Genomic DNA, 246,949 nt, shown 5'->3' on the forward strand with positions numbered 1-246,949 from the left:
AGATCTTCCATGGAAAACAACTGTGAATTAAAACTAGTTCCTACAAGTTAGAGAATTTAAGCAGGTATTAGTCTGGCTTCAGCTGCTAATATCTGTGTGGTAATCTGGTAAGGATCTAAGATGGGTTTAACAATAAGAGAGCTAGCCACCATCCCTCCTCTCAAATCAACTCAGCATTGCCTCTCCAACCTGAGGTGTCCCTCTGATGTACTTGTTTCTAATCTTGTCCATCCTGGTAACTCCCAGTGAAATCTCTTTCTTGATGATCCACATGTTTGAGTTGGCAAAGATTTTATGCCGGATGCCCTTCCTGACGCAACCCTCTGCAGTTGTTCAGGCTTGGGACCGGCTACAGGAGTACCCTAGATTGTGCAAATGCACTCCTAGTATACCACCTCACTCTCTCCAAAGCTTCTTGTGCCTTAAAAGTCACTGAAATGAAAATAAGAAATAGTTGTTTTACTTAGTGATCATGCTGTTTTGCTTCCATAAGAACCACTCTGCTTTCCTGTTTCCAGTATTTACTGTGGCTAATCTCCTTGGCTGCTGGTGGCATTGTTACAAAAAAGACATAGAGGTGATGTCAATATACTTTACTCTCCTAACCTTCAGCAACAAAATAAATAAAATAAATTCTTTGGCCACTAAAACTTTTTCAAATGCAAACCTAGCATATTTACCACAGAGTACTTGCTCATCACCACATCTCAATGAAAGCAATACTGTCTTTAGCATCTCGGGCATCATTTATGCAAAATTCTACTGTGCTACTGTGCATAGCACAGCATCACTGATAGCACATTACTGAGCCTTTATATGTGTGTGCGTGCACCTCAGCCATTCTTACTGTAGCTGTCATCAGTCCGTCAAGGTAATGAACCCTACTTTACTGCTGCCTCCAACAGCTCTTTAAGGCATACTTCACACCCCTGAAGAAATACACTCAGGTATTAGCTGCTCTGCCTGCATTCTCTGGTAGCTGATGGGTGGGCAGGGATGTTATTAGGAGCATTCATCTACAAGACTCCCCAAGCAATACTATACAGAAACTGACCACAAGACAACCCTATCATCCTCAAAGATTACCTGTCTCCTGCACTGTATATGAATGTTTTATCATAAAAGCTTTCTCTTTTTTGCTAAGTGCCTCCTTGAGTGTTTGCTTTTAACTTTTGATTACTTTGTCTTGTTTGCGTAGAAGAAAAAAGAAAAAGATAAAGAAAGAAAAGGCCCCGCCTATTTGAATATAATGGACTTAACGGGAAAGGTAGCCTCTCCTGCTTCACTGAGAGGATATATAGCAGGGGTTTAATCTTACTCAGAGGGTGTGAAAGCTTGGACAGTGCAGCAATATCAGTGCCTCAGAGTCTGTTGAATTTCTGCCTTGACATTGTCAAAGTGAGCCAAGCAGGTGAGGAGAGAAAGGCAGAAAACAGACATGACACAATCATATAAATAAAACAGTGTGGCAGGCTTTGTATGGGATCCACATGTTTCCGTCTGTCAGGAAATATAGGATGTCATGCATTACAGTGTAAAAAGACTCATTTACAACCATTAAAAGCAATCCATCTCTGCTTTTGATGTGGCCCATCACATCTCGTTTGGCTTTATACATATAGATATATATATATAAATATACACATATATATGTGTGAGTGTATATGATAGCCAAGTTTCTCTTTTATGAAGTCTTGAGTCATTTAGAAGAAAAAATGTTTTTCTCTTTTTTGGTCTAGACGTTGAGGTTTCCAACCCTTATCCAACCCCCTCCTCCCTTTTCCTCCTGCTAGGTTTTACCAGACGTCGCGTTGTGAGAGGGGAATGGTCGATTGCATAACGGCAGGCGAGACTTGATCGTTCCTGGCCTTCTCACAAAATTCAATCATTCTCTGCATACTCCAATCCCATGACGGCCCATTAAAGAGCAGCGCGGGCTAGGATTTCCCCTCATGTGTTTTAAATTTAAATTACTGTCACAAAGTCTGCCATATGCAAGAATTGAGGAAGACAAGGAGCTTGGGGGAAACGGAGATATCACAATATTTAAAGGAAAGAGAGAGACGAAGATAAGAAAGGCTGCATTCTTACACTTTTGCTTATTATGTTGCCTAAATCATGCTTCCCCCTTCCCACCCCACCCACAGTCATATAGAGCAGGCTTTCTGATCTGAAGTCTTATCTTAATCTCAATGCATTTTTCTTTGGCTCATTTGGATCATTACACAGTTTCAGAAAAAGTGCATCAAAAAATGCTTCTCCGTTTTCAGACAGTAAGCTGTTGTTGAAATGATTCCAAACCGTTGTGCAGCTTTTAAACTCTGCACGCCATAAGTCACAGAAACTACAGGAAGCGATAAGGAGAGCAGGTGAAGTATGAGACAGCAGGAGATGATGACCCCAGATGTTCTCCGGAGGGCCACTGGGATCTGAATCAGCCTCTGACTGGCCATGAGTTCCTCATTCCTGTTTGTCTATGTGGAATAGAGGAAGGACAAACACACACGTGTGCAATGCACACGCAAAACAATGCACGCACACACATTCTCGCATCCACCTACATGCATAAGACATTCTCTCCCGATTTAATGTGACGAGGATATGATGCAGCTTGACTCTAGTAAGCTGGGTGACCCCACCAGAGGAGATGCATATTGCTGCATAGTAACTGATGTTGATTCATATATATATAGATATATATATATAAATTATATTTTTGGGGGGGGAAACCCCAATATCTAGGCAGAATCAGTATTTCAGCACATGTGAATGTCTGAACATCTCATTGCTAATTTAGGTTTGCTTAATTTATCCAATTTAACCACAGAGGATCTTCCATCATTGCCTCATTCACCAGGTTCAATAAAGCGACACTGAGAGATCTTTTTAAAGCTCACACCCTCAAATCAGACCACAGCCATTTGAATGTTAAGGCTTGACTGCAGCTATGAGCAGTTCTTGGCGATATTTTTTTTAATCAAAAAGTGACATCTAGTGGTGATTTTGTGAATGACATGGATATGTAAGATTCAGATCAAAGAGTTTTTGGTAAATCACAAACTATAAACAGGCAGCTAATTGGCCTAAAAATACTGTTTGTTTGTTTTTCTTTCTTTAAGCCACCCATTTTTCAGTGTTAGCAGACCAGTGGGAAGGCATTACCTTTTGCATTTCATAAAACAAAATTCATGTGATTTGCCTGCCTTTGATTTGCATTTAAACACATGTGACCTGTGGAGTACATCAATGCTATCAACTGTCGACTTAGTGATGTTTTCTTTTTCTTTTCTGTTATGAATGTAATCTTTTACATCATTGGCCACTTCATTAGGTATAGCTGCTACACCATTAGGTTCAAGTGCTAGTTGATGTCGTATCTAATCAACCAAACACATGGCAGAAGCTCAGTGCCTCAGTGCAGTTCAAACTGAGCATCAGAAGGGGAGGTTTATAACACTTTGAGTAAGTGATAAAAGTAAAATATAATAAAACAAAACAAAAAGCACATATTGAGTGTAGAACCACGTAAATAAAAAGGTTTTAGTTTGTTTTTACCGTATTTTTCGAACTATAAGGCACACATAAAATCCTTTAATTTTCTCAAAAATCGACAGTGCAACTTATAATCTGGTACTTACGTTTAAATTCCGGTTGTGCTTACTGACCTCAAACCGATTTTACGTGGTACACGCCGCTCAAAACTCTGTCAAAAAATGTTTTAGTACGACTTTGGTAAGCTACGAAGCCGCATCATTTGATGGATTGTCGGATCATTACGGCTGCCGTAGTCAGGAGCCTCACGGAGTAATCTGGGTCCAAACTCTGCTTCACGTCCCAAAGTCAAACGAACACTGCGGCATCACTGAGAGTTAAAAACTGTCTAAATTCTTTCATCTTTAATAAAATGATCAGTGTTGCTGCTTTACCAGGTGTAACAATTAAGTTTAACATCCAGGCATCAATGAAAACAAAACTTATTAAATTTAACGGAGTTAGAAGTTAGCAGGAAGTTAGCTTGCTAGTTTCCACCCAAACTTGATATAGCATGTTCTGACTGAGAGATTTCTGAAAAAATTAAAACATACAGCTCTGCTCTCACTTCCAACATAAACAAAGACAGAAAACTAAACAGCAGTGACGTTTGTAGGGTTATTGAAGTTGGGCTAGCTGGTATATAAAGATGTGCTACCTGATCGCTAGCTACACAGCTGTGTTAGCATAGCATAAACACAGTGAAGCTGAAGGATGAACCCCAACTTTTTTCTATTCGATAAAAGTTGAGGTGAGGGTTCCTGATGGTTAGGGACAAATGCAGTCGCATGGCAGGATGCTGTAAACGGACTAAACTTCAGTCAGGAGAACAACTGAGATAATCCATCCACAATACGAGGTTAGTCATTAATATACTGCAACAACATGGGAATAGAGCAGAGAATTCAACATTAATGAATCAATGGTACGGAAGTGGGGGAAGCAAGAAGAATGAGTTGAGTAAAGTTTGACTTATCTGACTGTTTTGTTTCGCTTAATGCACCTTATAATCCAGTGCGCCTTATGTATGAAAACAGACCTGTTCATCGACAATGCACCTTATAATCCAGTGCGCCTTATGTATGAAAACAGACCAGTTCATCGACAGTGCACCTTATAATCCGGTGCGCCTTATGGTCCGAAAAATACGGTAAATGTATGAATAGATATAATTAATCTCAGGGCTGCAGACAGCTTGTTCCAAAGAACAGGACCACAATAACTGAGAGCACACTTAGATCTAATTCTAGGAACAGTTAAAAGATCTGCACGTGATTAACTGAGGGGTCTAACTCGGTTGTAAACGGTGAGCAACTCAGCGAAGTACTGTTTGGCCAAACCATTGAGAGGTTTTTTAGCTAGTAAAAATATTTAAACTTTGAACGTGGCATGTGTTGCTGGTGCCAGATGTGCTTTTCTGAGTCTGAGTATTGGTCTGAGTATTTCAGAAACTGCTGGGATTTTCCTGAACAACCATCTCTACGCTTTACAGAGAATGGTCTAAAACGAGAAAATAGTGAGTCACTGGCGTCATTCTGCGAGAAAATGGCCAAACTGCTTTGAACTGATAACAAGGCAATAACAACTTATATAACCAATCATTATAACAGTATACAGAAGAGCATGTCTAAATGTGCAACATGTACAACATTGAAGCATATGGGCAACAGCAGCAGAAAACCCACACCAGTCAGTTGAGAATAGGAACCTGAATCCACACAGGCTCACCAAAAGTGGAGAACTGAAGTTTGGAAAAACATCACCTGGTCTGATGAGTTTAGATATCTGCTGTCACATTTTGGAGGGTAGGGTCATAATTTGGATCAAACAACATGAAAGCCTGGATCTATTGTGCCTTGTACGAGTGGTTCAGGTGGTGTTGATGTAATGTTGAGGTATTGGATTGGAAGAAAACTGGTATTAAGGGGCCCAAGTTGAGTGTCGTTTAAACAAACTGAGTATTGCTGCTCAGGATTGTCCATCCCTTTATGATCACATCCTCTGATGGCCACTTTCAGTAGAATAATGCAGAACTCATCTCAATCGTGTTTCTTGAACATGATAGTAACTTTAATGTATGCAAATGTACTCCACAGTTACCAGATCTCAAACTAATAGAGTACCTGTGGGATGTGCTGGAATGGTAGGTGGCATAATCAAAAATCCACTGACACATATGATATTCTCTGTCCACCTCATTAATATTACATTATTTTGCCTCTCAAAATTCGCCAAAGATGCAAATTAGCCTGAATGTTTAATTTTCTTGCCTTAGTCCTGTTAAAGACTGGTGGCTGGTCCAGGGTTCTTACTGCCTGCAACCCTTGGCTAAATAGTTAAGAGGATGAATAAAACGTATGTATAGAGCTCAGCGTAGGGATGATTTACAGAAAAAATAGCATTTTTTTGGATCAAACAACATGCAAATCTGCATTTTTTAGGCAGTAATTAAACAAATGTTTTATTTGGTATTGTTCAACAGTTTCTCCACTTCAGTAACATATACAAAGCACATTGTAGTTTTATTTAAACAACACAGTAGTCTACCCCCCAAAATGCCCAGGTCATTTTATAGAATTAAGGCACATTTTAAAGGTAACAGTACCATAACTTCTTATAAAGCAAAATCAAGAAAGTATACGTTGAACATTATCATCTGACATGATGTTCAAACTTCAAGTAAAATAGCTTTGACCTTTGAACTGACAAGGTTTTGTAATATATTTAATTGCAGAACACTATTTAGCTTGGTCTTTTTGTAGTCTGAGACACTATAGATGGATATAGTGCTTAACAAATTTATTAGATCACCATCCAATGTAAGGTTTGTGCCACAGCAGCTCTATATTAATAATACTGGCAATTACCAAAATCATTATTTTATGTTTCTGTAATGAATTAAAGAGATTGCATCAATTTTTGCAAGTAGACTTTTCAAATTTTGTGTTTCACAAAAAATAAATAAATAAATAAAAATAAAGCTCATTTTTAAATTATTTTTCAAAATTAACATGAGAAATTATACTCATTTACTTGTATTACTGAACAGAAAAGTTTGTTTTAGTGGTTGAATGTTGTGCTTGATTCTGACTTCACTGATAAGGTCCAGTGTGCCTATTCAGATTTGGGTATAAAACTCTGAATTCAAACTTTGTGAAATTATTTGTGTTTACTTGTTTTTATGAGAGGTGGTCTAATACATTTGTTAAGCACTGGGTGTATGTGTACTTCATACATCATTAACTACTGATAAAGTATATGACATTTACAAACACAACTTAGGTAAAAACACGGAGTGACACTGTGGTGGATTTTCACCTATAACTTGCCAGCTCTCTTACAACAAGTTGGAATAAGTGCAGTTCTACTAAAACAAGTGCAATTAATACTAGAGTTCTGTACAGCAGAGTTGAACTTAGACACCTTTTACATCTATGTTGGACACTTAGTGTTGCAAGCATCACCCGACTCAAAAAGCTGATAGAAACCAACAAGTGGGAACATGGTTAGAGCACCGAGCATTGAACCCAGCTGCACTACAGCTCCACACCACACGAGGGCACTGTGGCCTTCATCCCTCAGGATCACCCCAATGATGACTTTGACATAAGACAGGGAGAGGACAAAGAGTATCCAGGCCAGCACCTGCAACAGAGAACTTGTTAGAATTGTGCATTAAATAACATATTCTTACTGCTCTAAGTAATAGGTAGGAGCTCAGAATATCCTGGTTGGAGCTTGGTAAGCTTAGTAGCATTCAGTGCCTAGCCGCTTGGTTTCTTATTCAGTTTGATGACTGAAAGTATTTTAGCAGTTAACACCATTTTAGTATTAAGTACTTTTTGCTCTGAAAAAGTGTATTAGGAAAGGCACTCCTGACATCAAAAAATAACATTTTATAGCTAGGTGGCAGTGCACAAAAACAATGTACTCTTTTTGAATGTTTGACTGATTGACTCATTCAGTGGACTTTCACAGCTCTGGCATGACAGCATCAAGTGGATGAGACTAAGCTGACTTAACATAATATTGTAAAACCTGTCAGTCACACTACACACCTTAATCACGGGAAATCTCATAAATGCTAAGTGAGTATGGCAAATGGGTGGTGGCTTCATGCTTTTATAAGATGCAAGATAGAGCATGAAGTCTGAAATTGTATTCTGTGTACACAGTAAGTACATGCAAGAGAATAAAGAGTCTTACTATGACTACAGTTCCAGAGGTACTGTGGACCAGCAAAGGACAGGGACTTAGAACAGCCATGCCCATAATGTAGGCTCCAAATCCAGTCCCAAAACTGGTCAAAACTCCCATGAAGACAAGAGACCTGGAAAGAAAACAGATTTACAAGCTATTGGTGACTTAGAACTCATTTCTTGGATCTATGGTCTTGATTAGTATTTTATAATTATTGTAGTTTTTCTATAGCTCACCTTATTGGTATGAACATGGCGATGAAGCAAGCCACAGGGTTAGCAACAGCTCCCATGGTGGCAGCTAGATGGTAAGCCTTGTTCCCATAAGGCATGCATGAGTAGGACTGCACTGAAGGCAGCACTGCATTGGTCAGAGCATTGACCCAAGCCAACACTACAAAGATAAACACCACCTCAAAGATACTATATGTCCCCCTCCCGAAAGAACTCCTAAGTTCCCTCTTGCCAGCCTCCGAGGGGTTGATCATGGGCTTTTGCTCTGGTGTCTGGGCATTCAGAGATAGGCCTTGTTCTTTCTTTTCACGGTCAAGTTCCCCACTGAAGTACCGTTCGCTTTTTCTCTCACGAGCCACAGCCGGGTGGTGATTGAGTAGGAGGAAAGCGACCAGACACACGACCATCATTACACTAAGGAATATGAAGAAGACCTGCGCAGAGAATTTAGCAGGCTGGTAGATGGCCTGTAGCATTCCATTGTCAGTTGTGTTGGAATTATTAGATAAAGTGGCATTTTCACAGTGAACTACACCAACGCCTTGAATAAGTGCCACCACTGCAGGCACAAGACCACTGAGGCCTTCACCTGCAAAATACGTTGTGAGATATTGTGGACGCAGCCGCATCATGAAAGGAAGAAAGGTAACAGATGAGGTGCAGTCCACCACAGATAGCAGGAAACTTAATGTCAGCAGTGGAACACTACGCAAAGAGCCTCCGAAGGTCACTGTGTGCTTCCAAAGGAAAGCCAGAAGGAATGTAGCAACGATGCCCAACCCTACAATGCCGTAGATGACTGGCCGCTCATCGAGCACCCCTGGGCGGAAGCGGTGCATCAGCGTGATGAAGAGAGGGCCTATGTTGGCCATTTGGATGAGAACTGTGAGGTAGGAGGGCAGCAACCAGCGCTCTGGGATATCATTTACGATCAAGGGGAGCTCCACCCACATCCCATTGATGGCCACCCAGGAGCCCATTCCAAACAGGCACGCCAGCACGTGAGTCAGCAGCGACATGATGCGAGCAGAACTGAGCAAATGAACACCTACAGAATCTGAAACATAGAGACACAGCATAAGCACGACTGATTAGTGACATTTAAAAGAACAGTCATTAAACTTTCAGGCAAAGAAATGTTTATGTGTATTTTGCATGCATTTGATGGATTATTGCTTTATTGCATTTATGTACAAATGAGCTTCAATGAAATGAGTTGTAGAGTGTATCTTTTTTAACTGCAATCAGTTTAAGAGGCTTCATCGGTAGAGGCTGATTACAGTGGAGCTTTGAGCAAAGGTTGTCACTGATGTTCAGCATGTATGATGTTAGTCATGTTCATCGCGATTTAGGGTAACATTTACTTTTGAACAGTTTCTAAAGTTATCTTGTAGGGAACATGAATTTGTGCACCATACTTCATACCAATATATTAATTTCTGAGCCAAATAGTTAAATGAAAAGAAATAATACTCCATGGAAGTCTTTTTCTGATATATTTCGAACAAACAAGTGAAAAATTTTGTCTCTGAAACAAAGGCTTCAGATAAGGTAGCATAACTAAACAACAGCAAAAGGACAATGAGCTTTTTCATCATCTTTATTTCATCGTTTCAACACAAAAGTTCACAGATGAGTTCTTCTTTGGAAACGGCATATAGAGCATTGGTGTCATAAGTTAATATTGTCCCCTTAAGCAGAAATAACCTTGAGAATCTTGTGAAGTTTGCATAATTTTCAACCAGCCTCTGATATCCTCTGCGTCTCTGATATCCAACCAGATTGATAAAGCTTTTTATTTCTCTTTATTGCTTCAGTAGCAATGCGTTCAAGAGTTTTTGTGCATGGACTTCCCATTTCAAATCCAAAAGATTTCAAATTGATTGAAATATGTTTTTTTTCCTGGGAAGGCCTTAATAGTCTGCAATTTTGCTGTAGTAAGGGTCTCTTTGGACAGCAAAGGCCTTTTCTCATTTGTGTAATTTCTTCCTGACACATGTTAGAAGAATCTTTTATGACATCTTGGTCAAACTGTCTGCTTGTAAGCAAAAAATATGGAGGGGCTGTGGGCAAAGAGAACAGCAAAGAGAACACAGCTATGTTCTCATGTTATCTGACAATCTTGGATCAACTTCATCTTCAGTTCACCCAACTGTAAGAAATCTGGGTGTAACTTCATCGGACATTCAGTTATGATTAGCAGGTTGGTTGTCTTGTACAAACTTGTTTTTATCATCTGCAGAACATTGCCCATATTAAATATCTGAAATGGAAATGAATTTACATGCCTTTATTTCAACACGCCTATATTATTGTGATTCGTTAGTTCTTTGACTTTTGAGAGTTTTTCATGATCAGATGTCTCTCTGTGTTAGTGAACGACTATACCCATACATAACTACCAGGTCTCCGAGTTCAGCTGTTCAGTGGTTGTTGGTGGTATCTAGGTCTAAGTTCAAGACAAAAGGAAACTGTTTGTAGTTCCCAAGTTACAGAGCTTGGTTCCTTTGGAATAAAGGGACCAGAGTTATTAAAGTGTTGAGATGTGTTGCAAATTTGGCAAAAAAACCCCAAAACAGTACAAACATAAAGCAGTGACAAAATTGCATGCAAGAAGTGGAAGCTGATATTTCTGCAACTGATCCTGTTGCATTTGGTTTGATATTGAAATGAGCTGACAATTCCTTTGTTTAGCAAACATGCAGCTTTTGTAAATCATCTGTAAAACTAAACACACCTATAAGCACTATTTGGGATTGCGCTTACGCCCTATTTTTGCCCATTTAGTAAATCTGGCCCAAGATCTTTGGACATGGATGATACCCTTAAAAAGTTTGAGACGCACTGTGTAGGCTCGCTTTTATTTATCTTTCTATATTTCTAACATTTTAGTCATTGTATCTTATTTTATATTGTAAAGTGTTTTGTGATCTTTGTTCTTGAACAGCACTATATAAATAAACTTTACTTACTCTACTTCTACTTGGCAAGCCCATGGAGGTTCTAATCACTAACCCCTAATCTGGAATCCCTGTTTTGGGGGGATTTCAATATGCCGTGCATATACTGTTTTACTATCATGTTCACTCGATTAAATGAAATCATGCATAATTACAGTTTAATTTGCCGTTTGATTACACCTTTTTAAAGTCACTGTTTCAAGGAGGAGCCATTGACCTTCACAGTGTTTGTCTTTCCAAGCTTCTTCCATCCTTCTCACATGTGCATTCTAGAAATGGATGCCTGACCTTTTGCACACTGACACGGTGCTCCCATAAAAACACCATGTGGTTCTGACATAAACATATTTATCAAAAAGAAATCATTGTTAAGCAACTTTAAAATAATCTAAGTCTTGATAATGACTATGAACAATTAGTGCCAATAAATTAAAAATATAAACATGTTTTTTGGGGTTGGCTATACAACACAAAAGCAATATATTGTGCCAAACTTCTAAAATACACAAGATTATAAGATCTCATGTGAATCAAGAACAAGTAAGAATCTCTGGCTGTTACGTCAGGTTACCATGATATAACTTCCTGATCTTCCTGATCTCAATCTGCAATCTAAACTTAATTATCTGGTGCCTTTTGTATCCATTTTTATATACATTTTTTGTTGCTGTTACCTTTTAATGATGGAGGGAAGCAGATGGACTACAGCACAGAACAGATGGACTGAAAGACATGAGGCTTTAGGATCTAAGATAACCTGGCAATTCAATCACCCTTACTTCCGTCACACATCATTTCTATGCTGCTGTAAGTACACAAAATCCATCATCCTACCTGTTTCAGAACAAGGAACAAGAAACCACTCTCCCCTGGCTTCTCTCCTTCCAAAAACCTTCACTCTTGGCTGATTCGACTTTTTTTTTTGGTTACATCTGCCGCAAATGTGTGTGTGTGTGTGTTTATGCCCTCCCCTTTTCTAACCTCTCTACACACACATGCAGGCTTACATTCTGCTTCCGTTTTTCTGCTGTACTTGCCAGGGGAGGGACTGCACAGGCGCACATGTCCTCTACCGCCATGAGTGAGGTCGGTTTCAAAACCAGGCAGTCTGTGTTTCACAGAGCTTAGGAAAAGAAAGCCGGTGGAGGGGGAGGTGTTACTGAGAACTCCTCCCTTTCCTTTTTCCTCCTCCAACCAGCTTGGGACTTTATGGTCTGCCCTCCTTTAAACACACAGGCAGCAGAGTGAGTAAGAAGGGTACGGCTGCCTTTGGATTCACAGTCAGTAGAGTTATAGTTTATTGTATATAGTTAACTCCACACAGCTGGGGCTTTATTCTTCTGCTCTGTAATTTCTAATGCTTTCACTGTATGACTGTGGATTATGGATGACTGTTTCACAGTCATAGATGGTGTTGATGCAGCAACTCATCTGAGCAGACCAGTTTGTCAAGTTCAGCATGACATGGCACTTTAGCACCCAAAAATTTCACTCTTGGCATATATAATTTGAATACATGGAAAGATTCCTAAAATAGGAACGGGCCAAATGAAGTAATGTTCCACTAAAGCACAGCAATATTAATATCACTGTCTTTATCATTGTCTTTATTTGGCTCATTTATTTTACACATAATCAAATGAAAAAAAAAAAAAACTAAATCAAATGACAAACTAAAAGGGAGTAGGTTGGAGCTACAGTCTATGTAATACAAATACAAAAAAAAAAAAAAAAAAATCAAGGTCAGGAAAATGAAACCATCCACATCTTTAACACCTGATTTAAATACAGTTATGTCAGGGATTATATGAACTCCAAAGAACTATCAGCATCAGCATTAACATTTCAAATCTGAGATTTAAAGAACTCAAACGTTCACATTTCCAAGTCTTAAATAAGCACCTGCTATAATAATAAGCTGCTATGCTGAAAAGCCTTATTTGTTTTTTAAAAATGAAATTATTTGTCCTGTATTTCTAAAATGCAGACTATTTGTAACAATAATCTCTTCATCTCCTAACCTTTCACATAACTCAAATACACAAGGCAGAAAGTGCTTTTCATTAATCACTTAAAACCTGTTTATCATTCTGAATTACAAAAGGAACCACCTACCTGCTTGTGGGAAGCAGAGTCAGTTATAATGAAGGTCGCTCGGACGTGTAACAGTGCAGTCTCCTTCTGATATACTGTCTATAGAGTATGCATGCACTGTGAGATGTGGGCTTTGTACTTTACAAGTCTAGATCTCTGAATCTGTGTCATGTGACCACTGAGGAGGGCTGAGCCAGGGGTTCAGTTTGGGAACCAAAGTTCTTAGCAGTAAAAACAGTTGGATAACAGGAAAAGGTACACAGGGAGAAAAGAAACTGTAGAGAAAGGGGTGGAAAAGGCCATTTATATGTCATATAAAAACCTGTATAAAAACCTTCTATGGCATTATTACATGAACATGAAGGTTTTTCCCAAATTGGGTAGAGTAAATTCTGTCAGTCTAGCCAACCAGAAGATGACTTTGGACAGCTTTCTGAGTGGCTGGTTCGTTGGGGTCAGTCTTGCTTTTGTTCAGTGCAAATTCCAGCGCAAATGAATGACCCCTGCTGACTACTAACGTCACTGGATGGCATTTCATTTGAGTGCCCTTGCACCCACCTCAGCACTGACTGGTACTATATGCTCCCTTCCTGAAAAATAAAATTCTTTGTAAGTTGATGACCATTATATGAAACAAATTACTTTTGATAGATGTTAATTCTACATAAGAAAATCTCTCCTGTCCCTTAAATTTCTTTTCTGTGTGCCTGTCCCAAAATATATAACATGTCACCATTTCTTTAGTTGAATCTGTGAAAAATGCCAGAGATGACAACAGCTGACAGTCATAAAATAGCAGTTTTGCACCAACGAGATGATTCCCTTCTGTTTTCAGCCTATGCACATACATTTGGAAGCAGAGGGCTGACTGATGAAGAAAGGATTTTACTTATAATTGTAGAAGGAGAGTCAGACTTGTAGCTGTCAGGGGATGAGGTGGAGGAGGACTAGACATTAGAGCAGGAAGGAGGGAGTTCCAGAGCGCATACCAACTTTTGTGGAGCTCGAGCAGGGATAAAGTGACAGCACGCAACATCAGTTATTGATAAAAATCAAAGTGTAACCTTCAGCTCTGGAATTTTTTTTGGCATTACAATATTCAGAAGGGGAAATAAGAGCCTTTTCAGTTTATTACACACACACACACGCATAAATGTGGAGTCCAAAATCAGCTTAACGTTTCTTAAAGTGTTGAATTATATCAATTAATATTTGCTGAAAGTGCAGAAAACTGTGCCTCTCCTTTCTTTATCAATTCATTGTCAACCCTATAAAAACTGGGTCGAAAGACTTTTCAACAGAAAAATGCTGGCCACAATCACCAACCACTACTGATTACATCAAACAGTAAATAGGCAACCGGGTTTTTGAAAGTGTCAAAACACACAAACCACAGACAGTGCTCATGTCTGAAAGCAGCCTTAAAACTGAAAACATTCTTATAGCCAGTTAAAGAAATGTTGCCTCATGGTAAATGTGTGTTTATCACTGGGAAATGAAGACTGATGTCCAGTCACAGGACAGAAGTTGTTTTGAAAAACAAAAAAACAGAAAACAAAAAGAAAAAAAACAACCAAAACAAAAAACCACTCAGGACTGGAAGTGGGCTAAAGGGCACTCCTGTGACCTGGATTCATAATGAATATTTGTGTAGAAGTACAATACCCTGCTTTCTTTTTCAAAACAGCTGGGCCCCATGTTTAAATAAATATGTCTGTGTTTTTGGTACTGCATGTACTCTGCGAGTCTGAAAGAGTCACTTGTTAGACACCAGCAGGAGGGCAACCTTCCTGACAATCAACAGATTACATTTCTTTGAGAATCTATCATAAACACTTGACCTTCAGACACATTCTGTAGTTAAAGTGACTGACATGTTCTTTTAGCCTAATATTTAGATGTTTCTTTGTCATACCATGTTAGGTAATATGGGAGATTCAGTTTAATATAATCAAACAAAATGGTTTTTGGAATTTAAAAGGAAATAATTAGCCAATTAGCTTATACTGCTGTTGAATCTTGTGTTGAGCTTCTGGTGCCCACCTGTAAGCATTGACCCAGCTATAGCAGTCAGTTGGGGTCTGCTCCAAGCATGCCTTGGCAGAGAAGATTTGTCTTTCATTGACGCAACCCACATCCTCAACTCTGAACTGACAAATGCATTTTTCATTACAAATTTTGCACCATTTAAGAAAAACAACCAGGCTTTCCAACAGTGTAAGATTTACTGCCAAAAGCATTGTTACAGTAAAGAAATCATTAAACCAAACACAATTTTGCTTACTTTTTGTGCTAAGTTTATATATCCATCTATCTTTTTTCTGCTTATCAGAAGTTGGGTCACAACGGCAGTAGACTAAGCAATTCCTCCTGGGTGATCCCAAGGCATTCCCAAGCCAGACAAGATATGGAATTGTCCCAGCAGGTTCTGGGCCTACCCTAGGATCTCTTCCAAGTCAGGCATGGTTGGAAAACCTTCATAGGTAGCAGCCCATAAGACATCTTAACTTAATACCTGAACCACCTCAACTGTCCATGAATGTGACAAATAGGATTAGAGATAAGGTTCAACCCTGGGGGAGCCCAACATCCACTGAAAACATGCCTGATTTTGTGCCAGAAATGTGGACACAGCTCTGACTGGAACAACAGACACACTCCATACTTCCACAGTTCACCCCAGTAAACTTTCTCCAAATCCACAAAACACATGATTGAAGGGAGGGTCAAACTCATATGATCCAGACAAAAGTCTGTTTGGACAGAACTGGCAGTGCTTTTCCTGAAGATCTGGACCGAGGTTCAACAGTCATCTGGAGACTCTTTTTCAAGATCTTGATACCCTGAAAATCTAAGCACACCCACTTTTTGATAAATGGCAACCACCATGCCAGTCTGCCACTCCACAGGCAATGTCTTAGACCTCCACGTCAACCAAGTGTCAGCCAAAACAGCCCCACAATGGCCAGAACCTTTATCATCTCAGGATTTTGGAATCTCATCCTAGCCTGGCAACTTGGCACCACAGAGATTCTCAACTACCCCGGTAACCTCTGCCATTGTAGTTGGTCTTCTGCCTCCTCCACAGAGGGCATTTTGGTAGGTACCAACCCTAGAACTATACATTAGCAAATGTAATAATAATAATAGCAAACTATTTCATATTTTTATACAAAAGTTTTATTTTTTATACAAGTGGATGTAAAATTATTAGTGACATTCATCTAAAGTTAGACATCAGAATGAGTGCTGGGTATAGAAACATTTACAGTACAGAAAGATAAGGGTGCATAGCAATCGAAGTGAAATCTGGCTGTTGTAATTTTTTACAGTACAGTAAATTATCAACTGTCTCCAAACACGAGGCAAAGAGAAAATGTATTCCATCACGTAAAACATTTTTGACTTTAAAAAATACAATTGACAACTGCATAGACCAAATGCCATGACATAAGCTACTGAAGCTACTCAACCTCAGGCGGATCTAGTACAAAGGGACACTTACAAACATAGTGGTTACACATATTGTAAAGTATTAACTGGTCTATGATTAACCCTCAGAATAAAAGCTTTGCAACACTGCCAGTGGATGATGATGATGGTGGACTTGTAGTTGATTATTTCTCAAGGTAAGTGTAGTTTATTGGTTATTGCTGAAACAATATATACTGTTATGTCCAGGCTCATGTGTTGTTATTAAGGAAACTAGTGTTGCATGTTGTTTTTAACATCTTTGGAAGGCGAATAATGAATTAATAAACGTGAGAGTTTCTGAACTAATTGGATGGCAGAAAACAAAACAAAAAACTATACTGTGTTGCTTAAAATGCCAGAAAAGTATAGAAAACAGAAATATTAAATATACAACCACTGCATTCTCATGACATAAAATTGTCAACATTATTGTTTTATGAACCCCAAACTAAAATTATAGTTTGTGTAAATCATATGTAAGACATCTTCTTACTTAGCACGACATATCTACAGTAGTTGGACACAGAAAAGTGCATATTTATAAAGACAAATGTGCTAAAGAAACTTTTCTAAGTACAGTGTTATGAAGAAAAAAACACATCTACATGTTCACAGTAATGTTCCATAGAAACAGATACATCGAAAGACACAACCAGTCCTGAGAAAAAGAATCTCTACAAATCAGCAATGGCCCGTCGCACTTCAGTGCATTGTTCGTTAAACAATCTCCAGTGTTTAGAGCATCCTTACAATAAAGAATAAAAATACATTTATATGAAAACATGGTGTCCAAAATAAAATAAAATAAAAGACAAACAAAAGTGTGGCCCTGCCAACAATATCCTCTTCATGGAATGACATAAAGACAAAAAAAATATCACAAAGCTGAAGGACGGCATACTGTACCCTTTATATAGTTATGATTTTGGTATATGAGTATTTTTTTTGGATGTTGATAGCAGAGTCAGATAACACAACACCTTTCAATGCCATAATATATGAGTCCTAGCACTATGTCACCTTGAATCAGTAACAGAGCATTACTGACATCTCCCAAAATAAAAGCAGTTCTGATTAAAGCAATGCTCTGGCTATCATGCAGCAAGTATCCATGCAGAAATTCTTACTCTCTACGCAATCAGATACAAATATATGAAATGAGAAAAAGGGGACAAAAAAAATCTCTGCCTTGCATCTGGACCGACCCCTCATTGTCCACACTGAGACATTCTTCTCACGCAGATTAGCCAAAGCTGCACGCCTGTTAGCATCACTTTCGGTGATCTTTCCTGTACTTTTCGTTCATTTTCAACTGGTCAAATGTGAACGACTGCATTATTTTCAGGCCCCTTCTAGCACCTAACTTTTGCTTGTCACTCTTTTGGGGCTTCAAGGCTGTGTTTGGGTTGAGCGCTGCAGCATACTCAGAAGGAGAGATAATCATGTGGGCAACCTCTCAGTTTCGTCTAGAAGGTGCAAAAGAATGAAAACAGACAGAATCGGGTTAACATAACAAGTTTCTCAAGTTCAAAAAGTGAATATTGCAACTTTACTGGATGCACGAGAAAGCAGATTGCCTGAAAAAAAATCAGTCAATAAATAAAAAATAACCTGGTGGTGATGGAGAGTTATCCTCCCCTGTTGTGGCAAACTGTAGGTCAGACCCCAAAGCAGCTATGGAGCTCCTGGGGCGAATGCAGCGGTCACCTGAGAAACTCCTACGAAGTAATGCCTAAAGCCAGATATGTTACACCAGTTACTGATAAATGTCTCCATAATAAAATACATTTACATTTTTTCTGGTTGCTACTGTTCTTCATTTGAGAAGTAGAAAGGTGCAACTTGATCCTACATTGTTATGGAAATTCTCTCATTATTCAATATTAGAAAGATAGGAAGTTGCTTTACCCGCAGCTTAAAGCTTACCTTGCGTGTCATGGGGCTGGTGGGGGCAGAGGCACTGCTGTACAGGCTGAGGCTTGAGTTGGACCTGCTGACAGTCAAACCTTTAGAGGTGCTCCCAGCAGGGGACAAGTACTTCTCTTTTATCTTCAGGTTGGTCCGACCTTTTACTGTTGGAGACACAACAGAGGGATTTTACAGAAAATGGCAAAACTTCTCATTATTTATAGATACACCTATTATTATAGTCAGCCAACATGTAGATATTAATAAGACTAAAGTTTTTTCACTGTGTTAACAACCCCTCCAACCCAACAAAAACTCAGTGAAAAGATGGCTAAAATATGTTAAAGACAACTTTGCAAGATGTCTAAAGAATGTTGAGATTTGGTTGAAGGGTGAAAAGTAAAGAATATGTATAATTATAGTCTAAGGAGCTTGGAAAGAAAAGCGTCAAATGGTGGAGAGTCCCAGATTTAAACCCAGTGGGAGTATCCCCCCAAAGAGGGACAAAGGACCCCCTGATGATCCTCTACCTAATCACATGAGCCCAGATGTGAAAACGGGTGTCAGTCAGGGTTTCGGGTGAGCTCATTGTAAAACCTGGACCCACCCTATCATGTGATTTCTTGAGGTCAGATGGCCCAGGGTGTGAGTGGGCGTTAAGGCGTCTGGGAAGGGATCTCAAAACTGGATTATAGATGGCAGACAGTTGGTGTCGTAAGCCACCGCCTCTGTTCAAAGATGGTCGCTCACAGTGGACATAAATGGCTTCTTTCACTCCTCTTTCAAACCATCTGTCCTCTCTGTCCAAAATGTGAACATTGGCATCCTCGAAAGAGTGACCTTTGTCCTTTAGATGCAGATGGACTGCTGAGTCTTGTCCCGTGGAGGTGGCTCTTCTATGTTGTGCCATGCGCTTGTGAAGTGGCTGTTTGGTCTCTCCGATGTAGAGGTCTGGGCATTCCTTGCTACACTGTACAGCATACACCACGTTGTTAAGTTTGTGTTTTGGAGTTTTGTCTTTCGGGTGAACCCACCCTATCATGTGATAGGATGGGTCCAGACAGAAACTGGTTCACCCGAAAGATGATATGAGTGGGTCCAGGTTTCACAATGAGCTCACCTGAAACCCTGGCTGATTGTGACCCACACCCGTTTTCACACCTTGGCTCATGTGATTAGGTAGAGGATCATCAGGGGGTCCTTTGTCCCTCTTTGGGGGGACACTCCCACTGGGTTTAAATCTGGGACTCTCCACCAATTGACCCTTAGAACTGAAGAAGCTTCTCGGATGAGAGTTGAAACGTCTTCAAGCAACTTAAAGAAGTCCAGACGCTTTTCTTTCCAAGCTCCTTAGACTACGATGACCTGGATGACTGAGAACCTTCACAGACATGTATAATTATACACTCTTCCTCATTAAGACCTTTACAAAGTCTTTCCATAACCAACAGATTCAAACCTGGAATCTGCCGTTCTGTCTTTCCACATGGGAAAAATAATGTTTTAATGTTCACAGGCTTGTCCTAATCAGCTTACCATGTAACAAATAACAACAGAAGCCCATCAGAAACAGAAAGTTTGCAATTTCTTTCTTTAAATATAAGAGGTCAACAGCTAGCTGTGATCTAGTCATCTGTTTCACCTTTTCTTTTGACCAGATTAACCCGATTTGAGCCTTGATGGCTCTACATGTAGATCTTTTTGATTGCAAAAGGATTTTTTTAGCGGTAAACATGAATTGGTCAGTCCTTGATATTAGTTTGTTTCACCTTGCACTTTTTAATCTAATTCACCCGAATGTCAAATTAAAAGGCCATTATTGGCCAACTAGATATAGCTGAAAAAGCAATGTTAAGAGATGTTTGATCCTTTATGGTTTGTAACAGCTTGTCTTTGAAAGAAAGGTGTTTTAGTTATGTAGGAAATAATGACTATTACAACCTCTGCAGGGATCATTTTTAACCAGGAACTCATCCAGAGCAGTCCAGCCTCCTCCGACTCTGACCATCAATGTGCTACGCAGGATTCGAACCATCCTCAGTTGTTGGGAATCTCCAAACTGGAGCAAACATTAAATAATATAATATTACAGCGTTGCAAGTACTGATGGACAGAGGAAATCCACGTAAGACATTAATTTCCTCTGTAGTAGAGGATTTTAGCATATTAAATATGAAGTTGCATATTTTTTGAATCAGTGACTAACAGTCGACTCACCCTGTATCTGTTGGCACTTATTTGCTCCACTTGAAACCTCTTGGGACAGTTACACTGTGCTACCTGTCGGCTCACCTAATGAAGGCAGGATAATGACAGCATGTGTTGAAAAACCTCATAAGGAATACATTAGTTTATCTTTTTCTGATTATTCCTTTTGCACACGCTCTTCTTACCTCTTCATTGATCTGATCGGCATCCAGTGTTTTTCTGTAGGGATCTCTGCTGGGATGGAGCGCGCTCACAAACTCATAGTAGTCGATGAAACCGTCGTTGTTCATGTCAAAGATGCTGGCGACAGCGTTCATCTCTAGAGAGCTGGTGGGGAATTCTACAGAAGGAGTACAAAGTCTTGTCTTGAACACCAGCCATGCAGATCTTAACGTGAAGAGTTAAAGCACTATGATCCAGAATGAGAGATACATTAGTGTCAGCAATGAACTGATTATTATAGGTAAGAAAATCTCACTAGAGGCGAGAACATAATCGATGAACTCCTTCTGGCTAATCCGTCCATCCTGGTCCCGGTCAATGCTGCGAAACACGTCCAAGATCCGAGACTTCAAATGACTAATCCACTGTATGTAACGCTTTCGCCAAATGTTAAAGTCGAAGTTTGCAAATTCTTCCATCTGTGGGACACAGCAAAATATCACAACCTTTTTAAATCTTTGAATGACAAAATGTCTTTCCTAATAATAATTTCAAAAACATTTTTATTGTTTTGGCCACCTATAATGGTACCAGAGTCTCTCAACGTTATTACAGTTATGTTGCAAAAAGCACAATGACCTCTTTGAGCATTTGCTGGTGTTGTTCCAAGCGGTTTTGTCTCGCCACAGCCAGGAGCCAAAGTTTCTGCCACTCACTGACCAGCTGACTGAGCTGTGGGGTCTGAGGGTTAAGGTGCTCCAGGGGGACCGGTATAACAGGCTGCAACTTCATAGCGCTCCTTCTCTCTGGACAAAGAAAGTCATCATTCATCTCAGTCAAATGATACTGTATGTGCTTGACAGGTCATTAGCAGTGAGCTACTCAACCTTTAACCCTTTGTGAATGCATGAACAGAATGCTGTTTTCACAGTGGCTTACTGGTGAGCGGCCGTTTGCTTGGGGAAACTTGCTGCTTCGAAATGCTCTTGTGTTTGCAGGATTTTGTGGCATGTTCTACCTCTGGGAACTTTTTATTTAACTCCTCCATGAATACCTGCGGAGAGGAGTCCATAACTGAGACTGCAGAGTACAGTAAGCATGTTGTAAAACTGAGTGTTTTGCAGTGCAAACAAATAACTCATGCTCTCAAAGAAAAATAAATCATACTGTGTGTTGCTCAATGAGTTTTTGGTTATGCTCCGTGGCCTCAGGCAGAGGCTCTTGATCTCTGAGGCTGAGGGCTTCCTCTGCTGATGAGATCCAGTCCAGAAGTCTTTGGACTTCCTCTCTCTCTGTCTCCAGCGCTGTCAAGCTGGCTTGGATCTTCTGGCCCTGCTGCTGGGCCCAGGTCTGAACCTGACTCGGAAAACAACAGAGGGGAAGAAAATTACACAGCTCGCTGTTTATACATTGATAAAATATCTTCCAGCATTCAAGCCATTTTGGTGACTGATAGCAACAGTTAACTAAACAATCAAGTTATTTGTTTTTTAATATAATTAAAGGAAAATAGAACCTTGTGTGTATTACTTTGGCACAAAGGCACTCACTTCCTCATAGCGTGTCTTAGTGACACTGATCCATGATTTTAGGGTGATTATGGAGTCTGGATGGCAGGAGGCAAGAATCTCCTCACCCAAACACTGGATGTTCTCAAGCTCCACTGCCTGAGCCTGCAAGGCGGACAGCGACTCCTGTGGCGGAGCAATAAAATGACTTGGATGAGTTTTTTGATGCTCAAGGTAGTTGTCCTTACAGTTACCCTCAAGCACAGCTTTGATTAACTGACCTTCAGCCAAACACTAAACCCTTATCAGCACCAGCTTGTTCTGTAGCAGACTCTGTCCTCTGCATGCACTGGAAGCTGATAAGCTGGAAAAAAATAATTTCTCTACAGGGAGTGACAAAACTTCATTTTATACTGACCTCGTGCTGTTTGCGGAAGGAAAGCAGACCTTCCTCCTCCTCTGGTATGACCCCGTATTTTAGGATCCTCTCAACCTCAGTGAGCCGCTCCATGAAACAATGAACGAGCCCATCGAACTTTTCAGCCTGACAAGAACGAGGAGGGGAGGTTAGCTCCTTATCAGTGCTTCACATCATGTGTTTTTTTCATGACTTTTGACAAAAGAAACCCGGCTACTTGTCAGTATCAGTGCCAAGGGTTATGTCTTGACAGATTAAGTGACACAGTCAGATCACCATTTAATATTGAATGTAAAAATTCCAGCTTCTACTTTTAAAACAGCTGTTGCACACACAGGACAGCCCCTCAGCCTTTACTATTCGTGTACAACACCTGCTGAAGCGCAGCCTCCAGCCTGTCCTGCTTGCTGACTGACAGTTTGCACACAGCTTCCCAGCGGCCCTCCAGTTCATCCATCTGCTCCTGCAGCCAGTGAGCGTCGGCCGTGCTGCTCCTGGTCAGATCTCTCACAGAGCGCTTCAGGGTCCTAATGCATCCGGCTCGCTTTCCCAACTCCTTCTGGAAGGCCTGCGAGAAAGAGAAAAAAAAGGCTAAAACCAGCTATTTTATTTTACTCATGAGGCAGGACTGTGAAGAAGGAGCTACAAATTCAGTGTACAACAAGTAGCACTTAACATTAATTGTACATTAATACATTAATAATAAATGTGATATTCAACTGTTAATAAACACTTCACGTACAAGACTGCATTACACCCTCTAATATGAAAATGAGTAAATGAGTAACACTGCATTTAGAATGAAAAAATTAGAATAAGTCCTGTGGGTCGGTTGCAAAGACTGGTACCTTGTGTTTGTCTATGAGATTGTTGACCATGTCTTTGTCTCCACCAACAGGTACGTCTTCAGCCAGTTGGGGTTCTGCCCTATACAGCCAGTCGTTCAGTGCCTGCAGAGCGTCAGTGAATCTTCCTGAGAACAGCAGTGCTTCCTCTAGCTTGTGTTGCCTTAAAGAAAACAGAAAACACAAACACTTTGTGTATGCTTTTTTTTGGTCATTAATCTGTATTAGAAATCCAGTTGTATACGGTCCCATTTTCACAGTTCTGTACCTCTCCATGGACTTGCCGCTGATGGTGTCCCACGTGTCTTTGAGTTCAGCCATTAAGTTCTCCAGATGCTGCCTATCGTGGGAGGTTTGAGCTCTTTCATGCAGACTGCGACCGCTCTTCAGTGTTGCCTCGTACATGGGCCTCTTTGATCTCAGTAGTTTCTGGAACTCCTAATTACCAGAGTAATCGGCAAATGAGTGACACATAAGTGTCAGCAAAGGTGCTTACACACATACAGCATATCACCATGTTTATAATGTACCTTTTGCTCTGTCAGTTGTTGCTTAATCTCTTCATGGGACACCGCGATCTCCTTATGTGTGTCTAATGTCTGTTCGACCTCTGTCATCCAGTCCACCAGGAGGCGCCAAGATTCATTAAACTGAATGAGATAGAAACATTTTATACAAAGCTCTTCGTGGGTGTGGCACATTAGATTCATATGCACACGTGAGAAAGATGAAGGTTATATATTTCTGTATATTAGAGATGAAATATACCTGCTTGGCATTCTTTTTAACATCCTCCAGCATCCTTCCTCTTTCTGAAGTCCGCTGTTGTAGCTTTTTGTATCGATCCTGGACGGTCATGATTAGGTTATGAATGACATCACAGTCGTCCTTTCTGCTGAGCTCAGTGAGTCTGAGGCCTGCGTTCTCCACTGTGGTCTTCTTCTCTCCATAACCGTTTACCTCATTCACCAGTGTCTGTATAGATAAAAGCATTTCATCAATGAAAAGCAAATACATATTACAGGGTTCGGATCTCTGGATTGGAAGCAGTAAAAGCAAAAATACAACAATAAAACCTACTCTGTGACCGTGGAGCTGTGCACAAACTGTGTCCAGAACAAAGCTAGGAGCTGGCAGATTCCCCATAGACTCTTCACACTTGCTCATCTTAGTGAGTAGTTCCTGGACACTACTGTGAAACTCCTTGGCCAAATTGAGTCCCTCTGTGAGCTTTGCCTGTAGAAAAAAGCCATACACTCTGATTTACTGTAATAACATGTATTTACAATAAGAAACACACTGGAACTGAAAACAAATCTCAATGAGGCAGCGTGTTGACTGTGCTATATTAAATGACCTTTCTCTCCTGGACTTTGCTGTAAACAGACGCCCATTTCTGTTCAAGAATCGACAAGCTGTGTTCGGTGCTTGATCCCCGCACAACACCGCTGCTCTCCAGCATCCTGTGAATGGCATTCTTCACATCTGTATAGGTGTGGAGCTTTGACTCCATCTCATTACACAATTCCTGTCAGGAGAGCCAAAGAATTAAAACCAATATCTTCATGGTTCATGTTTCCATGGTTATAGTTGACATTTTTAATTTTAAACTCTAATCAGCCTCACCAAGTGGGCATTGAGCCTTTCACTTGCAGAGTCCGGCATGCCCCACATGGTTTTAGAAGAGGACAGTCTCAGTTCTGTATTCTCCAACCACTGTAAAAGGTCCTGAATCTCCATTGTAACATCTTGCACCTGTGCCAAGACAATATACATATATCATGGCTCAACATTTGTTATAAATGATTTCCTTTGTGGTTAAAAAGCCATAAACTGAAACATATTTTACAATCAAAAAGACTTCTGATCCAGTGAAACACTATAATCTTCACCTGACTCAGTCTGTTCTCTAATTCCAGCTGCCTTCGTTCAGTCTCACAGCGGACAAACTCCCAGCTTTCATTGAGATGCTCCAATCGAGACTGCAGACCATGTGGACCTTCTGCAGACCCAACCTCCAGCAGCCCCCTGCCTGCCTTGTTGAGGGACTCCATTGTGCGAACATGAGACATAACATCATTCCGCAACACCTTTGAGAAGGAAGAAGGAGGAGGGAAGATATTTAATGCATATGTATAGTATTTGTGCAATGTATTGCTTGGATTTTTTTGGGCTAAGTGTTTTCTGGTGTTAGTTATTTCTGACTCTTATCAGATGACCCAGATAGGTGGTGTGTAAACATACAATAAACAAGACACACACATACACACACGAAGTTTTCAGTGTTGACAAAGTAGAAAGGCTGGATTGAAATGTTAGTCACAGTATATCTGTATTTATTAAGGCCACCACCAACCTTGTGTTTAGCCAGCTCTATTTCACATGCCTGCAGGTCAATGCTGATTGGCTGGCTGCCCTGCAGTTGTTCAGTGGTCCTGGAAAGCCAAGTGTGCAGCTCATCCAGTGTGTTTTGGAACTGACCGAGACCCAGCAGAGCACACTCTAACTGATGCTGTAAACATAATGAGTATATAATATATATTATTAGAAACATTGGAAACAGATCATTTTTACACATTTATTACAGGCTAGCTCACCTTTGTTTCAGTAAAATGTCTTTTGAAGTCGTGGCACAGCAGATAACAGGTAATAGCCACATTAGCATTAGCAATGCATCACTCTACCTGCTGTCATCTTCTTACCTGTCTGTTGACAGTCTCTGACTCCAGACTGTCCCAGCGCTGTCTGAAGTCACACAGTGGTGAGATTGAGCCTGGACGCTCTGAGCCTGGAGACAGCCGACACACAAACTGATGGTTCAGACTTTCTATCTCAATCTTCTTTTGGTAAAGTTCCCGCTTCAATTCCTAAAACAAGGGATACCGTATGCAAACATATGATAACACATGTTATGTCAAGAGAACACATTACTTTTAATAGGCAAAGGGGCCTTTATGAATGAATGTAATTGGAGGTTCTAGGGCAGTATGGAGAATGAACACACCTTGAGGTCACATAGCTGTTCTTTGACTGACTCCAAGTCAGTTCCTACCACAAACTCCTCTGCAGACCTCAGCTCAGCTGATTTCAACCACTCAAACAGTCCCTGATAGTAAAAAAGATGTGGTTCATTATTTGATATAGCTGTGATAATGACATGTGTGTTATTATAAATGTATGCATACCATATAAATGGTTTTGTATTGCACTTGGACACATACCTGCATGGTATCTTGATAATGCAGTGCCATCTGCAAGGAGTCCTCCAGCTTTTTGTGACATTCATTCCATAATTTGCTTAAGTTGTTCCACGTACAATAGAGCTTTAAGCCAGCAAAAATATATGGTTTTATGTCAGTGCACAGTTTAATCAGCTGAAAAAAATGACTTTCAGATATGTTTCATACTTCATCTAGGCTCTTTGTGACATCTGGTTTGTCGGTATCTCCGCATGCTGACATCAGCTCCATTCCCAGAATGCCAAGACTGTCCAGATCTCCCTGCAAACTGTCTATATCCTCCCTGAGAGTCTATAAGTTGAAAAGATGGAAAAAGTTACAACATGTCTTTCTAACAATATGGGTTCTTTACGCACGCTTCCTTTTAAAGTCTCCAGACCAACCTGCATGGTTTCAAGGCTCTGACGTATTGTTTCAGAGTCTGTTCGACTAGCATTGAGATCCAAAACAGCCTGCTGAGCATCATTAAGAGCAGTTGTGACATCGCTGACATCGCTCCAGTATTTAATGGCAAGGTCCAAGAGTTTGAGCAGCCAGGTTTCCCTCTCTTTAGCTTGATTATGTGTCTCATCCCAAAGCAGGGACAAGCTGGACACTCGCTCTTGAATTGCTGGGATCACAAGGATATGGCAAGCAAACTGCTTAGAATTTAAACTTTTCCACATAATAAAAAACATTGCAGCTTGTGGTTTTGTGTATTTTCAGGAGATCTGAGAATATGGTCACCTGTTCCAATGGATCCATCCCCGGCAGCCCGGGTGTTAGCCAGTAGTTCATCTGCCTGTGTTTTGACGCTGCTGAGGCCTAACTCAAGTTTAGACAACTCAGCCAAGGTTTGCTTGTTGTCCTGCAGCTGCTCCTGGATTCTTGGCGTGAGACCTTGAAGTAAGGTGGGTGTCTGTATGCGACTGAGCAGGCGGTGTAGACTCTCTTTGATAAGAGTCATCCTCTCGTTCAACTAGAGGAATAAGAAAACATTAAGCTGTGAACCAGTATAGGACAAACTGGTGAACATTTCCAAACAAGCATTCTTACCTGAGTGAATCGAGGCAAGGACTCCTCCAGTAGATTGGCAGTCTCTCTTACGCGGTCTCTAATAGCTCTATGCTGCTCCTCGGCCTCTGTGGCCGTGCGGCAGAACTGATCCCCCTGAATGGAGTTTAGTTCTGACAAGCGTTTTGCCAGAGAGCATAAACGTGCAATCAAAGGCCTATGTTCAGCTATAGATTCCCGAAGACCCTGAGAACAAGAGAGAGAGAAAACAAGTTTAACAATGCAGAGAGCATTTTATTTACCAGAAAGCATTTGAAATGAGCAGGGAAAGGTTGAACAAAATCATTTTGTTTCACTTGCAGTGACAGACCTTACAAAACAGAAGAGTAACCCTGTCATGAAGTAAATTACATTAATGAACTGTGGTTTAACAGATTAGCACATTTACCCAGAGAAAAATAGTGGCAGTGGCTATAAAGTCTGAAAGGACTTCATTGTTCACCAGGACAAAAAGGGTGATGAAAGAAGAGAAAAGCTGGCACTCTGATATGGGAAAGCAGGTTTCTTTACCTGTAAAAGGTCCTGTTGTTCCCGAAATGCCTCATAGCTAATTGTGGTGAGGGACAGCTGGCCAATCAGGGTCTGAGTTTCTTCAAGCCACGGTGAAACCTCAGCAAAGCCCTCAGAGAATTGAAGGAGGAGTGACTGAGCATGCTCAAGCTGCAAGACCACGTGGGAATTGGTAGCTGAGGTGGTGTTGCATTGTTCTTGTAAAGCCTCAATTGGGGTCTGCAGGAGATGTAACAGTGGAAAAAATACATTAAAACCTCCCGAGTCATGTATGTGTTTGCTTGATTAATGAAATTTTAGTTGAGAGTGTACCCGAAGATCGCCAGTTTCCCCTTCATCGCTGTATGTCATCAAGATTTCAGTGATTTTTACCATCTTCTCAATATTGAACCGATGTTGTAGAATCTCAACTGCTAAAATCTGTACAGGCAACATTATATCAAGTTAAAATCAGTTACCAAACATTCCTTTTGATGGACTTATAAAACTGTAGCATGTACTGTATAATATATCCTGTCTGTATGTGTGTGTGTGTCCTGACCTTTTGCTCATAGACCTGTTCTGCGATGAACTCTGGATCAAGATCAATAGTTTTCAGCTTCTCAAGTTTGGCTGCTGTATCTTTGAACCAAGCTATCTCCTTTACCACTGCCTTTTCCAACTGTTAAAAATACACAGTATTGTCACATAAACAAAACAATTATCATTCAGATACAAACAGATATGTTCTGAAGGCTTCCAGCATCTTAAGTCAAAAACACCATGTAACAATAAAGAAATTACACAAAACCTAAGAGCTTTCTCTCAGAGTCTTCAGGTCTCAGTTAAATCTTAAAGTTCATGAAAGTGCAATTAGAGGAAGACTGTTCTACAACAACGCTGACTTGACGGTAGCTAATGCTTGGTCAAAATTAGATCAGGTGACAAGACAACAAGACGTCAAGAAACCTACAACAGACAGTCCCAGTTTCTTCTTGGGACAATGAAATGCCAACCCCAGCTCCACAATAATATGACAGATTGATGAAGTCATATAGAAGCAATTACTTTATTACTGCTCAGATGGTTCTTTTGAATTTGGTGGTGTACTTAGTTCTTCACACTACTTTTACAGAGTCCTGTGAAAACGTGTTTTTTTTTCCACATAATACATTAGCTTTGCACTTCCACTTTTCAATGGCGATCAAGTGGTATTTTCCTGTATAAACTCTAAAAACCTTGAATTATGTGTAAACATTACCCTTTGTCTCTCAGCTGCACATAGTACTGCATCTCCAGCATGAGTCTGTGCCCCTGCTGCCCCCAAGAGCTCCCGCTCAATGCGACCCAGCCACAGGTGGAGGTCCTCTTGGCTGGAGGTACAACGACTGGATGCCTCAAGCGCTTGTTCCAGTCTCTGCAGCACGTCCAGACTGCTCAGACTCAGCACAGAGCAACGAATACGCAAAGCATCCATCTTCTCCTGTACTTGCTGGGCTTCCTCCTCTGAAAGAAAAGGTAAATCCAGATTTACACAGTAGCCATTCATCAAAATAACCATCAGCATCATGCTTGGCAGGTGTACTGCTGAGGATGCAAGGAAGTGCATTGTTTGGTTTGAAGTTGTTTGAACGAGTGGTAGATCACATCTCAGTTTTTTCATATAATAGTGTTGATTAATGAAGCAGTTATCAAACAAGCGACAAGGGACAGACATGGGCAGAACTTCTATTAATACATCCATCTACAATAACTAATTTAAAGATGTATGTAAACATTACCTGATAATGCTTCCATTAGCTCATGACCTGACTTCTGTATTTTCCCTAGTTCAGCAGTTTTAACTTGAATTTCTTCAACAACAGCCTAAAAGAAGAAAAAAGGTGTTTAAAATGTATTGTAAAATGTATTCTTCTATTTAAACAATACAATCCACCTTTACTTTGCATGGCAGTCCATTCGTTTTAGATTTCTAACCTTGGCCCGGTCGGAGGCCTCTGTGAGATGCAGCATTACTCTTTCTGCATTTCGAAGTTCAGCTAGAGTCTGTTCCATAGATATGAGCCATTGCTGCAAGCTGTCCACTCCTTCCTGGAACAGCTGGGCCCTGGGAAGGATGAGCTCCAGACTTGCCCTCCTACGAAAAGTCCCCGTAATCAGTGAGTGATGTTTGTCTCGTGATGCAGCCTTGTCAAATCAATATTGATAGTAAAAGTAGTTCACCTATTTTCTGCTTCCTGTTGTAAGGCCTCCCACTTCTGATTAAGAGTGGATAGTTTGACCTTTACCTGCTCCCCTTCTTCTCCCACATGGGCCTCCACCAGCTGAGTGCCTTCTGACATCATGGAGGTCATACTACGCCTCCGGTCTGTTAGGAGACGCTGCAAGAGCTGTGAAACAGCTGAACATCTCAGGTGAAGTGATATTATGTGGAATCACAAACACTATTGATACTGCTATACAGAAAACCTATTCTTAACATTGTATGTACAATTTCTGAGAAGCGACATTGCTTGCACCTAATGTTAATATCTCAAAGCCCCCCCCCCCCTTTTATTTTTGCTTTTTTTGTTTTTCTTCCTGTTTTTGTGCCAGTCAGTGAGGGGGGAGTCCTGTTTCACAAACCTACATTATCAAGAACCAGACAGGTTTCACCTCCTCCAAAGAGCGCACAATGGGTGTGACTGCCGCTGAAAGGTGAGAGACTTCCCTGCTTTTATATGCCCTCAGGACATGTAGACAAAGACTTACTGAAGCTCATTGTGGTGATAAACACCACCCATTCACTGCTGAATAGAGCAGATTTACCTTAAAACGGAAGCACTAGAGCATTTTCCATGGATTCAGGACATCTTCCTATAGGTAATTCTTTCATATTCTGCCCACTGTAGAACTTAGTGGAAACATGAAACTATGTGATGCGATGTTGAACATAACAAACCTTTTGTTCTTGGAGCTGTGCTTTCACCACTTTCACCTCTGATGAAGGCGGTTTCTGATTTGCTGTGAGCTCCTCTATTTCTTTGACCCATTTAAGCAAAGCTTCCAGGTTTTGGAGAAACGTTTCAGAATCTGTAGAAACATCTTTTAGTGCCAAGGCAGATCTTGTTCCCTTGACAAAAGACCACAACATATCAGTATCAATTTCTTAACTGTGAATAAAAAAAATGTTTTCTTTAAAACAAGGTTGCTTAATATATGATATGGGTAAAACCTACCCTCCATTTATCCAGGGTGGGATCCTGATCTGAGCTTGAACTTTGGAGCTGCAAAGTAAAGACAATCCTAGTGTTTTGTCAATTCATAAAAGTTTTGATATAGAAATACCCATGTTATAGAGACTATAATAAAAGGCCAAAAAACATATTGCTTTTACAGACAGAGAGAATTCTAGGATAGAAAGAATAATGGAAAGGGTGAAAAGAAAACCAGATACAACTTCTCATATTTGAGAGTCATGTGTTTTTCAACCTCTGCAAGTTCCTCCGCGACACCGTTCAAGACTCTCACGGTTCTGGTGACAATGGGGTTCCCTCCTTTATCTCCTGGTGGATACTCTGTCACTTCCACAATTTCTGTTACAGTTGTCTCTGTCACCTCTGTCACTTCTGTGACCTCACGTGATGCCACAGTCTTCCAGGACCAGGGGCTTCCTTCTCTAGAGTCTCTCCTCTGGAAGCTGGCCCTCCTCTCTGCAGCGGTTTTCTCTGGGTGAGCCAGAGGTGATCTGGCGAACTCAGGAGGCACTGTCCTCCTTGTCAGAGTGCCATTTCGAGAGGTTTTTATGGGAGACGGGCTGCCTTGCCAAGCATTTTCTAGAGTACTGGTACTCCTGATTGTTGATGCAGGAGAGCTGTGAAGGGGTTTATCTGAAATGGGAGTTTCAGCTCCCTGCTCCCTTTTAAGATCAATTTCCTGGGGTTCCTTGTAACTCTCCACCTCTCTTTCCTTGCTCGCATCATCGTTGGCTTTGTCTTTAAAAGTCTCTTCCTTTTTGGCCTCCCCATGTTGCTCTGCGGGCTGCCACTCTTTTCTTCGTTGGTAGCACTCCTTCAGAAAGTCCTCATCTGTCCTGACATGCTTGGACTTCTGGCCCAGGCAGCTGGGCCGGCTGATGAGGTTGCCCATGATCCTTCAGCCCAGTGGCTAATGAGGTAATAGGTGAGGTAAGGGCCAGCGGCCATGCATGCGGGAGTTTCTTCAGCTACCTAAAATAAGACAAGGGGGTCATCATGCAATGAATAATTGCTTGTTTTGTGAAACAACAAAATAATACTTCTTTTAAAAGCATAGCTTCCCAGTTTCAAAGGCACAAAATACTCCTTACATAGCTTACATGTCCACAAAACTGCTAACAAATAAAGTAAATCAGTGTCTCACATTCTCCATTTGCTACATTTCTTTGCCAGTGTTGCCCTTTTCTTGGCACTGAAGGACCATAGGAAAATGCATCAGAGATACTTGGCCAGGATACTCGCCATCCCTTTGTCTAGATTTCACATAAACACCCGCAAACACACGCACTCCCCTCTATGTCACATCACCAACTGAAATATTCTGGGCTTAGAAATCAATGTGACAGGCTTGTCGAGGATCCCACTGTTGAGCCTGGCACAGAAAAAGCAGTGGCAATCAGCCAGCGCTTTCTGTAACTCAGCCTGGACCAGTCCTGGGAAAGCCGCTAAGGATCTGATCAAATATGACAGCCATTAACACGCAGACATCGCCTTTCTAGAGGGTGACAACAAGAGGAGGTGCAGGAAAGCTAAGCGGCATGAGAGTAGTGGGGGAGCTGTTGGTGTAACAGACACTAATCAGTAGCATACCTTACAGTATACACTGTTATTACACAAGCTGATAGTTTTCCATAAAGGTCACCAGCTGAAGCCTGACTGTCTCCTATTACCACACTACTACTACTACAGAATTCTGAATCCAAAAATGATCTGATCACCATCAAACCTGATCAAAATTACTACATGAGTGACGGTTTTACAGTGTTAGCCTGTCTGCCTGTCCCTCAGCTCAGTGCCTTCATTGTTTTAACAGGAAGGTTAAAGGTGATAGTAATTATCTCGGTCTAGTGGAGCTGAGGTGAGCCCATCAGGATAGCACAGGGAGGGGTGCTGTTGAGGTTAGGTCCTCCCTCTGAGTCATGATTGGACTGGCCCATTCAGAATTATTACAGGTCATTTCAGGTCATGCTTGGTGACTAAAGATCTGTGGGGGGCCTCTATGGGTCATCAAAGAGGAAATTGGGATGTTGGCTCCTCAAACTACTGAGAATGCAGAGGATGTGGATGTACAGTGCTATAAAGATCGACAATTATTCTGTATATTACAGCCACAATCTAAAATTATGCTGAAGATGCAGCTTCTTTATTTTTGCAGCTTCTTAAACAAAAAAGTCTGCAGCCAAGGAGAACTTCTCTCTACTGTCAATATACAAAACAAATTTAAATCAGTTCTCATTTGGGTGTATACATGTATTTTGTACAAGCAAAAATCTGCCTTAGGTGGGGTTTTTAAAGTCCTTCATTTGGTTTTCCTTTTTGTTTGACTCAATTATATTTATTTCATATATATAGCTGTATGTGTGACGATGTTTGTGAAAAGTTTCATTCAGATTGGCCCACCCATAAAGGAGCTAAAGTTACATATGCTTAATCACTGTAGTAAGATGAAATCTGACAGTGTTTAACTGGATGGGAATCTAAATATGACCTATGTTGGTATGATGCCTCCATGTGCATTAAGCTAGCAATTACCTACATCATGCATGTTTCTGCTGAGCAGATGATGCAGTCAAGAAACCACAGGGGAGTACACAGTCAGATCAGAGAGTAGTGCCCAGACAAAGCCCCAGCCTCAAGATCAATGATTACCCAGTTAGCCCAGATCACTGCCCAGCAGTCTCCCGAGGAAGCGAGAGAGTGTCTGTGGCTCTGTCCACATGGGTTAACAATTCAGCAGAGAGGGTGTGCCTTCTCTGGTTACCGCACCACATGTGTGGTCGTTTACTAAATTACACGGCTGCTCTTACAGTGATCTCACAGCACACTGTGTGAGGATATGCTGAGTGGACCACTTTCATCACTTGCTACAGTAAAAAGGAGATTCTGTTTGAAATACACAGGCTTATGTATTCTTATTCTCATTATGTTGCCTTGACCCCTTAGACCTGATATTGAGTGAAAAAAACAATAATGATTCAGTTTTTAAGGAGGACATGTACTAACACAGTGACCTACATTATTTCATGAAAGAATCCCTTCTCAGCATCCCTGGATCTGATATACACCTCTCACCTTTTTGCACAATGGTAGTTGAAAGGGAGCCAGGCAACCAGAGAGCCACTCTACTATTTAACTGATATTGACCTAACCATCCCATCACTTAACCACCTTTAAAATGGCCCTTAATTCAAATGGCCCTCTCTCTGCTCTTAGCTGTGATTTATGATATACGACCGCAGTCCATTTCCTGATGAATTGGATTATGACTATAGTATAGGGACTTGTATATAGTATAAAAACATGAACATCAAAATTAGTAATATTCATTTATATGTGTGTATGCATTATGAGCATCTAAAATACCATATACAGGATATTTGTATGGTATGTTTTTCATCCTATTTATGCACTGATTTGGTGTAATAAGCTCGATACGAGTGGACTGGTAATTAGTGGCGAACAATAATCATCAATCAGAACAGTAGAGCCTTAATGTTGTGTCACTGTTGTGTGCTGGTTTCTGTTGAGGGAGGTCCTGAAGTAGTAATCATCGTAGTGGTCCCTAATCAGGGATGGCAGCTGTGCATTCACCCATGAGACTCATAACATTTTAGGGTGGATATTGTACACGGTTGCACACTGTCCTCTAAATGTGCGATACAGCGCTACTGTATAAAATACAATGTGCTAGTTGTAGCTGTTGTAAAAGGGGCATGTCTGCATACAAGAAACTGAGAGACTGTTTACAAAGAATAAATAGCTGAACTAAATAAAATACACTTATGTACTTACATTTGAATGATCCATTCACACTGATGCTTTGGAGTATTTGATAGCTTCTTGAACTGAGTAAATGCATAAAATCCTTCAGTTGGATCTCTCACTGTTACGACTTCTTGGTTTAATCCCTGACCAGCAAAGTGCAAAACCAAAGTCTCTCTAGGCCAGCCCTGACTTAGTGGCAGTTTTGGCGGTTAGAAGCTTACGTGAATTACACTTACCCCCAAGCACAGTCGAGCCCAACAGCATGAGTAAAGGAATCCAGCTACTCCTCAATCACCGTTCAAAAAGAAGACAAAGATAGAAAAAAAATCCAGCTTTGTTTGAGCATCCCTTGAATGGCCTCCCACCTCCAACATCCTGAACTGAAGGCTCCGCAAACGCATACACATGCATGCTCCCTCCAACTCACACTCAATCAAGTGCACTCATTCACACATGCTCGCATACAAACACACTTTCTAAACACACTCACACATGTCCTGATAACTCATGCTTTTCCGTTGCCCACAGTCACAGGCAAACAATGCCCTCCTCTCCCTTCACAGTGCACCCTTCCCCTCCCCTCCCGTCACTTCACTTCTCCTCCCACCAGCTCTGCTCCTCTCCCTTTCTTCTTTGTTGTGGGAGCTGCGATGGAGGAATTCTTTCCTTGTTAACGCCACCGATGGGATAGTGCGCCCAGATGGAGACAATGTATTCCAACGGCTCAGTTGAACTCCCACAGTTCCCAGCCAAGAGCAGTTTCCACATTGAGGTCAAATTGTGCCAGTTCCATATAACGGCGTTGCAGCGCTATTCTCACCAGTGCTGCTGATGCTCAGGTTGCTCCTGTACCGGGCAGCCTGGCAGCAAAGTGCCCCCTTTACCTTCCCCAGGCTTATTTTTTCTCTCTCACTCTCCCCTTTCTCATCCAACAAAGCCCCTCCTCTGGGTCCGACTGTGGCTCAGAAACTCCATGCTGCTTCTTCTTGAAAAATGGGGTGGGGGGCAAAAAAAGGAGAGTTTTCTAAAGACCCCTGGGCCGCCCTTGAAACATTCACATGGTAAGTGACAGCTGCCTCGGCCCATTCCCTCTCTCGACGGCGAGGGAGAGTAGTGCAGGCTACAAAAGAAGGGACCCACACCCACCCTGCCATCCACCCACTTACACATTCACCCCAACCCCCTTGCAGTCCCCGATTCCCCATTCTGAGGCAGTGCAGCAGTCTCCACAGCAGCAACAAAGACAACTAATTACTGTAAAACATCTCAGATTACTTTTCAACTCACTTCCAGCCACTGCAACTCAACCCTGTAAACAAAGAGGCTGGAAGCAAACAGAAAATAGAGAGCAACAGGAAGATAATACAGAGTCTTTTCTATGCTTTTGGCATGGGAAAGCAAGGAAAGACCCCTATGGTGAAATTCTATCATGCCCCATTTAAGGAAGTCACAATATTTGCCTTAGAAATGCAATACACCAAGCATTATGTATGCCAACACCATTACAAAAATACATCCTTATCATTTAAGGTGAATAATCTGGGCAACCATGTTTTTAACACATTTCTGGCATTGATTCAAACATGACCAATGCCATAGGTAAGGCAAAAAAATGTCTGGAAATGATGTGAAGGCGGGCTACATAAACACATGCATTTATGTGAGTACCTTAGAAACAATCTATTCAGGTCAAGCTCTGCCCTCTTTATCATTTTCCTTCTATCTTTCTCCAGCCAACCAAACAATCAAACAACTGACAAATTCTCCAAATTCACACATGCATGTACAGTGCACACCCACACACTCTTTTTCACTCTGTCTCGCCTGTACACATCCACTCAGTCATACATGTAGATACCTGCCGCTCACCCTACTGCCTAAGCCACACTTCTCAGCCAGTGTTGCCATGAACTGCAATATCTTAACAGCAGCAGGAATGTTAATGTGCATTCCACTGAACAGATACTTATATCATAAAATCAATATCAATTGTTCTCGTGTGAAGTGCCTACTGCGTTACACGTGAGTAGAAATGTCTTGGAAGCTGTCAATGTAAACTTTGTTTGCTCTGCATGAGATGTGCGCCGAGTCCTGGTTTATTCGGTTTGTGTCTCAGAACGACAACGTAACTCCGTTAACAAAGAGTTACAATCGATTAAAATTAGCAACATAGGTTTTTTTTTATCCTTTTAAAATGAAACACATTGCTCGGCCCAAGATTACCATTTTTGATAATCTACTTTCACTTTAGACTAAACACAAGACAACACAAAACTGGTCTAGAGTCAAACCAGCGGTCTAAATAATGTTAATATGTGCTAAATGTTATCATATGTTAACAGCTTCAGCGTCTTAGTTTAGCCTTTATTTAACATGCTAACAACCATGATAACTAACAATTATGGTAGCTGCTGGAAATATTTCTGTTTTTGCTGAGACTTTGTTAATCAAACCAGGCTCAATGACTATTTTCTTTTCCTAAATTAATTCAATACTTATTTTATCCCCCCCACAAAACCAAAAACCAAAAAAAGGTAATCTGGGCCCAACGCAAACGTATGAACATCACCATGAGGATTCATCCATATTAATGGAGATAACGAATATCTTTAGAAATATCTTGTGAGATGTAGCATGGACTGACCAATAGTTGGTAGTATATAAGCTGTCTGATAGCATTACTACAACATATCCAGTAATAATATGTTCCTGATTCAAGACCAGAAGGAGCCATATAGTCAGCCTATGGGGAGTGCCAAAAGCTAGTCTAGTTGTAGTGATGGTCCCAAAGCCCAGATAAATGGGAGGATTGCATCAGGAAGGGCATCCGGTGTAAAATCTGTGGTAAATGAAACAGGGAGAGCCATCCACTGTGGCGACCCCATGGGTAAATAACCTGAAACGTGCCATTAAAACATATAATGTGAAACTGCTCTGTTGGGTCTATTAAAAGTGGATGTGGTGCGGTTGAACTATGACTAACAGGAGCGTTCAGTCCCTCTGTCTTCTGACAGCTAACATGGCTATATTCTGTTACTAAAATCCTTCATAGTGCAATTTAGGTTAAACAGTCATTGTTCTGTTGTGCTCAACAGCATTCAAGACCTTCTTGTGTTAATGACACCCGAAGAGTCTTGTGATGGTAAAAATAGGCTGTTTAATGTGCTTTGAATGTGTTTCAGGTTTTCAGTGATCCTCCACTCCTACAACACTGCCCCACTTCTGACCCCCAGCCCTCTACAACTTAAATTTATGCAACTGGTGTTTGAAAAATGGAAAGAAGTAGACGATGTCATAGGGGGAAAAACTGAAAAAAAGCCTGTCACTGTGGCCAGTGAGAGAGTGGCTTAATTGAATAGAATGACCTCTGAAGGTCAAGTTATTTAACCTCTGAACACTCCAGTGCAGATTCAAAGGTTCGCTGTCTTGTCCTGTAGGACAAAAGGCTTTCTGTATCGCACACCCCTGGAAATGTACAGTAATACAGAAAGCAGTCACATGCCATGAACACCTTTAGCTGACGGTTTAGCAGTAAAAGATCCACATATTCATTGATAGCTGTTTCCTTAGGTCACTTTGAGAGCTTTTGTCTTTAGCTGCTTAATGAGAAAGTAAGTCCCACATTCCCCGTCCCCCCTTTCTTTTTTCCTGAAAGGAGCTGGCAGTAAAGGGGCACTACTTTGCCAGGAAGACATTGTTGTAAATCCATGACACCTGATCCCTGCTTTCACCATCCTCCAGTCCCCTCAGTACTAATTAAATACTTTGCCAAAATCTCCCCTCTCCATTTCACAGTAGGTGCAAACAGAGCTTCAAATAGTTCTCAAAAAGAAGGCTGGTGTGGTTAAAGAGCACCTGGCACTTTGAGCTATGCAATGATGCAATAAGCTGGTGAAACTGTAGTGAAATCAGCTCATTTTTCCTTCTGCACAATCCAGATTCCCAAAATGCATGTGATAATGGAGTGGACGCAGGTTTGAAAATTGAGTAAAGCCCAAATTAATGTGATATCAAATTAGTGTCCAGTGGGAGCCTAAATTTGATCACAGATCCCGTGTGCCAAAGGACCTGAGAGAAAAGATTAATTTTACAGGCTTGTTTTCCCCCCTCCTCCCCTATCTCATCCTCTCTGCTGCCTTCAAATTAAATAAGACCTCAATGGCTCTTCTACAGAACATGGTAATTAGCCCTCTTCACAAGAAATGAAAAAAAGAGAAGGTCCCTTTTGAGGGTCAAACCAGAAGCACTATTCAGCACACACACACTGTCATTTATCACCAAAGAGGTCCTTTCCAAGAAAAGTGGATGAAAAGCTGATGGGCTTTCCCGCTGGGTTGCTTGGGCCCTGCTGGGCTGCCTGGATACTGGAAATCACACCCGTGGGTGAGAGAAGGATTCAGCCACTCGAGGATAGAGGAGTTCAGCCACATCATCAAGTATGCATTTGATTCAATCGCTGCCAGGAGGAGAAAATTTAAAGCCATAAGTCTGCATTTTATACTGAGAACAGGAAAGCATGGGCAGTAAAAGAAGAGACCCCATACTGCTGTGGACAAAAAATCTGTAATGGACGAGATTACCCAAAGTGCAATAAGATGAAAATGAAATGGATGCGCTACAAGAACAAAAAGAACATCAGATTCTTTTTAAAATAAGATTCGAGTTAAAATAAACAGATTTACTTCACGGCCGTCTGAGCTTAATCGATTATCCGTTTGTCTTTTCGGCAACAAGTCTCGTCTTTCCAAAAGATTATGACAGCGTCAAAGGAGGGTTACCGTTTGCAAGCTGTCAGGGACAGAGAGGAGCGGATAATAGGTTCTGATCTTTCACTGCCTTCCCTGAGTTTGTTTTGAAGTCGTCTGCACGGGGTTTAGTTGGGATGCAGAATCTGCCAAAGTCTGAGCTAAACCAGAGACCTTTAAGACACAAAGTGTCTTTATCCAGAAGAACCTCATCAGCATGGACTGAGGGGGTGATGATGGAGAGAAGAACTTTTGACCTTAACCTTTATTGACAAAGCGTTGTCATTTTGACATGTCAGTCACATTTTGTTCTGCCACTGTACAAAAGGAAAGTTGAAATTACCATCGCTGCGATTGCGGTTTTCAGCCTCTCTGATGTGTTTTCAGTGTGTTGGGTAAGGCAAAAATTAGTTCCATTCAGTTTCTAAGGCAGCAGTCTTGTGATTATATGTGCAAAAGTTTAAGAAATGTAGAAAGTGCGGCAATAGTGAGTCGGACAGAGTAAAAAATAATTTCATTAACACGTTAATCAAAATCATTCATAATTTACAGTGTCCAATTTAAAGCTTAATGTGTAATTGAGAGTTCATGGGAAAACAGAGTAAGACCCTTCATTGCTTGTTTTGTGTTCAGGAGCAGGTGTGTAACTCTCTCCTGTGCTTTGGAGAAGGGTCTATATTGTGGTGGAGGGGATGCCAAGGGATGTCCTTATTCATGCTGCTAACTAACAAGTCCCTCAGGCCAGACTGGAACCAGCAGTGCAGCAGACTAACAGCATTACCATGACAAAGGTCTGTGGTCGGATGCAGTATGATAAAGGAATGGTACAGATAAAAGACACTCCTTTAATTCACACATTCTCGCTGGGGTCCAGACTAAAGCTTCACTATGTTTCCTTTTGAAGATTAAATAATTATTTTCCCTGGAGAAGACATGTAGACTGAGATTGTGTTGGATGGCTGCATCAGATTTTAAGTTAATATGCGGCTAATCTGAATGATGCTTTCTTTTTGTGTCTTTGGGTTTTCTAAACAACACTGAGATTGAATAAGACCCTGAAGCACCGTGAATTTATTTGCGTCATTTATTGTATGATTTGCCCCTGTTGGCCTACTCTTGTCCAGGCTGAATTGCAGAAGCAACAGAGTCTTTCTTCGGGAAAAACTTGAAGTGCTTTTTCTTCTTTTTCAGGCACACTTCCTGCAGATCTTTGTTCTGCGGTGTGAGGTTTGTCTATCATCGGAAAAGCTCTTCATGCTGCACCTCAAGTTTTTTACACTTTTTCCCAGTTCTTCACATTTTTGTTGCTTTTCCTCATGCTTTTCTTCCAGTTCTTCATATTTTTCTTCTCAAACTTTCTTTTCCTTGTGCATGCCATTGTTTGTTTGTTGTACTCTTGATGTCTTCTCTGTAGTTTGTGAAGCATACACGAGATGTCTTTATGTATTTTTTCCTGTCGCCGCTTCTCCTCTACCCTATTATTACAGATCAGAAATATAACAGATATATATATATGTGTATGTGTCTGTGTGTGTTTCCTATCATTTCACGGTTATTAACAGCAACTTTTAATATTAAAGTAATGTTTGTGTTTGTGTATTATGATTGTAATTGTATTTGTTTATTTTTAATAATTTCAAAACCACATATATATAAAATTCATGCTCTACATTAATATAAATAATGCAAGCTATAAAAATAAAAAAGGCTAAAGCTCGCCAAAGTGTTCCAGCCATGTGATCAGATGTGCCACCGTATCTTTGATGTCGGTCCCCAGGGAAACACCAGCTGCTTTCACACACAAAATGTAAAATGTCTGAAGAATGAATAACTAAAAAGAGCTTCTGTTTAAAAAAGTATTTGTTTGCTTTTTTAATGATATATGTACAGGTTTATTCTGTTCCTTTTCAGTTAATCAATTCCTTGAAAATTCAGTCAGGACTGTTAAACCCATGCCCTGAATAAATCAATCAAAACATCAAACACTTCTTAATCCTTGTGTGCAACCGATTCACAGATGTTTGAAAAGGTGCAGTCACCCCTCACTAAGAATATTCACATGAAATATTACCGTTCCTTCCTTGTACCCCACAGAGTCGTAATATGTTAATGTTATGAGCAGGGATAGCTTTCATTTACTGGACAATAGGGTAACCAAAATGAAAATGTTCCTTTATTCAAAGCTGAATTAATTATGTGCCAATAAAGCACAAAATGCTGTGAGACGAGTAGAAATAGTAAATTAGCAAATTTAGATTCACATTTACAGTTTACACGGTTTCTTGTAGTTGTATAAAACTGAAGTAATTTGACTGAAAAGTAACAGTTGATGGAAACATGACAAAGTTTATGGGCAGTTAGATTGAAAGGAAACCCTTAAATTTTAATAGCATTAACATTTATCGAAAAAAACAAGAGAGAGTGCAACATTTGAAGAGCAAAGTGACATTCCATTATGACCTGCATTTTTCTAATACTTGTTTGGTTTTTTGATTATTATCTTGCAATTTTCTTGATCACCAGTAACTCAATTAGTAAGCCTGGTTGTAACTGGCTAACTGTAACTGGGTTCGGTTGCGACAAGTTGCATTTATAAATATTTGTAAAAAATTTGGCCGTATGACTAAATCTAATTGTGTTCAGTAAATGCCCACTTAGTTAGATCTGAATGCTTTTACCATAAAAATCCTGCTTTCCTTTCTTTTCTTTTTTTTCCTGCCCCCTTGCCTCTTCCTCCCATCTGAGTCTGATGTCTTTTCAATGTGTTCGCTCATGTGTGCAGAGGGCCTCCAGTGCCAAGCACTTCTCTAGCCCGGTTGTCCAGGCCAGGCACAATAGGGTCTGATTCCCCAGCCCCTCTGTCCTCCTGTGGTCTAAAGAAGTCTCTCTGCAGGAGGGGACGAGGACCACCTCAGTGGCCCTCTGAGTATTTTGACAAACTTCCACACTCCTGCTCCTCTCTTTCAGTACACTCAAAGGTCTCAGTATAGTGACTTGCATGAGTCATTGGTTGAGCTTCCCTTTGATTTCTTTGCTCTCTTAGTCTCCACATCGTTTACAGGATCCAGTATACTATTGTTAAAACGGAGCCTAATCTCCATTAGGAAACTGAGCAGCTGAAGTAGAAGACATAAAGACAGGGTGACATTACATGAGAGTGGTAGACAATAATGAGGGAATGGGCACAACATTGAGTGAAGAATGATGTTCATGCAATAAAATTATAAAACCAAAAATCTCTGACCCTGGGGAGTTGATTACTTCTGACCCTGGGGACAGAACTGAATCTCTCATTTTCTGCCTACTCGCGCAGTTGCCGGCCGCTAACACAACTTTTATTTATTAATTATTATTAATTAATTATTATTATTAATTAATCTAATACATTTATATTTATATAGTACTAGGTGCTTAATATTGTAAAGTAAAAACCGTAGAATAAAACAGAGAAAACCCCAACAATCAAATGACCCTCTATGAGCAAGCACTTGGCGACAGTGAGGAGGAAAAACCCCTTTTAACAGTTTTAACAGGAGGAAACCTCCTGCAGAACCAGGCTCAGGGAGGGGCAGCCATCTGCCGTGACTGGTTGGGGGTGCCGAGAGGGAGGCAGGACAAAAGATTAATTCATTTGACTTCCACGGGTGTCTCTTCTTGAGCAATGAAATAAAAGTCCTCACCTTGTATTTCCTGTTTGTGTGCATGCTAATATGCTAACAAAATTACAATACCCTTCGTAAGCATAATTGCTAAACATTAGCATTGTCATAGCAATCATTTAGCAGGGAGAGATTAGTACAGCTCAAACTGCACTGAACTAATAAATGAAAGTAGAATGAGAGTAGAATTTTTTTCTAATCTTGGGACCTGATAGTAGCATTGCTGAATTGTTTTCATGTGTGATTAAAAATGGAAGCCAAAACATATTTTTGTAGAAGTACTGTAGCTGGCATAAACAGGGAGTCAGGGAGAGAGAAAAGGAAGCAGAGGCATGACAGATGGATTTTAATTATGTAGACTTGCTTGGCAGGAAGCTCAAAGATGCTACAGATTTTAATAACAACATCAATTAATTAAATATACAATTTTTTCCCCTTTCTCAAAGTGCCAAACACCTCTTTTTTCTTCTTCCCTGGAAATCAAATACTGCTCTTTTGTCACTGATGTCTCAAAGTTACATACAAGGTGTCCTTCAGACCTCCAAATGGTCACTATACATTACATTTAAATGTTATTGTGCAGTTACACATTTTTGGTGCCCAGCACAGAGCTCCCAGAAGTAAACCCACTTGCTTCACTATCTGTGAGACACCAGTGGCATCTAATGAGCGTCACAGTGTTCAACTCCCTGGGATATTAACACAGTATAAACATACGCAGAGGTGCATTTTTTCACTAGCCCGTTTCATACGATGAACTTTAGAATGCAGGCAACAGCATGCAGGCAGACACACAGTAAAGCAAACTGACCCTGGGGTCCAGAGGAGGTAGCCTCATCTCCATGCTCTTGAGCCACTGTCTCAGTGCTCTGATTTGACCCCTGAATTCACACTGCCATTGGCTCATGTCCTCTATTTCCCTGCTGAATCAGAGAAGAACAGGAGAAAAAGTTGTAGTGATCACATTTTAGTCAAATGCTATTACCACTGTAATTTACAATCATGCACATAAGGATTGTAGAATTAAATGACTGCAAACATGGCACTCAAACAGCTATCATCATTAATATTCATAAGTAAATACAGTTATTGATTGGTAATATTTAAATATTCATATACTTCCCTGCCAGAGTTTTTTTTCTTTTTTTGCAGTTTTATGACTACTTTTACTGGTGTGTGTGAACTGATGGCCTGTCTTGGTTGGTTATACCTTTTCATGCTAATAACAGTATTCATTTTGCTATATCCTGATAGTGACACAATACACTGCTGTTTGTGGCTTATCATTTTATTGCTACTTATGTGTTACTGTTATTATAATGAAATTACAGCTACACAGATATACTATCAGGATTTCTTGGCTTAAAAACTTTCCAAAATACATCATTAGGAAGGCATGTGCTCTCTCTATCTGCTGGGCTGGAACTCTGGCTTTCTTGTTTAACTATGTTCCAATCAGATGCTTTACACTTTGTGCTTACTACACAATTCAAGACCGTGTCTTTGTATCTGTGACAAATGGAGATGCACTGGTCCACAAAGCTGCTACAAATGACTGTTGTCACAGGCTGTTGGTGGCCACTGTCAATCTGGCAGTCATTCTGTTTTTTTCTTTTTTTAAAAAATGATTGTTTTCTGTTGTGGTCCAGAGTATTTCATTCATTCTTTTTGCTTTTAAATTCTTTTACAGTAGCATACCCATAGCTCTGATCCTGTGAAGTAGCTCCTGGTGATCCAAACAAGTGGCAGCCTTTATCCTGCAAGAAACCAGTGGGTAAAATATACAAAATGATCCCTGTTCCAGTCGCTCTGCTTTAGCTGAGACTGTTAATGGAGCAATTCATTATTTTATAGCATTCTGTATACAGTGTGTTTTATTTCTGTGTGCTTACCTCCCTCTCATCAAACGCAGGGAGAGTTGGGAGAGGAGGGGTCAATTCAGAGTAGTCAAGGGAGCTAAGTGAAGAATTCAGGGTGGTGAATGCCCCGGAGCTTCTGTTGGCAGGCTCTTCCATCAAACCCATTGGCTAATGTTGGCACACAGAGCAAACATCTGTATGCATCTAGTGTGAAGGACTTTGGGTGTAAGCAAACATGCATACCCTGAATTCAGAAATCCCATTTCGGGATCTTTTCACTCTGATTTATGAAAAGCTAAAAAAAAAATAGAAATTGTATAGAAAAGTGACTGTAATTAGTCTTGAAATGCCTAATGATAGAAACTCGCTTTTGTGATAAACAGAATTAAGATTGGGTTCAGGGCAGAGCAGGTGTTGGACCTGTGGCGTGTTCACCTGACTGAGCCGCTTCCTTGCAGTAGGTAGGTCTGTCTAACACTGCCCTCATGTGGTTGACTGCTATTTATTTTTTTCTTCTCTTCTATCAGTGATAAGGTACTTGTTTCAGCTAATGGTATTATATCACCTCTACAGGCTTATTAAAGCAGTTTTTCTATATAGAATACTCCCATTACCCTTTAATCAAATATTAACGTAGTATTTATATTAATATAAACTGAGGCAGAAGCAGTGAAAAAGTACTCTTAAAAAACTTTAAATGCATGGGTACTGATATACAAATGACAAGAATGCTTCTTCAGAGCACGTTTATTTACAACATAGTGTTAAGTTCACATACAAGAGATTTTTTTACCATGTCGCTGAAGCAACATCTGCCCCATAACAAAATCCAACCAGTTAGTTTGTCGTTTTATATATTGCTGAAACTTAAATTGGCACACTTAACACTTACTGAAGTTGCTTTTATTTTACACCGACATTTTCCCCCCAATATCCTTTAAAAAGTTAGTAAAACATGCAAGACATTCATAATATCAAAACCATCATGAAAACAAAAAGATTTACAGCAGTAAAACTTTAAAGATGCATAACAGAAATAGGTCATTTGAGAAAATAACTAAGCACAATTATTCTTTGTGCTGTCTTTGAATCTGCAAAAAAGGAAATCTGCAGCAAAAAAAAAACGCAAAAGAAAGGAATTAATTTGAAAAAACATAAATTCATGCAATGTGGTGCTGAATCAATATCTCAGTTCTCCAAATTACTTTCATAGGCACTTCAGTTGAACTGGATATGTAGTCAGGAATACAAAAAAAAAAAAAAAAAGTCTTGATGTATTATCTTGATTGAAATGTACACATAAATGTTTTTATTCTCAGTGGCTTTTCTCTAAAAATGCCAGGATATAACATAAATATCAGTATTAGCATTCAAGTAATAAATACATGACAAATGGTAATAAATGAAGTGTTCCTAGAAAGGCATCCCAAGATGATGTTGACTCAGCCTCAGCTTTCTTCAACAGTGATGTACAATGGAAGAAAGGACATACTCAATGGTATCTAGAAGCAAAAGAAAAAAAAAATGTAATCAAAATAAACCAAACAATGCAGCGAGAAATTAAAAAGAAAGCGATGAAATGAATACTGCAAAACAAATCTTGACGAAACAAAGCTTGATCTTTGAAAAACAATGACGCAATTATGCTCTGTACCTGTGTTACAGCATGAAGCTGGCATGGACTCACAGATCCATCCAAGGTTAGGAGATCGTATTCTCCAGCCAGTTGAGTATATGTGACCAGATGTTGGATTCTGAGTGACTGAGGCAGCTGTGAAAAAACAAGGAAGACGGTGAAAAAGAACAATAATGAGAATGAACAGAGAAAGTTGACAAGTGAAATGACACCAAAGGCAGTGTTTGGGTCTGGCTATTAGTTGTGATCAAAACAAAGACAAGAAAATGGGCAACGAAAGAAAAACAAATAGAAATAATAAATTCAACTTACAAGAATCAAAATAACAGGAGCAGGTCTGTGGGGGGATCGGGATCGAGTCTGACATCATCTTGGGATTTAGTGGGAGCACTTGAGTGATGATGGTTATGAGCAGTGTGTAAAACAATGGTGCAGTTAACTCAAAAGATGAAAACACATACTGAATATAAATGGGTGTAAAAGCAAAGTAATGACAGATCTGAAACTGATTTCAGAACAGTGTACATGGATTTAATTGTGGAACTTGTTGCATTCCTATAGTGTCTCTTTGTGTAGTGTCGCAGATGTATTCTGTGCTGCAATTTACTGGGTGCATAATGCAGTAGCCCAGACAATTTGTAACATTAAAAAATTAACACATACTCTGTGCATACTCTTTACAAACATTCAGGAATTTTAAATGCATCCAAATATTTTAGTTAAAAACATTAGAATTATGTTAACATTTGGTATCTCTTTACCAGTACTGTTGAAAAAGATAAAAAATAAACAAAATTTCTAAGGAAACATGAAATATTCAAGAAATATTTCTGTTTGATATACAGGAAGTATATATTAGTTTCAGAAAGTATAAAGTATACATCTTTTGAACTGTGTAATATAAAAACTATAAACTCAAACAGCAGAAAAGGCATGCTTTGCTTTGAAAAATATAAACTCACTTTGTCATCTGTACTAGAAGATATGAATATTTTATATATTTTGCAATGCCTGGTTATGTCTCTACATCTAGAGCGCATGTTTAGACTGATGTTATATGAAAAAGTAATAACCTAGACAATTCAATTCTTGTTTTGACCACATGCAGGGAAGAACAAATAAATTATATTTTCTGTTACTTTAACTATTTATTTCCTGTTAGAAATGCAACTGTAAAGTGCATTAGTACTGCTGGTTTTTAGTCAATATGTAAAATCTAGAATCTGCGGCTGTAGCTAGAAGAAGATGTAAAGGAGGAAGATGAGAAGTTCATGCTGAAGCCAGAGCCAGCGTCAAAACTGCCTCTCCTGGAGCCTGATCGGGATCCGGTTCTTGAGCCAGTCCGGGAGCCGTAAGCCGATCCAGAGCCACTAGCATTGTAGGGACTGTAGAGGCCTTTGCTAGACTGTGAAGAGGCTTCCAGAAGCCTTAAGCCAGAGCCTTCCTCAACCATGCTTCTGTCCATGGCATCTTTGAAGGAGATTTTCAGTTTGGTTTTTGGGCAGGTCAGATATTTAGAATAGGCACTGACATCCCTCAGTTTCTGGGCAGTGCGAGCATCGATCGTACCCTTCCTAATGGATTCATCTATTGACACCCTGCCCTCAACATCAGGCTCAATGAGTCCACCAGTTAGATATTGGACCTCAAGGAAACGCTGACCAGCCTCATAATACAACCAGCCCTTTTTCAAGGCCTGGGAGGCAGACATCTTCACTTTAGTTCTGGGGTCTTCAAATCCATTGAATGCTTTTTGAGCCAGGTTGAGACGATCAACCATGATTTTGTCCACAAGACCTTTTTCTGTGGCCTCGGCAATTGAGTATTTCTCTCCACTTGTGGGGTCAATTATTCCACCTGTACATGCCTGGGCCTCCAACAGTCTTTGACCAGTGATGTTGTCTACCAGATTTCTGTGGATTGCCTCAGTGACAGACACTTTTTCCAATGTGTCTATGTCTAATATTCCTGCTACAGGGCCAGTCTCCTCTGTTGGGTCATTCCATATGACTGCAGGTGGTTTAATTGATGGTAGGGGGCTCATTGGAGAGGAGTAAGTGGAACCAGTGGTAGAACCAAATGAGGATGATCTTGAACGGAAGCCTCCCATGTTTCCAGAAAGCATGTCAGCAAACTCTGTGATGGACAGGTTTCCAGCTCGGTATGTTTCAAGAGCATTCTGGTCAATAAAGCCACGTGCAATAGCGTCATCAACATCATACTGTCTTCCTGACTTCCTGTCAATAATGACGGATTTTACAGTGCCATCAGAAGAAGTCATTGTGATTTCTTCCCATTCACACTCCTGCTCAGCAAGCTCCAGGTAGGTTTGGTGGTCAATGAGCCCCTTGCGGTAGGCCTCATACACAGTCATTTCTTTGCCAGTCTCTGGATCTACAATGACAACTCTGCGTTTACGTACTGAGGATTTGGAAGAGGTCTTTCTTTCCCGCTTCTTCTCTTTTAGTAGCAGGAGCACCAGGCCAGTGTCAGGATCAGTGATACACCTCTCCATCAGCTGGAGGTAGGTTAGGTTTTCCTCAGTGTTGGGATCAAAAAAGCCTTTGGTATCATCAGATGGATCTGTCAGTATCTCATTCATTTCCTCATCGAAGAAGCCACGATTGTAAGCCACCTCAACTGGCAGACGGTGACTTTCCTCCGGGTCAATTATTCCGCCAGTGGCAATCTGAGCTTCGAGTAGACGGATACCATGATCTTTTAGGATAAGCCCTTTCTTCATGGCCTGGAACAAAGAGATTGTCTTGCCTGTATAAGGATCTCTATATCCTGTTACTGCACGCTCAGCAGAGAGAAGCTTGTCTTTGAATTCTGGGCCTACTATTCCCATCTTTACTGCTTCATTGACAGTCAGTTTGAGGTTTTTGATTGGATCGATAACATATCCTGTGGCTGCCTGGGACTCAAGGAGTTCAAATGCAGTGCCTGGCCTAATCATGTTCTTCTTCATAGCCTGGTAAATTGACAGGCGTTCCTTTGTGGACTCCAAAAATACACCAGCAATACAGCCTGTACCCTGCAGGTACCTTGATAGCCTATTGCTAATCTCCTCTACTGAAACAAGACCTTCATTCAGGTCACTGACAGTCTGCTGATCAATGATTTGTGAGCGAATCAACTCCTCAATTGTGATTTGTTTTCTCAGACCCTTGAATGTCAGCCGCTGGTCTCCCAATGAAAGCAGGCGCAATCCACCATCCAACTTGCATCGTTTGAGTAGCTGTGCATATGACAGTTTCTCATCAGTGACAGGATCAACGAATCCTTTCACATCATCATTCAGTTTCTCATTGGTTTCCTTGTTGATATAGCCCCTTTGCATAGCGACATCTGTTGGCAGGTGGAACTGGAATTCAGGATCAATAATACCACCAGTGGCAGTTTGTGCCTCCAACATTTTGAGAGCATAATCCTCTGGAACGAGATCCTTTTTCATGGCCTGGAAAAGTGATATGATTTTTCCACTGTAGGGATCTTTGTATCCTGTGACAGCTCTTTCAGCTGAAAGAAGTTTATCATGGATCTCAGGGCCAACAACACCCTTACGGACAGCTTCATCAACAGTGAGCGTTTCGTTCTTCAGTGGATCAACAATGAATCCTGTAGCAGCTTGGGCTTCTAGGAGGGTGAGGCCTATTTCTGGTTTAATAAAACCTCTCTTCATTGCTTGGTATATGCTTAGCTTGGAGCTCGAGTCTGTTGTGATGCCTGCGACACAGCCTGTTCCATAAAGATACTGCTTTACACTTGTCAACTCCATTATGTTACGGATGTCTCTCTTGCCCTGTTTAAGAAGGTTGTATGTTTCCAAATCAATGATGCGAGCATTGTAGAGCTCCTCAATAGTTATCCTTCTCCTTATAGTCATATATGACAGTGGACTATCATTTCTGATGATCTCTCTTTGCTCCATGATCTCAATAATGATGATGATCATCCGCTCTTTAGTGATTTTACCAGAGCGATATTCATCTAGGAGCTTCTGCCTCTCTTGCTCTGGAAGCAAATTTGAGTTCACGACATCCCAGAGATTCATGGGTTTATCAGCAAGCCCCTCAATAGGAATGTCAAGCTGGGTACTGGACAGCTCACTCTGTGTTTGCTCCTCTGTGTAGAGGTATGTCTTCTCTACAACAGTTGGAGACTGCGGCTTGGAGAGTGAGAGCATGTACAGGCCTGTGTCTTTATCTTTTTGGCATTTGTCTTTAAGTTGTCTGTAGGTTATATTCTCATCAGTTTCTGGGTCAGAGAAAACTTTGTTTTCATCACATGGTTCAGAGAGGGTCTTGGCAATATCTCTGCTCAAAATGTTCTTCTGATATGCAACATCAGTGGGGACACGATGGCTTTTTACAGGGTCAATAATTCCTCCACTCACAATCTGGGCCTCCAATAGGGGCATTGCATGTTCTTTTAAGATGAGATCTTTCTGCATTGCTTCAAAGAGGGAGATTTTGTTGCCTGTGAATGGATCTTTGTAACCAGTGACAGCTTTTTCTGCAGAGAGGAGTTTTTCATGTAACTCTGGACCAACAACTCCTGACTTTACTGCTTCATCTACTGACAGGCATTGGTTTCTTACAGGATCTACAATGAACCCACTTGCAGCCTGAGCCTCGAGAAGTGAAAGGCCAGTGTTATGGCGGAGAAGCTTTTTCTTCATAGCTTGATAAATGCTGAGTTTCTCTTTTGTTGGTTCCAGGTAGAGTCCAGCAATGCTACTAGAGCCCTGGAGGTATTTACTGACATTGGGATTTTCACTGACTTTCTTGGGTGTAGTTTTGCCTTGTTGAAGCAGGTCAAAGGTTGGTTTGTCAATGATTTTAGACTCATAAAGGGAGTCTCCTGGGACAGGAGCTCTGAGTCCCTTGAAGCTGGACTGTTCTTGTTTCTTGGCTTCTTTCTCATCTACAATTGTGATGATAATCTTAATTATCTTTTCAATTGTAATTTTTCCTGACCTAAACTGTCTGAGCAGGTCAAGTCTCTCTTCCTCAGTGAGGTATTCAGAGTTGATAATTTCCCACAGGGTCATTTTCCTGCCCTTAAATGGTCCAGAGTTAACTTCTACAGTAGCCTGAGTCATAGCCTCTTTGGTCTGGGCTTCGGTGTATGCTGGTTGTTCCTTAGCACTGATTGCTTCATCAGAAAGAGGCAGGACCCGCAGACCAGTTTTCTTGTCAGTGACACATCTGTCAAAGAGCTGAGAGTATGTGAGATTTTCTTTTGTGTTGGGGTCAAAGAAGCATTTAGTTTCATCAGTTGGATTACTCAGAGCCTGCTTCATTTCATCATCAAAATAGTTTCTCTTGCAAGCCACATCATGAGGAATGCGATGGCTCTTTACTGGATCTATGATGCCACCAGTTGTCATTTGGGCATCGAGTAAGCGGAGTCCTTGTTCTTTAGGTATGAGATCTTTTTTCATTGCTTGGAACAGAGATACAGTTTTTCCAGTGTATGGATCTCTGTAGCCTGTAACAGCTCTTTCTGCAGACAGAAGCTTTTCATGCAGCTCAGGACCAACAACACCTGCTTTGACAGCTTCATCAACGGTATACTTCTGATTGTGAACTGGATCGACCAAGTAGCCTGTTCCTGCTTGGGCTTCAAGCAAGTTCAAGGCAGGCCCGGGCCTCATCATGTCCTTCTTCATGGCTTGATAGAAGGACATTGTCTCCTTAGATGAGTCAATGACTACACCTGCAATACCGTTTGTACCCTTCAGTGCTTTGTGGACAGGCTCCATTTGAGACACCTCACTGACGGTCATGTTGCCATTATGCAATTTGTTGTACAGATCTTTATCAATGATTTTGGATTCCAGGAGGTCAGTAGCAGGGACGGGTGCTCTCAGACCATCAAAGGTAATTTCATTTTTCTTCTCTTTTTCTTCAGCAACAGTGATAACAATCTTAATGATCTTTTCAATTGTGATTTTGCCTGTTTTGTACTGACGGAGAAGGTCCTTCTTCTGGTCTTCTGTAAAGTATTCTGAATTGATTATCTCCCAGATTGTGACAGTCTTTCCCTGGAATCTACCAAATGGCACAGACACAGTTGTTTTGCCGAATACATCTTTGGTCTCTTCCTCTGTATATATACTGGAGCACTGCGCAGCTTTGTCTGTGATTGGCAGGAGTAACAGACTGGTCTCAGGGTCAGTAGTGCATCTTGCCATTAACTCAGAATATGTCAAAGGTTCCTGAGTGCTGGGGTCAAAATATCCCTTTGTGTCATCTGATGGGTTCTCCATGATCTTATTCATTTCTGCATCATAGTGTCCTTGTTTATAGGCTGTTTCAGTGGGCACACGGTGACTGTTGATTGGATCAATGATGCCACCAGTAGCAAGCTGAGCCTCAAGGACTCTGATTGCATGATCGTGTTCTATTAGTCCCTTTTTCATGGCTTCAAAGACAGAGATCTTTCCACCAGTGTATGGATCCTTGTAGCCAACAACAGCCCTCTCAGCTAAAAGCATTTTGTTGTGCAGTTCTGGGCCAATCAGTCCTTCCTTGACAGCTGCATTAACAGAAAGTTTCTGGTTCTTAATTGGATCTAACATGTAACCTGTGGCCGCTTGTGCTTCAAGAAGGATCATGGCTGTGCCGGGAGTAATTTTCTTCTCTTTTGATGCTCGATAGATTGACATTTTTTGATTGGAGGGTGTCAAAACACCACCAATGGCATTCTTTCCTTTGAGAATGTTTCTTAGACTGTCAGTCTTGCCTAACTCTTGAACAGTGGTTTCACCATTTTTGAGTTTATCAAACTCCTTCTTTGGTAAGACACCAAGCTCATGAAGCCTGCTTGCAGGTACTTTGTCACGGATGCCATCAAAAGCCAACGGATCTGGCTTTTTGTCTATACCATCTACCACATCACCAACATTCTGACCATTGTAAACCGTCTTTGTTGTCTCAATCGTTGTTAGATGGATAATGTCTTTGTGAAGGACCTTATCAGTTTCTCTAGTGTGCTGATCTTTTTGAGCATCCTCAAGCTGCTGTAGCTTCTCACGCAATTTCTGGTTCTCTTCTGCCAGAATCCTTTCCTGCTCTAGTCTCTGCCTCTCGAGTTCTTGCATTTCTTTTTGCTTTCTAAGCATTTCTTCCTCAGCCTCTTTCTGTTTACTAAGGGCTGCATCCATGGTAGCCTGGAGTGTCTTTTTCTCCTGCTCCATCTGCTGTTTCTGGCGTTCCTGTTCATCTTTGAGCGCCTTGGCCTTTTTCACTTCCTCTTCAAACTGGCTCTCGAGCCTCTTTTTCTCATCTTCAATGAGCTTCTCTTTCTTTAAGAGCATCTCCTTTTCTGTCATGAATGTCTGCTGGAGGACTGTCTTCTCATGCTCGATTTTTTTCTGCTGTGCATCAGCCATCTGATGGAGAAAAAAAACATAAAAAGAGAAGTTACAATATGTTTATAGCTGTGGCACCGAAATCCATGTTTTTTATTTTTATTTTTTTCTGTTTAATAATTGCAAGAAATTTACACAATGCACTCTGCTTATGCTAATGACGCAAAATACTAAATGAAATTATAATGTGAACATGTGTGCGTTCCTGTTTTTTCATGATTATGTTATCATTTTTTAGCCAGTTGTCTTCTTCTATATATTTTTAGTTACAATTTTAATAAGATTATGTAAAAACTGTTGGCACTACTAAAATAACAATGTTGTGTATTTGTTTAAGTTGTTACTTCATATTAACATAGCTTAACCTGAATCTATTGTCTGATACACATTTTGATGTAACCTGTTACCCCTGGTCATGTGTATCCACTAGAACTCTAATGTTGTTCAAAAGTTTGGGGTCCCTAAGAGAAGTTTTTGTTTTTACAGAAACAATGTGTTAGCTGTGATCTAATTTTTTATCTCATTCATCTCATTTAAAGAACACTAAAACTGAAATAAAAAATGTTAATCCTATTTAATTATTATTGATATCATACTAATTGTTTTTAATGGAAAGATTTTTAGTAGAAAATCTGCATGGGTGTCTAGGGGGCCATAGAGGCTGAACCTGTTGGGGGGAATTAAAAAGTAATACATTTACCTGAGCAACAGCCTTTGACAGTTTGATTCAAGTTTTAAAAAAGAACTTGAATAAAATCATGTTAGTATCTATTTCTGGTTTGGTGGCCTCGGGATTTCATATCTGCTTTTTGTAAATGATGTGGTTTTGTTGGCTGTATTGACCTTGCGCTAAGGTAGTTCGCAGCCAAGTCTGAAGCAGCTGGGATGACAATTAGCACCCCAAAGTTCGAAACTATAGCTTTTGGCTATAGCCACATATACTGCTACTGTACTAATATGTGCAGGTTTACACTTTTTTCCCTTGGAAACAGCATGCCAATTCAGACCAAAGAGAGGTAGCTACAGGAGATTCAACATGTTTTCGAAAAAATGTTGAATTCTTCTGTTAGAATTTGTTTTTGACAGTTTGGAGTCTTGCAGGTTGAGATAGCCATTCTAAGGATAAATCTGGTTATTTATGTCATAACAAATGCGCGAGCATCATTGCAGGTAAATTCCTCGCATCTAAATTCAGAAACCCACAGACGTAGAACTTAGTAGCTGCGCGCACAAAAGATACCATCATGTGTGTAAGAGTGTCTGCTTTGCACGTGCTTCTACAGTTTTACAGACAGCAGTGCAGAGGCTTCAGAACTTGCCTTAGAACACTCTGGTTTAAAATATTTCTTCAACATTAAAGTAATTCAGTGACAGTTGTTGGTGTTTCCACTACTGCACTGCAAACAGTAACTGTTGATAATTAACCCTCTGTGGTCAACGGATGCACTGGCATGTCCAAAACACATGACCAATTTAAGCACCTAATAGCAACAAGATACAGCCACACTGTGTCTCCATTTCAACTTGTGTTGAAAGTGTGGACTTCACCTTATATACCAGTTTTTAAATTGTGTTGATAGGGTTAGGGTTGTTGAATCTCCTGTAGCTGCCTCTCTTTGAATTGGCATGCTGTTTCCAGGGAGAAAAATAAGTGTAAACCTGGACTCACACAGCATTATTTTTGTTACATTACTTGACTTGTTGCACAATGTGACTTTCTGATTTGTGCAAAGCTCTTGCATGCAAGACGGCTTCTTTTTGCACGCGACTGAGTTCTACTTGACAGGTTGTTGAATTTAATTGCGCTTGTGAAATGAAATTATTTGGTCTGATTATTTTTTTGCTCACGCATTTGTTATAATATAAATATAATTCCATACAAGTGAAGCACAGAATTGCATTATTACATATAACATTGAAATCTGTGTATAACAACTGACCTCTAGAATCTATCCAAATGCTGGCAATGCTCTTTTATTTTTCTCAAAGCCTTGTGATGCTACTTGTACTTATCAAAGTCGGTATTAGATATTCCACTGCCAGTCATAAAACTGACACAGTGCTTCTAAGTTGGGTCACAGTGGCAGCAGGCTAAGCAGAGTATTTCCAGAGATCCTCCTCCTCAGCGCAGTCGCCCTACGAAGAAAACTCATTCTGCTCCTTTGTATTCGCAACCTTACTCCTTTGGTCATTACCCAGATTTCATGACCATAGGTGAGGGCTTTAAAAATATTACAAAAAATACTCCTACTAACTGGAGTAAACAATGTAAACTCATAACATTTACCTGAAAAAAATATAATTCCAAAACAACAGATCGGTTTGTTCTTGGTGACTGCTGTTAAAAAAGTAACACTGGATATGAGAAATATGTTTGACAAACTTAATGTGGATTATTAAGCAATCAATTAGTTTGTTACCAAGTTATTATGGTAGCTTTTTAAATAGATAAATACAATTATTAGGATACTGGGTTTTTGGTGGTAATAATGACAAAGCAACCAATCTTGCTAACTATAGGGAATTTCCATAGATATTGCAATATCATTATTGTTGTGAGGGGTTTTTTGGGGGGTGGGGGGTGTTATAATGACATCCCTACTGGACATGCAGGGCTCCAGTAATTTCTGTGATATATTAAGACAGATCTATAGTTTTTTTTAATGGTAGAGACCATGGCAGATGCACCCTTTGGATAATGGCAACACAGTATTCACAATGAAGGCTATACTACCCCTCGAGTTAGGGTAGATCTTCTCTAATTCCCTCTGTTGCTCAAACTGCTGAACAGTTCATCTGGTTTTCAAACTGTATTTCTAATAATGTTTGTTTTTAATTTTGTCACAAGCTAAGGGATAAAAAGGTTTTGAAACTGAAAGAAAAAATGAAGCATGTCAACAGTGCATGATACGGCTGGACATTCAGGATGTTTTCTGCATGAGCACAGTGCACTGTAAAAAAAATTAAATCATATTCAGTAAAAAATGATATGATTAGTGTAATCAGAGGAAGGAACAGAGGAAACTTTAAGAATGAAGTGAGTTAGCTTTTTGATAGAGTTAACAATGACATAAGCTGCTCTGTTATGCCATTTTTGACACAATACCTCTTTAGACTTATTTTGAAGTTCTTCAGCCTCCTTTTTCAGTCTAGCCTTCTCGTTCTCTAGGTCTGCGATAGCTTTGCGTAAATCATCAGCCTCTTTGCTGGTATTTAGTCTCTCAAATTCCAGTCTTTCCACTACAGTCATTTTTTCTTGGGTAGCAATTTCAGTCTCGTGAAGACGGGTAGCAACTTTATCGGCTTGTTTCTTGAATTTTTTAGCCTCTTCTTCGGCTCTGGCCTGGGCTTCACTGAGCTGAGAAACCTGAAGTCTGAGTCTTTCAGCTTCAGCCATGATCTCCAATTGCCTTTTTCGCTCTACTTCCAGTGACTTGTGATATTCCTCGGTTTCCTCCTCCAGGCGCTGCTGCATTAACTGTTTATCCTCCAGCAGCTTCTGAGCCTGCTCCTGAGCCAAGTCCTTCTGCTTCTGGAGCATTTCTGCTTCAGCCTTGAGTCGAGATGCTTCTTGAATTGCCTGCATTTTCTCTTTGAGCATCTTTTCTGCAAGTGCTCGTTGCTGATTAAGGTCATCTTCTGCAATCTGTCTCAAGCGTGCAGCCTCTTGCGCTTCCACACTAAGCCTAGCAGCGTCCTCTGCAAGCTTTCTCATGTTCTCAGCCTCTTCAGCAAGCAGTTTTTGTGTGCTGTCTTTGTCCTTCTTAATCAGACGCTGATTTTCCTCCTCGATTTTATTTTTCAGTTTGAGCAGTTCCTCCATCTGGACCTTGACTTTGAACAGCTCCTCCTCCACCTGACCCCTTTGTTTGACGGCATCGTCGACCTCGTCTTTGAGGCGCTGGAGTTCTTCATCTAGGACAGATTTTTGCTTATCAGTTTCATCAAGCTTCAGCTTAACCTTTGTGAGCTCTTGCTCCACTTGGAACTTCTGTTTTAACGTTTGCTCGGCCAGCTTTTTGTGCTTTGCCATTTCAGTGTCAGCTTGCTGCTTCTGCATGAGCGCTGCAGCCTCAGCTTGGGCTCGTTTGGCAGCTTCAAATTCAGCTTCCTTCCTCAGTCGCTCGGCGTCTTCCTGAGCCTTGGCTTGGTTTGCGGCTTCTTCCTCAGCTGCTGTTTTCTGCCGTTCTGCCTCCTCTGCTTGCTGACGAAGGAGAGCTGCCTCTCTTTCTGCTTTCTCCTTAGCAGCTTCGGCCTCTTTGGCCAGCTTCTTGGCTTTCTCATACTCTTCCTTGAGCTTCTTCTGCGTGATGCTGTCTTCTATCTGTTGGGCAAGGACGCTTTGAACCTGTTGCTCTGCTGCACTGCATTTCTGGGCTGCCTGTTGGGCCACAACAATCTGTTTTTCAGCTTCTTTGTCAGCCTCATCTTTCTGCTTTCTGGCTTCTTCTGCTTTCTTCCTCAGCCGTTCAAGCTCTTCTAGGGCTGCCTTACGCTGCCTGGCGGCCTCTTCCTCTGCAGCAGCAATCTTCTTCACCTTTTCCTCTGCTTCCCTCCTCCTCTTCTCCTCCTCAAGGGCAAGCTTCCTCAGTTTCTCTGCTTCCTCTTCGGCTCTGATCTTGCTTTGTTGGGTTTCATCTGCAATGTTTTTCAGCTTGTTCAGTTCCAGCTCCAGATCCAGTTTTCCAGATGAGGCCTTTTCAAAGTTGAGTTTAAGAATCCGGATTTCTTCTTCGACAACTCGCCTCTGTTTGAGTGTGTCATCCACTATGGCTTTCTGTCTTTCCATTTCCGCCTCAGAGGATTTTTTGAGTTGCACAATCTTTTCCTCAATCTCTTGCTTGTGCTGGCTGGCCTGGTCTTCAAGAGCTTTCCTCTGGTAAGCCTCATCCTCAGCTTGCCTCCGGAGTCTCTCGTTTTCTGCCTCCTTCTCTTTCAGGGCAATTTCGGCCTCTGTTTTTAAGCGAGTGGCCTCACTGATCGCAGCCAGCTTCTCTTTGAGAATTCTCTCAGCTTCTGCCCTCTGACGAGCTGCCTCTTCCTCAGCAATCTGCCTCTGATGCTTAGCCTCCTCTGAAATGGCTCTAAGCCTGCTTGCCTCCTCAGCAAGGTCCTTCATCTTGGCAGCTTCTGCCTCAAGTAGTTGCTTGCTCTTCTCTGTATTAGACATGGTCTCCTTTTCTGCCTTAGTCTTCAGCTGAATGAGGATATCCATTTCACTCCTAACTTTGGCCAGTTCATCTTCTAGCTGCTTCCTTTGTTGCTGAGCTGCAGCGACTTCATTCTTCAGGCGGTAAAGTTCATCTTCAAGGAGGGATCTCTGCTGTTCTGCGTTGTCAAAGTCCGCCCTGAGTCGAATGAGCTCCTGCTCGGCAGTGAGTTTCTGCTGGGCTGTGCTCTCAGCTATCTTCCTCTGCCTCTCGAGTTCTTCTTCAGCCATTTCTTTCTGCTTCAGGGCCGACTCCTCAGCTTTGGCTCTCTTTTTAGCCTCACGCTCTGCCTCCTCCTTTTGTTTCTCAGCTTCCTCTTGAGCGAGGGTCTTTTTGTGAGCTTCGTCTTCGGCCTGCAACCTCAGGCGAAGAGCCTCATTAGCCTTCTGCCTCCATTTCTCGAGCTCTTTTTCAGCCTCTTCTCTGGAATTTTCTGCATCTTCCTGTTGTTTCTTGAGGCGTTCTGCTTCCTGTTGCAGCTGAAGGACAGCACCATGCTCCTGCTTGAGTGATTCCTCCAACTTTGAGGTCTTTTCCGCGAATGACATGTGCTTGCTCTGGAGTTCAGCTGCAGCACTTTTCTGTGCAGCCTCATGAGCGACCTTGATTTGTTTTTCCTTTTCAATCTCTGCTTGCTTCACTTGTCTTTCAGCCTCCTCGGCCTGCATCCTGAGTTTTTCAAGGTCCTCCAGAGCTTTTTGCTTTTGTTTAGCGGCTTCCTTCTCTGCCTCAGATTTGCGCTTGAGTTCCTCCTCAGCCTGGCGCTTTTTCTGCGTCTCTTCACTTACTTGTTTACGGAGCTTCTCAGCCTCATCTTGGGCAAGCTTTCTGAGTTTTTCTGCTTCAGCCGCTCTATCGCGAAGCTGCTTGAGCTCAGATTCGGCGGTATACTTTTGTTTTTCTGTTGTCTCGAGTTGGATCCTGATGAGGCGGATTTCCTCTTCGATCTTAGTCCGGCTGTGAAGTGCTTCATCTACCTGTTGACTTTTGTCCTTGATTTGCTGCTCTGAGAGATTTTTGAGCTCCTGCAGCTCCAGCTGGATGTTGGTCTTTTGCTTCTCTGCATCTACAGCAGCAATTTCTCTCTTGCTTACTTCTTCCTGCATTTTGAGCTTCAGCTCTTGAGCCTCTTTCTCAGCTTTGGCAATAGCCTTCGCGTGAGCTTCAGCTAACTGCTTCTGTTTGTCTAACTCTGCCTGCATCTCGGCCATTTTTTTCCGCTCTTCTGCTTTGAGTTTCTCTGCAGCTTTCTGCATTAGTGGAAGCAAATGGTAAAGAAAGGATTATAATCAAGCATGACAGGTTAAAGGTAATACATCACATTTGACCTGCTCGAAGCAGTGTGAATTAAAATTGTAATTACTGTGGTAATCACAGCCAAAACACACACTGCAACAAGCATCTAAATGTACTGTATTACCCAGGCAATGTTAATGTTAAAATTAGCTTAGTAAAAGATCATTCACTAGTTGCAAATTAGATGCACATTCATCAAACTCATGTTAAATTCACGATGCAAGTAAAATGATTCAGATGGCAGTGGATCTATTAATGTATGGGAACAAAATATCACTTCACAACACAGCAAGAAAAACATGGCATGCGACTGTAGCTGTAACTGAACTATGTCAAACTGTGCCATAAAATTTGATCAATCAAACTGTTTAAATTAGCACTATAAATGTATTCCCCACACTCATGGATAGAATTTATGGCGAGCTTCTCATGCTCATGTTTCCTGCATTTGAAAGTTTGTGAGAAAACTTAAGTGATGTTTGTTGAAATAGTTTAATGTTAGAAATCACCACTCTTTTTTAAATCTCATCCCATGCACTGGGGGTTCTTTAAATCACTATTTGGGACAAAATGGAAAAAGGAAAGGCGAAGTCAATGATAAGAGGCTCAAGTCAACCCAGTGTATATTAGGAAGCCCACTTATGGTTGTGTTAATTTCAGGAAAAGCTGTAAATTTACAGGATGAGCTGTTAGTAAGAATATTAGTGACTTTGAGACAGTATGAATGGCTGCGGTGTTTATATAAAGAATGGAGTGAAAATAAATGTCCGATGGAGTTTGACAGAGACAAAGGATGATGAAAGTAATATGGTTGGTAGGTACCCCGAAAACACTGAATAATTTACCTCTTTAATGCACAGGTTAAGCATTCATCATGGCAAAGCACTGGCAAGCAGTTAAGAGAGGCAAAGAAGGAAACAAAACATCAGGGTTAGAAAATAATGTAACACTTTAAGTTGTGTTACTGTGGAAAAAGAAAGAGAGCTGAAGACCATGATAACCAGGTTGAACCTTACATCAGAACTTTGGGTTTGACCTTGGGAATTAATGTGAAGGAAGAAAAAGGAAGCTTGAAAAGAGTGAAAGAAAGAACCCCTCGTTCTAAATCTATAAATGACACAACACACAGAATGGATGGAAATGGAGAACCTAACACTCAACAGTGCCTCGAACTTAACAAATCTACTTTCATACTGCATTCACGTGGGTGAAGCAAACTCGAGCTTTATGCACTGTTTGTTTTCTGGTATTTTTAATACCTTTAATACCATTTTAACTAATCCCTATTAGATATTAGCCTTACGTGTGTATTTTACTGGAAAAAAAAAAATCAGCTACAGCAGGCCAATGTTTCACGCATAACCAGTGTAAAGAATCTATTTGTCACCTGTACATTAAATATAATGTATTTTTGGGTTTGTGTGTGCATAAAACACACAAAGAAAAGTGCGTGCTTGCATGCATGTGGTTCAGTGACTGGCGGTTTCTCGTCTGTGTTGGTTAGCTGTCAGTTTGATTGGTTTGTTAGGTTAATGTTAGATAGAATTTAGTTTGTTTGGGACCCTCGGCCAGTTGTCACGCACCTCCTCGTCGTCCAGGCGGCGCTGTGTGTCTGTGATGAACTTGATGTACTGACTAGTCAGAGTCATCAGTTCGCTGTACCGGGTCCTCAGTGTTACATACTGATACAGGAGAGAAAAAACATAACACTTAGAAATGCAACAGCTTCAGGAATATTTTTTTCCACAGGGTCAGTGGTTAGTGGTAGAGTTAAACTTCAATTAAAAAAAAATATTACCTTTTTTCAGTAATGATTTCCAGTACTCATAAACTCACCTCCTGAATAATGTTGTCAGAAGCTGAATCCAGTTTGGTTTTCTTGAGGGGCGAGACAAGAGGTTCCACCTGAGCTTTGTAGGCAACCAGTTGGAGTTCATAGTCCTATTAGCATAAAAAACATTACAGGTTATTTCAGTAAATGCTCTAAACTGCATTATTTATCAAAAAATATGCAGAATAGTGTTATTTCAGGCTCACCTTGATAGTATCAATGTATGCTTTAGCATATTTTTGACACTCATCAACTTTGTCTTTGTTCTGTTCGATCTCCTCCAGCAGTTTCTGTGTTGAAAGGAAAGAAAAGGGTTCAAATAAAAGTTCATCTCAGCAGTTTCACATGAAAATAAAGCAAATAATGGTGCTAATATTAGATCGTTGAACATACTTTCTCCTGGGCAAGTTGCTCCTTCAGCGTTTTGCTGTCGGTGATGGGCACAGCCTGAATCTTCTCCTGCCTTTGCTTAGCATCGGCAATCCAGCGGATTAGCCAATCATAGCTCTCACGATAGTAACCGAGCTGGCGGCCGAGCTGCTCCAGCTCTCTCTGGCGAAGGTCAATCTGGGTGAACACGGCCTTCCAACGATCCTGGAGGCTGGACAGCTGCTGGCGGAAGTGGTCGAGCTCAACGTCACGCTCGCTGTGCACACGAACCATCTTGTCGCTCACGGCAGAGGCTTTTTTCAGTTCTTCTTCCAGGGAATCAAACACTGGCTGTTCATCCTCAGCTTCAGTGCGCATTTTCTGCAAGTTTTGTACAAAGAAGACCAATAAACAGTCTGTAAATACATCAGAACTGGGCAAACCTACTATTAAAAGTGTGACTTCTATTTCTTACACAGAATCTTTCTTTGTATTCCAAGTAAGATTTCTCTAAAAAGAGACTTGGCAAAAAAATAAATAAATAAATCATGTATAGTTTACCTTAAGCTTTGCTCTGTAGGTCTCTACTTCCTTGACATCACTGGGCACAGTGTGAACTTCACGCAGACAATCCTCATACTGCTTGAGAACGCCCTCAGCACCCTGCGTGTTGCGGATGACCATTTCCACAGTCTTTAGCCTGAGAAAAGGAGCAATAAATTAATTAAGGAGATCTAAGTGCACTAGAAAACAGCACATTTTCTCTTTGCAGTCAGTTTTTAGGGACTTACTTCTCAAGATAAACAGAGGACAGCATGTGGGCATGATCCATCTTCTGTACAGTGAGGTCGAGCTCTGACCGCAGCACAGGAGCTGAGGCAGAAGGCTGAGGGGAGGCCAAGACTTCTTGTGTCTTAACAGACACCTTATCAAGGTCCTTCTTAAGGCCGTCAAGTTCTCCCTGAACTTTCTGTAAAACAGAGAAGACAAGCGTGAAGAAAAAAAAAAAAACCCAACCAAATCCAAGCCAGCCAACTATGAACAACAGAAAGAAAAAAAGAACATTTGAAATTTAAATTAACCCAAGCTCGAGTTGCTCTAAATTAGCGAAGGAGAGAAGGAACCAGAGGCACATGTGAGAAGTTTCCCTTCTACGTTTTCTGCCATCGTTAACAATTTTACCCCATTTTTATGTGTCAACCAAACTCAAATAAAAAACTTTTTTTTTGCCCAAAGCCCTAAAGGTAAACTTCACCTACTAGAAGAGCTGTACAGTTGCTGGATTGACGCCAGCATCCCAGCTCTCATTGAATTACATATAAGCTGTTAAGAGCTTATATTCATTTTAATTCTCTGCTGTGTTTCCACATTTTAAAACCTACTGCAACAATTCATTCATTCAACCCTCACTCGATCCTGCTTCAAGGATTCTGGTTCAGTTACTTTTGCTTCTCATCAATAACACATTTAGTCAACTATCCAACAAACCTATCCATTTTTTATCCCAGCACAGCTATTTTTGGTTTCATTTGATGCCTCATTGCCATTTCTGCACAGAACACATTTAAATTTGAGCTCAGTACCTTCTGCTCCGTGGTCTTCTGAATATACTCTTTGAGAGGCTCTTTTTCCACAGGCTTGCGAATGCGTGCCACAGTACCAGCCTCGCAGTCCTCTATACGCAGACGCAGGTCCTTCAGCTCAGAGATGTAGTTCTTACACAGAGTCTCATTCTGTTGACCTGTGAACACATTTGTATTAGTTTAGAATCGCAGGAATAGAAAAGATCATCCGATTTGAAAAGGCTATATTTGAATTTTCCAACTCTGGGACTAATAAAGGCTATCTTATCTTTACAGTAATATCCAGTACATAGAAGGACGCAGAAGTTTGCTGTCAATCTTAAAATACATTGCTAAATATAAAGTTTTACATAAAAAACAAAACAATGTTCGCAAGTGTTCAATGTGTCCCTCTCTGGATGCACGGCATAGGTTCATCCGATAGTAAACTCATCCCATACTTTTTCCCAACACACGCAGCTCCAGCTATATCTATAGCATACACAACATATGCACTACCCGAGTACCTAAAATCAGAACACATATTCTACTTGGTGCAGAGCTGCCACAAAAATGCATATTGAGAATCAAAGCAACATGCACTCACACACGACTAAAGACGAACACGTGTTTTGGGACATTCCATCAAAGGCTGGAAGGCGTGTACACATATTAGTTTGGTGAGCAGTAGTTTGTGCTTGCTTTAAGTCACTCACCTTTAACCCTAACAACCATTATTCCTGAAAGGTGAATTGACAGTTATATACTGTTCAGTTGCTACACACTTAACCTCGGTAAAACTATGAATCATTAAAATCAGTTTGTTGTTTCGAGAGTAGATCTCACCTTTCTCCATGGAGCGAAGCAGGTTGTCGAAATGCTGGGTGGACTTGGTGTAGTCGTCCTCGACTTGCATGCGGTCATCGGGGCCGAAGAGCTGCGAGTCCTGGCTGTCACGCATGAAGTCCTGGTAGTGAAGCTCCAGATTCCTCATGATCAGCCGGTACTCTTCTGGCTTCATGGTCTTTAACTACAATGAAGAGAAGCAGTGGAGGAATTAGGAGACAGGACTTAGCGCAATGTCGTCAAAGCACAAACAATGCCCCTTTTATCGTCAGCTACACCAAGCTTGGTACACATTCCTCATTATCATGTGGAAATGGAATTTGCATTTCCAAACATGCAATGAAACACAATCAAGTTCCCTGCTTTGTCAGCTCTACACGTTTTAGGTGATACTTTTACTTTAGTACCAACCATTGTGATGTTCCAGGAGCGTATCTGTGTGAAGTCTCTCATCAGGTACTGCCATGACAGTAGACTCTTCATGTTTATATGGAGCATCTGCCACATGGACACCATTTCCTGATGACCTGCATCCAGACTACAGTAGGACAAGAATGTGCATTATGGGAACAAATGAAAAAAACGAATGAAATCATTGACATGATCAATCCAAGATGTCGTCGTCACATGGGGGATCGATTTGATAGTCTCACCTGGACACGCTGTCCACAGCCTCCTTGTTGACTGGAGGTACAATGAAGCAGACAGAAGGCACCATCGCCTCGTGTCCAGAACGGTTCAAGACCTTCCACTTGAAGGGCTGAGAGTTGTTGAGGAGTGCACACTCATCTCCTTTGTGAACAGTGATCTGAAAAGAAGCCAGGATATATTAAAGTAGATGTACTCTCAGGATCTGTGGCAATCACACTGGTGAATGATTAAGCATTTCTACAGTGGGAATAATCCAACCTCCTGCTGTTTGAAGTCGCAGACAGCCTGAATGGGCAGTTTGCCTTTGATGGAGGTGGTGGGGTTTCGTGGTTTCAGCTGGATGATGGACCTGGATCTCTTGTTCAGGCCGGCCACCACAGTCTTAAATTCATTCAGCTGTTCTTTCTCCTCCTGTTGAAAAGAAGATTGAACTAGATTACAGTAAAAGAAAACAGACCCCTATCTTGATGCTTTTATTAAAGTGTGTGTGTGGTACGATGCATTTGAACATGTACATACCGCAGCATCCTGCAGCAGATCCTCCAGGCGTGTGGCTGTTGTAGAGCGATCACAGCTGTATTTCTTTTTCATGTTCTCTTGCATTTTCTTCATCTTGTCCTGAGCCTCTTTAACGTCAGCAAAGAACTGCAAAGAAGAAGATCACATGAGGCGGACTCCATGAATATGAGGGATGATTATTATGGAGATTTGTATTCATAAATGTCTGTGTTCCATACCTGGTAGTAGGCTGTGTTTTCTTTGAGATGAGCCTCTATACAGCAGCACAGCTGGAGGATCCAGCTCCACTGAGTCTGCAGGGCAGCTGTGAAGGACTGGTAGAGATCAAGAAGATATGACAATGACAGTGCATTAGTTTGGACACATTTAGGTCCATATTCTGCATGCAGATGTCTTCTGCTCAGCTGAATTAACTGCTGAAATTACCTCAACTGTCTTCTTGCCAGGATGTCCATCCCTGACAAGTCTGTCTCCCAAGGCCTGGATGTCATTGACCTTCTTCTCCCTCAGCTCCAGCTCTCGCATGAGACCCTGAAGAATTGAACAGATGTAGTTGAAGATCTGCTTATTTGTTGAACATCTGTCAGTGAATCTACACAGCAGATTAGGGGATAAAAATGAGCAACCGTGAAATTTTAGATTTGGTTCTACTTAAACGCACCGAGTAATTGTCTTTCTTAGCTGTCATGTTAGTGTTCCTGTCACTCCAGTCAAAGTTGACCTCTTCCTCTTCTTTGTCATTCAACCACATCAGCTCTTTAGTAGCAGCGCTGACAAAGGCATGCAGTGATTCCAGATTTCTTAGGCGGGACTTGGAAGAGTTCTGAGAAAAAAAAAAAAAGGAATATTTACAGCTGATTAAAAATCCATAGCTTATATTTATAGCTTCAACTTTTTTGTGCTGAGTGATTAAAATCTGAAATCAGATTATTCATGAATATTTACCAGTAGTTTGCCATACTGAAGGTCCAGTTTTCCCAGGTATTCTCTGTATGTGCCCTTGCTGACAGGAGATAATTGGGTCTATTGTATATGAAAAACACAAAATGACATTATTAGGAAACAGGGAACCACTTTTATACATACTTAAAATCCGTATGTAGACTTTTTAGTGGTCCGATAGAAACACTACCTCATCAGCCTTGGCCCGTTCGATTTTGGATTTGAAGTCCTCCACGGTCTGATGCAAGCCTCTGTGGCTGCCCAGCTGGGACTCCATCGAGGGCAGATCAGATCCCCACTCTGCGTTATCGATGCGGCGCTGGTTCTCCTCCACCCAGGCCAAGAGATCTTGAACATAACGCAAGGTCACGTCATCTAACTCGGGCCGTCCCTTTATGGAGGTCTGCTGGACGCTCTGGGTAAGTGGGACCTGGGCAGTAGTCACGGCAGACTTCAGACGAAGATTGTAGTCAGTGCGCAAATTCACCAGGCGCTCATGGAGGCGGTAAACTCTATCAATGAAAAATAAAAACACAGACACACACACAAGTACAGACAGACAGCAGTTAGTTGACAATGCCCTTGCTTTTCAGCTTTCTATTTTGAAAGTTCACTTAAATTCAGCATACAAACAGCACTCACCTGCGGTACATCTGTTCAGCCTGAGGGTGGCGCCCATCCTTGAGTACCTGCACGTCATTGAAGAGCAGGCGAATGACGTTGTCTGCCTTGTCCAGCTCCCTCTCCACCTCTGCTGCGTGCTGAGCTGGTTTCCCTGCGTTCAGCAGACGGATGTCCTGGAGGAAAGGAAGCCAATTAAAGTATTAATCTTAGCCCTGTTTTTAAAGTTGGTCACACACATCAGGATACAAAAAATGCTAATGACAGTGACTGGAAAACACATTCCTGTGATTTTTTCTTTACCTTTGTGCACTAATCACTCTGTTTCTGGATTTCATGTCAGTTTATCAACTCATACTGGAGTAACACATAGCAGTTTTACTTACCGTCTGCAGCAGGGTCTCCAGGTGGGCGAGCTGCTCATCACACATTCCTGACTCCTTCTGGACTTTACCATAAATCCTCTGTAGTCTCTCGAGTCTGGATATGATCAGAGAAATCAAATTAAATCAAGGGGAACACGGACAAACTGTCCTCCCCAATATTTAATAGCTAAACGCCTATCATGCAACACAAGCCAGAGCTCGCAACAAAACCTTCACAACACTTACGGGACCCTGCGTTGCAGCAGATACTCCAGTTTGTGAGGGTCAGTCACAAAAGCCATATCGCATTTCTTCTCAACAGATTTCAATTCAAGCTATGAAAAAGTTGTCTCTTCTTGGCTCTCACACGCCCATTACACTGCCACGTACGTGCCCAGAGGGGGACAAAAATGCCTTTCTTACAAAGAAGTCCGGTCAGTCCATTCAGTCATTCCACATCCCAGAAAACTCCATAAACAAGCCTGCGAGACTGCAACATGACGGGACTGTCTTGTGACAAGAAGCCATCATCCCATTTTGTCCCAAGCGTGACACAACGCTGCTCTAAGTACACAAAAATGTACAATTTTCCTCATACCTAATTATGTCTTTATGTGCGTCTAGTTATGGGGAACACAACTCTTTTATCTCATTATAGAGCAACCCACAAATGCAGAAAAATACTCTTTCCTTAGAATGTTTTAGCTACCAGAAAAGAACAAATGTGCTAAATAATTTGGCTACCCGAGAGGGGAAAATAAAGGTAATTATTTATTTAACCATTCAAATATTAATAGATAATGAATAAAATGCAACTGGATATTATTTTGCCATTCCCCAATGAACATAACTGGCTAATTTAATAAAGCTAAAGACAGGCAACAGGCTCGCTGCCTTTTGTCAATTATCATGAAATGCCTTTGATAAAACTGTGTCTTTGTGTTTTAAATGGATTTAGTTTACTAGCCTATGATCATCTGTTTATTGCAGTTGAAAATATGTCTCTTACCAGGATTTAATGTTAGCTTAGCTCTTTTCCCAAAGTTAACTATGAAGAGTTAAATTCTTCATTGTTTTTGGAAAAACAAATGTGTTTTGTTTATAACTTGGTATATTTGTGTATTATTCCCAGTAAGGCTGACAATTATGTCATCACCTTTTTATTAAATATGGTTCTCGAGGGATTTTTTTCTTTATAGCGTGCTGTTAGCACAGCACCCCTTGCTAATGTAAAACTGATGCAGTTCAAACTTGATCACAATCATCATATGTTTTATAAATCTGCTCTTGTCCCAACCTCTCAAACTCTATCCTGAGGAGTCGTTCTCTCTCAAGGATGGCCACGTGGAGTCGACCCCACTCTTTCTCCACATCAATGGGATGGTAGCCTGGAGGGACCTTGACCTGACCAGCATGCACTGCACTCTGTATATGGAAGTAGAAAGCATTTAGTTGTTAAGCGTTGGTATAACATTGCTGAAAGAACGGAACAGAATTCAACTTATTAAATTAAATGATTGTTGGTTAGCTTGCCTCAAAGGACTGGTAGATGTGTTTGGAGCGGCTCTTATCAGTCTCTTTCACTGGCAGCTCTGTCTCTTTGAATTTCAAGAACTGGCGCCAGAGAAGCTAAAGGAAAAAAAAAGAAACACAAAGAAATTGTTAAATTAGATTTCCTTTATTCATTCTATTATTTTTATAGACCTCAAATTATCTAAAAGTTCTTGGTATTTTTTTAAATGAGAATTGTCAGATGGTAAAACCCTAATTATATGAGTATGAATACAATAAACTAACACATCCTGTGACAGTTCTATGACCAGCAGTGGGGTGAAACAGTGTTCACACATTCCTGTGACCACAATAAACTCATTTAGCCTCGTAAATCTTTCTGCCCCAAAGTGTCTAAATGAATTTGATTGAGTATTTTCAGAAAGAACACCCTAACCTGCTACTTTTAATACAAATATTCTACTAATGACAGACCTTCAAAGAAATGTAGAAAAATACTAAAGTCACGCCATGCTTTTGTAAAGGGAGCGCTGACAGGGAGTGGCGATTCTCCCGAGGATTAACTTAAGCATTATCTGCCTTATGGCTGTCTTTTCTCAGCTCCAGCACTGCCCCACCTTCAGTACAACAATGCTTGTGAGTAAGTATAGTTGTCTCTATCTGCCTACAGCCAGACATTATGTAAGCATGTCCTTTGATCCAATAATGGATGGCTGCAAACGTATTCCCATTTTTAACACAGGAGCTATGTTTTAATTGTTTTTTAGGAACATGATGAGAACTTATCTGTGTGTCTTTCGAAATTGCTCAACTGCAAACATGCCTGTAACAAAATCCCTGCCCTAGAGACAAAATAAGAGCATATCGTCTCACCTCTATCTCCTCGTAGCTGGCAGGAAACTTCCTCTCTTCGAAGATCATGACATGGTGACGGATCCACTGGAGCAGAACAGTCACCAGCTCGTAGTACTCCTGCCAGCGCACCTCCAGCTCCTGCAGCCAGCACAGCAGAAAAGATAGCCGCGAGTTTAACAACAAGAAACAGGAGGGCTCTTCTCCTGCATCTCCATTTTAGTTCACTCACACACAACCCTAAACTCAATTAGGTAGCAACAATCCAGGTCTTATGTGAGTAGACAAAGAAGCAGAGACTAGAGGAGAGGTTGTTAAAGTGTGGACTGCTGAAGGAGGAAAGTGGGAGAAATAATAAGTGGGGGCAGACAGAGAGGAGCATGTTTTTTTTAGCCTTATTCAGATTTCATGTACGTGGGGTCATAGCCACGCCTGTGAGGACAGTAATATGAAAAGAAAAAGTCCTCAGATGTAGTCAATATTCACTTTAACACAGCTCAACTTTAAACTTAGGACACTGAATCAAGTAAACGAGTTTGTGCGTGTGTGGAAGCTACATGTTTTTCTATAAACAGACAATGGGTGACAATAAATGTTGAAATCCTCTTTGTCTTGGTAGCTGTAAACACCACAGGTTGTTCATTTCCTGTGATACTTACTTTCACAAGACTTCAATTTGTCTTTGAAGCATTCACAGGATAGGAATAAAACTGACAACAAAAGCTAAGTTTAGGCGCAGTCACAAGCTTCTTCAGTTCTGATTAAATCTGATAGAGCATTCCATCAGATCAAATTAAAGTGCACATTCATTTCATTTCACTTTTATTTCACTGTCTCCATGTTTTACTTACGTTGGTTCTCATGCCGTCGTGTACATCAGTGCGAGGCATGGCATCATACAAGGAGGACACGTAAGTGATGATGGATTTCTCATCTGGGTGTGGGACATCAACATCTGAAAAGATACGGTAAATTTATGTGATGTGAGATAGTCACCAGCAGTTTGTAAGTAGATCTAAAAAAAAAAAAAAAAAAAAAAAGGTTGTCTGTGTATGCTTGAACACATTTTTGAACACTTTTACCTTCAGGGTCCAGCAGGCGGGTCACACCCAAATCTTTCTCAGCCACACTGAAGGCTTGTTCTAGATTCTCCAGGTTGGTCTGTTGATACACTTTGCCCATGTTGATGAGTCTTGGACTACGGAACACAAAAATGCAACTGATTACCCACAAGGCCACAAGACCCACGAGTCGAATGTTCAGAATAACTCCCAATAACATTTGATTCTATATCCTAACGTGTAATAACATCAGACTTCTCAAAAGTTTTGAGAAGTCCCAAGTGGGTTTATGAGATGTTGTTTTCAAAAAAGCTGCATTTGAAAGGACTAGAAACACTTCCAGCCTGGCGCACATATAAAATGACCACCAATGCCTCTACTCAGAGGAAAATGATAGGAAGATAAATATCAAACATGAATGCATTTGCAGAATTAATGCAGTCTCTGCCAGCATGTTTCATAAAAATGACCCCGATACGGCAGGGGTGTCAAACATAAAGCCCGGGGGCCAGAATCGGCCTAGCAAAGACTCCAGTCTGGCCCACTGGACAGCTTTAGAAAATATGAATGTGAATGAATGAAAACTTCATATTTTATAATAAAAGCACAGTCAGAGCAACTACCAGAATCTTTTCTGTAGTTTTACACATTCATCATGTAGTTTCACTGGTCCGGCCCACGTAGGACCAATGTGTGGTCCACAGTGTAAAATGAGTTTGCCGCCCCTGTCTTAGACCCTCTGCCTGTGGCTGAATGCTGTAGGAGAGCCCACCTGTTCAGTTTCTGACAGAGCTGCATGAGCACCTGCCTTTTTGTCCTCTGGGTGTTTGACGCTTTCTGGCAGATGTCAGAGCATCTATAGGTGGAATGTAATTTACAGAGCAGCTAACATAATCAAAGCTGACACAAGTTAGGCTGGCAACCAGCTGCAGCTTGACTCCCACAAGAGGCAAAAGTTCAAATTTCCAGAGTGCAGAGCAGGATGATTGAATGCCTCGCCTTATCTCCTTATCTATCATGCACGCAATCCCCATTACAAAACTTTCAATCAGCAGTTTTAAAGACATTTCCAAGTCTACAAATTCGAACGTGCAAGCAAAAGAGAGTATATGCAGATACATACAAATCTCTCATCATTAGAGTGGAATGGTCCCCATTGTATCCGTACACAGGAGAAGACTCCGCATGACGGATTTCTCTAACAGAGTATTGTTTTATTGGCCTTGGTGGACTGCTCATGCTCTGACCCCCTCTTCCGTGAAAGCTTTGGGACCTCCATTCATGCCCCAGTTCTTCGCTGCTTGAGCGGGCCCCTGAGCTATTAGAGCCCCGTCCTGAGTCCCAGGAAGATCCCTCTGATGGGATATCCTCACACAGCATGACCACCCTGTTGTCCACATTGCTGACACTTTCTGACAAGTTCCTGATGAAGCCCAGGCTTCCCTTCTTCTTTTTAGACTTCTTCCTTGCACTGAGCATTTTAACACCAACAAGAAGGTCCAAAAGCTGTATCGACTGTAGTTAACAGGTACATTAATTTGAGCAAATCTTTTTTAAGGCTTGCCCATTGCATGTAAATGCATCCTGGCATTGTCTCAGGTGTCCGTCATCTTCAGAGGATCTGCTTAAATCCTTCAGCTGTGATCCCTGCTCCCTGATCGAATTCTTTGCCCTGAAACCTAAATTCAGCTGCGTCTCTGCAAATCCCCGCTGGAAACCATCACACATGTACAGAAAACCTGGAAAATCTTGAATTCGCCGGATGAATGACAATTCGACAGTAGATTACCCTGAGTTATGCCTCAGCACCAAGTAACGTTACACTTTTCATGTAGCAGATACAGAGTGCTACAGTTACGCCCACACACCACACCCCTGACCTTCATGAAAGGCAGCAATGAGCCAGCCTCAGCAGCCTCCTACAAAAGAAAAAAAACAGTGCAGGTACGAGCTGAAGTTCAAGAAAACTTGCCCCTGCAAGAGTCTTTTTTTTCTTTTCTTTTCTAATAATGGATCTAAAGAAATACACCTCTGTCTTATGAAATGTAGCTTTTGTCCCATTTGTACTCTGGACTTAATTATGAATACTGTCGTTTTAGAACCAGCCAAATACTTCACTTCATTTGCGGATATCCTGAGAAATGCACGCATGTTCAATTCCCAGGATAATAACACACAAAGCAACCACTAATTCTACTAAGAAGACCCACAACAGATTTGTGGGATGTAGCATATTTAGGCTTCAACAAAAAGAGCTTTGGATTTAGCTTTTCAAACTTAGGTTCCCAACAATTTAACAAGCCAGCTGCATTTAACGCAGGAATTACCATCTTATAACACAGCCAAAGTAGGCACAGAGTTACTCGGGGCCAACACCTACCAGTGGTATTCTAAGCCTTAAGGCTTGGAATCTGCATGAAGACTCTTTATTGAAGCAGCATGAGCATGTGCACAGTCAGGTGTGGAAAAGTGTCTATAAGAGGCATTTTTAAAGGGAGATCGTGGCAAAAATAGTGCAACTTTATCACTGAGTTCAAACAAAGTAAATACATTTGCAGCTATGCACAGTATGTTGAGGCTCTGTATGGAAGGAGCTATATGCTGTGGCTTATTGTCTCTCAGTTAAAATAAATCAGCCATACTAGCTTTTAACAGCCACTTGTGCTTATCATGTCTAAAAGAAAAATAAAATTCTTTCTGTCAATGCTGAGGCCGAGTTTAATTACAGTGCAGGCTTAAACTGGCACTACAAAGTGTAATTTGACATCTGAAAGCGTTCCAGCGTCTCACTCCTGCTCCAGTGCACTCTATACTGAATAAAACTTACGGATGGTTGTGTGTCATGACAAGACTTTGCAAAAAAGCTATGAGAAAGCACTCCATTCTAGAAACAATGCTATTATGTCAGTCTTAAATATGTTAAGTCTTGTTTTGTTGGCAGTGCAGGCTTGGAACAGGGTCAGTACAGGGACCTGCAGCGGGCTTTTCAGTTCGTTCTGTGTAATATTAGCACATTTGTTGCCATTGGCGTTGGGATTATTTTCCATCAAAAAACTGTGCACACTCACTAGTGCTTGTGTATGACAGCATTGAAGAGTTTGCCATCCCTCCAGCTGGTGGTGAAGTTGTCACAGCGGATGCCCTGGTAGCCATCTGTCATCCTCTGAGACCAGAGCAGCAGCTTCTCCTTGGCCGTCATGTCTTCTGACTGGCCGTTGACCTGAATATCTGAGATCTGTAACAGTTTCATGCAAAAGAGCGTTAACACTCGCGGAAGACAGAGAGGATTTGTGGATAATGCAAGGAATGTGGAAGAAATCCATCATTAGCGGAAACCCAAAAGATGCAGTTTAAAGTGGACCTATTATGCTTTTCTTAAATATAGCTGTTTTCGAGAGGCAGCCAATCAGAAGAAAGCTGGTTTAAAAGAAACTTTAGTGGAATTCAAGTAAAAAAAAATATGAAACTGGAAATAGTCACAATAGGTCCAGTTTAAACAGAATTACTCAACACCACCTTAGTCATTCCACCTTTAAAATCTTTCATGGCTGAGAACAGAATGTGTGTGTTTCACAGGATGTAGTCGAGTTTTGCCTGACGGATTGCTGGAAAACACCACTGTGTCTGTGGCATCCGGATAACGTTTCATTTGGGGATTTTGATGGTAGGAAAGATGAGTCATAGCAGTCTTGGTTTTTCTCTTTTTTCCAATTTGACTGTGGGTGAATGAAGTGTAAACGGACGAGCTACACTCAGATCCTTCTCTTCTCATAGCTCTGTTCTACAGATGCAATAACACTTTGAATACTTAATTCAGTAAAAAAAACAAAAACAAAAACAAAGTATAAAGCCATCATTACTTCATTACTAAAACTCATCCCATTACTGTATCTCGAGGCTGGCAATTAAATCTGCAATTAAAATCATCCTCCAAAGATTTCTTGGATCAAACCATCTTCTTTCCTTTGTGATCAAGTTAATTTAGGATAATCGGATCAGATTTGTGGGGAGTAGTTTTTCTCTTCCCTTTTAGTCTGGAGCCTTTATGACTCATCAGCAGCCACAGCCCAGCTCTCTTATTTTGCCTCTATTGTATAAAAGTATAAAGACTCTGGGAACGCAGTGTGTATCTAGAGGGCACAATATTATCTTTACCAGAATGCCATAATCAAACCACGCCACTCTCACCTTTTTTTCCCTCTCTACTTAGCTTCAGCTTTCTGCAATCAAAACCTCAACCATTTTTATATGGCTGAGGGTGAGGCCGTGACTATTAGGCTATCGCCCAGGGATTTCTGCCTGGCAGCTTTTGGCATACACAGGAAAGGCAGAAAGAAAGGCCTGGAGAGTATGTGGTAGGGCGTGTAGGGTGCCATCAAGCTGTGCACTCCAACCTGACACGCCCTCCCCCTGGGAGTCAGGGAGAGAGGAGAGAGTGACAGTGTTACATTTGTTTAAACAGTTAAAACAGTTAAAAACACCCTGACAGTGTTATATTTGTTTAAACAGTTCATATTAGCTACTAAACTCTAAATACCTGACTAGAGTTTTTATGTTAAAATATTACTTCTATGAAGAATATGATTAGAATGAGAGCAATTGATTTAAAAAAAAAAAAAAGTCCTTTATGAGAGGTTTTGAAGAGCAGAGTCCGCTCTGATTGGCTCCAAGGAGATGGGAAGCAGCAGCCGAGAGGTTCAAATCCCAGAGACAGAGGTGGACAGCAATAATATAATGAAACATAACACTGACAGAAGAGGAGACCTGGAAGTGGAGGATGATGGTCCATATTAACCCCAGGGTCAACTTAGGGTTCCCATCAGCTATGTCATCGTTTCTGATGTTAACCAGTTTGACCTAAGAAAGCAAAACATTCACATTACTCGCAAGATTACAGCAGAAACAATCAGTCATCTTCTAACGATTGATATTCGCGGTCGGGTTTTTAAAGGTTTGATATATATGTCATACCTGCCGATGTCTGAGGAAGTCCAGTGCTATCTGTACATTCTGAAGTTTGTGGAATCGCATGCGGCCTTTCTCTCTAGGCTGAAGAGGATGAAGAACACATAAAGAAGTGCTTAGTTACATTGCAGACACTCATTACTCAGTGCTACTACCATTAGAAAGGACCAATAGCAACCAATAAAAAGCAAAAAATATACGATGTAAAAATGAAAATCAAAATGAAAAACATTTAATAAAGAGATGAAATGGTACTCCTTTCTTCGGCTTAGTCCTTTAGTTCACCAGAAAAACAAAAAGATAAAATGATGGGAAATTTGCATTAGCTAAACCAAATTTAAGCCATCTGTCAGGAAGCAAATATAAACTCATGTTGCGTGGCTTGTTTCTGGGTTTCTCAAACAGAAATCAAAACGGCAATTTCAGCTACAGGAGGCAGGAAGGAAAAATTCTCAAACAAACAGAAATCAAACTAAATATTTTCTTGTATATGTTCACAGCAGCTACATGATGAAAGCAAGCCTGTCAGCACAAGAAACAAAAAAGGGCCAGCAAGAGAACTCATCGTGGCTTGAGGTTTGTGGATACCATGCGCAGCCAAAGAACCGGAAAAGTGCTGATGAAAGATTAAAACAAAAACATTATGCCTACTGTAAGTTCCAAACCCACTCACCAACCGAACGCTCCTGGCCATGTCTCTCTCCCTCGGCTAGCCCCAGCAAGAGCAGTGCAAAGGAGAGGAGGCGAAGGCCAGACGGCAATGATCAGCACACACAGAGGAAGGTTAAAGGAAGGTAAACGGGAGAAGGAGGAGCAGAAAAGAAGAACCGTCGATCAGATAGGAGCACAGTTCACAAACACGCACATAGTCCAAAGTGGTGGCAATGAGTTATAGCTATGGATGCATTCTGAAGATGAGCAGAGCTGAAGCCGGTGGAGGGCAGCAGCAGCAGAAAAGCTTGTGTACAGTTTTGAACCCCAGGATATAAAATACATAAGCGTTACGAAAAACAAAGTGAGAAGTAGAAGAAAGTAATTCAAATATGGCTAGTGAAATAGGAAGAAGAGGACGGTACATTGAAAAGGAAGTTAAGAGGTGTTTGTTTAGCGTAGTTCAGCTCAGGTTAAGCTCTTGACTGACAACTTGGCTGCTAATATTTTACAATTTGTTGCCACAGGGGTGGCACTCCAGATCAACCTCATTAAAGTAATCCTTGTGTGGTTAGTCAGGATTAGGTTTGGGTTTGGATGCTGGAGGACTGCTAAAGAATAACTCTGACAAAAATCAAGGGACTGTACTCACTAGTGTTTCTCCAGAGAGGACCTCCAACAGCGAGATCAGGTTATGTCCATCTCGAAGGTCTTCATACAGGTCTGTAACATGACGCTGTGCCTGCCACGGTGGGGGAAAAAAAGGAAAACACAGCAGATAATATGTCAAAAGGATTCATGATGATACAACTTGGAATAACCTGTTCTACGTGAGATCTGCAAACTCAAATTGTGGTGCAGTTTGCTGAAAGCTGACGGCTTAAAACACCTGCAGAGTCACGTATTGTGAGTTTTCTACAGTGCTTCGAGCACAGTTCTACACAGGCCAAGAATGCATAGCCACGAGCAGCCAAGCCCGACTGCTGGCAGCTGTCAGCCTGACACATGATGAATAGGACTTTAAATAAAATAACAGATCATCAAGGGTTAAAAAAAATGATTGAACCTTGTGGATTTCAGTTAACTGAATTCATTGTTTATGCAACAGATGCGCTGTGCCTTTGCAACCAGACAACAAAACAAGTGAGGGAAAGCAAGAGAGACAAGGGAAAGATGTGATGGTGCACAAACTTGAGGGAGGGGAGACAGCCTGCATGCAGTGATATACTGACCAGCTACATATTTACTGCCAGCACCTACCTCTACCCTCGAATGCTGGTGGTGGAGAAGAGAAGAGATGATATGAGTAATGGGGAAAAAGGAAAGGATGGAAACAAGAGAATGAGAAAAGCGTACCAACAGAAATTAAGTGATAGTTGGACTTTGGAGGATTTGATGGTAGACATGATGACAAACTGATGAAAAACAGAATAATTAAAGTACTCTCTTTTTTCGTAGTCTGCAGATATATTGGTCTACTGGGTGTGTGTTTTCCATGTGGGAAATGGGCCTCAGCCCTAAAATGGAATGAAGGCATATTTTCCCTTGCAAGTTGCAACAGTGACTGATTTATCTTGGCAAGAATTTCAGCACCTTCCGACCATCCATATATCCATCTTATGATATGCTCCTCCCTGCCTGCAGAGAGAGATGATGAAGCGAAGCGCACCGCGGAGCTAAATTTAGGGAAGGCAACCAACACTGCTGCCACTAGAGTTCACTGTTTGCACAATAAAAGCTCTTCTACTTTTTAGGATGGGCCATATTGTTAAAGTCTGCACCCTCTGAAACTGTCTGCCAGGGCTCTCTCCAGTCAGATCAGTACCTGCTTACATAATTAAATGATGATGATCCGGTCTTTCTTTGTCAAGTAATGAATGCTGTGATTTGCACTTTGTCTAGCACAGCCATCTATCACCACTCCTCGGTTACTTTGTCCTGCTGCTGAAAGTTTACTAGGCAAAGGTCTTGCCTCAGGTTTTAAATCATCTCGTGGAGTTCCTCTCATTTTCTTTATCCTTTATCTGATAACCATCCTTACAGAGTAGCCTCGATGTGCAACAGTTCAAGGTTCTAGACCTCATCACCAGCAATTTGTAGGCATCTACTAGAAAACAGATGTTCATCCCATAGCTGGTTTGATGTTTCACTCTTGTCTTACGCAAGATGAAGAGATTTACTGAGCTGGGTGGGGTGGGGGGCATAACACTCAATGGCCCTTTACAGCTCTTCATGGTTGCACCCAACCTCCAGCCTATCCCACTCAACCATTAAGCCATTAAATCAGTTTAACAGCGGTTTAACCTCACTAGAGCAGATCAGCACATTCGCACACATACTTTAACGCTTTCCCTCCCAAACGTGTGCATTTTGCTTCAGTGAGGTTCTTTACTAAGGGCTGTACGTGGTGATAACGCTTGTTTTTTTGCTGCTAATAAACACAAGACTCAAACTTTTCTATTACAATACTTACATCATTCGAATAAATACCGATTCATGTTGTCATCCTGAGAAAATAAGTGTTATCTAACGAGCACCTCTCCTTTACTCTAACTACACTCATTTTCAAGTCATAGTAGAAAGTAGTCTGCAGAAAAAGCAACAGACTGAAACTGTATCTGGAAAGAACACAAACAAGGTCTTAAATTCATGTAGTGTTGCAGTATGCGGGTACAACTGTAACAATAACTGGATGGGAGTACTTATGAAACTCCCCATGCATCAATGCATGCCTTTCAGTTTAAGGTGTGCATTGATGCCGGTACAGCCGCCCCTACCCAGCAGTCTGTGCAGCACATGTGCTACCGTTGGCCTAACCCACCAAGGGCTCTGAGCCCAGACCAGAATTTGCCTCTTCAGAGGGAGTTAAGTGAGTCCAGATGTCTGTGACTCACACTCAAATATTCACAGTGGACACTTAAGAGAAACAAGAGGGAGGAACTGAACTAGGTTCTCATGCAGTGGTAAAAGAAACCATAGGTCTGCACATTTATGGAAAGGATAACACTCTCTTTGTGCTCATTTGTTTCCTCTGTCTTGCTCCATTAAAAAAAAAGAAAGAATGGGCCTTATGTCTGCGGAGTGGAGCACCTAATGGTTGTAAATGTAGTGCTGCCAATTGGAGTTTTCTGGAAGAAAAGTGGCACAAGCAGGAATATTTTTAGCGCTCTGGGAGAGCGGTATTGTGTTACACGGGGCTAATTTGTCAACCTTAATATGGAGGTCTGGAGTGAGGAGCATAGTCCTTTTGACTTGACTCGCCTCCTGACCTGTTCACGTGAGCCTTCGGGCCATAGTTTGAGACAGGTGAGATTTGAAGAGTGCTGATGGACAGCATATACGCTCTCTCAGCTGATGACAGATGAGACTTCTGGTAAGCCCTCCCATCACGGTGCCCTGTTAGCGTGAAACAAAAAACGGTCTAGCTAATGTATGTTTATGCAAGAGGGGAGGGGGTGAGGGTTGCGGTGTTGGTAATGATTTCTGCAGAGATGTTAACAATGAACAGACACTGACACTCATTCAGCTGCTGTAAGATTTTGCTGTTATGTGGTTCTGTGTTCACCTGAGTTTGTGATCTTTAAATTGGCACAAATCCTCCAGACTGCTGGAGCTCCTCTGTGTGGATTCTACATGTTCCCCCTGTGCCTGACTAAGATCTCTACAGGTACTCATTATTCCAACCACAGTACAAAAACACACATGTTGGCTTGGCTTGGTGCGAATTTTCTGTTTCTCTGTGGTAGCCTTATAACAGCTGCGATAAGCTCCAGCAAGCCTGAATTGTATAAGCAGTTATATAAATGGATGAATGGAAGAATGCATGGAGTGACGTATGTAATGATCATACATGGACATAATCCCAGAATACATGAGTTGCAACATTTATTCAACTTTATTTAACAGCCTCCTTTTGTTAAATGAGGGTCAGGGCAATCACTCACTATGCAAACATGACAAAACCTATGCTTGTTGTGAAAGAAAACACCCGTACACGTGTTTGAACAAAAGGGAAATTTGTTGACACTCTTCTGTGACGTCCACACTTATGTTTCTCCCTCTTTGTACCTAAAGTCATGCTATGGATTGAGCAAGTGTGCGTACAAAAATGTGACCGTCAATGTTGCCTTAGTTACAACACAGAAAAAACCCAGAACAGGTCCTCACCTTTATCAAGTGCTTGTTCACCCACTTTGTGAAGGTCTTTTTCTGGACTCGGTCTCGTTCATCTGCAACACAGAAAGAGCACAGTTAAGCATCGGACTCGTAAGACGAGGAAAAACTAAAACGGATTTAAAAATGAATAGCATCAGGTGTGCGATTAATGTGTATTTCTAACAGCACGCCAAGGAGGAAATCCCCAAGACTGACTGACAAGACTTTTTTTTTTCCTCCTGTAGAACAAACAGAACTCATCACGGGGTGGAAAACAACTCTCGTGCTCCTGTTCAAGCCTGCATCTGAGTCAGGGAACATTTGAAACCATTCACTGTCTGCAGATGCACTTCTATTGTCTAGAACACAGGTTTGTAAGGTCATGTCTCACTCTATGACACCACTGGCAGCTGTGCTCTTAAGACGGAAACAAAAAGGAAAGGATCGAGCCTGCAGAAGTGAAATATTATTAAAATGTGAAGATACTTAGGCGTGATAACCGCGCGACATAATAGCATAACTATTAGTCTGCAATTATCCGACAAGAAAGAACAAGGCCCAGGCATGGAATACACCCTCTAACATAACAAACCTTCATACTCCCTCTTATTCCTGTTCAGTTCAGGTTTAAATAAAAAAGAAAAAGAAAAAGAAAACATACGCACACACACACACACACACACACACACAAACACAAAAATGTGTGCCACTACAATTATTTATTATGGACGCGGTACGTGGATGAGTCTGTTTGCTTTCATGTTACCCCACGTGATCTAAAAGTTGTGGTTTACTCAACTGTTCAGACAGGTTCAGGAAGTGCGCCACCCAACTTCACTGACCCACTCAGCAATTCCTTCAGATTATGCTAGAATGTCCCACAGACACACCACAAAATCTTATCAGTTTTAAAGGGAGTGACCCATATATATGCTGACACGCCCAGCAATGAAAAGCAAAGGGCAGTGATTCAGTGCTAACATAAAATAGATGCCCAGAGGCTACCTTTTTTTCCTTTTTAGAGGTCGTTGCCAGCAACTTCTGGACAACTCTGTTATGGAACTGAGTTGCCATGGAAACATCATACTGAGACCACCAGACCTTTAAGCCTGCGTATTTTTCATTTGTACCAGCGTTGGAGATAGTTGCATAAACTATCTCCATGCTTATACTTCCTGTCAAAGATGCAAATTCCACATAAATAGGAAATGTTACCAGTTGCACCTTGACCTGTGATTGGCTGTGTCCTGTTTCACCTTTTACAATGAAATTACAACTCTTTTCATGTGCTTTTAAAAAGTAAAGGTGAAGGTGAAATTTTCATGTCACCACACATAAACATGCTTGATTGAGGGGTGGAGTTTATGGTCCAGAAGAGCATATGACTGTAATGGAAAAAACTACATTTACTGATTTATAATTAACGGTGCTTGAAGATGCTTTAACTACATTTCAGAAGGAAATATTTTATCTTCATTTTATATTTACAGGTAATAGCACTTTAAGATACATTTTAAAACATAGTCAGTGTATACTAGCATATACTCTGCAAAGGCTCAGTAAAACTGTAAACGGTAAAACAATAGTGTAAGAAACGCTTTTATTTTGATATTTATTTTCAATGACATATAAAATGTAGTAAGATTTGGTATTAGTACGTGACTGAATTGATATTCTTACTTGAGTAAAACATAAAATGATCTGTATCCATGAAGTTAAGGCTTGGTAGGTTTATATGAGGACATGTGCATGGTGTAGCAAGGCTTTTACTGAGAAATGACTTTGAGGAAACTTTCAAAAATATCCATCTTCACAGGAATAAAGAACAATTTGAAGGAGAAACAGGAAAAAGAGATGTGATGCATGCAGTGACACATCGTTCATTTTGGCTGCAACCGAGGAGAAACAGTCTGTAGCTGGAGTGACTCACCCCCCACCCCCCTCCCCAAAAAAACGCATCAAGCACGGCACACAGCAAAAGTTGTGAATGGGCTCTGCTGACCAATGTGAAATGAGGAAGCTGCTGATGGAAGGAAAGAGTGGACAGCCCAGCCTGACTAACTGCCACTGGATTTGAAATAACATGCAGCACATGATGCACGCCTGTGACTACAATAAAAGCAAACAATAAGCAGCAAAATAAAAAGATTATCATCTGGCATGCACGCAACATAAAAAAAAAAAAAAAAAAAAAAAAGGTTTCACAGAAAGCTTTTCAAGCTCTCGCAGACAAAAGGTCTGCAGTGGAAACTCTGCCCAGTTTGGGAAATTAACTACACCTCTCGCCCTTCCTGGAAAAAACACTTAATTTGTGCCCAGAGGCTCCTCACACATGTGGGAACAAACAGATCAAGACTTAATTAAACTATTTCCCACTAAGTGCCACAATACTGGTACCTTTCCTGCCGTCCATGGCCTTCAGCATCCCTTGGTAGTAGCCGTCATCTGAAGGCACCCTCTCCCTGCCAAGGCTGTCAGAGGAGAAATTCCTGAACCTCTGCTGCTGAGAGGTCATTGTCGGCGTTTGTCAGGGCACAAAATAATATTCCTGAATGATAAAATATCCGCGGTGATCTTCCCCTTTGCTTTTTACTTGTATCTATCCCTCCAGAACTACAGTTGGTCCCAGAGTAAGCAGTCCTGTGGCCACAATCCACTCAGCGTTTCACAAACCTATGATTTTTTTTCTCTTCTTCTTCTTCTTCTTTTCCTCCTCGCTCCCTCACTGGGTTCGTCTCTGCCCTTCTCTTTCCTCCCTATGCGGTTTTTTTTTTCACTCCCTTTTTCCTCTTTTTCTGCTGCTCACTCTGTTCCCGCGAATGGTGCCTGTGGGCTATGACGTCTGGGCCTGTCCTTATGTGTGATGTGCAACTGTGCATTAGCGGTGGCCCTAGTGTGTAGACGACACTCTACACACTAGTAAGGTTTGTGGGTGGGGCTCTAAACACACGCCTACCTCTTGCAATGTGAGGCAGAAAAAGAAGAAGTAGAAGGAGAGGCGAGGTGTGGCAACCTGCATGTACTATTACTTATTCACCCAACTTGTGCAAGAAAAGACACACAGACACATGCACACACACCAGCTGAGTAAGAGGACGCAATAAAGAGCCATTAAAACTGATGCTCATGACTTTTTATGCTTTAGACTGAATTAAATGTCATTTAAATGACTAAAATGTCCAACAAGAGCCTAAAAGGTAAAAGAGAGTTTTCTGAGTATCGCACTCACATCTCCGGTTAATTGTTATTCATGATTCATGCAGTCAGTCACTGTGATGTAAAAACAGTAGAGATGAGGGATGAAATAGTTTTGGGAAATGCTCTCATAAACCACGCCCTAAGCATCTCAGATTTACTGAGAGATTATGACTCCATGTTTGAATGTGTCTGTGCGTGTAATTATTTTCTTTTTCACTACTGGTGATGGAAAAATACATCCTTTTGTTTATGTAAGTCTCCATGTAGAGCATGAAGTGCTTTCAAGTGTTGTATTTCACACTTCTAATCAAACAACACGTCCGTCTTTTCGATTCTATTTCAGGAATCGAAAGGTTTCGGTGGGGGGCCAGGGACTCGCCCAAGTAACCTCCATTTCTCAACTTCACTACACATTTCCTGAAGTATTTAAGTGAACAAAAGACGCATTAATTCCTGCTGTATAAACTAAATGATTTTGCCAGGCAACGAGAGGTTTTTTGAACAGCAAATCTCATAAAGCAAGCAAAAACATCCCTCTTTTTTTAAGGTTGTTGCTTTAGAAGAAGAAAAAAATAGAAGAAGAAGTCACAGGTAAAAATGAATTCTCTTTGACATTTTTATTACTCACAGTTCCACTAATGTCACTCTGCTTTATCGCCCTGTGGCAATACCTGGAAACCAATTGTTAGAATACACCCTAATGATAGCACCACAGAAGACGCAGTACAGTTAGCAAAACAACACAGGAATACCGTTCATATCAACCTGTAGCGCTCTAAACTACGAGGTAAGACTGAAGCAGCAAAATGAGTGGGCCTATTAACATAAGCAATGTCATATTTACTTGATTATGTTTTACTTATTAAGAGGATGGTTTCATTATTGATTACTTTAAAAGTAAGTAGTATGTGTATGTATGTAGTTTCACACAGTTCCAGCTCTGTGTCTAAAGTTTCACAATTATCAGTTTATCAGAAAACTTTAGACCCTGCTTTCATAATAGTCCCCTACAGAGTCGCTGCACTATGTGCTGACAGCTAAGCTAGAGGCCAGGGTGTGTCTAAATCCTGCCCCTCTTTAGCCTAAGGTTGGTTATATATCCCATTTGCTCCACCATGGCTGACATCACTTTATCAGGCATCTGAAAGTACATATTTTTTTCCTCAGTGTAGTCAGCATGGCCTGTGCGGACATGAAGGCACTTAATGTGTCAGTGTGAGTGTGCAAGCGATGCCTGACTCATTTGAGCCCTGCTAGCAAATTTGGAGACACACCTTTCTAGTTTCTACATTGTCTAGGCAAGCTGGAGAACTAAGGTGCGGTATGTGGGCAGGTAATTAAATCTGAAACAGTAAAGGAATCCTATTAAAGGCAGAACGTGCTGTGAAAATACTCAAAGGATTTGATTTTAAAGTGCATGGGAAAAGGTGTTCTCATCTCCTAACACAAGTTAGAAAAGAAATTGCTTTACAGTTGATTTGAGATGCAGAGGAAACGGTAGATGGTAACAGATCTCAGTGACGATCTGGCGGGCAAAAGCATACAAGCACCTACTTGACCTGCATTTCTCACTCTCACTGAAAACACTATAGCAACGGAGACCCAAAGGAAAATGGGCGAAAGTGTGGAACATCTTAGTCCTAAGATCTTTCCTCTAAAAAGGAGGCATATCATTAACGTCTCAACATGCTTATTACACTGCTCCTTCATCTGGCATCTCAAAACCAGATGGAACACTTGGGTTTTTATAAGAGCGGGCAATGTGTGTTGAAAATATAGAGTGCCTCTTTTTTTTTGTTTGATGACATGTTGAAGTTTGATGATGGACTTGATAAGGGCAGTGGTCGTCTTCCCACAGTAGTCCCGCATGTAGTGTTGCTGTTAGCATGACTACTAGCAATATAGTACAGTATCGGCTATTCACTGCTATTAAATGGAGGCTTAGGCTGTCTTTTGTATATACACAAATCAGACACAAATAAGCTAAACTAAATTTGGGAACATGGTACATATCATGCCTGCATGGTCTGTCCACGACCTGCATGTTAGCATGCTAATGCATGCGTTTAGCTAAAAGCACCATTGTGACTAAATTTTGATTAAAATGTATTTTTTTATTGATTTTAATTAGAATTTTGTGCATTATTTTATATTTTTCTGCTATGGTCTTCCTAACTATGTGTTAAAAAGTGATTTACAAATTAAATTTAGCATTATTTATTATTGTGCATGCTGATATAGCAGAAAGCACCACTAGCATGGCTTTTGACTCTTACTCCTTTTACCACTAATATACTGAATCATCGTGGAAATGGTTTGGTATAATTATCATAAACACATGTGGCAACCAATATGATGGGGTTAGGCAGTTCTATGTGCTAGTGGTCCTGAAATGCTAACTTTGTGTCTTTTTATGGCCCTGTCATTTTAGTTTTGCTCTGTTGGCTATCCTCTCTCTATGCCTGTTTTTACTCCCCAATGGTACCAGGTTGTTGCATAGCTGGAGTTCTGATCTATAATGTTGAATGCTCCTTGTTTCACAATATAAGTACCTTGATATATGAAAGTGAACTGAAATAAATTTAAAGAAATCTGTATTTTCACATATATACATGTAGCCTCGCCAGATGGTGAATTCGAACCCAGGACCTTCTTGCGAAAAGTGAAACAGGACCATCAAACTGGATTTATGTGCCTTTAGCTGATCCCTGTGACACAGCTAAGTCTTCCACCACTTAAAACTACAACAACCTTCATTTATGCACTATGGAGCAACAAAGCAAAACAAATTAGAGGACAAAGGAATTCTAGGAATGTGTCATTATGGTCTTTTCTAAGTGCTGAAGCGCAGGGAAAAATAAGGGTTTAGACAGAGGGAGGGCGCACAACACCTTTCTTTGCAGAGGATGAAAAAGCTGCGAAACAAGGTTTGCTCCAGCAGTTCAGGTTACATGCCTCGCTATCTTTCTCTCCCATGTTTCTCATCGTTGTTTTTAACCCCCTGGCCACTTGCTCAATTGAGTTGAAAGTGTTTAAAGTGATATGTGGTCACCACACCTTTTAACAATGGAATGATGATAAACTGGGAGCAGCCTAAACACACCTAGGATTATCTCACGAGTCGTTCTTTAATGACAAAGAAGGCTACAAGGAGGAATGGGGCGAAGAGGAGGCAGATCGAGGAAATGCCCACCTGAATCACAGCGTTGGCTCATATTTCTGATACGCTTAGCATACAAAGTCATCAGTGGCATGACCCTTCTTCAGAAGGTTCTGATTCACGCAGATCACAAGCTGTATTATCCAAGCTGCATCCTGAGTACATGACTCATTCAGGCATTCAGGCAAGCAGCACACCAAAGCAAACACACCTTAGACCTGTTTAATGTTACCTGGATGAACTCCTATAAACATTCAGTTGAAATAAAAAGAAAAAAAAAAAAAGACATAACACAAACTATCTGGCAATTTTACAGTTGTGGAAAACTAATGAGAGCACTAGGTTTATGCTATCAAATCCAGTGGTTAAATTAGCCCCTAAGTGTGATAAATGCTGCATTTTTAATCCTATTCTATTAAGTGAAAACTGAAAACTACGACTACAGATATATGTATATGTTTTTACATTTTGAATCTTTATTCAGGTATAAAAAGATGTTATGCAGAAGTTAATGATTGTCAATGTAATTTTAAAAAGGTACAATATTCAAATAATAGGTTTCTGTTAAAAGCCCTCGAGATGACACAAGAGGTTTTAAGGTCCATTCTAATCACAGTTAGTCACAGCTGTGCCGTGACACACCGTCCAGTTATCACTGCCATCCATCAGCAGCCTGACAGCAGACTGTAGGTGATGTTGTCAGAACCAGCTCTAGTGATGAAACTCCAAACCCAATTTAACTCAGACTCAACAGGCCTTCGGATTAGCCACAGCAGCTGAGGTTTAAAATAGCTCGGTCCTGAGCTTTGCAGGAGTCTGTGGAAAGCACCACATCTGAGGTCATGTTAGTTGTTAATATGCAATTCTGGTGACTGAGATATAACTTAGTTGACTGACTGGCACACAGCGGCTAACGATTAAAAGCAGCATGTGTCTCCCCCTGCAGGACACAATGCTGTCATTTGGCTGAAAATGTACACATTAACAAAAGTACCTGAAAATGTTTCAGATAAATCAGATAAATAAAATTTAAATAACACAAGAGAGTGTAAATGGAACTTTTTAAATTCTTGGCAATCATCTAAAAAATGTAATTGAGTGTAAATAACAAAAAAACATTTAATGATTGTCAAAAAAAATAAAAAATTTTTTTAAGTACTAATCAGCTGAAATTATTTTTAGGAATTAAAAAAGAAAAACAGTCAGTATCACATGTGGTATTTCCATCTGCTAAATCACCCTCAACACTTTTTTGAAAATGTGGAAAAAAAGGGAACTTGAGAGACGTTTCTATGACAACATCCACAAATATACAGCACCGTGTTTCTCAGTGGTAACTATTACTGAGTCTTACTCATGGGTGTGTTTTTAGGCAGAGACAGAGGGGTTTCCCATAACTGACTATTTGACGAAAGGAAAACACCACCCTCGCCTCACATGACACTTTGGTCCTCCGCTGGCTGAAGGTAGTGAAATATTCTGAACACTAGATGGCACCAGAGTACAACCACACCCAACTGCTTTTTCCTTTCCACATCTCTGAGTACATGAGCTACCTAAAAGATCATCAGGTAATATCACAAGTAAATAAAAAGGGACATTTCAAAGGAAAAGAAATAAAATCCTATCAACTTTCTGAATAATGATTGGATAAAACGGTTCATTTACATGAGGTGTGTAACATGACAGGCCATAAAAACATTCCTCAGAGATTGTGGTCCATGCTGGAGTGTCACACAGTTGCTGCAGATCTGAAGCAAATCTCTTGTCCCACTACTTCCCATAGTTGCTCTATTGGATTGAGATCTGGTGGCTGTGGAGGCCGTTTGAGTAAAGTGAGCTAACTGTTGTATTCAAGAAACCAGTTTGATGTTTGATGTGAGCTTTGTGACACGGTGTGTTATCCGGCTGGAAGCAGCAGTCAGAGAATGGGTACATTGCAGTCGTAAAGGGATGGACATGGTCAGCAACAATACTCAGCTAGGCTGTGGTGTTTGAATGAAGCTCAGATGGTACCAAAGGGCTCAAACTGTGCCAAGGAAATACACCAATACACCACCAGTATGATACTGAGCTGCTGAGACAAGGCAGGATGGATCCAGGCTTTCGCATTGTTTATGCCAAATTCTTACCCTAACATCCAAATGTGACATCAGAAATTGAGGCTCTATTAGCTGAAGGAGAGGCAGCTGATGTGGTCTTCTGCTGCTGTGGCCCATCTTCAGGGTTCAACATGTTCTGTGTTCAGAAATCTTGTTGCATATCTTGGTGGTAATGAGTGGTTATTTGAGTTACTGTTACCTTCCTATTAGCTTGACGCAGTCTGCCCTTTCTACTCTGGCATCAACACGGCATTTTTGGTCAGAGAACCGCTGCTCAATGGATATTTTCTTTTTTTCAGACTTCTGTCTGTAAATACCACTAGATCAGCAGTTTCTAAAACACTCAGATACATTAAAACTCAGAAGCATGCCACATTTAAATCACCTTTATTCCACATTGACATACCCAGAACTTCAGAGCGTTGTTTTGACCATGTCTACATCTCAGTTGCTAAGATATGATGGGCTGATTAGAGCAGAGCAGTTGACGACATGTACCTGAGAAAGTTTCCAGTGAGTGCAATCCAGAGAAAAGAATGAAATAAATCAGAGGCTCCAAAGAAATCTCTGCCAGAAGTCCAGAAAACAATATTGCAGCCCTATTCAAAACAGACACTTTAAATTCATGCAAGTAAATCACTGCATGGATTCAGGAACACTTCAGAAAACTATCATCACTGAATACAGTTCATAACTGAATCCACAAATTAAACTTAGAAGTCTATCTCCCAAAGAAAATACATGTATAAACAAGATTCATACATGTCTTCTCTGGGGTGCAATGAGGTAAATTGAGGGAAATCATAGACTTCCCAGGGTTATCCAGGTTATTATTAATGTATAGATAGGAACCCAGCATCAATCATGGTGTCAGGATTCAACAGTGCACACTTGCGACATCTGCAAAGGAACCATTATAGGTTATGGAGCAAGTCAAGCTGCCATCCAGACAAAATCTTTAATATCAGCAAGATAATGCCTACACTACAACAGCATGTGTTTGTAGCACAACAGTCCTCATGCTCCAATGGCCTGTGCACTGTCCTGACATGTTACCCATCAGAAACATTTGGCACATAATGAAATGAGGCTTCAAACTTTTGAAAAGCTAAAATCCAATCAAGTAAGATAGGGACGTTACGCCACAGGAATGAGATATGGTCAACATCACATTACACAGTGACAACAAAACACTTTTAGAAGATAAGAGAACAGGTTGCACGAGTTTGCACGAGCATTTCCAAGTATTATAACAGAAGTGATGGTGGGAAGTATTAATTTTATTGTTTTGTGGCAGCTGCATATACATATATACATATATATGTAATTGCAAAGAGTCTGTAATTAAATCTGTCTCAAGGCATACAACTATGTTCATAATTGCCATTTTTGAAATAACTTCTAATTGCACTTGCACTTGAAATATTTATGTGAAAGTCTAAAATACATTACCACTATTCAGCTACCATATTTCCATAAACTATAAATGTAGTTTACCCCCAACCTTCCGTCAGTCTCTCTGAGCAGGACTGTCTTGTACCACCCACGTAGCGTTCAACACAATGAAAAAAACTACACACCAAACTCCTCCCTACCGTGTCCTTTAAGTCGAGTCTCACCACTCACCTGCACAACACATCTTGCTGTACAGGTATCTGGTTCGTTCTCCATGCGAGCTCATCTCATGCAGGTAATTCCCTCGCTCAAAGTTCCACATCGCGGCCATGCTGATGCGAATGGAAATGCGCACAGGTAGCCTTTTGTGTTTCAGGCAAGCTGTGCCAGCTGGTGTAAAGAGTGGAAACAGGAATGACTTTCAAACAGAAAGTCGTTTCTTTGAGGGGGGGCAGGGCCCAGCCCAGTGCTGGGCTCTTTTAGGGACGAACACAATAGACAGCAGACTGGTAGCTCAACATAATTTTCATAGTTTAATTATGCCGTCCTTTGACTCATCAGTCATTTGATTAAACATATCTGCTCCATGAGAACCATGACAAATGTAAAACTGGAAGCAAATGCGCATTGTTGCCCTACAGCCATTCATTTATCAGATTGTCACTCGTCTAGAGTCAGTTTACAATTTGTACAAGCAATAAAAACAGAGGTGTTTGTGCACCTGCAGGCACGACGGTTTGTGAGACTATTATGAGGCTGCACTGCATCTTTAATGCTAATCCAAGATAGCAGACTAGTCTTCTGTTGTGTCATGAATAGTATTTAGTTCAACTACTTTAACCTGAAACTTTCGTCTCTCACTGCTTTATTCACCTTCGCAAAAGCTCTGAGTTTCAATAGCCTGCATCTTGCCAGAATACAATGTATTTATTCAGATTAGTCCCCAGTGCTGTCTGAAAATCTTCAAGCTTAACAAATCCTAAGGCACATAATCCTAGAAGTAAATACAGTGAATATGCCCCTACCCATTACCAGTTTACTCTAGGATCTGGCAATTTAGGATGGGGCACAGCACAGCAGTTCCTAAGTCACACGTTAAAGGGAAAGTGCAGATCACTGATCTCTGACCCAGGACTACCTGTGTGCCAGGATCTTATCACACCGGACGCTGATGCGGATACTTTCACTTGACCTCCTTGATTTTATTTTACAAGAAACTTTAATGTTTTGACATCAAATAAAAAGATAATGATAATGTTGACAGGAAAATTAAGACCTTCAGACTGACTGCTAGCATTTGCACTGGATTCTTGGACTCTACTAAATTAGCATTATATGACTCACTGTACAAAATAACACTTGTTGACTTAATACTGGGCCTTAGTGAAGCCTATGAATTCATCTATTATCTAAAACAAGCTGTTTTAGCTCTCTTTACTTTCCCTTAATCCACTTTTCTTTGATTGGCTGCCCCTTGCAATCAAAAAAAAAGTGTGGGTGAGGCTTCTGTGTTATATGACACAAAAAATCATAATTAATCCACTTTAATAGGGGGAGGGGGTCAGATCATACAATCTGATGCGTTTCTATGATCCCTGCGCTGCTCATAAATAAATCAGCTCTATACGAGCTCCATCTGACTGTGTGTCTCATCACAGTTTGTTCATTATTCCCAGAGGACAAGAGAGCTGTATCCAAACCAGCTTCCATAAGCCCCTAAGGGAAAAGTGTACTGTTTAATTTATGACTCATGCCCACTGGTTTACCAGCACCAACCACAATGGTGGGGGCCATTTAGACTTTTTTTTTTTTTTTTTTTATACACTCATGAGCCCTGGAAAAAACAGACACATACAAACCCACACACACACTGGTTTACTGTATTGTAAGTAGTAATTGGATTGCTCCAGAATAAAACTCCTGCCTGTTTCCAGGAAGAATGCTGGCTTTTCCATGAACCAAGCCAAAGCCATAACCAGAACTCAACCATCACAGCCCACACAGCTATGAGAGGGCCCCACATGTAGCTCCAAAGGAGCATTTGCTTGGCGATTGAATGTCATCCATGCGCTTAGCGTGTCAAACAGGATGTTACACTTCACAGCGTTCTGTAAAAACTCTGACACCTTCTGGGCGACTGCAGAAGAGTGCTGGAGCAAGAGCTTTCCATAGCTAAACCCGCTACATGTTACGCCTGAAAATTCTCAACCGATCATTTATGCAAAGCAGTTTAAGCAAATTAATAGTCTGGTTCCAAAACAGCCATCAGCCAATGTAAATATTGAGACAAATATTTGGGGGCTGTGGGATCATAAAATATATTCATCCTGATTTTGATAGTCTGTGTAAGGGCAGACAAATACAGATGAAAGGTCAAAGCTCAGGAGGAGAATGCAGAGTGAGCCACCTTGTGTGTGACTCACAGCATTTTTTCCCCGCCCCCACCCTTCTCATGATCTTTCTCCATACTGGTCATTGATGGAGTAAAATGCCAGCATCAGCGTTTCCATCTCTGCACATGCAGCCCATCAAAGTCAATAGCATATGACCAGAGGCTAAATCACAAGTGCTCGGACCGTGTGGCGTCTGCTCTCACTCCTGTAAAAGTGATAGCTCGAGCCAAGGAGCTAGTGAGTGGATAGAGGACAGAGCTGTCATCATGCAAAATGGGTGCCAGTGAAAAATAGGACAGCTAAGAAAAAAAAAGCCCCCTGACGGGTCTAGACCGAAGGGGACAGATCAGCAGGAAGAGCAGCTGCATTAATGCTTCAGTATCAAAGACAATAAAACATTATCCAAAAGGACATCATAGAGTAAATGTCAGGGCACGTAACACGAAACTATAGTCAAAGCAAGTGGGCATCAAATATTAGTCTCTGTGTCCTTAGTATAGTGAGTCAACTTTGAAGAATATTACATTTTACGTAGAGTGTTGTGTAGGTCAGTGCATTCTTTAGTGTTGCCTAATGTGCCATTTTAGCCATGGGAAATGAAGTTAACATTTGCTTTATGCCATGCACGAAAGCATCTCGGCCAGTTTTCTTTTTAGAGTCGTTTCACAACAAGCGCTTTCCTTTTACTCCTATCTTAGACTGATAACATTAACACTTCCCGTGTTAAAGAGCAAGATACCACGCTCTTTAACTTTAAACTTTATCATGATAACAACAATGAGCCATGACAACTAAACTACAGACACTTTGGAAACAATCAGGACTACTAGTGTGCATTAAGGAGACACCTTAGACATCTTAGAAACCTGGGTTTGGACTGATCAATAGCCAGACCTGCACTAGCAAGTCTTAAAATTTAAGCAACTGAGTACTTTTGGGGTATCGTGTCAACAACGACTCGTGTAAAGGCTTTGGATCAAACAAGATTATTTAGTGTAGGACTGTATTATCTGTTGGCTGTTCTGTGCACACAAAAGCTACATTTATCCAGGATAAACCAAAGAAAAAAGTCATCAAAGTGTTGACTCATGGATGCAGCATCTCTTTTGTAACACTGCTAGGGTTTCAAAAGCTACTGGCTGGATTGGAGACTGGCAGCGCCTCAAATCAAGCAGGTGTACTAAACCACTACAGGACTTTTTAAAGAAATACAGGAACAACCTTCAGCAAGAACATACATCCACACACAAAAACAGACAGAGACATATTGGATCTGAAAGCAAACATGGCCCAACAGGTTTGGGAGGGGCCTTACCAGCTACTTAATTACCAAAACACTGCTCAGCTGCTCTACCATGCAGGAAAGGAGCTTCTGTGGAAGTTCAGCTAGGTGGAGCCAGGGCCGGTTTGCATCTATGTTGTGTGACCGGTCAGACCTACATGTCTCAAGAAACTGCAACAGGCTTCCCATGCTGTCTGGGAAATATGGCGGCGTAAAACTGGCACATTATGGCCTGGTGGCACCTTTGACCTGTCACGACCTTTTCAAGGTTCCACATGACCTATACAGACAGTAAACATGCTAAATGTGAAGCTGCGCGAAAGCGAGTGTTAGGGTTAGTAATGTGACCTCTTCAGATCAGTATCACTAATGCAACAGAAAGTATCAAAATGAGCATTTATTTATATAATCTCTAGTCAGACACAGAGAGGAAGAAGAGATGCAGCAAATAGATTTTCTGATATCCAGCTGCTTTACCCTGAAACTTTAGTATCTCACTGCTTTTTTGTGTAAGAGCTTTAATATCCTGCATCCTGCCACAGTTATGGTTACTAAGTGCCCCAAAATGAGCAGCCAGGGAAGAGCGGGTCATGGGTGGCTTTCAAGCATTAGTCTGGACAGAGATAACGTAAAGGGTATGAAGAAACAAGCCTCGTGACAGGTGGGCCTTCATTGGGAGGGGGAGGGATGGCAGAGGCGTGGCAGGGACATTTGAAACTGCAGGGTCTCTCTGCCCCACCCCCCCAAAAAAGATGTTTTCAGAACTTAAAAATCACTTCAGTGATTATAATCATTATATCATTAGGATTTTTTTGTTTATTAGGAAAAAGGATTTTGTTATGACTACAGCATCCTTCAAAAGTTTTATGACTTAAAAAAGACTGAAACAGCACATGATGACAAGTCAATGTTTTGTTGTATGGTAGGACATTAAAAAAAAACAACTCACCATGTGACATGGTGATATAAACAGTAGTACAAATCCAGGACTTTAGCTCCCACTTGCTGACATTTCTCCACAAAATGTGTTGGTATTGTGCTGGATGCCAACAGGTGTCCATGAATATGGAGACTTTGGAAAAGGTGGACTTGTTTAAACACTCAAAACAGGCAGAAGTTATCTTTTTAATTTTGTGGATTTCCTTCAAAATGTAATATAATTTAACTGAAGAGGATCTAGAGAATTATTGCAAAAACAAAACATGGCGCAATGCTAAATGGGTGGACGAAAAAAATGTAAATTAAATGAATTACACAGAGCTAATTTTACAGCAATGTGAAATAGCCAGGTGACACCCACAACTATCTGACACACACAAGGGCACATTTAAACACGCTGCATGAGCCGCTGCTGATTGTTGACATCCATCAGATGTCACAAGAGGTAATGGTGGGGGTGGGGGTACTGCAACCCCCCTCCTCCCAAATTCTCACCCTCATCCTCCTTCACTTACATACCATCAAATAAATGAAAATACAGAAGGCAGCCAAGAATTTCCTGACAACAGCTCAGTCACACTGTGAACAACTATGAAAGACAATCCATGCCGCAGTAGCTGTTCGTGATGGGAATGTGTGTGCCTATGTCCTGCTAGAGTGAGTGTGTATGCAACAATAACAAGACTTTACCCAGTGCCTTTGCCAAAATCCCAACAACGGTCATCAGCCAGGAAGACAAGCACAGTTAGACACAAAGAGACAACACAGAAACTCCAATCGTTAGACCTACCAGGTATGATCTTCATCTAAAAGAAGGTACGGGGAAAGAAGAGGAGGACAAGGGTGAAGAAAAAAAACAAGCTGGACAGAGGGAGAACGAGGAGGACAGGAGAGGCGCGTGTTTGTTTGCCCCGACTGCCTTGTTTCTCCCTGGTCTTGAATTTTGACAGGCTGTGCCTGCTGCTTGAATCCGTCAGCCTGCTCTCCTTTGGGCAGGGGAGGAGGGATGACTCACCAAGCCTGGGGAAGGGGACAGGGGTGAGGGGTTCAGAGGGCTGCCAGGGGGGAGAGAGAGGGCTGGAGCTGACTGGGGGTTATAAATATCCACTAGAGCCAGATGATCACACTGTGCTCACACTTAGAAACTGATGGAAGCGCTCTGGCGGGACACTTGGCTGTTCTCGTCCTTTAGAGACACCCTCCACATGCAAGCCCTTCCCTCCACCCTTCCCTCCCTCTCTTTTTCTCTCTCTCCCTTCCTGCTGCTCTCTTTGAGGATGATGGTGGGAACTGTTTAGGTCACACCTCTCACCCAGAAAACACGTCACATGTAAGAGCTCTCTTAGGCTTCATTTAAGTAGTAAGTAAAGTACTCATCCCAATTAAACCACAGGAAAGAGTGACACACTGATACAACCGAATACAAGCTGAATTTAAACACGCAGAAATACTGCGGCTGGAAAGTCTGGCAGTAGACGAGATGGATTAAACTGGATCTTGTTCAGTAAAACACAGTTTAGTGATGATGCTCTAGAGAGCAAGGCTGGTGACCTCAGTGTTCATCCCCTTATTATCATATCAATGCACGACATTCTCTAAATATAGTAAGTTCTAATATATGCATTTGGCTTGGGCAATTGTAGCGCTGACAACTGGCTCCACTTCTCTGCACTGCTAAAAGCAAACCTGTCTGGAGAGCAGAGTGAGGACTGCATTCTGTTGTGAAATGCTGACATTATATATGGATGTTCTGTAGTGAAATGAAAGCAGCTGTACTGAGAAACCATTGAGCACATTTAGACAGGACTGCAGGGAATTCCTTCATCAACAACTTTATGCGCAGCAATCCCAAACTCCTGAACTCAACAGGCTTTCTACACACACATGAATCATGTCAGGACACATGGCTGAAAGGTATTCTAAGCTTATGTCCCTGGGGAAAATACCACTAGTCTTACTCTTCAACCACACTATTCATTCTTGTAAACAAGAGTGCTCCTCCTCTACTCACTAAGCTGGTGAGAAAATACTGAATAAAATGAGGTTTTTATGAACTTTAAAATGAAGGCCAAACTCGCATCCCTCTCACTCAACTGTAGTCACATTAGTTAGGTCCTCTAATAAGGTCTAACATGCACCCTGGGAAATGACTAACGTCATAACCATGTTGGCCAAACCCTCAATATATTCCACATGTTATCAATCCTGTTTCCACAGTTTGGCCTATTGTGAGTTAACCATTACACTGCCACAAGAGATCCCCGATCCCCCATCACTCTCCAGCTCCTGCTATAGCATACCATTAAATCTGATATCAAGCACTCTGCGCATGTAAATGCGGCAATTCAAAGTAGCAATTTGAACGCACAAACAGCTGCTGGAAGGGGATTCTGTTTCACTTTTCAAATAGGTCTCATAAACACCTTTTGTGACTGCTGTTCTATATTTGTGCCATCATTTTTCTAAAATTGCACTTAAGCCAAGAAGAAATCATCTCAGGTTTCATTTCAACATCCCTTAATTGTCAAAATGTCTGCTTGGTCTGCAGGTGTCATAATTTATGAAGTGTACTCCAATATCTTCTGAGACTCTGAACTAAATATCAGAAGGGGTTTCACAGGCGGAGTCAGCAGTTAAAGACATGCAACAGCTAAGGTCATTTACTTTGTTTTGAGCAAAACAGCACTGTGGGCCAATCGGCACAAGCGGCAGCAGGAGATTAAGTTGCCAGTTTGCAACACAGTCTGCTGACAGACGCCAAGAGTTTGTCTCTCACTTTTTCCCCACTTTTTTTTCTTTCAACAGAGAGGTCACGCACATGAATCAACTCCAAAATTTGCAAATCGCCCGGGGTGAGTCACGACATTAAAATGAAGTGCCACCATAATGAGAGGCACAGAGTTGAAGTTCACTGTAGCTGTTCATTTATCCAATCACACAAGTATGCACCGGGCACCATTTCAAAGATGAAAACATGGAAGACCCTCAGTGGCACGTCTGTGATGTGATTTACTCAAATTGTGCCTGGTGCCATGTCCGCGCTGAGTTTAAACAGCATGTACAGTCCACACAAAAGTGCTTACTACACAGAATTAGTTTAAGGGCTTCCGGAAGCCCACATTTGATGTAAACTGTTTCTCTGAAATTCAAACCAGCTTATAGTCGCTGCTTTGAAAGCAACATTCTTGTGGCATAAGTCACATTTCATTCAGTTTCCTAGTTTCTGCATCACTGATGCAAAGTAAGCTTGTAACAGAAACTAGAGGAGGACAAAAGTATGCATACTTAACTGCAAAAATATCCAATGGTGAGCTTTGTCTACTGACAGCCACTTAATAAAGCAACATACCAAGAATACTATACTCTAGGAGTACAGTAAAATCCGTATTTCCTGAAACCACTGCTCTAACAATCCATATGAGGTAAAATTCAAAGTAAAAAAGAAAAGAAGTGGTGTTTTTATTACATGACAAGAAATCTGAGCTCTGCAGTGGAGTTGCAGCGTTAGGTCTATGTGACAGATGAATATGGTTGTTAATGGACAGCAGATGTCAGCAGTGTGCTGCTGTGTCTGATGTGTGAAAACGTCACACATCAGAAAGACCTCTGGAGTAAAAGTCAAATTAAAATCTTTGCGATAGCTCACCACGGCAATGATCAGCGCTTCATCTACAATTCAAGTTTCTTCTTGATGCCAAAATGCACTGCAGAGAAGCAGAGTTCTGCTTATAATGAACCCTATAAGTGACTGTGTTTGTGTACAGCTGTCATGAAGTTTTTAATCTAACTTATTTTCCTGATGAGTAACACAGACTGGATCAAGGAGCCAGGCTTCTAATTGAATCCAGAACGTCCGTCACGTGTGGATCCAAACAAACACACCCATGAGCTGTGAGCAACTTATTCCAACTTTCTGACTATCTGCATGCTGCTCACACCCTCAACAGACTACGCCCGAAAAAAGTCTGTCCTGCACACCGTTCTGGAGATATAACATTTTATATGGTTGTTAGAGCAACAACTTGCTTTGCTTGTGGAAGTTATGAGATGTTACACATCATATCCAAAACTCTGGAGTCACATGAATGTGCCTCAGCATCATCACGATTTAACATGAGCCATATGAGTTTCACTTCAACAAAAGCTAACCGCAGCATCATGTGGCACTTTTATTTCTCTAAACCAGCAAAGGAGGATGGCACACAGTACTGTGTTGACATTACCCACATAACTCCCGTGTTAATGCCCTTTGCATAATGGAATGCAAAGGGAATGCATATCTCTCCAAAGAAAAACCAACCCTAGAACACAAACCAAAGCCATGAACACAGCCTGACTAGAGCAAAGAGACTACTAAAGACTAATACTCCCAAAAGGACCACACCTCTCTTATTCTGGCTCTGCAGGGAACAGGCGAGGCTGGATCTCACCAAAACAGCCCCACCTAGTTGGAATGGCTGCAGATCTCACTAATCCTGCTGGCAAACACTCAGATAGCTCCAGAGATAACTGTTACCACTCACAACAGTGAGTATGATTGATTACACAATTCAATCAGAATTCCCCACCCTGGAAAAGTGGGAAATTTTCTTGTCCTTTGAATTGTTTGTTAGAAATAATAAATGCTGCTGACGCATGTGAAAACTTGAAAGATTAGAGGTAAATTATTTTTTGAGTTTTTACCACAGCAAAAAACACAGGAACCTGTGAAATCTGACAGCAGGAGGACAACAAGGAGACAGGGGTGTGTCAGAGACACTTTATCTCTTTTAACGCAAAGCTAATTCAATCACAGCCACATCTCAAAGGTCTCCTCACCCTCTCACTGAAACTGTTCCTAAAAAGAGGCTCCCTCTGCACCACATCACAAAATAGACTCTGGGCTTTGTAACATGTAACTTTAAGCCATAAACTGTAATCACAACACCCCAAATAATACTTTGGATGGGAAGTCAAAGACAATTACAGAATGCCGGTAATGCTATTCAAGGTACATAAGTGCAGAGCACCAACAGTGCGCCCTAAAACCTCAAATGCTTTAAAGTAAGGTGGGAATCTAGACTCAAGAGTGATTGCATCACAGAGACTCTAGAAGACAGAAAGAAGTAGGTTAGCTGGCACGCATTCAAACAAACCTTCAATGAAGTTAGGCCATGTCTTCTCCTCTGGCTCCCCCAGTGAGTGGTCCCAGTCTACCTCTGGTGAGGCTCCTCGCCCCTTGCCCCTCGCCACCTGTGCCAAGACTGCCCGCTCTATAGCGATTTCTTCCAGAACATCCAGGTCCAGCTCCTCGCCTTCCTCCTCATTCTCCACAGGTGGAGGTGGTGACTGCTGCCCAGCTGCCTCCGGAGTAATGAGCTGCTTCACCTCAACAATCTCCTCCACTACTACTATTTTCCTCTTCATGGTGGCCTCGTCTATGTCCGATGTTTCAAACTTGCAGGTGTCCCGCAGGTGAGGCTGGTCAGGACGGGTCACGGGCGTGGCGGTGGCAGAGGGTGTGTCCTCTACCAAGTCCCTCTTCTTCTCTCCCTCCTGCTTTAAGGCCTCAGAAACAGAGAGCCTTTCCTCTGTGCTGCACTCTGCTGCCCGAGCGGCCGAATGTTGTGCAACTTTGGGAGGCTCCTCTCGCTCGAAGAGTGGGCTGGCCTGTGCCTGAGCTGCAGCTGGCTCTGCTGTTAGCGCTCTTGCTGCTGACGCTAATTCTCCGGCTGCGGGTGCTTCGCTCACACTGGAGGATGTTTCTGGTTTTGGAGCCTCCCGCTTGATTTTTTCTGCAAAGAGCAGGGCTGGCTCCACCTCCCTTTTGTCTGCTGGGGCCTCAGAGAGCACAGCTGCTGCCTGCCTGACTTCCTCACTGCACATTCTTTCAAGAGTCATCTTTAAAGAAACATTAGTTTCTGTCAGTCCGGAGGCCATGTCAGGGCTGTTTTTAACTGCAGCTTCATGCAGGGGTCTAGTGTCAGTTGATGGCAATGTTTCTGCTTCAGTCAAAGGGACAGGATTTGTGTTTATAACCTCTGACTCTGGTTCTTTAGGCTGCTTTCTACCTTTTCCCTTCTTCTTTCCCTTTAAAGGTTCCTGTGTAGCTTTCTCTGTATTCATGGGGGATTTAGCCTCAATTGTGGGTTTCTGAGGTTCTGACAGTGGGGCAGGGTTTTCCTGCTTCGATTTAGGGCTTGCTTGCATGAGCTCCACTCCACTCATTTTCTGCACTGTCACTGTTTCCACTTTGGTCACAGTTATTTCCTCAGGATTCACCGGCTCCATATGGGGCGACGTAACATTTGACTCGCCCTTGGGGGATAATGGTCCCTGTGCAATCTTTCCGGCATTGCTTTCCTCAGACTTCTCTTTTATTTGTCCCTCCACTAGGGGCGCTGCAGGAATCTGTCCCAGTGGCAGTGAGGTTTCTTCTGAATAAGCTGTTATTTGTTTGGGGACATCTTCTGTTTTTTCTCCATCAGTATGTAATTTAGCCTCATTTTTCTTTGTTCCCTTTGAGCAGGTAGACACAATTAAAGGCTCTGATGAAGCCACTGGTCTAAGTTCAGTCTTATTTTCAGGTGATCCCTCAACACTCTCAACACTCTTCAAGGCCTCAGCTTGAGATTTCTTTTTCTTTCTTTTTGATTTTGAGCCTCCCTCGACCGCTTGTGTGGTTTCTTTCAGCACCTCTGTGGTGACAGCATTTTGAGGAGGCTGAGTTGACTCTGATTCATCTTGCACTTTTACTGTGGGCTCCTGCACGGAACCTTTAGGGGCTTCTTTTCCGACTGGGGGAATCGCTTTTGAATTAGTTTTCTTCTCTTCTGCAGTCATCTCTGCAGCTTTTGCTGTGATAGGCTGTGCATCTTCAGCATTGGTCAAAGGTGCTGCGAGAGTTGTTGTGGTAATGGTGGATTTGACTTCAAGTGTTGAGGATTTCTGTGTTGTAGTAACTTCTAGGGGCACTTCATCAGTTTTAGAATCTTTAACCTCATTAGTGGAGCCCTTTGGTTTGTTTGTGGCGCTGTGAGGTTTGACTTTGGCAGTCTCCTGAGTGGCAGCTGCATCTGTAACTTTTTCTGCTTTATCATTTATAATTTTAGACGCAGCTGAAACTGGAGGGGCCTTCACCTCTGTGGCTTTAATCAATTCCTTATTTACTTTACGCTTCGCTTCTTTGACAGAGCCTGTTGAAGTGACTTGTTGGGGCTTTACTTGATCATTGGCTGCTGTAGCACTCACATTTGTAACTTTAACTGGATCCACAACCGCCATTTTCATTTTGTCTTCTTTGGCATCGAAATCAGGAAGCATTGTGAGAACTGGTTTGCTTGTAATCATTTGAGTAGGCTTCATAGAAGTTTGTTCCTCAGCGATATTAGGCCTGTCCTTGGTCTTCATTTCCTCGTTTGTTTTGGGAGCAGAGGGCTTAGCTGGAATCTTTGATGCTGCAGCACCTGTGGCCTCAGCAACAGCAGCCACAGCTAATGGTAGGGCTGTTCTGGAGGATGTCAGAGCGGTCTGCGACACATCCTGCTTCAAAGCTGCTGTCTGAGCGGGAGCAGAACTTGTTGGCTTCTCTTTTTCGACCTCCAATGCTCTCCTCTTTTGTGGTGATGCTATGGGCTTCTCGCTGTAAACATCAAGCTCCTGATGAGTTACTCTTTTCCCCCTGTTATCCTCCATCATTGCTGTTTCGCTTCTGAAGCCAGTGGTCTTCCTGAAAACGTCCTGAGGCTGGCCCTCCGCTTCCCTTAACGCCTTTTCTCTGGCCGGTTCTCCAGCCAGTGGACGACCCCTGAATCTCGGGGTCCTATCGGGGTAATTCTCTCTTTCTCCAGAACCCACCATCTTATGGCGGTAGCCTTGGCGCTCTGCTAGTTCCTCTCTTCTTTCTGCTTCACCCCTGCGTCCCGGCTTAGGGACGTAAGACGTTGGACCTTCTACAGATTGGACCCGTGCAGCTCGATGAGCAATGGCCAGAGTGGCGGCCGGCTTCCTAATCCTTTGCAGGGTGGCAGGAACAATTTCAGTGGGCAGGTGGAGGTAGTCACGCAGGTAAACAATGCCATCATTGGTCAGGTACCAGTAGAAATGTTTCCAAGCAAATGTTTCCTTTACATAGCCCCTGGACTTAAGAGACCCCATTGCACGGATTACTTGTAGGTTGCTTACACTTTGTACTTCTGGGTGTTTGATCTGCGGCCTCTTATCCTTCTTAGCCACCATGACACCATCTCGAAACAGGATCTCGTAGATGGCCCTCAGGTCACGCAGGGGCATCAGCATTCCAGCAACCATTGTTGTTTGATCCAGTAAACTCTCTCAAAGTGAAACTAAAATGCACAATACCAAACAAAGAGAAGAGCACCTCACGCTGTGTTGTGAGAAAGAGTCAAGTGCCAAGACCGGCCGGCACGTGTTGCTTAATTCAATAAGGGAAAAAAAATGGAAGAAGAAATCCTTGTAATGATTTTTTCTTACTGTCTCTTCTCCTTGCTCTTGTCGATCCTTTCGTTGTAGTGAAGAAAATAAATATTCCTCTCTTAATAAGTTTAATGCCCCCTTACATTCAGGGTGGCTGAGAATGAGCAGTCTCCGTTCGGCCGAGATGGCAATGACAGAATGGAAGAGAGGGAGTGTGTGTGAGAGAGAGAGAGAGAGAGAGAGAGAGAGAGAGAGAGAGAGAGAGCAAGGCACACACTTCTCAATCCGGCTCCTCCTACCTTCTCTCTCTTCTCTTAGGAAAAAACTGTCATGGAAAAAAAATCTCACTAGAGTAAATAGTACAGCAGGAAGCTAGAAGGGGGGGAAAAGTGTCTGCAATAAACTGAAATAAAATTCGAGCAAAGTCAAATGAATGGATCAACACACCTATGGAGGGAGCATGTGATCTACAACTCTATGACTTTTACGAAGACTCCCGCCCACAACCAAAAGCAAATGGCTCCTACTCACATGCAGACACACACACACCTCTGAACGCACACTACGACTGGGTGGCACACACCGTCTGGCGTGTGATGCACACCGGTCCGATGAATGGGCTGTTCTGTTCAGTGAGTAGATATCAGAAAGGAAGATGACTAGCTGGCATCCATTCGATCCTGCCCATGCAAGTTATTAAGTACAAGGTGTCTTTAGCTTTACACATTTCATGATCAGGTTTCAGTGAAGAGCTTTTACTATACACGCAGGGCATGGTGCTCACATCTCATATGACACAGTCTTAGAATATATCATGAAGGCTGGTGACATTTCAAGAGAAACTACATAAATCACAATAATGTACTCTGGCTGGACTTTGCAAGGACATGAAAGGAAATGACTAAACTGTTACTAATTATCTAATATGACCCATGCCTATATAATAATAGCAAAACTAACATTAAGTTTAACTCTATTCTTATCTGTGTTTGTTTTGGGGGTCTCCAAGCCGACAAGAAAAGAAGGCTACACGGGCCAATCAGTGTTTCCTTTGCAGCTCATTAAAGTGATGCAACAGGCTGTAAAGCAGCCTAAAGTTGTACTGCTACTTCAGACAGTTAATATTAGGGCTGGGAAAGAAGAATCTATCTTGCACAACTAAATAAAGAACTGTGCATTATAGCTAACCTTTTCGCCACTCCCAGGAACATGATATCAGTTTTCTATCCCGAGATCACTTCTCTCCCCTGTACATCTGTCTCCTGTTCGTCTCCTAGTGTCAGAGAGAGTGATCCCTTGTGACCAGCGTTCAGCGAAAGCCGAACTGGAAGGAGACCTTACAATTGTCACTTAAAGCACAGCAGCATGCGTTCGTTTGTCTGCGCTGCAGACAGTGATATACTCATGAAATTATAGTGGTGGTGAATGGGCAGAGGTGAAATGACGCATTCCCCCCGGTGTTTGAAACCACACACACTATTACACATACAAACGCAGACAGAAAACTCTTTTCATTTTTTTACCATGGCAACAGTCAAATGAAGTAAGTCAGTTCTGAGTAAGCCACATATCCGCTTTCAGAGCTGCAGTGGAGAAGCTGGCCATAAATCTGTTGGCTAGGCAGCTGGACCACTGTGTCAACTTATTAGACTGCTATTGCAAAGACATCATTATCTCATCATTATCAAACAAGTTATTATCGCATTATCAGCCTTTCATCAGTAATCATGAAAGCAAAAAAACATGTCATGGCAAAATAATAGTTTCTTTTTAAACACTATATACAAATGTAAAATACTGACATATTAAAATAAGGGAGACTTCTCCCCCTCATAACTATCGCTGGACCTCTTATAAACCCGACTAACGCCTTTACTAATCTACTATCTAATAACAATTCCTTTCACACAGGATTTACGCAGTTGTCTGTTTTGACATCTCTCTCAGACTGGGTGAAGCCTTAAGCCATGTACTCCACCTACAGCATATACCTTGTTATGTTATGGTATTAACTTTAGTGATGGGTGTACAGTCAGTGATTCAAAAAGCAGGGAGGAGCATTCATTCGAAGAACATAGAGACTTTTTTGGTTTATTGAACAAGGAAGACATTCCTCTGACTTGCGAAACAAACGTCTGCCTGACAGGGAAGTGTATGTACATGAAAGAATCCTAAAATATCAGAGTGAGTGAGCATTTAAACCACATTAGGCTGTAGTCTAAGGCCTTGTTTACTTCACCAAGGCAATGCCAAACCATTTTGCATGTATTCAAAAAGTCTAGCAAAAAAACACAGGTGCTAATATACAATGAAAATAAAGAATACCAAAAAGGACCCAAGTAGTTGAGCAGATGAAATCCTACATCAAGGAAGGATTTGCTTTCTAAACTCACAGCAACTACTTCCTTACATACCTTACTTATTAAAAAAAAATCTCAGTTTCAACATGTGATATGATGTCGTTGGGTTGTTTTTAATAAGGGATTAAATGATTTGCAAATCACAGTTTTTATATAATTTGTAGCCACTACGATTTAAATTGCAAGCCCTAAAACAATCTCACCGGGGGTAATTGGCATCAGTGTGTAGGGGTGCCTTGCCCTCTGTGTTGCATATCACTGTGATTTCATGCACTGTTTATGCACAAAGTGTTCAGTGAACTTCAAGCCTCTGACAGTGACCCTTATCCTGGCTCAAGGCCCGGCCTCTTTAGCCATCCAAATGTTAGATTGTCACGCTTCAAAGGAAACACTGTATCACCAGGATGTGCTGCTCTGCTTTTCACAGTGAGTTGCTGGTTGCAAAAGCTACTTGCAGGCTTGATGTGGCATTGTCAATTTTTCTAATAGGAAGCAGACTACCAGAAGGGAATGGCATAGCAATATAGAACTAATCTTATTCAGGCTATAAAAAGAACAAGAGGAGATCAACTACAGAATGAATGACAATGTGATTGACTGAAACAGAGAAATAGGACTTTAGAGAAATAGAAGAGTTTCCTGGTTAGGAGTCTGCTCCTCCTGCTATGTTTCAGGCCTCCACCAGTCCCAAAATAGACTTGTCAGCACCAGCTGATGGTGGCTGGCTCATGGCCCAATGTAAAGGGCTTCACAGGTGCCCTCCATCCTCATATCAGATCCAAGCCACTCAAGGGAAAGCAAAGGTCAGCAAGGCCTTTCTTATCCACCAATGTAAGAACGCTCATTACAATAAGTTAAAAAAAAGCTATAAATACCTTCTTAACTGCAGCAGGAAAGATAACTTAACTCACTAAATTGACCGATCCTCCTAATAAACAACACACATACTGTTTCATATGAAATGTTATATTTGAAAGTGAGCAGAGACTAAACTATCACGTTATTATGATTCAGGGTAAAGTCCACAACCGGCTGTAAAACCAGAAGTCCAAAATACTGTAAGCTGGTAATGAAAGCACACTGAAGCATTTGAGCTGACTCCGCTGCCACCTGAAAACGTAAAAAGTTACATTAAGTGTGGCACTTAGTCTACCCTAAGTCATGACTTGCATCTCTGTAGTTAAGACAAATTGTTTTGTGATGCACGAGAGCCCATTTTTATCCAGATGGTAAGCCAATTTTTATTTGAGGAGCTTGCCTCTTAGCTGTGTATGGTTAGGCAAGTGACTCCATAGTCTGAGACAGCTGTGCCCCCTGACATAGCCGGTGCATGTTAGAGCCCAAACACCCGACCTAGGAATCTGCTAAAGTTAGAGGTTGTTGTGAACAACTTTATATGGAGGTTTCCGACTGCTGCCAGTTTATTTATATGCTTTCCAAGTAATTAGAGTAATCTAATTAATGAACTTGGCCATAGCTGAATTATTTTGCCCTATCTTTTTGAGCCACCTCCACACCTAAATAGAAGGATGTTGGCCAAGTGGTTTCCATCCCAGTTAATAATACTCCAAGACACCAAGGCGCAGGCTAGTTTATCACGTTTATCACTTATCAGTCTATTAAATAGGAATTTGTCCTAAACAGAATCACCACAATGCTTTTCATGCCTTGCCTTTGCCTTAGATCTTGCAGCGAGTTTTGCTTAGGGCTCTGAAGGCATTTACATTTAAACACTTAATTTTAACTGAGTTATCTAGACATTTATTAAATGAACTGCCATGCATGAAGTGAAAAAAAGAAATAAAACAGCAAAAAGACATCCATTGGATATTTGGTTTCTTATTTTGTTCTAGTATTCCAATAAGTTTGATTCTTTACTTTACGACCAACAACATGAGCTGCGGACATAATCTGTATTTAGCTCTAACTGTTAAACATTAGCTTGCTCACATGCTAAAATAAGATGATGAACGTTCAGCACATACCTGCTAAAATTCACTGTGCTAGAATCGTCATTGGGAGAATGTATTCATGCAGAATGCTACATTTGGGTCTGTATAAGTCGGACAGAAACATCCGGCGCTGAAAACTGAAGTTAATGTAGACTCGCTGGCTCAAAGAGTGAGTCAATCCTCAGTAACACTCCCGTTAAAACTCACATTTTTATGATACTCCCTTTTTAACAATTGTATGATGGTAGATTTAAAAAACAACAAAAAACAAAATAACAGTAAATAAACGTTTTAAACTTATCCCAAAAGGTTGATTCTGTTCATCTGGACGTAGCGTTTTCAGATAACTGTGCTCCAGTTTGGGGGAAAACAAACCGAATTTTAAGATTTTGTTGAACAACTCAGCAATGAGTGGCCAATTTTTATTTATTCATATATTCATTCATAATATATGACTTATATGCCTAAAAGTAAAGCTATAAATAAAGTATGTAACCAATCTATATATAAATTTGTCTTTCCTATTGTGATAACCTGGCATATGAAGCCTTAATCGCATCACTAATATAACCCAGCACTAATATAACCCTTGCAATCACCTTGACTGATTTCAGTATGGGTCAGCCTGAACAACAATTAGTGCTTAAACAGGCAGACAAACAAGTCTTTGAAATGCAAGAAGAGAGAGGCTGGAAGGATTAACCCCTGGAGGTGATGGCGGGTGGCTGGCAACTTTGAGCGCATGAGACTGAGGACTTGAAGAGAACTGCGCCTCTTGTGCAAAGCCAGCTATAGTTGGAGGGGTGGCTAAAAGAAAAACCCCAAACTCTTTATATTGTAAACAGAACAAGCAAACACAAAGCCACAAAAGTCAGTAAACCGCAGAACTGCTACATACAAAGAAGCACTTTGTCTTAGAGTTTGGTGAGCATGGAAGGAGAGAGGTGTCTTTGGCATTCCCTACTCTGCTGCAAAAATAAATAATCAACTGTTCTTGGATAAGCTGAACTAAAAAAAGGGGGGAAATCAAAGTTGAAGGAGGAAAAATGTTTGCTTTGTTGCACTGAGAACAATAGACAAAGTTCTGAAATAAATCAAGGCACTATGGGGCCTGCTGCTTGTTGCTCTGCCAATCCAAACTTTTCTTGACTTATAAATATCTCTAGTGTTCTGTTAGGGGTTGTTAAAAGCAACCGTGTAGCAAGACAACCTTTTTTTAATTATGGCATGAGTAACTAATAAAACAAAGAGAAATTCTTGAGAAAAGCTTGACCAATAAAACCTGTAGAGACGTCACAAGTTTAAAAAAAACAGACTACTGTGAGAGCGTAGTAAGGAAAGTTTTGGCTTCTGTTTTGCCAACATACACGAAAATGCACATGGAAAAATCTATAAAGTGATGAGTGTCTGAGGTAAGAAAAATGACAAGCATTGCTTGGGTCTTAGGCTCCACCAGTCTCGGATCACACTGACTTTTCCTTTTCCAGAGTGGAAAGAAATTAAGTCACAGATTATGTCTCCTGTCGCCCGCCTCACCAGCCAAAAAAGAGCAGGGGCACCCAAAAAAGTTTTGCCAAGTCCCGTTCATCCCCCCTTACTCTCACTCTAACAAGCTTTTTGTCACGTCTTAGTGGAGGGTTCCTAATTCGCCCAACCTTACAATGTCCCTGGCAGTCTCTCAGATTTGGACAGCAGCCCGCCAATGACGGGGTAAGAGAGTCGACTGAAAGCAGAAAAGCAGCAATCTGGCAGACAGTGCTATTCCCTACGACTGATGAAGAGGACATATTCGTCACTTTTAGATTTTCAATCGACAACAATAAAATTTGCACTAAAAGTAGAGCATGTTTTGTGACTGTCTCATGTAAAAAAAATTGTAATCCACATCAGTCTTTGGTGTTAAATTCTGCAAACAGCCAGCAATTACAAAAAATGCTTTGTGCTGTAAACAAGTTCCAGCCGTGAGATCTGGACAGAAAATTTGAACCAGCTCTCGGCTCTCTTGTTCTCTCTCTTGTGAGAGGCGTATGCCAGCTCAGCTAAACAGCAGCCAGGGATCAGACTCAGCACGGAGAGGATGTATTACGCCATTTAGAAGCTAGAAAGGTTTAAATGTTGCTGCACAAACCGGGTGGGCACTTCCAATTTATCTGCTCAGATTCCAAGATACGACAAAAGATGTCTTCCCTACTTAGCCACACCTCTTTATGACATAAGCCTAATGCTAACCAATGCCTCAAACCTCAGCTTCAAGCACTTATTATAAACACTTACCTTTTTTTGGGCTCAGCCAGAACCGATCTCCAAGAGGATCTCCTATCTCCATGCTTCTATCATACAGAGAAGCCTCAGCGGCTCCAACAAAACACCTTGCTGCTTTTGCCACACACTCAAATCCACACTGCTACACCCTTCTTTTCACATAGAGACCCACTGCCCTGCCAGCAGATCAACATGGCATACAATATGGGGCTAAGAAAGAGAATGAATGGGAGTGGAGGGCTACTTTCAGGGCAGGGAGGGTGTTTGTGAGAAAAAAAGGGAACAAGGAAATCTTTTCATCTGTCCCATAAATGCAGAGTAACATCTACACTATAAATCTGAGGGTCTTGCCAAACTGGACACATCCTCTCTGCTGCCCCGGATACCCTGCAACACGTCCCATACATCTGTAGGCGCCCACGCTTTATTCCATTATCAGCCAGTTGAGAGATGAACAGTGGATACCTTGTTCGAGAAACCAAGCAAATTACAGCCCCAGACATTAAGATGACGGGTGCAAAGGAGGGGAAAAAGGATAGACAAGAGAACTATGCAGAGACAGAATACAAAGAACTAAAAGTCAGTCTGTAAAAGGCACACCAAGGCACCCGGAATACACCCAACAACAACTCTTACTTCACCTCGTGTATATTTTGGTTGACATCAAGCAATTAAGCCTTTTGTAAATTGTTATAAAGAAGCACGTTAATCTTAAAATTGAATTCAGATACGGGCAATCCAAAGGAGAAATGCTATCAAACAGCCAACTGCTGTACATATTTCAAGAGACTAGAGATCATCAGTTTACGATTTTATCAGTTCTGGCATGTTTCCAATGGGCCTAAAGGGCACCGCAAAAGTATGAAGCTGCTGAACTGAAAGGGAACACACAAGGTTTCAGTAAAGGAGTACGTTCACACAACGATGCATTAAACATCACATTTGTCTTATTACAATACAGCACTATTTAATTTTTTTTTAATGGGAAGAATTTGTGACCATTGTATGTGACTCCATTTGCCCCGTTTATGATGACTGTGACTTTTCTCATAAATCACCCTTTAAGACTTACAGTTTGCATAAACCAAGATGTCTGCTAATTCAAGTCACAGAACAGGAGCTCTGACATAACACGGCTTGCTGTTTGGTTAAAATCGTACTGAAACAATCCAACCACTGGCTCCAGTTTTAGAGATAGCAATTCTTGTTTAATTTGTTGGTTACTCAGCACTAGTTAGCAGGTATCTGTGTCTATACCAATACTAACCAAGCCAGCTAACATTAGCTGATAATGCTTTATTTGCTAACTAGCTTCAAACTTCAACAACTGCATTTTCATAAGTAACAAGACATTAAAAGTGGCTTAACAGAACGTATGTATAAGAATTATTAATCTCGAGTCACGCACTATGTCTCCCGTCTTACCCCCAACTGGTCGTGGCAGATGGCTGTAGCACTTGGTCATAGGGTAGTAGCGCATTTTCATGCTAAATTTTCCAAATACTGCTGTATCAGTGAATGTGCGAAAAGTAGGCTTTAAATTGATTGACTTCATAATACTGGCTAGCTGTATGTACTTTTTAGCCCTGATAACAAAAACATCAGACAATAAAAGAAAGAAAATAAGAAAAAATAAAAAGATGAAAATTAATAGGATAAACCAGGCAAACATGACAGCACACACACTCAAGACAACAAAAAAATCTGTAATACTAAAAAATAGAAATGTACAAAATTACGTATCTGAAGAGCATTGTGGGTAATGCTAGCTAGTCAGGTAGCATAACAAGGCGTTAAAAGCAACGCGTTAAAAGCTGGAAGGGGCTCCTTGGCTTTATTAATAAACAGCAAAGACAGATGAAGAAACGAGAGCAGAGAAATAAGAGAGAAACTGTGTGTGCTACTTAGAGACATACTTTGTTTTCATTTCTGCTTGTGCTGTGTTGTGCTCCCAGTTCTTCCTGAATGTGAGCTGAACCTATGCCAAATACTTTTTTACTGATTTTGATACGTGTGTTAATTTGCTTTCTTTTGTTTATGCCCTGTCCTTATCTTCAACATTCTTCTTTCTGATTCTGATTCTGATTACTTTCTTTATTTTATGACATTTAAATGCCCGCTCATTCAAAAAAAAATACCACTAATTACATAAATAACAATATGCTGACGATGATTTGTGGTCATGACACCCATCAGTAAGTACCCAATAGTTGGAAACTGTATTTGAATAAAGGCTGGCCCTTCACAAAATGGAGCTCCAATCTGGTAAGTGAGGGTATAAAATGGCTGTAGGGAGTGCCAGGACTGGCAGTGCCAGCCAGCAGGGGCAAGTCTATTTGTGCCATCAGAGGCACAGACAGCCACTGTACTGTAACTCATTCATGATATGAAAAACAACCGAAAAACAGAAGGTGTATCTAAGAAAATCTGTAAGACATTCCAACCAATGCGTAACATTTTTATCAAAGAGAGAGTGAGAGAAAAAAAAGATGAATATCTGCTTCATGAGTCAGCGACTGCTAACCACATATAGGAGTGGCCACGCAGGCTTTGGTTGCTGCAGCAACAGAGCCCACAGGTTAGGCAAACACCATGTGCTGTCCACGGCTGAGGTCCCAGCGAACATGGACTTGCTGCTGCTGCTGCCATGGGCAACCAACTATCAAACAGCAAAACCTGTCACAGGATCCCGGCTCTGGCCTTCCTGACTCTGTCACAGTGTGCAGATTTGCATTGTAACCTGAAGAGCCTCGGCTTTATTTTTAGACAGGCATCCTGACTCACAGAATAAAACACGGACAAACACAATACAGGTGACTCCTCATGCACACGCATATATATGAGCCCTCACACACACACACACACACACACACACACACACAAGCCACACCACCACCACCATCTGGGCAGAATGAATCAGTTGCATTCTTTCGTCCCTGGGCAGAGAGAGAGAGACTAAAATGACTGCATGAGTCTTTCTTTCACAAAAGAAGGACATGCAGTAAATTTAGTGCGTGTGCAAAGAAAAGGCCCATTCTGCCACAGCCATAGAGTCCACTTACAGACACAGTGGTGACTCATTACCACTATTATCTCCGCGACTTTCATAAACTGGATTTCAGTGTGCCAAAGTACCCACAAGAGGGCTCTTTAATGTAGGAAAGAATCGCAGCAGAGGTGGCGCTAAGGGCCAGTGTGGCATTTTAGATTCAGGCTGCTCTTCTTCTGAAGGCAGTTCCTGACATATATTACTATTGAGAGTCTGAACTGTTTTTTCAGGTTATCGGAGGGAACAGGAAGCAATATATAATTCTTTTCTTCCTGAAATCCTGTCATTCCAGTGCTGAGGGGTTAAGACAGAGCACTGCTCCAGCAGCATAACAGACATGAAGTCAATCAATGAAAATGAAATGAAAGAAAACATAGCAGGTGATGGACATTTTAGTGCTCGTTCAAGTGTTTTCCTTGTTTTTCTCTTCTTTTTTTTTCCAAGAACTGCATAATCTTAGGAATGCTCTGGTTGTCTGGTATTATGGCAGTAGAGTATAATTACCCAGAGTAATAAACTATCCAACATGTCCTCGCATGCAACAATGCGAGGACAAGAAGTAACTCAAATCCAGACACTATAATGCCACAATAAAAACTTGCAAGGAATGAAAGCCAACTCTGTGCATGCAAAAAGGCAACGGTATTAAAAATTATTCAGTGTGCAGGTTCGGCGCCTCACTTTATGGGTGTGGTAATACATGCGAATTAATGACTTTATATTGTTCTCCTATGCCCATGGTTCTTGTTTTGTTTCACACAGCGTTCCCAATAAGAATGGCTAGGGTATAATACAAAACCACAGGAGAAATAATACACCACACCCAGCGCTGCACAGCTGCAGGATTAATAAAATATCAGCTGGTCACTGTCTGACACACAAGTTCAAAGTACAATAGACTGGAAACTACAGATGCACCGCGAGTGAAAATCTAGGGTCATATTTGATTGGTTGCCAGTGCTGATACCAATTTTAGTAATCAGCCAGAATTCCTCTATACGTGCTTTTCATGAGCAAAGTCACTCCACCCCACAATTCACATGTCTTCACTCCTGCGTGAGATGGCTTCTTCTTTTTCTTTTTGTTTTTTTGCTTGCTTGTTTTTCATCTGTAAGCTTGGAGTGGTTCTGCATCCTGTTTCCCATTGTGACATCTAAAACTAAACCTCCTGCCTTTAAAGACAGAACAGCAGTCCAAACAATAGGCAAGCTTCCCGTCCCCAAATTATAATAAAACCCAGTGAGCAGGGGCTGTTCTAACTGTGCACTCGTTTACCAGCATTGGTGCATTTCTGTGTGAAAGAACTGTGATTTAGAAACGATTACAAAGAAGCAATTACAGGTAACAATTACAAAAAGAAACAAAGTATCCTGATAGTTTGTCCTTGAGGGTGTATGTCCCATATGGGAACTAAACAGCAGAGTAACTACAGCCAACAGCCTATCAGGTTACTCCCCTGACAACTGTAAGAGCTGCTTAACATTTACGCAGCCTATCTCGCGATGCAGGCTTTGCAACAAAACCGCACTATGAGCTTTTAAAGGGTTTTCTGTGGTTTAATCAATCAATCAATGCACTTTTAGAAACGTGTGGGACCACTTGTGCAAGTTGAACACAAATAGCAATGTGCTGCACTTAAAGTGTGATCTTGTGGTGAAAGTGAAGCCTTTTGTAAACGTTGCTTTGTTGAACTGAACATGCTGCAGGGTAATGAGACGTACTAGACTATCAAATGAACCAAACTGGAATAAGAAAGAAATGCAAACCGGTTGGATCACCTTTAACAATCATGCAACTGGCTTTGTCAGGATCTTAGGACCTTTATGCGAGGTGTGGCAACAGTAATAACTCCCCCTCGGGTAAAGAAATGTGAACCGCTGTGCACTGGAGGCCACTGAAAAGCTACAGGAGGGCCATATCTCTACTAATACAATGAGATCCCTTACCAAACATCACCAGAAAGAAGTGTGGAAGCACAAGTTTGCTATTGTCTCGACACTCGCTGAGCACACACACAAGCACACACACACGTTTTTGGCATTTTTGCTTTGTGAGTAACGTCGGGAGTAACTGAACAAGCATTGTTTGCACCCACCCATGCCTCCAATCGCACATCCACACATTCACTTCATCAAGACCAGAAGGTTAAGATTTTATCAAGCACTCTGCAGCACAGCAGTTCCAAAATTTCCTTACAGATCGCGTGAAACACCGAAGCAGGCGGTGGGCTTTCAATATACCTCACACACAGCTCATCCTTTCCATGGAACACTTTGAACTGCTACTAAACAGAATGAAGCAATGTGATGAGGTGGCCTTCTTGTGAACAGGTCACACCCAGGTGTTACAACCCCTGTATGGATTTCTCATACCTTGTGCTAAACATTGCAAATGTACTTTAGAGGAAATGACCCCACCCTCGTGATTCATCGAGTGATGATTCAAGATTCAAGATAACATATTATCTGTCATAAAATAAGAGTAAAAGTTTAATACACCACTAAACTAGTAATATAAGCACATGATAAGTGTGTATCCAACTGCACTCCAACTCTGTACTAAGTCAACAAAACATGAAGCTTTTATTCATGTGTCAGCAGAAAATAGTTCTTACAATATCAAGCTGCACGCATTTCCTGTGTTTTATTCCACTCTAATACTACAACTGCATTGATGTAATCAGAGTACTTATTGGTTCATAGCTCCAGGTGTTCTGGACCGTCATCAGTCAGCACGACAGAAGACAGAAGAGAAGAGGGGACTCACCTGAAAAACAAAGAGAAACAGACAGCAGTGTTAAATGTGTAAACACATGATATAGGATAGAAAAGTCGAGTTTATTTGGACTCACTAATAAACACACAAGGCAAACTTTAAACAGGACAGTTAAAAAGACGATGGAGAAGAATTGGTTTGTCATGTGGACTGCATTAGCAGCGCATGCCAAAAGTAAACGTGTGCTCTGACACTTGCAAAGACTTCAAACTAACCAATCCCACATGCGGGAACATTCTGTTTCAAGAGTCGGCCTGACAAAGAGCTGAATTATATCCTCATGCTTCAACTGTTATGCAAGCGAGTTCCTTCTTTCTTTTTTGCACAAAAGAAAGAGAACATCTTGAGCCCATCCATTCCGATTCAGAGAATTACTAAAAAAGCATTCACTGTGAATGAGCGGCTAATTCAAGTTTACTGGGCAATAGCACCATCTACTGGAGAGAGAGAGAGAGGACAAAGGCAAATGTTATTAGGACTCATCCAAACTGGGATCCTATAATGATCGTAATCTGCACATCCAAAGCACTCGTACACCATTCAGCTTATGAAACACGATACAGACTGCATTACCTGGCAAAACATCAAGCAGCTACAACAGTCAAACCATGTCCACATGTTTATGCAATAATAAGAGTAATAATACCATGCAAATTATTATTTTTCTACCTTTTATACTGAACTTTTATTTTTTAGTATTTTCTGTACTTTAAATAAATAACCAGAGAACTTTTCTGCCTTTGTATTCATCAAAGTTATACAGTGAAGTTTAAAATTTCACAGTAAATACAGGCCAACGCTCTTGGCTTGAAAATATTCCAGCCCTTAGGGACAGGACAGATCAAAGGCTCGAGCTCTACAGTTGTCCTTTATTCTGATGTCACGCCACTCTGCCCCCACCCAACCTTTACCACCCACATCGCCCTGCTACTGAGTAGGACCTTCTCTTCAGCAGCACCACTATAGTTTCCAGTCTATAACCGTAACACACAAGTACCGACTACCAACTTGTCACCCTGCTAGTGTTTCTCATGGGGAACCACAAGGTCGTTAAATCATCAGCCTCTGACACCGATGAGCCGAGAACTAACCCGCTCTAAAATTGGACCTGTCTAACTTATGGCATGGTTTCCAGCAGCTGACCGTAACTGTTTATGGCGAATATTTGCAGTAAATGCTTGACATGATGTGAAAAATGACTGTGTTAATGGTAAGGGCAGTAAAGTTTTAATGGCAAATTTTAAGATATTATGGATTCACGTTTTGTACTTGGTTTATGGCTTTATCTTCAGGAATTACATTCTAAGAAACGAGACGTTACTGAGACATGCAATCAAGAGGAGATTAAAAAAGGTTGTGTCATTTGATGTACTTTTTTTGAAAATAGACATTTTTCAGTTGAAAAAACTTGATTAAAAATATTACTTTATCTGAATTAATGTCTCTTTTAATTGCTTAATACATAAATTAGAAAACAGTAAACTGCACCCATCAAAGATTTTCACAGAAATATTACAAAGTTGATAATTTACCTGTTAAAAACACAAAGGTTTGCTGTAACACGGAAGGTGTGACCGAACCACTATTTTTTGGCATATTTGTGCCATTGATGTGCATGATACAAATTTTTCGATTATTTTTTATAGCAGGAAATCCATTTACAGGAAGTCGCAAACCAAAAGTGAAGGAAACTAAATTCAAAGACAACAGAACAACAGGATATGAGAGGAAAGCATCCTGCAAGAGCAGGCAGACTTTCCTCTGGAGTAACCTCTGGTCACATTTCCTGCATGGACAGTCTGCTGACAAGAAACTGCACAGAAATATTCAGGAAAAATATTGTAGGTCTCTTTGGTGCCTCCTTAGTGAGGCGTTTCAAGCATGTCCCGCTTGAAAGAAGCCTGGGGTACAGACCCAGGACACCCTAGTGAAATTATGTCTCTCAGATGGCTTGGGAATGCCTCGCTTTCCACTCAGAAGAGCTGGAGGACTATACCACCACAGTAAATTGTAATTTAAACAGTCAAGATGTTGCTGAAGGCCAGACCTGTGGCTTTAATTTCACTCTGTTTACCAAAATATTGCATTAGCTGCTGCCCGGTGAATCCTGTACCCTTTTATTGTACAAACAAATTGACAGATTAAAGCAGATAATTTATTATCATCCCAGATCTTACTTTCTGTTCTCAGGGACACTTCAACAGGGAAGCACAATCTGACTTTGAACAATATGTCGTCAAATAATTTCACTCTTCCTGTTTGAACATTTGGTGGTCCACCTCTGGTAGATGGGCCATCCATGCTCAGTTCTACCAAGAACATTATTACTAAGATATAAGAGCACAGAAGTATCTGTGATAAAGTTTAATAAGGCAGGAAATTAAACTAGAAATTTAATAAAACAAGACCACTCCAGTTTAAGCAAAGTAAGAGCACTAGGTCAAAGTTCAGAGATTCTCTTGACTCACAGCATTTTTTCATGCTACGTCACTGCCTTGATCATAAGTGTTATTGTAAATACAGCAAAGGCTGCAAGCTGGTTCAAATGGTAATCAGGCCTAACATCATGTGTCAAACACACCGCCTATTTAAGCTGCAAACTTTCCCATCTCTGCCTAAGACATGTCAGTGCATCCCAGGACTGCTGGCCTATGTTTCTAAGCCTCCCCTGCCCCATGCTCTATCTGTAAGCTCCAGGGAGATATTTACTCATCACTCCCCATTTTCTATATGTGACGTATTTGAAGTGAGTGATGAGTTTGGTGCCTAGACTCCAAGTTCTAACTATATTTTATTGCTGTAATACATCATTTTAAGTATAAGCTGTCTGACTGCACTGCTATTATGTGCTAATAAAAACTGAACACCCCTGCAGGTCAGCTCGACGAGTGCAGGACCGGAGTTTTCTACATCATCGCCCTAGGCTCGCTTCTACCTCTAGTCTAGATACTACTGTATCATAAAGGCCAAAATAACTCTTTTCAAAGAGACAGAGAGTCTAAATCACGTGTTTGTTACTAAGCAAGCTTCATCTGCTAACAAATACAACGAGAAAGCTGGACTGCATGTGTTGCATACTGCAGCTGGACAGTTTGTCACAAGGTCTTCCTCATTACTTCAGGTTAAAGAAAGCCTAATGATCTGATCAGTGACAGAAGCATCAATGACATCATCCAACTTTGGGGAAATTCCCATGATGCTTTCACTGACTAAATAAATCTAACTATGGCAACTAAAACAACCCGCAAAGACACTGACTGAAACTTTAAGCTTATTTTGCCAAACAAATCATGTAGTGCGCACAGGTAAAACAACTATTTTGCCAGTTTCAGTGAGATAATGCAGTGATGTAAACCCTTGAGGGCCCTTACTGTAGCTTCTCTTCGTACTGCAATAATACTCCATTGCACGCCAGTTGATAGTGGTTACTACCAACCCCTGCCTAAAAACAACACACCAACACACATTTCCACCAGTGAATACGACCGAAGAAACCTGCCTTGGGCTTTTACTGTTCTCCAGTGCTGGAAAAACTGCTCACTGCCAGACAGGCAAACCTTCTCCTGCCAAACACTCAGAAGCACCAACATAGTGCACCACTTCTTCACACTCTGTGGGAGGTCTTTGAATCATGCTGCGGCCTGATGGAGGCTCAGTGGGAACGTTTTTAGCCCGTAATCCCTGAGACTATGACAGTAAAAAGGCCTTTGAGTGCAAGAAAAATCCCTCCTTTGTGGGTTGTCGACTGAGAGTCAGCAGCACGGCAGCATCACACTCAGCACACTGCACACATGGAGGGTAAAATACTGCTCGGGCTGCTGAAACAGGGACGTAAAGTAGCATATTAGGGAGCTGCTAGCGAGGACAAGGCAGTAAATCTCCGCAGGAGCACACGGCCACAGTCAGCATCCATTTATTACACTCTAAAAGCTTAATACATCTTCAGCGCTCTGTTACAAGATCAGAGGTTAGCAAGTGTTAGTGCATCACTTACTGTACAACAGGTAAAGTCCAGTGACATGAGTAACTCACTAATTCAGCTCTAGCATTTCAGCAGGTAACTGCACTGGCTACAATGCACCCATGTAAGAAACAGCATGCTGAAAACCATAGAAAATGAATTGAGGATAGCATTGGTTCTGGCAGGCCAAGGAGCCAAGCTCCGTTAGCAATCGTGTCAAATCAGTTGATCTCAACACCTCACTCAACCAGGTGGGCTCAGCTGATCCCATCCTGTTCATCCTATTGGCACACCTCAAATGGGCTATGCTATTACAACTCAGCTTGTACAGAGTTTCTGCAGCCTTTTCAGACCACTTTGCAACCCACCACCACCCCAGCTGCTCCAATTCAGACTTTCAAAGGCATTTCTGACTGAATCAGTGGCATACTTGTTGCCTTGTCTGTTCTATGAGTAATTCTTGTCGCACCTTAGCTTTTTGCACATGAATGTCCCACAACAGAGCCAATACTGGCAAATATGAAGAACTGGAGATGGAAGATGGATTAACAGTCTTGATTACTATATATATTCGTTTTTGCACTCTTTGATCCTGTACATTCTCACGTGTTTGCAGACAGACACCTGTTACACGTTTTCTACTGTTGTAGTTTTGCCCATGTGCAGTCCCACCCACTGAAATCCTCTGTTTGCCGGCCCTGCACCTGTATCACGTTACCTCTTAGCTTTGTTGCCTGTCTCCTTTCTCTCCTTTCAGCTGCATGTTTGTTCACTGCGTTTGCGTACCTTTGCTCGAGTAGAACGACTCCATGATTCAGACGCGTTCAAGAAGAACTTTGGAACCTCACGGCTTACTAACGGCGGCTTTTCCCTACAGCTATCTTCTTCTCTCCTTTCCGCTTTCACTCCAGATTTTTGACTTTCTCTTGCAGCCAATGTTCTCTGTCAAACACGTCACGCAGTGTAGATCAACAGAAGTCCCCCCCCACCAGTCTCCTCCTCCTCCTCCTCCTCACAGGTCAGAGCCGCCCTCCATAATAATACCTCTGTGTGTGTGTGTGTGTGTGTGTGCATACTCATACGTGAGTGTGTATGGAGCTGAAGTGTTTGACAAAGAGCTAAAATTTCAGAGCAGCAACAAAGGCAAACAAGGGCGTAAAGATGAAAGAGAACAATAGAACACAAGTTAAATTCAATTAAATCAGGCAGCACTGCTCCATCTTCCCGCTGGACTGACAGAGTATGCATGAGGGTTAACTATAATCATTTCATGCAGCTTTGAGTGGGATGAAAAGCACACATTGGGATAGGGTGTGAAAAGACTATTAATCTGCTGAGTTGGAGACACAAAAATGCTGGACAAAAACAGCAGCAGGTTTTTCTAATCGAAAAGACACTGAACACAGAACAGTCAAAGAGAAATGACTGCATTGCATGTGCACTGTGTAAAACACTGTGAAGATAAAGGTGGGGAGTGTTTGATGTCCACGAGGTGTAGGGGAGTCAAATTTATATATAGCATATCTATGCAAGTGGGCCATTTAACTGGGTCTTCTAAAATGTAACAATGCAAGTGATGGCGTTAGCTGGCATGCATGATCCTGCAGTGCAGTGTTAATGCTAGCCGTAGCTGCATTTAAAGCTTGCGTGTGAAGCAGGTGTTGGAAGCCATAAGGTTAATCATTAACACTTTTTTTCCTGAATTACAGCACACACTCACACACATTAACCCAAGCTAAAGGTATCCGGAAGGCGTGGGAGGAGAAAAGGAGAAAAGAAAAAAGGAACTTCGGCTGCAAGTTGTTGGATTTTTTTTTAAAATTACTGTTATTTTCAGTAAGAAGATAATGAACAGCACTTTTATGATATTAAAAGAGAGATTAATACTAATGATTAAATGTAGAGTGCTGCTATAAATACACTAAGAAAAGAGGTGAATCATCATGGGAACCCCTTAGCAGCCTAGGTATATTGCAGCATAGCTAAAGGGAGGATTCAGGATCGTGTAATCCATCCCTAAATATAACCTTTGTCAAAAAGGAAATATTTAAGCCTAATTCAGATAAGAAAGTAAATAGAGCAGAGAGGGCTGGTTCTGTCCCCTGGCTTCTGTTTGTTTACCATGAGGGAGACACTAAGTCATTTCACAGCTGTTGCTCTCATTAAGTATACTATAAGGTCTTTCCCCATAGCGCTAGAAAGCCATAACTAAAAATAGCTCAACAACAGAGAAGGGAAACTACCCATGATGCATTTCCTTACAGGGAAGCAGGGTAAACTATATGACAGGAATGTCTTGAATTGTGTGCAAATTGCCGTAAAACATTGTGGACATGAGTGTGAAATGATTCCACAGAGCGCCTGTTTCAAACAGTGCAGATGTGCCAGATGACAGAAGTAACAATAGGAGCGTGGAGGCTTTGCAAACAGCATAAAGCACGCCCATAACAAATACTGCTTGTGTTTTTGAATTCAGGGCTTGGTCGACAGCTGGAAGATGCCACATAGAAAACAGATGAGGAATTTGATAACTCCCATATGGTATTTTAAAAAAGGAAAAATGGGAGAAAGGGATGGAACAGCTACAAGTAAACACATAAAAAAAATTGTCCTGTCATATCTTCTAAAACAGACCACATGGTTCGGACCACACAGAAACCATCGCCTACACAGTTGGGTTCTCATCAAATTACCCTCCTGTGTGAAGCAGACTGAAAGATTGTAAACAAATTTAGGCCTTGGCTGCTTAATTCGCCCGTCACAATGGGGAGAAGGGAGTGATAATAAATCAGTCTGTCTTTGTATCTGCATTGTTTTGGCTTGTTCTTAATGTTGGGGCGTGCAGTAATGTCGAAAGAGATCAACAGCGGTCGATGGAGCAAACTTTATTTGAGTGGAATTTACTGACCAGCTTCATTGTGACATTTATTGTGCAGCCACAACATTTGAGGCAAGCAGCAACTCCTGATTTACAGCATGGCAAAAGCATGGTGTCACAGATAAAGAGAAAAATCCCCTGTTAGTATTATATATTGTGAACAGACTGTGTTTGAAGTTTGTGATTGGAGCAAAACTAAAGGATAATTAAAGTTAACTGTAGTTTAGCAGTTGTGTTTCACTGGATGGGACAGTGAGGATTTAGCTATCCATTATTTTCTGTCTGTCTTAAGTCACCATAAAGCTGACATTTTTGTTATTTCTCTGTCAAAAGGCAAAATAAGAGCTCTGAAAGAATATTCAACACCAGGAAGCTAAAAAGTTTCGTTTATCAGCTACTATGACTGATAATCTTGCAGGAGGTTTGTTATCATTTTAGGAGAATTCACGAGGACATCGTGCAGCCAGTTAGCATGCGGTCCCAAAAGATGAGTCATTTGTTTGTGGTCACAACTGTGGCCTATGACACTGTGAGTCATTTCTTGATCAGACATCTTTTGTTGACATAGAAATTAAAGCAAACAAAACTCAGATTGGCAAGTAACTGGATGAGTCACTTCCTTTCTGCACTATACATACAGTTTAAGAAGCTGCTGTTTAGCTGTCATTCTCTGTGCCATCCTCAGCTGTAGGAAAATGGAACACAGGTTTGGCTGAATGGATGTGGATGAGAGAAAACACTCGAGCTGTGTAAAGACTTGTCCTTACTTCAAGTTCAAGGGCCTTGTTGCTGATCATTAAGTTCTGAGTCCATGAGAATCATTTCTTTGCCAAATGTCTGGAACTCCTAAACTGTTATCCATTTTAATCTCTTCTTTTCAGAGATGTCTCATTCCAGTCCTCTGACATGAAGCTGTTATCAGAATGTTTGCTGCCTTTTTTGGCAGCTAGCTGTCTCTGATCAAAGACCAAATGCCTGTGGCCAAAGAAACATCATTCCTGACTTAATAATTGCAGCTAAGATGGGTTACAATGATTTCATCTAGGCTACTATAATACTGAACAAGCAAATATATCAATTTCAACACAGCAGAACAATAGCAAGAAAAAAAGAATTGTTTAAACATTATATCAACAGTACGCTTTAAAGTGGCTACGATTTCCTGAAACTTGAAGAAAACCTTTGTGCTCTGTCTTCAGTTCCATCATCATGGTCCCAGAAAATGAGACTTGGATCCAATACAACAGCAATTGTGATAACAACTGTTAATAAAACAAGACAAGAACGCCAAAGATCAGATTTTAAAACAGTATCTAAAACCTGTGTTGTTCAAACACTAGCTACACTGATAGAGACAAATAAAATTCAGATAATGAAAAACTTGCTATAGGTGTCATTTAACAGATTTTTTAAAAACCCACTATGCCACAGCTTTATGATAGTGGTCGATTGATGTAATACAAAGATGACACTGATCTGCCAACACCCATGTGCCAAAATGTTACGCCTCCGGATAATCGGCTATTAGTCTTTCTTGTTGTGCCAAAAAGCGCAAACTGCACAAGAAGGAAGACTACAGGGGCTCTGAAGGTGTGCTATGTCACCAGGTACCGAGATAATAACAACAGATCCTTTAATTCAAGATTCCAGCCAGGTGGAACAGCTACTATCAGATGTTCCTCCTCTTCCCTTTCATCAGACCACCGCAGATAGGTATCGACTACTGCTTAACGTTTGTATCATATACTGACCTGTTTTCTTAACTGCTTGCCTGTATCAGGGCTGTGCGGGCAACTGGAGGCTATCATATAGTGAAAGGCACATCATGAACAAGCAACACACATAGAGATAATCACCTTCACCCTCTTCCACACCTACACATATCAATAGAGAGTAGAGTCTAACCCATGTATCAGTGCTGCCGATATTGATATCTACTTTTATAGCGACCTTTTTATAACAGACTTATAACTGAACTCTTTATGTTTTCTGCATCTCAAAGAAAAAAATTGTATATCAAGTCAACAATTATTAGTATTAGTATCAGTATCTGCCTTAAAGAATCTATATTAGTTGGACTATACTAGAGTGAACCACACACGGAGAACAAGTTCTTCTAGAGCAAAGAAGAGATATGAGATAAGATAAAATAGTGACTTTACCTCAGAGAAACCAGGACTGGCTTGTCTACTTTGTGTGACTTTTACATTCTAACATGTTCTTTTCAATCTAAACTACCCCATTCATACACCTATAACAGGAAGAAAAAAATATTAAGATATGATATTTCAGTAATCTAAGATATTTCCCCTTTTAAATTCGATTAGGTGTTCCCATTTCTCTGGTATCCAACATCTTAACCATGAGAACCATCTCACTAGTAACACCCAGTCATCTCCAGTCCCAGCTGCCTGATAATAAAAGCATCTCTTAGAGCAGCGGTCCCCAACCTTTTTTGCGCCACGGACCGGTTTATGCCTGACAATATTTTCACGGACCGGCCTTTAAGGTGTCGCGGATAAATACAACAAAATAAAACTAGTACCGGTACCAAAAAAAAGAAGATTTATTCATAACACACGTGAAAAGACCCAGGAAAACCGAGTTAACGATAAAAGCGATAACAAACTAACGCTGAAAACCGATAAAAAGAAAACCATACATTTCACACCTGAGCCTCAACTCTCGCGGCCCGGTACCAAAGCGACTCACGGAATCTCGGGGTTGGGGACCGCTGTCTTAGAGTGAATCTCATAAGGCGAGAACCAGAATCAGTGATGAGGGATGAATAGATGGAAAGTATCACTACAGTGTTATCAAAAGTAAGGGCATGATCCACATGAGAAAAACACAGACAAGCACACAGCTGCAGAGCCTCGAGTATGCATCAGACATGCACACACTACAACGCAACACTCCAGGGTAAACATACTGAGAGGATGTACTACCTCTCACTCTGCTGTTAAATGGGAATATATTCATCATTACCCCACGCTGTGGCGCCGCACTCATGACAGGCCTGAAACTATCCTGAATGCAAACAGTGTTCTCACCAATCAGCAAAGTGGTGACAAAGTGACCAGCCAGTTTATACCTGTCACTCTGTCGTTCCCATGTAGCACAGAGGAGCGCTTCAAAGACCTATAAATGCTGAACCTACGTCATGTCATTTTGGGAAAATGATATCTTGTGAGCTACATTTCCCATAAAATGTTGCACATCTTTGTGTAATGTTTTTTGTAAAGGAGACTCTCAGAGGCCTGAGGTAAACAAGTGAAGGAAGCCTGGAGAACCTCCCAATGCTCACATTTGCCACTCATTAATTACACTATAATGTGGAAACCCGCTTGCGCTGCTTCTCTGTTTATTTTACCTCATGACAAAGAGTGCTGAATGTCATCTTTTGCCACTATTTTTTTTTTCTCATCAAAACAGAGAGACTGCAGAGTGGAACAGAAGGAAAATCAGTGTACGTAAGCATATGCTGCATTTCAGAAATGCGGATGCAATCTGTCCAGAAGGGTCAGGGGCAAAAGAAAAGGAAATTAAAGAAATAAAAGCAAGGTTATGAGTGAGAAGTAATTCCCAAAATACCTTCAAGCAGGTCATGGAATTTCCTCTAACCAATTCATGTGTGTACAGTGTGAAGCATGGCCCATCCAGACACTATAAAGACCATACTGCTTTTAGAACCGGGGGGAGGAAGGGATCTGTTCAATCCCTCTATAAGCTTACCCCTAATATTTACAGTCAGTCTCTACAGACAAGAACAAAGTAAAATAAACATTTCATCTCTGAACAACTGTGCGCAGCCTCTGCTGGTGTTTCAGCCGGCTGGTAGACAAAGGCTGAAATAAAATCAGACTTAATTTCGTTTTTCTTGAAACACGTTGGAAATGCAAGCAGATTTACAATACTAAGAACATTTCCTGCATTACAAAAGGTATTTCCTTCAGACAATAGAGGACAGGAGGTTGCAGGATGCAGGGACCTTGTGCTGATTCTCACTTTTTCTCAGATGACTGGAGTGTAAACTTGGTAGCTGACACGGTTTTGCTTTTTTTAAGCGGTGAGACCAATGTTGGATAAGTATACTTGAATTAAACAGTTATTGTATTTTGTTGTCACAGATTGAGTATAGCAGACATTTAAGAAATTGTTGCTCAACTTGAAAGTATTGTGTAACATTTGTATAAAAGCTTTCTGTATTCATAAATATGTGATGTGTGACCGAACTGGCTGGTGAAACAATCAGTGCGAACTGCAGCATTAAGATGTGATATTATCAAAAGTATTATCATGGGTTAAAATAGACTGAGGTCACCATCAGACATGCCATGAATATCAATTTAACAGTTGTTAATTTGCACTTTGGCATCGCTAACCATATGTGTCATTGCACTTTAAAAGGGAACGTCGAGATTTAATCAAACATTTTTAGTTCTCTTAATTGAAACAGCACAGTTCAGATAACGACTAACTTACCTTATCTGACTACATTACTGATATGCAATCACCTTGTTTGTCTTCTTTTATTTGCTGCGATGGAGAGTGACTATTCTGGTAAACAGAAGGTTTCAGGTGACGAATATGAATATGTGTGTTACTGAAAAGAGAGGAGAACCCAGTTTTTATATATATTATTATATGACAGCCATGGTGGGGAAACTGGGGTTTGTATCATCGCAGTAGCTTACAGCATGAACACTACTGCCCTGTTAGCCTAGCATTAGATGGAATACATACAACTTATGTGAGCTTTTTTGTAAAATAAAGAGTATATTTCGTGTTGGTGTAAAGAATATGCATGTAATCATAGGCCAAAAATAGCTTTGATAACTACATATAGGATGATATGTGAGTTAGCAATGTTTTTGTGGCTTATGCTAATTAGCAGGGTTGACAACTCTCATGCTTCCCACACAAATTTCGTGCCAAATAAATAAAAATAAATAAAGATGAAAGCCAGTACTTTGTGAAAAAGGTTAAATAGGTTAGGTTAGGTTAGGTTAGATAGGTTAAAATGAGCAAGGACCTCAAACAAAAACACAAACAATTATTGACAATGTAGCAGCATGCTAGGCCAGAGTCTGTGGGTTGGGAAAGGCCTCACTGTGGATCGGTGGTGACTACCAGGTTTGGCAGATCCCCAAGGAAAGCATATGATGGGTGGTTGTGACCATATTTCGAATAAAGTTTGATGAGTCCACAGTCCCTCTTAGTAAGTCTGGTCAATTTTTCTTCTTATATTTCTTTTTTTTTAGTTTTCCTGCCTAAATTCAAAGACAGTATTTGTAGCAGTGACTACTACAGAGTAAGTGTGCATGTCTACTTTAATTATCATGATGTCTAAAATCATTAGTATGTAAATTTTATGGTCTTTAGAGGTGTATAAGAGGAAAATACATTGAACGAGCGTCGACACAGAAAACGAGCAGAGACCACAGAGAGTCAGTGACTTCACGCAAGGAGAGAAAAAACTGTGGGCAATGTGAACTGGGTGTCCTGAGTTAAACTTTCAGCTTCTAGATGAATGTCTGAAGTATGCAACGGGGTAAATACAGTAAAGGGTAACCTAGGCAACCAGACCCTGGAATGTCCGATACAAATGGCTACAAGGCAACAAGTGAGTCGCTTCCTGTGTAGACATTCCTTATATGGCTGGCATATATTTGTTATACACTACACTTCTATATGCGTTTGCTTGTGTTTTTTAGCAACTAAAACAACGTGGCAATATGTTTCCTGGTAACAATGGCAGTACATTTAGCTGTTTCATAACCTGCTGAGGTTAACCATGCCACCCACCCAATCTGATACTTGAAAGCTGGCAACCCTGTAAAGTCACGCTACTACCAATTCATACAGAACTGCATATCCGCTTGAAAAGCCAGACAGAGCAGTGCAACTGCACGCACAGTGTTCTGGGTTTATGGAATTCAACTCATTATCTATGCTTGCAAGATCTGACCCCAAAAGAAATACAATACAACCCAAAACAAAAGAGACAAGACTTGAAAAGAACGTATCAGAGCAGGAGACAGCTCTACGGCTCTCATCCTCATAAGCACATTAACTGTCTGTGGTTATGTGTCATGAAGTAAAACGGGGAAATTTATGGCTGCATGCCTCCTTCAGGAAATGCAAACTAAGGCCGAAATCAATCTAGAGATGAGATGGAGAGACACAGACGCGCAGAGAGAGAGCCTACCGTTGAGATCACATTAATCACACTGCCTGAACCTATGACAGCTTCTTGGAATTGTAGCTCTCATTTGCACTGATCTCTCCTGGTAGCGTACTGTGCATGAACGGGCCTGTTTTCTGTGCAGCAGTGTGACATTAGTGTTCCAAGTGTCCTAATGCCGCAGATTAAAAATTCTGATGATTGAGCGTCACACACTGAGGTACTCTGTCCACATAAGTGGAAGCAATTTCTGCAATGCAGCGAGATCCAGTAGTTTTCTATTAGTGTGACTGTGTGAAAGCTCACACACGCCGTCTAAAAGAAAAGAACCAAAGTGTCAGACAGTGGCACAGCTGTAATTACAAAAGGATTTATTATGGGAGAAACTGAAAGAGCTGAGAGCTGGGAAGTTTGCCTAATGCAATTATGTATAAAGCTCTGATCAAACATACTGTTGGTAATTTGGTAAAAATCACGCTTAACGACACTTCCCATGAAAACTTGAACAGGAGGGGGATGTCTGGAACCATTCATGTTTTTTTTTTTATTATATGTATTTTTAAGCTGCATGGTTCTCATTTTATAACAGAAAATCAATGCTGACCACCTCAGTCCTCCACCATTTTTTCCCATCCTAACAGCTTGAAACAAATAAAATCTCAAAACTATAATCTAAAGAAGAAAAGCAGCATGTTCTCATGTTGTTGGAAAAATTATTTAAAATTTACTACAAAGCTAACTGCTAGAATGCTGCATTTTGCATTTGTTCTGCATACAAAAGATATTTATACACCTTTTCTATTTGCCAACACATCAGGCCAGGCAGCACTCATGTTTGTTTGAACTGCCTCTTGTGGTTGTGCTCTAGTTTTCATCCAAGCCTATAAAGAAAAAAGATTGTGTTCTAAGCAAATAAAAAGGAAATGACTTGCTGCACCTATCTGTCTCCTATTAGCCCGTCTAATGAAGCTTTTCCCTATATAAAGCACTGTTTAAAACAGATAAGAAATGCACTTGTTTTTCAGGTTATACTTAACATGCTGAGCTAAGAAATTGCAAAACTCTTCTCTATTGTCTTTCTGGTCACTGTCTTCCTCATCATTGTTACTATCAGTTTACAGAGCATATGGCTATTCATAGTTTACACTAACTGTAAGTCATTCATCAACAGAAACTACACACAGCACGTGTGAATAACTGGTTCAGAAAGGTAAAACCTGACAGGTTGCATGCTGAAATGATGCAACTACGAAAGCTTTACTGTGATGGAAGGAAGCAAACACTGAAAACAGGCAAGAAGCATGGCGAAAGAAAAGGTGGACAACATTCCTCCCATTCCCTGGTTTACGTGATAGCCAAAGAATGCCGTGCTACATTTTCCATCACTCTTTCACGGAGCTACTGTACAAAAATAAAGCCCAGCCTGTGTAATCATTAAGCACAATTTCACCACTAATTTTAGATAAGCCAAGAAAATGGATATTCCAGGTTTGCATAGAGGGTTTGCATGGCAAATGTGAGGTCCAAGTGTGTCTATCAAAATACCAGCCTGCTTTACTCCTTCAGTATTTATCTGTTTAACAGAAACAATGGCACACATTTCTGAGCACAGACAGGCAGATATAAAACAGTCGAACACAGGTAAGATTATTATAACGGTAAAATGGTATCTCTCAGTTTAAAATACAATTGTGAGCGGCTAGTTAAACATGCCTGAGCTTCCACGGCTTTTCAAACAATGACTTGGTCAGACACCCCTCCCTTCCTATAGACAGACTCACACAATCAAATGTGACCCTCACTCTTTGCTGTCTGGTATGTTAGCCTGTCGATAGGCACTTTTTCTGTAAATCAAAAACTGAATGTTAAATACCTTTTAGAGACGTAATCTCTTTCTGGATAGACCTGGGGTTGTCCATTGTCACTGTTAGGCCTCCTTTTGAATGGTGATGACAACAGATACTGGCAATGTTGATGCTGATTCAAGAGCTTGGCCTCCTTCCCCTCAAATGATGACAGGACCAATGGTGAGTCTGACTGAATTCCTGTGACTGAAGTCTAGTACAGAGTCTTTTCTGGCTTACTTTGATCACTTTCCTCTTGCTGCTGCAGGTCTGCTGACCGGGACTCTCCTCTGTTTTGGTTCCTGTGACACACCATGTGCATGCACACACACTCATTTACACACACGCGCAAACATCCTGTATGCCGGCATCTGTTCGTGCAAAACCCCTCCCTTGGCCCCTCCTTGTCTTCCTCCACCTCTTTTGCCCAAGACTGAGTGAAGAATCTGCCACAACGACTTTGGTCACAAACCAGCGAATCGTGACACAGAGTAGCGTATCTATCAATCAGCCTGCTCCACAAGGTTTACATTAGGAAGTAGTTTGGACAGATGATACAGAAAAGAGAGCAGGAGTAGACGCAAGTGAATGTATAACATGTATATGCGTATGCATGCCCATGTAGTGACACAGAATCCCAGCACCACCCCCAGATCCCTGTAGTAATTCCCAAGTTTAGCCAGTTTTCACACAGAGCATCCATCAATAAATAAGGGGATAAAACAACTCTTGCTCTAAATCCTAAACAAACTAGCTTAGTACTAATTGCACATGTAGCAGCTGTATGAAAACAAGGGTTTTTCTGTGAGCGTAATGCTCCAGCAACACACTGTAGCTGGAGTACAAAGAGATATTCTTCTGAAATAGATGGGAAAGTATTTTACAAGTTGTGTAATTTTAGCAGAACAAAGAAACATAGATCAGGAATTTTAAATCACCAAAAACTACTAAAATTACTGTGACTGTGAGTAAACTTCTTTTTTTAAACCACCAGGGGCCAGTCAAAAACACTCACGTTAGAAAATAGTTGTTTATTAAAGAAAAATTTCCGGAGCTTAAATAAAATGAGGCCATTGCAGGAAGTGATAACAGACTGCAGGGGCCACAAAAGGCTGGTTTCAAAGGAGAGTCGATCCCCACCCACTCCCAAGTTAAGCTTCACAGCATGAAAAAGATGAAAAAGCATTTAGAGTCTGGTACAAAAAAAAACAAAAAAACAGTTTTGGCCTCTATTGATAGCTTCCCCATTACGTGGGGTTAATTGTTGTACAACTCAGGCATCTGCATCGGACATACCACCTGTGAAGTCACTGACTGGTAACAGACAAAGAACTCATCAGCCATGGAACGCATTCTGAAACTTAGAAAATACATTAAATACTTTATTAAGTATGAGCTGAAATAATTAACTGAGCCCCTTAAATCAACAGTTAAATGTTTACTGTGGTCAAATCCAAGAGCCACTTCATTCAGACTTCTACAGAACTGGAAGTCTTTTTATATCCATAGCTGTTGCCCCCTATTTAAAAAATACAGGTTTTAGGCAAATCAACGCTGGCTTCACTTTTCAGACCAACATCCATCTTTTATACCTTTTATGATCTGGATTAAAGCAGATCATGGGAATTTGGATTTCTAATAAATCTTTTTTAAAATCATATAAACATTAATAATGGTTACATGTGTGATATGTTCATGCAAAGTTTCATTTAGATTGTCCAACCTTTAAGGAGGAGATGAGGTATGTATACATACAGACCTATATATAACATTTACTGTAAAGATGGCTAACTATGTGGCCATCCAAGAAGTTTGTGAGGGAAATTTTAATATTTTATTTTGTTTCTTAGCCCCAGTTAGCAGACGTGTGTGTCTGTGGCACCTTTACAGTTTGTGGATGTAGCTGCTAACTAAGCTAGCTAGCGTTAACTGATAACTTTGCACTCCACCCTCTTGTCCAGATATTTACAGCTCCAAAAAACTGACTTGGCAGCAACTAAAACACGGAAGCTCCTAAAACCAATGGGTGAAATCGCGGTGACTACGTCCATCTTTTATACGGTCTTCTGAAAAACTCCTTCCAAAGACTTTCACATAGTGTTTAAGAGTGTAGCAAATTAGCAAAATTTGTTCTTTCATACCTGTTTACCTTACAGAGAATTTATTTGATTAGCTAAGTACATTAAAACACTAATCTAATTTGTAAAGTAGAAAAAAAAAACAGAGCCCTCCCAGTATGAAAATCTAGGCTAGGAAAAAAACATGAACTAGCTGAAGTGCTTTCAAAACTGCCCAATTTATAAAGAACAAATAAAAATCCTGGCTACCTTATCCATGTAAACTGAAGTTGTTTGCCCAGCGTGCTACAAGCTTGCACCACAGGAAGGGGAATGATTACTGGATGTGCTATTTCATTTCTGCAGGCACTCTAAAAATGCAATAAACCTGTGTTTTCTCCTTCGGTGGGCACAAGCAACAGAGACACAGCACAAGTGAAAAATAACAGCTGCTTGTCTGCCAAATTGAGAAAAACAAAAAGCAAAAGACACTCCCAGTGCTGTGTCCCAAATCAAACATCTACTTCCCAAACATAATGAACTCACAGTATTAACTGCTTCCTAAAATCTGCTGAAAAGCTTTTATGTCAGAATGAAACTGATGAGAGACTAACTTGGCTCAGGCATTATCAGTAATCAGTGCCTCATGCGACTAAATCAGCAGCCATCCTTAGTCAATAAACCGCACTGACTTCTATCGTAAGCTTAAACATGAACTACTGATCATGCCTCACTAAAGAAGCCCTGCTGATACCCAGTAGAACAGGCTGTGGTAAAAGCCACAGGAAATGGATCGGAGTTTACCAAAGAGAAATTAAACAAAATAAACGATGGTAAATCAATCCACCCACTAGTAATCAGTTAGCCTCCATCTCTGCTCAGACAGTGGGTGGCCTTGTTGCAACGCTATTATTTGATTCAGCTCTTGTATGGCCTCTTGTACATAATAAAGGACGTCTGGAGGAAATGACTGACACATTTTTGGCAGCAGGGGAAATGGGAGTCTTGCTGTTCTTTACTGTCAAGGAGAATTCAATCATGTGTGTATATTCGAGTGTGTGTGTTTTTTCAGAGTGTGTTCAAGAGTGTGAAGCTCTTGGAAGCAGTTGAAGGAGATTTTGGAGTACTTCTAGAGAATTTGTTTCCATACTTGTCTTACAAGAAAAAAGACCCATGCAAGCATGTTTTGTGAATTTACAGGACACAGCTGAGTGTTTCTTGCGTATAAAGTGTTTGACTGCTTGCTTTGGCTGACATCAGTAGCCCTCTGGATCTATGCCCATCAAACTCTTTCCACTCCCATCACTTGTGACTATGGCATGTTCCCTTAAGGAAAGCCAGGCATTGCAACTAAAGGATGTTTACAAGGACCTTTAAACAGAAGACCCTACAGATACTTCTAGGTATACATACCAATACACCAATCAGCTTTCCACCTATTCATCTTTTTTCTCAAACACTTATACAACTTATGGTTGTGGGTGGGCAAGAATATATTCCAGCTGACACAATGAAAGGTGCAGTAGATCCTTGATGGGATACTGAGGAAAAACAGGGAAACTCCACACAGAAAGGCACAGTTTTTGTTTTTTGGGGTTTTTTTACATTTGGTGACTGACTGCAAGTAGTTGCTGTGATCAACTGGTCAGCAAGAGGTCAAATGTGCAATACCTCCAACTTCCAGGCCACGAGACGGTGATTGCACTGGTCACGTGGCTGGAGGTCCAGCTCAGAGTCACTGCAATTATCCACAGAGAGGTTTGCAGTCTAATTTATAAACAGCGAACAGTCAATACATCCTAGTCAGACTGAGTCAGTATGCTCTAATGAGCACGACCCAGCTCATCAGTGCAGCCTGTTTTTGCACTAGTTGCAATGGGCAACCATGTCAAAGTTAATATGGATTAAATTAATCCACAGCTGCACTCAAATAAGCTGTGAAAGAGTTATTTGTTACAGTTATGAAACCTTTCGTTTTTAAAACAAGTAACATTAAAGTTAAACATAAATATTACACACATTGTGACAATACGAAAGGAAGGAAGATACTCTAAGAGTACACCTTTCAACAGAGGAAACACACTTTTTCACAGCTGTAAAGAAGGTGATTGGTATTCACACCAACATTTTATAGGTTCTTCCTCCAATAAGTTCCATAATACTCGGCTTCATAGTTTTGGCAAACTCTTGGTGACAGACACAACCACAGGATAGTTTGCTTAGTTTACAAGTGAAGATGTCAGATCCACATCTAATAAAAGTAAGCTAACTACTAGCAGTAGCTGCACATTTGTCCTAAAATTCTAAGAGAAAGCATATTTCTTAGACTAATGTCTACACCTCCACGCTATGCTGCCTGCATTTACGCTTAGCTGCAATATTTTAAGTCAGAACATAATCTTGGTTAAGTTCAGAAAATAAACCAGAAAATGAGCAATAAGTGTTTGTGTGTTACCAGTATGACTAAAAATGAGCCAGAGGTTTGTAGTCAGGTTGAAGATTTTGTTATATTAAATCTAGAAAACGTTGTCTAAGGTTGTTGTCTAAGGAATACCTGCTTTGGACTTTAACTAAATACAGTACATAAAAACATAAAACACATACTGTTCAGAGGTTCACACACATCATAAAATTCTGTTTAGCATTTAGTTCCTGGCATTTGGATCAGTTTAGTTTCCTATGTTATATTTTCAAATATTTTAGAGCAATGTAAAAAAAAAAGGCCTGCAGCTGCTCATGCGGTTACATACTAGAACAAACACAGGCTACAATGTCAAACGCACACTCTTCAGCTTTTCAAGGTTACACAGGGATGAATCTCTCAGCCCCTAGCAGTGTTTCATAACTGGTTTTGAAAAGGAATGAGAGTTATGAGGAGCAGGGTTTTTGTAATGTCCAGGCTGAGCTCCTGTTCAGTTTGTGCTGCTCTGGCTTTAGAAGTATCCTGCCAAGCTACACAAGCATTTATTAGCCACAGGGCAGCCTGTAAATGACTAAGATTTATTTGTCAAGGCCTGGTAAGGGAAATTTCTCTTGACCTTTCGCTAATAGTCACAGTCACTTGTTGGCTTTATCTGTCCATCTGTGATGAGTTTAACATTGCAATGCATGCCTTCCAGATTACTTCTGCTGCCTTTAAACTTTTCCTTTTTCAGAAGAGCTGGAGACAACGATTTAAAGAACTACTTAAGACTACAGTAATAGTAATACAATACAGTCGCTTTTAAATGGTCAAGTAACTGCTGACACTCTGATACTGGTCAAACAATAAATCATATCGGATCACACAGACACACACAGACTGACCATTGTGGTCATAAAAAGTCGTGTAAAGCTGCCTTCAAATGGATCTTGTGATAGATGTCATGGAAGGTAAGTCGCTGGTGCTACGCTGGATCACCTCTGCTGCCGGACCAGGCATCACACGACACAAAATATTTGTCTCAAACTACAACTACAGCCAAAGTTACTTTGCCACAGAGGATGCTGTAAGACAAACAACTCTGGTCCCAAAGTCACATAAATGATAGGTAATATCTACCTTTATATGTACTGAAATTCCTTGTGTGCTCCATTAGGAAGGGCAATCTGCCAAATCAAATGTTCTTGTAAATAAGGGAACAGCCAAAAGCTTTCAGGACTGAAATGTTCATTTTTATGTTTTTTGTTTTTTTTTTTTTCAATTTTACATCCTTTGAAAAATTAACTTCAATGGCTTCTGCTATTTCTGAAAACATTCATAACCCCGAGCTTTCAAAATATTTTCATTTCTAAGGTCATAAAAGTTCTCATGAACATGATAAAGATGATCCTGTCCAAAGACTTCAGAAATATTACTGCCATGGCATTTCTGCTATACATTTAAAGGTTGTGCCATAAATAGCCTGAAAATCTCATATAGGCCAAAGCCACTCTGAATGATCACTAATGGAAAATATTTCCTCTGAACCAATAGGTTTAGATTTGATTGTGCTACTTAAATGTTTAGTAAAGGTAAAGACTTTTGTGCTTGCTCCATGTGCAATAAGCTACTAAAACACAACAGTTAGCTTTGCCTGCCCTGTAGTGATGCACTTGAAATTTCATTGCCTATCTGGGTAAGCAAACACTTGTTTCTCAGCAACAAAATTAGGTGCAACTGTGTGGCTACAAAGCAGCACATGGACAGCTGTTTTTCAGTGATACCGCTTTGATAGTTTTTTTATTTCCTATGTGGCCTCTTATTGTTCTAAACAACTTTTCCTACCACGATTTTTGATACTTTCACCTTTGAGTGTTTCAAAGTCCCGCTGGCTCTCAGCTCTGCTGCTCCACCGACATCAGACCGGTAGCCCTGCTGTGGACAATCCAGACAAAACATTCCTTCTGTCTGAGGTCACCCAGCCACTCAGACCTCCGGCCCAATGTACCGGCTTAGAGCACAAGGCAGCAGTCAGCAGGAGACCGGGCTCCCCATCAAGAGAGATCGTCCGCGTGTTAGTCTGTGATAAAATAGTTAAGCCAATGGACTAAACCTGACAAAACACACAGCCTGTCAACCGCGCCAGTGTGATCTCAGCAGATTTTGTTTTCCATAGTTTATCACAAGTTTGCTGTTATTTTAATTTGATTAAAACCAATCTCATCATTATTTTTGGGATTTCACAGGCTATGTGCATTACACAGGAAAATGCATAAACGGGAGGCTTTCTTTTTATCATTAATGTTGACAGGCAAACAGCAAGCAGCCTGCAAATCTCTTCAGGGAGGGTGATTTTTCCTACCATACTGAACACACAAGACTCCTGAGGAATTCTAAGAATTGAGACAACACGACCTTAAAAACAAGGCAGCTAAAGACCAGAGATCAGCTCTCGTGTGGACCTTCAGCTGCAGCAGGTGCCTCCCTTTATAAATTTCTACCTTCTTGAGATTTGGAAATATGATTCATGGAGCGGCGAGCACAAGAACGTTATCTCTGAGTCACATTCTATTTACAGAAAGGAGGAAAAGAGGGAGTCATTTAATTGAAAAAGTATAAGTGGTTGACATGGAGCAAAATGGGTCCCCAAAGGTCCCCCCCCTACCACCACCACTCCACCCCACCCACGCTCTGACTCACTGGCTTCCACTGAGATTCACTATGCTGGAACTGGACTAAGAAGCGTCACTGGAGCAATGCAGTCATTTTAGCTTTGTTTAAACGAACCCATCAGCTATTGAGACAGAAGACATTAATCCAAAGCCTGGAATCCACACACTGATCTCCACTCTGGAACACAATCTAAATCTCCGCTATTTCAGCTACTGTTCCTCATGTCAACCCAAAGCTTTTTTTAAATCCTTGGGGATTTCCTTAAAAGTCCATTTGTCAGCTTTTTTGATCATCAGGTCTGTTGTTATGAGAACAATGATCCACTAGGGGCTGTGCTTACCCTGTAAGTCATGATGCAGTCAGCCAACATAAGCAGAGAAGCAACAGTGGGGGAAACAATATCTAGCTCTAGGATATTAATACCGTGACACGTATGTTTCTCTCCGAACAATGTGAGTATAAATTGGCTCATGAATCATGTCGCTGAATTGGCAGAAACTGCCTTTTTAAAGGCCAAAAATAAAACCAGAGGCCTGCTGCAACAACAGGTCTCACCTTACACGCCGCCTCATCTAAACAAATTGCTGCCAAGCGTGAACCCAACCTCGACTGATCAACGCCAAGTCAGAGGAGAGAGAATCCAATCCTCCTCCCCTTACCCTCTACTTTATCTGCCTCTTAATTTCTGCTTGTGAAAACTGATTTGTCTTTCAGCACTTTGTCTCTCTCCTTCCTGTCCTGCTGCTCTCCCACACTCTCTGAGTGCCTCATCATCTTTTTCTGTCTTCACCGCACATGACAGGGAGTTTCTGCTTGAGGCGTCTCTCTGGCTACTGCCCGTAATGCTCCTCTAACAGGATGGATGGTGGGACTTTCGCCGCATGTCTGACAGATTTAAATCGATTCGTCCAGAGCCGCTTTCAGCTCTCCTAAAACTGACACCAGTGAGTCTGTCTCTATTGTGATGCCAGCAGCCCACTGCCTCCTACTGGAAGCCACAGAGAATCCTTATAGTTTGGGCCACTAACAGCCTTTTACCATGACTATAACTTAGCACATCTCTGTCTCATGACCAGAGAAAAAAGTAGCACTTCTGACTGTTCCTTGGCTATCTTTCACATGTTAATTCAGTTTCCTCAAACTTGATTTATGTGTGCTTCTCTGCTGTTTAGCAATACAGGACACTGGTTCTGATTGCATGTGAAGTGCACTTCCTGTTGAAAACACCCTTAACACTTTCGCTTGTGTCGGTTGTTTTTTTTCCCCCTCTATGAAATCCAGGTTATCACAAATTATTAAATGTAATACTGTAAAGTTCAAAATCAGTTGAAATTAATCAGATGTATCAGTTGAAAGTAGAATTTTATTGCTGCAATTTAAACTGTACCACGAATTTAAGCACATTATATGCAGTATGTCAGTTGGCTATGTTAATGTGCTCTCACATCTCTCCTGGCCTTCAGCTGTGAATTCATGGTATGATGGTAAAGGCCAAACATAAATAATGTACACAGGAGGTCATGTAGTCCTTCTTTTAACAATGTCAACAGCTGTAACAACGTAGCGAGCGATAAGGCTAAATTATTGCACACAGAGCTCATTCCAAATGGACTTTCCAAACATTTCAAACGCAGCCCTCACCAGGCTCGAAGTTGCCCTGGAGCAACTGGAGCGCCTAAGCCGTGTCAAAGTGTAGCTACAGCCCTACAGGAAGGCCAGAATTGGCAGTGATTTGAACTTTCAGATAAGAAAACAAACAACAGGCAGTTTTTTCCAGGGTTGCTGTTTGACCTGTGGTTCCTGGGAGGGCCGACACACCCCTCAGAGAGCCAGTGGGCAGGAGACAAAAGCATGAGAGGCCCTGTTTAGTTTCACAGCACTCTATCATCTGAGAAGCATCTTTATCTATGAAGCAAGTCGTGCCTTTTAAGTAAGTCCAGTCTGTGTAGCTCCTTTTTCAGTGGAAACGGAGGAGCTGAGTTTGCCATTTAGGGTAGTTTTTTGCATATTCTGTCAAAGCCTCACAGAATCAGACTGTGGAAGGCTAACAAGCTTCACTCCTCCATCTTTGGTGTCTTAGACCAGGAGGAGATTAAGTCAGCCGCTAACAGAGGGAAATGCGACGAGTTACTCCTTGTGGTATGCTTGCAGTCCCAGAGGGAGAGCGTGTGCATGTGGAAAGATCAGTGAGAAACCTAATGTGCAATGTCAGTGTGTGCACACGTGGGACACATTCCCCCCACTGTCAGCTGTGTGGGGTGACCTGTCATGACATTCCTGGCCCGTGTTGGTGACTGTCACACAATCCGGCTCCAGTTGCTCTGAATACCACTGACCAGCAATAAACTTACTGCCTTTGAGTGTCAGGAAATGATGGAAAGTTAAACACGTTCACAAATGATTGCTCACAAGCATCATTACTTGGTAATATGAATTAACAGGTATCAGATCATGCGCTAAGGACTATTTTTATTATTACTCACTTGGAACATAATAAGCCTGAAGTCTGCTTGGCAAAAAAAGGAGTTATTTCCACTTACTCAGAAAAAATCTGGACAGAGTTCAATGTGAACGTAATTGCTTCAGGCTATCAAAAAGTTCTTGTCTTCTCTCAACAGAGTGCTCCTTCACGCTGGACACAGAGATTTCTGTTAACTCAAGCTACGGTGAAACAGATGGGACTTTGGTTTCTGTGTATGCTCTCAGCTTTCAGTTCTGTTTTTCTCTGCTTTCTTTCAGCCTGCGTTTGCAGTAACAAGGTGGATTCAGGGCCTGAAGTGAAATATGTAACTGTACTCTGAATCGCAACATCCAAAATGAAGACACATAACAGAACTAGCAACAAGGTCAAAGTGAATGCTTAAAGAAAGGGGAAAATGTTGCTAAAACACTTGTGTTTGAGAGCAATCTGTCACTTAAAATGCACAATTATGCAAAAAATCCAGTTTCATTCTTTCTTTTTTCCAGAGGGGAGGGCTGGGAAATGAGGGGGAGGGATGGTTCTCCCTGTTCTTTCTGGAAGTGAAGGCTCTGCTTTTAAAGCTATTTTTCCATCTACACTATGTGTACTGTATGGTGTAGCGATGGTATGCTTGCACTACACTGCGTCAGGTAAGCTGCAGCACAGTGCTCCAGGATGTTTTGTTCTCCTCATTAACTTTTTCACAGCTCATTGGAGCCTTGAAGCTACAGTCCCAAACTAATACTGGACTTAATACAGCCCACAGCCCTGCCTTCCATTATAAAGCAGCAGAGACAAAGTCTCTTTGTGTCAGACACAACCCAGGTGTTAGAACGTTATTATTTTCCACACAAATCTGTTTTCCACACTGACTTTTTCCTCTCAAACCGCAAAACCATGTGTTTCAAAGTCCTTGTAAAAATCATGGAGAAGCTATAAATGCTTAAATACCACAGGACTCCTTATTTGTTTAAAAAGAGAAGCAGTAAAGCCGTCCAACCCTAGTAAGCTGTGAGCTGAAAGGTCTGGAGCTCCAGTATATGAGAAGAGAGAGTGAGCTGACATATGCCACTCAATCTGCTGTTTAAGCAGATCTCACGTCTTCTAAAAGCAAACAAGATGTCAGATTAAATAGGATCATCAGGACAGTTAAAAGCCACAATCATCCGTCTACTGAACTGCTGCGCAGCACTGAGCACATCCACATCTGTCTGACTCAGCATGTCAGACATTCAGAGAGGAGAATGACTTTGAAAGGGGGAATCTAACTGGGTTATGACCAAATGCATGTAAGCATTTATCCAGAGGCATCATTTTAACTTCTGAAGCTTGAAGCTAAAGGTCGTCCAAAGTGTCCTTTGGAGCGTCAGGTTTAGCACTATTGCTGCTGCCATTTGAATTTTAGGCAAGAAGTGACCATATTTGGACGAGATGGTAGAAATTCCACACTACTGAGTTTGGTTAGCAAGATGCATCCACAGTAAGAAACACCTGCGCGAAACTGACAGAGGAGGTTACAATTGGGGCGTTTAAGTCAATTTCAAAGGATTAAGAATATAGTGTTCATGAAGTTTCACTCTAATTTGGATGCTGTGTTTCTTCCCTTGTATTTGTTGCTAGGTCACTCTCGACAAAGAGAGTAATAAAATATTAACACTAAAACTGAATCACTGACTTCTTGGCTGGGTTGTTAGTACAATTAACCACAAAACTAACTAGCATCCTAGCTGCCACCCACCTGTTGTTTAAAGAATTCCACTAACGCATAACTTTTTATGGATTGGTACCTTACTAACATATAGTGCTTTTCTACTCTGAGCACTCAAAATTGTATCGTATTGTACTGTATCAGTATTGTATTGAGTGTATCGGATGTCGACTCACCGACCTTCTGATCAACAGGTGACCTTCTGTACCACGTGAGAAGTTTGAAGGTCACCGTAATTCTGTTTAAGCAAGAAGCCATCATATTTGGATGAAATAGCAAAGTTTATATTCATAAATTATACATATATTTATTATTTAAATACAGTTGCCAAGAAGACAATAATAAACTATAGAAACCCAAACCATTTTGTGCACCAGACCGTAAACATGCACTGTAGAGAGGTGGAGAGACACTAAATGTATTAATGGTTGTAGAGCCTTGAATGATTAGGATGTCAAAATTCCAGTTTACTGCAATTTTTTACTTCATTTTATAACTTTAGCTATCATTTTCTTGTGAATTAATACTACACAATGAAAGAAAATCACAAGTCATGAGTGCAACTGGAGAACAAGCAAAAGAAAATTAGGTGCATATCATGCACCTGCAGCTGGAGTCAAGGTAGACCAATCTGTCAGAATGCTGACACTTTCAAGGTCCCACAAACTTTAACAGATGCAACATTTCAAGGCTACATGGTCACTGGCCTCGCCAGACATTACCCTCTTCTTTCCCAAGTAATAAAAGTTAAATGATTAGATAGTGTGAAAACAAAGCTACAGTTTACCTTAATTCCTGAAACCAGCTAATTTCAAGGTAAAACCCAAATTAATAGACAGAAACTCTCTCTCTCTCTCTCTTACAGTTCAAGTGTAGCCAATCCAGAGGTTTGTGTAAATACTCTGTGGTTCCCTACAGTTTGTAGAGTCTACCTTACAATATAAAGTGCCTTGAGGCGATAGTTGTTGTGATTTGGCGCTGTATAATTGAACTGAATTCATTTTCTTAATCATCTCGTTTATTTTTCAGACTGTGTGTGCGGAGCTTTACTTTTAATAACAGAAGTGACTGCCAAACCCACAAAAATTCAACCAAGAGTTCATGAAGGCTGACATCATTGTAAATGATTTTCTACAAAGCAAAACACCCATCCCGTTCAGCATAAATAAACAGATCAAATGACATTGTATCGTTGTAAATACTAGCATCCAATCGCAATCCCTTTCTTTTAATTGTTCTCCTTTCTGTCTCTCTATTTACCGCTCGCATTACTTCACACACACACACAGACAGGCAAAAAACACAAGAGATTCAGGCATAAAAGAACAGCAGCTTCTGTTCTGGAAAACTGTTGACTGTTTGACAGGAAGGTCGACAGACTGGGGAAACATCCCTCTGAAGCTTCTCACTCTCTCCCTTAAAAGGCCCTAAAGGGATCCCAGCAGAGTTTTACTTATCAAGCCCTGTCCCAAAGTAACCTCTCAATTGAGTTGTGTGTCACTGCTGATCTATCCCATGCAACAGGAAGCTGACACACATGAAAAAAATATAATAACTAAAAAAAGAAAAGGAAAAACCCACCCAAATGTAGCAATTCTCACAGCAGCGTAGCTAAAGGGCCTTTGTGACCCTCATGCTAAACAATGTCACGCCCTGCATCGGTTGAGTGTGGTGCTATTTGGTGGAAATACAGTAACAGTAAAGTTCCATGACCTAGATTTTTCCTTTTGGTTTCATTGGTGGATAATTGGAAACTGAAAGCACTAAAAGGGCACCATTTGGCTGAACTGGTATTAGAGGAAAGTCCTAAAATGTCATACATTTGTAAACAGACGCACATCAAAAAAAAAGCCAGATCCACAGATTTTATACCAACGGTCTATTTTCCACAAGCATTTTACCTGGCACTGACATCTGCGTATGGCTGACCTCAAAAAGAATTCAGCACTTTCTGTTTGTTGAAGAGGTAGCCAGAGTAGTTTCCAGTGAAAAGACAGCCAACTGCATCAAGAGAAGGAAAATAAATTGCCCACATTTGATGTTAGCGCTAGCCCCAAATACCATATAACTGTTGTCATAATTATTTAAGATTCTAAAAGTTGTCTCATGTGTGGCAGAAGGTAGGTTAAATCATGTGAGACAGCATTCTAACTTTGGGAACTGCAAAGTCGTGCCTGTCTGGGTGAAATAATGAGTAAATGAATCCATCTGCCTGTCACTTTGTTGCTAGAATACCTGAATTTCCCCAGTGAGGGAAAACAAAGGATATTTCTATTCAATTCTGTTCTAGAATGAACGACTGAAACTGATACTGAATGAAGTTTTCATAAAGCTAGTTCAAAATGAACGACGAAATATGGACAATGATAATGACAGTGCTCGATAAAAGATGTAGCCATGGAGATGTCTTTACAAGGCTAGCGCAAGGAGCATATTGACTTTTTTGGCATTTTAACTGTTGCCATGATGGACACTGGACGTGAACATATTGCCACGACAGAGTATAGCTTGGGGAGTTGCCGTCAATCCAACCTAGCACTTGCTAGCTAGCTTAGTTTCTGTACCAGTCTTTAAACATGCTTTTGAAGCAGCCTCAAGTGGCCATTCAAGGAAGTACTTTTGCTTAGTTTTTGCTCTAGAGGTTCATGCTTGAGTTGCTCTTTGTGTTTAGTGCTAATTATTAAATGTCAATTCACTACTTCAGTAACCTAAAACAAACACTGTTGGTAGGTTAGCATGCTAACAGCTATATGCTTCATTCATTTATTTTAAGTTAAACTTTTTTTTTACTTGTTTAGGGTTTTTAAATATCCTTTTATATCCTTTAAATATATAGTATAGTATTTTTGCAGAGTAGTTTTAATTGCAATGCTTGCGCAGCCAAACTCAATTACAAAAGAATCTTTCTAGCCTTTCCAAAACATCCAACGTGACCTGAACTCGTAATTAGTACTGTCTCACAGAGCAGCTGGTGTGGCTGTAGACTAAGTGCAGAGATAATACCTGGCAGTTGAAGGAGATGCAAATCCTCCATAAATGAAACAGAGATATCAGTATCTACTCTTTTGCAAATTTCAGAACCAACAGCTGAAGACTGAGAAAATTAAGCTAAAGTGAAGAGGTGGTGAGTCTCATTTTGTCCATTTTGACCCTGATTTGAAAATACTTCAAGTACAGACACTCAACAACAGCCTCACACAACCTCCAAGCAACTGTATTCATATCTAGCTGTTGTAGGTTAATTGCTTTTTTCGCAAAGGCACTCAACAGATGGCAACCAGCTGAAACAAGCTGCGAAAATGTTACGGAAACTCTCATTTAAAATTTTTGAGATCTGACAAGTTATTAGTGAGTCTGTGCTATATAAGAATGACTAACACATACTCAGTGGCTTTAAACAGACATACACTTAACACATACACACACCAATTTGTCATTTGGTGTTTTAAAGACTTCATTCATCACAAATGTCTATGTGACAAACCACTTCCCATACTGCTTCTCACGTCACGCATACTGGAAATAGAATTTGATGCAGTCATTCATAAAGACATATGCTGCATGTCTGCACTGTAAAGTCATCCCCATGATGTACGGCAAAAATAAAGTACTACTTAATAATTTACAACTGTTTGATGCTTTTCAGCCAAAGAGAAACTGCAATTTAAATTACCCATAGCAGCTAATCAAGCTGGCAAAAATAACAGTTTAATTGGTTGACTGAACATTGCCACGGCTATATTTAGGGTTTATTTTAAGCCCTGCAGGGCATAGGACAGGGCCTTCTAGGACACCCACTGGGGCAAAAATGCATGCCATCCATGGCTGCGCACCCTCAGAAGTCCACCCGACTTGCACAGGGCAATCCCCCACTCAGACGGCCCAGTAACACTGGCATCAGCTGCTGCCACAAATTGCATTAGAGGACAGTGGGATGATGGCCAGGCCTTTACCATCCAACCAGCTGCAATTCAGAAAAGGCAAGGAGACAGCAGTGAGTAACATTAGAAAGAGCAGACTGACTAATTGACTATAATTGTATTTTAACCCATTTGGAAAATATGGCTGATCCCAAATCCAGTGTCATGCTCTAGTCCTTACTCTTTGTAAATTAGGACCACCGGAGATGTTTATAGTACTATCAACAAATGAAAGATGATTCAAAGGTTCCTAGGAGTTAGTAGTAGGTACAATTGGATCTCTTGGTCAGCTGATGCCTCTCTGTGTTGGGCCTGTAGGTTCTACCTGTGCCTGCATGGGTTTTTTTCACACAGCACAAAGGTATGCTTTTCAGGTTAATTGGTGATTCAATTGTATATGGGGATGGGGAAATATGTGGTTCTGCCTCATTGTGTTACCCCTAGTACAACCTGTCCAGGATAAGTGGCAAAGAAAATGGGTGTGTCTTCAATCAGATTCAAGCTGGCAAAAAAAAAAAAAAAAAAAAGACGAACCATTCCTATCTGCAGGTTTCAGTACGTCATATTTTGGATGAGCTCCCAAAGCGTGCTATTCATTTACAGAGATGCAAACCAATCCAGCAAAAATAGACCCAGCATGTAAAGACAGAGGAACCACGGCTTATGGAACCAGGAGACACATGCACTAGCTTAAAATGGCAACTGAATGAGTGGTGAAGGGGTTTCCTGGGGGTAAAAAAAGCACACGAATCTAGCTAAGCCTCTGTGATGCTGCATATAGGTTGAGTTGTAGAGTGTGGATTTTCAATGCACCTTATATTCCACAAAGAAGTGTATCCATATCCGTGGGACAGTCTTGTAGGTAATTGTTTACTGCATCTTATAAAACAGACCATAGACTTTTTACACCATCATACTCCACTTTAAGGATTTGTTTAATTCCATGAATCTATCGTCCCACGAATCCTACTTGCTGGGATTTGCATTTTTAGGCCTGCACAGCCCACAGACATCAGGCACTGGTCTGTTGGCTGACATCGAGCAGAACTTTGAGCTAAACGATTAAGCCATACTTATAATGAAAGTGCGAACATATTGATGATCAGCAAACACAATCTTACCACTTCCCACTTCCTACAATGTCAGTTATGCCAATGAGGAGAACGATTCAACAGCAAAAGGTTGACTGCACCCAGGTGGGTATAAATCTACACCTGGAAAACCGTGTGCTGTATCGCAAAGGTATCAGTGATTACACAGGCAAATGATTCTTTACATGGTTGCATATTAAAGATGCCATTAAGCAGCTTTCTATGTTAAGTAAACGCCGGCAGTCATGAAAAAGCTTTTAGCATAAACTATTGCAAAATGCATAAGACACCATAGAGCAAATATCCACATTAACATGTCTTTTTGATCCACTGTAGATCTTGCAGGGAATAAATCATTATTTGGGGGAAAAAAAGACAAAGTGGCTGATTTGTCCTTAAACGACAAAATGGGGACAGTATGCAGAGAATATGGACAGGGACAGGTATTTAGAACAGCGTGGCTGTGTTCTGCAAATGAGCATGTGAGAACCAGACTTTAAAACTGCTGGGTACTGCTTTACAAACCTAATAATTTTCATAATTAAGCTCTAGGAGGTACAAACACACACGCAACCTTGTCCAACCATGCCACATGGAGCCAATGCAGACACATAGCCTATTCCATTCATAGTAATTACAGTACAGTACTTTCAAAAGCCTTGTGGATTCTGCATAAAAATTGCTAATGTTTTTTACATTAGCAAGATATCCATGCCAAAAAACAATATAAAAAAATCAGAGATAGGAATGTGACAAAGTCGGAGAGTTTTGTGCCTTTATAAGGAGAGCAGGATCTGCAAGGAGCACAGACGCTGTCGAGGTAGGAACACAAAGGAACGTCTGGAACATAAACACCTGCCACAGAGCCAGCTTCTGCTTCCCATTACCTCCTGGTTCAGAAGCAGCATTACAAACACACACTGAAACATACAGACCCATGCACAAATGAGGCAAATCTGGTCCAGCGCCTGTGTTTCCGACTTAGTTTTCTAAACTTGACTGCTAAAAAGTTGTTGTGCGTCTCCTGTCCTGTGGCAAGTTCACTACGCTTTGACAAAAAATTCTTATCAGTCTCTATTTCAGCAACAGCGCTGCCGAAACCCATAAAACGTTGAGACTTGATAACAGTAGAGCAGCAGTTTTGTGTCACAAACCAACCTGTCTGAATTCCCAGCTAAACGCAACCAATTCCCACTGGAGAAGGCCAACGGGATGTCTTACTGCCAAAGTATTTGGTCATCGCCGAAGTATTCTGCACTCATTCCGTTTGTTTACAGTAATTACACAGACATTAAAAATCAATACAGTGAAGGTTCAAAGATGTTAAAAATGCCAAGTCTGGCAGCATTATTTTAAAGATATGGAACGTGTACACAAAGAGACCCAGACAAAGAAAAACATGCTGATACACAGAAAAATGAGCAATGGTGATTCAGCACAAGCACAGCCGCCAGATTCTCACAACAAGAGAGAGGCAAAGGAGAAAAAAACTGGGGCAATATTTATAGAGAAGCTCTTGCTCTTCCTGATGATGCTTTGGAACAGGGGAGATGAAACACACGACAGGAAAAAACATTTAGTGCAAGGAAAAGTGAAAGAAGACCGACATATGAGCCGCAGACAAGAGTGGCAGCTAAGGAAAACTTTTAAAGTGAAAGCACCTGGAGGATGCTGCTGACTTCCTCTGATGTGGAGAAAGTGAAAGCAGTTGTGGAGATGTGTCGTTGTGACAGATGACTCTTGTATGGATGTTTTTTTTTTTAAACTTTATCCTCCTCATCTTGATCTTTGTTTGATTAACCTTTGTAACGCACTACATTTCCAAATAAAGTAAACCATGTGAAATATTAGACAGAAGGCAAGCCATGCAGCACACTTAGGGGGAGATAATGGGATAAAATGAGATGAAAATTTGAGAAGAAAAGCAACCGCTTCCCGTGGGGTGTTAATGAATTTCACTGTTGCTTAGCAGCACCTGTTTTGCCCTCTGTTGGGCTGCAATGGGCAAAGTGCTGGGACTTTAAAATAAAGTCTCATACTGACATCAAGGTCAGAGGTGAGCAGAGCGGGCTGTTTGTTAGCCACATGGAGTGAAGCACTCCTGTAAATCCGCTGCGCTCTTGCAACGCACACAAACACACACTGGAGATAGTGTGGAAGAGTGACAGCCAACATGTGCGGCAATCAATAAAAAACACTCAGCAGTCAAGGGATGCAGCATGCAGGACGACCGCTCCAGAAACATGCACGGCAGCCGGCACATTTTAAAAGCACAGCAGACAGGCACAAGCATCCACCTGCGCTGAGTCAGACAAATGAATGGGACAAATACAAACACAAAGACTCGTGCTTGACAATCACTTAGAGACGTGCGGTTACTGTTATCCCTATAACACGAGCGCACTCTCCCACCTTTGTACTTCTCCCTGACGTTCTCATAAGCCTGGATGAAGTCCTGCTCCTCAGCGTTGGGAGGCAGATAGGCAGGTTCATACATGGCCATCCCAGCACTTCCTTCCTTCTCCTTCTTCTCCTCTTCTTCCCTTTTGGGTCAGCCCTCTGTGTGTTTGGATGTATGTGAGGCAGACCGGTGCTGTCCTCCGTCTGGTCTCTCAGCTGTGTGTGAACCCTCCACGGCTCGAAACTTCATTCCACAGCCCAGCGTCACCACACATACACACCCCCCTTTGCCTCCCTTCTCTTCCATACCCTCCCATAGCCTGGCTCAGAAATACTAATATAAATGTCAGGCTCCTCCTCTTAAAGACACACAGGCTGGAAGAAACAAGCACACACTCACAGAGAGCAGCAGAAACAGCAGCAAAGGGCTCTCTGGTTCAGATTAATTCAACTGTAATGGATGGCAAGCATCCTTGTTTATTTAACCTCATAAAATGCTAGAAAAATTCTGATATCATGAAATAGTAATTAATGAGGGCTCGACCGAAACTACACATAAAATTAGGCAAGAGAAGCTCCCGTATTCATCAGCGCTTGCAGAGTGGAAAAAACCAAACTTGAATGGTAGTATGCTTTTAGGGAGATTAACTTGTTTTGTATCACTGTAACAATCATTAACCATACAGTAGTATTCATCCGAGCAGATAACTTCTTTGTTAGCTCACAGTAGTAATCATAGGTAACAATCAGGTGAGAGAAGGAGGTTCTCATCTACTGTAAAATATTATAGTACTTGGGTTGGTCCAATGTGGTGAAGTCGTCCTGTACCTTTGGCAGAAAAACAGCCCCAAAGCATAATGTTTCCACCTCAGTGCTTCACTGTGGAGATGTTCTTTGGATCATACTCGGAATTTCTCTTCCTCCAAGCGCAGTGGTTCAGAGTTAGTGCCAAAGAGCTCGATTTTGGTTTCACTTTCTCCCGGGCCATCTCTGAATCATTTAGAATCAGAATCCTTTTGTTGTCATTAAACATCAGATGTTCAATGAAATTTGAAGCAGCTCCTTGGCGCTTAGAATAAATAACAATGGAAAAACAATTTACTAAATCTAAAAATACCAACTACACAAATACACAAGGCTTACACAGATGTGCAAGGTTGCTCTGAAGGTTCTGATCCACCACCTTTCTCATGGTCATCCTCACCCCATGCATGGAGCTCTAGACCAAGAGCAACTGATTGGTCATTTTAGATATCGTCCACTAACCGAACAATCACACCAACATTAATACTCACTATTAAAATTAAACTACTATAAAACTTTGAGACTTTTAATTTCATTCTAAGTGACCAAACTTCAGCAAGAGCTCAAATACTTAATGTATTGTGAAACTGAAGTCAATACTGTGGTAAATGGTGTATGGTAAAGCAAACTTTCCAGGCTGAAAGCTGCCTTACTTTCCAGCCCGTGCTTATATTTAGTATTTAGTACTTGCTTCTCATGTCCCATCAGAGAGGTTGGGGCGCAGCCACAGAGCTTTTAGAGGTGCTCTGTGGAGTGCGCCAGCACATGCTTTGGATTCTGTGGGTGGATCAGACCTTCTGTAGATCTTTGAACACATTAGGAATTCAGAAAATAGATCTTTTTTTTCCTCGAGTGTTTTCTGAATTTCGATGGTGTGGTGCTGTACTGTTGGGACGGGAGGGACGTCCTTGATGTGCAACAATGTTTTGTTGGGCCGTGTGTGTCAAAGTAACTTCCACATGAATGCCAGAACCCAAGGTTTGCACTCTAACAAGATGATCCATGTTATTCACTTTACTAGTGTAGTTTATTATTTTATTTATGCCATCTTTAGAATGAGAGCCACTGTTGTGTGGCATTAATGGCAAACCAGATATCAGAAGAATAAACATTATTTTCCACATTTTTTTTTTCAAAAATAACATCAATTAAAAACGTTAAATTCTTCCAAATTTCTTTAAATGCAATCTGACTGAACACTTCATCCTTCCTCATTAATTTAAAGAGGTTTCATATCTTGTTCTATAATGCCATACCTTAAACAGATTTCTACATTTAATACATTTAGTCCACGTCTACAGGACAAAATCTCATAACAAAGACATTGTCGATCCTCTATGTGCTGCGGAAACACACTCCAGCTGGTAGCTGCATCTGCAACATGATAAATACATACAGTTGCAGTTGCAGTGCAGATATGCCCTTGACATCCACTGGGAACATAAACAGACAGAGCAACCACTGAATATTCAACAAATGCCAAGACCGGCCGAGCTGATGACAGTCGGGACAAAAACAGAGTTAAAAGAAAAAAAAAAAACGAATCTCCTTCCTATGCCAAGGCTTCATTTGTCACTTAGATATTTGTTGTGTCAAAGCATAATAAAAATTCATACCGTGCTTTGATTAATAGCTACGCAGGCTGTAGCATTAAAAATAATTGATAACACTATTGACAGCAAACTGATGTCAACTAGCAGAGACATACTGTGCACAGAAAAGTTGCTGGGATCTAACAATGCTGTCTTGTTGAGCTGTTGTATGATGGAGAGCCTCATAAAAGCGGAGGAAAGGGAAGACTGTATCAAACTTGCACTGATCCCATGTTGGATTTTGCGTAGGAGTCTCCTGTAGCACAATGGTAGGGATGTGATGTAGGAAAAAGGAAAATCCCTGCAGCTCAGCCTGACTGTCAGACGTTTCTTTGGCCAAGGCCACACTGACATCAGCCAGGACACTTCCCTGAGAGGAAATGTGATAAGTTCACTCCAAACTCTTTGCTCTTGCTGCTGGAGAATTGCGACAGTGTGTGTGTGCGTCTGTGTCCTTTTCACTAGATCCAAAAGGAAATTTCATTATGCTTAACTCTTGCACTGTAAGTCTTCTGTGTCTTCTGAAGAACAAAGCTCACACACTGGCATTTTTTCCCTATAGTCATATTTTCCAGTCACTATTTTGATTAACATACAATGTTTCCTATTATTATTATTGACAGTTTTTCACCATTAAAATATGAATTTTTAAATGTGTAAAAAAAATAGAGCAGCTAGCGGTCAGGTCATATTACATAAATTATGTAACATTGCAGAATTTAACAAACACACACATTTTTGCTTTATCTTGAGTGCAAATTCCACTGTGGTTACTGATTTCCCATAAATCCAAGAAGAGAAAAATATGATAACTGCAAATACAAATATGCTCGACGAACACAGACCAGCTAATATGTACTCAGCATAACCTCCTTTTAAAAAAGATTACGTATCCTAAAAAAACAGGGAGAGGCGCAACAGAAGGATGACATCAGCATATCCACTCTAAGATCCAACACAAAAAATGAAAAGAAGGCAAGAGGAGACAGAAATGTTTTTACTATGACAGAAGTAAGTAGAATTTAATTTTGGGCTTTACAGTTGACATGAATATATGCATGTAATGAATGACTCAGTCAGACTTGTGATTATGTTAGATATTACTGTGACATTAGATTTGAGTGCTTGGAAGTGGGAAGTGAGTGTCAACTACACGAATGCCAAGGCTAAACCTTTAAAACATCAGCTACTATTAACGATCAGTGACGCTGGATCTCATAACCTCATTCTCACACATGCAGTGGTGACGCATAGAAGATAGTTACATGTCTCACTCCGAACTTGCTGGATCATTCTAGCTCCCTGTCCACTCCCCAACAGTTGGACCACTTTATCTGGCTCCATGACATCTGTTTGTTTACTCAAGCTGCTACTTTTATGACCTGATGATCTGGTAACGTGAAGTCAAATAAAAGTTGAGGAAGGATATAGAAAAGTATGTGAACATGTGCGTGTGTGTGTGTATATGTGTGTGTGTGTGTGTATGTGTGGTCATGGGGGCCTGTGTGTAGTTTGTTTTCCAGATCTCCTTCAACAATACCCGACAGGTGCATACAGGGGCCTGTGGGTTCAGTGTGCATTCTTTCATTTGCACACACAAGCTTTCCACATCAGGAAATCTGAAACTGCAGTTGGATGTTTCAGTGTATGAACAGCTTAACCTGCATGTGGACGTTTTTATAATGTATACAGTGAATGCTTTTGCATTTCACTTGATACTCTGCTTATTACACAGGGTGTTTTGTCCTGTCTCCGTTCCCTTTTGCCCAACCGGTTGCGGCAGATGACTTCCCCTCCCTTAACCTGGTCCGCTGGAGGTTTCTTCCTGTTAAAATAGAGTTTTTCCTTCCCACTGTCACCAAGTGCTTGCTCAAAGGGGGTCGTCTGATTGTTTTAGATTTCTCTCTATTACTGTAGAGGCTTTACATTACAATATAAAGCACCTCAAGGGGACAGGTTTTGTGATTTGGTGCTATATAAAATTAAATTAAATTGAATTAAGACTGACAAGAAATAAAGTGAGAATAAATGAAATAGAACAAATTGAAATTCATTAAAATAGTATTTTACAATTGAAAGGTAGATATACATTTTTAATATATAAAAGGTTCTATTTTGCCCCACTGCTATCTTCAGTGGTTAAAGAAGCTCCACGGCTGTCCACTTAACAGCCTGTCACTATGTGGGGGTTTTTTGCAGTACGCTCCTTTTGTTTGATATTCTAATGGGGCCAACTCAGAGCGACAGCCTTAACATTAATAATGTTTTTCACACTGCTCGGTTCTCAGAATGAGATGGCAGCCTGCACAAATCACAGCGCATCTTTTCTCAAGTGTCAAGGGGATTACCGAAGCACAGCTCACAGAAAAAGAAGAAAAAACATGGGGGAAACAAATAACACTTGGACTGTGCACACATGCACAGGCAGGAGTTTAATGCTGGCCCACAGCTAGACTGATCGGTCTGGCTGTGGAATATGACACAAAACCCAACAGTAGTGTGGCAGCTTTTATTAAGGGAGAATTTATGGTCCGTTCTAACTAAGACAGGGCTTATCCTCTGTTAGATTTTGATGAATGGAAATTGTTTTGTCTGTAGAGACAAGGGACAAAAGAGCAAAATCTCACAATGCTTTCTGCCTTCATTGTATTTTAATAGTAGCCTTTCAAAGTAATTACTTGTGCACTTGGGTATATTTTATATATCTATATACTCTTATAATACAGTCTGTGAGGATGTGATCTTTAGTGTCCTTTCACTTTTGACTACTTTTGTCAGCTGATGATCACCAGGCTTGATGCTCTTCTCTGTCAGTTATCCAAGCCTTAAACGATTTCAGTATGGTGCAATCCGGGTGCAATGCTGCTGTTACTGTTGCCCAGTAAAACTGGGTAACAGACAATCATAGAAACAGGCCTGGCTCCCTCTTCTGGATATCCACAACAGAAACACATGATCAGACATGCTGCTGTTGACTGCCCTGACCTTTTCAGCCCACCACGCTTTTCCGTCATGGCTCATTCACAGAATCTGAAACTGATGGTGAGGAGCAGCATTCCTTCCCCGATATGGCGTGGAATGAGAAAGAGCATGAAGGTCAAAGCGTTTAAAAAGAAGAAAAGTGCTTTGTCCAGAAGGGTCTCAAAATGAGAATGAAAGCATACTGTCTGGTGAAAAAGGCAGAGTTCTGTAATACCGGACACATAATGAACACACAATGTAGCCGATGCTATTTGAGACGGGTGTGGAAATGAGAAACATTTTCCAGAAGCGGTGATGACTCTTTAGTACGAGCAGGCCACCAGCTGGTTAACAGAAAGTGCCACCTGCTGGGGAAATGGGTTATAGCTATCTGAAGGGAAGCCAATAGCTGTGTTCACACATGAGCAGGGAGCTACAGATGTATGAAAAGAGGACATTTAAGAAGCTATTGCAATCACAAGCAATTATAAAATCTGAGGAATACAATTGGGCACGCAAAAGAGACAGGCCAGCTCAGAGAGCCTTTCATAACTGAACCAGCTCAACAGTATAAAAATCCAAAGCTCATTATAATAAACTGCCAATGCATTCAGCTTGTATAAAATCTGCTACAGGGCAAGAGTCTGAGTATGTGTCTGGAGCAACTGTCAGCAGTACAACAACAGCATTTGTGTGGAAGATGAGTCATACTTTTAAAGGCTCTTCTCTCATTTAAGCAACGACATTGGGGGCTAAAAGATGACGTCAAAAGTGCCAAAAACTGAAGTTATTTGAATTGCGACTACACATTTGTTACAAAAGCGACAAATCTCTAAAATGCCAAACATTATATCAGACATATACATGTTTACAGCATAGTACAAATACAGTTGGCAGCTATAGTTAACTGTCTTTTTGAAAGTAATGGTAAATAATGAATACTAACCCTTTTAAACTGTATTAAGACTTTAAGTTTTGTTTAAGTGTCTCCAGGTGGGTCCCAGTGCTCTTGTATTAAAACCCTTGAATTCGCTGACTCTTCAGTCTTTCTGGTAGAAAACATTTTATTTTAATGCTGTTTGTGGCCAACCAAAATTAGTAAACATTTTAATATTATAGTGAATTTCAGATGAACTAACTTAGCTAGCAGGCAATAGCAGTATGTGGCAAATCCCCAGCTGTACATTCTCATCCATGTTGAAAACCTTACATCACAACAACATACAGTGCATCCACAACATAACAGCAGCTTCCACAAATTAATAGTGTAGTGTGCGGTAACAGTGTGTACCAATAAACTGAGGGAAATGGGATGTGGATGACTCAGATGATTTTCCTGTAACGTAGGAGCTCGAAATTAGAATAGATATTTATGCTTGTGTGCACATGCACTGATCATTTCCACAGAAAATTGCTACATTAAACTGTAATGTGTGTGTGTGCGTGTGTGCATGAGAAAGAGATAGCAAGAGAATGTGAGTGGAAGAGAGATGGAGTCTAGCATCGCCTCGGCATCAGATCATAGCCACTCCAGAATGAATTATTGAAGAGTACTCTGCAGGGATGTTTGCCATTTAAATACAACTAGGGCTCTAAAAGCCAACAGCAAAACACACACACACAATTCATGTGCAATCCAGTTAGCAAAAACAAACTTGATCCACTTAAAATAATACAATTAATTATAAAGGCTAATGAGATTTTACATTTTTCACAATAGCCATTAATATTTAATTACAAGAACAAGAAGATATTCAATACCATTTTCAATATCACAGATTGGAAAATGACAGAATGACAGAAAAATGACAAAATTAAGATACATAAATGCACAAATATTTTTAATAAAGTTTAGATCAAAACCATCTAAATGGCCATCCAAATGTATTTAGCCTTGATTCTTTCTTCTGCTTCTGGTGACTTGGCACCATATTTTTGCTTTCCATAAAGTACAGAAGGCTACCACTGTTTCTGTGTTGATGCTGGTAGACCTTTATTATTAGGTTCAACCTGGGACTTTAAAAAGTATTATGTTTCTCTTAAACAAATGTGCTTCCTGTTAATTAAATTAACACTTCCTATTTAGAAGATAATGTTGATAATGATGATGATAATACATATAATGATAATGATAATACATTAACATTATAGTATTAGCCTTACATTAATAATAAGTTGGCATATGGCCAGTGTGGGTAACTGCTAATAGGAAATGGCTAATGTTGATGCATCTGCTGGACACATGTTTATTACCGGTTTAACACTTTAAAGTTAAATCTGAGTATTAGTGACATCAAAATTCATCACAAAGACCGTGGGAAGTTGTCTGTCAGCTGGAGAAGGTGAATGTGGCACTGTTTGTATCAATACTGTTGCAAATGAATGTCTAACCCAATAATAATTTTTAGTATTGATCAGTATCTGAGTATCATGTCTTCCAGAGTCAAATGTGAGGGCATTTCACCGACGGTTAAACTGGAGCTGCTCAGAATCCTCTGAAAACTCTCTTTTCCATATGGCTATATAATCATTCTATTGGACCTGATGACTGAAGAGTGCTCATCTCCCAACAAGAACTGTGCATAGTCTATTCTAATCCCCATTCTAGGACAGGCATGTACATCTGCTTACAGTCAGGAAATCTGTAGCAGAACTTCGTCATTCATCAGAGCTTACTACAAAAGCTAAGCCTCAGCCACGGGTGCTGATATTGCCTGACATGACCTTCTGATCGCTGGAAAAAGAGATGTACAGGATGTAGGCCTTTTGTAGGCCTGCATGCACATCCTGAGTTATCCAAACTTCCTCCTAGACAGGAGCACAATTTTCCAAAACTCGATCAAAGACTTATTGTGTGCAATCAAACACTTGCGCTAAAACTGGCACACTGAAAATTAGTATATTCTGTGCTACACTAAACCGGGTTTTATCCTTGTTGTGCTGTCTGCTTTGGGATGAGGATGCCCTGCCCTTGTTTCAGAAGTTTATGTAAAACAGTTTAATTTCTTCTTTTCCTTTAATAAAAGTGAGATGCTGTTATAGAAGTGTTTATAATTACTAAGAAATTATGATGCCCTGACAACTCTTTCTTTCCTTTATGCCATATTTAGCTTCAGTCAGTTTTATGTGACTTTTTAAATATGTGTTACACTTGGACCAGTGATGATACTGCTAACCCACAGTATAAATAATGTGTTTCCAGAATCCCTACAAATGACTTGAACATGATCCTAGCCCATTGATAGGGGAAAAAAACCACACCTCAACCTTTAAAAAAGGCTAGCTCTCACCATCATCATCACCTTAATTCTTCACTGTGTAATGTGAAACCTGTCCAGCTGAGAAAATCCATTATAAGTTTGCAGGGGGGGGCAGGGACTTGCATATGTAATGCATGTACAAAACAGCACTGCTTGGTTTCCTTTTTACCTTACAGTATTTCTTACAAGGTTAATGGTTGCTCTGTCCTGGCATTTAAAGCTGCTGTTGGAAGTTTGAAAACATAGTAGGAGTGAAACAAGAGTGTTACATCCTGCCCATATAGCAATGACCGAAGCTCAAGGAAGGCACTTGTGTATGCCTGTTTTTCACTGACATTTTATAAAGTACAGTTATTTCTCATTGCTATGTGTACATTTACTAACATTAATTTGTTACTTAAGGAATCCAGCAGTCAGTATCTCAGGCCACAAAATAGGTGGCACTTTATGCAGAGCCTTGAAGATGACAAACTGTCTACACTTTGTCATCTTCCATGCTCTGCCCAGAGTGCAAACAAGGATATTCCCACAGAGGACAATGGCTCTGACATAATTAACGCAGGCTTTCTGTACTGCTTTTCATAAATAGAAGAGTCAACATGATGAATAATGTTCTTTCTTTGCTGGTTCTAAGGTTTGACATTTAAAAGGGATAGGCGGCCTGGCATCCACTACATCCACTGGTACACACATGAAAAAAGTCACATGCTCCACATTACTCCAGTAAAATCACAAATTTTTTACTCACTACTGCACATCTGTTCCACAGTCATAATGATCTGTTATTGCATATGATTTGCGTACTTGTGTTCACTACACTGAATGCCAGTTGTATTGATTACTTGGTATATTGTTATGTGTTACAGCCTCTGCTACCTCTTGGGCAGGTTTCACTTGAAAATAGATTTTAATCTCAATGAGGCTTTTACCTGGATAAATAAATAAATACATAAATAAATAATAGTAATAATAACATTATTAATAAGACTGCAGATTTGTATTGAGTTCTTAAGGAATTTGAAACTGAATTGAAACACTAAACCATTATTATTTAATACCTCCATATTGAAAATAAAATATTTCATGTGGACTTCAGTTGTAATGACCTTTGACATCCAACTTGGCGTTGTTAGCTAACAGCAGGCTAACTTTTCGGTGCCAACATATAGTAGAATGGACAGTCAGATAGATTATAAGCAACACATAGCTGGTTTGGAGCTCTGAGTGCTAGATCGCGCTTCACTTGCTCTAAATCACGTGACATACAGGTATAAGAATAAAAGCTTATGGGGAAAACGGGTGGAGTGCAAAGAAAACTAGCACTAGCATATTCATTTTGGGTTAGCTTAACTACTACAAGGCTTCATTAGCTAGCCTTTTCAGTTTTCCATGTCAATATGTCTGTAACAACTGAAATATAAGATTTAAGTTTGTTTTAAATGTCTGCTTTAAATAAGTAAGCACTCTTTCACATGTATAACTCTAACTCTGTTTAGTCCCCCTACCTGCAATGCGAATTACAGCCCTGTCAGCTGGATCAAGGACCTCCGCTGTGGCGGATTTGGAGCGTTTGACTCTCTGGTGTTTGGACAAGTTCCAGGGCAGGGTGTCTCCAAGAAAGGGAACGCCGCTCCTCTCTTCATAGCTTTCCTCCAGCGGGGTTCGATCCCTACGTCTGTCTTTACGGGTCGCCATCACCTACTTAAGAAAGAGATGGATAGGCTTAGTTAGGGACTGACTGCATGAAGGAGGACACATAATCAGAATAAACGTTTTGCTGTGTTTACACTCAAATATTAGCACACCACCAGTGGTCAGCTGTTTTCTTCTCTGTGCTGACTGACCTCAGCATACTAATGTTTAACTGCCACTCAAATGTGTAACAAGATTAAACTCAGTACGCCTAATGTTAGAGTGCTATAAAAAAAATGCAAACTGTACTTTGTGGAATACGACCACGCCAGACACACCATGTACTTTGTCCTTCACTAGAAATGTTTGGAATACTATCAGTGTATAGAGATCAGGACATAATAAAAAGAGGCTGCATGATATTATTCCTAAGCCAAAACGATAGAGGGGTTGCTGCCCACTCTTCTTTACAACCTTGCTTAAGTTCACTGAGATTTGTAGGCGGTACCAGCTATTCTGTTGTACAGGAGTGCAGAATTATTAGGCAAATGAGTATTTTGTCCACATCATCCTCTTCATGCATGTTGTCTTACTCCAAGCTGTATAGGCTCGAAAGCCTACTACCAATTAACATATTGGGTGATGGAAGCTTCATGGAGCTTCACCTGCTGGTGCAAGAAGGGGGGGTAAGAAATGGCAGCAACAGACACTTGGAAAGCTTGCACGACTGTCCTTCACTAGAAATGTTTAAAAAGGTACAACTGCTTGATGCTGCTGAGCATCCTTGCTCCTTGGTTTCATACTTCCTCTGTGTGTCCAGGTTAACATTTACTGTTAAATATTTAGCCTATATGCACAGGGCAGCATCAGTTACAGTTAGTTCTAATGTTTTACATATCAGGACATAATAAAAAATTATCTAGCCCTTTGCAGGTTTTAAAATGAGGTAGATACAACCTCAGATGAATAACGGCACATGACATATTACACTATGCTATTATTCATTTAAAAAACACTAAGCCAAAACCAAGAAGCAGTGTGTGAAAAACTGTTGCGTGTGCAACTCTAGCAGTTATAACTTGAGGCAATTGTTTTCTGAATGACTATCCGTTTTCTACATTGTTGTAGAGGGGTTGCTGCCCACTCTTCTTTACAACCTTGCTTAAGTTCACTGAGATTTGTAGGCATTTGTTTATATGCACAGCTCTATTAAGGTCCCGCCACAGTGTTTCCATGAGGTTGAGCTCTGGACTTTGACTGGGCCATTACAAAACTGTAATTCTTTCATTTTCAGCTATTCTGTTGTAGATCTGCTGCTATGCTCATCATTGTTTTGTTAAATGACTCAGTTTCAGCTGAGCCTTTGCTGTTAAACAGATGGCCTCACATTTGACTCTAGAATATTTTGATGTACAGAGGAGTTCATGGCCAACTCAATGCCCAGGTCCTGTGGCTGCAAAACAAGTCCAAATCATCACCACTCCACCACCGTGCTTGGCAGTTGGTATCCAGTAAATGTGCTCATAAGCTTTGCCTGGTTATCGCCAAACGTGGCACTGTACATTTAAGGCTAAACGTCTCCACTTTGATCTGTTCAAAGGACATTGTTCCACAGGTCTTGTGGTTTATTCAGATGCAACTTTACAAACGTAGCTGTGCTAGAACAAAGAGGCAAATAACCCATACTTGTTCAGTCTTTTCATCATCATACTATGAACTTTAACATGCTAAGTGAGGTTTGTAGAGCTATATTAAAATTGAATGTGAAGAACATGCTAAGTGAGGTTTGTAGAGTTTTTACCGTTTTTTCTTGGAGCATTGCACAGTCTGACCTTGGGTTGAATTTGCTGGGACATCCACTCCTGATTAGACTGTCTTGAATCTATTAATCGTCCACTTGTAAACACTCTTTCTCAGCACTGAATTACCTTATTGATAGGAAACAACAATTTCTTCTCCAGTTCCATTGCTGATGTCTTTCCTTCTTGGTGCTGTGTTTACACACACCTGAATGCTCAAAAGGCCTTCTGCTCTAATAGAGGTCATCACACTTCCTGATCGCATCTGATTATCAGCACCACGCTGCTGTTTACCCTCTTACCTCTGAAAGCAGCAAGAGTGTACTTAATTTTGCGCAAACTCCTATGTTTTGGTTTCACTTTTTGTTAAATTAATAATGATATGGCATGACATTGTTTATCTGAGGTTGTATTTACCTAAATTTAGGACCTGTTAATGAGAAGATTGTTTTTAGTATGTCCAGAAATGTAAAACATTAGAACTAAAAGACAGTGACAAAGCTGATTAGAAAACATTTACATTATAACTGTCACCTCTATTGTACTTTTCCTACATTAAGTGGTGTTAAGTGGGAAAACAACTGGTCAAAGAAAAGACTGAGGAGCTTAAATATGGAGATAAAGCTAAATAAACAGCTATTAGGTCAATGACCAACGTCATAATACTGAAAAGGTATGAAGCTCACATGGTAGTATTCACACCTGGGTAATGATTACTGATTTAACAAACGTACAAGCGCAGTCAACACATAGCATTTAACTGACTCATCAGCACTCATAAACTCTGTCTGTAAGGATGCCAAATAAAACAATGAATGGTGTCACCTGAAGTGACAACCCACCTTCTCAATTGAGGCGTCACTTTCTCCCGTCTCATCGTCTCACTTAATTTAGTGTCAGCGTAACTATTTTAAAACGCCAAGAGATGCATGCTTTACTTTAACAACAACATGGAATACATTTGCTGTTACTGAACACCTGACTGAAGAAATAGCTGTGTGTGGGTGATGACACGCCCGCTGTGAGAGATAACTCTGGTCAACAATCCAAAGCTCAGCAGTGATGAAATGGTGTCACATGCCTCATTGTAGTCACAGCAGACCTGAGAGCAGAGCTCAGTCCTCTGTGAAGTTATCATGCTGCACATGTAAATTCCTGCCAAGCTATCCAGCCTTTGGATACTGATGCCATGACAACATAGGCTACTGTAACCAGGTTAATAAATGGGCTGCCAAGTTATAGCATCGAAGCTGCTTTAATTAATCTGTTTGTTTCCATGTCGACACAGCAAATATTGTCTCTGCAGTAGAGGTTTACCTTTTTTTCCTGTAGATTTACTCAAGGTAAGAATTGGCAAACACTTTAAAGCAGGAATATACTCCCTCATGAAAATGTGCCAGAACTAGAGATATAACTTGCCTCACTTGTAAACATTGTGAATTTACAGCGATTTCATTTTAGGAATGTGTGTTTTTGGACTGTTTCAGTGTTTACCTGTGGTAAAAAATGTTTCCACACTAGAGAAAGAAAGTCTCACTTCAGCTTGCCTCCATTACGGAACACACACACACACACACACACAAATTCGTTTCCTGTGGTGCTGGATTACAGTAAAAGTCAGGCTACCATATACCACCGATACATTTTCCATCTGACAGTACTGAAATGTGGCATCGGGAGCATGCTGTCCTGTAGCTCAGGACTGTAATGGATGTACGGTTTTGCTGAGTACCTTAAGCAACGCAGAATTTCTCCACAAGGTGGACGCACCTGCAACAACTTAAGCCCAAAATCTCTCTGCAAAGCTCACTGAGTCAAGTTATCGCTACACTCCTCTGCTGTCACTCAAACCTACCAATTTCTTCACAATTGGAAACCCAACCCACGCCCAGGACCGGACACCGGCATTGTCTTACCTTACTGCTGAGCTGGATCAGTGCGTAAACGCCTGTTAAACAGCCATGAGTGCCAGAGCTTCACTATGCGCCCTGCAGGATGTCGCCAACCAAAACAAATAAAGTCGCCGACAGCCCATGTGTCTGTGTGTGTGTGTGTGTGTGGTCGCTGGTAATAGCCACTCCTTTTACAGGAGGCAGGGCTGCTGCTGGAGGAGGCTGAAGAGACAACCCGCCGTGCAGAATCCGCATCATCTGTGATGTTTCTCCCGCCCCGCTCGCTCTCTTTCATCCATCCTCCGCTGCATGGCGGCACCACTGAATTCAAAGGTCGGTAATCCTTCGCGCAGTCGTTAACTCACACCCTCTCCCCCCAAAAAACAACCCCCAAAAAATCTAAAGTGCAGCGTCCGATCTTAATTACTCCGACAGAAACTGAACAAGTCCTTCTCTAGACGCTCAGTCCGCACGTCGGGGCTGATGTGGGGTTTGTGCTGCGATCCAAAGCAATTAACAGCGTTCCTCCACCAGCAGGGTCTGGTGCTGCGGTGAAACGCTGCATGACTCACTGTTCGATTAGTTTGCCTGCTTGTCCCGGACTGAATAGTGTAGCGTCTGCAGGCTACTGCAAAGGAGAGAGCGTAAGAAACTGTGATGACACAGCCGCTGTCTGCGAGGGTTTAGACTGTAATTAACTAGAAGAAAACCAGTTAACTGGTTTAATTTTACACAATAAGTATCACAAGCTCCTATTTTACTGCATTGAAGCATACATGTCGCTGTAGTCTATTGAGATGAGTTTTGGACCTTTCAAATAATACACTGTTATGCTAGGGTCATTATACAGTAAACAAATACAGAAACAAAACATGTGAGTCTCTTAAGTAATAGATCCATAATGACTTCGCTTGACACTCCCTTTCTGCATTTTTATGTACTATGATTTTAAGAGCCCATCCTTCCCAAAAAAATAAAGTGGTGAAGGTTAACTCATGTGCACTTTAATTACCAGAAATGGGCCTGAGAATATGGGGACTCTTTTTGTGTGTATGTGTGCTCTATCTAGCTTTAAATCTGCATTGTGTTGAGTCACTATATGTTTGGAAGGTTAACTTAGTGCAAATTAGCATTGACTAGCTGGGTTTCAGTCCAAGCGTAGCACAAATTTAAGATGAATTTCAGCGAAGTCTGAGGAAGATAAGGCTCCATAAAACACCAAGGTCACCACTTGACTCTGCACCACCATCTGCTCAGCTGTGATGCTACTTTGCGCCTGATATGCTAAAACGTATCACGGCTATGAAAGGTCCAGGGTTTAATGGATTTAATTAATTGGAGTTATCGAACAAGCTGAGTTATCGTCTCTCGAAGCTCTGACTCACATCTGGAAAAAAGCGAACACAAAAGAAAACAGAAGAGTAATATCACGTCTATGTGTGTCTGGACTCAGCGGGGATGATAATAAATGACAAAATTTGAGAACATTTGTTTGAAAACAATAGAGAATGACTCACTGCATTATATATCAGTATGTATTGCCACCCGGAGCCTCATTTCCTTCATTTATTGATGCAAAAAGGCTGAAAGTGGTGCATAAAAGTTCACCAGAATGCAGGGGGTAAATCAGTTCAGTTATCATAATCCTGTATGTCATGTCACAGCACCACTAATGCATTAAGAAGCTCGTTAATGCAGACTAACAGGGTAAAGTGCTGAAACATCAGGTAGTTTACAGGTAGTAAAACATGTTTTTTTTTAATGTTTTCACATTATTGCTTTATAACATGCTTGCTTTATGAAATGTGGCAGGTCCAAAGCACAAAATGAAATCTTATCCTGGATATTATGCCATAACGCATGTAAGCAGTATTTCAAGCGCAGAAAGAACTTTATCTAGTGTTAGTGGTAATATAAGGAGAAATACTCTGAGACAGTACAGATTTTCTTTAAATTGTCAAGGCTACGGCTGTGTGGAAGGCAGGAGATAGGACCCAAATGCAGGACAGAGGAATAAACTAAGGGAGGCAGCTTTCATTGTGCTGTGGAGAACTCAAATACAGGTAAACAGCTGGGACTAATCAGACATAATGAAACAAGGGGAAAGCAATACTAGCCACACTAACACAGGACAGGGGCTATCAAAATAAAACAGGAAGCATGACATAAAGATGCAGACTAGACACTGAGACGTGGAAACATGACAGACTTGGGAACAGAGGAAACATGAAGCACAGAGACAAAAGGAACTAGACATGGAACACAGGGAAGGTGCAGTGGCAGAGAACCAAGACAAATATACAACACACGGAGACAAATAAGGAAAACAAGAATACAGAACAAACCCTTCACTAGAGATATGACACCAGGAACACAGGAGAGGCACAGAAACAGAAAACCTACACTTCTTTTAAGTGACAACTACCTCAGTCTTCCTATCCATCCAGATTTGTACATGTCACTGCAGTTACACGTGCAGGATGTTCAGGTGAGCTGAAAAGAGCACTAGAGCTGTGGACTTGAATGGCATCAAACTAGACATTTCATAGATTGCATTTTGCTTTTATTTGACAACAGCTGTAATGTTCTCATTAAGGTGGAGTCTGAAACCACCCTTTAAATTTTGAGCCTAAAGAGCTGCTATAACTATCAATGCATAAGTAATACTGATCCAAAAAAAACACTAGATTGTATTCATAATGAGAAGATTAGATATTAAACACTTTATCCATAAAAAGGACGGGTTTCCAGTCTTATTTAAAATATGGCCTTGATTTTCTCACAGCACACTGACCTAAAACACAAAAGCTCCTCTGCTACAGTTCTCATCTCAAAGACCTCGGACTACAAAGCAAGAGTCGCATTCATTGCTGCACAACGATGCTACCACTGCATGACAAGCTGAAACTTGTGCGGTTCCACTATAACAGTTGCTGTGAATGAAATTTTCTAGTGCATTGCCTGCACTACTGGTTTAGTGTAAATGCAGCAAGACAATGCAATGTCAGGCACAATGGCAGCATGAAAACTGAGCCAGGATTAAGGTCATGTGACTTGGTAATAGCAGTCGTAGGGCCACTAAGTGACACCTGACCTTTTTATGTGTTTAGAACTCACTGGATCTATACTTACAGAGGTTTTGATTGGCTCTTACTGTAAAGTTGCACGTATAGCAAAGAGTACTGAGACTCCTCCTGGGTTCATTGTATCAACTGCAGCTGCTTTGCTGTCTCTAGCGCTCCAGTTCACTACTCAGCGTGCTACTTTTGCTGCCATTTAACATTTTTGACACACCAGATATTTTCTATTAGTTTTTAATTTATAAAGCTAAACTAAGTAATCAGTGTTTGGATAACCATTTTTATTTGGAAGGTACAGTTTATAAATAACTATTTATAATAAGATACTAAAAGTCATGATATGCATTTCCTCAGTTGTGTGAGACACATGGTTTAAAACAGTGTGTGTCTGACAGGTACTGACAGTCAAATCCCATATTAATCTTTTTGGACAGATGTCATAGATGGAATAATGAGCAACATTACTATGAAGATAAATACTTTTGCTAATGCAAAAAATATTTAAAAATTAACCAAAACAACAAAGATTGTTTTTTTTTTTTTATTTTAATACCCATGATTTATGGTCAGTTCTATTTTTTCTCAATTGCCAATGGAAGAATTCCTCCAGCAGACATTCAGCTTCTTAATAAAATTAGGAAAAAGAGAAAATATGACATAAGGTTTTGGTTTTGCAAGTCCTACTATAGATATACAGTAAAAGTAAACTAAAGTAACTGTCAGCAAAACACAGGACACAGTCAGGAGTCTCTCTGTTAGCCATTAGGATTTTTCTGCTGCTTGTTTGGTGTCTCCTAGCTACTCATTAGATGTCCTCACTCTGCATCCAGTCTGAAGTTTTTACTTGTTGTTTTTGTCTCTGCATTAATTACTCCTGGAATTATTCATCAGTCCACAGACGTTGTGCATTTTGTACTGCATTCATAATTTATAACTGAAACATTATCTGCATTACTTCTAAACTGACTCTGTCAGCAAGTAAATGTATTTTTTTCCTTTTAAGTCCAGTAGTGACCTGATTCCCTGTTCGATGTTCCTTATTTGTCTCACTGCTGGTCAGTCTGCATGATTACCACAAAAGGTTTAGTGGTCAGAGGTCCCTCAGTACCAGTACATTTGTGTTAAACAAGAAATACTGGGACAGGTGCCAGCAGGTCGGATCAGATCAGCTGTTTTACAAGAAGCAGCTCACGTCACCTCCACCCACTCGAACAGCATGTTTTCCTGTGGACAGATTATCGAGAAACAGTCTCCCACTTATTTGGAACAACTCAGTCAAAACCAAAATAGAAAAATAGTTTGCAGGTGTTTTGTGTGCTTGCATGTAATGTGTTCATCTATTTTTATGTGTTATGTTTTCATGTCATTCTCCTGTTATTTTGTCTATGTTTATAACTGCTTTGTGTGGCTCTTTTTTTTTTTTACAGTTAAGTAAAAAAATGTGTTTTTTGTTTTCCTTAATTTTTTTCTGTGTCTGCAGTCATTTTTATTGGTTTGTGTTCATTTTTCGTGTCATTTTTAAGAGTTCAGTTTTTCTGCATTCTGTATTTTTTCCTAATATTTACCATTAAGTCTGATTGTGCAGTGGCCTAATGAACTTGAAAAAAGAAGGCAACTTGACTTCTTTAAGTTTTTTTCCACTTCTCATCCAAGAGGCTTTACATCTGTACATAAAGGATAAAGAATGATCTTTCGAGGATATCAGTGTTTACATTTTGGACCAAGAAGAAGTTTGAAAGAGGAGTAAAAGAGGCCATCTATGTCCACGGTAACAACCATCATTAAATAGAATCGGTGGCATATGTACAATGTAGTCTTGATAAATGAGTTTCCTCCACTCAGACCTTGCTTCAGGTGACCTCAGTAGGTTACATCACAAGGTGGGGCATCTTGCAGTGGTGCTTACAATTCTGTGTAAAGGTCAGAAGTCAAGTAGGCAGACTTTCTTGTAATTTTTAAAGTGGTTTTGAGCAGTACTTTTCTGAGCTTTCTAAAGGTCATTCAAAGTTCTTATTTGGGCATTGGGTGGTTTTTCACTCATTTTCAAAGAACTTTTGTTTGTTAAGCTACTTAACACTCACCTTTGAATCACTCAGGCATAAAAAAGCCTCCTTGTTGTGTTGTGTGGTGTTTACACATAATAGAAAACTAAGAAAAGAACCAATTTTAAGTTGTGTCTTAGATCCTTGTTGGTAGCAGCCTGTTACAAAAGACTTGTTCCAATTTCTTTATTTTAATGTACAAAAAAAAGACAACAGACCTCACCACCTTGTCGGTGCATAAAACGGTATTTTTATGCACCGACAAGGTGATTCCCAAAGAGCTGCTAGATAAACTTGGCTCACTCAGCATGGTGTGCAGTGTGTCCTTAAAACATTGGAGGAAGCAGAACACGCAGGCAAAAGAAGTAGCAGCTCTAAGGAAAAAAAATCTATCTACAGCAGATGAAGAGAATCTGAAAGTCATGTCCTTAAGAAACAGGAAAAAAAGGAAGACCTGACACAGGACCTCTGAGATACACCTGGTCATTCAAACGATCCATTTACTGAAAGGTGGCTGCCAAGAAGCCATTCCTCAAGCAAGTGAAGCAGGGAAGGCTGAGATATGCCAAAATACACAAGAACTGAGCTGAAAATCAATGGCAACAGGTCTGATGGAGTGATGAGTCCAAATTTAAATTTTTCGGTTCAAATCGTTGTCATTGTGTACGGAGAAGGTCAGGAGAGTGGTATGACAGTGAGTGCCCATAGCCATCTGTAAAAGACAGTGGAGGGTCTGTCATGGTTTGGGGCTTTTCAGCATTTCAGCCAGCGGTGTTTTATAATAATTACATAATAATTTAATTTCCATCAAAATGCTGTAAAAGCATACACAGATAGAAAAACACACAATGAAATATTATCAGTCATGGATTGGCCTCTTCACAGCCCAGACCTCAGTATTATTGAAGCAGTGTGGGACAGAGAACAGAACAAAAGGCAGCCAACATCCAAAGAGCTTTGAATGTCCTTCAAGAAATCTGAAGAACTATTACTGAAGACTACTTAAAGAAATGAAAAGAAAGTTGCCTGCTGGGACTGTGCCTTGTAGGCCTACTGTGTTTTAAGTTTAGAGAAGAAAGAACAAAACAGACTGCATCTGATGATGTCTCTTCTTTTACAATCACACACATACACACACAAAATATACAGTCACCTGCAGCAGCCAGAAATTCTCAGGCAGCCATCCAACACTGCCCTCCAGTGGAATTTTGAGAAAAAATTCCTCAAAAGCTACAAAAATTGGGACTAAGTTCAGTGCAGGTCATGGGTTATTTAACCAATTCCTCATGAGAACAGTCTTATTAAACCAATTGGAAGGAACCTTGTTTTATCCGCAAAGCCTCAGACATAACATTTGCCACATCAATAAAGATCATCTTATTCCTCAAGCACTCAACATTCTTCAGGCATCTACTTCTTCACCCAACGGAAATACCACCTTACCCACCGTGAGCCTTTTTCTGCTTAAAGCATCATAAGAGTCTTATTTTTTATGTGTTTGTGTGATGGAAAGCACATATTTTCAGAGAGCGATCACAGCAGTAAAGCCATAAAGTAATGACGGAAATCTGGAACGGTATGGCAAACGTTATGTTCAAGTCTATATGATTTACATAAACAACAAATGGAAAGACTGAACGCCTCTCCGCAATGAGTCATTTTTGGAGCAGACTGCATCATGGGAGAGTTTGCGCAGGCAGTAAGAGGGCAGCAGAGTGCTTTGAGATATGTTTGCTGTAAGGTACGGCTGGGTATCAACAATATTAAAGTGGAAATATATTGTACTTATTGCTAACCACCAAACACACTCGTGCGCACACAGTCACACCACACAGGCATGCAGGATGCGGCGCCAGCCAGAGTCATACACAAACACGCGTAACCCACACACATGGCTGTATACACCCACGAGTCCATACACATATACAGGAGTTTAGTGCGAAACCACATATACACACACAGGAGCGCTCACTCGCCATAAACCACACTCATACACACACGCACACTCCTGCAGTGCATACCTCCCTACTACTGGTCCAGACCCAGACACCGCATGCCAGTGCACCTCACTCCCTGAGCCACAGGCCGCAGGAGTAGAAGAAGAAACAGATGGGTACCAGCTGTTTGGATCAGAGCCCTGGGTACACAGCTACTGTATTGCACCACACACACACACATACACACACTTCCACTGCATGCATGAATACTTGAACTCATTCAAGTTGTTTAACTGCAGCTCTGCGTATACTCTTTCTAGCACTTATGCAGAGAATTTACAAGTAATGTATTGTTACTGTACTTTTGGTCTGTTTAACAATTTGAGCTTTCTGCTCTACTGCTAAACTGTTGCTCTTTATCTGTCTGCTGATAATTCAAATTACTCACCTTTCCTGGTATTAAATGCTACACAGCAACACATTCAGACATTGTACAGTTTGTTATTGCAGCCTTTAAATAAGAGAATAGCTGATATTAAGGCGCTTACATAGTCCACAAGCAAAGTGGAACAACACTGATTGCAAATCTGTATTTGCAACAAGCTGGTTAATGGGTCAAATAACTTGTAACACAAGAGGGGCTGCTGGCAGTGATAATTACACACAAATTATCCCAGTGCTAGCATTAACAGCAGGCACACGATCATAGCTGTTAACACATACAGCATTAAGCTGCTCAAGATTTTTTGTCTTTCTGTGTTAGCCACTGTGAGGCACAAAGTTCAGCTGGTGTACCCCACTTTTTGCCCTGTGACAGCTTGCATAGGCTCCAGCCCCCATGTGGCCCTGAATTAGATAAGGGGAAGAATGTAGATGGATGAACTAAAGTCATCACATTCAAATCATTTTTGGTTGCATGAACATTAAATTGGATCTCTCTTCTGTCCACCTGCTGGATCTAAGTATGTTAGATCTCTGCATAGATCTGTTTTGATCTCCTCCTGAGAAATATATCAAATAGATAAGATTCTTAACAAGTGTACTGCTCAGAAAATTAAAGGAACACTTTGAAAACACATCAGATCTCAGTGGGGGTATCTATGGCCCTAAGGAGACCGCTGATGGTGTCCTGAGGGGTGTCATCTCAGATCTGTACCAGGGTATCACTGAGCTCCTGGATTTGTCTGAGGTCCAATCTGACTGCGTTGGATGGACTAAAACATAATGTTCCAGGGGTGTTCTATTGGACTTAGGTCAGGTGAGCATGGGGGCCAGTCAATGGTTGTAATTCCTTCATCCTCAAGGAACTGCTTACATCCTCTTGCCACATGAGGCTGAGATACCCATCAAGAATTTCATCCTGATACCTAATGGCAGTCAGGGTGTTGTTGCCTAGCCTGTAGAGGTCTGTTAGTCCCTCCATGGATATGCCTCCCCATCCCATCATTGACCCACAATAAAACCAGTCATGCGGTCCTGGAAAAGCACAGGGCACCAGTGGTCCAGCTGCTGATTCTGGTATTCTACGGCAAATGCCAGACGGGCTCCATGGTGCTGTTCAGTGAGCACAGGGCCCACTACAGGACGTCAGAACTATGTTTCTGATTGTTTGGTCAGAAACATTCACACCAGTGATCTGCTGGAGGTCATTTTGTAGCTCAACCGTTCCTCCATGGAAGAAGGAGCAAAATATTCGATCCTGCTGTTGGGTTCAGGACCTTCTGCGGCCCTGTCCAGCTCGCCTAGAGTAACTGTCTGTCTCCTGGAATTTCCTCCATGCTCTTGAGATTGTGCTGGGAGACATGGCAAACCTTCTGGTAATAGCACGTATATTAATGTGGCATCCTGGAGGAGTTGCACTACCTATCCAACTTCTGTGCAATCCATGTGGGGCCTAATGCTACCAGTAGTGACACTGAGCCTAGCCAAATGAAAAAAACAGTCATAAAAGATGTGGAGCGAAAAAATGTCAGTGGCTTCCACCTGTAAAAGCATTCTTGGTTTGGGGCTTTATCTCACTTTTGCCCATATAGTGCACCTGTTGTTGCTTTCATTAGCATCAAAGCAGCTGAAACTGACATCAACAACCCCCTCTGCTACTTACTGACTTGATGCTATGCTCTGATGAAATTTTTGAACAACGTATCATGTTTTGTGGGTGTGTTCACACTCACACCTACTGCCAGTTAACCTAACCCATGCATGTCTTTGGACTGTGGGAGGAAGTCAGATTATCCGGAGAGAACCCACACAAGTACGGGAAGAGCATGCAAACTTCACACAGAAAGGCCCCAGCCAGTGGGTGGATTAGAACTTAGTATCGTCTTGCTGTGAGTCAACGGTGCTCAAGTATCCACTGGAATATTTTGGTTTTCACAGTCTCACTGTCCAACTTTAATCTAACGCACTGCTCGACAGAAGCGACATGAAACACACATAAATAAGTGCATATGGGGTTATGAAAAGAATGTATCTTTACTCTCAGAGACCACCGTTCCTTAAATAGATGTCAAATTAACTCATCACTGGCGTCCACAACGAGGTCAGGGGTTGATTTTGATCATCCTCGACTCTCATTTCTTTTCTTGCGTTTTCTCCAGGATCCCAGCAATTTCGGATCCAACCTCAGCTATCAACTTTCTTCCTATGAGTCAACTGAGGTGGTGACTCCTTCAGCTCATTACAACATGACTTACCCAAACCAAACCTCTCCTTGTGCTCACTGGGAAGCATGTTTCCCCTGTCTGAATGCTATTAGTTACAGTTAGCGGTCGCGCCCCCTTATTCCGCTGACTTTGAACAAAGTCAAAGTCTCATTAAATCAAAATACAGCATTGTGTGAAGTACAGTAAAGTTGGGATTTATCAATATTTAATGCCTCTGTGACCGTCCTGCCACTACAAACGTGACATTAAACATCACAGGAAGCCATCTGCACAGCTTACAGCAGCAGTCAATAGTGGATCAGCTATTGAATATTGCACAGGGACAAGAAAAAAGAACACAAATGAAAATGGCATTGTGTGTACGGTTGCCCACGATTGTCCTGTGATTTCCAGCTTCAGCGCTGATGTGGTCTGGCCATTGTGGTTTTAGAGGGCAGACCGGAGCAACAGCAGGCTGGTTTGGAATCTTTTTTCCCTCTGGAAGCCAACAGGATGTCTTTAATGAACCACAGCGTGTTTGAACTGTCGCATCTCACCATACTAGGAGCCCAGCCCTCATCGTTGGCGTGCACAACAAGAAAAAGGGAGAAACACAGTGAAATGAGAAACATGCAAGAAAAAAAAAACTGAACATGTATCAAGTACAGGAAATGCCGCCTCCGAGACAAAGACCACAAATCAAATGTTGGTCATAACAGCAGGGAACGTCTGGATAATTTATCATAGAGGATTCAAGAGACCGAGGCAGCCCTGTTCTTGCTGTGCCGGGGCAAGTGTTTCTCCTCCCCATCGCACACATCTTCATGTCACGTTTGATGCAGCTTCACGATCACATCACAGCCAACAGTTCAGTGAAGTCCGTAGCTCCTTGTTGATTTACTTCTGAGGCTTTTTTAATTTTTTAAAGCAAACACTGTTGTTTACCACAGGCTACAGATGGCTGGGAGTGACCCGGCTTGATTAGTAGTTGCCAGTGTGTTGAGTTTACCTGCTGTGTCCACAAGATGGTGTTGCTGGCGTATCGTATAACTAACCGAACCTGCAATGCCGCTTGCTGTGGCAGCGACAGAGAGCAAACAGAGCTCACATCATTTTCACGATAACTGCAAACTGTGGTGATGGTTCAGTAACTGTGAGTGTTGATATGCTGCATATTGTTTCAATTATTCCAAACTGTTGTTCCAGACCATGCCATAGAAAAATGCTGAAAATACTCCATGTTTGATCTTGTGGGCTCTTGTGAAACTGGAAATGAACGGTGATTAACTATAATGATGATGAAAGGTTATGTGCCACAGGTTATTTGACTATTTAAGCCAGTCTACATAGAGAAGACCCAGAAGGAAGAGTCCTTTTAAGCTATTTGCAAATAGAAGAGTCATGTTCTACAAAACTTATTATTTAGGATTGGAAGAAAGCTCTTAAGTATTTAATAGATTTTTAAAAAGTGGGATAGCAATAACTTAGGCACACAGTCTTGTAAAAGTGACAAAGTTGTTTTCCTTTCCACATCGCATGGCAGCTAGAACTGCTTCAGTCTAGCTCAGTTTTATTTGTAGTATGTGTGTGTGACTGTGTGTGTGTGTGTGGTGGTGAAGTGGGAGGCTTTGTAGTGCTGAGTGAGAAAGACGAATATGGCTATGATTAAAGTAGGCACTAAAGCAAAGGTGGTAATTGGGATCATAAACACTCACTTTTCCATTTACCCCTCTAATGAAGCGTTCCTGTTTATTCTGCGCAAGCGATTCATCAGAAACACAGCATCCACTCTGAGCCAGCCGGAGTGATTAGCACCCCTCAGATCTGTTTACATTGTCTTGGTGGCATGATCAAGGATGTCAACAAATACGGTACGAGTGTGCAGTAAACAAGTGGCGGAGGACTTGTGTGCTTTTCAGGGTACCGTAGACTCCATGTGAAGATGCAGTTTACCGATCTTTTTGCAGACTTAGCACGAGTGTTTTACGAATCAGCAAATATTAAAATAATGCAAATTAAAGTGCGCATTATTCCCCTGCTGTTAAGCGATTCAAAGCTTAGGGCAACATGATGAACAGCTGGTGGCACTCATTCAGATGCCAGTGATTGCATGTGAGCACAAGTGAAATGAAATGATGAATGAAAACTGTACAGAAAAAAGATCTTGCAAACGTTTTAGTGCTGTAAATGTTTTAGGCACTTGATTTGTTTTCCCTTGTTTCTCCAGTGTTTCAGAAGTGGACAGATCAGTGCAAATATCGATAGTATCGATGTCATTGCTGGTATTGGTATCAGCTTGATACCAGCGTGACAGAATCGATACTGTGTTTCTGTCTTCTAAGGTTAGTATGTAGCCCACTGAATTATGTTAAATTATTTTTTGGGGGGAACTGAAAAAAATATACCTCAAATATGCGCTGTAAAAAAACCGTCAAAAACCCTTTTGTCTTAACTATCGCCTCTATTTTAATGAACCTATAGCACATTTAAACAGCAGAAGCAGACCCAAAGTGTTTTAGAGGCAGACACATTTACATTCCAGCTCTACAAAAAACCCAGTTACAAAATACATGAAAAGCTGAAAGAGACAAAAGTGTTTTGTTGTGTTAATTAATTACTGTGGAAAGTAAAAAATACCAATCACAATTATTAAAATCATTACGTGATTCAACTCATAAATCAATACACACTGCTCCTCCTTACATAAGCTGCTTTTATAGGTTAAAAGTATTGGTATCGGTATCGGTAGCACTGGCCCTGTATTTACTTGCTATCAGATTGATACCAGAATGTGCATTCTTGCAGTGTTTGTAGTAGATAGGAGATCAAGTGTCATGTATTCACATCAACTTTTAAAGAGGGATCCAGAATCCTTGTCCCTTGTGGGTCCAAGGCCTGAGGAGACTGTGATAGTGTGCAAACCAGGAAAGAGTCCCGGCCTACGTACACACCCGTTAAACAACAGCCTCAAAGCCTCACTGTCAGTTGCTTGGAGTCGGGCATAGAAGCCTGCACCTCTAGTTTATTTAATTACATTTGTTGACCTAAAAGTGGTCTAACCACTGCCCTCAGTGTTAGCTCTTTTTTTTTTCCTATTTATTTTTGGTGTTGCAGTTTTCTACATGGTTCTTCTTTGATCAGTTTTCCAGCCATTATATTACACTTTACCCAGTTCTTCCTCTGTTTATTTCAGAGATAAAATGTGTAGCACTTTCAGAACGGAGCAGCACCAGATGGAGGAGCAAAATGCAAAACTAGCAAAGATTGAATCACTGTTATAGCAGCTGTCAACAGAAACGGCCATTTAATCGAGAAAGAAACAACAGAGGGTAATTAGGTTTTGGCAGTATGAACTGGGTTTTAATTGCAGGTTTTACAAAAGGCCACCTCCTGAAGTTGTTTAACAAAACAGGGAGGGGAAAAAAAATGAGTGAAATGGAACCTAAACATATCTGCAAACATAGATGTTTGATCTTGCACATTTTTAGCATCTACAGGCTTAGGTCAAATCAAAACTTTGAGGGGTGTTGTGAAAGGATTAGATCAAATTCTTAGCTAAGCAGCAATTTGTCATATATTTTATCGCGATTACAGCAGTCTTGCAAATGTCTGTGTTTAGGTCTGAGAAAAGCACATGCACACTGGGGGACACAGCTGTCACGCAGTGCAGACACAGGCTTGTTTTACTGCTGACCCCGTGCTCTGCCAGACTCTCTGCACACCCTGGCGGTGGCTGCTGTAGTACAGGGAGCCAGACAGTAGAGACATAAAGCCAAAGCAACTGACAGCTCATAATCGTAAATTTCGGGAGGGAAAATTCACTGTTGCTTTTCTCATCAGGGCAAGGGTGTTTTTCATCAGTGCAGGAAAAAAGTTGCAGGGTGCTGCATCGGAGCATTAAACTCTGACGTGTTTTAGATCATGTATCAGGTGTTTGATGTAAATCTTAATGAGACACGTCCTCTGCAGTATCAGTCGGCCCAACATGTGACAAAGCCCAAAGTTTATATATATATACTTTATATATATATGCATCTCATCAGCTCTGGTGTATTTTCACAGCTTTGACAGATGTTTTATTAATGACTGGAAGTGTTTAACTAAACATTACACCTGCCTTCTAGCTGCTTAGATTACGATCAGTTTAACATTCTTCTCCTTTCCCTTTACAGATAAGGAGAGGCCGTCTGCATATCCACTTCAAGCCCACTTTCAAACATGATTCCTTTTTATCTTTTCCCCTCACTCAGTGAATCTATCAATCCATCAGTGAACCCAGAGGAAGCTCACCCAGTCAGTGCGTTCCCCTCATCTTACTGGGTCTAAATACTGTGTGGCATGTTTGACTTAGCAAATGAAAGGAATAACGTAGGCTGTCAGGTAGGAAAAAGTCAGGCTACAAGGCCACAGCAATCAGGAAAGCTTGGTCCGGTGCAAGGCATGACTTCAATAAAATGCCTCCAGTTCTTTCTTTCTTTTTTTTTTTTTTTAAAGCATTAGTCCATGGCAAATTAAAAAGTAGAGTGCAATTAAAAGAAATCACTGTGTAAATGTTAGCATGTGGAAGTTTTTCTTTTCCTTTCCCTTTTTCCCTTCCTCCTAGCCGAACAAAGAATGCCCCTGAGGCAAAGCGGCGCAGCTGTTGAATATTACTACATCCATGTGTTTTAAATAAGGCCCCATTATAATCAAAATCATAAAAAAAGCTAATGTGGCTCACTTAAACATTTAAATTTAAGTTAACCAATGTAGAGTTGGATCCTTTGTGTGCATTTCTTGTAACTGAAAAAAACAGCTTAAGCAACCATCAAAGAAGTCTTTATTGGTAGCAAATATTTTGTTATTGAAAGTATTTTAAGTAGTAGTAGTACAAATAATTGACAGCTTTTGCTAGCTGCATTTTCCTAAACATTTTTCATTTGTCATTTTGACCAGATAACACATCCAGGGCAGTTTATCTGTTGTGTTTAACTCTGAGTTTACTGAGCATGCAATCAGCTGCAGCACTGAGAAAAGAATGTGAAGAACTATAAATGATCTTTTCCTACAAACTGAACTGCATGGACTCTATAAGGTAACATCAGAAATATAGAATTATTCTATTGTGGCAGTTGAATTTTGAGTGTCCTTCCTAAATGAATTTTTCCTATATTTCCAGTCATCCCTCCACTGCCTGTAAGAAATATTTGATATTAGCAAGTCATGCTCTTTGGCATATGGACCCTGGGATACTAGGGTAATTTTACTGTCTGTCCTATCTCCAGTGTTCACCACTGGAGATAGCCTATTTGTATGCAGCTAAAAAAAACTTTCCTCAATCAGAAGCTGCACTATCCGGACAAAAGTACTGGGGCCCACAGCAGTCTATCAATTCAGTTGTTTTTAGTCTTATTGCCACAGGTGTATAAAACCAAGAACCTAGACATGTAGTCTGCCTTTACAAACGCTCACTGGAATCCAGTATGATCATGTAATAGAACAAAGGCAATTTGTGAAATTTCTTCCTAAATATTCCACAATCAGTTGTAAGCGGTATTTTTGCAAAGTGGAAGGAACCACAGGACCTCAGCCACGGGGTTACAGAGCAGAGTCAATGAGTCCTGACTCAAACCTCCTTTTGCATGAACATTAGCACAAAAGCTGTGCACTGGGAGCCTCATGGTACGGGTTTCCATGGCTGAATGGCTCCTGTAGGTGTTATTATTAGCCAGGCCAGTACTTTTTGTCTTTTATAGTAGTAGATATTGGCAGATCAGCTGAAAAGAGATCATGTTTATAGGTTTGAGGCTTGAGCATTAGCATTTAGAATTCTGTAGAGTACAATTAAAAGCATCGGAGCATGAATGAATGCAAATTACATTGTGAATTTCTATTTGTACTCTATCCTTATATTTTACCCCCACCTCCTTTGTTTTGTCTCTTGGCTGTATTGCCTTAGACATTGTCATACTATAGCACTTATAATTCAATACCTGAAATAACACAAATAGAAATGAAAAATTAAACAGACAAAAGATTTGCATGAAAAAGAGGTGCCTGCAGAGATGTAGCTGTTCTTGCAAAAGCAAAATGTGTGGCACCACAATGCATTCAGATCACAATCCTGATTGCAAAAGCTGCCAGACAGGATGGGATTAAAAAATAAATAAATATATTACATGTTGTCAAAAAGGCAGATTTATTTAGAGAAAGTAAAGCAGTCAGCAGACTGAGGAGCAAACTGCAGATACATTCTGTGGGGCCGACTGGTGTGAAGAAGTCTGCTGTGCTCAACCCTTTGGTTAGAAGTCATGGTGAGGGTGTCGCCTCTCACCAGGACAGATGGGTTTCCATGGAGGGATGAACATGTCTGGCCAAATCCACTTTTCCCCCTTATTAAAATGGATATTTCCGAGCTGTCAGAGGGTGAAGTCTGGGTTTGCAGAGTATCTTGCTTACTTCTCGCTGACAGTGGGCTTCCTTTCCCCATACGTTCAGCATCTCTTGAGGCTCTCACTCCCATTATGTAGCACAGCAGCTTCCCTATGGCTCCCAAGCCAGCACAGATCTGGCAAGTGGTTCACTTTTCACTTAGCGGCACACACTAATTTACTGAGACTCGACACTGTTTTGGGTCCGCGGTGCAATTCCCACGTTCCAGCTGAGAAAATATATCATTAGTCCCTCATCGTGTAATGCTTGCCACGTTACGTTATAAAAGCTGGGGTGTAAAGCGACATGGATAAAACAGGAGCAATTTCCAGTGTGCCTCATTTCGACCGCCTGCTTGGAATAAGTGGTAGGCGTTAAGAAATTTGAAAAGGGGACAAGATGTGGTGTTGAAAAGGCCATTTTGCTTACTAAATACTCCTGGGTGGCTGGAAGACTAAGCATTTCCATTGCAAAAGTCTCCAATAACGTATTACAGCCATATGAGCGCAGGTCTTTACGAGCCTTCCTTGAAAGTTATATGGATTAATTAACTTTCCAGCCAAATTAAGATTCCATGCTAATTTTAGTCGAAGTCATTTTAATGAGATCTGCACAGAAGATGGCCAATTCACAAATCAGTTCCTTCCTTCAGTTATACACACTCGCTGCTCCAAGGGTTAATAAATAAATAATGAAAAGAAGTTTGTTTACTACACTGAGACCAAGTTACTTCATAGTAGACCGACATCCACAGGACTGCCACCAAGTGCAGCCTTGCTCTGTCATTACATACTCAGTGAATGAAGACCCGTTTTTGGCACAAGACCACAGTTTTCTGGGCTTTTCACTTCACAAACATTTTTACAGGCGTAACAGGCTGCGACCGAACACGCCGCAACAGACAACTCTGTCACCTCAAGGCCACCCCGCAGGGCCACACGAGACAGCTAAATATATCGCCTCCCAGGAAGCACCAGAGAAACTCTCGGTTCTGACCGGCTATCGTTCGGCTTAATTAACAAACACAGGTCAGAGCCAAAGCAAATTAGAGGCCAGGGCATGCTTTGTAGGCACTACCACACTGAAACCACAATGCAAACCAGCTCCTGATATCATATCAATCATCGATGCCATTTTGTACACCCAGCTACCTCACTTCATATTTGCTCCCTGTTTACCCTTCTACTTTGTGCTTCTACCTATCCAAACCAGTTTGAAACCCTCTTCTACATCTCTGTCCTTCTATTTTCTTTTTAATCACACATGCACAAGTCATTCATGTGGCAATGGTTTAGGTCGGCCGACACCCAGTGGCAAATGTGCCTGACCCCCTTTCTGCCCCCTCGAGCCTCCCTCCCCAACACCCTCTGGAAAAGCCACATCTATCGTTACAGCTTTGTGGGCCCTGACTGGGAGCCTCAGCCCATTAAAGCCACGCTGAACTGTGTGTGTCTGCATCTCCGAAGTGAAGGCATTACAGCTTACAAAATGTCGTTCTGGGCCTCTCTGGGACGAGTAATGAGCATGGCAGTCTCCTGTGCTGTATTAAACACTTCAGAAGCTCTGTTATCCTGTTTAACCAGCCTCACTGAGCAATTTATGGAAGTTTCTAATAGGCATCAGAGATTTAATGAAAGTTATAAGCATCCGTGTTACTTAGCAGATAATTAAAGCAAATTAAACGAGAATGTCGCTGCAATGGAATTCTGTTATTTATATCTTTTATAAGTGCGAGTGAAAAATGATGAAAAGAACTTAAATTTAAGCGCAATTCATCAATAAATTTATTGCATCCTCACGTTAGGAAATATCACTTCCTTTTTTTCTCTCTTCTACGGTAGCAGAACATAGGGTTTTGTTGGTGCAAAGGCTCCTGTTAAATTGTTTCACTGGCACAGAAAAGCAGCGCCCTTTGACTCTGCGCAGAAGACATCATCCGCTTACAAGCTCTCACTATTAAACCCATGCGTGTCGTAATAAGCCCCGCTTTGTTTCTAATACATCCAAGTGAAAACATTTATTGGACTAATTACAATGGTCTCGCGTTGGATTTTCTTCCTGTGTTACACATGCTTTGGCACAGTTCCCAGTATTGTATCGAAATGTCTCACTACTCGTGAATGTGGTACTAACTGCCAGGCAGGCGGCAGAAAGGAAAGAGGGAAAAGCACCTTGGAGAGAAAACAAGAGTAGGGGACTACAATTTTTGACCAAGTCATCCTCTCTGATGGCGTTTCTTAAGACTCACAAAATCCATTTGCTTTATGATGGATTATGTTGCAGTCGAGGATGTATGAAATTACATTTACAAGGGAAAGTTGATGAGACGTGGTTAGAGTCAGAAAAACCATGGTAAAGTGGTAAACATGGTAAAGTTAAAAGGGACCAATCTGTCAGCTGACGCTCCAGTATCTTTGTTTAGCCAAAATTCTGTTAGGACTCTAAGGTGGAAGTTCTTTCCAACATTTTTGCTGTGAAAACATGAGCCTACTAGAAGGGAAAAATGACATTATAATCACTTTTTTTCCTAAGCAGTATTATAAGACTAGAAATGGAACCAAAATGGGGAATTTAGTCCTTCACACTGAACACTGTGTTCCACCAAAGATTAGCAGAATTGCACAATCGCGCGATAGTGGCAGGATGATGTAAAACTGGAAAAAACAAAACACACAAGCAAACAAAAAACCCTGTTCACATCACATCACATGAGCCAAGGTGTGAAAATGGGTGTAGGTCACAATCAGCCACCTTGGCTCATGTGATTAGGTAGAGGATCAATAGGGGGTCCTTTTGTCCCTCTTGGGGGGATACTCCCACAGGGTTTAAATCTGGGACTCTCCACCATTTGACCCTAGAACTGAAGAAGCTTCTCGGATGAGAGGTGAAACGTTTTCAAGCAACTTAAAGAAGTCCAGACGCTTTTCTTTCCAAGCTCCTTAGACTACGATGACCTGGATGACTGAGAACCTTCACAGACGGATGGATGGAAGCCATTTTTAAACACTGTTTCCTATTTTCAGACTCAAAAGTGATTGTGCAATTGATTGACAAACAGTTCTGTGGCCAGCCGAGGCCGATTCCCTGATTACTCCGTGACAAACTAAGCAGATAAACGAGCTGCGATTGATTCCAAGTGTTGCGCTTTCATTCAATATCTTTTCTCTGGCGCTTTCAATATGAAGTCCAAAGAGATGTCAGTGCTAGTGAAGGAGGCCATTGTTAGGTTTATTTGGGCTTTGCAGACTATCAGACAAGCAGCAAAACCTTTAGGAGTAGCCAAATCAATAATCTGGTGCATCCTTAACAATGCAACGACCAGGTCAACAACGCCAAAAGGCTTGAAAGACCAAATAAGACAATTACAGCAGATTATTGGTCAAGAAAAACCCCTTCACAACATCTAAGTCAAAGACAGTCTGAAAGATATAGTCTACACTGTAAAAAAAAATCCTAATATAAAAGTATTTTACTGTGTATTTTACAGTTTTGTTCTGTTCTTCTAGAATATCATTAAATTTACATAAATAGACTGTGATTTCACATTTCAAATGTAAATTAACGTAAAATCACTGTAACGTAATAAAACATAATTTTCTTGTTTTTTAAATGTATTTGTACATATGCATATTTAGATTGTTAACATACATTCACAAATGTATCATGATTTCACAAATATGTGTCCGTTATTTGAAAGATTGAACTGTTAAATTCAAATGTAATGCTATGGAAAAATATATAAAATGATTCTCATAAACTTTTTTTTACATCAAATAATAATTATTATCATTGCTATTTAGGGCGATCGTGGCTCAAGAGTTGGCAGTTTGCCTTGTAATCAGAAGGTTGGCGGTTCAAGCCCCGGCTTGGACACTCTCGGTCGTTGTGTCCTTGGTCAAGACACTTCGCCTACTGGTGAGGGGCCAATGGTGCGATATGGCAGCCTCGCCTCTGTCCCAGGGCATGCAATCCATTATTATTTAAACCAACTGTTAACTGTATATTTCTGTACATTTAAGTATAATTATTCATATTGCTGCATTCATTGACCTTGTTTAAAGGTAATTTCATTGTTTAATCACATTAAAATGTTCCTAATTTAATGTTTAAAAGCACCTGAAAAAGGCAAAATCCCATGTAAAATTAGGGCAACAAACTGTATTGTCATTACTGAAAATAACCGTACTTTTATGAGAAAGTTATTTTCTGTTATTTTCTGGTATTATTTTGGCGCCCCAGCTGCCGGAATATTACTGTTTTTTTAGGATTTTTTTTTTTTAACAGTGTAGGTTACACTTAAACAATATAATTATTGTAAATACAGAGAGTTTACTGCAAGAATTGTGTCACTATCCAAATACTTTTGCACCAACACTAAATTGGCTGTACGTGTGAATAGGTGCCTGTCTCTGAGTGTTGGCCATTTGATGGGCTGGTGACCTGATTTCACCTCATACCCCACGCCAGCTGTGCCACTGAATTATACAAACAATTAGGAATTAAGTTAAATAGAAATTTCTGTCTCAAGGTGAATTTGTGATTTATCTGTAGGTAATATGCAAAGGTGGTGAAAATTCTGTTCCATTTTAGTGCCTGTAAAGCCGCCTTTTCCTAAGCAAAAGATATTACCTTTCTCTGGAGCAGGACTTTCCATTGACTGTATAGTGACAGAACCATGCAATCTGGTCACCATACTGTGGAGTTTCCTCTTTTTGTCACAGGTAAACACACGGTAACTGAAAATAAACATCATGGTTGATGTAGTGGAACAGGAAATATAGCCAAAAGTCAAAAAGTCCCATTCCTGGAAGCATGCAAGTTCTTCCAGTGATGACGCAACATGAACTTAACAGAGTATACCAGCTGTTTGTTTGAAACAAACAGGGAGAACTCAAAACTGCTCTGAAAATAAAGACATTCAGGGTTGCAGCTGCAGTGGCTGCCATCCTAACATTTGTCTGCAATCAGGAGGGTTCTGCCTTTCCATTTCTTGGAGTGAGATTACATTACAAAGTTTTTTTACAATGCTAAAAGGAAAATTATGTTTCGGCTGTGGCAGCACATTGGCAGTCCGCTGGCAGCTTCGGACCATCCATCTACCTGCAGAGAGCATCTGTTGTCAAATGGGGGCAGTGTCAAAAATAAGTACTTGCGTTGTTGTAAATTAGCCAGCCATGGAGAACAACTAATTTATAACATACAAAGAACTGAAGTGAAACCGAGTGTGCACTGCAGCCACTGTCTGTACTTTTCATGCCATATTCTTGGTCTTCGCCGCTGTCGCTCCTTTCCCTGTTCCAGCTTGATTGTTAACCAATTAGCATTTGGCTAATGCACCACATCATACACGTTGCACAGCATGGAGTTGTGATTTTGGAGGACTGCGCAGGAGTCTCTGTAGGCAAATACATAAACTACAACTGCAGTAGCATAAATATAAAATAATGGGTATATGCAAAATTGTTTGATGGACGCATGAGGAGGAACCAGTGAAACTTTTAAAGGTACAAGTAGATGAATAGCTTAAGAGAAACACCATGAACTATTTCAGCTCTCGTGCTTTCTCAAAGTTATAACAAGGATTTTAAAAAATGAAGATGAATGGAAATGATCTCCTTATTTCTTTCATACAGGTGGCATATAACATAGTAAGCTTTTAGTTGTTATCAATGAGGTTTATGAAGAGGCAAAGTGTTGTGGTTGTATTGTAACCTAATCTGAGCTTATTTAATATTGCATCTGAGTGATATGAACCTCCAGTGAAAAACTGGAGCAATAAAAAAACAGAAAACTGTAGTAGGTCATCTTGTTGAAGAATTTTTACATCAGTGTAGAGCAGCTATGCAGCACCTGATCTAGTGCTGGCTTTCTCTTTGCTAAGTTGTAACGGATACATATTTTTACTTCACGTGTAGAACTCAGGGCTCCATCTTACAGAAATAATTTGATTTAAAAGATGTGGTTTGATTTGATTTAGTTACAGACTGTGCAGCCAAAAAAATCAAGAAATTCTCATTTCCCATAACCATTCACAGCAATTTCCAAGCCCTCTCCTGGAGGCAGTTACATGCTGCCAACAATGAGGCAACAGTGACCCAGCTGAATGTAAATAATGTATCAGCAGACTCTACCATACGTCAGGAGAAGAAATCTCACTAGTTTATTCCATGTATAACTTTTAAGAAGACATTTTTTTTGTCAATTTGCTATTTTTAATCATGTTCAGGTGGATTTGGTAATCACCCACATGTAGGCTACAAACAAGCGTTTGATTATCTTTTATTTATGTCCTATTGCTACTTTCCACAATCCCATACTTCTAAATACATAATATGGTTTCAATCTTTTATAGTTCGTGTAACATATTCCTCTATATTTTCGATGTTGTATCACTGATCACATTTAAACTGGTGAATTCACAAAGGACCCGACTTCAAGAAAAATGTAGACATTCATATACAGATTTATACTTTTATCAAAGAGTATCCAATCTTAAATTACAAATTTAAAAATTCTTTATGTCCATTCTTTTGTCTTTTCGTTTATCAGTAGTTTATGCATTCATTAATTTCGGAAAAGTGAACTTTATTCTTTACGTCATGCTGTTAATGTCAGAGATGTGATAAAAAAATCATTTGTGTAATAAAAAAATGAAGGTAGAGCTTTATTATGTGGCTGGTAGTATATTCAACAGAGGTTCAAAGATAAGTCAAGCTCCTGCTTTATCAAAAACATTTCATCATTTGTTGACCATGACATTGTAGTCAAGCACACAGTTCAAAAGGCACAGTGAAGCCTGGGATTTTAGTTATTGCAAAAACTGCAGTAATAATACACTACCAATGAACAGAGTCCGCAGTTAGGTTTTAAACATTTTTCACAGACATGACAGGTAGAAAAGAGTTAACGATTGAGCAGACACTTGAGTAAAACATGAAGAAATTCCAAATTTACCAGTCTTTGGAAATTTTTCACCCATTTTTCCAGCATTCCGAGCATCTCGTGTATGTTGCCAATTATGAGGCAACAAAAGCCTGAGGGGATATAAATACTGGCACATTTTGTATACTCAGCCATTGGATCAGAAAATCTCAAAGAGCTGACAACAAGAGACATCAAAACATCAGAGAAGAGCAAGAAGTTTAAGCTAAAACCTCTTAAGATGAAGACACTGACAGCTGCAGTTACAGTGGCCATTGTGGTCACATTCATGTGTATTCTGAGGAGCTCTGCTGTCCCTGTTGTTGAAGTAAGAAATTAACCTTAACTATTACAGTATTAATAACTCTTTTGTGTAGAAGTTTCTCGCTCTAAACATGACAACTTATTAACAGGAGCAAATGCTGGTGGAGCTAATGAACACTGACAATCCAGCTGCAGAACCTGAAGAGATATCAGTGAACTCGTGGAAGGTGAGCAGCGATATTTGAATGAATGATTGGGCTAATTTAAAAGTGCCCAGCAGGGAGCTACAGAGCACAAACAAGAGTGAGCTGTAAGGCTGAAGATGAACACTGTACTCATGTTTCTTGTCTTTTACATAGATGCTGCACAATGGAAGACAAAAGCGTGGTATCTTTTGTGGCAGGTGCTGTAATGGCAAAGTCTGCTGGAGGTGCTGCTATGCCTAACTTGATATGTTTTTACTCCTTTTATCAGCTGGCAACTTTGAAATTTAAAAGAAAAATGCAGCTGTTTTTTCCTGTGCTGTTCTATGCACAACTGTGTAACATGAATAGTTTGCAAAAAATAAATGCATGAACAATAAAATGTCGCATTACTATAATACATTTCAGTGTTATTTTGTATGTCTACAGACTTTTTTCTATAACCTATATGTTAAAAAAAGAGTTACCTCACTGATAAACACCTTAATTACATTAGTTAAACATTTAAACTCCAGCTAAGGTAGGTAGTTTGGAAGAATTCTTGATTAAAACAGAACCTTACTATTATAAATATAGCAGCTATAGCTAAAAACAAAATTCTATATTAAAGCAATAGCATAACATAACAAAGCATCTTCAGCTAGCTATACTTCTCCAAGTCTCGCAGAAAGTCAATTATACAGTGATTAATTGATCTGTTTGTTTTTGTATTAGTCAGCTCGAGCTTGTAGTACAAAATAATATCTAATTTCAGGAACACTAGCTTAAAGCAAACTCTGTAATAACTAATTAGCAAGCTAGCATGCTAATCAATCAGGTAGTATCACAATATCAGACTAAAGTTAGATTCAAATTTGTTACACCAAATTGAAACAACTACCTGAACGTACTTTTTTCAGGTTACTGCTGCTGAATACTGATAAAAACTGTTTGTTTGTTTTTCCGCAAAAGAAGAATTAGCAGGAACAAACTTGGTGTAATGGCGCTCCGTGACAGTTTTTTGACTAAAAGGTCTGTAAGGGTGAGAGTGTAACCCAGGGTATTTTCTGCAAAACTCTGCAAATTTACAGAGTTTCTGCAAAACTCACATGCAGACAGTCAGCTGTACGGATAAGGTCACTAGCTGCAAGTATCACTGCTCATAAAAATAGCACACATAAAGGGAACCTGTGCAGCAGCTAATGCTAACTGAGGAAATCTTCGCAGAAATTGAAGAAAATATTAAATGAACTATGTCAGTGAATATAGCACAAAGATAGTTCAACAAAAAGAGATCATTAGAAAGAAATGAACATGATTTTTTTGATGTACAGAATTTAGATACAGGTATTTGGCGGTCAGACTCTGATGGCCCGTCTCTGTGGAACGGTACCCCAGCGGTAGTAGGAATTGGAGCAGGACCCCTTGGAGTCTAGACCCTGGTAGTGGAGATGAAGATGGAGGCTTCAGAGGAGCCTGAGTGATGAGAGGTGGGGATGAGGAGGAGGTGGGCTGGACGAAGGCATCTGCTAATGAGAATGTACAAATGCACAATGAGATTTAAAGTACGCGCCATGAATGCTGATTGTTACATACGAAAAATTAGAAAAACACTGGAATAGGATAAGAATAAGATACTGTACACAACTGTACACAATAGAATAGAATAAAATAAAATAAAATACTATATACAATAGAATAAAAAGAATATAAATGCTATATACAACTGAGTATAATACAACGATGCCAGAAAAGAGTATTGCCCTTAGTATTACTGCTACTGCACGTGTGGATGTGTGTGTTTGGTCAGTTGAAGTCTTTGTTGTGGAGTCTGACAGCAGTGGGGCGGAAAGACCTGCAAAATCTCTCCGTCCCACACCGTCGGTGCTGTAGCCTGCCACTGAAGGAGCTGCTCAGTGCTGTCAGAGTCTCCTGCATGGGATGGGAGATGTTGTCCAACAGGGATGACAGCTTAGCCACCATTCTCCTGTCACTCACCACCTCCACTGTGTCCAGAGGGCATCCTAGATCAGAGCTGGCCCTCCGGATCAGCCTGTTCAGTCTCTTCCTGTCCCCAGCATAGATGCTGCCACTCCAGCAGACCACATCGTAAAAGATGGCTGAGGCCACCACAGAGTCATAAAAGGTCTTTTGGAGTGGGCCCTCCACTCCAAACGACCTGAGTCTCTGCAGCAGGTACAGCCTGCTCTGCACTTTTCTGTAGAGGGCGTCTAAATTATGAGTCCAGTCCAGTTTATTGTTCAGATGAACACCAAGGTACCTGTAGCTGTCCACAATAAACAACAGAATATGGTTATATCAACCTGAAAAAGTCCCATCTCGTCATTGCTGATGAAAGTACACGTGAAGGCAATTTTGCCCTACACAACAGGACTTCCTGAGTAGTAACAAACTTGGTTTGATGGGTTTCCTTTACAGTTATATATTCAAAGGTCTGTGGTCCTGCAGATAATATGTTAGTTTTTATAATGATTTGACTCAAGCTAATAATAATCTTTCAGACTTTGCAATCTCAAAGAACCTTTTGCAGACCTGCAGATCTTTGGCATTCTAGCTGTCAGTTTGTTGAGGTCATCTGGAGAAATTCTACTCCATGCATCCTGAAGCAGCTCTGATAAGTTGCACAGCTTTGATTGACATGTTTTGGTTGCCTTATCATCTTGTTCCCACAACAGCTCAAGAGGGATGAGATCCAGTCGCAGTCCAGTCAATGTTAGCTAAACGCTTCTTCTTTAAACATTTCTTATATTTTTAGTTTTTCTGTGTTGTCACATCATTAGACTAACAAGATTTTCCTCTGGTGCTTCTCAGGTATTTTTAACATTTTGGTGTATCCAAATTATATTTTTAAAACAGGTGCATAAAGGAATATCTATCCTTTGCTTTTTTAAAATTTTATTTAGAACCGCTAGCAAAATGTAGACACACTTCCCTGCTTCACAGATTTCAGATGACCAACCACTGTCCAGGTTGTCAATGGTTGGTCATCTGAACTGAGATGAGAAATAAGTTTTAAATTGATTAATATAATAAAAAAATTGTAAACATTTCCATTTTCAATATATTAAGGCCTAATACTGTCCTAAAAAACTGAGAATCTAATGATAGATTTCTTAGCTAGTTAAAATCAATTATTTGGATATTACTTTTGCTTTAAAAATAAGTTTCTTATCCTTCACTTCCTAAGCAGTAGCATTAGGGACTAACCTACACTTTAATTCTGGAGGCAGTGCACAAGGAGAGATTACCCTCAACAAAATGCCTTGTGTAAATGAGTTAATGAAACAACTTGATCATCTGTCTTATTGTGTCCTGTGCTACTTTCTTTTTATTGCACGTGGATATAACCCTCAGTATCCTTGCATATGTCCACTTCCAGCTGCTTCATTTTGTACAAATCCGGCCAACACTTCCGAGTTTGTGTGGTTTATCCGTCTGACTTGATGCACCTCTCTGCAGCATCTTTTCAACAACCTGTGTTTATGTGCTAAGAGACAAATCATCTCCTTGCAACTCAAACTGATTCTAAAGTATGATTTCTCTAACTCATCTATGCAAGACATTTTATATAGGATATAGTGTTGTAGAATGTGGCATGGTGGAGTAATTCAGAGAATCTCCTACTAAACATTGGGTTGGCATTATTTTCCGTTTCAATTATCGCTTGCATTTGGTTTTTTGGTGTGTGTGTGTCTTTGTCTGAGATATAGGTCACACCCATGTGGGAGTGGAGAATCCACTCTAGTCCAGCTGCCAGCTATTTGGAGTTGAGTATAGGGAGTAGTTGATTGGTGATGATTTGAGCCCTTCTCTATAAAGGGGATAGAAAGAGGAATTGAGAGAGAAACAGGAAGGGAGGAGGTTGTAGGACACAGTTATAGCAGGGAAGCTGGTTAAAATTGGAGACTCTGGTGAGGGAAAAGGACATTTTAAAAGAAAATACTTTTAACCTGGCCTGGATGGTTTTGCTTTTAAAGTTGTACCGGAAGGCGGATTCATTTTAATTAAGATTTACGTGGATTTGTTGTACTAAAAGCCTGGATTGGAAACTGTTGGACCGGTGGATTTAGGGAGTTGTAATGAAAAGTCTCAAGCGCAGCCATTCGGAGCAAACTCACATGTTATTGCAGTCATAAAAAACACAAGAACAAAGCTATCCTTTTTCTGGCTTCTTATTCCACCCCTGTATCTATGTCTAAGCTTTCTCCTGAACTCCGCACAGCGACATCTACAGATTGGAATGTAAACTGCACATCACAGGAGTTTAAGGAGGAAAAGCCTACTCTGTAATTAGGAAGTGGGCAACCAGAAGAAGTCATTCGAACCTGGCGAGGAAGAGCTCTAGAGATATATTCGCAGGTTCTGGTGTGGAATCACTCCCTACTGACGCAAGGCCTGTAAAGGTGGGTGAAAAGCCTTTCTCGAGAAGATGCAAGACTGATATGTGATTGACTGCTTGTTCTTTTGAGTGACCACCTTTTCCTGTTTGTAGCCAAGTAAATTACTTTGACTGTGGTGGCTTCAGAACTACGCCTTCAGCCCACTAGTCTGCTTCAAAGAAAAATAAACCTTGTGTAGCCTATTTTCAGTGTGAGTGTGGTGGCTTTCTACTGGTCACTATTAGAACTTATTCATTTCTTCAATTCAATTCAATTCAATTCAATTTTATTTATATAGCGCCAAATCACAACAAAAGTCGCCTCAAGGCGCTTTATATTGTACAGTAGATAGCACAATAATAAATACAGAGAAAAGCCCAACAATCATATGACCCCCTATGAGCAAGCACTTTGGCGACAGTGGGAAGGAAAATCTCCCTTTTAACTCCCTTTTCTTGCACTGAGGCCATTTGTTGCCCACTTTCAAACAACAACAACTTTAATCTCCAGATTTCAACTTATTTCTCTATCGAGCTTCATATCATAATTTTGACTTTATTCGAAAAATGAGCAAATACATTTTTTTTCTTAATGTGGCCCTAATACTTCTTCATAGAGAGAATCTCTGTAACACACCGATATTTAACCAATCAATCACTCAGTCACGTCAGCACTCTGACATTCACTTAACTTATTGTGGTCTGACCTGTGTGACATGCAGCAATAATAAACACCAGCTGTAAATGTTGTATCAGTTATGATCTTGATAGGCACTTGAATTTTGTCTAACTTCCAACAAACACAGAACATTCATTGAAGTATTTTACTGACAGATGGATCAAATTAGAAGTTTGGCGTTAAGTCAAAGAATACACTCGTTAGTAAGCTAATGGCTTTCTTCCAATAGGCTATTAAAACTGGATTGAGATCGTTTAGAAAATAACCAAGAAAGCGGGATCATTTAAAAAAAAAAACCCACTTTCTTTCTTTCTGTTTTTCCAATTTTTAAATATTGTGGTTTTCCATCACAGCTAGAATTTGGCAAACATAATGGCATGTAATCACTGTGACTGGTAAAGATGTTCTGGCGAACATGGCTGAAGCCCTGATGTCACCTGGTCAAAACTAAAGTATGACTGCAAAAACGGAACCACAGTTTGGACAGATGTTGACGTCTCCACAGACAACATAGGTCCTACAAAGTGAGAAGTATAGATGTGGTTATTACAATGAAGGGAATAATGCATCTGTCTTCATATAGTCTTTAAACAATGACAACTTAATTGGTTAGTATACTATTGTGAACAGCCAACCACACACCATATTCTCAGTATTAACAAAGTTCAAAGAGTCCCATCAACCACTAAAATATAGTTGTACATGTGTTCTTTAATATGTTGTAATAAAGAAACTGTTGAGAGATGATATTTATTTGTTGTTATTTACAAATCATCTGACTGCTACAGTCACCTGGAATAAAGTCATAGGGGTGGTTTGTAGATGCCACTCAACATCCAAATGTCTTAGTTTTTAGTCAGGAGCCAAGAAGCGCAGTCAATATCAGATCTCTGCTTTTCTTACAGAATTGAGAAATTAACATTAAGAAGCTTGAAGCGAAATGCTGAAAGTGATTCAGCAACGTAGACATGTGATCAGAGTGCTTTGTTCTAATTCGCTATTTTCATGAAAATGCTTAATTTAGAAGCTTAAATTAGATGCTCGTAAATTAGATGTTATACACAGTTTTAACTCTAAACAAATCATCTTCTGTTTTTTGTTTTGTTTTTTTGTTAACTGGAAGGACCTCAACAGGAACTTGATCTACTTGAGGTTTTAAAGTGGTGGATGAAACTACTTATCAGGAGAAAATCAAACGTCAGCAATAACAAGAGTGAGCATCACTGTCAGTAGTGTTAGACTCAGTAATAATTCCCAGATTATGAAAATAATCTACTACCAGGGTAAGAGGAGGGAAGCTTTTGATGTTACTGCATATGTGATTCTGTTAGGATCTGTTTGGGTTCAAGTGATGTCAATTTTGTCATCGGATGCTGAACGCAAAGTTCAGGGAAGACATCTGCATACCAACCAAATGTCTGTGGCTGCGCAGACTTGTCTGCAGGGACTCTACATTACAATCCAGCGCTGTGAATGTGCTCGAGACAGTGAACATCAAATAGTATAACAGCAGTGACTAACAGGGTGTGGTGTCTTCTGCTGTTCGTGTCAACAACAGAGTATAATCGACCTTATAGTGCCAGCTTAAACTCTAAGCTGAGGCAAAAGCAGGCTTGTTGAAATGACATGCTAAAATTCAGCCTTTTGTAGCACAAACTGTTAGAAAACGGTGGTCATACTTAATGTTTTATATATGAATTTGAGCCAACGAGCATTTGAAATAGCAGACTAAAAGACTAACATAAAAAAATACTGGATAACTCAGCTGAACTACCAAGTTCAGCTTCTTCCCTATGTGCTCATGAACAGATGCAGACAGATCTTTGGAATTTTTTTTTAAATATATTTGTTCAATTTAAGCAGGAATTCCCTTCAGATGAATTCTACTTTTCAAAGTAGACTTTGTTAAGAAGGGTGATCATTGTAAGGTTACAATAACTACAAAATTCGTCATGTCAAAAACAGACACGGAATGATAAAAATACAGAAAGTCACAACAAGCAAGGAACATAATGCAAAGTCTAGCTTAGCAATAGAAGCTGTGCTCTAAAAGTATGAAGAGCGTTAAATCCTCCCAGAGAGACAAAAGCTTTCAGGGTTTTTTCTGAAGGTTTTTTGTGACTGAGCTGCAAAATAACACAACTCTGTTCTACCAAGTTCAGAAAACATCCTGGGTACCCCAAAGAGGAACCACCTGGAGGAGCGAATGTCATACCAGCTGTTGGAGAGCGATAAGAGATCACACACACAAGTTGCTGGGTTCACACCATGCCCTGGTGGATAAAAATATATCAACGCTGTTGTGTCCTTAGGTTAAATGAAGGCCACAAAATCACATCATAACATAAACAGTGATATGTTCTGACTCTAATTTTACCTTCAGATTTACTGCTGACCCTCCAGTTCACATGCGTTTCTGCCCACAGACGGTCCAGTTTTTCTTACCTAACATTACAGACTTTAGTGAAAAAAAACAACAAACAGATGAAAACTGCCAGTTTGAACAAAGCTTTTTTCATGGCAGTATTAGTATTTTTTGCAAATGCAAATGTTTCTTTATGATTATTTATTCTCTTTTTATCTGATATGTCTGAATTGAGTGCAGTAAATGGTGCAGTAATTGTGTTATTTCGTTTTTGTTTTTTGTCATATAAAATATGTCAGATTTGGCGTGTTTATAATTTTACATCAGTCGAATTACACTGAAAAGTTAATATATAAAGGATTCTATTATTGCTTATTACTTATTATCTTTAACTGTTCAAATATTTTCATTTATTTCACAATAAAATGGTTGCACAGATGCTCAAATATCTTCCGATTGCACTTTGAACAAACCTGATGGAAGTCAATGAAAGATCATGTCCTGATTTGTATTATTATTCTCTGACTCTCACTACATGTGCTGAAAAGACTTGTACTGTACTCCTTTCAAAAAACATTTACAGCCTCCTCCAGAGTAAATAGACATGGACTCCAGCTAACACAGTACACTAACAGCATGCAGTCATTATAGATTAATGTGGTTGTTCTACAGCAACCACCAGAAATGGGATTATGCACTTGACTTGAGAGGGGTAAGAAAACAGAATTTAGTTGACTGCAATCTACAGTCTACTGACATCTAGTGGCGAGATTTTACAGACTGTGCCTTTAAACCCTGGAAAAATAAATACATTTTTAAGACATGTTGCTAGAGAAGTCCCATGTTCCTGTAGGTGAACAAAGCTTGCTAAATGATCCAGTCTGTGTTCAGAGATTAAACAGAATGATTTTTGAGTGAGACCAGTGGAAGTGTTACATTGAGCATCATGCTTCCAGAATTGTGTTCATATTTCCACTTCTTTGTCATTTCAGATCATTTTTTTTCTCATTTGTTTCTGTATCTATTCTTAGTACACACCAAAGAGCAATGTTGTATTTATGAAGAAATATGTGCAAACCACCTCTTTACTGTTCCATGACTACAAGAGGAACATGAAGTATTCAAGGTGCTCCACTGAAAGATAAACACTCGCTTAATGACTGGGTGGATCAGTAAATCAAAACACACATTTCCATTCACCTGTGCTGATGACAGATTAACTGTTTTAAATGAAACACACACTGGCAGTTTGGGTGAAATTTTATCACATAATTGTTGAGTGTGTAAAGAGGCGTCCTGCTCTGACGACTCCACTCCACTGCAGATATAAGCAGTTACTCTGCAAGACTCTGACTTTTTCCTCCATCCTTGGAGGAACCAAACTGCATCTTTTCTTTCAAAGCTTGTTCAGTTTGACCTGCAGGTGAGTCCACACAGGTGAGTCTGCGACATCTCACGCAGCTCCTAAAGGCTATGTCGTTTTTATCTCAGTCTGAGTCTGTGGTATATTAAAATAAATGCCAGTAACATGTAAACTATTATAAAATAAATAATAGAACAAATGTAATCAATGGAAGTCTATGGATTCTATATATATATATTTAATGTAAAAAAAAAAAAAGTTGATAAACTTATAATCATCTGTTTCTGTCTGAAAGGTAACAGCAGCGCTTCAGTGTCAGATCAGAGGTGAGAGAAAAATTAAAAAAAAACAAAGTTGCATATCTCCAAAGTCATTAATATGTGTATCAATTTCTAACTTTAATAAGTCATTGCTTTAAAAGAGCTTAGAAATATAGAATAATAAATATAATTAACACACAAAAATTTATATCTGTGTGTCTTAATTCAATTCAGTTTTATTTAAACAGTGCCAAATCACAACAAGAGTCGCATCTTTCTAGCATCATTGTAAGGTAGACCCTACAATAATAATACAGAGAAAAACCCAACAATCATATGACCCCTGTGAGCAAGCGCGTTGGTGACAGTGGGAAGGAAAAACTCTCTTTTAACAGGAAAAACCTCAAACATAACCAGGCTCAGGGAGGGGCAGCCATCTGTTGGGGTGAGAGAAAGAAGACAGGACAAAAGGCATGTTGTCTCAGACATATTGCACATTGTACAACCAGTGTTTAGAAATCATTGAGTACTAAAAATGTAGAAGTGCTTAGAAACTCTCCATTAATGTTACTGGAGTGGAGATATCAGGGATAGGCACGGTTGTGGCACTGATTCACTCTTTAGAAATACGGTCACCCCGGTGTGTCGGCCAGAACACCACCTAAGGCCAGTCCCAGAGTATAGAAGAAGGAACTTGAGGTTTGGTTTGAGGCACTTTATTCTTACGGCTCAATTCCTGTGGCTGTAATCGCAGGGGTGTGTGTGCGGCTTTTTATCATTCACGCACACATCACATCCCACAGGAATCGGTGCACCCCCACCGGACCAACACTGCTCGTCTGACATTAAACTGCCCACCTCACTAACTGGATGATGTCACCAGGCAGTGGGCTGGATCAAACTAACAGAAGGTTAAATATTAAATGAACAGTATCTAAACTTATATAAACTTACAAACACCTGTATTACAACTCAAATAGAATTGTCCTGTGAACTTTGGGCCCTTTTATACAGTTACAGATATATGAACATCATAAGAGGTGAAAAGGCTGTTATCTATTCAGTTTAAATTCTTTCTTTATTTTTAGAATATATATATTTTTTAATGCCAATCATTACCGTAGACAGCTGAATGAAATTATACCACCCTGTTAGGTCAGACCTGAGCACTGCACAGCCTCCTGTACAACACTCCTGAAGGATACATGCTTTCAGAGCAAAACACTGCATAGTTTAAGAGTACCACTGATGTAAGCTGGTCGTGAAATGCTACACTGTGACTAATGAGGCACCTTGGACCAAATGAGGATAAATACCAGCACCTTTTACCTCAGCCAAGCATCACAAAGGAGCTGACAGAAGGCAGTCAAAGGATCTAACCAACGTAAACCATTCAACCTTCCTGAAAATGAAGACATAACATGTTGCAGTTGCAGGGGCCCTTCAGGAGTGCTCTGCTACATTTGCTGAAGAAACAGGCCGACTTAAATTCATGAATGAGCAGCCAAGACACTAACATCTGGTTTTCTTTAAACAGCCACAAGAACTAGGGGAGGCAACAAGCAATGACAGTCCAGTTGCAACTGTGAGTCAGCTAACATCAGGAGATGTTAGCTGACTCACAGTTGGTGTGCTCAATTCAATCAATTAAAACAATGACTGCAAACTCACTTAAATATAAGTGTGTGTGTGTGTGTGTGTGTGTGTGTATGTGTGGTTCTTTTAAAACATATTTTCCCAATTGCCTCTTTCCACAGGAGAAAAGGGGGGAGAAAGATGCTAACGGATCATACTGCAGGCTCTTGACATTTTGCTCTTGTCTTTCACACAAAATCAAACACAGTATCAAACAGAATCCTGTTAGGTGTTACTTTTGCTTCAGACAGTAGATTGTTTTATCCGTGCTTTTACTGACTACTGAAACTTATGGAAGCCCATTTCCACCACACAAAAAAAAGTATCCATAACTCAAAATTTCGAGTTATCTTTCTCGAGATTTCGACTTATTAACTCAAAATTTTGACTTATTTTCTTGAAATTTCGACTTATAAACTCAAAATTTCAACATATTAACTCAAAATTTTGAGAAAAGTAACTCGAAATTTTGAGTTAGCTCTGCCAATCAGTAATCTATGTGGAAGGCGCACTCAAAACCGGATCACAACAAATTGGCGTTCTCAAGAGTACGTTTGCTGATAGGAGCGCCATGTGATTCTGCTAATAACACAAGGATTTCATCATTTGTGAAGCCACGCTGAAAATAATCAGCAATTTGTGCATTCATGACTGGCTGTAATACTGGTAGCTTAGCTGTAGCATTTGGAGCTGAGGGCTTCAGCTTCCGGGTAACAAGGAAATGACATCATTCACGTAGATTACTGATTGGCAGCGCTAACTCGAAATTTCGAGTTACTCAAAATTTTGAGAAAAGTAAGTCAAAATTTTGAGCTCCTTTTCTCAGAATTTGGAATTAATAACTCGAAATTTCGATAAGATAACTTGAAATTTCGAGTTATGGATACTTTTTTTTTAGTGGCAGAAATGGGCTTCCATAGAAATCGCTCCTGTGGGGGGGGGAAAGCTGTAAACAGGAAAATAAACAAAGCGGGTGGCTTAGAGCAGGTTTATGAATGCTCATATGATTTATCACATCATTGGACACTGCACTAGTACTGCTACTTTACAGTATTACTAGTGCATCATTCAAGATAAATATAACCAAGGTTGTTAGGATAAACACATTAAGTGAGCTTGATTAGCAAAGCTAATGCTAAATTTTTAAAAAGGACTTGAATAAATAATGTCCGTAAATGTTCTTACAAAGACAGTCATTACAGTTAGCAAGATGTGATAGCCCCTAATCCAAAAGTCCCCAGTGCTGCACTTACCCTCAGGAAAGAGTGGAGCAGATGAACAGCGGTCAAGAAAGAAAAACAAAATACACACACACACACACACACACACACACACTCACAGATTCTTGGATTTATTCGTAAGCTGTTTCAGTACATAAATGAATTGCTCCACGTGTTGTGTAGGTGCACAGACAAAACCAAAAGGCAAAAGCCCTTAAATGAAACCCATTACACAGTAATTACACAGCTATTCACAATGAGTGCTCAACAATAAGTTAAATATAGGAACACCATAAGAGGGTGGATCGATTAATAGATGGAGGGATGGACTCAATAGTGAGCAATTGCAAAACAAACAACTGCAGCACCATTATATATCCATCTTCTTTACAAAATAATTTTGTGTGTTATGCGTGTTTGTCATTATATCTCAAAGAATCAGCATTACTTTCCTTTTGCTTTGGTATTTGAGGACAAACTATGGTGAACAAGCAAATGCAGGCTTGCCTTTCACTTGGAATTTCCAAGCTGCAGGCTCAAGCATAGATGCTGGGAATACAGAGTGTTGCAAGTTCACCTGTGACAGCAGGCAGAACCATTGTGAGTTATGAGCAACAAAACGTGTCCCAGCTGCTTAAACAACATTGAGCAGTACACCAGACAGGTTTTAGAAAATAAATACAGCAGCCAAGGAAGAGTTAAGAGATAATAATTCTGTTTAGATGTAGGCCTTCTTTTGTTTTATGTACAGTAACTGTAAATGTTGCATACACTGTGGTTCTATGAGGCACTTTTACTGTGAGTCTGACAGGTTTTAGAAATTAGAACCATCAACTAAGACAGAGTTAAGATGTGATATAACAACTTAGTTTATGCAAATGTAAGTCTGTCTTTGCTGGTTCACACACAGCTATAAATCCAGTATGCTTGTATTAGGCACTTTATACTGTGTATGAAATCTAAACATAGAAGAAAGAGTTTATAGATTTCCTTTAACTCAACTACAGAAGGGCATTCTCTACAGGACTCAACGCTTCCATGCAGTGCTTTCAGAATATTGGTTATATGCTTATCTCATCATTCTCAAATGAACTCAGAAGTGACATCCACAGTTTGACAGATTGAATCTGAGTATTTAAAAAGTTATTATCTGCAGCAAATAAAGAGTTGAGATCCTGATCTTTTTTCATTCGTTTGGTTGGTTTAAAGAATTCTTTCATGAGCCATTAAACTTTTTGAAGTCATTATAAGGAAACAAAGTATCAAAGAATACTGATATAAATAGTACATATTTTGGTTCTTCATTAAAAGTATAAGAATGATGCTTGAAAATAGAAACTTGGAGTTGCAGAGCAAAGAAACAAACATGGATAATTTCCCATTTCCGGTGCAGTGGAATTTCCCAGTCCCAGTGATGCAAGACTGCGAGTGCTTGTTTCTCTGTGTGTGAACACTGTCCAGCCCACCCCACAAGAAAGTGGTTATGGGAATGGATGGATGGATGTATAATAGTCATTTTTACAAGTCTGACAAAGGAAAAAGCTACATTTAAAATTACAACAAAAATGCATATTATACTTAAATGACCTTAAAGTTTATTCTGATAAACTGTGTAATACAAGCATGTAGGTGATGCAGTAACTGAGGAAACAATGTGACTAAAACAGTATAATCTCACAAATCTTCTGTGTCCACTGTGTCCACTAATATCTGCTCACGTGCTGCTGCTGGATAGTCCATGCTCATTGGCTCCTCCCTCCTGCTCCTGCTAATGAATTGAGTGCAGTAGAAACCACATTGTAGCATTGAAACAAACATTTGCAGCTTGTAAGCTAATACACTTGGTTAAAGTCAAGTTCTTACTTCAGTGACTGGGACAGCAGAGCTCTGCTGAACACAGATGAATGTGAGCACGACGGCCACTGCAACTGCAACACTGAACGTCTTCATCTTAGGAGGCTTTGAGAGGCTCAAGTTTGACTCTTTCTCCTGGTCTGGATGATTGTTGTGAGCTGAGTCCTTCTGTCTGATGGTAAATGTGTGCAGAAGTGCTGATATTTATACTGATTTGGGCCCCTGCTGCCTCGTCACTCACAGCTCTTACTCTACCTGATTTCAGGAACATTCAAAATACCTGATTTCAGGAGCAAGCTTGCAACATCCTTGACTTCTAAAACATTTATGAATGAACTTGTCAAGGCACTTTATAGAAAGAAAAAACAGTAGGAGAAAAACTGGTAAAAATAACAAAATTAGTGAAAACAGTATCTAACTTATTGGAAGATTCACAAGACATTCTTAACCATAAATAAGCATACACAGTGTTTTAATGCTTGATTTAACATTTTGAATGAACTGTAAAGAAAATAAACCAACTTGAACTTTTCTTTTTTTTTTTTTTTTAAAAGCATGCTTGGTAACCAATGAACCAGTCCATCAGCTCAAAGCTATTGCACATTACTGCATTTTTGTCATAATTAGTGGTAATATTGAAAGATGATGAAATGCTCTGTACTCATATAATTACAAATATGGGAAAATTCAACCTGATGTAAAACTCATTGTGGTTCTGTTCTCGTATTCAAAAATATTTTGCATATACAGAAATGAATAATGCTGTGAGCTCTATTAACACGTAATGAAACAACATCAGTTTTGAAAAGCACCAAAGGATATCTTCATGATGACTTTATGAAAGAGCACTAGTAATAATTTTTTTTTGACAGTTTGACAATTTTTGACAGTTACTGTTAAGCTGCTCACCTTACTTTTGCTATCAATGACTTGGCTCTATTAACAGGTTGTACCACATACTATATGGGCAAGAGTATGAGGCCACAACTCTTAACTGGCATCAGCACAAAAAGTGTACATCAGGAGCTTCATGTCACTGGTTTCCATTAATGTTTCATTCTTGTCAGACAGAAACAGAAACAAACAGCACATGTTGTAGTATAGTGCCACTGAAGTTTAATATAATAACATACTGTAGTTCCAAATGCTGCACTGTTCACTGTTACAGCAGGATCACCAGATGAAGAAACACTGTCAGACTTTAACAAATGCTAAGCAGTCAAATCATTTCAGGTATAACCGTCTATATTTAGTGGTTAATGTGAGAATCGCAGGTAGATATTCTCAGAATCTGCAGCACAATCCACAGACACCAGAATTGCAGCAGCCGCAGCAAAAGCGACACTTGATGCCACGCTTCTGTCTGTGGTACGGCATCTGTGTGAAAGAGGACAAGAGCAGAGAGTTTATCTTCAGCCGTAAGTCACTTCATTCTCTCTATTTTTACGTAAAGCTGTGAGTGCAGAGTCTATTTTAAACATCTGCCTGCATTTGAGAGATCTCACAATAACTGTCTGAATTCATTTATTGAATTAAACACACCAGCCATGAGTCAGCTGATACCTCCTGATGTTCAGCAGCTGGACCGTCATTGTTCACAGCCTCTTGTAGCTCTTGCAGTTCTCGTATCTGTAGAGAAAGAAAACAGATCTTAGCATCTTCACAACAAATTCATGCAGAAGAAGCACATTACATGAATTTAAAAGAGTCTGTTACCTCAGCAAATGTGGCAGAGCTCTGCTGAATGCAAATACAGATGAGTGCAACGGCCACTGCAACTAACTGAACGCCTTCATCTTCAGGAGGTTTGAGTGGTTTAAGGTGGTCAGATCCTTTGACTCTCTCGTTGACTCTTGTCAGCTCCTTTGTGATGGTTGACTGAGGGAAAAGGTGCTGGTATTTATACTCATTTGCTCCACTGCTGCCTCGTCACTCAGAGTACAGAAACTACTGTCGGGAACACGCTTGCATCAATAGGACTGGGAAAACCCATATATTTAAACATCCGAAGAAAAGGTCAAAGTTCATGCCGACTGAGAAAAGTACAGATTTTCTCATTCCTCAGGAATTTCCCATTCCCAGAATTTCATAGCATAGGAAAATAAGGAATTTTGCAATGTTCCTGAAATCAGGTAGAGTAAGAGCTGTGAGTGACGAGGCAGCAGGGGCCCAAATCAGTATAAATATCAGCACTTCTGCACACATTTACCATCAGACAGAAGGACTCAGCTCACAACAATCATCCAGACCAGGAGAAAGAGTCAAACTTGAGCCTCTCAAAGCCTCCTAAGATGAAGACGTTCAGTGTTGCAGTTGCAGTGGCCGTCGTGCTCACATTCATCTGTGTTCAGCAGAGCTCTGCTGTCCCAGTCACTGAAGTAAGAACTTGACTTTAACCAAGTGTATTAGCTTACAAGCTGCAAATGTTTGTTTCAATGCTACAATGTGGTTTCTACTGCACTCAATTCATTAGCAGGAGCAGGAGCTGGAGGAGCCAATGAGCATGGACTATCCAGCAGCAGCACATGAGGAGGCATCAGTGGACTCATGGAAGGTAAGTAACACTAACTGAATGAATGTGGCCAAATTACTTCAGCTAAATGAAAGTGTTTGTTAGAGCAGGTGAAAATAAAGAGCAGTGATGCTGCTGCAGATGAACTCTGTGCTCATGTCTCTTGTGTTTCCCACAGATGCTGTATAACAGCAGACACAAGCGTGGCATCAAGTGTCGCTTTTGCTGTGGCTGCTGCACCCCCGGTATCTGTGGAGTTTGCTGCAGGTTCTGAGGATTCCTGCTCCCACAACCACTCAGTATTAAACTGTATGTCACAGACTATGTGTGAGATTATACTGTTTTAGTCACATTGTGTCCTCAGTTACTGCCTCAACTACATGCTTGTATTACACAGTTTATCACAATAAACTTTATGGTCATTTAGATATAATGTGCAGGTGGTTACATATGGTTAAAATGATTCAAATGCAGTAAGTATACACGTTTTTCATATAAATATAGTCCATAACTTGATTTGGTCTGTAGCCCACATAATTAAACACTTTAGTTACATAAAACATGTGAGTTTTGATGTTATGTACTGTATAGCCTGTATAATAAATAAATATGTAGCCCAATAAGTATAAAATGCAGAAAGCTACACAACATGGGGCGGTTCATTTACAAACACAGGTCTAACTTGAGTTTCACAGTTTTTTGTTAGAAAATAATCAAATTGTTAAATGCTTAAAGTACACAAAATGTCAGAGATCTGCACTGTCATGAACAAAAATTTAAACCTAATTTTTCGTGATTTGTTGGATTAACCCTCTGAGGTCTGAATCCCAGGCTGTGCACATCAACATCACAGATTTGTACAAATAAAGTTTATAACAAAGACATGTTAAATATTAAGCACTGAAAACAGCTTGGTTGTTGTTGTTTGGAACGTCATTTAATGCATGTTGTTTGGTTGCCATAGTGATGCCTTGATGCTAAAATGACATCACAGCATTTAAACATGTTTTGGATGAAAACATCAGCATATGAAAACAGAACTGAAGAGACACTGCAACCAAAGCAGACGACTAGTGAAATTTCTACGTTTCCCTGAGGATTAACTGCTCTGCAATTTACCAAGAACTAAAGTAAGCTCAGATTTCAGTTTATAAACTTAAGATCATTTACTTAAATATAAAGCCTGATTTTCCTGCTGGCCAGGACAGTATTTATGTACTTTACATTGTGAGAAACTGAGGCTACGTCCACATGTACACGGCTATGTTTGAAGCTTTGTCTATGCATTTGAAGCTTTGTCTATGCATTTGGGCCTCTCGTCCACACCTAAACAGCATATTGAGTCACTGAAAGGTGAGATTTTTAAAAACTCCTGCCAGGGTGGAGATTTTTGAAAAGTACGTTTTTGTGTTTATGTGTGGACGAGGAAAACGGAGATTTACTCAGGCAATGTCAAAAGTGTGCGCCGTTTTTGACGTCACGCTGTGGCCACGTTATTGTTTACATCAGATCAATTTCTACAATGGCCGATGTAGACAAAATACTGTTGCTGTTAATCTTAGTAATTTACAAAAAATTACATTCATGTATGCTATATGCATTTTGTCAAAAAAAGCACATTCGCTGAACATTCTGAGTTGAGGTTTAGTGATCATTGTTGTTTTGTGTTCCTTGTAGTCAAAATGAATGGAAGAGGAGATGAATCACAAAATAACCGTAATGGTAAGCACATGTACTCAGTCTTGAAATTGATGAAAAACTGATTTTCAGCAGATATTTATGAATGCTAATTAAAAGATAAAATGATCTTGCAGGCCGACAGGTTAACCCAGAAAATCTTCCAAGTGGAGATCAGGAACCAGCTTATGAACCAGCTTATGAAGCAGCTTATGAACCTGTTGGTGGATTCTGGGGTTTACTGAACAGTCTTCATCGTGCTCTCTATAATATCTATTTTTCGAGGCTGAATGAGCTGTTAGATGAATTAGAGGAACGATATGATGTCTTTGACATTGACAATCTCAATGACGGCAATGTTAACAATGTAAACATTAACAATATTAATGTGAGAGACAATAATGCCAATGTTGACAACAATGAACTGCATGATGATCATAATGCTGTTGTTGTCGACATTGAAAATGATGATTCTGATGAGGCATTTGAAGACTGTGAGGATGTTCACCAGTACATCCCAGAAGAGGATCCTCAGCCAGGTCTATCCAGGAGGAGGCCTAGAGAGATGGATGAAGAAGATGTGGAACCAAACAAAAGATTCAGATGGAGCGAGGAGTTTTCTGATGATGACTCTGACTTCATCTCTGCCTGCGACACTGATAGCGAGAGCAGTAGTGATGAACTTTTTGAAGACGCACTTGAAGAGTTTGACAACCATGAAACTGGAGGCTCGAGGAAGCGGTCCCGAGAGGATTTTGAGGAAGAAGAGGAAAACTCGCGTGTTTGCAAACTTCGGAGATGTTCAGATGAGTCCACCAGCACCAGTGATGACAACTAACACTATTCCGACGGCGTTTTCAGTATCCTTTTAGCAGGCTGATGGCCTACTCATGTGACCCTGAATCCTCCTTGCAGGCTGCAATAAGCTGGGCATACACTGTGCGATTTCTTCAGTCGCGTTATTCAGCTCCTGCTCAAACTGTCCGATTGACTCGCAGGGGCTAGAAGCTCGTAGGTCACGATGCAGGGTCTCACACTATACGGCCCGATGCTCTGTGCGACCTGAGTGCTCACACTGTGCGTCCATAGCATGAAGGTTAAAACACAAAATCTTACACTATTTTCACTGTTGTTGCAGTCGCGATAATTTTGTGAGGTCACGTCGAAAAGGCTCGGATGACCTTGCCAAAGTTCTACAAGTCGTGCCTCCATCGCTTGTGTCCGGATCACACGCCGCACTGCCGTGCTGTTCTGTCTTTTCGCTTTTATTTCTGTGTTTGCGCGTGCGCAGTGTGAGACGCTGCGTTGACACCCTCACGATGGCCGACAGGATTTCAAACAGGTTTGATTTCCTTACGACCAAACGATTGATGATTGGGAGCCGGTCGTGAGGTGTTAATCGCTTCTCGTTACCCCATTTATACGATGCACGACACGTGATTAAGGCCAAACTCGGGCCGATCCCCAAAACGGTCGCACGACTGAAAAATCGGCTCAAAATGGGCCAAAAATCGCACAGTATATGCCCAGCATTAGGCTGCCGGGGGATTCCCATCATGCACTGGATGTTTCTTCTTCACCCTCTATGTGTTAATAGACCTCTCTGTGCTTAATTGTACTTGTTTTTAACCTCTGTCTCTCTTCCACAGCATGTTTTTATCCTGTTTTCCTTGCCCCTTCCCAACCGGTCGCGGCAGATGGCCGCCCCTCCCTGAGCCTGGTTCTGCTGGAGGTTTCTTCCTGTTAAAAGGGAGTTTTTCCTTCCCACTGTCGCCAAAGTGCTTGCTCATAGGGGGTCATTTGATTGTTGGGTTTTTCTTTGTAAGTATACCTTACAATATAAAGCGCCTTGAGGAGACTGTTGCTGTCATTTGGCGCTCTATAAATAAAATTGAATTGAATTGAAAATTGAATGGATGTCACTGTGTAGAGATATTCCCTCCATAGAAGGCTTAGACCCAAATGCAGATTCAATGCACATGGTTAAACTTTTTATAAGACTTTGTTTAAAGAGAGGGAATGGAGAACGTGGCTAGAGCTAGGAGTGTCAGCAGAGAGCAGGAACCAGAGGAAAAGCTATCAAGAGACTGATCCCCTGGGTCGTGATGGGAACAATCCAACGGGAATTCTCCATCCATCAGTCAGCGTGATGCCTAAAACTTTATTCAGATGTAAATATATTACATTTTTAAATAAAGATCATTGAATATGAAAAAAATCATCAGTGTTTTTAATGACACTGCATTTCATTCATGTGTCTCTATTGGACAGTGTTGTAGAAGTTACAGGAGATAGGAATCAGTTCCAGCTTGGCCTGATGTTTGATCACGTTTGGTTGGACTGGCTTTGAGCCTGCTTGTGATACGCTACATCCACATGATGCAGCTACTCGAGCTTTTTTTGAAGTGTCGTGAAATATTTTTGCTTACATGTTCTGCAGAACTGATGCAGCGCACATATAGTACAGATATTATCTGAAACGGCATTATACAGTGTTACACCTAATTTATAGTTTCACCACAGTGCAACGTCTCTCAGTATTGTTGAGATGTGTTCTATTATTATGTCCAGTATCAAATTTCTGCTGTACACAAATCTTTCTATTCTCTCTTTTTCTTCTATGTGAGGGATTCCTGCATTAATCATGCAGCCTAGAAACTTCATATGCACACTGTGAAAACACCTCCAAATGAATTCAGTGAAAGGTTGTCAAGATAAGGTCGTCTAAAACATTTATGAATGAACTTGTATAGAAAGTGTTTGGAGTAAACAGTATCTAACACTTCTACATTCTTTAAAAACAAGTATGCTTGATTTAACTTTCTAATAACCAATGAACCAGTCCATCAGCTCAAAGCTTTTGCACATTACTGCATTTTTGTCATAATTAGTGGTAATATTGAATGATGATGAAATGCTCTGTACTCATATAATTACAAATATGGGAAAATATGCTCACTTTACTTTTGCTATCAATGACTTGGCTCTATTAACAGGTTGTACCACATATTATATGGGCAAGAGTATGAGGCCACAACTCTTAACTGGCATCAGCACAAAAAGTGTACATCAGGAGCTTCATGTCACTGGTTTCCATTAATGTTTCATTCTTGTCAGACAGAAACAGAAACAAACAGCACATGTTGTAGTATAGTGCCACTGAAGTTTAATATAATAACATACTGTAGTTCCAAATGCTGCACTGTTCACTGTTACAGCAGGATCACCAGATGAAGAAACACTGTCAGACTTTAACAAATGCTAAGCAGTCAAATCATTTCAGGTATAACCGTCTATATTTAGTGGTTAATGTGAGAATCGCAGGTAGATATTCTCAGAATCTGCAGCACAATCCACAGACACCAGAATTGCAGCAGCCGCAGCAAAAGCGACACTTGATGCCACGCTTCTGTCTGTGGTACGGCATCTGTGTGAAAGAGGACAAGAGCAGAGAGTTTATCTTCAGCCGTAAGTCACTTCATTCTCTCTATTTTTACGTAAAGCTGTGAGTGCAGAGTCTATTTTAAACATCTGCCTGCATTTGAGAGATCTCACAATAACTGTCTGAATTCATTTATTGAATTAAACACACCAGCCATGAGTCAGCTGATACCTCCTGATGTTCAGCAGCTGGACCGTCATTGTTCACAGCCTCTTGTAGCTCTTGCAGTTCTCGTATCTGTAGAGAAAGAAAACAGATCTTAGCATCTTCACAACAAATTCATGCAGAAGAAGCACATTACATGAATTTAAGAGTCTGTTACCTCAGCAAATGTGGCAGAGCTCTGCTGAATGCAAATACAGATGAGTGCAACGGCCACTGCAACTAACTGAACGCCTTCATCTTCAGGAGGTTTGAGTGGTTTAAGGTGGTCAGATCCTTTGACTCTCTCGTTGACTCTTGTCAGCTCCTTTGTGATGGTTGACTGAGGGAAAAGGTGCTGGTATTTATACTCATTTGCTCCACTGCTGCCTCGTCACTCAGAGTACAGAAACTACTGTCGGGAACACGCTTGCATCAATAGGACTGGGAAAACCCATATATTTAAACATCCGAAGAAAAGGTCAAAGTTCATGCCGACTGAGAAAAGTACAGATTTTCTCATTCCTCAGGAATTTCCCATTCCCAGAATTTCATAGCATAGGAAAATAAGGAATTTTGCAATGTTCCTGAAATCAGGTAGAGTAAGAGCTGTGAGTGACGAGGCAGCAGGGGCCCAAATCAGTATAAATATCAGCACTTCTGCACACATTTACCATCAGACAGAAGGACTCAGCTCACAACAATCATCCAGACCAGGAGAAAGAGTCAAACTTGAGCCTCTCAAAGCCTCCTAAGATGAAGACGTTCAGTGTTGCAGTTGCAGTGGCCGTCGTGCTCACATTCATCTGTGTTCAGCAGAGCTCTGCTGTCCCAGTCACTGAAGTAAGAACTTGACTTTAACCAAGTGTATTAGCTTACAAGCTGCAAATGTTTGTTTCAATGCTACAATGTGGTTTCTACTGCACTCAATTCATTAGCAGGAGCAGGAGCTGGAGGAGCCAATGAGCATGGACTATCCAGCAGCAGCACATGAGGAGGCATCAGTGGACTCATGGAAGGTAAGTAACACTAACTGAATGAATGTGGCCAAATTACTTCAGCTAAATGAAAGTGTTTGTTAGAGCAGGTGAAAATAAAGAGCAGTGATGCTGCTGCAGATGAACTCTGTGCTCCATCTATCGTCCGATAACGATATAAATCACAAAAATGTAACATTTTCTGTAAATTCTGTGAATGTCGGGCAGCTCGACTTGCGTGAAGTGTTTCCAGCTGGGCGTCGCGCACCTGGAGTCGAGTGTTTTAACTGATGCATGAAACGATACATTTTTAGACATAGGTTGTAACGGCCACCGTTTTCTTTGTAAGTATTTATTACACAGCGTGCTGCGGGGAAAAGCCTGTTCTAACGTTTGAGTCTAAGGTTTATTTTTTAGCACCTGACGGCTCTTTTTTGCTTCTCATCCGTAAATACTCTGCATCTTTCACGTGATTCAGTTTATTTTGAAAAGTCTCAACAGGATCTTGAGCTTTATTGTGAAAGGTTTATGTGGAAAATAAACAAGCGGACACGAGGTGGTTTTACTGTCGTTGTTGCCAACGACAACGCATACAAACAAGCGCTTGTCCATCTGTAGTGTGGTTGTATTAAACATAAGAGAAAGAGAGAACTTTAGGAAATTAATATAGCCACTACAGTGACTATCAAAATAATGAAAAAATATTGCCGTAAACAGTTTATTTTGCGACACCACGAAACAAACGATAGCGTAAAATGAAACGATAGACGTTTTTCTATCGTCATCCGATATATATCGTTATATCGAACAGCCCTATGCAGTGTTGATATATCTTTGGTCAGGTGTTAAGTAATAGCCTCCGTAATTTCTTTGAGCCTGCGGGAGTTCGACGTGTATAGGGAAGCGCTGTATAAGGTTCCCGTTATTGATGTTTGGGTGGTTGACCGGCACAAATTTTCTCCTGTTACTTTCTCGCCATCCCTGACGTGTTCTCCGATGTTTTTTCCCTGCCAATTTGAGCATCACGGCACAGCTTCTGTATCACGTGGTATAAGGCTCCGCCCATGTCATTTGTTGAGCAGGAAGGGTGAGCGCTTGTTTTCATGCAGATTACGTCCCGGATCAAAATGCAGTACAATCGTCGTCGTCTTTTTTTTTTTTTTTTTTTTTAAATCGTTGTCATTTGGAAATGAGATCGCACATAAGTATGAATCAAGATCGCGATTTTCTAACGATTAATCGTGCAGCCCTAGTGCTCATGTCTCTTGTGTTTCCCACAGATGCTGTATAACAGCAGACACAAGCGTGGCATCAAGTGTCGCTTTTGCTGTGGCTGCTGCACCCCCGGTATCTGTGGAGTTTGCTGCAGGTTCTGAGGATTCCTGCTCCCACAACCACTCAGTATTAACAAACTGTATGTCACAGACAATGTGTGAGATTATACTGTTTTAGTCACATTGTGTCCTCAGTTACTGCCTCAACTACATGCTTGTATTACACAGTTTATCACAATAAACTTTATGGTCATTTAGATATAATGTGCAGGTGGTTACATATGGTTAAAATGATTCAAATGCAGTAAGTATACACGTTTTCATATAAATATAGTCCATAACTTGATTTGGTCTGTAGCCCACATAATTAAACACTTTAGTGACATAAAACATGTGAGTTTTGATGTTATGTACTGTATAGCCTGTATAATAAATAAATATGTAGCCCAATAAGTATAAAATCCAGAAAGCTACACAACATGGGGCGGTTCATTTACAAACACAGGTCTAACTTGAGTTTCACACAGTTTTTGTTAGAAAATAATCAAATTGTTAAATGCTTATGTAACACCCGTCCCACGTTCTATTGAGAGGGGCCCTGGGTTCCTGTTGTTACTTTCCTACTGATACTCCCTTTTTAATGCTTATGGTACAAAATATGCAATAAAACTACACTATATGGAAATAAATCACACACAAGCAGGTCAATTATAAAGTTAACTCCACTTTAGTGAATGATTAATTAACAGTGTTGGGTAAGTTACTTTAAATTAGTAACTTAGTTACATTACTAGTTACTTGTCTAAAAAGTAACTCAGTTACTTCAAGTTACTCGTTACTTTCAAAGTAACTAGTTACTAGGAAAGTAACTTTGGTTTTACTCAGAAATTCTCTTGTTAATGTGTTGCTTCCGTAACTGGATACCCAGCAAGATTGCCAGTCTTCTAGCTTGCTTACTTGCCACAAGTGCACTGTGCCACCTACCAATAGAAAGGAAAACATAATGTGCACATTTCCACGAGAGAAATCACGCCTGGACCGTCGTTGACCGCCGCCATGATTCTAGCCTGCTTTTTACATCCAACACAAAACTGCAGTCGTGGTGCTTTTGATTGTACTCAGAACTTGGAAATTCTGCCTTCTGAATAGGAAGATGTAGGTAACACCAGACTGCAGATGAGCTGCATACAGAGCTGGACTGGGACAAAAAATAGTCCCGGCATTTTGACTAGAGACCGCCCACCATTATAGGAAAAATCATAAAGCCTTTGAATGAAAATAAACACTGTTGTGACAGTGATGTACACTGTTCTGATGGTATATATGTATCAATCTATCAGTTGTTTGTTGTAAGACTCAGATAATTATTTTTTTTAAAGCGAGACATTTTAAATGAGAATAATAAAGAAAAGTATTTCCTTGTGCCCCCTTTCCCTGTTAATGCCCTACCTGCCCCCCTGGCATCACTTTGCTAGATCCGCCCCTGCACAGTTACCAGCTGTCAGCTACATAGAAAAGGATCCTGGTGTTATTTGTCTCTCAGAAACAGCTCATAACTTCCTTCAACTCATTCATGTCACCTAAAAGGTAAACCTGTTTCTCCATCACCTGTTCAGCTCTGATGATTCAGTAAGGACATCTCCTGGTTTCATCTGCATGTTTCCTCTCACCAGATAACCAAACCGACATCATGACCAGCAGCTTTACAGCTGTGGCTCCAGCAAACATCAGCTGATACTAGAAATTAATATTAAATACATTCTAACAACAGCTGATCAAGCTTAAACGTGCTGCTGTTGTTTAACGCGACATCCGCTGGTTTCCTCTTTCTGGCGCAAAGTGGGCAATAAACAAGAGAGAAAAGCCGATCAGCTGATCATTGATCAGTTTCGTGATTGAAGTAGAAACAGGAGAGGAGAGAATGAGAGAAGAAGAGGCAGCTGTGCAGCTTCAGCTTTGTGTCTTTTTCATTGTAGCTGAAGTCCGGGACAAACTGTGTTGCTTTTCACCTCAGTACGTAAACGCGTAATATTTTCTCTGAATACCAGACGATTCTGTTTTTACGGGACGGTTGGCAACTCTAATAATTAACCGTATGAACAAAATAAAGTTCAACATCAGTAACATAGCACCCACCCAGCTGTATAGAAACTCCGTCATGCAAGCTAGCACGCAGTACGAAAAAGTCATCATACCGAAAATAAACTCCACCTAAACTTGGTTTATATCTGACTCAGATAGACTGCAGGTCATAACTTCTTACCTGAAGTTCAGTTCACCTGACACGCAGACCGCGGCCGCTTCGGGTCTCTCCTCTTGCCTCCTTTTCCTTCATCCACCTGCTGGCTTCCACCACTTGCTAATGTTATTGAATCTGTGGAAGCTCTGCGATATCCACCACGTAAGTAACGAGTAACGAGCCTATCTAAATCCCAGTAACGAGTAACGCGTTCCTGGTTTTGGCATAATAACTAGTTACCGTGCTCGTTACCACAATAATAACGTAGTTACTGTAACGCGTTACTTAATAACGCGTTAGTCCCAACACTGTTAATTAATAACACAAAAGAAAATAAGTAAAATCAATAAAGCTTGTTAAACAATGGTATGGTATCTACTTCAACAGAAACAAAATCATCAAATAATATTGTGGGCCCACACGCACTCTCAACACACACACACACACCTCAAGTCTTTCTGCTAGCAAAACCCTCGTTGCAGGCCTGAGTCGTGGCTCGGGTGCGTTGGGACCTAAAACAATATGGTCGCTTCACTTGTTGCCAAGCAGTAAAATAAAAAGCACGTGCAAACAGTACTCACACCTCCAGGCAGTTCAAGGGGATAGCAGGGGAAACTGGGTCAAGGCTACCAGCAGGCCGCGGCAGCAGCACTCAGTCGTCCTCTCCACGTGCTCCCACGTGAACACATAACTTCAGCACACCAGTAGAAGGGACCTCTCTGACACGCCAGCAAGACGTCCGTCTCCTCCTACTGAATCACACAACCCCGCTAAATGCCAATTCACATGAGATAACATTCAATCTTAGCATTAGCTTAATTAATAAAACAGAGCAGAACAAGAGCTTAGCGAATATGCTAGCGGCTATGTTAGCAGTTGTGCTAGATGGCTAATCGCGGTTAGCAGTTAGTCCATTTTACACAATAACATAGGGTACAAGTGTCAGACAAAATTCACATTTACCTCACAGTAGGGTACAACAGCTTTTCACTCCAGTTAACTATCCGTCAATCCGAAAATATGTCTGTCAGCGCCTTCTATGAACTCTGCGTTCACTCGACACTGTTCAGCTCTGGTCTCTCTCGCTTCCTGCAGAGTGCACACGGCTCCCCACTTGCTCCCACCCCTCTACCTGAGACTACTTCAGGGTTCACTGGAGCTGTAGTACATATCAATACCGTATCAAAAATAATGACATAAACCTCAAAATACAAATAAAAAGGTTGTGCATTTAACTGACACACATCACATACCTTACAGGCATTTGTATACACATTATTGAACACAGTGAACATTTGCATTTAACTATCAATATAAATGAACTATTTAAAGAAATTACCTATTTATATAGCCAGGGCTACACTTAAAGTACACAAAATGTCAGAAATCTGCACTGTCATGAACAAAAATTTAAACCTAATTTTTCGTGATTTGTTGGATTAACCCTCTGAGGTCTGAATCCCAGGCTGTGCACATCAACATCACAGATTTGTACAAATAAAGTTTATAACAAAGACATGTTAAATATTAAGCACTGAAAACAGCTTGGTTGTTGTTGTTTGGAACGTCATTTAATGCATGTTGTTTGGTTGCCATAGTGATGCCTTGATGCTAAAATGACATCACAGCATTTAAACATGTTTTGTTGAAAACATCAGCATATGAAAACAGAACTGAAGAGACACTGCAACCAAAGCAGACGACTAGTGAAATTTCTACGCTTCCCTGAGGATTAACTGCTCTGCAATTTACCAAGAACTAAAGTAAGCTCAGATTTCAGTTTATAAACTTAAGATCATTTACTTAAATATAAAGCCTGATTTTCCTGCTGGCCAGGACAGTATTTATGTACTTTACATTGTGAGAAACTGAGGCTACGTCCACATGTACACGGCTATGTTTGAAGCTTTGTCTATGCATTTGGGCCTCTCGTCCACACCTAAACAGCATATTGAGTCACTGAAAGGTGAGATTTTAAAAACTCCTGCCAGGGTGGAGATTTTTGAAAAGTACGTTTTTGTGTTTATGTGTGGACGAGGAAAACGGAGATTTACTCAGGCAATGTCAAAAGTGTGCGCCTGCTTTTGACGTCACGCTGTGGCCAATTATTATTGTTTACATCAGATCAATTTCTACAATGGCCGATGTAGACAAAATACTGTTGCTGTTAATCTTAGTATCTGCAGTTTTTACACGCTTACATATACACACACAGTTACTGTGCCTCCATTTAGAAAGACAGAGGCATCAGAGTGAGCATCAGACGTGGCTTCTACATTCAACACAGACGCTCTCACAACCCAAATCCTGACGTCGGTTTGGAATAAATGTAATTTAAAAAATTACATTTATGTATGCTATATGCATTTTGTCCATTCCAAAGTTGTGAGTCTATACCAGCCAAAATGCTGTCTTTAGTTATTAACATTTGCAATGATGAAGGCACTTGAAAGTAACACAAAATTAGCTGCCTTCCAGAAAAAGACAAGAACTTTTCAGAAGTACGTAAGGTTTTGTGAGGTTTTCCTCCCAAGCTTCTGGACTTCTGATTGGCCAACATTCTACACAGTTAGGATTTGGCATGTTCTTGACAGCGTTTGACTTTGTTTTTAGGGTTTACATGTGGAAGGAGATATTTTTCAAAACTGCACATGTGGACGGGATTTTTGTTTTGTAACGAAAAAGGAAAACTCCTGTTTTCAAAAATGCCCGTGACGATGTGGACGTAGCCTAAAGTTATCACAAAAAAGCAAATTCGCTGAACATTCTGAGTTGAGGTTTAGTGATCATTGTTGTTTTGTGTTCCTTGTAGTCAAAATGAATGGAAGAGGAGATGAATCACAAAATAACCGTAATGGTAAGCACATGTACTCAGTCTTGAAATTGATGAAAAACTGATTTTCAGCAGATATTTATGAATGCTAATTAAAAGATAAAATGATCTTGCAGGCCGACAGGTTAACCCAGAAAATCTTCCAAGTGGAGATCAGGAACCGCTTATGAACCAGCTTATGAACCTGTTGGTGGATTCTGGGGTTTACTGAACAGTCTTTATCGTGTCTCTATAATATCTATTTTTCGAGGCTGAATGAGCTGTTAGATGAATTAGAGGAACAATATGATGTCTTTGACATTGACAATCTCAATGACGGCAATGTTAACAATGTAAACATTAACAATATTAATGTGAGAGACAATAATGCCAATGTTGACAACAATGAACTGCATGATGATCATAATGCTGTTGTTGTTTACATTGAAAATGATGATTCTGATGAGGCATTTGAAGACTGTGAGGATGTTCACCAGTACATCCCTGAAGAGGATCCTCAGCCAGGTCTATCCAGGAGGAGGCCTAGAGAGATGGATGAAGAAGATCTGGAACCAAACAAAAGATTCAGATGGAGCGAGGAGTTTTCTGATGATGACTCTGACTTCATCTCTGCCTGCGACACTGATAGCGAGGGCTGTCCTCATGCTGGTAATATTGCTGATGAGGACGCCAATCAGCAGGTACCAGAAGAAGAACAGCTGCCTGTTGGATCCACGAAAAGGTCCAGAAAGGAAGATGGAGATGAAGAAGAGCCTAATACCAAAAATCCAGGCTTGCATACTCCGAGAGCAGTAGTGATGAACTTTTTGAAACGCACTTGAAGAGCTTGACAACCATGAAACTGGAGGCTCGAGGAAGCGGTCCCGAGAGGATTTTGAGGAAGAAGAGGAAAACTTGCGTGTTTGCAAATTTCGGAGATGTTCAGATGAGTCCACCAGCACCAGTGATGACAACTAACACTATTCCGACGGCGTTTTCAGTATCCTTTTAGCAGGCTGATGGCCTTCTCATGTGACCCTGAATCTTCCTTGCAGGCTGCAATAAGCTGGGCATACACTGTGCGATTTCTTCAGTCGCGTTATTCAGCTCCTGCTCAAACTGTCCGATTGACTCGCAGGGGCTAGAAGTTTGTAGGTCACGATGCAGGGTCTCACACTATACGGCCCGATGCTCTGTGCGACCCGAGTGCTCACACTGTGCGTCCATAGCATGAAGGTTAAAACACAAAATCTTACACTATTTTCACGGTTGTTGCAGTCGCGATAATTTTGTGAGGTCACGTCGAAAAGGCTCTGATGACCTTGCCAAAGTTCTACAAGTCGTGCCTCCATCGCTTGTGTCCAGATCACACGCCGCACTGCCGTGCTGTTCCGTCTTTTCGCTTTTATTTCTGTGTTTGCGCGTGCGCAGTGTGAGAAGCTGCGTTGACACCCTCACGATGGCCGTCAGGATTTCAAACAGGTTTGATTTCCTTCTCGTTACCCCATGTATACGATGCACGACACGTGATTAAGGCCAAACTCGGGCCGATCCCCAAAACGGTCGCACGACTGAAAAATCGGCTCAAAATGGGCCAAAAATCGCGCAGTATATGCCCAGCATTAGGCTGCCGGGGGATTCCCATCATGCACTGGGTGTTTCCTCTTCACCCTCTATGTGTTAATAGACCTCTCTGTGCTGAATTGTACTTGTTTTTAACCTCTGTCTCTCTTCCACAGCATGTTTTTATCCTGTTTTCCTTGCCCCTCCCCAACCGGTCTCAGCAGATGGCCGCCCCTCCCTGAGCCTGGTTCTGCTGGAGGTTTCTTCCTGTTAAAAGGGAGTTTTTCCTTCCCACTGTCGCCAAAGTGCTTGCTCATAGGGGGTCATTTGATTGTTGGGTTTTTCTTTGTAAGTATACCTTACAATATAAAGCGCCTTGAGGAGACTGTTGCTGTCATTTGGTGCTCTGTAAATAAAATTGAATTGAATTGAAAATTGAATGGATGTCACTGTGTAGAGATATTCCTCCATAGAAGGCTTAGACCCAAATGCAGATTCAATGCACATGGTTAAACTATTTATAAGACTTTGTTTAAAGAGAGGGAATGGAGAACGTGGCTAGAGCTAGGAGTGTCAGCAGAGAGCAGGAACCAGAGGAAAAGCTATCAAGAGACTGATCACCTGGGTCGTGATGGGAACAATCCAACGGGAATTCTTCATCCATCAGTCAGCGTGATGCCTAAAACTTTATTCAGATGTAAATATATTACATTTTTAAATAAAGATCATTGAAGAATATGAAAAATCATCAGTGTTTTTAATGACACTGCATTTCATTCATGTGTGTCTATTGGACAGTGTTGTAGAAGTTACAGGAGATAGGAATCAGTTCCAGCTTGGCCTGATGTTTGATCACGTTTGGTTGGACTGGCTTTGAGCCTGCTTGTGATACGCTACATCCACATGATGCAGCTACTCGAGCTTTTTTTGAAGTGTCGTGAAATATTTTTGCTTACATGTTCTGCAGAACTGATGCAGCGCACATATAGTACAGATCAATGTTCCCTCTAAGCTGCGCACGTGCGCAATTGCGCACTGCTGGCACGGTCTCTGCGCACAGAAAATCTGTGTTGCGCACAAAAACAATTAACCTGAATTGAAATTAAAATTAATACTTTAACAATCCTGTTTTGCAGTGTTAGTCAGTGAGTGACTGGCTGCTCCCATATTGTATTAGAACGATGCCACCTTATCCCATAGTCCAGCCAATAATGCGATTTACATTCGTATATACGCAGCTAATCAACGTGGTTGACAGGCTATGACAGCGTCCTTATGTGCTGACACCGGTCTTTTAGCTGGCAAAGCGGCGTGGCTGATGTGGAGTGAAGCCACGTTAATGACAACGTGTCATCTCCAACCATTGGAGATGTGAGCAGGACAGACGGAACAATTGACGGAAAAAGTGTGGACTTTATACCAGTTTTTAAATTGTGTTGATAGGCCACGTAAAACCAGAGTTGTGATAGAAAAAATATATGCAATGTTTGGTTTTCTTCCTGAATACTATCGTTATTTATATTTACTGCGGAATAAACGGTAAAAACGGCGTTTTATAAGAAAAAAGGCTCCAAAGCACTCTCCACTCTCCGTGAGCAAAAACAAACTCCACCCCCCTCTCCCTTTCCTATTCGTCCAAAAAAGTACCATGTCGACCAATCAAAAAATGATATGGCAACGTGGCATCTAGTTGTTAAGAAACGGGGGGAAGTTTTAGGAGTGACGGCGGTGCTTTGATATGTGAGACATTTGCACGTTTAGCGCAAATCTTGTGTAGTTAGTGTGTAGTGTAGTTTTGTTGTGTGTGTCAGAACAATGAGGCGAGTACTGAATGTTACAGGTGTTACAGGAGTGATACATCTCCTGTTGTCAGGCCTGCAGGTATCAGGCTGTTGTTCTCCTTTATCTCATAGTGGACAGAAATTATTTTTTCGAGTGGCACAAACAATTTGTGTGGCATCAAATTTGATGCAGAACAGCTGATTGTTCTGTAAATAGTTTGAAATGTTTATTTAAAAATGCCTTGGCTGCATTTTTAAAAAAACAATAGCCGCAAAAATCTTTGTTGTTTGCCAAACTGAGTTATTTTTTTTGAAGAAGTAACCATATAATTAATTGCCCAGCATTGGTCATTATATACTGTGTATTTTGCAGACAGAGAGTTACAGGACTCTCTCCCAGACCACAGACTCATAATACAAGTCAGAGCTTTTTTTTAAAAAGAAAGAAAGTTGTGTTTTCAAAATTGAAGTTCAAGTTATTTTTACTTCCAATAGTGTTAACGTACTACACAGGTCAATGACTAGATTTTTTTTACATTTTCATTGTAAGTGGGCTAAATCAGTTAATTAAAAGTAGCCTAACATAAATGTAAATGCTGTAATTTGATTATTTTAATAAACCATGTAACTTGGATGGATTAGATGCCGGCACGACCACAGTGCACACGCCTGATGTCGCTCACAGTGGTCCAAGGGATCGCTCAGGGAGTTTGTATGTTCGCTCAGACACGTGAAAAATTAGAGGAACATTGGTACAGATACTATCTGAAACAGCATTATACAGTGTTACACCTAATTTATAGTTTCACCACAGTGCAACGCCTCTCAGTATTGTTGAGATGTGTTCTATTATTATGTCCAGTATCAAATTTCTGCTGCACGCAAATCTTTCTATTCTCTTTTCTTCTATGTGAGGGATTCCTGCATTAATCATGCAGCCTAGAAACTTCATATGCACACTGATAGGTTTGTAGCTTAACCCGATTCGCTGGAACGTTGAAGACAATGTAATTACACAGCAAAGCAAGACATGAGTAGGCAATGTTCTTTATGTTTCCGTGCACGGGGAGGCCTGTCTGGAGCCAAGTGTCGTTCCACCCACTTGACCTCCGTCAGACTCTCAGCCAGGTTCCCCATAGAACTCCTTTTATTGTGGTTACATGAATATGCATAGGGTCATTAACATATAGCATATAACATTAACATACATAGGTATACATGTGAACAAAGAATACCCTGTGTGTGTGTGTGTGTGTGTGTGTGTGTGTGTGTGTGTGTGTGTGTGTGTGTGTGTGTGTGTGTGTGTGTGTGTGTGTGTGTGTGTGTGTGTGTGTGTGTGTGGGGTCAAAGCATGACCCATATATGACTTCCCTAAACCTGCTGGCCTGGAAGTCCAGCAGTTCATCTAAACAAAAGGCACCTAGGCTACGTTCACACTGCAGGTCTTAATGCTCAATTCCGATTTTTTGATCAAATCCGATTTTTTTGTCTGCTTGTTCACACTACACATAAAATGTGACATCAAACGCGCTCTAGTGTGAACGCTCAAAGCGGCCCGCATGCGCAAAAGAAGATGTCACACACAACTCGCTCCGTTTAGACCCAGAGCAAACAATATTGTTTGACTGATTGCCCTTAATATAAAGACTTCGGACTTTATGTTTCCAAATTTTTGCTTTAAGTTATTTTGTTATTTACATAATAATGTAGATGACCTAACAATGATCCGTTTTGCTGTTTTAGAGGAGCGGTGCTTCAAAGGATAGTTGCAGATTTCTGTCAGAATCTGCAGAAAATACAGTAAAAATAAAATGTTCACATTTCTCCAACGTGGTCTTCCTAACAGTTTCGCCGGATGGCAAGAAACCGTTCGCGATGTCCTATCGGGCGCTTCTCCGGCGCTGATAATTGGCGTCTGTCTTGTGTCAGTGACGTAAAAGACGGATTTAATGCGACTTGACCGCTCACACAGCAGTCGCTTTCTAAAACATCGGATACGATCGGATTCAGTACCACATACGAAAGTGACCCAGATCGGATTTGAAAATATCGGATTTGTGCCGTTCACACTGTCATACCGTGATCGGATATGAGTCGCATAGGGTCAAAAAATCGGATTTGATGCGCCGCCTGCAGTGTGAACGTAGCCTTAGACTACAACACGTTTATCCTACCATAAAACAATAAAACAAGGTACGACCTCTCCCATGCTCCCAGAGTGTGGGTGTGAAAGCCAGAACACTCTGTAATGCACACAAAGCCTTTTACAGCCTACTGAAGATCACACATCCTATCACTACACAATCGATTATACACCTCTAAGCATATATGGTTAAATATTCCTAAGCATAAATGACAATCAACATTACAAAAACCTAACATTCCCCCTTTGACAGTTATGCTAGAAAAGTACCCAGTTATGATCACCTCATGTCTGACAGTGTCAAGGCAAACATTTTTATACTCAGCATATGTCAACGTACACAGTCTGACAAATATATTAGAAGTTATCCAAGTTCTCATCCAATGGTAAACTGCATCCTACGAGCAAACAAATGAATTGTTAATGGTCAAAAGAGAAATTAACATTTTCAAGATCACTCCAGCTTGGTGGTGCTCCTCCGCAAGACATGTAAATCACACGTCTCTCTGCAGAGTGGTTTAAGTTCTGCAGGGCGTCATAAATGTCTCTTCCAGTTGTTTCCATCACTGTTCATAGGACCAGAGTCCAAATGTATGTAGAATAGACATTCAAACATACCAGTTGAGTTTGTTGTTTGTCAACATGGGTCTCAGCTATTGTGAAAGCTGCAGACCTCTTCAGCACTCTAGTTTTATGGCCTCTACCAACCTCCATCACCTCACTTCAGGCCTCCTTGTCCTGTGGGGGATACATATCCTCCATTGTCCATCCTCTGCAGGAAAACCCTCTATGGAAAGGGTGCTGGATCCAGTTATCTTACTGCTGTTATGATCCCAGCAGTCTTCAGTGTGTCATCGTATACACAGTACAGTGACACAGCATTAGGTGATGTTCATAGGAAACTGCTGTCATCACCACCATAGCTTCTGGTTCCTGTGCTTTTCACAGAATCATGATGCCATCCTTGGACTCCCTCTGCGCTGTCGTTGGAGCTTGGCACGCTCCCCTCATCCTTTAGGTGCCCGTCTGTTGTCCACAATCTCCTCTGTTGGCCTCTGGAAAGCCCCCTTGGCACAGCTCTCATTCCAACGCAGCTTCGTGGTCCTTGCTGTGGCTGTGGATCTGATCTCATGATGGGCCCCAAACAGCTTGACCTTTGACCTCAACCACTGCCTGGGCTGTCAGCTATGCCTGGAATGGGTTTGCTTCTCACTGGGCCTCCGAAGATTTCTCAGGAGATTCCTTTCAGCAACACTCTGACTGCTGCACCTGTATTTCCTTGCTAGGAGGAAAAACTTATATCTGGAAAGCATGTAAACCATCATCAAACCACATTCTTTAGTTCAGTGAGCTTCATTTATGGACCATCAAAGCCTCATCTGAACATGGATGCACCACTTTACATAGGTTTAATACCCGTAAATGAACTGTTAATCACACAAATCACACAAAAATCATAAAAAACATAGTTTAGAAAACATAGTTTCATGTAATTCATGTAATTCTGGACCCTTCCTCTTGACGCATGGACACTCCCATGAGTCAACTCATCAAACCTAGATTCCTGTCCTAAAGAAAAAGGTTAGCTAGATCACGTCCCAGGCAACATCGGCATCTCCTCTGGAGTAGCTCCGTAACCCTGCAATAAAAGATGTTAGCGCGTTTTGCATATTAAGTTTGCTTAAAACCCGGCTCCGCCAGGAGCCTGCATACACACCATCATGGCCTGGAAAACAAGATCTGGAAGTGAAATCAAACTTCACACTTATAAACAATTGTATCATAAGAGTAATAAAGCATTCAGCATCAACAGGACAAGTATCATGTGCAGGTTTTCTCAAATTAGAAAAATACAATTATTGTGATAATTTGCCTCAGACACGGATCATCCCATGTACTCAGTTAACATTAATGTAATCAGTGACTTCCCTAAGCAAAGTCACTCCACGTATTTAACACTAGGAGCTCAGTAGTGGCCAGCTAATGAGCCCCATATTAAACTATTCCATAAACACTGCATCTCTTATTTACTTTCTCATGTGACTTGTCCGTCTCTGCTGAATCCTCTACATGCACTCTTAGAAAAACAAACATTAACAACACACATGGACAGTCCTGGTGGTCAGGCACAGGTCGACAGGTTCCAGAGGTGCTATAAAAGGTCCTAAAGTTAAGCCTGCTGTAAAAGGAATGACACTGGTTTCAACACAGGATGTGTTTCACGCTATTTTCACTTCTCCCCCATAATATTCAACATTTTCCCAAGAACACAGTGTAATAGCATAATCAACATATAGCCTGTAAACACAGTTCCCTTTACTCATAAACCCAGTACTCCTGTAGTAAAAGAACATTAACCATTAGTGTGTCCTGCTGTAACTCACATAATCAAATACATGATTAACTCTCTGCTGTAGAAAAGAAATGTAAATGTTAACGCTGCGCACAAGCCCATGAATAACACACCCCTGATAGATTCACAAACACAGAAAGTGGCATCTAAAAGTTTAAATCGTCACGCAACCTAGGATGCTGCTGTCATCTTCCTGCTCCTGTAAAAAGAAACACACATAGATTCATCCGCACCTTTGTCAGGTGGAGGTTAACTTCGCACCGTCGTGTTACATCAGTAAAGTCTTGTCAGCTTTTATCAGCTTTTACCAGTCAATCAGTTTTTTTTTTTCTCTTCCACTCATTCATTCATACATTCATTCATTCTTTCTTTGCTGATACTGGAATCCATCGTCGCGTTCCGTTTCCACCCTCAGCAAAATGACGTCATTTCAAAAGAAAAGAAGAATTTAGATCGGATTACCTCGCTGAATCCTTTTTGGGCAGGGACCTATTTTCTATTTGTCCCAAATAAGTGACTTTCTCCTGAGCCCATTTTAATGGAGAAGCCCACTTGCAACAGTTTTCTCGACGACGTGTCGATAAGCGCTTCTGTTGTAATCGTGCAGATCGGCTCAAACAGGGCTCATCAAACAAAACTTTCAGTGCACTGTGAAAGTATCAAAATAAAAAGGCCTCGTTAAGTCATGACACACGCTCCTCATCTCAGGAGGGTAAATCATACTATTGGCATGATTTATCATACCATCATACTAATTGGCAGGCTCAACTTCACAACAAAAAAGAAAATCATCAGCTAGATTAATTCCAAACCAACCATCAGCCGCACAACACACAACATAACCCCAATATGTTATTAGATATGAGTTTAATCCCCAGGTCTGTGCTTTTCACTCATTTAGGCCACAGACCCATCTTATTCAGTTTTTCATTTTCCCCGTCATCATAAAACATGTGACATGTTGTCATGCATTTCACAAAAGAAGTTTGTTCTTATGTATTCAGAGTTGTGTGTCTGGGTGCAGGATTCACTCGCACATCACAACAGGAAACTCAGTGTTTTAGAGTCTCCACTCTAACAAACTCCAACACATCCCATTCACTCCTGCTAGAATTCAATCACCTTTCATTAATCTAAGAACCATCAACTAATTTGCATATCGGCTATTAACCCACCAAGTTGACAGGACAACAGAAATGCATGTTCAAAATATTATCACAAAAATAGAATTTCCCCCATACAGTAAATTACTTGTGCTGCATCAATCAAGCAGAAAGCATCTCCCAATTTACTATATTAACAACTAAATTTATTGTCTGATCACTGGTTGGTCAAACCAGAATCTTTTTTTTTTTCACAAAATTAAACTGTTGTCCTGTAACCTAGAGAGTTAACTGTCAGCATTGGATAAATTCAGCATTTGATAACAAGTGTCTGCTAAATTGACACTATTTTAACACTGATGAGAGATAAGCTGATTTTCATTGCATGTGTGTTTGTTATTAGGCAGGTTTAATGGATATGTCTGGAGTTGCATCTCCAGCAGGGCATGTTCTTAAAGCTGCCTTTCCTACACACTTCTCTGCTATTAATTGATCCTTTCTTAACTAATGAGCTATGAGTCCACTGGTCTTTGCATCACACCAGGTAATAAATAGACTCACATGCTCAAGATGGTGTCTAATCTTCATGAGCTCTCTTGTGTTTGTGTTAGTAGGGTTAATGCATGTTCTGCTTGTGTGTTTGATTTTGTATATGTTTCTTTTTGCAGCGTTTCAGATCCCTTCATAATTTTCCAACTTAAGCAGTCAGTTTTCTGTTTCCCAGGTTTGCTAACCCAAATTTTGATTTCCCACATTAAACAACAGCACTCTGTGTTCTCACCTGCTCTCACTCTGTTGTCCTCTCCCACTTCAACAGTCCAACAGCCGGCAGTTCTTCTTCAGCTTTGTCCTGTGTTCCACTGTCTCTTCTTGCCATTTTACTCAGAAAGTGGCAAATGTCAAACTCCAGCAGTCTCCTCAGTTCTCCTCAAACGTTCTTTTCGCAAGCACAGTGAAGTTGCAGCTTGTTGGAGAAACAGTGACATTCATCCAGTCAGTCAGGATGGTGGTTTGCTCTTCTTCTCCGATGCTGTTTGTCCACACTGCTGCTGCTTGCTGGGTCTCTCTGCTCAGGACTTTGCTGCGGTCTCTTTATCTGCCATGTTATTTTTCTTTGGAACTGCATTCCTTGTCTTCAGGGAGGAGTGAGAGCTCGCTTGTGAGGATGAGGGACACATGGTACTGTAAATAAGTTAGCCAGAAACTTGGCCTGAACGTTTCCAATGATGTTAAACTATAACTTTCTTCCGACCGCTGCATGTGGAAAATTGATCCAGGTCTGCTTTTCATCTGAAAGTGACAAAACTAAGACATTTCATTATTATTATCACTGCTTAACCAACACACATCTCTCTCTCTCTTTTTTTTTTAACTCTCTTAAAAGCAGAAAATGAGATTGTAGTTGTTCTTGGCTGATAAACACAAAACCTTTTTCCTATAATTATTTTTCATCTACAATGTAAATTTTGTCTCTTTTTTACTCTCTTTTTTTTCTCTTTACAACAGCTGGTGACCTGCAGAATCACCGCTCTCACAATTAGAGACAATTACTTTTACACAGCGCACACACACACACTGCGACGTCAGGCACATTCACACTTTTTTCATCTGCTTAAATAAACTATATGGCTGATGATATGTGCCATGGTGATCCATAAGTATGATCATAAGTTTATTTAATTATTTTTCAACCCATCAAAACAAATAAACAAAAACATGATGCTGATGCTATGAACACTCTACACACGAGTCAAGATCCAGGAAAACTGCTGCGCATCTGAAAGACGAAGCTGAACTCACGGATACGCTACATACTGGAGTTATCATAGTTCTGTTTCCCTTTCTTTGATGAGTTCTCAGCAGCTCCCGATCTGATAATGTGTAGCTTGCTCACCAGCTCAGAAGAGACCGCAACGCAACCTCACACAGTGGTTGCGTGCTTTGCCCACAGTGGCAAAGTCTTGCACTTTCAGCTTCTCCATCATGTAGTTTTCAGCTGCTTTACACAGGGTTCAGCATAATAGTTGTCTTCACAGGTGTGCTCTATATCTCAACAATGGCTCATAATAAGACGACAGTCTTTCAAACAGGTCAAGTGCCTCTATGCACGTTATTACTTTAAATATTTGCCTATTTTACTTCATCTCATATGTCATTGTACTGAATTTGAGCAACCCTAAGCTTAATGCAGATTGCTTTTAACACTTATCCACCTCAATTAAATCTGTGGTCTGGAGCACGGCTGTTGTTGATCAGGGCAAGCTAAAAAAATAATCTAAACATGTGTGTGTATTGGCAGTTTTGACGGGTACTAATCATTTATTACAGGTGGGGTTACTCAGGCTTGCGCTTAGGACACTCTCTAGCATAGTGACCCCTTTCTCTACATGCATAGCATTTCTCCTTCCTTCTGTCGCGTTCCCACCTAAATCCCTCGCTGGGCCTTCACCTCTCTTATTTCTGCCCTATTCAGCCCTCTTCCAGTCTGTCCCTGGAAAATGATTTTATCTGCTAGGGAAGCGGCGACTGCAGAGTTTTGTGACTTCTTCTGTGTTTCTTTAATTCCTTCCTGTGCACAGCGGGTGCAGTTAATGCATGTGAAGGACCGGTCAGAGTTATGATTAACATTTTGCTTCCTAATGAAATCAGCAATGGGTGGGTGAAAGCCATTCACCAGAGCATAGCTTAACTGCTGCTGATGTGGGCTGGCCTTCTCTGCACGCTCTTCAAGGCTGCTGTGTTTTCTGAAAACTTCCAACATTTGAGATTCTCCCACGACCAGTTTACGCTCATGACAATTATGAGAATATAAATGGCTCGCGCTGCCGGGAGTGAATTCTTGCATGAATGTGTCATCTCCCTGTGAGGCAGTCTTACTTGCTCGGGAACCCATGATAACAACAACAGCCGTGTCACAGCCCGCGCCTGCTCCGCAGTCATTCACACAAACACAGCAACACTCTTTTGGGACCCTAACCCAGTCGCGCGACTCAAAACCCAGTGAAGGGACGCTCGGGACACAAACCCAGGGCGATTTCAAAACCGGACACTCACCGGACGCTTGGGCCCTTGGGCGATTTTACCAAAACCTCTCTTTCGGGACCCTAACCATCTCAACTTACTCGGCGTTGCTTAGCGTGTAATATCAGCCTCGGATCCCGCCCATCGTCATTCGTCGAGGAGAGAAAACAGACAGCTAATCCACCGACACAATGACAAATTCTCACGTCTCGCTGACGTCAGGGTTCTCTCCTCGGTGAATGCCGACTCCAGGGATCCGGCTCGGAGGACCAATTAATGATAGGTTTGTAGCTTAACCCGATTCGCTGGAACGTTGAAGACAATGTAATTACACAGCAAAGCAAGACACGAGTAGGCAAAGTTCTTTATGTTACCGTGCACGGGGAGGCCTGTCTGGAGCCAAGTGTCGTTCCACCCACTTGACCTCTGTCAGACTCTCAGCCAGGTTCCCCATAGCACTCCTTTTATTGTGGTTATATGAATATGCATAGGGTCATTAACATATAACATCTTACATAGGTATACATGTGAACAAAGAATACCCTGTGTGTGTGTGTGTGTGTGTGTGTGTGTGTATGGGGTCAAAGCATGACCCATATATGACTTCCCTAAACCTGCTGGCCTGGAAGTCCAGCAGTTCATCTAAACAAAAGGCACCTAGGCTACAACATGTTTATCCTACCATAAAACAATAAAACAAGGTACGACCTCTCCCATGCTCCCAGAGTGTGGGTGTGAAAGCCAGAACACTCTGTAATGCACACAAAGCCTTTTACAGCCTACTGAAGATCACACATCCTACCACTACACAATTGATTATACACCTCTAAGCATATATGGTTAAATATTCCTAAGCATAAATGACAATCAACATTACAAAAACCTAACACACACTGTGAAAACACCTCCAAATGAATTCAGTGAAAGGTTGTCAAGATAAGGTCGTCTAAAACATTTATGAACGAACTTGTATAGAAAGTGTTTCGAGTAAACAGTATCTAAAAAAGTATGCTTGGTTTAACTTTAAAATAACCAATGAACCAGTCCATCAGCTCAAAGCTATTGTACATTACTGCATTTTTGTCATAATTAGTGGTAATATTGAATGATGATGAAATGCTCTGTACTCATATAATTACAAATGTGGGAAAATATGCTCACCTTACTTTTGCTATCAATGACTTGGCTCTATTAACAGGTTGTACCACATACTATCAGTCAGCTGATACCTCCTGATGTTCAGCAGCTGGACTGTCATTGTTCACAGCCTCTTGTAGCTCTTGCAGGTCTCGTATCTGTAGAGAAAGAAAACAGATCTTAGCATCTTCACAACAAATTCATGCAGAAGAAGCACATTACATGAATTTAAAAGAGTCTGTTACCTCAGCAAATGTGGCAGAGCTCTGCTGAATGCAAATACAGATGAGTGCAACGGCCACTGCAACTAACTGAACGCCTTCATCTTCAGGAGGTTTGAGTGGTTTAAGGTGGTCAGATCCTTTGACTCTCTCGTTGACTCTTGTCAGCTCCTTTGTGATGGTTGACTGAGGGAAAAGGTGCTGGTATTTATACTCATTTGCTCCACTGCTGCCTCGTCACTCAGAGTACAGAAACTACTGTCGGGAACACGCTTGCATCAATAGGACTGGGGAAACCCATATATTTAAACATCCGAAGAAAAGGTCAAAGTTCATGCCGACTGAGAAAAGTACAGATTTTCTCATTCCTCAGGAATTTCCCATTCCCAGAATTTCATAGCATAGGAAAATAAGGAATTTTGCAATGTTCCTGAAATCAGGTAGAGTAAGAGCTGTGAGTGACGAGGCAGCAGGGGCCCAAATCAGTATAAATATCAGCACTTCTGCACACATTTACCATCAGACAGAAGGACTCAGCTCACAACAATCATCCAGACCAGGAGAAAGAGTCAAACTTGAGCCTCTCAAAGCCTCCTAAGATGAAGACGTTCAGTGTTGCAGTTGCAGTGGCCGTCGTGCTCACATTCATCTGTGTTCAGCAGAGCTCTGCTGTCCCAGTCACTGAAGTAAGAACTTGACTTTAACCAAGTGTATTAGCTTACAAGCGGCAAATATTTGTTTCAATGCTACAATGTGGTTTCTACTGCACTCAATTCATTAGCAGGAGCTGGAGGAGCCAATGAGCATGGACTATCCAGCAGCAGCACATGAGGAGGCATCAGTGGACTCATGGAAGGTAAGTAACACTAACTGAATGAATGTGGCCAAATTACTTCAGCTAAATGAAAGTGTTTGTTAGAGCAGGTGAAAATAAAGAGCAGTGATGCTGCTGCAGATGAACTCTGTGCTCACTGCTCATGTCTCTTGTGTTTCCCACAGATGCTGTATAACAGCAGACACAAGCGTGGCATCAAGTGTCGCTTTTGCTGTGGCTGCTGCACCCCCGGTATCTGTGGAGTTTGCTGCAGGTTCTGAGGATTCCTGCTCCAACAACCACTCTGTATTAACAAACTGTATGTCACAGACAATGTGTGAGATTATACTGTTTTAGTCACATTGTGTCCTCAGTTACTGCCTCAACTACAGGCTTGTATTACACAGTTTATCACAATAAACTTTATGGTCATTTAGATATAATGTGCAGGTGGTTACATATGGTTAAAATGATTCAAATGCAGTAAGTATACACGTTTTTCATATAAATATAGTCCATAACTTGATTTGGTCTGTAGCCCACATAATTAAACACTTTAGTGACATAAAACATGTGAGTTTTGATGTTATGTACTGTATAGCCTGTATAATAAATAAATATGTAGCCCAATAAGTATAAAATCCAGAAAGCTACACAACATGGGGCGGTTCATTTACAAACACAGGTCTAAATTGAGTTTCACACAGTTTTTGGTTAGAAAATAATCAAATTGTTAAATGCTTATGTAACACCCGTCCCACAGAGGGGCCCTGGGTTCCTGTTGTTACTTTCCTACTGATACTCCCTTTTTAATGCTTATGGTACAAAATATGCAATAAAACTACACTATATGGAAATAAATCACACACAAGCAGCTCAATTTCCACTTTAGTGAATGATTAATTAATAACACAAAAGAAAATAAGTAAAATCAAAGTTTGTTAAACAATGGTATGGTATCTACTTCAACAGAAACAAAATCATCACATAATATTGTGGGCCCACACGCACTCTCACCAACACACACACACACACACACACACACACACACACACACACACACCTCAAGTGCTACAGTCTTTCTGCTAGCAAACCCCTCGTTGCAGGCCTGAGTCGTGGCTCGGGTGCGTTGGGACCTAAAACAATATGGTCGCTTCACTTGTTGCCAAGCAGTAAAATAAAAAGCACGTGCAAACAGTACTCACACCTCCAGGCAGTTCAAGGGGATAGCAGGGGAAACTGGGTCAAGGCTACCAGCAGGCCGCGGCAGCAGCACTCAGTCGTCCTCTCCACCTGCTCCCACGTGAACACATAACTTCAGCACACCAGTAGAAGGGACCTCTCTGACACGCCAGCAAGACGTCCGTCTCCTCCTACTGAATCACACAACCCCGCTAAATGCCAATTCACATGAGATAACATTCAATCTTAGCATTAGCTTAATTAATAAAACAGAGCAGAACAAGAGCTTAGCGAATATGCTAGCGGCTATGTTAGCAGTTGTGCTAGCGGCTAATCGCGGTTAGCAGTTAGTCCATTTTACACAATAACATAGGGTACAAGTGTCAGACAAAATTCACATTTACCTCACAGTAGGGTACAACAGCTTTTCACTCCAGTTAACTATCCGTCAATCCGAAAATATGTCTGTCGCCCTTCTATGAACTCTGCGTTCACTCGACACTGTTCAGCTCTCGTCTCTCTCGCTTCCTGCAGAGTGCACACGGCTCCCCACTTGCTCCCACCCCCTCTACCTGAGACTACTTCAGGGTTCACTGGAGCTGTAGTACATATCAATACCGTATCAAAAATAATGACATAAACCTCAAAATACAAATAAAAAGGTTGTGCATTTAACTGACACACATCACATACCTTACAGGCATTTGTATACACATTATTGAACACAGTGAACATTTGCATTTAACTATCAATATAAATGAACTATTTAAAGAAATTACCTATTTATATAGCCAGGGCTACACTTAAAGTACACAAAATGTCAGAAATCTGCACTGTCATGAACAAAAATTTAAACCTAATTTTTCGTGATTTGTTGGATTAACCCTCTGAGGTCTGAATCCCAGGCTGTGCACATCAACATCACAGATTTGTACAAATAAAGTTTATAACAAAGACATGTTAAATATTAAGCACTGAAAACAGCTTGGTTGTTGTTGTTTGGAACGTCATTTAATGCATGTTGTTTGGTTGCCATAGTGATGCCTTGATGCTAAAATGACATCACAGCATTTAAACATGTTTTGGTTGAAAACATCAGCATATGAAAACAGAACTGAAGAGACACTGCAACCAAAGCAGACGACTAGTGAAATTTCTACGTTTCCCTGAGGATTAACTGCTCTGCAATTTACCAAGAACTAAAGTAAGCTCAGATTTCAGTTTATAAACTTAAGATCATTTACTTAAATATAAAGCCTGATTTTCCTGCTGGCCAGGACAGTATTTATGTACTTTACATTGTGAGAAACTGAGGCTACGTCCACATGTACACGGCTATGTTTGAAGCTTTGTCTATGCATTTGGGCCTCTCGTCCACACCTAAACAGCATATTGAGTCACTGAAAGGTGAGATTTTTAAAAACTCCTGCCAGGGTGGAGATTTTTGAAAAGTACGTTTTTGTGTTTATGTGTGGACGAGGAAAACGGAGATTTACTCAGGCAATGTCAAAAGTGTGCGCCGTTTTTGACGTCACGCTGTGGCCACGTTATTGTTTACATCAGATCAATTTCTACAATGGCCGATGTAGACAAAATACTGTTGCTGTTAATCTTAGTATCTGCAGTTTTTACACGCTTACATATACACACACAGTTACTGTGCCTCCATTTAGAAAGACAGAGGCATCAGAGTGAGCATCAGACGTGGCTTCTACATTCAACACAGACGCTCTCACAACCCAAATCCTGACGTCGGTTTGGAATAAATGTAATTTAAAAAAAATTACATTTATGTATGCTATATGCATTTTGTCCATTCCAAAGTTGTGAGTGTATACCAGCCAAAATGCTGTCTTTAGTTATTAACATTTGCAATGATGAAGGCACTTGAAAGTAACACAAAATTAGCTGCCTTCCAGAAAAAGACAAGAACTTTTCAGAAGTACGTAAGGTTTTGTGAGGTTTTCCTCCCAAGCTTCTGGACTTCTGATTGGCCAACATTTCTACACAGTTAGGATTTGGCATGTTCTTGACAGCGTTTGACTTTGTTTTTAGGGTTTACATGTGGAAGGAGATATTTTTTCAAAACTGCACATGTGGACGGGATTTTTGTTTTGTAAACGAAAAAGGAAAACTCCTGTTTTCAAAAATGCCCGTACGTGTGGACGTAGCCTAAAGTTATCACAAAAAAAGCAAATTCGCTGAACATTCTGAGTTGAGGTTTAGTGATCATTGTTGTTTTGTGTTCCTTGTAGTCAAAATGAATGGAAGAGGAGATGAATCACAAAATAACCGTAATGGTAAGCACATGTACTCAGTCTTGAAATTGATGAAAAACTGATTTTCAGCAGATATTTATGAATGCTAATTAAAAGATAAAATGATCTTGCAGGCCGACAGGTTAACCCAGAAAATCTTCCAAGTGGAGATCAGGAACCGGCTTATGAAGCAGCTTATGAACCTGTTGGTGGATTCTGGGGTTTACTGAACAGTCTTTATCGTGCTCTCTATAATATCTATTTTTCGAGGCTGAATGAGCTGTTAGATGAATTAGAGGAACAATATGATGTCTTTGACATTGACAATCTCAATGACGGCAATGTTAACAATGTAAACATTAACAATATTAATGTGAGAGACAATAATGCCAATGTTGACAACAATGAACTGGATGATGATCATAATGATGTTGTTGTCGACATTGAAAATGATGATTCTGATGAGGCATTTGAAGACTGTGAGGATGTTCACCAGTACATCCCTGAAGAGGATCCTCAGCCAGGTCTATCCAGGAGGAGGCCTAGAGAGATGGATGAAGAAGATCTGGAACCAAACAAAAGATTCAGATGGAGCGAGGAGTTTTCTGATGATGACTCTGACTTCATCTCTGCCTGCGACACTGATAGCGAGGGCTGTCCTCATGCTGGTAATATTGCTGATGAGGACGTCAATCAGCAGGTACCAGAAGAAGAACAGCTGCCTGTTGGATCCACGAAAAGGTCCAGAAAGGAAGATGGAGATGAAGAAGAGCCTAATACCAAAAAATCCAGGCTTGCAAACTCCGAGAGCAGTAGTGATGAACTTTTTGAAGACGCACTTGAAGAGCTTGACAACCATGAAACTGGAGGCTCGAGGAAGCGGTCCCGAGAGGATTTTGAGGAAGAAGAGGAAAACTTGCGTGTTTGCAAATTTCGGAGATGTTCAGATGAGTCCACCAGCACCAGTGATGACAACTAACGCTATTCGACGGCGTTTTCAGTATCCTTTTAGCAGGCTGATGGCCTTCTCATGTGACCCTGAATCTTCCTTGCAGGCTGCAATAAGCTGGGCATACACTGTGCGATTTCTTCAGTCGCGTTATTCAGCTCCTGCTCAAACTGTCCGATTGACTCGCAGGGGCTAGAAGTTTGTAGGTCACGATGCAGGGTCTCACACTATACGGCCCGATGCTCTGTGCGACCTGAGTGCTCACACTGTGCGTCCATAGCATGAAGGTTAAAACACAAAATCTTACACTATTTTCACGGTTGTTGCAGTCGCGATAATTTTGTGAGGTCACGTCGAAAAGGCTCTGATGACCTTGCCAAAGTTCTACAAGTCGTGCCTCCATCGCTTGTGTCCAGATCACACGCCGCACTGCCGTGCTGTTCCGTCTTTTCGCTTTTATTTCTGTGTTTGCGCGTGCGCAGTGTGAGAAGCTGCGTTGACACCCTCACGATGGCCGTCAGGATTTCAAACAGGTTTGATTTCACGACCAAACGCTTGATGATTGGGAGCTGGTCGTGAGGTGTTAATCGCTTCTCGTTACCCCATTTATACGATGCACGACACGTGATTAAGGCCAAACTCGGGCCGATCCCAAAACGGTCGTGACGACTGAAAAATCGGCTCAAAATGGGCCAAAATCGCGCAGTATATGCCCAGCATTAGGCTGCCGGGGATTCCCATCATGCACTGGGTGTTTCCTCTTCACCCTCTATGTGTTAATAGACCTCTCTGTGCTGAATTGTACTTGTTTTTAACCTCTGTCTCTCTTCCACAGCATGTTTTTATCCTGTTTTCCTTGCCCTCCCCAACCGGTCTCAGCAGATGGCCGCCTCCCTGAGCCTGGTTCTGCTGGAGGTTTCTTCCTGTTAAAGGAGTTTTTCCTTCCCACTGTCGCCAAAGTGCTTGCTCATAGGGGTCATTTGATTGTTGGGTTTTTCTTTGTAAGTATACCTTACAATATAAAGCGCCTTGAGGAGACTGTTGCTGTCATTTGGTGCTCTGTAAATAAAATTGAATTGAATTGAAAATTGAATGGATGTCACTGTGTAGAGATATTCCCTCCATAGAAGGCTTTAGACCCAAATGCAGATTCAATGCACATGGTTAAACTATTTATAAGACTTTGTTTAAAGAGAGGGAATGGAGAACGTGGCTAGAGCTAGGAGTGTCAGCAGAGAGCAGGAACCAGAGGAAAAGCTATCAAGAGACTGATCACCTGGGTCGTGATGGGAACAATCCAACGGGAATTCTTCATCCATCAGTCAGCGTGATGCCTAAAACTTTATTCAGATGTAAATATATTACATTTTAAATAAAGATCATTGAAGAATATGAAAAAAATCATCAGTGTTTTTAATGACACTGCATTTCATTCATGTGTGTCTATTGGACAGTGTTGTAGAAGTTACAGGAGATAGGAATCAGTTCCAGCTTGGCCTGATGTTTGATCACGTTTGGTTGGACTGGCTTTGAGCCTGCTTGTGATATGCTACATCCACATGATGCAGCTACTCGAGCTTTTTGAAGTGTCGTGAAATATTTTTGCTTACATGTTCTGCAGAACTGATGCAGCGCACATATAGTACAGATCAATGTTCCCTCTAAGCTGCGCGTGCGTGCGCAATTGCGCACTGCTGGCACGGTCTCTGCGCACAGAAAATCTGTGTTGCGCACAAAAAAATTAACCTGAATTGAAATTAAAATTAATACTTTAACAATCCTGTTTTGCAGTGTTAGTCAGTGAGTGACTGGCTGCTCCCATATTGTATTAGAACGATGCCACCTTATCCCATAGTCCAGCCAATAATGCGATTTACATTCGTATATACGCAGCTAATCAACGTGGTTGACAGGCTATGACAGCGTCCTTATGTGCTGACACCGGTCTTTTAGCTGGCAAAGCGGCGTGGCTGATGTGGAGTGAAGCCACGTTAATGACAACGTGTCATCTCCAACCATTGGAGATGTGAGCAGGACAGACGGAACAATTGACGGAAAAAGTGTGGACTTTATACCAGTTTTTAAATTGTGTTGATAGGCCACGTAAAACCAGAGTTGTGATAGAAAAAATATATGCAATGTTTGGTTTTCTTCCTGAATACTATCGTTATTTATATTTACTGCGGAATAAACGGTAAAAACGGCGTTTTATAGGAAAAAAGGCTCCAAAGCACTCTCCACTCTCCGTGAGCAAAAACAAACTCCACCCCCTCTCCCTTTCCTATTCGTCCAAAAAGTACCATGTCGACCAATCAAAAAATGATATGGCAACGTGGCATCTAGTTGTTAAGAAACGGGGAAGTTTTAGGAGTGACGGCGGTGTTTTGATATGTGAGACATTTGCACGTTTAGCGCAAATCTTGTGTAGTTAGTGTGTAGTGTAGTTTTGTTGTGTGTGTCAGAACAATGAGGCGAGTACTGAATGTTACAGGTGTTACAGGAGTGATACATCTCCTGTTGTCAGGCCTGCAGGTATCAGGCTGTTGTTCTCCTTTATCTCATAGTGGACAGAAATTATTTTTTCGAGTGGCACAAACAATTTGTGTGGCATCAAATTTGATGCAGAACAGCTGATTGTTCTGTAAATAGTTTGAAATGTTTATTTAAAAATGCCTTGGCTGCATTTTAAAAAAAAAATAGCCGCAAAAATCTTTGTTGTTTGCCAAACTGAGTTATTTTTTTGAAGAAGTAACCATATAATTAATTGCCCAGCATTGGTCATTATATACTGTATTTTGCAGACAGAGAGTTACAGGACTCTCTCCCAGACCACAGACTCATAATACAAGTCAGAGCTTTTTTTTAAAAAGAAAGAAAGTTGTGTTTTCAAAATTGAAGTTCAAGTTATTTTTACTTCCAATAGTGTTAACGTACTACACAGGTCAATGACTAGATTTTTTTTACATTTTCATTGTAAGTGGGCTAAATCAGTTAATTAAAAGTAGTCTAACATAAATGTAAATGCTGTAATTTGATTATTTTAATAAACCATGTAACTTGGATGGATTAGATGCCGGCGCGACCACAGTGCACACGTCTGATGTCGCTCACAGTGGTCCAAGGGATCGCTCAGGGAGTTTGTATGTTCGCTCAGACACGTGAAAAATTAGAGGGAACATTGGTACAGATATTATCTGAAACAGCATTATACAGTGTTACACCTAATTTATAGTTTCACCACAGTGCAACGTCTCTCAGTATTGTTGAGATGTGTTCTATTATTATGTCCAGTATCAAATTTCTGCTGTACGCAAATCTTTCTATTCTCTCTTTTTCTTCTATGTGAGGGATTCCTGCATTAATCATGCAGCCTAGAAACTTCATATGCACACTGATAGGTTTGTAGCTTAACCCGATTCGCTGGAACGTTGAAGACAATGTAATTACACAGCAAAGCAAGACATGAGTAGGCAATGTTCTTTATGTTTCCGTGCACGGGGAGGCCTGTCTGGAGCCAAGTGTCGTTCCACCCACTTGACCTCCGTCAGACTCTCAGCCAGGTTCCCCATAGAACTCCTTTTATTGTGGTTACATGAATATGCATAGGGTCATTAACATATAGCATATAACATTAACATACATAGGTATACATGTGAACAAAGAATACCCTGTGTGTGTGTGTGTGTGTGTGTGTGTGTGTGTGTGGGGTCAAAGCATGACCCATATATGACTTCCCTAAACCTGCTGGCCTGGAAGTCCAGCAGTTCATCTAAACAAAAGGCACCTAGGCTACGTTCACACTGCAGGTCTTAATGCTCAATTCCGATTTTTGATCAAATCCGATTTTTTGTCTGCTTGTTCACACTACACATAAAATGCGACATCAAACGCGCTCTAGTGTGAACGCCAAAGCGTCGCATGCGCAAAAAGAAGATGTCACACACAACTCGCTCCGTTTAGACCCAGAGCAAACAATATTGTTTGACTGATTGCCCTTAATATAAAGACTTGGACTTTATGTTTCCAAATTTTTGCTTTAAGTTATTTTGTTATTTGCATAATAATGTAGATGACCTAACAATGATCCGTTTTGCTGTTTTAGAGGAGCGGTGCTTCAAAGGATAGTTGCAGATTTCTGTCAGAATCTGCAGAAAATACAGTAAAAATAAAATGTTCACATTTCTCCAACGTGGTCTTCCTAACAGTTTCGCCGGATGGCAAGAAACCGTTCGCGATGTCCTATCGGGCGCTTCTCCGGCGCTGATAATTGGCGTCTGTCTTGTGTCAGTGACGTAAAGACGGATTTAATGCGACTTGACCGCTCACACAGCAGTCGCTTTCTAAAACATCGGATACGATCGGATTCAGTACCACATACTGAAAAGTGACCCAGATCGGATTTGAAAATATCGGATTTGTGCCGTTCACACTGTCATACCGTGATCGGATATGAGTCGCATAGGGTCAAAAAATCGGATTTGATGCGCCGCCTGCAGTGTGAACGTAGCCTTAGACTACAACACGTTTATCCTACCATAAAACAATAAAACAAGGTACGACCTCTCCCATGCTCCCAGAGTGTGGGTGTGAAAGCCAGAACACTCTGTAATGCACACAAAGCCTTTTACAGCCTACTGAAGATCACACATCCTATCACTACACAATCGATTATACACCTCTAAGCATATATGGTTAAATATTCCTAAGCATAAATGACAATCAACATTACAAAAACCTAACATTCCCCTTTGACAGTTATGCTAGAAAAGTACCCAGTTATGATCACCTCATGTCTGACAGTGTCAAGGCAAACATTTTATACTCAGCATATGTCAACGCACACAGTCTGACAAATATATTAGAAGTTATCCAAGTTCTCATCCAATGGTAAACTGCATCCTACGAGCAAACAAATGAATTGTTAATGGTCAAAGAGAAATTAACATTTTCAAGATCACTCCAGCTTGGTGGTGCTCCTCCATAAGACATGTAAATCACACGCCTCTCTGCAGAGTGGTTTAAGTTCTGCAGGGCGTCATAAATGTCTCTTCCAGTTGTTTCCATCACTGTTCATAGGACCAGAGTCCAAATGTATGTAGAATAGACATTCAAACATACCAGTTGAGTTTGTTGTTTGTCAACATGGGTCTCAGCTATTGTGAAAGCTGCAGACCTCTTCAGCACTCTAGTTTTATGGCCTCTACCAACCTCCATCACCTCACTTCAGGCCTCCTTGTCCTGTGGGGATACATATCCTCCATTGTCCATCCTCTGCAGGAAAACCCTCTATGGAAAGGGTGCTGGATCCAGTTATCTTACTGCTGTTATGATCCCAGCAGTCTTCAGTGTGTCATCGTATACACAGTACAGTGACACAGCATTAGGTGATGTTCATAGGAAACTGCTGTCATCACCACCATAGCTTCTGGTTCCTGTGCTTTTCACAGAATCATGATGCCATCCTTGGACTCCCTCTGCGCTGTCGTTGGAGCTTGGCACGCTCCCCTCATCCTTTAGGTGCCCGTCTGTTGTCCACAATCTCCTCTGTTGGCCTCTGGAAAGCCCCTTGGCACAGCTCTCATTCCAACGCAGCCGTGGTCCTTGCTGTGGCTGTGGATCTGATCTCATGATGGGCCCCAAACAGCTTGACCTTTGACCTCAACCACTGCCTGGGCTGTCAGCTATGCCTGGAATGGGTTTGCTTCTCACTGGGCCTCCGAAGATTTCTCAGGAGATTCCTTTCAGCAACACTCTGACTGCTGCACCTGTATTTCCTTGCTAGGAGGAAAACTTATATCTGGAAAGCATGTAAACCATCATCAAACCACATTCTTTAGTTCAGTGAGCTTCATTTATGGACCATCAAAGCCTCATCTGAACATGGATGCACCACTTTACATAGGTTTAATACCCGTAAATGAACTGTTAATCACACAAATCACACAAAAATCATAAAAACATAGTTTAGAAAACATAGTTTCATGTAATTCATGTAATTCTGACCCTTCCTCTTGACGCATGGACACTCCCATGAGTCAACTCATCAAACCTAGATTCCTGTCCTAAAGAAAAGGTTAGCTAGATCACGTCCCAGGCAACATCGGCATCTCCTCTGGAGTAGCTCCGTAACCCTGCAATAAAAGATGTTAGCGTTTTGCATATTAAGTTTGCTTAAAACCCGGCTCCGCCAGGAGCCTGCATACACACCATCATGGCCTGGAAAACAAGATCTGGAAGTGAAATCAAACTTCACACTTATAAACAATTGTATCATAAGAGTAATAAAGCATTCAGCATCAACAGGACAAGTATCATGTGCAGGTTTTCTCAAATTAGAAAAATACAATTATTGCGATAATTTGCCTCAGACACGGATCATCCCATGTACTCAGTTAACATTAATGTAATCAGTGACTTCCTTAAGCAAAGTCACTCCACGTATTTAACACTAGGAGCTCAGTAGTGGCCAGCTAATGAGCCCCATATTAAACTATTCCATAAACACTGCATCTCTTATTTACTTTCTCATGTGACTTGTCCGTCTCTGCTGAATCCTCTACATGCACTCTTAGAAAAAACAAACATTAACAACACACATGGACAGTCCTGGTGGTCAGGCACAGGTCGACAGGTTCCAGAGGTGCTATAAAAGGTCCCTAAAGTTAAGCCTGCTGTAAAAGGAATGACACTGGTTTCAACACAGGATGTGTTTCACGCTATTTTCACTTCTCCCCATAATATTCAACATTTTCCCAAGAACACAGTGTAATAGCATAATCAACATATAGCCTGTAAACACAGTTCCCTTTACTCATAAACCCAGTACTCCTGTAGTAAAAGAACATTAACCATTAGTGTGTCCTGCTGTAACTCACATAATCAAATACATGATTAACTCTCTGCTGTAGAAAAGAAATGTAAATGTTAACGCTGCGCACAAGCCCATGAATAACACACCCCTGATAGATTCACAAACACAGAAAGTGGCATCTAAAAGTTTAAATCGTCACGCAACCTAGGATGCTGCTGTCATCTTCCTGCTCCTGTAAAAAGAAACACACATAGATTCATCCGCACCTTTGTCAGGTGGAGGTTAACTTCGCACCGTCGTGTTACATCAGTAAAGTCTTGTCAGCTTTTATCAGCTTTTACCAGTCAATCAGTTTTTTTTTCTCTTCCACTCATTCATTCATACATTCATTCATTCTTTCTTTGCTGATACTGGAATCCATCGTCGCGTTCCGTTTCCACCCTCAGCAAAATGACGTCATTTCAAAAAGAAAAGAAGAATTTAGATCGGATTACCTCGCTGAATCCTTTTTTGGGCAGGGACCTATTTTCTATTTGTCCCAAATAAGTGACTTTCTCCTGAGCCCATTTTAATGGAGAAGCCCACTTGCAACAGTTTTCTCGACGACGTGTCGTATAGCGCTTCTGTTGTAATCGTGCAGATCGGCTCAAACAGGGCTCATCAAACAAAACTTTCAGTGCACTGTGAAAGTATCAAAATAAAAAGGCCTCGTTAAGTCATGACACACGCTCCTCATCTCAGGAGGGTAAATCATACTATTGGCATGATTTATCATACCATCATACTAATTGGCAGGCTCAACTTCACAACAAAAGAAAAATCATCAGCTAGATTAATTCCAAACCAACCATCAGCCGCACAACACACAACATAACCCTAATATGTTATTAGATATGAGTTTAATCCCCAGGTCTGTGCTTTTCACTCATTTAGGCCACAGACCCATCTTATTCAGTTTTTCATTTTCCCCGTCATCATAAAACATGTGACATGTTGTCATGCATTTCACAAAAGAAGTTTGTTCTTATGTATTCCGAGTTGTGTGTCTGGGTGCAGGATTCACTCGCACATCACAACAGGAAACTCAGTGTGTTAGAGTCTCCACTCTAACACACTCCAACACATCCCATTCACTCCTGCTAGAATTCAATCACCTTTCATTAATCTAAGAACCATGAGTGGTTTAAGGTGGTCAGATCCTTTGACTCTCTCGTTGACTCTTGTCAGCTCCTTTGTGATGGTTGACTGAGGGAAAAGGTGCTGGTATTTATACTCATTTGCTCCACTGCTGCCTCGTCACTCAGAGTACAGAAACTACTGTTGCTTAGGGAACACGCTTGCATCAATAGGACTGGGGAAACCCATATATTTAAACATCCGAAGAAAAGGTCAAAGTTCATGCCGACTGAGAAAAGTACAGATTTTCTCATTCCTCAGGAATTTCCCATTCCCAGAATTTCATAGCATAGGAAAATAAAGAATTTTGCAATGTTCCTGAAATCAGGTAGAGTAAGAGCTGTGAGTGACGAGGCAGCAGGGGCCCAAATCAGTATAAATATCAGCACTTCTGCACACACTTACCATCAGACAGAAGGACTCAGCTCACAACAATCATCCAGACCAGGAGAAAGAGTCAAACTTGAGCCTCTCAAAGCCTCCTAAGATGAAGACGTTCAGTGTTGCAGTTGCAGTGGCCGTCGTGCTCACATTCATCTGTGTTCAGCAGAGCTCTGCTGTCCGAGTCACTGAAGTAAGAACTTGACTTTAACCAAGTGTATTAGCTTACAAGCTGCAAATGTTTGTTTCAATGCTACAATGTGGTTTCTACTGCACTCAATTCATTAGCAGGAGCAGGAGCAGGAGGAACCAATGAGCATGGACTATCCAGCAGCAGCACATGAGGAGGCATCAGTGGACTCATGGAAGGTAAGTAACACTAACTGAATGAGTGTGGCCAAAGTACTTCAGCTAAATGAAAGTGTTTGTTAGAGCAGGTGAAAATAAAGAGCAGTGATGCTGCTGCAGATGAACTCTGTGCTCATTAGGGCTGCACGATTTTGCATAAAATGAGAATCACGATTTTTTTGCCTAGAATTGAGATCACGATTCTCTCACGATTTTCTTTTCCAATATAAATATTTATTGCACTTATTAACTGCACATCAACTTCGAACAGTTGAAACTGAACATAAAAACAATAAATAAAAATAAAACAATAAATGCCTCACATTTTGTGGTTGCCGCAAAATGTTGTACTACTTGAAATTCTGTCTCCACTGCTGTTCTCGACACTGTGTGTATAGAGCAGGTAGTGCAACAATAGAAAAATAGTTGCGGGACGGCAGTGTGTAGCGTTTGTCTAGGGTGTTGATCATTTTCCTAAATCCCTCGTTCTGCAGTGTTGATATATCTTTGGTCAGGTGATAAGTAATAGCCTCCGTAATTTCTTTGAGCCTGCGGGAGTTTGACGTGTATAGGGAAGCGCTGTATAAGATTCCCGTTATTGATGTTTGGGTGGTTGACTGGCATAAATTTTCTCTTGTTACTTTCTCGTCATCCCTGACGTGTTCTCCGATGTTTTTTCCCTGCCAATTTGAGCATCACGGCACAGCTTCTGTATCACTGGTATAAGGCTCCGCCCATGTCATTTGTTGAGCAGGAAGGGTGAGCGCTTGTTTTCATGCAGATTACGTCCCGGATCAAAATGCGGTACAATCGTCGTCGTCTTTTTTTTTTTTTTTTTTTTAAATCGTTGTCATTTGGAAATGAGATCGCACATAAGTATGAATCGAGATCGCGATTTTCTAACGATTAATCGTGCAGCCCTAGTGCTCATGTCTCTTGTGTTTCCCACAGATGCTGTATAACAGCAGACACAAGCGTGGCATCAAGTGTCGCTTTTGCTGTGGCTGCTGCACCCCGGTATCTGTGGAGTTTGCTGCAGGTTCTGAGGATTCCTGCTCCCACAACCACTCAGTATTAACAAACTGTATGTCACAGACAATGTGTGAGATTATACTGTTTTAGTCACATTGTGTCCTCAGTTACTGCCTCAACTACATGCTTGTATTACACAGTTTATCACAATAAACTTTATGGTCATTTAGATATAATGTGCAGGTGGTTACATATGGTTAAAATGATTCAAATGCAGTAAGTATACACGTTTTCATATAAATATAGTCCATAACTTGATTTGGTCTGTAGCCCACATAATTAAACACTTTAGTGACATAAAACATGTGAGTTTTGATGTTATGTACTGTATAGCCTGTATAATAAATAAATATGTAGCCCAATAAGTATAAAATCCAGAAAGCTACACAACATGGGGCGGTTCATTTACAAACACAGGTCTAACTTGAGTTTCACACAGTTTTTGTTAGAAAATAATCAAATTGTTAAATGCTTATGTAACACCCGTCCCCACGTTCTATTAAGAGGGGCCCTGGGTTCCTGTTGTTACTTTCCTACTGATACTCCCTTTTTAATGCTTATGGTACAAAATATGCAATAAAACTACACTATATGGAAATAAATCACACACAAAGGTCAAGGTCAAGTTTCTCCACTTTAGTGAATGATTAATTAATAACACAAAAGAAAATAAGTAAAATCAATAAAGTTTGTTAAACAATGGTATGGTATCTACTTCAACAGAAACAAAATCATAAAACAATATTGTGAGCCCACACGCACTCTCACCAACACACACACACACACACACCTCAAGTGCTACAGTCTTTCTGCTAGCAAACCCCTCGTTGCAGGCCTGAGTCGTGGCTCGGGTGCGTTGGGACCTAAAACAATATGGTCGCTTCACTTGTTGCCAAGCAGTAAAATAAAAAGCACGTGCAAACAGTACTCACACCTCCAGGCAGTTCAAGGGGATAGCAGGGGAAACTGGGTCAAGGCTACCAGCAGGCCGCGGCAGCAGCACTCAGTCGTCCTCTCCACGTGCTCCCACGTGAACACATAACTTCAGCACACCAGTAGAAGGGACCTCTCTGACACGCCAGCAAGACGTTCGTCTCCTCCTACTGAATCACACAACCCCGCTAAATGCCAATTCACATGAGATAACATTCAATCTTAGCATTAGCTTAATTAATAAAACAGAGCAGAACAAGAGCTTAGCGAATATGCTAGCGGCTATGTTAGCAGTTGTGCTAGCGGCTAATCGCGGTTAGCAGTTAGTCCATTTTACACAATAACATATGGTACAAGTGTCAGACAAAATTCACATTTACCTCACAGTAGGGTACAACAACTTTTCACTCCAGTTAACTATCCGTCAATCCGAAAATATGTCTGTCGCCTTCTATGAACTCTGCATTCACTCGACACTGTTCAGCTCTCGCCTCTCTCGCTTCCTGCAGAGTGCACAGCTCCCCACTTGCCCACCCCTCTACCTGAGACTACTTCAGGGTTCACTGGAGCTGTAGTACATATCAATACCATATCAAAA

At 40.8% G+C, this 246,949-nt stretch overlaps 10 protein-coding genes, 2 long non-coding RNA genes and 1 pseudogene across 32 annotated transcripts; 8 read left to right on the forward strand and 5 right to left on the reverse strand.

The window, feature by feature from the left end:
- Positions 1-5,924: 5,924 nt before the first annotated feature.
- Positions 5,925-13,173, reverse strand: LOC116326765 (riboflavin transporter 2-like). Of its 3 annotated transcripts, none has more exons than XM_031748183.2 (4): positions 11,932-12,512; positions 7,968-9,021; positions 7,738-7,861; positions 5,925-7,176 (listed from the first exon to the last, which is right to left on the reverse strand). In XM_031748183.2, exons 2-4 carry the CDS (start codon positions 8,981-8,983, stop codon positions 6,964-6,966), a joined length of 1,353 nt encoding a protein of 450 aa, XP_031604043.1. In that variant the 5' UTR covers positions 8,984-9,021; positions 11,932-12,512; the 3' UTR covers positions 5,925-6,963. The 3 variants fall into 3 exon arrangements, with proteins under 3 accessions (XP_031604043.1, XP_031604041.1, XP_031604042.1); XM_031748181.2 differs by lacking the exon at positions 11,932-12,512 and adding an exon at positions 13,040-13,173 and having other exon boundaries at positions 5,928-7,176; XM_031748182.2 differs by lacking the exon at positions 11,932-12,512 and adding an exon at positions 11,759-11,915 and having other exon boundaries at positions 5,929-7,176.
- A 4,169-nt stretch (positions 13,174-17,342) lies between these two features.
- Positions 17,343-45,464, reverse strand: macf1b (microtubule actin crosslinking factor 1b). Of its 2 annotated transcripts, XM_039619385.1 has the most exons (41): positions 45,426-45,464; positions 44,539-44,650; positions 31,794-32,530; positions 31,541-31,588; positions 31,264-31,434; positions 30,546-30,712; positions 30,300-30,459; positions 30,104-30,188; positions 29,584-29,828; positions 28,885-29,004; positions 28,656-28,763; positions 28,344-28,562; positions 27,816-28,019; positions 27,507-27,738; positions 27,164-27,390; positions 26,949-27,071; positions 26,763-26,864; positions 26,546-26,647; positions 26,244-26,408; positions 25,898-26,053; positions 25,434-25,631; positions 25,168-25,296; positions 24,899-25,069; positions 24,622-24,777; positions 24,310-24,516; positions 24,072-24,191; positions 23,810-23,979; positions 23,545-23,704; positions 23,070-23,264; positions 22,697-22,822; positions 22,321-22,464; positions 21,938-22,126; positions 21,710-21,824; positions 21,410-21,576; positions 21,087-21,249; positions 20,794-20,948; positions 20,618-20,692; positions 20,342-20,459; positions 18,419-18,564; positions 18,104-18,224; positions 17,343-17,958 (listed from the first exon to the last, which is right to left on the reverse strand). In XM_039619385.1, the coding sequence occupies exons 3-41, from the start codon at positions 32,448-32,450 to the stop codon at positions 17,933-17,935; spliced, it is 6,342 nt and encodes a 2,113-aa protein (XP_039475319.1). In that variant the 5' UTR covers positions 32,451-32,530; positions 44,539-44,650; positions 45,426-45,464; the 3' UTR covers positions 17,343-17,932. The 2 variants fall into 2 exon arrangements, with proteins under 2 accessions (XP_039475319.1, XP_031604025.2); XM_031748165.2 differs by lacking the exons at positions 44,539-44,650; positions 45,426-45,464 and adding an exon at positions 35,560-35,864.
- An 851-nt stretch (positions 45,465-46,315) lies between these two features.
- On the reverse strand, positions 46,316-165,092 carry plecb (plectin b). Of its 9 annotated transcripts, none has more exons than XM_039619380.1 (35): positions 164,839-165,092; positions 160,997-161,192; positions 82,024-82,085; positions 78,509-78,598; positions 77,212-77,289; positions 77,005-77,097; positions 75,309-75,475; positions 72,262-72,377; positions 72,031-72,134; positions 71,201-71,320; positions 70,349-70,444; positions 70,113-70,240; positions 68,837-68,930; positions 68,472-68,626; positions 68,020-68,341; positions 67,833-67,910; positions 67,549-67,710; positions 67,314-67,418; positions 67,106-67,201; positions 66,888-67,013; positions 66,627-66,779; positions 66,371-66,525; positions 66,129-66,255; positions 65,718-65,901; positions 64,893-65,050; positions 64,101-64,279; positions 63,871-64,009; positions 63,334-63,690; positions 63,147-63,230; positions 62,946-63,050; positions 62,693-62,791; positions 57,710-61,063; positions 47,535-54,624; positions 47,241-47,357; positions 46,316-47,088 (listed from the first exon to the last, which is right to left on the reverse strand). In XM_039619380.1, exons 2-33 carry the CDS (start codon positions 161,184-161,186, stop codon positions 48,439-48,441), a joined length of 13,662 nt encoding a protein of 4,553 aa, XP_039475314.1. In that variant the 5' UTR covers positions 161,187-161,192; positions 164,839-165,092; the 3' UTR covers positions 46,316-47,088; positions 47,241-47,357; positions 47,535-48,438. The 9 variants fall into 9 exon arrangements, with proteins under 9 accessions (XP_039475314.1, XP_039475313.1, XP_039475316.1 ...); XM_039619379.1 differs by having other exon boundaries at positions 76,993-77,097; XM_039619382.1 differs by lacking the exons at positions 160,997-161,192; positions 164,839-165,092 and adding an exon at positions 150,887-151,151 and having other exon boundaries at positions 76,993-77,097.
- A 22,897-nt stretch (positions 165,093-187,989) lies between these two features.
- Positions 187,990-188,717, forward strand: LOC116326760 (hepcidin-like). The gene is made up of 3 exons (XM_031748175.2): positions 187,990-188,178; positions 188,264-188,341; positions 188,474-188,717. The coding sequence occupies exons 1-3, from the start codon at positions 188,092-188,094 to the stop codon at positions 188,558-188,560; spliced, it is 252 nt and encodes an 83-aa protein (XP_031604035.1). The 5' UTR covers positions 187,990-188,091; the 3' UTR covers positions 188,561-188,717.
- A 14,447-nt stretch (positions 188,718-203,164) lies between these two features.
- Positions 203,165-204,000, reverse strand: LOC120442626 (hepcidin-like; the record flags this gene model as incomplete). The annotated part of the gene is made up of 3 exons (XM_039619488.1): positions 203,165-203,448; positions 203,614-203,700; positions 203,788-204,000. Coding segments are annotated over 3 exons (393 nt in total), but the record flags the coding sequence as incomplete, so codon positions are not given.
- Positions 204,001-204,075: 75 nt separating this feature from the next.
- Positions 204,076-205,009, forward strand: LOC120442510 (hepcidin-like). Of its 4 annotated transcripts, none has more exons than XM_039619074.1 (3): positions 204,076-204,449; positions 204,548-204,625; positions 204,762-205,009. In XM_039619074.1, exons 1-3 carry the CDS (start codon positions 204,363-204,365, stop codon positions 204,855-204,857), a joined length of 261 nt encoding a protein of 86 aa, XP_039475008.1. In that variant the 5' UTR covers positions 204,076-204,362; the 3' UTR covers positions 204,858-205,009. The 4 variants fall into 4 exon arrangements, with proteins under 4 accessions (XP_039475008.1, XP_039475010.1, XP_039475007.1 ...); XM_039619076.1 differs by having other exon boundaries at positions 204,077-204,449; positions 204,554-204,625; XM_039619073.1 differs by having other exon boundaries at positions 204,079-204,449; positions 204,545-204,625.
- A 294-nt stretch (positions 205,010-205,303) lies between these two features.
- On the forward strand, positions 205,304-207,098 carry LOC120442627. Its single transcript, XM_039619489.1, has 3 exons — positions 205,304-205,713; positions 206,261-206,305; positions 206,398-207,098. The coding sequence occupies exons 2-3, from the start codon at positions 206,266-206,268 to the stop codon at positions 207,096-207,098; spliced, it is 741 nt and encodes a 246-aa protein (XP_039475423.1). The 5' UTR covers positions 205,304-205,713; positions 206,261-206,265.
- A 2,305-nt stretch (positions 207,099-209,403) lies between these two features.
- LOC116312454 lies at positions 209,404-215,363 on the reverse strand. 3 transcript variants are annotated; one of them, XR_005614850.1, is made up of 4 exons: positions 215,297-215,363; positions 214,915-215,085; positions 209,853-209,939; positions 209,404-209,687 (listed from the first exon to the last, which is right to left on the reverse strand). It is a non-coding gene; the product is annotated as an uncharacterized LOC116312454 (long non-coding RNA). The 3 variants fall into 3 exon arrangements; XR_005614851.1 differs by having other exon boundaries at positions 209,874-209,939; positions 214,781-215,085; XR_005614849.1 differs by having other exon boundaries at positions 214,781-215,085.
- Positions 210,313-212,351, forward strand: LOC120442664 (hepcidin-like). Of its 4 annotated transcripts, none has more exons than XM_039619594.1 (3): positions 210,313-210,686; positions 210,785-210,862; positions 212,101-212,351. In XM_039619594.1, exons 1-3 carry the CDS (start codon positions 210,600-210,602, stop codon positions 212,194-212,196), a joined length of 261 nt encoding a protein of 86 aa, XP_039475528.1. In that variant the 5' UTR covers positions 210,313-210,599; the 3' UTR covers positions 212,197-212,351. The 4 variants fall into 4 exon arrangements, with proteins under 4 accessions (XP_039475528.1, XP_039475530.1, XP_039475527.1 ...); XM_039619596.1 differs by having other exon boundaries at positions 210,314-210,686; positions 210,791-210,862; XM_039619593.1 differs by having other exon boundaries at positions 210,316-210,686; positions 210,782-210,862.
- Positions 215,364-216,035: 672 nt separating the features above from the next.
- LOC120442670 lies at positions 216,036-217,356 on the forward strand. Its single transcript, XR_005614853.1, has 3 exons — positions 216,036-216,096; positions 217,146-217,190; positions 217,283-217,356. It is a non-coding gene; the product is annotated as an uncharacterized LOC120442670 (long non-coding RNA).
- Positions 217,357-230,994: 13,638 nt separating this feature from the next.
- On the forward strand, positions 230,995-231,717 carry LOC120442666 (hepcidin-like). 2 transcript variants are annotated; one of them, XM_039619597.1, is made up of 3 exons: positions 230,995-231,153; positions 231,249-231,323; positions 231,467-231,717. In XM_039619597.1, the coding sequence occupies exons 1-3, from the start codon at positions 231,067-231,069 to the stop codon at positions 231,560-231,562; spliced, it is 258 nt and encodes an 85-aa protein (XP_039475531.1). In that variant the 5' UTR covers positions 230,995-231,066; the 3' UTR covers positions 231,563-231,717. The 2 variants fall into 2 exon arrangements, with proteins under 2 accessions (XP_039475531.1, XP_039475532.1); XM_039619598.1 differs by having other exon boundaries at positions 231,252-231,323; positions 231,467-231,598.
- A 1,546-nt stretch (positions 231,718-233,263) lies between these two features.
- Positions 233,264-235,702, forward strand: LOC116309956. Its single transcript, XM_039619592.1, has 3 exons — positions 233,264-233,667; positions 234,719-234,763; positions 234,856-235,702. Exons 2-3 carry the CDS (start codon positions 234,724-234,726, stop codon positions 235,698-235,700), a joined length of 885 nt encoding a protein of 294 aa, XP_039475526.1. The 5' UTR covers positions 233,264-233,667; positions 234,719-234,723; the 3' UTR covers positions 235,701-235,702.
- Positions 235,703-243,817: 8,115 nt separating this feature from the next.
- Positions 243,818-245,587, forward strand: LOC120442665 (annotated as a pseudogene).
- The last annotated feature ends 1,362 nt before the right edge of the window (positions 245,588-246,949 follow it).

This window comes from Oreochromis aureus, linkage group 11 (genome assembly GCF_013358895.1).
Source record: "Oreochromis aureus strain Israel breed Guangdong linkage group 11, ZZ_aureus, whole genome shotgun sequence".
NCBI classification, from domain to species: Eukaryota; Metazoa; Chordata; class Actinopteri; order Cichliformes; family Cichlidae; genus Oreochromis; species Oreochromis aureus.

Bases quoted from the DNA above. Each gene is read 5' to 3' on its own strand.
- LOC116326765 (XM_031748183.2), bottom strand. From the start codon at position 8,983: ATGTCGCTGCTGACTCACGTGCTGGCGTGCCTGTTTGGAATGGGCTCC. The intron at 7,862-7,967 runs GTGAGCTATAGA...TTTTCTTTCCAG, and splicing joins GCCATGTTCATACCAATAAG to GTCTCTTGTCTTCATGGGAG. The intron at 7,177-7,737 runs GTAAGACTCTTT...TCTCTGTTGCAG, and splicing joins CCTCTGGAACTGTAGTCATA to GTGCTGGCCTGGATACTCTT.
- macf1b (XM_039619385.1), bottom strand. From the start codon at position 32,450: ATGGGCAACCTCATCAGCCGGCCCAGCTGCCTGGGCCAGAAGTCCAAG. The intron at 30,189-30,299 runs GTTAGAAATCTA...TTCTTCTTTTAG, and splicing joins AGGCCTCCGACCGGGCCAAG to GCTGTTGTTGAAGAAATTCA. The intron at 28,020-28,343 runs GTAAAGAAACCT...TCTTGTTCTCAG, and splicing joins AACAACAGGACCTTTTACAG to GGTCTTCGGGAATCTATAGC.
- plecb (XM_039619378.1), bottom strand. From the start codon at position 104,769: ATGGTTGCTGGAATGCTGATGCCCCTGCGTGACCTGAGGGCCATCTAC. The intron at 66,526-66,626 runs GTTGGATTATTC...GCTTCTTTTCAG, and splicing joins GCGACTTCAAACAGCAGGAG to ATCACTGTTCACAAAGGAGA. The intron at 65,051-65,717 runs GTGAGATCTACT...ATGTGTTCACAG, and splicing joins GCTTCGCTCCATGGAGAAAG to GTCAACAGAATGAGACTCTG.
- LOC116326760 (XM_031748175.2), top strand. From the start codon at position 188,092: ATGAAGACACTGACAGCTGCAGTTACAGTGGCCATTGTGGTCACATTC. The intron at 188,179-188,263 runs GTAAGAAATTAA...ACTTATTAACAG, and splicing joins CTGCTGTCCCTGTTGTTGAA to GAGCAAATGCTGGTGGAGCT. The intron at 188,342-188,473 runs GTGAGCAGCGAT...TCTTTTACATAG, and splicing joins TATCAGTGAACTCGTGGAAG to ATGCTGCACAATGGAAGACA.
- LOC120442510 (XM_039619073.1), top strand. From the start codon at position 204,363: ATGAAGACGTTCAGTGTTGCAGTTGCAGTGGCCGTCGTGCTCACATTC. The intron at 204,450-204,544 runs GTAAGAACTTGA...TCAATTCATTAG, and splicing joins CTGCTGTCCCAGTCACTGAA to CAGGAGCAGGAGCTGGAGGA. The intron at 204,626-204,761 runs GTAAGTAACACT...TGTTTCCCACAG, and splicing joins CATCAGTGGACTCATGGAAG to ATGCTGTATAACAGCAGACA.
- LOC120442627 (XM_039619489.1), top strand. From the start codon at position 206,266: ATGAATGGAAGAGGAGATGAATCACAAAATAACCGTAATG. The intron at 206,306-206,397 runs GTAAGCACATGT...ATGATCTTGCAG, and splicing joins ATCACAAAATAACCGTAATG to GCCGACAGGTTAACCCAGAA.
- LOC120442664 (XM_039619593.1), top strand. From the start codon at position 210,600: ATGAAGACGTTCAGTGTTGCAGTTGCAGTGGCCGTCGTGCTCACATTC. The intron at 210,687-210,781 runs GTAAGAACTTGA...TCAATTCATTAG, and splicing joins CTGCTGTCCCAGTCACTGAA to CAGGAGCAGGAGCTGGAGGA. The intron at 210,863-212,100 runs GTAAGTAACACT...TGTTTCCCACAG, and splicing joins CATCAGTGGACTCATGGAAG to ATGCTGTATAACAGCAGACA.
- LOC120442666 (XM_039619597.1), top strand. From the start codon at position 231,067: ATGAAGACGTTCAGTGTTGCAGTTGCAGTGGCCGTCGTGCTCACATTC. The intron at 231,154-231,248 runs GTAAGAACTTGA...TCAATTCATTAG, and splicing joins CTGCTGTCCCAGTCACTGAA to CAGGAGCTGGAGGAGCCAAT. The intron at 231,324-231,466 runs GTAAGTAACACT...TGTTTCCCACAG, and splicing joins CATCAGTGGACTCATGGAAG to ATGCTGTATAACAGCAGACA.
- LOC116309956 (XM_039619592.1), top strand. From the start codon at position 234,724: ATGAATGGAAGAGGAGATGAATCACAAAATAACCGTAATG. The intron at 234,764-234,855 runs GTAAGCACATGT...ATGATCTTGCAG, and splicing joins ATCACAAAATAACCGTAATG to GCCGACAGGTTAACCCAGAA.